The sequence below is a fragment of the Oenanthe melanoleuca genome, chromosome 15 (assembly GCF_029582105.1).
Source record: "Oenanthe melanoleuca isolate GR-GAL-2019-014 chromosome 15, OMel1.0, whole genome shotgun sequence".
NCBI classification, from domain to species: Eukaryota; Metazoa; Chordata; class Aves; order Passeriformes; family Muscicapidae; genus Oenanthe; species Oenanthe melanoleuca.
In genome coordinates this window covers 10,362,815-10,582,427 of record NC_079349.1, presented here as the reverse complement: position 1 = coordinate 10,582,427, position 219,613 = coordinate 10,362,815, and the positions used below count along the sequence as shown (strand labels likewise).

The following is a 219,613-nucleotide window of genomic DNA, read 5'->3' as shown; positions in this document are numbered from 1 at the left end:
GGTGGAAGCTGGATTATAGTTCTGTTGGAGGAAGAGCTCAGTTGCAGAGTGCCATAATCAGACAATGTTCTCACTTACCTGAACTGTCCTCAGGAATTGTGCTTTGAGGATGAATATTTGAAATACGGAGATTTGGGTTTCCAACACCCATTTTTTATCTATTACCAGTGCTTGCTGTATGTTGATTTCCTTAATTTTAACCATTTCCCAGGCCATGACTTGATTCTCAAGTCACTCTAATTAATATGATCTTGGTCACTATAATGGGAGAAACTTAATGTTTGAATACACCAAGAGATACTTGCTTGTTTTTCTCATGTTTGTGGTATTTGGTTTTGTATTAACTGTTCCAAAGTAATCTCTTCTCCCCTGTATCTAATAAAGTGAGTGAATTACTTAACACTGAAAACACTTCATGAAAGTATGAATGGGTACACAATAGGAACAAAATTCTTATTTTACATTTACTGGTCTGTATTCTGCTTACTGCAGTGGGGCAAACCCACAGTAAGGGTCAGCAGAGTCCTGTGAACCTCATGGAAGGCAGAATAGAGTCCCAAACCCTCACTCCTGTATCAACATCATTTTTACCTCTGATGTTTTAATTTACTGAATTATATCTACTATGAAGTGTACTTGATGAAAAATACAGTAATTTGCTGGTACAAAGCTAGTGTAATGTGGCTTCAAGGGGCATACAGAGAAAGAAAAAAAGCCTAAATATATTTATGATAAAAGTGTTACTAGAGGGAGCCCATGTAGTTCCCTGAATAGGGTGGTAAAATTGCCACTGGCCAATGAAACATGGAGAAATGGTCCTTTTAATAATTCTTTATCATTTTACTGTTCTTCCTGCTGTGGCTGATAAATGCTTTACTGGCCTGAATGACATTAACATAATCCCCTCCTTGAAATGTAAGAGCTATTATGATAATGTTCACCCTTATTTCTATTATTGGGGGAAAAGAAAGCTACATGAGTACCACAACTGATTATTATTTGTGCATTGGGAGCTTAGTCCCAAAAGGCATACAGGAGTGTGAAAAATCTGAGATAATTGTCATTTGTAAGTTGTTTTCATAGGGTTGGATTTCAGCTATTTGTGCAAACCCTGAGTATCTCAGTGGGGAAGAATTTGCTTGAATATATGGTTTTAATGTCACAAATATATACCCATTTAGCTTCTAATGTAGTAGTCTTTGGTGTAAATATGAGATTATAATTGAAAACTGTGATTTTACAGAGAAAGAAGCTGTTTTTTTTCATCAGTGGGCTGGGCTGGATGCAGAACTTGGAGTTGTGATGTGGTAAATCCATGGGGCAAATGGGTTTAAATTACAAATTTTATCTACACATTCCTCTACCTGCATGTGGAAACAGGGCTGTGTCCTCCTTCCCAGTCACCTGTCATTTTCTCCCCCCACTTATTCCCTGTTTCTACCATCAGGCAGAGGGTGAGGGTGGAATCAGGAGCAGCTCTGCAGCTGGGTTATGAAGGAGTTTCCCACTAGGTGGTAGTGAAGAGAATCGTGTCACACATGGTCATGCACGTTTTAATTAGGTTTATAAAGGGGAATCCCACAAGGATCTTACAAGCAAATAGCCTAGTGTATCTCCCAGCTGTACAGTCAGAAGTGGATCTCTTGAGTTTTGCTGGTTTTTTCCCCTTCCTTTTCAGCTCATATCCATGCTATTTGTTCCTTCCTAAACAAAGCAGGGTTGACAACTCTACCTGTCATGTCCTTTCCTGAAGGGTGAAGTGTCTACATGAAGCTCCTCTGGTTCTTTCTACCTCCATTACAGCAGAATCAAGACATGGTTAGCTAAATGTCATCTGCTGACATTTAAACAACTTGGAGGTGAGGACTCTTTGTAGCCAGTACTTTGATTTTTCTCTACCACACTTGCCTCTGGGAGCTGCCCTTTCAAATACAAAAATAATTTTTAAAATGGTTTTGTTTGCTGCTAGTTCTGAAATACCTTGACACGTCTAAGTAAAGCATCAGTCTACATCAAAGGTTCCAGGCAGAACAGGTATTTTGGGAGGACTTTGTAATGTCAGAGTAAACTGTCACTGAAATTCAGACTAAAACTCTCTTGTAGGTCCAAAGACAGACTGTACAAAAGATACACTGAGAAAATTGTCTGAGGAATGCAAGCAGTGCTCCAGTTTGCAGTGAGGGCAGATGCTGGATCTGCAAGGAGGAATAAATTTCTCCTGTGAAATCATCCCACTGCTATCCTGTAATGATAGAGCAAGCTTGCAAAATCATTTAATAGTCTAGTCACAAAGCCTGAGATGCTGGGAAGAAATTATACTTTAATTGCTCATCAGCTATAAATCATTTGTGCCAAATTAATGTTCTGGAAAATTTGCAAGACTGAGAAACTGGAAGCTATTTCAATATGAACACAAAGCAGGGATATTGTTTCATAGATACCAATATCAGTTTTACATCCTTATTCTCAGCAAAAATAAATTTAGGAAAGGCTCTTTAGTATCAAGACAAGGCTGAAGCCCTGATTTATCTTTCCCTGCATTGATTTAAAAGGACTGAGATGTTCTTTTATCTTCTTACATTTACTCTGTTATAATCAATGAAAAGGGTAGCACAAACAGGTATTCCAGGCACTCAGGTTTGCACCACAGTAGAGTGAGGATTCCAAATTACTTGTTCATTATCTAAGCATTTCTGCAGGTCTTTCTGCTGTGCTGAGGAGAACAAAAACAGAGAACTAAGCCGTTGTGCAAATCCTACCCAGAGCCTGACATTTTGGTTTTTTTTAGACGGGATATGTGTATGTGGGAACACCAGAGTTTCCCCCAAACTGACAGACTGGGCTGTGGATCCCACAGCTCGAGTTCTGAGCGTGGCTCCTCCCTTCTCCTCTCACACCCACCAAAGCTCTCTGATCACCAAGATCAGAGACAGGGACTGTGCACAGGGTGCAAGCCGAGGGCAGAGACCAAACAGGGGAGGAAGTTTTTCCAGGTAGTCCAGCCTGAACTGGATGGGAGGAAAGTTTAGCATTCCTCACCTCTCATCCTTCCAGCACACCCAGCTGCCATGACTGACCCCAGCAGGGATCCCACGACCCAGTCAGGCACGGTACTTGGAGCATTTCCACCTCATGGCTGATAAATCCGATTCTCAAACTGATGTTAATAAGTGGGTAAAGTGCTGATTTTGTCGGGAGCTCGAAGGTCATTCCTGTCCACGAAGCCAAAGGGCTGTGAAAATCACAGAGGATTTGGACGCTGAAGTGACACCACCCAAATCACTTGTTTTGAAAGTACAAAGATACAGGGGAAAAAACCCTCAGAGTCCAGCACCACGTTAATAAAAGCCTCGTTTAACTGGAGCACAGGGATCTCGGGCATTCCCTCCACCAAGACCAAGTAAACCTGTGTTGCATATGCAGCATCTTCCTGCTGCAGCTCCCCAAAATTTCAGGTGGCTGCAACACTCTGCAGTCTCTTCTGTATTGACAAAGAAGCCGAGCTAGTAGGAATGAAGTGATCTGCCCAGGATTACACAGCAACTGGTGACACAACAAAGATGAACAGAGATGTTCCCTACTTTTAATCCTGTGCCATGACCACACACCAGCCTACGGTTTTTCCATTTAAGAGAATAAATGAAATGGACAGCATGAGAACAGTTTATTCAATCCACTAATAGAAACAAACTCAAGTGGGCTCCAGATTTCAGAGGCATCTGGCATCTCTGTAGATGCAATGAGAATGTCCCAATGTCCTACTAATTTTTGGAAGATTTTAACAAAATTCTATAGAAGCATAGAATCTCTTCATACTTATTTTTAAAACAAATACCTATTTTTATCAGCCCCAGGCATTTGTTCTTCTATTTATATTTGATGCAGTTACATCACCTCCAACTGTATATTCAAACTGGCTGTTCTTCCTCCCACACTGAAAGGGACAATGAGTGGGAATGCACAGCTGGACTGGAACAATTGATCCAAGCTCTGCAAAGCCCCACTTGCACAAAATTGCTGCAAGTGAACTCCCAGGAGGTAAGGATTACTCACGTGAGCAAACCGAGCAAACAGCACTAGTTCTGCATTTGGCAGAAATATAATGAAGGGCTGAGGGTTTGGCAGCAGAAACCAGGGAGGAGAGAGACGAGACCAATATCAACGCAGCAGTTTCTCTGCCTAACACTCGCACAGGTTTAATATTGGGCTGGCGATAAAATGAAGCATATGATTTTTATTTGGTCAAAGTATCTGGAATGTTATTTTCCTTCCATAAAAAAACCCACAACATTTTGAGCATTTGATCCTATATATTTTAATGAATTAACGCCGCAGTTACGAATTGTTTTACCTGAACGGTGCATTCACTACCCAACTCTCGTTCAAAGGAACCGCTCGCCACAGCGGCAGCGCAAAGTCCCGGCAGTCACGGACTGCTGCGGGAAATCAGCGGGAGCAGCCGCGGGTCACTCCCGGCCCTGCCGAGCCGAGCGGGCCGCGCTCGCCCTCCCCCGGCAGCCGCCAGCCCGGGGCCGGTGCGGAAAAGGAAACGCTGGCTCCTCGCCGGAAGCCCCCAGCCCCAAAACCCGCAGCTCGCGCTGCTTTTACTGCCGGAGAAGGCTCCGTCCACCCGCGTCCCCCCCGCCAGGCACGGCCCCGAGCGGCGGGGCGAACCCGCCCGCGGGGCTGATCCCGCGCAGCGGCGCGGCCGGGCCCGACAACCAGCGCCGGCCGCCACCTCCCCGGGCCCCACAGCGCCTGCGCGCGGCCGGCGGCACGTGAAGGTGTTGTGGGCACGTGACCCCCGCGCGCCGCTCGGGCCCCGCCCCTCGGCGCGGCCCCGCCCCCGCCGTGCGCGAGCGCGGGCACGCGGCGCGGCCTGGCCCGGCCGCCCGGTGCCGCCGCCTCCCGCCCCCGCCCCGCCCCGCGCCGCCGTCGCCGCCGCCGCCGCCGCCCCGCCGGCCATGAGGCCCCGCCGGCGCCCTAGCGCGGCCCCGCGTCGCGGCTGCTGAACCTCCGCCCGCCCCGCCGCCACCATCGCCCTTCCCGCCCGCTCGGGGACTCCCCCTCGGCTCCCCTCCCTCCTCACAGCCGCCGCCATGTTGGGCCGGGAGCCGCAGCGGGGCCGCCACTGAGCCCCGGAGCCTGCGAGGAGGAGGCGGAGGAGGAGGCGGAGGAGGAGCCCGGGCCCGGCCGCCCCGCAGAGCCCAGCGCCGGCCGCCCAGCCGCAGCCATGGCGGAGCAGACCTACTCCTGGTGAGGCGCGGGGCCGAGGCCGCGGGGGGGTCCGAGCCGGGCCGAGCGCGGCCGCACGCGGGGACGGTGTCCCGGGCGGGGGGGAGCGGCGGCGGGGGCCGGAGCACGAAGGAGCTGAGGGGCTGCGGGCTGAGGGCTGAGCACGGCTGAGGAGGAGGGATTTGGGCGAAGGGAGGAGGGACGGGGCGGCCGGGCTGTGCGGATCCCCCCCGCCGGCAGCCGGGCAGGATCGCCGGCAGCGCTGGCCTGGCTGTCACCCCCTGTCCCGAGGGCTCCGGGGGAGCTGAGCTCTGCACGGCCGGCGCTGCGATCCGCCGGCCTGGGCAGGGACAGGAGCTCGTTCACGGCTCTGAGGCTGCAGGTCACCTCTGCTAAAGGGAGATTTATGCCAGCGCAGGCTGGTAAGTCGGTGGCATGTGTGAGTGTTTTCACCTAGTGACAATAGGCTTGGTCTGTGTACAGGAAATAGAACGACGAGGAAGAGACCAGTTCCTGTGGAAAGACATGAAGTAAAGCAAATGAGAGGGCATTTTTTTCTGTGTCCTGACACTGTCTTGGGCCTAGCTGGCAGTGGATCAAAGAGACGGGGTGCAGTTTTTCCCTATAAATCTGGAGGTTTTGTTCTGTTGTGGATCACAGCCAAAATACCTCAAATAATTTACCTGTGCATCATCTGTATTGACCTGACCACTGCAGTACTTTATTGTGATATTCTCACTGCATTTTAAATCCAGTGATGTCATCCAGAGTTGTTTCTTAGATTTTTTTGAAGAAAGTTACTTGTTTTGAAATAAGTCCCTTACTAAAAACGGAGTTAAATCTTAGTTTTTGACCTTGGTATGTGTTTAATGTGGAGAAGGGATTGAATATGCAACAAATATCCCTATTCTGAATGATCCCATTACTTTTCAAAACTTAGAACCCAGTGGGAATTTCTGTTCTGCCACATGTTGAGACTTTGGCAGCCCCTTCTTCCCTCTCCTGTCTCCTCTGTCAAGAACCAATATTTGTATCGGTCTTCTGCTTTTTAGATATTCTTATTTTGTGTTGCAAGCTCAGTTCAGACCTTGGTCTGGTCTGCTTTAAAACAGCAGTGAAAAGACAACTCTTTTGACTGAAAAGATTGTTTACATATTGACACAGCGAATGAATATTGGTATAGATTTAGGCAGTTTAATGTAGTTCAGCTAAATGTGTCTCAGTGTGTTTTAATTGCAGAATGAAATTATAAATTCATAAACTCTGGGATTTCTAGAAGGAATTAGATGAAACAAAATGTCAGTTACACATTATTTTGATGTTAACTCGTTTGCTTCTTTGGATGAGTGTTTGCCATAGTAATAGTCTAAAGGGAGGATTTTAAACAGAGGCTGGGAGAAGGATTTGCTCTTTTGTAGGTTTTGTATTTTAGGGGAATGAAATTGTGATTTAAGGTGTTCACTGTGTGCTAGGTGGATCTGAAGAGTGGAAGTTCTTACAGGACTGAGATTTTAGGAGAATGAGGACATGATGCTTATGTCTTAGAACACTGTAATTTTGTGTCTGTGTTCTCTATGGTGTCCTCATGGATCTGAGGTTTCTGTCACTTTGCATTTTTACCTGTAATCAGCCTTGCCTGGGAGCTATGGGAGCAGTGGACAGAGCAAAAATCCAGTTTCAATCATGCTCTCTTCTCTGTGGGTATTTCATTACTTGCACTTCTAACAACAGTCTTGCCTTGGTTATCACAGTTGTGGCTATGCAGCTCAGCATAAAATTGGCCAGTGCTTTAGCACTGTAAGGAAAAATGTGCACTTTGTCATTTGAGGAGTGTGGTGCTCATGTGCAGCAGAGCTGTGTGCCCAGGAGCTGGTGCAGGAGCTCAGTTTGGAAGTTGGCTGATCCCATCCTGTCCATTTGCCAGACCTGGTCTTTTCTCTGTGTAGCAAAGGCAGCTCTCCAAGAACAGGTGTGTTGTGTGGTGCAGTGTCCACGTACCTTCTTTCACATCTGAAAATACATAATCTGGCATTAAGAAAAATCCTTTTACACCCCTGTCTTGGCGTGGATGTGAATTGGTTCCTGGCTGCAGTAGCACTTCTCGTTTGTCCAGGTGCATAAGGCTTGGTTGCATCTTTTTGTCCTTGTCTGCATGCCTTGTTGTATCACTGTAGCTTCATAAGGTATGATAAAGGCTTATTGTGGTTTTGATGTTTTGAAAAAAAAGAGTCTCGGTTGTGTTAAAAATACTTTGAGAAAAGGTACTTGTCAGCTGTGGTTAGTGGACATGAGCACTGGCAAACATGAAAAATAGGGCTTATTTCAGGGACTGACAGTCTTGTTAATGATGTTTTCAACCAATGAGAACCAGTCTTCATATTGCTCTATTTATTGTTTTGTAAATATGAACCTGAGATTTTAAAGTAGATTTATATATTTTTTTAACTTCCAAGAGAGCTGAATGCAGTTACTTTCTTTTATTAAGATACAGTAAGGAGAGACTTATGCTTTTCCCCCATCTCATAATTTTAAATGCATGGATTATCTTTGACACTGTTCTTGTAAGGTATTTCTTCTGACAACTTATTTTTTTTCTTCAGTAATACCCACATCTATAACCATATATACTTTTATTTAACTCTTTTTTAGTGTCTTAAGTCATCTTTCAGAGCCAGTATTTCAGATAGAGGTGTCTTATCCTGAAAAGAGGCTCTGCTGAATTTTACTGGTGAAAAAGAATACTGTCATCCTGGAAAAACTAATTTTAATGTGAAGTGTGGGATAAGTCCCAGATGGAAATACTCTTTCAAAGAATATGGACTTTTTAGAAAGAAAGGGTGTTTGAATCAAATGCTTGTCAGTAGTGACTGGAGAAACTTTCTTTGTCAAGTTCCTGCACTACTAGAAGGAAAGGAGAGCTGTGTATGATACTGCTGCATGGCAAGGTTGCTCATGATTTTGTAGATTAAATAAGAGCTAAAATTAGTTTTCTGCAAGTGGAATAGAATGGGAGAGGAAAGAGGTTTTTGAATACCCATTTTCCCCTCGCTTCCTGTCTGTGGTCCAGCAAGGAAGTGGAACTGGGTAGTGCCAAAAATTTCTGCTACAGCAGAGGAGGGAATAAGCATGAGCAGGGTGGTGTATGTGTGTGTGTGTGTTTGTGTGTGAGAGAGAGAGATTAATAAATACCAATAAATTTATTTTCAGGCACCAAGCTGTGGGAAGTATGACAGCAGATGAGTATGGAAGCAGCAGGACCTGGATCATTACTTTGTGAAGTACTTGGTCTGTCCTTAATGTCTAGTATTTTGTGGTGATTTTTTTGTGCTGGAGCCTATCGAGAAGGCTCAGCACCATTGGTATCTTGTTTATCTTCAGTTAGTAGGTGTTTAGTGTTTTTCAAGGCCTGATGTAACACCCCCTCCCTTTTTACTGCTGCCCAGTCTGGCAATAGAGATTGCTTTGTTCTTTTTTTGCCCTTTGAATGCACAAAAGATTTTCACAGCTCTCTTCATTTGTGGAGGGTGAAGAAGGGGATTTCTACACCAAATTCGAATGCAATTTAATATTTTCTTTCCAAGAGTGTTGCATAAGAGTAATATGGATTGCCTTGTGTGCGTGCCCTCTCAGGGTGGTGATTAGGAGACTGACTGGGAGGGCAAGCTAAGAACAAAAAAGAAGGCACTGTGTTGAGTCATTAATCTTAAAAACAACTGAACTCTCTCTTAAATGTTATAATCAGTGGGATGATTCTTGTATTAGCCATCAAATGTTTCATGAGTGAAATGGTGATATATTTAGAAGCTTCTCTTCATAATGCAAAGGGTGTGGAAATTAAACCTAATGATGTGTCAGAGTAATCAATAAAACTACTGGGTTTTGGAATAAGTGTAAATGTACAGTGCTGTCTTTGCTCCTGGGAGAATTCAAATTGGTTGGTGTTAGAAGTCTTCCTAGATTCAGAGGTCTAAGAATTTGCTTTGATTGCAATTAAGCATTTAACATGCTGCTGCCATGAATTAAAATGCAGTTTCTTCCAGAAGACTCAGGTGGTGCTTTCAAGTCTTAGTTGGCTGGATTAGATGTGTATGTGGGAGGGCAGGGAGTAAGAGGAACTGCAGCTTGTTGGCAGAACTTGTCAAGTACAAGTAAAATAATTTTTTGCATTCAGGATTTTTTACTTGTTTGCGCAGATTAGGTTGGGAGACCTTAACTGGCTAATTAAGGTGTTTTGAGGATGGGAGGCAGTTTACAACAGAAAACAAATAATTCACCTGAATTTTTAAAATCCTGCACTTGATAGGCAACAGATTGCAAAGCACATAGATGAAATTCTGTTGTGCTGCTGTCAAAAATCTGTCATGAAATCCTGGCATGCAAATGTGGAGTTTGGCCCTTAATCTTACATTTTTCAGGAACTGAAATTACCGGCCACATTCCATTTTAAGGATTGTTAGGAGACTCCTGAGAACAAGGATGTCATTGTATGAATGTGCGTGAGTCTCTGGCTTGAGAAAAGTGACTTAAATCTCAGTAAATTTGAGAATATCAGGTTTAGAGTTCATATGTTTGTCTTTCAGGACCAGTCTCACTTCATTTGTTTGTTACCCTCCCTGGAGCTTTTGCTGTCTCAGGCTGTGTATCAGGTAGACAGGGCACTGTCTACAGCACTGGGCTGAAAGACAAATAGAGCAAAGAGCATGGATTAGTAGAAGTTTACAGTTACTTGAATGCACATGTGTATAGTGACTGATTAGCACAAAGAAAAAATCCTCCAGTCAATGTTTGCTAATTGTATTTACTAATATATTAATAATTCTTTAAGAAAAAATTTAAAGTGAAGAACATAAATCAATATTCTCTTGGTGCTGGTATGCAGTACCCCTTTTAATTACGATTTCTGACAGTTCTGCATTTAACCTTTGGTAACCGTGGTAATAGAAGTTAATGGTTCCTTTAGTTTTACCCAGTGACTGGAGATCTTGGCCAAGATGCAGGAGATCAGTTCCATCCCCCAGGATTTCTGGCCTTGCATCTCTCACCTTCTAGGGGAGTGTTCTCATCACCAAACTATGTGTTATTTAGAGGTTGAGCTTTTGTGTCCACTTATATGTTTCACTTTGTATAGAATACTGTAAATATTTGCTGGGCCAGGAGGCAGGCATGCCTTTCTGCCTGGGATTGGCAGGGACCTGGATTCCTCTTCCCACCTGGATAAAAACCTGGTTTGGGAGATGGAAGGGTCTGTATTTGTGGGGGTAGTTCAGGCTGGTTTTCTAGGGGTGAAGGGTTGAATTTCCATGAGCAGAAGACTACCTGAATATGATTTCCTGTGTCACAGGTGTATGGATCCACCAATACCAATACTTGCTCTTGTGATTTGTGTGAGGTTTCATGGACCTGAGAGCATCTCTTTCTTCTGCTGAAGCCTAGGATCCAGCAAATAGCTTATATTGTGCACTTTGGGATTTTGGTATGAGTTAAGCAGCCTGATGCTGTTGGAATTTGAGGAATTTTATGGGGACCACCAGGCAAATTAATTGAGGATATTGAGTTCTTTTGAGACAAGTTTTGTTTTGGCGAGTATCACCGTTTTTAATACTAAGTTCAGTTGCTGAAAACTCAGTCATTTGTCACTGAAACACAATGCCAAAAAATGGGTACTTAGGAAAACTTCCTACAAAAAGTGCTTTGAAGAATGTGTAATGCTTTTTAAAATGCAATGATTTTTATTTCCTAAAATTTGAAAGAAGAGCAGAGCTGACTCTGGTCTTTTCCAGTATCTAAGCTATTTTATTTCATTATTTTGGTAATGTGATTTGTCACCATCCGTGCCATTGTCTTTATTACCCTTTGACATTTTATGATGACTCTAAGCATTGTAATATACTCTAAAAGCAAATAATTGGCACAAATTGTTTAGTCAACAGTCTGATTTGATTCTGGTGAGATACGAGCAAAGTTTCCAGGAAGAACCAAGGGTGAAATTTGTAGAAAAAAGTTGTGCACATTTTCTTTGTGGTGCTACATTGTCTCAGTGTCAGTGATGAGGATTAAAATTTGAAGCGAGTCAGGCAGGGATGGGCGTTGTGAAGAGCGAAGCACAAGCTGTAGTGTGGCTGGATGGGATCCAGGCACTCAGAGCCACTCTGAAAGGTGATGATTTAATAAGATTAATGGAGCATATGTGTCGTTGCAACACTTGCTGATCCCCTTTCTCTTTAATTCTTCCAGGGATCCTTGTGTTGATGATCTGTTCTTCTAAATCTTTTGCTGTCTGTGTCTGAAATACTCTGATCTGCCAGGCCAGGGTTCTCCCCTCATGTGCTTCCCGAGAGCAGCTCAGCTCTCATGATACATTAAGTGTCTCTCTGTCTACTAGAACCATTATGATGACATTATCCCAGAGCTCATTAATTGTGTAGCTGTGTTGCTGTCATCTTCATTATTAGATTCTGTTGAGTATTTCTTTTTAGGGCCAGCCCTTCGCCTCAGGTCTCAGATTCCCTTGGATAGTCTCCATATCTGTGTGTCGCATTAAGTGGTGCTGTGCAGACAGGGCTGTCAGAAAGTCAGAATGTTCTGCTGGCCTCTTGGAGGCATATTTTGTAACTGATAACTAACCATGTAAACATTGTTAATATCCTACAGCAACAAGGATTCAAAATAATAAATGCATGAAATAAGGCTGAAGTGCCTTTTTTTTCAGGATGTCAGAAAGGAGGTTCTTCAAAACTATCACTGCCAGTGTCATAAAGTAGGGGAGAATGCACTAAGAAGATGATTCTCTACTGTACAGTGTTATCTTTACAATTCCTCCTTTATTACTGAGGTTGACAATGTAGTAGTTGGAGGGATAAAATTATATCTCAGAGTTTGTATATGGTAGCATTTTCCCTGACCAGTGGAATCTGCAAATTACACTGACTCTCATTTTTTCCTTCAGTGACTCCAGGTTTGGATGTTCTTCCTTTACTTCCTGTTGCTAGTTCATGGACTTTTGACCCAAAAAATTATTTTCCCATGAGGGTGGGTATGTAGCCAAAGACTGTGAAAGGATCCTCTTCCATTTTTATGCCATAACCTTGTTCCTACAGGTGCCTCCACAGCAAAGATTGTGTGGGAGAAGCAGGAGGAGACCCAGGGGGTTCCACCCTCTGTTCATACACCCTCTGTTCATGAAGTCTAACTTTAGCCATGACTTGGCAAGCTTACCTTACCTATCCGAGAAATAGGCTCAAATCTAGATTATTCTGCAGCTCATCTAAAAGGGAAAAATAGTTCTGTGAAGCATTAACTACTGACAGTTAAAGCTAAGCATCCTTCAGTTCTCTTAGTTGTACTCAGTGCTTCTCTGCCTGCTGATTTTGGAAGTCCAGATTTCCTCCTTCCTTCCTACAGACTCTGCTGGGTTTTTTTTGACAGAAGTATCTTACAAAAGTCCTTTTGTTCATCTGACAACTAGCCAGCAGGTAACTTCTAGTAAATTTGCAATGGTACATAATTTTAAGTATATTTCAAAGTATTTGAGAAATTTAGAGATCAACAGAAATGTTAAGAATTGATAGTGTTTGACTGAATCACAGGAGTCTGGGAGCTGTGGTTACACCATTTTCTCATGACAGTAGTTCTTCAAGTAGCAGCTTCATGTTAGAATAGCTAAAACTTGTACACATGGGTTCATGGTGCAGTGTGGTTTCAGGTGGTACAAAAAAAATCAAGTGATCTCAGTATGTAAATTTGGTGCACGTCTCTCTACAGCAGTGACATTTCTGTTTTGCTAAGGGGTTCTGTACATGGGTTAAGCTAGTAGCAAGTGTATATCCTCAGGATTTATTTTGATTTCAGTCATTACTGGCATAATAAGCCCAGCTGACTCCAGTTGAGATAGCACAGCTTGGACAAGAACCAGCATTACAAAATGTTGGATCTCTGCGGTAGCGCAATTAGCAGGACAGAGGTGAACACAGCAGCTGAATTATGGCTCCACTCAGTCTTAGTTCTGGTGTCTGTGGCTCCTGGCCATCTGACATCCCTTCTCTAGTTGGATAGATAGCACAGGCTTAAAACTTGATTTAAATTCATCTGGAAACTTTATAGAAATTCAACAGTGAATTCTGAGTAATTATTGTAGTTAGTATCAGCCAGCCGTTGGTACAGATCTAGTGGATATGTAAGACCAAAGCTCAGTGGTGAGTTGTTATACAAAGAAGTGATTTTACTGCTGCCACTTTCAGGTTACAGTTGTGGGTTTATCTCATCATCATCTCTGTCAGACCCATTTGGCAAGATAAAATAGGTGTAGTGTGACTTAGACTTATTTAGTCAATGGGAAGTCCCTTCTCTAGGTCACTGTTAGCTAAAGGTGAGGTAGGTGAAATAGCAGGAGGCAAAGGAGCAAACAGAGCTGGCTTGTGTGGATTTCTCTAGCCTGTGTTGCAGTCTGGGAAGGTGAGGTGTGTCTATCTTGCTTTCTAGGTTTGATGGTGCAAGGTCATTTTGGTCCTTTTTAGAAGTCCAGATTGATGGGCTGTGTGCTGGAGGAAAGATTATCTGCTCCCTGAACTCTCCTTGAGGTGGCTGATCCTGTACCTTCACTTGAAATAGCTGCTCTGAGAAATTACCACAAAGGGCTAAAAGCTCTCATGGGAAACATTATGATCTCTGCAGGGTTTTAAAGATGAAGAGTAGAATCTAATTAAGCTTTATGTTGAAAATAGTTTAAGGAGTGCTTTTTTTCCCCTCAAGAAAAAGGAAACTTTAAAGCTAAATACTGAAGAACTGAACTTTTTTTCTTTCGTTTTCTGCTAAGTTGACTACTTCTAAAGCAGATGCAGCTGTAAGCAGTTACGATGGTACAGAACAGAAAGAACCTCTTTATCATACTTAAGTGCCTTAGAAGAACCCCAGTGTTAGTATTCCAGCTAGTTACCTTTCTTTTTAGTTTTTATGGTTTTGCAGATTAAAAATAACATGCCACCTTAAAGCTGAATCAAAAGATGAAAAGAGTCTGCCATAAACCAAAAATAATTCTCTGCAGGGGACTTTACTGGAAAAAGTTTCATAAGATTTCCAAAACACCCTCTTTAAAGAATGTTCCTACTTTTTGTTGTTACAAGAAAAGCTTCTTAGTTATTTGGACAAGAGTTTATTGAAAGCATTCCCTGTCTGCTACCTGTTTTTCACACCTGACTCAGCTGCTGTAACCCTAGCACTTGGGTGTGTGAATGTTCTGTGCTTGTGCATTCAGGTTGTGAGGCAGTGATCAGGTCCTGGCCAGTCGAGCTCAAGACAACTCAAGACTCCTTTTTTTTTTTTTTTTTTTTTTTTTTTTGAGTTTGCCTCTCACTAGGAGGTGGCAAAAGCAGGATGCCCGTTTTGATGGTCAGTTTTTTGTATTTTCATGTCAGCTGAATCCCCTGGTAACTTGGTGCAGTTGTGAATAGTCATGTTCGTTTCAGAATCTCACCAGCCCTCATCTGACAACATGAATTTGTCTGAATACAGGGCCAGCATAATGAAAGCTGCTTAAATCTGGCTAGACAGTCTGGCTGCTCCATAGCTTTGACTGACACAGGAGTGGAATTTCACCACTGTCACTGAAGAGTCAGGGTTGGGTGCTGATGGTGTTAACTCATTCTTTTGTGGAATGTTGATAAAATAATGTTTCATTCTACCCAGGCATGTGGTGATAAAGTATGTAATCCTGTCCTGTGTGGGTAAAGCAACTCATCAGTAGCACTCAGAGCTGCTCTTTCTGACAAGGTCATCTTGGTCAAGTTGACTTTGGTTCTGCCTTGTTGTTTGTAAGGCATGATTGTTAAATGCTTTGATTAAATTATTAGTTGTTAGTTTTATTTTTTTATCTGACTTCTGAATAAATTGCTAAAAAGAGTTTGGATTTCTGCCCATGTAATCAATAAATACCAGTCTAAGTGTCAGAGGTGTGAGGTGTGGTTTTGGTTTGGCTTTTTAAGTCAACAGTAGAGTCAATATAGATGAGAAAGCATCCTGTTTTCTGATTTCTGTGATAAAAACAACCAACCTCTTTCATACTAGAGAGCCTACTATGTCTTGATAACTTTAAAAAAATTATTAGTATCATGGTATTCTGCATATTTGTAACTTAAGTACAAGAATTGCTGTGGAAATGAAACCTCCAAATAAGACTTTTTATAATATTTTGGGATGGAAGGATGTGTTTTGGGAAGCAATGTAGTGTTCATATCAGTATCCTCCATGTGTGAGGGGACTCTGTAATGTCTTTGTACATTTTGGCTAAGTGCTCTTCCAGCAGTTAGGCCAGCTGCATTTTTGAGCCTGTGTAATATACAAAGTGATGATTCCTAGATTAGGGAAAAGATAATGGTCTTTGCTATGGTATCTTCCTGGGACCTGTTCTAGTAGTTCCTGCATGTATGTATATGTTTAACTTTTGTCCCATTATTTGCCAAAAACACCTGTATCTCACAGATAAACCAGCTGTATGGTTCTAGTACAAATATTCCTGCTCTTTCTTAGACTGTTTTTCTTCAGTTGTTGCATTTGCTTTATGAGGAGGCAGTGACTTAGCAAGGAGATGGGATTTGCAGCACATTCTTACGCCAGAGTTTTGCTCTGCATGACCAACTCTGTCGCTTAAAAAGAAATGTTATGAATGTGAATGTGAATAAACCCTTCTTCTATTAGTCCTTCACTGCAGTGAGTATTATACTCCAGATAGTTAGAACAAGGTTAGATGGAAGAATTTTTCTACTGCTGGTGTGTTGAGAGTGACCAAGTCCAGAACTGGGCACAAACTTTGTGGTGGTCTAGGACAGGTTGGTCTCCTGGAGTGCAGCTTTGACAAGAACCCTGGGATGCCTGTGCAAGGTGAGGAGCAGGGCTAGAGTGAGAGAGGGCCTGGGGATAAAGGATGGGGCTGGTAAAGGTAAAGAAGTTAAGCAGGAATTTGCACAGACTGTCTTTAGGTAATACTTTGAAGAGCAAGTTAGGCCACTCAAGTGGCCACCTGTATCTGTGTGTCTGGAGTGAAACTGCACACATTAGGGAGGATCAGCTTCATCTTCTGGTTTTGGCTTCTGGATGAGTGCAAGTGATCAAATACAGCATCAAGTAGTGGTATTCCTCTGTGTGCTTGTTAGGAAACCTGCTGTACTTTGTGTGTTCTTTGTGGTGCTTCAGATGGAGGTACCATACTTAGAACTTTCTTGGTTTAGTCTGTTACCCGCCTCTCTGCATCCCATAAAAAGTCAGATTACAGATCTAGTAAGATTTGTTGTCATAAATATTGAGGTAGTCCTTTTGCACAGTGTGTTGTTCCCTGTCCAAGCAAAGCTGCCAAAACTATTACACGTTTGTCTTACAGAGTATTACAATAAGATTTTCAAGGTGAAGCCGTTCATGAGGTCCTCAGAGGCAGCACAGCTTGTCCTGTGTCTGGTCTGGGTTATTTGTGCTGCTCAGCTGGGGCAGTGGCAGTGACTGAGCAGTGAGTTCAGTCCACACCTTGGCAGGTGTCAGACAGGCTGAGCACTGGGGCCCTGCAAGGTCTGTGCTGGTCAGGCTGGGCTAAGGGACAGTCTAAGCACAGCACTGCTGTGAGGCTCTTGGCACAGCAGTGCAGGCCAACAAGAATTGCCCTGTGTGTCCTTAGAGTCCTGCCTTTCTGCCACATAATAATCTGTTTTCTTTTGTCCTTTTTTTGACTGCTTGCTGGCACCATGACAACCATCATATTCTGTGTATGATGGAACATTGTCAATAAATATGCCCTGATGATGTGCCTGTCTCAGCTGCACTTTAGATGAACTTAGCCCTGGATCTGCAGCACATTCTGACTCTTGGGTAATGTGGCTGTTAGAGGACCAAGAGAAGGGTGGAGTTGGGCAATTGGTTGTATAGAGTTTTTATCTTGAGCAACCTTATTCAGAAAAATGCCACTTCTGGACTTGGATGGCTGACAGTGGCTGGGATAAGGCTGAATTGCATTAATAGAAGACAGGCTATGTCTTCGTATGTTAAAGACTCAATTGTCTGGAACCTGGTTCAAATAGCCTACTGCTCCAGTTCTGGAAGACACTAATACAGTTCCCTTTCGTTAGGTTAAAGTGTGAAAATTTGTTATCCCTTGTTACTAATAGTAGCCCTTGTTTTGCTGATTGTAGTTCAGGTATTGGAAGTTTTTTGTAATGGAATTTTTCAGTGCTTTTAGGAAACTGGCTGCTGAATGTCCTGTGTCTTGGTACTGCATAGGAAATGGATAGCTTTGGATGAGCAGGATTCTAGAACTCCATGACAATCTATTTATAGTGTCTATATGACTAATTTGGAAAGGCTGCAGTGCTATAGTCTTTCCAAATTTTTTGAAGTGAGATCACAGAATCTCCTGACCTCTCTGGACACTGAATAATGCCCCAAATCATCCAAGGAGATCCAACTTATCCTTAATTTCTGTGGCTGTTAATTCTTTTGCTCACACTTTGTACAGAGAGGGGAACAAAGGAAATAATTTTAAACTAGTTATAGGAGTGATGTGAATTCATGGATCTTTGCTAGTGTGGTGCCTTATCAGGGGAGTGATGTCCTGTACTTTCTCTGTGCAAGCACTGTAAACTGAAGCAAGTATTTAGATATTCTTATAGACACCTGAGGACAGTAACTCTGCAAAATGCCCAACTGATAGAAATTCATAGTGCTCTTATTTTGGAAACAGAAGTGCTTTGACTAGTAGATGCTTTGTAACTAAAAGTGTCTTGGGTATATATGTTGAGATATTTTTAGTAGTCAATGCTGAGTGGATGTTTTCTTGATGATTTTAGGAGAATTTTTAGTATGTAGTAACTAGGCCTTGTGTTTTGCTTTTTAAAAAAATCTTTCTAAACTTAAGGATATGCCACCCACCCATTTCTGGTACAAGGCAAGTGGGCTAAGTCCAAATGGTGATAAAAATCCCACACCATTCTAATTGCAATTTTCTTCACTGAAGCAATCTTCTTTCAAGTTGCTTTGTAAGATGGTAATGTATCTGAAGTTGCTTTGGATTTTGCAATTAGGGAATTGACCAAACCGAATTGGGTTCCATTGTTTCCAAGAGGAAAGATCCCATGATTGTGAAGGTGTGCTGGGTGAGGCTGAAGGAAGGTGGTATGTTCTGGTTGCTGTGTGGTTCTGAATTCCTCTTGAAGTGTTGCTCTGGTTTAGATCAGTGACAGACCCTCCTTGCTGCCAGCCAAGCTGTGCTTTTCCTGTGAAAAGTTAGGACGACTCTCTTAACTAGAAAATGTGACGAGAACAGCTGAGAAACCCTTTCTGTCAGTGTGTTTGTTGGATTTAAGATCTGTGTTGTTGTTTTCATGACATTAAGAGAGAATTGGAAGTCCATGATACCAGCAGAGTTTAGGGGCAGGGTAATCAGTTAGCTGCTTTGCTTATTAACTAGTGTTGGGTTCTCTGTACCAGGTGTAATTTCCGCACTAAGGCACATTACAGTTAGAATGGAAATGAGGAGCTGGTGTGTGTTTCTGTTTGGTGGAATGGCTTCTATACTTTGGGGTATTCGCTTAGGCATCTGGCTTTTTGTTGTGTTTCTTTCTTTTAGCAATTGATAATTGTTTAACCACTTGAAAGAAAACAATTGCTACTGAATGGCTTATGCTGTGGCATCAGAAGTCTGTAATCAACTGCTACAGACGCCGCTGCTTTGTCACAATTTGCATGTGACGATTGTCTGAACTTTGTTAGGAACTAGCTTGGACTTTTCCAGGATTAGTTACATTTCTTATAGCTCACCATGAGCAGCATCACAAAATTCATGTACCTGTATTGTATTGTGTTTTGTAAAGAAATCTTTTACTTATGCAATAGTCTGGCTTTGGATGTGTTAGAGATGCTTATATTTTTGTTTGTCTTTTCCTAATAATGTCTCAGGAGGTGCATCTCCAGCCAGTGTCTTGTTTGAACTTTCAGGGAAATTATTATTCGGTGCTTTGAATATCTCCCTATTACCATGGCAAATAATTCATGCTGCTAATTAAGACACAGTTAGACTTGCACAGAAAGATGGGCAGGGAAGTGATACAGCTTACTGATGCTCACAATTTGTTTGTCTTATAGAACAGTTACCTCCAAGGCAGCTCACGGTTTACCAGTGATCTGTGACCTCCTGATTCTCCTGAAGGGAGGGGGGAAGAGCCAGACGTCTTTTGTCTGGTGCATATGGAGGCACAGGGTTAGGAGCAACACTGTGCCCGAGCTAGATTTGTGTTCCACAAGAGAAAAACACATTGAGAGATACCCTTCTGCTCAGTACTGAGGGCTTGAAACTGGGAGGGCCGTGGGTTCTCTGAAGAACTGATGACTGGCAGTTTCATATTGAGCAGTTTCTTACACAGGTCTTGCAAACCCAAAGGAGACTCTTTTGTAACTGTGAAATGAACGGGAAGCCATTGCACAATCTGGCAAGTGAGTAATAAATCCAGCAGACTATTTTGGTGTTGGTTGGAGTTCAAAGAGAAATTAGGAGACATAATCAAGGTATGTGTTAAACACTGGGGAAGTATCAATGCTAAAGAAGGCTGATGGCAGTGTCTCTGTTGTCCACATGCAATAGTGGAGACTCTGAAAGTAAGAATGCCATGTTGTAAGTGTGTATCCTAAGCCAGATATTATTTCTGCTCTTTTTTCTTTTCCTGTTACAGGTAAGATGAATTAAATTCCATCTTGTCTGAAATTTGATGAGTAATTTGTATACTTTCTTCTCTCTTCAAAAACATTTATTACTAAATCTTATTTGATAGAAAAAGATGAAAATTATCAGCCTTCCCAATGGCATTGTGGTAGTTCATACTACACCATGTCTGGAACTGGGTTGTACTGCCATTGCACACTTACTGCAGAAAATCAAATGCCTAATATTGAAAAAGAATGTTTTTCAGTCTTTCTTCTTAATAAAAGATAATGTTTTCCTTTGTAAGGGACTATGTGATTAGATGTTTATCCTCTGTTCCCAGGAGAGCAGACATTGTGGTTCATATTTTCTGTTTTGTGAAACAAGATTTCATATAGCTGACTACATCTCTGGAATCTATGTCATTCTCCCCCTAAAATGAACTGAAAGCAAATTGGCTTTCTAAAACGTGAAAGAAGCCTAGAGCAAACTCTTTGTCATCACATTCCTGGTCAAATTCAGCATTTGCCTTCCACAGAGTTTCTAATATTTAGCAATGTCTGTGGTTTCCCATGGGGTTGCTTAGGTGAACATAATAAGTGAGAGCTGTTGACAGAGAAGAGAATGAAGACTTTATCATGAGCTGAATTGAGCAAAAACTCTTGAGGGTTGCATGCATGTTTTGCATGTAGTTCTTTAAAATCATACTACTTTGAATCCAGTGTTTCTTTCCTTTGCAGTTAGTTATTAATCAGAGACAGATAATACCAACTATTATACAAAACTTACATAGATTAATTGAATTCTTACTGGTATATACCAGAAATACATCAGAAATTATGGGGTGATTATTCACATCAACTGGATTTTAAACTTCAGCTCTAGGACTGCATGAGTGCCTGCAGGGAATGCAGAGGGCAGAGGACTGTGAGCCCTGGGCAGAAGTGTGTCCTTCAGTGACTGCACAGGAGCTGGGCTTGGAGGTGAGGGGCTTCAGGTGCCCCAGCAATAACCTGTGTGCATTTGACTGAACTTCACAAATGTACAGAAAGCACAGCAGTTCCAAAAAAAGGGAACTGTTCCAATCTACCTCCTGAGGTGCCAGCAAGTCCTGGTTGCTGACTGAGAACTTGGCTCTGACTTGCAGAAGTGCAACCTCAACATTTCCTGCAGCATTTCTAATAAATGCGAGCCCTTGCCTTGAGAGGTGTGTGGTTCTTGATGTGTTTAGTACTTTTAGAACTGGTTTGGGGTTGAAAATGTGTATTCCAAGAGTTATACTGTTATATTTAAAAGAAATTTTGGGAGAGATTGGAGAAAAATATTTGGACAAACTAGAATTCAGTCCTGAGTAAAAAAAGTTCATATTGAAGTACAGTTATCTTAATTTTTTCATCCACAAATCATATCTGTCACCTTTTTGTCACATTTTTCTCTCTTTCTTGTATTAAAACATTGCCCAGCTTTGTTCATTTTGCAGAATTATTTGCCTTTCTTTGCATTTCAAATACTTTTATTTAGAACTGTCTTAAAATACAGATGCTGAAACAGGCAGAGAAAATGTCTGAAACTTTGGGCTGTGGTGATTTTTGTTGTTGTGCTTAATCCTGTGCAACACAAGTTGCCGTTACTCATGCATAAAATCTTCACTCAAAAAGTCTTCCCAGTGCCAAACAGTGATGAGATAGTGTTTTAAAAACAGCTTAAATTTAAGTTAGCTACATCCTCATGGTGCTTTACTTCTTAAACAAAAGTAGTTTTCAAATAAAACATTAAGAATGATTAAGGGATATTTTTAAATTTTTGATTTTACTTTGTTCACTCCATACAATCAAATCTGAATAATGTTATGAAAGTGAAATAGCATTTTAATATTATTTTGGTCTCAAAATTGCATATTGTATTTAGGTACAGGAATCACTGTGTGAGACAAACTCACTGTGAGTTGTGTCTAAATTTAGTAGGTGTCTTCAACAATCAGCCAAAAATTCTAATGTTCATATCAGTTTTGTCATCTTGCTACTACATTTTCCTGAGTTTAACTTCTGTGGAGTGAGTTTATGTTCTAGTTCTGATGTGAGTGCTTTTGCCTGAAGGCTCCTCTGGAATTTTGACTGTTCAAAGGGTGAACTTGGTTATTTTTAGGAAGGTTAAACATCTGGCTGTTCACTACAGAACCTTTTCCAAGAAAGCATTTTGTTTCTGAGCAAGAAATATCAGCAGAAATATAGATGCAGCACCACAGAGTGTAATCTCTGTCTTCCCAGGGCACTCAGGTATTTTCAGACTGGGCTGTTGCTTAAAGTACCTCTGGGATTACAGAAGGATATTGGGAGGATTTACTCTGTAGTATTTTTGTAGGTGGCTTTGAGACTTTGGAATCCAGAGCAGGGATGAAACCAATGCCAAATTAGGAGTGGTTATGGAGGACATAAGGATTATATTTGAAATGTTTCTAAGACTCCAGGTGTTTGCATTCTGGCTAAAAAGAACATTGATTGGAGAAAATTGTTCTCTATCAGTGTTAAACAGTTTTCTGGATTCAGAAATTTAAAAAATGGTGCAGGTATGATACAGGATTTAAAAATTTTAGTTTTATGTAATGATTTTAAGTCTTTCCCATATACGTTGTATGTGTGTGGGAAGAAACCCTTGAGGTAAGTTATGAAAGGTCAATGAATCAAAACTGAAATAATTTTAAAAAGAGGCTGACTTCTCTTGTATATGAGATGTCTTACACCCTTGATTATACACAATACTGCTTTTTAAATGGATCCTGCCTGCCTAGTTTGGACCTTGAATGGCTAGATCAAAAGTCTTATGAAAATATGCTAATGTGTTATGAAAATGTTGATTGTTGAAACATTGCATTTCCAGCTCAGGGTTACTTTTCTCCCATTGTTGTTTCCAGGTGCTGCTTAGAGAACTGTGACATTCCCTTTTCATTTTCTCAGTACAGTTTGAGTGTCCTTAGCTCTAAACTCTTCTTTCCCTTAAGCAGGAAAACCAGATTTTCAAATGTTCGTTGCTATTCCAGTTTTCTAATATTGTTGACAAAATGATAAATCTACTTCTGGTGGGAGGCAGTTTTTAAAACTAATTGACATAGGTGTTTTATGTACCCCTTGAGGATATCAAAACTCTTGTGTGTACATGCTGAAAAAGTTCTGTCTGCAGTTATGTATTTGCTGGTGTGATAAGAGATTGCTCCTCCCCACAAATACAGTTTGATTTCAGTTGTTTGAATGTTGATAGTGGGAGACTGTTGCCAGTTGAAAAGACTGTTTTGTTTATTTGAAGTGCTTAAATCCGGTCACTCACTTTGATTTGTGTTTTGTTACTTGCTACATACATTACATGAAAATGTGAGTTGAAACAGATGGTGAAGGATCAGCATTTAGGCTTCCAGCATGTAAAATTTCCTGGAAAGCTGAGTCTTCTACTGTGGCATCAGCAGACTGTGTTCAAAACCACATCATGTTTGTTTTATAGTAGCTCCTGGATGCCAGGCATATATTAAGTTGTTCTGAGCCTGCTGCTGCATGGACATCTCTATTGAGCTCAGCAGTTCTGTGTTTTTTCCTAAAAGAATTGAGCTGTAAATTCCCTAATCCCTGGGGAAATTATTTTAAGTTAATGTCAAAATTGGAGACCATTGCTTCTGTGGGTTCAGGATTCATACTAAAGTGTCTGTTTGCACTTTTCAAAGCTATTCTGTTAAAGATAGGAAAAATAGAAGTTAACCTGGCTTGCATTTATGTGTTTTCCTTTCTACCCATATGGGTGGAAGTGTCATGATTTTTACTAACTCCTGAAAAATCTGATGTGGCTGCTCCTTTGTCAGGGCTAGACTGGTGTTTTGTCTGGGTTCAGTTTATGCTGATTAAGATGTAATCTGACTCTGCTGTGACATTTAATGAATATTGAAGGAAAACCTTCTTTTTAGAAGTGGATGTGTGACTTGCTGTGTTGCAGTTTCTCTAGCCTAAAAAACACATTGAAGGAAGACAGCTTGAATTAATGAAATGAGATGTGTATTTAGAATGACTGGTGCAAATTAGTGGATCACCTGAAACAGGAGAAAACTTACTTTCCTATATAATGTTATCTCAGTGCCTGTACCTAGAAATTTGCTTTTTAAAAGGCAAACATTTTGTCCAGTAAAAATAGTATTTTGGTTTTGTTTGGGATTTCTAGTAGTTTTGGAACCTGGTTATCCCTGGGCTTGCAGAATATTACAAACTGTCCCTGTTGTGTTGTCTGATGCTGGGTCTGGGGTATATGTTTCAGTTCTGTGTTTGTATAAGGAGAATGATACATAATGAAATGACAGTATCTCTGATAAAACTACTTCACTTTTCAAGTTTCAAGTGGGTGTAATGTGGTGCTGGTCAAATGGAGATTTCTTTGGTCCTGTACATGAAGACTCCTGTACTTCAGGTTGTCCAAAAGGTTTATGTGATGCAATATTGAAGACCTGACAGCTGCTGTTAAGAAAATTTGCTGTTAATAAGCATTTCAGTGTTTGGAGGCTCAGCTCAGCGTGTGAGGTGCCTCTAATAATCTCTGAACATTATCATTTAATTAAACCTCTACTGTTTAGAATAAGTGAGTACAAAAGAGCAGTAGGACATGTTCTCCTTCTTTTTCTTGTTTCTCAAGACTGAAAAGAGCATCCTGGGTAATACATTTGGAACTGGTCCACTTGGTTTTTGTCTTCTTTGGGTTTTGGTGTCCCCTCCCCCAATAAAGCACAGCGGGTGAAACTTTGAAGAAGTGCCACTTCTTGTGTTGTAACTAGTGTTCCTGTGACTATAGAGATGATAATTGGAAAAAGAAATTGGATCAGTTTACAGTTTGGTGTTGGGAAAGAGTGTAAGTTCCCCTATTGTGATTAGGGGAATTTAGGTCATTTTAATCTCATAGTTCTCAGACTTGGTGTTTCCTTTTGCCTGTGAGCTGACTTCTCCCCTTACTGTGTATTTTTCTAGACTAAATAAACTCAGTTCCTATCTCTCCTAGTCATCTTAGAAACTCTTCTGTGCACTCATCCCAGTGACAGGCTAATAATTCTGCTCACACTGAAGCTGAATTCATACATGAGCCTGCCTTCCCCCTCAGCTGTCCTCTCTCCTTTCTGTGCTGGATGGATTGTGTGCTCTTACACCACATGACTCAAAAAATGAAAATTAGAGGAACGCCTCAGGAAAAAAAAGCATCTATCCAAAATACTGGCATTAGTAGGCTCACTAGTATGGGGAAATCATAATGCTCATAGTGTAAAACCCTAATTGACTTCTGTAGTAAATCATATGCAGTTTTAACAAGTTAATTGCACTTGAGTCTGTTTATGTGCCATGCTAACAATTGAAGCTGAAGTTCTGTTTCCTGCTGCATGATACCCTGAGTCACCCAGCCTTTGGCACAGATACCTTGCATTGATTGCCTGTATTTGTGTGTAGTGTCTCATCTTGGTTCTTTATGCTCAGAAATTTTCTTTCTCTAATAAACACACATTTGCTTGTTTGGGTTTTCCTTCTGTGCTAAGTAAAATAATAATTTCTTCCCATTGATTGAGAAACTTTGTGGAGTGTGAATTTGTTCTTGTGGGTGTGAGTTGCATCAGAACAGGAGGAAATTCCCAGTTTTAAACCTAATTTCCCCCTTTGTAGTGTCTCAGTTGTAACTGAACTAAGCATGGGAATCGTGGTGTGTTCAAATACGCCTTTGTGCATTCTCTCTGGGTGGGATCCATTCAGTAGTGAAAAGCTGCTCTTTGACATGTTGGTAATGTAGATCCCAATTTATTTCCTGTTTAAAGGAGTTTAGTATTTGTAAAGAAATTGCCTTGCATTTGCTTTTCAAAAAGCAAATTATGTTGCTTTTTTATTTTGGAATTATATTTCTGGTTTTGTGAATAACTGCATTTTTCTTAAACAATGAAATACTGGAACTATAAAATATTAACATTACAGTATTACAGGTGTGAGATTTTACTTCAAGCTTTGTGTTCTAGCTCTGTGGAAGGTTTAGTTTTTTGCTTTTGTTGTTTTTTTGTTGGGTTTTTTTCGTTTTAAACTCCTTGCTTTTCACTTAAATAGCAAAGTAGCAGGGGTGTTTCAGTCAGTGCTTCTGCTTCAAGGAGGAAAGGAAACATACCTTACATCTTCTGGATTCATTGCTGGTAGTTCCTTGACCTACTTGAAGCTCAGTTTTGCCCCACCAGCACTTTTTCTTTGTATTATCGGGAGCAATTAATACTTTCTGCTTATATCAATGTGCCTTTTGATCATATTTGTATGTTTGGAAAATAGACTGGTTCAACTTAGTTTGACTTTTGTGCCTGTGTCTGCCAAAGTAACCTGATACTCTTTGGGTCTGTTACAGACCCAAGTAGCTTCTTGTAGTTCTTGATATGAGCAACTGTAAAACTGAAGTCTTCCTATCACACTTTTCTAAATTTAGAAAAAGTTAAAGTCTGAATGTCACAGTTAGAAAATACTCAAAAGTAAGGCTATGTCAAATTTTATGAGCTTGTTTTGATATTCTCTGACTGTTTGAGAGAGAAGGTTGGATTTGATTCTGTTTATTTTTTTAGTGAAAACATAATTTATTGTGTGTGTAGACAGTGTTACAGAACATACTGCCAGAGGTGGTGCACGAATTGTTTGGTAATAACTTACAAAGTAAATATGAATACCTTAATTGTGAGGCAGAGATGAGATATTTGCTCACCAGGTCCAGATGGAGCAGCAGTGAGGACTGGGACAAATATTTAACTCCGAATTGCAGAAACTCCCACGTTTTATCAGCTTGCAGCACAGGGTCCTGTGAGATCTGTTGGCTGAAAGTAGAACTTGTGGCGTGGCAGCTGCGTTAGCGGTGTTGAGTCACGAGAGAAATTGCTTGTCAGCATGGGCACTGCAGTGCTTCCAACCCTGCCCAGCAGGCTCTGTAAGGACTGCTCCCCTCTGAGCCCCACTGGGGCTGCAGCAGCACTGCTGGGGCTCAGACATCTCCTGTGTTACTTGGATGGGGCGTCAGGGCTGGGGGATTCTTGTGTGGGGGAGGCTGCGACTCGTTCTGCAAGGGAAATGTGTTTTACTGTAAACTGGAAGTAGGGAGCATCCTCCTATCTTACATGATTATAGTCATTCTAATGAGCTTTTAAGTATAAAAAGACAGAGATCAAAACATAGATGGGAGCCTAGGGTGAAGATTGTGGGGAAGTTTTTATTTTTTTTCCTGTAATTAGAATAAGTGCTGTAAAATGAAGCCCAGCACTGAGCAGCCTTCTGTGTAATGCAGAGCTGTACCACCAAGTGATTGAAAACTCCAGGTTGCATATTTGACTGGGATATTAATTGATACCTTTATAACCCGAAGAGGTCTTAGCCATCAGAATTGCAGAAAACATTCCTGTGCCAAGGATAACCACTGACATTTTCAAATGGCCCATTCTGAAACACGATATAATTTGGATCATGATGAGGCTGTTTAGCATAAAACTGTAGACAGCTTGCACGGTGGTACTTTGTAGTCTTAAATTACCATAACCACACCCCTGATTTGCCTTTTTACCTGATGTAAAAAGGGCTATTTTTTGAAAATTCATACAGTTGAAAGTGGTAATTTAGATAGAAGAGCTGTTTCAGTAAGTCTTTGGGGTAGGCTAAATATTGGACTGACCTTTGCAGAGTTCACTGGTCTGTTGGAATCTGAAAATTTACATAAAGAAATATACTTGTGGCTCTGGCAAGAGCATACATATCTTGATTTGACCTCCTCTCGTCCCTCCTTCCAGTCCTCCTCTTGATTATTTGTGGAAGGTGGAAACAGTTTTCTGGATGAAGAAAATCTTGTGTGGTCAGTTCTTTTTCACAGCTAAGCTGCAACTCTCTTGCTTTGTCAGATGTCTCATACATGTTTTGATGTGCATTGTCATAGTTATTTATGTCTTGTTCTGATATTTGCTGATTTTAATTCTTCCTCGAAAACATTATATTCATACTTTTGTTTGGCACTTTTTATGGTACTACAGTAAAATTCAAAACTACTCTCTGCAGTAAACTGAAGTCTTTTGTAAGAAAATAAACTATGAAGACAGTGAAAGGCAATAGAGTTTATTTAATTAGTTCAGCAAACAGATGTTATATTTTTTCCCATCCTCAAGCATCTTTTAAACAAACTGACAGTTTGACCCTTGCAAATGCAGTATGGATGCTTCTTGCACCTCGCTGAACACTCCATTTGTTGTTGATGCTGGAGTTTATTGTTAGTGAATGGCCAGTGCCTCGAGGTGTTGTACTGTAGTGGGACTGTGCTGCTGGAACAAAACTGTCTGAATCTTACTAGTGAAAAACAAATCTGAAAGGACTGAAATAGCACAAAATATTATAAAATTTTATCATATATTGCAGCAACTACAGTACTTGTGGTCTGTTTTGAGAATTAACTTAATTAAAGCAGTGCTTATTTCTGTATGGAAGGTTGGTTACAGGAAGATAGGAAGGTTAGTTTTGTTTAATTTGCATTAGCTCTAGCAAAGCTTGGATTACAGATGTGTGTATTACAATGTGCTTAGTGAGATCTAACTGTAAGCAATTCCCAAAAGGATTTTTGTCCCACCTTGTCCATGGCCACATCTTGACTCCTTTCCTTTTTGAGTCACACCTGCTGATTGTGCAGCTGCTGGCCTAGATGAAAACTCACTTCACAAAACCAGGGCTGCTGTGATTTTTCTACTTCTTTCTTCTCCTGTCCATGAATTAAGTTTTAGTATCAAAACCTAATCAAGCTAATTATAGTGGCAAGTATTTGAAAAAGCAGGTTTTGTTGGCAAAACTTTTAATACTCTGAAGTCATAGGTGAGCAAACTGCAGTGGATGTAATTGGCAGGGGAACTTTTTCTTGCCTCAAGCTGTTGATTTTCAAACCAACATAGGCAGTTCCTATCATAAGCTGAAGGCCTTCAGATTTAATTTTCAAGAAAGGATAAAAGTATCAATAGTTTTAGGAAATAGAACCAGGGCTGTGCTTTGGCTCAGCAGTTTGCTGGGCTGGCCTGCAGTAGGATGCTAATGTTCTAGAAGGAGTTGTCTCATCTGATGCAGCTCAATTGAACATGGCACAAAATACAAAGTCAAATGGAATGTTTGCCACTAACAAGCTCTGTATCTTGATATCAAATGTGTTTTTACACATATTCTTGTTCAGTTTAACTCAAGGAAATGATACTCCTCCTTCAGTGGAGGTCCCCATTGCAGACATCATTGTATAGATGTTCTTTTCACAATTTGAAAAACCTGGTTATACAATTTCAAAATCTTGCTCCTGGAGAGGATTCCTTGGCTGGTGGTCACATATATTTGGCAGCAAAAGCATGCTCTGCTTTTCATGACTGCTTGTTTTTTTCTTTCTTTGAGAAAGAAAGGAGGGAAGGTTCCCAGATCTTTTTTAATTTGTCAGGTTTAAAGCAAAACTCTCAACCCAATCTAAATGAACAAACCAGCCCTCCTAAATAACATAAGGAACATCAAAAAAGTATTTTGTGTGTGTGTGTTTAGATAAGACATAAAAATTGTGTATCCAGACTCCAGTGTGAAAAAAAGGCAGTGTTTCCTGTGACAAGAGTGTCAAAGACAATCAGTATGATTTTTGTATATTTATTTTGGTTCAGGCTACTTAATACTCAGAAGTGTCCAGTACAACTTATTTGAAGCTGTACTGGTTAATTTTTCTCCATTAACCACTGATTGCAAATTTGCTCCCAGATATCCTGTTTACTGTGGTTCCACCGGAGCTCTGGGGACATCAGGAGCTGAAAATATTTTTGAGGAATGTGGGTACTGTCCTGTGTTGATTTGGAATAATGCTGCTTTGAACGAGTCAAGTATTGTTATGTGTCCATGCAGGGACTGGAAGATGTGCTCCCATTCCTGCGAGGAAACAAGTGCTCCAAGCTGAATGTGAAATCTGGAAATCTTCCAGTGGCTGTAATTCCTAAACACTGTGGAACATGTAATTCTTTGTTCTGTTGGCAAACAGTCAGGTGAACCAATGGAGTAACTCAGAGAATGTTTTTAACAGAAAATATGCTTTTTTCAAGACTGTGTCTCCCGATGCCTTACTGGATAATTCAATTTCCTCTCAAAATGAGCTCAGAGGAGTGTTTGCACTCAGCAATTTACTTGGGAGCTCAGAATTTGGTTTTGCAGAGATAATTTAGGAAAACAGTTTCTGGAAAGGACAGAAGAAGTAATTGGGATTAAAAATTGTATGGGTAGAAGTACATACATACATAGTATATATATATGTACACACACATAAAATTCTACATATATATATGTATATACCGTATATTTATTTAATAGTGTGATATTTAATAGTGTGACAATGCTGTTCTGGGACCTCTGCCTGGTAAACAGCAGATTTGTTCTCTTGTTACAGTTTGAAATGCCTGCCTGAGCCCTAACAGAGTCTGTGTAGGAAAGTCTGGTTTTAGTGGGACACTTCATATTACAATATTTTATCCATCCTTGGGATAAATGTTGTATAAGTTTAACCCTACTATGATAAAGACTTATTTTAAAGGTAAGTATCTTGAAGTAAGCTTGAATATAACCAAGTAATTGAGTAAAAAATTACTTAAGTAATTTTTAATGTCTGTGCTATATAATTTTATGTTTTTTCTTTTTTTGTTTTGTTTCACTTTAGACTTGTTTTAAGTTTATTTTCTGACATAACTCAGAATTTCCATTAATTACTCATACTTAGCATACCTTATCTGCACATGACAATGAGGTGAAATTGTAAACTTTAGAAAACAAGCTATTCTTTAACGTTAGTGAAGCCATAGCAATCTGCTTGCTTTTCCTATGAATCACACTAAAGAATGGAATAGTGTTGAGATAAGTTTACAGCTGTGGGTGCCATGACTTCATACTTAAAATTATACCTTTAACTGTTACACTCAGACTTAACTTTGGCTTGGCAGCAAGCCTAATGGAGGCTCTTAAATATGTATATATCTTACACACATAAGGCAGCTGAAAGAGGCTTTTTAGTCATACCCTTGACCTGGAATCCAGGAAAGGAAAAAAGTAGTGTTGGTTTTACCTATGGAGTGAGTCCACCCCCCAGCCAAAATGAGTATTTGTGCAATTAACTATAATTGATCTTCACGTCTGTGGCAGTGCTCTTCTTTCATGTGCCCTAGGACTGTGCTCTGGAGTCCTTGAGTTAGATTTGTACTTTTAATAAATAATTCTACTGTGGCAGCTCACAAATGCCAGGTAGTAGAGCATCAGAAATGAATTGCTCTTAGCAATAAATTGCCCTAATCACTTGAGTTACCACACACACTTTTTAAGGAATCAAATATTAGAATGTTTTGAAAGCTTACAAAGCGAGTAACTTCAGGAAAATATTTTCCTCATGAGTGGCACATTCTTGCATGATCCAAGAAAGCCACAGGCATTGGGTCAGTGCAGCAGTGTGAAGGTGGATGTTGTTTTCTATGTGGAGTTAATAGCTCTAAAAATCTGGTGTGGGGCAGAGGAAGTGCAGAAATACCTTGCCTTGAGTTTGCCAACTATTTCTTGACATTCTGTTATTCTATTGCTAAGACAATCACTGATGGAATAAACACACTACAAAAGCTTTGAAATACATGAAACCCTTGGAGAAAGGGGAGTGAAAACCTTCTCCATGCTTGATTTTGACATTGAACACCAGATTTCTAGCAGAAGTTGATTGTTCAGATTTGGTTTGGTAGGGTTGGGTTTTTTTTGTGGTTTTTTGGGATTTTTCTGTTTCCCTTTGAAAGAGTTCCCATCAGAGATGGGAGCCTCACACTGAACATGTGCTCTTGGCAGGCTCTGAAAATGAATGATGAGTACAGAGTAGGGAGGGAGGGAGAGGGAGATGCTCTATCATCACTCTTCCTATGCTGATACCTCCTATAAGGAATTTTCTTTTGGAGAGAATTGGGATGCATGTGTTGTTGGGCATGGATTATTGTCACTTATCTTGTGAGGAGACAGTGGACATTTGATTATAAGGGTGGTATTTGAAATGCAGGTGAAGAGTACCATAGTGATTGGGTAATCATGGATTTAATGTGGACTGAAGAATATTTGAAATCTTGTGTGGTCACTTCTCAAGCAGCCACATCTTTCAGAAACTGAAATATGTGGGTGGATTCATGTGTGGATCCATTTTACCCCAGATGTGGCCAGCATGAAAAGCTCTCCATGAGTTTTGAAAAGGACTTTTATATATGACAAAAACTGTGGACTAGACTTGTAGTCAGAAAGACTTACATTACATGTCAAGAAAGTCCCTTAATTTCACCAGTTAGTATTTTAAACAGCAGATAAAGTAAACACCTGTCATGACTGATTGTCTCTCCCCAGAGTAAGATCAGTGAATTAAATTTTAAATTATCTCCTTACATTCCCAGTGTGAATTTGGGATTCTGTGATGTCTGCAAGTTGTAGATTTGGTCCCATTAAACATAGCAAAAGCTCTTCTATTTTAATCCATCTGTACTCAAGCCTATCTAGTATGCTCACCATTCTTTTATAGTCTTGTTTTCCTTAATCTTGTGAACTCTTGGATGTTTTGATCACTGATAAAGAAAAATACATGATGAAATGAAATCTCTTCATGTGAGCTTTAGTGAACTTAGTTCATCTGCTGCACTGTCCAAGTCATTGTGATTTATTTGCTGCTCTATTCTTTGCATTCTTGTATAGGTGCAGTAAATATGCAGGGAAGGTTTGTCTTGCTGCTGTTACAGCAGCTTTTGTTTGAAAATGATTCATGTCCAAGGCCTTTAGCGTGCATTGCTATGGAAACTTCAGGGCACGGGCTTCTCACTGCCCCCTTGGCAGAATTCTTCACAATAATTTCTCTTGTACCTGGAAGTTGGGAGTGGTATTTGCTGCTGAAACATCAGTGGGTTGAATTTTTAGGATCATACATTTAGTAGGCATCTTGTTCGAACAGAAAGAGATTTTTATTCCAAATACATAAAACTTCCCTGATATTTGAGCAATAATTTTGGGGTACTTAAGCTAATGCTGCCACTGCAGAGTCTTTTCTCTTTCTTTGATTTTGTATCCAGAGATGGGCTAGATAAGGAGTGTGAATCACTTGAGAAACTTTCCCATTTGTTCTTCATTATTATTCAGGCAGGCAAGTTCCTCAGTCTGGTTTTGTGTGCAATTGTGCAGATGGCTGTGCAGAGATGAGATGAAGAGCAGGTGATTGGAAAAGGTGAGAAGTTGCTTTTGTAATGACTGTGTTGGCTTGTGGTCATTTCAGGTTGCCCATGACAGGTAGGTTGTGTAGAAGGTCATGCTCTGCACTGTCATCTGGAGACACCTTTGGTTCCTAGTTTGGGTCTTCATTGAACAAAGCAAGTTCAGATCCTTACTGCTCAACAGAGAGGGCAGAAAGAATCACCAGACTTTGCCTAAGGGTTCCTTCTGCAGGTTTGAAGGACTGGTATCCAGAAACTGCTTATCTTTTGGTGATAAGGAAGAGCTGAAACATGAAAACCAGTGCTTATATTGACTGGATGATTTTCTTGAGTGGAAATGTAAAAGAAAAAAAACCAAAAAGAACATAATAGGAAAACAATAGGCAAATGGCAAAGACCTTGTAGGGTGAATGTCCACAAACACAGATGAGCTTGGACCTGCAGAGACAGGGGAAAAGAGCTTGACCTTCAGCTGCTGATTCAAAGAAAAGAGCTTGCAGATGTCTTCAGTGTAGCACCATTACTGTTGTTGTGGCAACTTTCAGTGCTGGTTACCATCTTCCCTAGCTGGGAATGAAGTGGGTCTCTGTTCCCTTGGGAATTCAGAAGTTATTCTTTATTTCCCAGAAGAGGGGAGAGTGCTGCTTGGAACGTCAGCCCTGAGTGGTGTGGTGTGCTTTGCATGGTTACTGGTTGGGAGTGGTGCTGTGTCCCAGGGCATCCCTGGAATTGTTCTGTAGGTAAAGGTCTATGGAGCACTCTGTGCCAGGCTGGAGAGCTCGCTGCTGCCATTGTTGTCTGGACAATGCTCTCACTGTAAGGCTCTAGGGTGGACACAGAATATGTTATGGAACAGTGCTTGCTGTGTCTCTGCCTTGGCATGCCTTAGCAGGCTCTGTGTTGTGAGCACTTGCCCATGGAGCTGCCAGAAATAGATTCCTAATAGCAGAGAATTTATGAAAATTGATCTCAACCATGTAAAGATGCAGGTTCAGGGTGAGAGATCTCAGATTGTAGAGAAAGAACAATTGGGAAGTCACCTCTCAGTAACTGACTGAGAAAATGGTCTTAAGGCACCAGTGTGCTTGGTTTTATTGAGTTCTAGGGTGTAATAATTAGTTACTTGTTACTTAAGAATCTGATAGCTTTATTAATAATAATTCTTAAACTAGCTTCCTTACATGGATGTTGGATTTCACATGTGGTAGTGCAAGAATCATGAAAAATGTGCTTCCTTGGGAAAACCAGTGTTGTCTTTGTATTTTGAGCAGTGCTCTGCACGTATGCTGAAGTGTGGAAATGAGTTGGGAGTTGTTCTTGTAACATGGCACACAGGTGAACTGCACTGAAGTCAGTATTCAAAGGAGCTTTATCCAGTATTAATTTTCAGAGTGAGGATGAAGAATAATATTTTCTTTGTAGATTGTCGTGTTATAAGTACTGAGAATTGCATCTAAAATCAGTATTTAAGTCAAAGGACAACTGTGCACAAGCTTGTTACAGGCATTTTTTTGTGCATAAGTTTCCATTACTTGTTCCAAGATTGAATAGTTTTACATAAATACCTTGTTTGAATGAAGGTGGTTTCATTTTTATGTGTGCAGTGGAAGGCTGGTTAAATGTGACTGCAACTTCTGAAAGTTGTCATTGGTGTGGGTTCTGGTTTTGGCTGATGCCATTTGAGAACATGGCACTGATGCTGTGTGGCTGTGAGTGTATATGAACTTGCTTATTTGAAATATGCCTACAGGAGAGTCCCGTTATGTGCATGTGGTCTGCAAGATACTGTCATTTTGAATAATATAAAAAACTTGAAAGTAATCTTACTTTTTCATTCTTTCATGTGTTATTTGCTTATTACCTCTAACCTAGATGAATGTGTTAGGAAGTATTTATTTGGGATCAAGGATTTTTAGTCTTTTAACAAACTGTCCATCCAGTCAGTGGTTAGGATTTTAGGAAGCAATTCTCATTTCAGGTCTTGTGCAATACCTTAATGTAGGGAAATGTAATGTTTAAAAGATATGAAATTTTATTACAATGAGATTCACTTTGGCATTGTAAAATTTTTCTTCAAGTTTGCTTGTGGGTTACTTGTGTTGGAAACTTTGGATGGAATCTGTACATGCCCAAGCTGCTCTCTTGGTTCAGTCTGTCACACTCTGTGTTTTGTCTTGTTCTCTGTCCAGCTGCCTCAGGAAGAAGGAAAGTGTGACTGTATCTCCCTGGCCTGTTTGCTGGAATATCAGTGAAATGCATTTCCCCAAACCATTATCCTGGTAGCAGCACTAAGCTTTTAGGTTGTCCTGTTATAAGATCTCTATGGGGAGCAGTCAGAAAACATCACTGGTCTGTGATGAGTTGCTAATTACTCTATTGCACTTCTCTTGTGCAGGACGGAAGGACTTTAATCTTCATTTCTGCCTTGCACAGAGTCAGCAGATTGCTGTCCTGAGCACCACTGCAGCTGAGCTGGGATGTGCTAGATCATTGTTTAACAAGGGTTTGCATTTCTTCAGTTTCTTTCATCAAACCACAGGCCTCTCAATTTTTATACAAGACTTATGGATTGTGCACAGGGCTGATCCATGGTCCATATATCATCTCTACTTTACCTGTTTTATGAATCTTTTTGACATTTACAGCGCTGTTTTGACTAATGTTTAAAATTATGACAAAATGGCATTTTAATTTTCATAGCCTCCAGTGCTGTCACTGAATAAAGGATTATGTAGAAAACATTGTTTACCTCAGAAGTATTTGCCAATTTATGAAGATAAAATTTTATGAACATAAGTTAATAAAATTCAGTGCATAACCCTGGCCATGCTTAATCCATTCTGAAATTCCATTCATTTTGTTTTTCTCATAGATGTGGAGTTTCTGAGTATTCTTTTAATAGACAAGTTCCACTGTTTATTCTCAAATCCAAGCAATACAAAGCTTTCCTTTCCCTCTGTGGAAGGCTGGATGAGGGAATGCTTCCCTCTGAAATCAGAGTTAGAAGCAGGACATGAACCCAGTGTGATTGTCCTCAGGCTGTTTCCTTTGGTGTGAGTTTAGCTGTAACCATGGCATGAAAGTAATGTGCTGTGCACTATATTGTGTATAACCTGAGCATTTATATGTGCACTGATTGTAAGTGCTGAGTTATTATGTTTTTGTTTGCAATTCACTGTATTGATCTTCATGGATGCTTTTTAGGCCTCTGTTCAGCAGCCTGGCAACTAAAGGTCATATATACAAAAAAAAATTTGATACTTAAAGCTTAAGATTGTCTTTATGTGTTGGCCAACATTATGAGCAAATACGATACCTGTTTTTCACTTTTAGTGTGGAGATATGTGGTAATTAACCAAAGCAGTTTCTAATTTCTTAAGAGCTTATTGCACAAGTATATAATTTCATCTAAAAGAGGCAGTCTATTTGTCACCGATGTTTAATATTGAATTTCTGTAGTAGAAGATTCACATTTGTGTTTATATATTAAAAGAAAGTATTTTAAATTGTGTGTCTAGTGGTTTGGTAATTATCTCTAAATTGCTTTTGAATTGGGAATGGGATGAATGTTTCTTAAACTGTCTCATATCTTCAGTTTTTATTTGCTCAGTGATACTTAATTTGGAACAATCATGTAATTCAATTATCTTTGTTCCATATCCGTAGCCTTGCTGAAATTAGGCTTTTTGGTTGGTTTCAGAAATACTCAGTTATGTCTTTTATAGGATAAGATTAATGCAATTAACATTGAGTATTATTCTTGTTATTTTCCATTACTTTAGCACAAGTTAAGGAAAAGCTGTTGGGAATGGCAGAGTGACTCCCAGACCTCTCCTTGCCTGCTGTGCCCAGAGCACACTGCCCTCTCCTGCATTAATGTTCATATCTCCATGCTTTAAACAGTGTATTACATTAGGAGATCCATCTGACAAAGCTGGGTTTAAGCTTCCTGCTGAAATGTCTACCAGTAATCCTGCATTGAGTGATCTGCAAGGTGGAGTAGGGATGTGATTGTGTGTGGTTTAAAAAATGCACGTTGCATCTTGTTGTGGGGTTTGGGCTTCGGTTTTTGGGAGGTTTCTTTTGTTTGTTTGGGGTTTTTCACCCCAACTAAGTGAGCCTTAACTGCCATATTGCCACTTTGAAGATGTAAGAAGTATTATGGAAAACAGGTTACTGTTACTGATGTGCTGGTATTGCAGTAGCTGCAATTGAAGCAATTCTAATGAGTTTGAGGGGAAAAAACTCTGAATCTGGTGAGTTCAGAATAAATTACCACAAGGCTTTTGAGTTGTCCTTTGGTGGTTGTACAGGTTTTTCATGCTGCAGCCTTGAATATAATAAGTTAATTCACAAGCTACAGGTTTTGTGTTCTAGATGAGACAAGAATTTCAGAGGGAGCTGCCATAATTTGTCGTCTAATTCTCTATTTGTATTGAAATAAGAAAAAGAATTAGCAAATGGCACTGGAGAAATGGACATTCACAATGAAAAACCTGTTTTCTTTTTCCTACTTCCAGGGCATATTCCCTTGTGGATTCCAGTCAAGTGTCCACCTTCCTGATTTCTATTCTCCTCATAGTCTACGGCAGTTTCAGGTAAGATTCGTTTTTTAAGGTTCTGCAGAGTTTTTATTTTTCAAGTAAAAATACTGCAAGTGACTGAATACAGTTTATGCCTATTTGTTTCATTGTATCTGTGTCAGACACGGCCAACATAAAAAAATTATTTGCTTCTGTGAAGGAAATGGAAAAGGAAGAAATAGTAGTGAGCTGGGGTTTGTGAAAGATGTAATTGTTTGTCACAGTACAAGCACATATAAGATAACTTAAAAGCTGTCCTTGAGGACAGCTCTGTAAAATCGTGTTTTAGAGAGTAGAAAAGGATTGTTGAGACAGATAGAAGGTAATGTTCTCTCAACAGCAGAATTTTCTATGCATTAGCCAGTGGTGGTGGATTGAGAAGGCCTCCTGTGATTTCAAACCTGTCCTGTAGAACAGCGATCCCCTGCTGTTTGCTCAGTGTCAGTAACAGCTTCATAGAGAGGTGGGAAACACTTCAGTGTTGAATTCCAGCAAAGCATCTGAGAACTGCTGCAGGATGAGTTTGAGTCAAATCAAATTTGCCTCATTTTAGGAGACTTGAGTGTAGTTTAGAAAAATGCAGTTATCCTTTTAGACTTGCATGCTGTATTATACAGTTTGTTTGACTGTAGTGGTATCTGAGGAATGAGCCTCATACTGACATATTAAAACAAAATAATCACAATATGAAAGTATTATTTTTTTTAACTTAAATACAGCATGTTTTTCTTTCTGCTTCTTGAAGAACATTGCTTCATTTCACAGCTCTGTGATAAAAGGCCTTACACTCACTACAGAGTCTCTGAACTGCTGTGAGTATTCCTGAAACAGATGATAGCTGTGCTTATCCATATGATGTAAGCTGCAGCTGTTTTTGGATAAGAGGTTTTATAGCACTACTGTAAGTTAATAAAGTCATATAATGAAAGAGCCAGGTTTTTTGCAAGAGCTGTCTGTTGTTGTTAGTAAGTGTTAGGTAACAGCACTGCTGGTGAAATTAAAATAGAATGTTTTAGGAAAACAAAATCTAGAGATGATCAGAATAAGAAAGTAATCAAAGGTTGTATTTGTTTAGCCTTTTCTTCAAGTTTTGAGTCAGATTAGCATATAGTTGAGGGTCTGATTACATTTTTAACTATTTGAATTTATGCAATTGTGTAAAAATGAACGATGCATCTGTCTGCAAGAGGCCACAGCATTTATTAAAATTCAATTATGAAAATGTAGTGCAACATAAAACAGCAGGAGTGTGTGAACTTAAATTGCTTGTCTTTCTTGGAGCTCCTTGCAGTTCAGAATTTTCCTGTTATTTGCCATCCTATTCCTATTGGTACCTACACATGCTCTTAGCATTTTGTCCTGTAGTTTACATTTAAAACCACTCACCTAACCTCCAGAGCAATCAGACTCACTGGGTTGGGTGGAGTAGTGGGATGGTGATGGATACAAATCCATTGAGGATGTCCTGTTTTAGTCTTTTGCCTTTGGGTGTATCCTGAAGACCCCACAATGTGAGTAGCAGACCAAAATAGGGTCCCAGAGTTTTAAAATTACTTTCCTAATTAATCTTCTATATGTGGTTTCTTTAGCAGGTGTCTGAGCTGAAGCCCACAGTTATGTTGGGGACTTGGACAAACTCTGATTCTCTTTGATCGGAGGATGAGGTCAAAAGCATTTGTTAACACCACTGCACAATTTTCTGTAAAAAAAGAGGTCTGAAGTACAATTAAATTATTTAAGAAATTGAAGTGTGGTAGTAAGTTACAAAATTATATTCATCTGGAAATTTTTAAGGTAGTAAAATGAAAACTGGCAAAGCAGATGAATTTTCTTAGAAAACTGATGTGCTGGAAAGATGAAAGTTATGGCTTAGGGTGCTCATTCTTATCTGTCAGCAGTGCTATGTTCATCTGGATTTGAGTGCTCGTCTCCTGCAGAGCTGTTGTAAGACAAAAAGAAAATAGCACTCCTTAGTTAACCTTTGTGTTGCAAAAGGTGGCTTTGGTTTCTGATTTTCAACTGAAAAGAAGCAGGTAGAGTTATTGCAATATTTCTGGCAAGTGGCTGAAACAGAAGTGGAGTAATAGGATCAGCAGGAATCAGGTGGGTGAGTCATTGGGATAAAATCCACGTGTGCCATGGATCCAATCTAAGGCAGGTGGTGTCAGGGGAACAAAGGAAAGCCTTGGTCCAGTGTCCTCTTTAATAGAAGTAGCATTTGTCCAAAACAAATGAAAAAATCCCAAACCCCCAGTGTAGTCAGAAGAATGTCTAATAAATCTGGTTCTGGCTTTACAGAACCAGAACAAAGTGCAGTGGCAGAGTTGAGTTCCCCTTCTCTGACTATGCATGAACAAGCATTTCCTGCCTACGTTTGTGCAGGATCAGGAGTTTTAGCTTCCAGCCCTTCTGAACGTCTCTCTCATGCACATTCTGACTGCTCTCAATCCTTGAACTTGACATACTTTTATTATTGGCTGCCAAAGGGGCAAGTCTAATCCTTTAAACCATTATGAGCTGTAAACTGGAGCATGCAAGTAGATGTGTTAGTTGTGGATTTTTAAAGAGGTGAGCTCAGTTTGCAACAGGTTGTCTGAGGGCAAGACAGCCACCTATTCTTGTCCAAATGTTTCTCTGTGACTTAAATGTTGGGGCTACTTTTGCAGGTGACAGATAAATCTTTTTCTATCCTATCACCTCCCCAGACATGGGCTCTCAGCTTATGTAAAGCCAGACTTAACCCAGAATCTACCTGTTCAAATACCTGCTTTTGAACCAAGCCATGAAGTGTGGGATGACCCTGGGTCCTTCTGTCTCTAGGCTCTGGGTATCCAAAGAGTGGGTGTGAATAGACAGTAGCTCACATGGTGAGCCCAGAGTGTCCTGTGAACATGGTGTGCTGAGGGTTGGCTTTCCAGTGTGGCATTCCCAGGCTCCCAGAGCTCTTGGGTGGGAGGCTGTCCTCACTGATAGAGCAAGAGGGAACTTCTCAATAAATTGCCTCTATCTATAGATAGATCCTTGTGTTCCTGTTTTCTCCACTGTTTGATAAGAACATCTCCTGCAGGGTTTTCCTGAGGCATTTCTGCAGTGGAGTGATCCGTAGTTGAATCTGAACTTTGCAGACCGTGTCCTGCCAGCAGCTCACTCATTCCTTTGGCCTCAGCAGAGCCCTCCGGAGGGGCTCCCTGCGGGAGGGTGACTTTGCTTTGAAACCCTGCGCTGGAAATGCAACCAGCTGGAGCTCTGAGGACCCACTGAAGAAACAATGGAGTAGTTCAGTGCCCCAGGGGGGAAGCTGACTCAGCGTTCCCTTTGGGAGCCCAGTAGAAACTTGAACAAAACAGCGAATGTTTCCCAGCTTGCCATTTCTCTAGAGCCCTGTAGTTTTGAGTTTATCTTGTTTTACAGTATGCTTTTTAACTTTCTTGGAAGGTGTTTTAGTGAGTGAGCACTTCTTAATTTTTTTATGATGTTAGTGATAATTTGTAGCAGAGAGAAGAGCCATATCATAACAGTTGGAGATTATTGAGAGGTTGGCTTGGAAGAGCAGCTGTGTTGTTAAGTGAAAGTAATTTCCTAATTTATGCTTACTTTGGAGGCAGGGATATTTATAGGTAATAATAATTGCTGACACTATGGCAGGAAAAGAGAGGGGCTGAGGTTGTTTATGAGCAGTAGATCTAATAGCTTTTCTTTCCAGTTTTCTCTGCTGATAGCAATCCCTTAAGTTATGAGTTGCCCGATGCCACTGGGAGAAAGATGGTGTGAGGTTCTTGCTAAACTGTGCTAATTCAGAGGGGAACAAAACACTGTCCTGAGAAAAGAATTATTTTGTTTGCCTGAATCTTGGGCCAAGTCCTGGAGGGCTGTCAGCCTTCTCCCAGATTTTTATAGCTTGAGAGGAAAATTATAAAGCAACAATGCATAATGGGGAGAAAGGGAGTGTGAGCAAAGGATGGAGGCACTCCAAACAAAGGGCAGAGCAAAGAGATCTTTAGACGAACAAGCTAAGAACAACAGATTAATTTGTTAGAATTTTAGTGTTCTCCATTGCCTCTTTGTATTTTCCGTAACTCTTTAGCTGATGATCCATGATCTCTGTAGAAGCACTGTGGGTCTGAGGTAGGAGCTTCCTCATGTTTTGCCTGAGACCAAAAGCTGCTTTAATCTCCTAACACTATTGGGGAGCACTTGCTTAACAGAAGCAAAGGAAACAAACCAGTTCTGTGGTGGAAGAGCCTTTTTCTTGGTTTTGTTTTGTGGAATGAAGCTACTCAACCCCTCTGTCTTTAATAAACCATGTGTGTCTTGATCCTATAGACCTGATTGTGCCTAATTCCAGGTTCTGGCACTGCAGCACAGGCTTGCTCACCTGTGCATTGCAGTAGATGATCAGTGCACTGCAACAAAATACTTGTGACACCTCTAGAACAATTTAGAAGACCATGGTGTATTTTTACTGGTCTGCTAAATGAATAGAATTTGTTTACTTTGTGTAACTCAGTTAAACTAAATTTGAAAAGAAGTTTAAGGCCTGTTGACCTGGAAGTTTATTGAAATATTTGGATACAAGGAGCTGTATAGTGGGAGATGCTCAGTGCTTCTGGTGGTTCTTCATAGCTTGTTTGAATAAATCAATATGCAGTTAAATTGTGGATACCATACATGCTACAGAATGAGAAACTGGTAAACTTGACTGCTGGTATTCTTGTTAAAAAGCACGTTGAATTTAACAACAGAAATTATTGCTGGTCAAAACAGACCTTAAGTGAAATTCCCCCTTTCCAGAAAGTTATGCCAAACATGTTAGAATATAATTTGGAAGTTGTATCAAAGTGAAGGTCTGTAGAAAAAGGAGTAGAATACTTTGCAAAATTGGAACTTTTGAAAAGCATTTATATCAACATGAAAAGATGAATCAATAAGAACTGAGCTGGGTACTCAGGGGACTGTTGTCAGCTTCTGTGGATTAATAAAACTGTATCAATTTGTACTATTTATTCAGAGCTTCCTCTTGTCATCTGTTCTGTATGCATGTAAAACATATATCTGGTTGTTTTCTAGGCTTTGCTGGATTTTTTCAGTGAAGTAAGACCTTACATTAAGTAGACACTTAAAATCTAGTTTGGGTCATTCATAACTACATCTCGAGAAAGGAAATATTATTGCATTAAAAATGAAACCTGATAGTCAAATTTGAATGAAAAGGAACAAAAATGAGAACTTGGAAAGAGTCCAAATTCTCAAGAGAATTGAAATGTTTATTGTGCTTCCATCGTGTTCTGCATTTCCCAGAAATCAGGTAGCAAGAAACAGCAGCCCAGATATTTAACACTCCCCAGTGCAGACAATGTGGTGACTGATCTCACTGTCAGAATCTGGGATGTGGGTGGGGCCTCATGTGGAACTGAGCACTTCAGTTATTTTCATTTCCCACTGTGTCTGGTGGTGTTTCTAATAACCAGCATTACAGGGCTCTTGCAGGGGGAGGGTGCTGTGGCAGTGAGAATGAGACTGCAGCTGATGAGCCTAAGCAGGAGTTTGGAACTCATCTGTCACCTTTGCTTTGTTCTCTGCAGGTCTCTGAACATGGACTTTGAGAATCAAGACAAAGAGAAAGACAACAGTAGCACCGCTGGGTCTTTTAATGGCAACAGCACCAATAACAGTAAGGGTCAGCTTTACTCCTTACCCTTTTTGCTTCACCTCAGTGCTGCACCTCCTGCCTCAACTGTGTATGTGTCTGAGCTGCTGCACTGCAGCTTCACCTGGTCCCAGGCTGTGTCTGGGCACTCCCCACTCGCTGTGCTCTGACACTGCTGTCCTCATGTGGGTCCCACCCATGGAAGCTGAATTTAAAACATCAACGTTACATTTCCATAGTGCATAAAAATTGCACATGACACAGTTTGTCAGGTTTGACTGGAAATGGAAACAGCTTTACTTTTAAAAAAGCCACCTCAGAGTTAGAAGGGAGTGTAATTCCTTTTTGTCTGGAGATCATCGCTGTGCCGTGTTGGCCTGTCTGTGAGCAGGGAGCGATCACGGGGCGTGCTGGCGAGTTTCTGAGGAGGATTCACCTTATCAGCAGGGAAACTGAAGAGAGTTCACATGGCTCTGGGCAACTCATTTATAATGGACAACAAAATGTGTGTCTGCACACTGTCTATTCAGAGTGGGATTACCATGTCAGCTCCTAGGTGGTGTCTGTCCCTTCTGAAATCTATAAATAGATTGCAGGCATCTTGGCCATCTGACATGCACAGATTTGCAGGTAGAAATATGGAACCAATCAGTTAGAGTGGAACATAGCCTGCACAGTGCATTGTAAATTCATACTTGAGTTTAACTTAAGGCAATTTATATTGCCATATTTTGAGAAAAGGCTCTAGAATGAAATAGTTTCCTAGGGTATAGAAGGCAGGAGTGAAAAGCCCTGTGCATGAAACCCTGAATGCTTAACTTGTTTTGTTTAAAGCAAGAAGTATAGCTTTAAAATGATAAATGAAATAACATATGTTGTATGTGTCCCTTGCTGGTTTTGTCTTTTCTAATGTAGACTCTTGGAATTTAAATGGTTCTCAGAGCACTGCTTCTGTTGGCAGCACAGAGCAAAGACATTGCTGTGCTTGTTGATACAGCAATGAGCAGTTGAGGCTTTTGGCATCTGGCAAGGAAGAGAAGACAGTCTGGGGCTGAGGAATAAGCACATTAAGGGGATTAGCTGTCAAAATGATCAGAAATGAAAGGAAGAACTCTGACATTTAATGCTGCAGGCACTAATTCCCAGATGCCAAGGTGGTGCGTAGTGTGTCATTTCTGGGTTTTTGTTTTGTTTGGTTCTTCCCTTGGGAAGTTGAAGGGCATGTGAATAAATGTGCTTTCTCAGAGCAGGAAGGGACAGATCTAAGTCACAGATCAGAATTTTTGTGTCTTCACACTGTCATCACTGGACTATCTACATTGCACTTTACCTTAATGTACCAGACCTCAGCAATGTAGAAATCCCAAGTGACTGAATTCTTCTACTTTTTATTTTTAAAATTTATTGTGCTACTTATGTGTAAAAGTAATAGATTATGACATGAACCAATGAATGACATGACCATGTACAAGTGTCATGACTTCCATACTTTTTGTTCAGCTTTCTTTTTTGAAAATGGTTGAATATTTATAACAGTTGTAGTGAGTGTAACTGTGTTGTACAGGTAACCTGTTATTTATAGGACTTGTCACTCTTGATAGGAAAAAATAAAATAAGACACATTCTCACACAAGCACAGACACACAATCTGTGTGTATATTTACTTGCCTGGGTATGCCTCACAGCCCTAAAGGCTTATCCTTCAAATCCTAGCATTGGTAAAACCCCCTTCATAGACCTATGTTTAATTATTTTGGGATAACAGAGTTGATGTCAAGCTGGTTCTACATCTCTTCTAGGTCTTAATCTTGTATTATTTTCCATTGGTCACTTACCAAGTGAATACTTCAGATGTTTCCTATTGTTACTTTGGTGCTCTACAAGAAGAAGTGTGTCTTGTATTTTTGATTGGGTTGCTGCTTATGGCTTCTTCCCCTCCACCCCCCAGGGATCAAATGTAAATATAGCTAGAGAGACTGATTGAGTCTTGGAATTTGTGGAGTTAGGTGGGCTTCTCAATTTTGCTGGTAATTCGGAAAACTCAGAAATACAGTAAAAGTTGTCCTGTGCCATGATTAATATCTCTGGTAGTCACACTGCATGGGTGAGGTGAAGGGAATACTAAGAATAAAATAATTCAGTATCTCTGCCCTGTTTAAAATTACTGCCAGCTATGGAATGTGAGCCTGGATTCGTGTTGGTTTTTAGCCAAAAGGCAATTACAGTGCACTTCACTGAACTGGTGGTTTCATAAACAGGTAAATGACTTTTTTTGAAAAAAAAATGGTATTTTTTGAAAACTGCTCTTTATTGTTAGGCTTGATATTATCTCATGATTGCAGCCTGTAATGAAATTTAAGAGCTTGGTGGCCTTCACCCAGGTGGAATTTGAAGCTGTGGCGCCCTTTGCGTGAGCTGGGTCAGCCTAACACTGGTCAGGCTTTTCACCTTGTGTTCAGAGTTTAAGCAAACCTTACATATACTCTGTTCAACACATTTCTGTGTCTCCGTGTAAAGTGATTCTAATCCCTAAATAATGTTAATTTTCATAACTTGTCATGTGTTCTATCCATGCACAAGATCAAACTGAGCTCTCATTCTGTGTTCTGCTGTTGCAGCGCTTGCTCAGCTGGGTGTTCCTTCACAGGCAGCTGTGCTGGGCTCGGGCAGCACCGAGCCAGAGCCTGCTGCAGCAGCCCTGGGAGGGAATGTGCTGCCAGAGCCCTGCCTGTGCTGGCCAGGGCCTGTGTCCCTTTGTGGCACCACACATGAGCTCAGTGTCCCCTCTCTCCTGCAGGTATTCAAACCATCGATTCCACCCAGGCGTTGTTCCTGCCCATTGGAGCGTCCGTGTCTCTCCTAGTTATGTTCTTCTTCTTCGACTCAGTTCAAGTTGTCTTTACAATATGCACAGCAGGTGACTGAGTTTCTTCTCTTTATAAGACTTGGAATAGAGCAGAAAGTATTGATGTAATTAAATATTGTTGGTAAGAATTATAATGCCTGTCACAGTACATTAAAAAAAAGAATTGTCAGGTTTCACAGTTGTGTTTTCATGTCTGTGTAGCTATAAATAAAGTGACAAGTATTATTTGAGAAGTATTTTCCACTTAGGGATGTGCTAAACCTGCTGAACTATAAATTGCCAAAGGTCCAAATATGCCCAGGTGTGTTATTTTGCATGAAGTTCACTTGTGTATACATCAGTGCTCAGAACTGTACATGGTATTTCATAATTCAGGTACTTCATGGGAAATAACTTTGGGGCTCCTGTCCAAAGACTGACTTCCTACTTTACTTTTGGTTTTGCTTTCATGTTTTCTGTTTCTGGTCTCACTAAATTTGAATATTAGTCTTTTGCACTGCTTGAATTTAGAACAAAATTGAAACATACCTACAAATAAATTGCAGATCCTCCAGTCTTATTTAGCATTTACATTTTGTCTTTTCAATAAATGCCAGGGCATTGCTTTTTGGAAAATTCTGGCCTTTTGATCTTTTTGCAGTTCTTCAAGACAGCAGCTGCAGTTGAGAGTAGTAAGATTCTTCCTACTGCTCCAGACACACAGCAGCTTCTAAAAGTTGTATTCAGTGCTCATACTGAGTGTGTAAAGATTTTTAACTCCTAAATACCTCTCCTACTTCATTGCAGGCTTTTCCCTTATAATTTAACTCCTGAGCTGTGCCAGCCTCTTAAACAAGAATGATGTTGATGGGTGAAAACTACATCTCTAGTCTTGAGACTCCTGTCTGACTTTACAACCTTTAGAGGCCTGTTGAATTCTGCTTTTATAACTTTGACTTATGATGCATACATTCTTTCCTATTAAAAAATACTTCAGATGGATTCTACTGTATGCTAGATATCAGGGAAATATATACACATAAATACAAAAGCTATTACAAGGAAAGATTTATGACAGAAGAGGAATTTTAATTTTTTGGGGTTATTGGCCCATTTATTTTTTAAATGACCTTGGGATTTGTAACTTTATTTTTAACATTTCTGTGTGTAACTGGAGGATCCTCTGTCCCTTGGGGCTTGTTTCAGGTCTCAGGGGACTGAGGGTCAGTGCTCTTGGGTATCTTTATTCTTGAGCCTGGTTTTGTGGTTGTTTGTGCTTTTCCTTGGGCTTGTATCAGAGGTTGCCATCAAGCCCAGAACCTCTGAAATACAAAGCTTCCTCAGAGGCTGTACAGCAGGATGGGGACACTGCTGCAGCTGCAAACCTGGGGCTGTGCAACTCAGTCCCTCTTTCTCTTGAGAGGGACATACCAAGCTCAAGTCATGCTGTTTTACATCTTCTGTAGCTAGTAGGGGCTGATGTGGGGGACTGCTAAATTACAGCTGATGTCTGGTTTCTTAAACCCCTCTCAAATATTCCTCATACAGAGATTTGCCTTTCAGGGAAGAGTTAGGAGCAAGCATAGGCGCAGCAAGCAGCCAAGGCCAAGACCCAGCGCTGGGCGGAGGGCAGAGCCCCGGAGCTGGCATTGCCTGCAGGCAGGAGTTAAGCCAAGGGATTGCCGAGTGAAGCCTCGGGATTGAGGCTGGGGGGACGGGAGGCGTGGGGCTGGGAGCCTGAACAGTCAGGAGTGACCTGGGAGCGCTCCACGTGCCTCTGCATTGGAGTCATTGCAGCTGAACTCCCGCTCTGAGCTAGAGGTGCAGGGCTCCCTGCGGGGCAGAGCTGGAGGGAGGAAAGGGGAGGAGACATTCCAAAGGCAAAGAGGGCCGAGCCTGTGCTGCAGGGTCGGGAGCAGGGAGGGCAGGCAGGGGCACAGGGTTTCTGGGCAGTGTTTTTGCCAAACACCTCCAGAGGGGTTCTTAGTTCAGTTTGTGCGGAGTTGCCACACTCTTTGTTCTTTCCCTACCGCTCCTCGTTTTCTTCCCCTCTCTGAAATATTGACAGAACTGTGGGTTTTCATGGTGCTGTTTGTATGCAGGCACTTCTTAAATTTTCATTTTAGATTATTTAAGTTCTCCTTTTTTTTCTTTTGTTTTGTTTCAAATCTTTCTCCCACCAGAAGGGAAAGATGTGGTTTGACCAAACGAATTTTTCTCTGGTTGGCTTAAACTGTGTAGAGAATGACTTAAACTGTAAGATAATGTTTGATTCTTTCCCATCATTTTCATTGAGAAGAAAAATCCCTTTTAAAAACCAGCAACAAAAAAATTTTAAAGGAATAAATAGAGGACAGCACAAAGATCTGAATTGCAGCATGCAAGAAATTCCAGGAGACTTCCATTTTCATTGCAGTCTGTTCTTGCTACACAGTTTTGGATGTGTGCTGCTGACATGTCTGTGTCTCCACGCCCTCAGGCTCCAGCCTTTTAAACAGTCCTTTAAAAAAACTGGAAGAAAAAATAATTATAAATACCAGCAGTTACTAAACGTTTTTACAAATGTGTGGGTGGGATAAGTATGCTGCTTGAAAAAGAAAATATTTATGGAAATAGTCTGTTTGGATACTTATGTATTTTTATCATTCTGTTTTCAACAACTTAAAAGCACTTTGTATTTTTAAAAAGTGAGGTTGCCAGCTACTGGCTATAAGTTATTTGAAGTTGTACTGTATTATAGTAATGAATAAAGAGTTTTGAGTGATATGGGGGAAAAAATTACTATCTGAGTTAAAAAGTGGAAAAAAACCCTTATTATGCTGAGTTTAGTCTGTGTCATGTGTTGAAAAATTGTAAGAAAATCTCACAAGCAGTTTGTAGTAGATTTTTTTTACCTCAGAATATGTGAAAACTGTTTTTCTTGTTGACATGATCATAAATAGATTTAAGACTTTTTTTTAAGGTTTGGAGATGGGTTGTTGCATTCCTTTGAGAGCTTTCATTTTATTTCAGTCTGAAGGCTCACTGTTGTGCAGAAAACCTCAGAGCTTTGAGCTGCTCATGCTGGAATAATACTGAGCATATGATAATAGGACATTGTTGCAAGAGCTTTTTCAAATTGGAGAAGCCTGTTTGTGTACTGGAGAAATTAGGTCTGAATGTCCTAATATTACCTTTTCTTCTTTTCATAGTCCTTGCAACAATAGCTTTTGCTTTTCTTCTGCTCCCGATGTGCCAGTACTTAACACGGCCTTGCTCACCTCAAAACAAGTAAGGACTTGAGCAATCCTTTGCTCTTCTTCTTGTGTGTTGTATTTCTTTCTTTTAATAAGAATTCTTTAATAAGCATTAGCCTCAGGGCTGATGTTTGTCCATGTATTTTGTGCCAACATCATGTTTCCACATGAAAGTAGGAAGCACAATTTCTGCAAGTCACTCACACTTGCCAGCTTGGGAAATGCAATAGCATTAAAGGGGACGAGATTTCCCAACAGTGATTTTTAATAAGCTTGGCTTCTTTTGGCTGATATTTTAGAGTTTGGGATTTGGCATTGGATTTTAATGCTTGTTAACACTGGACTCTGGATTTTAATGCTGGCTCTTTCAGAGACTGTAGTTAAACCAGTGGAAATTACAGTTGTTAATGTCATATTTTGAAACTAATTTTATTTTTGAACCTTGTGATTGGAGTTCATGTTGCTAAAAGCACTATCTTAGGTGGTGCTAGGAATGGTGGCAATTTCAAGAGAGGTGCCAAGATTTACAGGGCTTTTTCCATCTCTGCAGTTCATGCTTTACACACAGTATTTGAATGTGAGGAAAGCTTTTATTTTGTTGCTGTTTTGGTACCTATTTGTGGCAGAGGAACTTCCCTTCAGTTGTTCTTGGCATCTTTCATCAGCAGTTGAGCCTTGTTCCAACAGTGTCCATTTTCTGTTCTTTAAATGGAAACATGAAGTCTTCCAGCTGATGTTTGTGTGTTGTTCTAGGATTTCCTTTGGCTGCTGCGGGCGTTTCACTGCTGCAGAGTTGCTCTCGTTTTCTCTGTCTGTGATGCTTGTCCTTATCTGGGTCCTAACTGGCCACTGGCTCCTAATGGATGGTGAGTATGTGAATTAAGGGGTTTTATTACTGGTCTGTGCCTGTTCTGCCACATCATCTGCCTGGTGATGATGGGTGAAATTTGCTGATATTAATGGCTTGGCTGCTGAGCTGTGGCAGACTCCCTGAAGAGCCACTGCCAGGAATATGCCAGGGGAGTGCTTGGAGCACCTGTTTTTCTGGTTTGTAAAAGCTTCCAGGGAAGTGCCAGAATACTCATGGAAGATATTCTGCACCTGTGTGGTGTAGGGTGAATGGTCAGATTGAGTTAAAGATGTGTGGAGACAGTGGTTGTTTATGATTCACAGCCTGATCCTAAAAATCTGGTCAGTTTTTGCTGTGCATCTTGTTTATTGGTTCCAATCCTCAAATAATTTGTTGTGAGGCAGCTCACAGTAGCTGCTTGTCTTTGATCTGTGTGATGCTTGCCTTGTGTGTGAGATGGGCGAAACTGGCAATCAGCCAGCTGGCTTGAGGGTGTGATTTACTGGTTTTTTTTCATGGTGGTTGACCTGAATTCACAGCTTACTGTTCCAAAAAGGAGCTTTCGTCCTTCCCTCCTGCCTTCCAGATCTCTTATGCTAGCTCTGGCACTCACTTAATCACATGGTAAACTGATCCAGCTCACTAGAATGGCAGCATACTTGGGTTTTGCCAGGCTATTTTTCTGCTGCTGCAGTGAGATGAATTGGATTATTGTGTAGTCAGGTATGTGCTAAATTTGGCAGGAGGTAAGTGGCAGCATGATGGGATCTGAGGGGATGGAGTGGATGTAATAGCAAAGGCATGAAGGGGTAGCCAGGAGCAGGACCTCTGCTTCTCAGGCAGTTAAACTGGCTTAGGACATGGTGTAGTGGCACCCTGAGGTCACGATTGCTTGAGGAAAAATTGCTGCAATAACATTACCTGCCCTTGAAATTGTTTGTTGCAATAGAAAACATTCATCCCATCAGCTTCTAGCTCCTCCTAAATGAGGTTAGCAACAGCAGCAGCAGCACGTCCTTAGCACTGAAACCTCTCATGGCACCATCATTCTTTTGTGTAATGGCACTATGCTTCATTCACTGTTTGAACTGCTTTAAAAGTCCCACCTGTTGTATGGAAGGGAAATACCTTTTAAAATACTAGATGATAAATGAAAAAATGCAGACAAAGTCTGTTTTGTGATAAGCAGAGTAGCCCACCATGAAAGCAAGGGTGACACTTGATCTGCAGTAGCTGCAAAGCTAAAAGGAATGTCAAGTGTGGATTTTGGCAGAATCTGAAGAGTTGTCTACTCTGAGGTATCAGCAGAAGCATTTAGTTAAAAATAGTTATTTTTGTGAGTGCTTCAGTCTGACATGGTGGACTTTGCAGTAATTCATCTACAGAGTTTTGAGCTGCTGGTGCAGAGTGGTGTCTGGCTTTTATTTCTCTTGGAGGTTTTTTATGATTTACCGAATTGTGTTGCTGCTGTCTCACTTTGGATTATTTTATGTAGTTTATTAAGGGAGCTTGAACTATATAGGTCTTTGTCCTGTCATTTGTTCAAACCCAATGAAATCAGTCTTTGCTAGTGACACTAAACAGGGAATAGCATTTATTGCCCTTTGTCAGGGAAGCAGACTGGAACTTTAGTCCTTGTCCTGTGCTGCTGCACGTGGCATCCCATCATCTGTGCCTTCTCTGTGTCCTGCAGAGACCAGAGTTTCACGTGTGGGGTCAGCAGCAGCAGCAGGGGCAGCAGCAGCGGCGCTCGCTCACTCGAGCATGCAGGCGGAGCGCTCTGTCCTGCGGGCAGCGCTGGCAGCTGCTGCTGTGCCCTGCTGGGCCTGCAGAGAATGAACCCCATGCTGTGAACGTGCTGCTCCCCGCCCGGCGGGGCTGGAGGAGGAGCTGCAGGAACGGGGCGGGTGTTTGTTCCTTGTGAGCAGCAGCGCATGGAGAGCCCTGGCTGTTCGCTTGGGGCTGTGCAGTTGGTTCCGCCAGTGTGAAAGAGCTTTGCTGCTCGAGAGCTGAGGAGAACACGGGAAATACTCCTTGGGAATTGCCAGTCCTTACGAAATCGAGGCGAGGCTCGATTCCTGCTGGAACAGCCTTCAGTACCCAAACCCTCCCCTGCCCCTGCCTGCACAGCCCTTGGCTGAGGTGCTTCTAAAGGCAGGGACGTGTTACAGGGCAGTGAGCCCCCGTTGGCTCCAGGGGTTGTTGTGGCCTTGATGGCACACCTTTATAGGTATTGAAATGCTTGTTTCTCAGAGCAGATTGTTGGATGACACAATCACCAATGATGGTCACTGTTCCCTGGTAAAGCCTGGTTTAAATTAAAGCTTTCCTAAGTTGTGAGCAGAGCTGGAGAAGTACAACAGGAATGCTATAGATGTATACAATATCTGTAGCTACAGAGTGAATGGCATGGTCATGGATACCCTGGTAGCTGCTGCAGCAATTGTACCTGTGTTCTTATTCCCATCTTTTAAAATACCTTTGATCAGACCAGAGCTTCACCTGGTGGCCTGTGGAAGAAGTTAAAGCCTCCCCAGCTTACACAGTGCTCTATAAACCACATCCTGCACCACCAGCATCATGGAGCTTTCACTTGCTCTGGATGCAGGAGAGCTGGAAAGCTGCCAGAGACTCTAATCAAATATGCAAGGATATTCTTAATCCTCAGAATGTCCCTGTTCCATAAAGAGTGTGCTTGCAGGGACTCTGGAGTTAATTTGTTCTGTTAATTGACAGTTAGCTCCTCCAGTGCTTTCTTATTCACCCTTGTTAACCCATTGCCCAGTACGTCCAAACCAGAGCTACTGGCTGTGTGGCTGCTCTTCTTCTCTTTCTGTCTTCCTCTCATCTTTGGCCTACTTTTTTTTTTTTTTAATGATTTGAAGTATATTTCAGTGAAGATCTCCCTTATGTAGTTTGTCATCACTATGCATGAGCTTGGATAGGGAAGCTGACATCCATTTAGAGAAGTCCATTGACTGCACTTTGGTCCATATTACTTGCACTTGTTCTGGGGCATTCCTGCTTGTTTTTTAAATTTACCAGTGTTTCTTAAAGCATTTGCAAAGCTGTGTAATTATTAGCATGTGTATTTCACTGTCAGCTGAAGCATTTTTTCCATCTTCTTTTCTACCCAGTATTTGCTTAGTTTGATGCCTTGTGCGTGTGGCTGTGTTAATTTCAGTGAGAGAGAAATGGAGTATGTGAACAAAAGATAAAACTCATACTGGTTACAGTATTTCCATTTCTCATTAATTATAACCTGGAAATTCTCTCCTAAATGTAGGCTTACTTGAGCTATTATTAACACTGGCTTTAGAGAAACCTCTTTGATTTAAAACAGTCTGTTCCCTTGTATTTGCTCTTCTGCCAAGGAAGTCTGTAACTCAGGGCTATACTGAATTACCAAATGCAGTTCTTTTTCTTGCTGCTTTGCTGTGTCTAATCCTTTAAACCTCAATAATTTGCTCACATTTTGTAACTAGTTACAGTTGTGCAGCGTGACTTAGGGTACATTTTTATGTCAGTGATCCCACTGCTTTGTTTAAGCTGGCTGCTGTGACGGTTGTGGTTGTGCTAAGGTTGCCAGTTCTCAGGAGATAAGGTGGGCTTGGCAGAATTGCTGGGATGCAGCCCCTGGGCACTGCAGGCACACGCTGGTAGGAGGCCCAGGGCATGTTTATCCCTTGAATGTGTATGGATGTGTTTCCCTAGTGAGTGGATAAAAGATGTCCCCAGCTTTCAGGTGCAATGCAAGTGTCAGGTGGCTTCACAGCCCCACAATTACAGCCTGAGAATCCAGAGGTTAATTTATCCATTTTGGCTGAGTCCAGCTGTCACACTGGTGGGCATATGCATAATGAATTGGCTTCCCCTGCAGTTCCAGTTGGCAAAAATGGGATTGTAGCTTCTTACAAATTGTGTCATGTTAGACGAAGACATTTTGTTGACGAATGTCTGCATGATTGACTGTAATCTGATCCCAACAGAGCTTCATTATTCCTTACAAATAGACTGATATAGATGACAGTTGATTTGCTTTTAAAGTTGTTTTTTTAAAATTTTTATTGTATTTTTAAAATTGTTTTATTGTAAGTATTTCTTTGGGGATTTACTTGTAACCAGTAGAAATACATTCTGTTGTCATTTGAGTATCCTTGGTAGATGAGGCTGGGCTCTAGGAAGCAGGCAGTGACACAAATGTGAAGACTGGGGTTTTGTTTAAAATCTTACCTTTCTACCCTGACAAAATTCCCTGTGGTACAGAGTGAAAATCTGAGCTGTGTCATGTTGTACAGCTCACTGATCTGGCTTTAAAGTCATCCTTTGGAGGGATTAGGACAAAACTTACCCATATTTTTTGCCCTAAGCTTTTACGCACAATTTGGTTATTGGGAAATCCCTGGATATCTAAATGATGATGTTTCATGGTATTCAGGCAGTCTTGCACAGTCTTGCCCAAGCAGAAGTTTGGTTTGAGTGGGTTTTTATCAGACCAAGTTCTAACTAGTCACATAACCGTGCCCTTTCTGAATTAAGAGTCAAGGATATTATTTATTTTATGTGTTTCGTAGAAAAATTAATAGAGGAAAAGTAGAGATTTGTGTTTGGGACACAGGGAATTCAAAATTGTTTTGTTGCTTCTGTTTTAAAGTAGGTAGCCAGGGTTGTACAGGGGAGATGGAGTCTCTAGGACAGAGGACGTGGACACATTTCTGTGTGGTGGGTGGTAGATGCTGAGGTTGTGCTTGCAGAGGGATCTCTGCTTCCATGGGGGTGTGTTTGCAGTTGGCTACTGAATGTATTTTGACTTTGCTTAACCCTGGTAAGAAGAGTGTCACTGTCTGGAAATGGTAAAGCCATCGAGTGCATGCAGAGCTGCACAGGTGCAGACAGAGGCTTCTTTGGGGTCCTGGGAGGAGATACTGGACTGGGATTGGTGTTTTTCTGTTTGTTTTGCTATTTTGAATGAACTAACGATGTCTTGCATTTTGTAGCTCTGGCAATGGGCCTGTGTGTTGCAATGATAGCCTTTGTTCGGCTGCCGAGCCTGAAGGTTTCCTGCTTGCTGCTCTCTGGGTTACTAATTTATGATGTCTTTTGGGTAAGTGTTTGGTTTGGTTTTGCTAAAACTCTTTTTATGCTTTGGATTTGTAATTGGCCTTAGGCCAGTTTTAAATGAATTCTGCTGGTATGAAGTTGAGGAAATTTGGCAAAGCCAGAAGATTGGCTCCACCATTCCAATCTGAGATGCTGAATTCTACAACAGATTACACAATTTTTTCCTTGCTAATTACTTGAAATAAAGTAGAAATAAGATTATAATATTTTAACTTTTGCATATTATTAAAATAATAATGATTTGGACCTCAGATTTTGAAAGCTGGCTGAAGATGAGAACAAGCATTTCCCACACACACAGAGCTGTGTTCACACTAGCACAGGGCACACGTGGTGGCTTCTGGTTAGCAGTGAAATCTGCAGAACAGGAATGCAGATGGACTTAGAGCTAGACAGGCTGGCATAAAATCGTAGTGCACTTCTACAAGAAACCTGACAGAATGTGTTCTATAATGGCAGGAGAGGTTTGTTTTACCTTTGCATAACATCGTGCACTGATCCAGGGCAGCACCCACTGAGAGCTCTGGCAGCCAGAGATTCCAGTGGGATGGGCTGTAGCATAAAAGGCTGTTGGAGACAAGGGCTGCCTCATTCCATTTTGAGTGAGCACCATGCTCACCTCTTCTCTGTTCTGCAGCTTTCTTCTGTTTTCAGACTGCTGTTATCTGCATTAGCCATCCTATACTATCTGCTTGTTGTCCAGACAGATCCTTTGCCAAAGGATCTCAAGATATTAATCAGTATCTTGATATCAGAAGGTATATTCCAGTTATTCTTGAGGATTAATAGTGTAAAAAGCTCTATATGAATTTTTGAAATACATTTTGCCTTTTATCATACATACAATGTATGTATAGGAAAAATATCCTTTCTTTTCTTGAATAGCAAAGCAAAAATACATTCAGCTTGAGTTGCTGTGTAATTGCAGTTTGTAACTTCTGATTTCCTTGCTCTGTAGGTCTTTTTTTCTGCCTACATCTTTAACAGCAATGTTATGGTGAAAGTGGCCACACAACCAGCTGATAATCCCCTGGACGTGTTATCCCGGAAACTTCACCTGGGACCAAATGTAGGCAGAGACGTTCCCCGTCTGTCACTGCCTGGAAAACTTGTATTCCCAAGGTAAAATCTTATTTCACTGTAGAACATGGGAAAAGTTTTCCTTCCATATACTTAATAGTACTAATTCTGTTGGAAAATCCCTGTTTAGTCATTTCCTCTTTATGCTAAAGAGGAATATAATGAGCAGTGAGAACTGGACGCTTTGTTCATTCATAGAGAAAAGACCCTGACTGGGGTAAAAGGTGCCCTGTTCAGAGCAAGATACACTTCTCAACATTTGTGAGAATTCTACAGCCTGATGATTGCTAGTGTGACCTCACACTTAAATGCAAAATATCTGAGGTTTATTACAACATCAGAATAGTCTGGATTACTGCATAATTGCAGATGGTTGGGAAGGGCAAGAGTGGCTTACCCGGCAAGCACCATGCTGAAGAGAGATTATTCCACTTGTTCCTGCTCCAGGGGTTCCCTGATGGCTCAGATCTGTAAGCAGACACACCCAGGGCCTGGTGTGGCAGTAAGCTCAGTGCAGCAGCAGTCAGGCAGTAAGTTTTGTTGCAGTATTACTCTGTTCTTATTTCTTTAGACGCTGTGATGCTGAAATTACAGAGATTAGAATTTGATTGTCTGCAACCATAAAACCAAAATTGTTCATCAGCTGTGTGAAATGAAATCACAAAGCTGAAAAAGTGAACAATTTTTCTTGAAAAATATCTTGGATTTAAGATAATGGATGATTTTAGTTCTTAATCTTTTTCACAATTGGCTCTTTTCTGGAAATCTGGCAAGACTGTAGTTTTCTGTTTTGTCTGAATGTCCCAAATGGGTGCACTGACTTGTTTTAGATCTGCGTGCATGGGGATGAAGACGCACTGCAATGGTAATCAACAGTCAGATCAAAGGGCCATCTGGTCCCTCCCATCAGCACTGATGGAGAGGACAGAAATACTCAGTCAATGGATTTGTTTCATTGAGTAATCTAAGGGCAAAAGCATCTTAAACACTACTGGGAGAAGGAAACTGGTTTGGAGCAATGTCATCCCTGCCCAAATGAGTTCGTTGTAAAGCTGAGGTGGTGAAGAAGTCACTGAGGAAAAACTCATTAGCCAGCATTGGGTTCTGCTGTGTGCAAGTTTGCTGGTAGAAAGAGGGACTGTGCCAAATGAAGCTCAAAACCCCAGTGGAGGAGTCTAGAGCTTGTCACCGTTTCTTTTGGCCATGAACCCAATTCCAGTTGCTCTTCAGTTCCACAGGCAGTCACTTCTCCATGCTGGGGATTGGAGATATTGTGATGCCAGGGCTTCTGCTCTGCTTTGTCCTGCGTTACGATAACTACAAAAAACAAGCCAACAGTGATTCCTGCGGTGCCCCAGGACCAGGGAACATCTCTGGGCGTATGCAGAAGGTCTCTTACTTTCACTGCACACTTATTGGCTATTTTGTAGGTGAGTAATTAGTTCAATATTAAAGAGCTGCCTAAATGAGCAGATGTCGGATTATTGTAGTAGGTTTAAAAGATGATGAAAACAAGTGTAAAGAGGCTTTGAGAGGATGCTTGGTTATGTTCTTTTTAATCCTCCTCTCTGCATTTATTTGCATGGTCTAGGGAGAAAAGCCCTTCTATAGTCTTCAAGGTTGGGGTTTTTTGGTAATTGTTGCATTTTATTTAGAGGATGAAAGAGAATATTAGTGTGTTTTTGATAGCACTTGCACTTTGCTTCACTGGCATAAAAAGTGTTGTAGCTCATACCTAAGTGATGGAAAAAATCCAGAAATTTTCAGATGAATTATGCTGTGTATAGTACATAGCAAATTCAAGCAATTCACTGAGGCAACTCCTGCATTTTTGTATTCTGATCCTGACATAGTAGTACATACAGAAAATCATAAATAGTTACAACTGGAATGCTGTTTATAATTTGCTGTAGCTAGCCCTTTCCTGTCTAATATAAAATAGGCTTTTTGCTTTTCCCTTCAGTATGGGCATGCATGTGCATATCCTGACCTCCCATGGCCCTTCTGAGGCTGGAAAGCAAAGATCATTTCCTACCAATAGCCTTCCTCCCCCCACACCTCAGTTTTTCCCCTCCTACATTCCCTTCTGGCAGGTGTCCAGGAAAGTCATTCCTGATGTGTACAGCCCTTCCTCTGAGCCTTCACTGCTTAGGAGCAGCATTTCAGTGCGATTCAATCAGCTTCCGCCCTTCACCTTTTGTTGTATTTTGTCTAAATTATTTTTGGCTTAGTCTGAAATTCAAAACTGGAGCAAGTGGCTTAACACAGCCTAATACAATAATTTTTCACTGTTTCATTTCTTTCAACTGCATTCAGGGAAAGCAAAGCACAGAGAACTAACTTTTCCTCACCAGTTTCTCAGAATGGGGGTGAAGGAAGTTTTAATGGATGAAATGCTGAGAACATCCACCTGCAACCTGAAGATATTTATAGTAACATTTTTCTCTTACAGGTTTATTAACTGCAACAGTAGCTTCTCGTATTCACCGGGCAGCCCAGCCTGCCCTGCTCTATTTGGTACCATTCACTTTATTGCCACTCCTCACCATGGCCTATTTAAAGGTAAGAGGGCAGAAAGGAGCTCTGGGCCAGCTGGCAGCAGGGTCAGTATCCTTGCACTGGGCAGCAGCTCTCAGGGATGATGTGTGTCCCTGGCAGGCCTGGCCCAGAACTGTGGAACCACTGCTCTTGGGTCAGTCTTCATTTCAGAGGACTGAGCAACTGAGAGATGAGTTCCTGAAACAGAAGATCATTAATGTATATAAAGTACCAGTAATTCTAAACTAAATAAATTTTGAAATACTAAATTCTGTTCTAATTGAATAAGTGAATATGTCCATGTCCAGTTGGTCATGAAATACCATGTGCACAAAGTTTGAACAGTGACTGGGGAGGCAGAACCTTGCTTGCCTCTTCCCAGTCACCTGTTCTGAAGAGAAATTGTGAAATTTACCTTTTCTGTTCCAGGGCTGTTGTCGAAGCACACATCTAGCACTCTGCAGAGCAGAACATAAGAAAGGGCAGGATTTTCAACCTGAGTTATTATTTTCTTCCCATCAGAAACCTATTTTGGGTATTATCTGCTCTAAAAGTAAGACATTCTGGCCTGACAGGGAAAGGATTTATTTTTAATTTATTGTAATTTGCAAAACATGTGAAGAATAGATTTGCTCTAAGACGTATTTGCAATTCTGTGTGCATTTTAAAGTGTGAATTCTGTGCAGAGTTGAGAGTTTCTGAGGGTGTGGTCCTTGTGTGTTTCCCTGCCTAGGGCGATCTACGTCGCATGTGGTCTGAGCCTTTCCACTCCAAGTCCAGCAGCTCCCGTTTCCTGGAAGTATGATGGAACGGACAGGAAGTGACCTGAACTTCTGCCTTGGTCCTTTTCACGTTAACTTGTGGCTTTGTTGTCTCCTAAAGCTGGACTGGCTGGTACTTGGGAAGGTACCAGTGATGGGACATGTAAGAAAGGACTTTGTATTAGAGGAGGGAAAGAAACAAAAGCTAAAATCCCAGAGCGCCGCGTGACTCCGTATCTCCCTGCAGATGTGGAATTTGGGACCCTTTGTGCAACTGCAGCCACTTTCCTCTTTCCTCACTCAGATGGAGTAGTACCAGACTATTACCTTTGTGAGAGAGGAAGAAACAGACTTGGAACTAAAAACGGCTTGAAGTCGTTCAAAAACTTGTGAACACTAAATGCAAAAACAGTTAAGCAAACTGAGGCTTCTTCAGAGAACCCCTCGTGGACATTGGGACCAGTTTCCTGCAGGACTTCGGTTTTGAAAAGAACTGAGACAGAAGGTCTTCTGTCACAATATTGGGTTTTTTTGATTTATTAAATATTTCCTGTGGTGTGAGGTTACTTATTAAATCCACAGACATTGAGTGACTTCTTGCAGTATACATATAAAAATTTGTTGTAACAAGTTACATTTCCACCCAGATGTCATATTGCAGTGAAAAAGGGCACGATTTTTATACATATATATATACACACATATAGATATATATATGAATAAATAAAAAGGAAAACCTGCTAAGATCATGCTGTGTAGCAGACAGGGGCTTGCTGTAATTTTTAGCATGTAGCGCAGTTACTCTGGCTTTATGTATATGGATCTACAATGAGCTGCTGTTTTTTCCTCCCCTTCCAACAACTGAACCTGCAGTTTAAAACCAAGTGTAGTATTTGTACTGGTTGTACCATGGACTTTAGGGGATATTTGATTTGATCAATGTAGCAAACTAGGGAAGAAAGAAGTTCAAACCCAGCCCTGTGTGTCTGAGGGGGGAGGAGGTGGGGGGTGTCTTTTTTCTTTTTTTTTTTTTTTTCTCCTCTTTTTGATTCTTTTTTACAAACAGCTCCCTTGCAGGTTTTTAGTAGTTCCTTCTTGACCAGTGCATGTATTATAGCAGCAATTGTCTTTGTGCTTTCTGATCATAGTAATGTATCACTTGTAAATACATTTTTTCTATTTTCTATTTTTTTGTATTTTTTGCATTTTGTTTCATTAGTGTGCTGTATTTTTCCATGCCCCTGCCCCTTAAAGAAAAAAAAAAGAAAAAAACTGTCCTTAACTGTTGTGACTGGTTGGAATTTGTGTGTTGACTGCTTTGTGTCTGTAGCCTGTTAAAATGTGGATTTTATTCTTTCTTTTTTAAAATCAGCAGTTCCAGTTGTTAATTTTATTGACTGAAAGGCTTCCCTGAGGTAACTAAACTTCTTTTCCTTTCAAGCACTGTGCCAAGCGGGGTTTGGGGAGCTCTCAGATGCTGGGAAGTGTTATTGGCATGGGAGAAGGAGGAATGTTGGAGACTGACTCTGAGCAGTGAGGTGACTTTGGGACTGGTTTTGTTCCAGGTAAGGGAGGGTTTGGTCAAACACCTGGAGCTCTCAGCACTGTCAGGTGGTACAAGAGCATATTGGACATGGCAGGAAGTTTTGTCCAGCCACATGGGTGCACTGTCACTAATGTCATTAACTAACCCCTTCCTCTGTTCTCAGACAGGTCTGGCACAGGTGACAGAGGGTCTGATGCCTCTGAGTTGGCTGGGATGCACCTCCAAGACAGCTGGAACATCCCAGGACAAACAGTAAGACACAGCTCAGCCCTTGCAGAGTGGGCGAGGGCACTGAGAATTTAGCAAATGTGAGTGGGTGTGCCAGGGGGGACATTGGACCTTTGTCTCTCATACCTCCACCCCCCCCCTACTTCTTTTCTTCCCTTAGCTGAAAGCATTCCCTTTACCATGTGCCTGCAGTGCTCATCCTCAGGTAACTGTCACTTTTTAATGAAATTAATAGCTCTTCATTGAGAATCTGCTTTTTCTGGTCATGCCAGGTGTTAGGTTCCAGACTTCCTTGGGACAGTGGAAAGGCATTTTTGAGCTATACCTCAAACATAAGGTGAATAAAATATTGAGGCAGGTGTTCAAATAAAAAATACTTTCTTGGTGGCTTTTGTATTGCTGAGAGGTTCTAAACAGGGGAATAACAACTTCAGATCCACTTTGCTGCAGCTTTACCTGGCTAGCCTTTGCACCTACCTGACAATTGTGCACAGCTCAGGTGCCATTAGTTTCACAGCAGTTCCCTCCTTTGAATTCTTTGGAATTCCTCTGAAATTAAAAGACAAGGTCTTTCTCTGTTTTGCAGCAGCATTTTTAGGCCATGCCTGCTAAGTGTCCTTATGAACAATTTCTACACTTAAAGAAGCGTTTTGGAGAAAGTTCTAGAAGTGCTAATTGATAAATACTTAATGAGAATTAATTTAGCTTTCCCAAAATAGCCTGGCCTTCCCTGTTAAGCTGTCTTGCCTCCCTGCACTGTGCCCTTCTCTTGCACCAGGAGACCTGAGTGAGCCATTGCTGAGCCTTCTGTCTCTGCCCCTCAGATTGTGCTGGGGCCTTGCCCAGGTGAGCACTCACTGCACTGGAAGGGTTTTGCTGCCCCTTCAGCCAGATAAAAAAGGAAATGGATTGTGGTGCTTGCCAGAGGTTTACTGACATTTACCTGTCCAAAGAAAAAGTGCTCTCCCAGAGCTTTAAGTTAAAACTGCAAAGCTTTGTTCTATAGCTCTCCCTCCTCAAACCATTCAGGGGGATTAGAAACAGATCCTACCTGGCTGCTCAGCTGTGGGCCCTCCCTGCACAGATGGTCCTTTAGTCCTTGTCTTTCCAGTCTGACGTGTCTCCTCTGCTTGAGCATCAAGCTGTACAGGGTGCTCTGTGTCCTCTGGATTTTGGGAGACTCTGTAGGACCTGGGCTCCTGTGCCTATTGGGTCTGGTACAGTTGCTGATGCAGTCTTTGATGAACTCCTTAATAAACTAGACACAAAGTCCTGCAATGAGATTGCCCAACCACCTACCTGCCTCTTCTGGAAAGTTGTCAAAAATAACTTAATAACTGACTAACATAAACCTTCCTGCAATAGGTAAAATGCTGGCAAAAAAGCAATAGACTAAGGCTTATAGCACAGTTGTCAGGACATGGAGCAGAGCTGTAGTGTACAAATCTGCTGACAGGCCTGGTTCTCTGCTGCATCGTTGAGAACAGTCAGCTTAGAAATGGTACTGTTTATGCTGACATTTCTCTGAGGTCACACTTCACCTTGCCAACATGATGAGTTCCAAAATTTGAATTTGAAATTAGTTTTTTCATTCAAGTTACAGCACTGTCACATTTTATCACTATTCCATGTCTTCATTCTATTAATCTTCCAGGCACTTAGCTTTTTTATTTCAGGATGTCTTTCAACTATAGTATTTTCCATCTTTTCCAAATTCCCAACATAACCTGAATGTGTGGCTGTTGCCAGGTCTGTGTTGATAGTGAGAGGTCTTAGGCAAAACAAAGCTCCAATTTAAAATCAGAATAAATTTGTCCTTTTTTCAGAACAGTTTATCTCCCTTTAGTCTGTCGGAACACGAGTCTGAGCTACATGATATAAAAACTATTAGGTCTAAGATGGGGCAGGAAGTAACTCCTAGTTACTGTAACTGTTTTCTAGTTCAGGCTGCACCTGCTTCATGCTCATAACTAGTTTCATGTACTCTTAGAGAATTGTGGGGCAAAAACCACAAAGTCCTTGAGAAGAGGAGCTTGTGTTCTTAAAAAGTGATGTATCTCCTTCCCGGCTTGTGTCTAATTTACGTATAACCTGATTTTCCCATCTCTGTGCTCCACCTCTGCAATGTTGGCTGTTTGTCAATTGTGGCTTCACGTGTGAACAGACCCTTTTCTCCAAGGAGAGCCTGGCCCTGCCCACACCTGGGTTTGTGCTGTCCGGGGATGGCTTGGTAAGAGCTTCTGTTTAATGCTGCAAAACTCGTTTGTGTTTTGCCCTTTCAGCAGTTCCTCTGCAACAGCCCTAGGAGCAGACACACACTCACCACACAAAATTCTCTCAGCCAGTAGCAGTGAGGAGTAAGCTTGAAGTGTGCTTGCCCTGAGAAAAGCCACTGCTTTGCTCTGGGAGCTCTGGGTCTTTGTGTGTAACCATGCATGTTACCCCTAAAGCAGTGCAGTGCGACAGGGCTGGGCACTGAGCTCTCTCTCTGAACCTGTGGAAGCAGGGAAAACAAAGCTTTTGCACCTTTTTTTTTTTTTTTTTTTCTTTCTTTCTTTTTTTGGCTGCCTCAAGGTTGTAGGTTCTCTCTCCTCTGTCAGCTGAGGTGGTCCCAGCCACCATCGAGGGGTAACAGGGGTGGTTTCATTCTGCTCTGGAGAAAAGCTGCAGCAAATGAGAGCTGGTAGAGAGGAAGGCTGAGGGTGAAGAGGGACAGTCAGCAAGTGCTGACAGCACAGCAGATCTAAGAGGAACACCTGGACAAGAGGGGAAATGGGCTGGCAGAAATGTGACTGACTGTGCTAGCTCACTGGGGATTCAGCTGGAGCACAGCACAACAGGAACTCTGCCTTGCTGAAGTCCTCACATCCCCGCAGCTCCTGTTTTACCCAAGTGGCTGCAAGAAGTGCAGGATCCTACGTCTTCGGGTACCGGCATAGAAGTGAACCTGCAGCAATCAAAGTGGTGACACGGGCCGAAATCAAGCTTCATCCAGAGAAGCTTTCCATTATTTATAACATATTCACAATCATTGGAATGGTCTTCCAGTAGGAATGCTCCTATTGAATGCAGTGCCTGGCGAGTTCTGTCAATCCTTATGCATGGAGAGAAACTCGGCACTTGAGGCCCTTGCCCCAACACGCTGTTGCCCTCCAGCGCCCTGCGCAGGGATGGCTGACATCACTGAGAACTGGTCTCACTGGTGCATGCAGGCCCTGCTGGTTTCTGCTCCTGTGTCTTGTGACTGGAAGAAATGACTCTAAATTAATTCACGTCTGCATTAAAAAAAAAAGGTGAGGGAGTGGTGGTCCTTTAAAATCAGGTTTTATTTGTCTTCTCTGCTCTCTCATGTAGCAGAATCCTGCTCTTCTTGTCTGCACACAAGTCTAAATAAATGGCACCACAGGAAAATAACCATTTCCCTCTAGTGTTTGGACAAGGAGGCAGACTGGACCATACAGGCTCTAGTTTTAATCTCCTCCCTCTTCTCCTGAGTTTGGAGCTTTTCCTTTGGCTTTTGATGCTTCTAAAATTAATGTCTTACCAATGATCACTGATTGAGGATGTGCTACTGCTAAAGCTTCCTGGTGAGGTTTGTGTGTCATCTCTTCATTTCCTCATTGCCCAAAATGTGTAGAGATTAAAAGCTGTTACTGCCCTGTTAGGCACTCCCTTTCCTGCTGACATTGCAGAAGTAGATTTGGGAGCAGAAGGGTTTTTTTGTTTTTTTGGGGTTTTTGTTTGGGTTTTTTTGTTTTTGTTTTTGTGTTTTGTTTTGTTTTGTTTTTTTATTAATGTAGTCCTAGGCATTGCAGCTTTGCTGTCCTTTGCTTCTACCCCTACATCCCAGAGCAGCTGAGTGAGCAGGTGCTGGGCCCTGCTGTCCCAGGTCGAGGGATTCTTTCTGAGCTATGTTTTTACCAGCAACCACGCTCTGTGCTTAGAGCCCTCTGTGCGTGGGTCATCCCTGCATGTCCTCCCATGTCCTCCTGGTCTGGTTCCTCTCCTGCTGGAAGAGATTACCTCAGCCCAGGCTGTCCCATTAGGAGCTCACACACAGCTGCATCCCACACCTGAATTCCATTCAAGTCTCATCTGCAGAGGCACTTGACAAGCAGCCTGAAGCAGGTCACAGGGATCACGGCTCTCACTCTCTGTCACTAGTTATCCAGTGCCATGTAGTGACAAATTTAGCAAAACAGGCACTGGCTGGCAAGTGCTGTCATGTTGCCACTACCAAGCCATTCCAACAGTAGTTTAGGAAAAGCCCCAGGCTGCCCTATGAGTACAGATTGCCTCCACCCTCCTGCACTCACAGCCATTACTTACAAACCTCAGTCCAGCCTCGGTGTGCCATACTTCGTCCAAAGAAGAATCAGCACATTTTAACTAGAGGGTCAGTTACTCATTGGTGAGGAAAACCTCCATCAGTAGCCTCATTCAAGAGGGTCAAACTCCATCACTGTGCACCGTTAGAGACACAGGGGGCAGTGTGCTGCTCCAGGCAGCCTCCTCAGCCTCGGTAGGCCTTCAGCAGCTGGCCTGCAATCACCAGTCTCTGGATCTCACTGGTCCCCTCGTAGATCTCGGTGATCCGCGCGTCGCGGTAGTGGCGCTCTGCTGGCATCTCTGTCACATAGCCCATCCCACCCAGGATCTGGATAGCCTGAAACAAAGGCAGCAGCTCAGAAAGGAACTGGGGCAACAAATCTATTTTCCACAGAATGGACACACAGCCATTTTTAAGAGGAAATGAGCCCACTGCAAGCATAATGGGGAAGGTGGGACACATGGGGATGATTGCAGCTCATTTGTGATGATAGGAATACACAGGACTGATCTGGATAAGAGTAATATGGATATTCCAGATGGGCAATTAATTGCTTGAGAGATATCTGTCAGTGATCCAGTCTAAGGTGCTTTTGTTAAAGACGGGACACTAAACTGAGGAACAGAAGATCTCATCCAGGTGCAGTAGTCATGACTGGTTGTCCCATGCTCTCTTCCACATTGCTGCTCCTTCTTAAAACTGCCACTGCCCTGGAGAGCAGCAGGCACAGGCCACTTTAGTAATACAGCTGCCACAGCCCAGTATAAATCTCTGCCATCCTCCTACTTCCCCACAACCTGTGAAGGTGGTTGTGCTAATCGGCTTCAGCCATAGGGCTGGTTGCTTACTTGATTGGTGTGTTTCAAATATAAATTAGTAAATTCCATCCCACCTTCCCAAAGCACTTGTGAGCCATACATCATCCCCACATGATGTATGTCAGAGTTGTTAATTGACGGTTACCTGGTGAGCGATGGACGTTGCAGCTTCTGATGCAGCCAGTTTGGCCATTGCTGCTTCCTTTGGGGAAGAAAAACATCACTGAAGGTGCAGCTGTCACAAAAAGGAACCCCTCACCTGGACAAGCAGCTTGAATGCTCACCCAGCAGCTGTGCAGAGAGACAAGCCTGCTGCTGGTGCTAGCTGAGAGCAGCCATCCCTCTCCCCGTGGTTATACCGAGCAGCTGCTCAGGGTGGGCCACAGGCCCAGGAGCTGCTGGGGTTAACATCCCAGCAGCACTGGCTGGGCAAGCACTGAGCACAGCAATGCTCTATGGAGTGAGGTTCCCTGGCCTTGAGCCTGTGACCTATGCTGTGGCTGCTGGAAAAAAGCAGGGCTAGAAATACCTTAGTGAAGGGCTTTCCATTGTCCTTCAGCATTGCAGCTCTCCAGGTCAGCAGGCGTGCACCCTCCAAGGCCACAGCCATGTCTGCCAGCTTGAACTGCAACAACAAACACAGCGTTTGGTCCAGGGCCTCTGCCTGCACAAGGGGACAGCTGAATTCTCCCACCCCGGGGCCATCTAAGGAAATAGAGCCTCTGTCCCAACAATTAGTTTTAACAGCATTTTAAAAGAGAATTATCACCCTGTTTATCCCAGACAGCACAAAGTGCACTGTGTCCCTGACACCACGCCCAGGAGCACACATGGACTTTTCACCAGCCCAGCACCCTGTGGAACTGTCCCCTGTGCCCAGCTCACACCTGCACTGCCTGGAGCTTTGTGATGGGTGACCCAAAGGCCATTCTCTTCTCAGCATAATCCACAGCACAGTCCAGAGCTGCCTGGGCTATTCCGAGTGCCTGTGAGGCAATACCAATCCTTCCTCCATCCAGAGTTTGCTGAGAAAGACACGAAATATATATATAAATCAAGTCATATTTGATCAAGAATAGTACACACACATTTCTGATGTTGCTGGAAAACTGCTGTAGCCTTAAAATCCTCTGGTCAGAGAGCTCCTTGATTCAGAATGTTCCCAGTTATGCAGGAATAGAGTTGTAACAGGCACTGCCACTGCAGAGAGAAGGCAGGAGTTCAACAATAGGAGGAGAAAACAGGGGGATTGCTTATTAGCTGGGAGAGAAAGAGAGCGTGCAAAATAAGGGAAACAGCACAACAAGGATCCGCTCTGGAAGGGACTGGAAAGAACTCTTCAGGCAGACCCAACTCACTCTGCAGCTGATTTTACTTTGGAAATCTGGTCAGTTTTCCTTTTTTACCCTCATTGTTAGGACACATATGTGAAAGCATTTTTCAAACTGATTAGTGAACCCAGTCGATTACCTAACTTAGCTCAAATGCCTACTCTGCCCCTCTGTGCACAAGAAGAAATTGCAGCACAGAGAGAAAAGGCTTCATCTTCTCAACCCTGGGCTGAAGGTCTTTACAGAACTGTCAGTCACCAGCCACTTTTAGTTCTGGACATAATGGAATGGGCTCTGCTCCAGGGAGCTCAGCCCAAAATATCAGGCCAACAAAGGGTGTTTTGCCCCTCCAGTGAGAGCACTGACCACTCTCAAAGGACAGGGCTTCACTGCAGGAAACAAAACTGTTCCCAGCTGCCTTGCTCCTCCTCAGAAGTCACATGCATACCATAACTCGGCTGTCATTCACCTTGAGACACTCTCCAAAAGTTGTCGTGGGCCTCCAGGACAACTTTCCTTTGCCACAGTGTTCACAAGGGGAAATGCTGTGTTTTCCCTTTATCTATGGGTACAACTGAAGGAACTGAGGATTGGGAAAGAAGAAAAATTAAAATATACTGTCCCTGTTGACACAGCACCTCAGTGGCATCAGCATTGCTCCAGCTGAGAACTGCCACAATAGAAGAACTGTCCAGGATCTGTGTAAATTAAACATTCATCAGGCTCTGGGAATGATTCCTCCCATGTTGGCAAGAAGGGTTTACACTTAACATGACACAAAACAGCTGATGCAAGCAGTCCTCATTGAAGTGACTGCTTCTGGAAATGGTTTACAAAATGGTAAGCTTGGGAGCTGCAGCTGTACACAGTCACAGCATCACCCCCATCCCTCTCTTACCATGGCGATTTTGAAGCCCATTCCTGGCTGCCCCAGGAGGTTGGCCTTGGGTATCCGGCAGTCCTCAAATATCAGGTTGGCAGTGGAAGAGGCTCGGATTCCCAGTTTGTCTTCTTTCTTCCCCAGTGACAACCCAGGTGTTGGCATGGGAACCAGGAATGCACTAATGCCCTGCAACAAGACCCAAACTCTTAGGAATGGTGTCTTCTTACCTTCCCACTTCCTTGGCTGTCAACAGGTTCCCTCCATTTTACATAAAAGCCACATATCCAGGAAACCAGGAGGAGGGAAGAGAGAGCTGAGACAGAACAAAACAGAACACATGAGCCCCTCCTCTGCTCAATGCCTGCAGGGCCATGAAAACACAGTCCCAGCTGTGGCAGTGCTCCTCCACAACTCCTCCACACCCACCCCTTTTTCCTGACTGATACAAACTATCACACCTTGTGTTTCAGGGATTTATCTGTAGTAGCAAACACCACGGTGGCCGAGGCATCCCAGGCGTTGGTGATCCAGGCCTTGGTGCCATTCAGAACCCACTCATCCCCATCCAGCCGTGCCACGGTGGAGGCTGCACCCGCATCGCTGCCGTTTCCTGAGCAAAAAGCAGCAAACAAACCTCAGATGATTGGTCACACACTGGGGCAAACCCACGCCCCTCCTGCACCCCATGAGCTCATGGCACCTCTTGAACTGTGGCAGAGTAACCCCCGTCCCTCCCACAAGACAGGGAAAGGCCCATGAGTGCAAAATGTCCAGAGCTCTGTCACACAGGCAATGAGTATCTTCAGCAGAAACCATAGGATGGCAGTTCATACACTGGGTACTGAGACACAGAACTCTATACGCCACCCTACTACAAACTGTTCCAGTTTCAAAGACCCAAAGTCTATCCTAAACCTGACCAAGGAAAGAAGCTACACCAGGTTCTTTGCAACACAGATGGTAACAGTCACATCACCTGGTTCACTGAGGGCAAAACATCCAATTTTCTCTCCACTGGTGAAGGGAGCAATCCACTGGTGCTTCTGCTCTTCAGAGCCAAACTTCAGTATTGGCCCTAAATACAGGGACTTTAAGAATTTAGTGTTGTTAGTGCCTCTTGAAGATACAACCAATCAAGTAACTTCCTAATGTGCCCTCCAACACACCAGAACCAACCACAGGAACAGACCCACTTCTCCCGAAGAGCCCCCTGCCATGCCAGCCTCCCTCCGTGCCTGCCCTCACGCTCACATTGTTGACGCTGACGATGACGCCCGTGGAGGCGCAGCCCCTGCTGATCTCCTCCACAGCGATGGAATAGGCCAGGTAGTCGAGGCCTGCTCCTTTGTACTTCTCTGGCACGTCCATAGCCAGCAGCCCCAAGGCACCCATCTTCTTCACCTGACAGGGAATGGACAGGTCACATCCTCTGCAGCACCAGTGTGCCAGCAAATACACACAGACACATGGAGAGCAAGACATGTCATGAGAGGGCTACACCCAGCGGAAAAGATGCATCCAACTCCCGGTGAAATGGGAATCTGAACAAACTGAGAAGTGTCCCCAGATCCCAGTGACTTCAGCAGGAGCTGTACAGTTACTGTGTGTTTAAAGAGCTCTCTTCAGTACTGGGAAAGGAGGAACCTTCTGAAGGTGAAATAGGGAGACAAAACTTCACCAGCCTCAGCCTCCCACCAAAGCTTTACACTTGCATGTCTCACGTCAGTAAAAATGGGAAATCTAGCTTATAAAAATCATCAGAACTTTACCTTTGAGTCTGCTGAGCTTCAGCCTAGGACTGCACAAAGGAAGAATTTTATAGAATGAATTACTGCAGAAAACAGTGGTGCAAGGTGATTTTTTTTCATTCCAATAAAGCCAGATCTTGCTTCCCGGAGAATTTTTTTGTTAGTTACATTGCAAGTACCCCAAGTGCCCAACTAGACCCCTTGCTTTGTAACCATAAGCCTCTGCTTGCTTTTAGAGGAACGGGGGAGAATTTTTAGCTACGTAATTTCCCTCCTATGTGGCACCCAAAAGACCAATCCTCCACATTAAATCCAGAAGATCAACAAGACAGCCACTGATTCTGTGTATGTTGCTTCATCTTGTTTGCATCTTGAATTTTCTCCTACACATTGAAGCCAAAAGACTCAGAATTAAATGTGAAATTCTCAGATAAGAACAGTAAGTAGTAAAATTATTTTCTTCCTTAGGATAAGTGTGACTTTCCGGGCTACCATCCTTATACCTTACTAGAAAGAGAAATGTGACAAAACTCTCATGCCTCCAACAGTGTTTGCCTGGAGTCTCTTGCTAATATAACAGGATCTATTTTGCTGGAGCTTTGTATTTTATTGCTTAACACACACACACACTGGTGTGCCTTTCCATAAGAGAAATCACTGGTTTGGCTGGAGTTTCAATTTTTTCACAGCCCCAGAAGATGAGCAGCAGGTACCTCCTGATCACTTTCTTCCACCATCTGAAACCATAAACCATTATCTGCAGTCTGTAAAAGTGCTTAATGAATTTTATAAATAAATTTTATAATTTGTATTGCAACCCACAGGTCAGTATGAGAACCAAAAACTCAGTGGAACTAAAGCCAGATACAAAGAAACGCAAGTAAAGGTGAAGAGTCAAAATGCCCTGTGGGAATTACAACGTCCACATTCAGAATGAGTTGATCTAAACTTCAATTTTCTGCTAAACCGGACCTGGATATACATTTTGCCTCGGCCCGAGCGGTCCTGCCCCAGAGCAGCAGGAAGGGGGTCTCTGGCTGTGCCACCCCAACCCACGCACCCACCTGCTCGGCCGGGAAGCGGTGCTCCTTGTCCAGCTGCGCTGCAAGCGGCATCAGCTCCTTCTCGGCGAAGTCCCGGACCGTCTGCCGCAGCATCTGGTGTGTTTCGGGCAGCTCCGCGCTCTGGTACACGGTGTGCAGCCGGCGGCACCGCAGGGCCAGCGCTGGAAGCGGGGAGGGGACTCAGGGCTGAGCGCCGGCCCGTGAGGGGCTCGGAGGGTCCCCCCACCCCGGGACAGCCTCCCACAGCCCCGCGGCCCGGCTGAAGGGCGGCGTCACTCCGCGCCTGAGGGGACGGACTGGCCTCAGGCAGGCCCTGAAGGGCACCGGGACGCCACGTCCCGCGCAGGCCGCGGCCCCTTCCCGCCCCTCCCGCGTGTCTCGCAGCCCCCCGAGCAGCCGCGACAGAGCGAAGCCGCTCCCGCCACCCTCACCCCGGGGCGCTCCGCCGCCACCGCAGCGGGACAGAGCCGCCGCCATCGTCGCCGCCATCGCGCCGCCTGAGGGAGCGCGGGCCCGCCGCGCACGCGCGCCCCCTAGCGGCGCGGCCCCGCCCCCGCCCGCCCTGAGCACCGCCCGCGCCGCCAGGGAAGGAGCAGGGAAGGAAGGAAGGTCCTTTATTCCTTTACACTGCTGGTGACAAATCACGGGTACAAACACCGCGGGGACACCGCCACTGCCCCGCGCCGCCGCCACGGCAGCACGGTCCGAAGGGACAGCACACAGGGGTCCACGCGCCGGCAGCCCCAAGGCCACACTGTGAGATACACAAATACAATCCTGTAACAGCACTGGATCCAGGCAGGTGGACAGGGAGTTTGCTGGTGTTCATTTTCCTGCTGCTGCAGAGAAGAGCTGCTGACTCCGCCAGGCTGCCATCACTCAGCCCTGTCCCCGGCAAGGACAAGAGGTGGCAGTGTTTATGTCCAAGGGTCACACCCGGCAGCGAGCCAGGCTCTGGGACAGCACAAAGTAGCTCCATGTCACAGGACAGGCTGGGAAACAGCTGAAGAAAACGCGATGAAACAGAGCTGAGAAACTGAGTTGCTACATTTGAACCTTAATGCTTCACCATCACCTTCCTCCTTCATTCTGACTACGAAAGACTTGTTTGATTCTTCCTGAACCCCTCAGAGAATGGAATAAGCATCCCCAAGCACCAGAGAAGAGGCTGCTTCTCTGCAACAAGAGACATTGAAAATCCTCAAGTACATACATAAAGGAAGACATTTCCTACCAAAAACAGAAGACAAGAACAGAAGTACCCAGTCCATACAAGAAGAGATGACCTTCCTTCTTCACAAGGTGCAGTATGTATTCCACACTCAAGGTATGAAAATAACTCTCCAGGAAGTTTGCTAGCATGGATCCAAAGCCCTTTCCTCAAAAATGGTGAAAAGAGGTCCTAGGACTAAGAAGACAAATACTGGAAAAAAAATCCTATATGGGTGTGTGGGTTTGGTCCCTTTCTTTTTGAAGTTTTGATCCTTTTTGAACTATGATCCCAACTTTTTTCTTTTTTCCAACTCAGCACATAATCTGAGAGAAATAGTCTTTGATACCTTTTCCCTTGCTCAAACTCCAGCTGACACTGAAAGCATCTCCTCAGCCTGCAGCACCTGGCCAGGACTGACCATCCTCCTGTTAAGGACGTGATCCCAATGGAATTTCTTCCAAGCTCACTGGCATGAATAGCTTTGACCCATCATTAAAACACCAGAGCACACTCTCCAGAAGGAAACTGGTCTGCTAAACCATGTTTACCAAAGACATCGTTCCTGCCACAAAGAAAAGAGGCTTTAAGGAAAGTACCTAAGAGAAAAGGAATCCTAGGGAAGCTACTAAAGTAGGGACAAGAGTTTGAAAAGCCCTGACTTTCTGGATTACAATCAACTTTTTCAGTGCTGGGTTGCCCTCTTGTAGGGACTTTCCTTTTCCTGCAGCATGCTTTTAGGCAAAGACCTTGTGATTTGGCAAACAAACTCAGCTAAAAACCGGAGGGTGCTACTGCTGCCTGCGAGTCTCCCGGTTTTCCTCCAGCTCTCCCTTTTATTGCTGAATAGCTGACACATTCACCAGGGTGAAAGCAACCGTTTGCTCGTCTTTCTGATAGCTGGGACAGGAATTCCCTTTTCCTCCCGGGACCCAACACCGGCAGCGCGCTCCCGCCGCCAGCGGCCGCTAGATGGCGCGCGCGCCCCGTGCGCGCCCCCGGCGGTCACGAGCCCTTCCGCCTTTGAGGAACCTTTCCCGTGACAAGAGGAACAGACGGGAATTGTCACACTCCTAAGAAAAGCGAGAGGTTACTTCATGTACAAACTGTGAGAAAAGTAACGTTAAAAGGCACCTGGATTTATACTACGTACAAAATTCAGCTCAATATGCTACAATTTCCCGGGGAATAACTAGTAAGCTCTTCAGACACTATTTCTGAACACTTCAGGATGAAAAGCACACTTCCACGCATTCTGCCTTGTGGTGAGCACCTCAGAGTTCCAGAGCAAACGCTTCCCACCTCAGAGGCACAGCATGAGGGCTGCTGACGGTGTTCACTGCAAGAGGCATCTCGAGCTCCACCTCAACAGCAGCTTTACCTAACCCTGAAGATCCTAAACAAGATTGCATTAGTGCCTGTGGAGATGCTGGAGGGGATCGATGGTGGCAGAATTGTTCTTCATCTTTCCACCAGGCAGACCTTGTCCCTCCACATTCCCAAGACATTTGTTGTGGTTGCTCATGATTAATGCTCCACCTAGAACAGGTCATTTGTTGTGGTTAATCATAATTAAAATCTCTTCCTAAGAGCTGGAGATTCTTTCATGTTTGCTACCCCACACACTCTCACTGCTTACTCTGATGCCAGATGATGTTCCATGCCCAAGTTACTTTCACTAATCTGGAAGTAAAGGCAACGGTTTCCTATTGCTATGTATTTCCTATGCATTAACAGGCTCTAGGCTCTAATGTCCACCCCACTCAATCCTGCTAAAACACAAACTATACTGAATCCCTCTTAACACAACAGGTAACCATCGAGGAATTAGGTTTTAACTGTCTCAAGAACAAATGGAACTAGTACTAGGACAGGTCTCCAGTCTAGACACAATCTACTCCCCTAGCAAGAGACACACCTGACCAGCCCAGCATGGGGACAGGAAAAGTACCAGTCTTGAGAGCCAGCAAAACTGGCAAAAAAGGGTTTTGATAGCTGAGATTTTGCACAGTTAGGAGCTGGGCCCCAGGATAGCTACTGGCAAGACACAGATCCTCCTTTTCCCACTGCATGATGCTATCTCCCACTGCCAGATCCCAAACACAGCTGCAGTATCAACCATGGCAGCATGACTTCCTAAACCATAAATAAGCAGCTGAGCAGGCAGAGCAGTGATGGGAACAATGAAAAAGAGAACCATGTACATTCTTACTTCCCAAGGATTCTACTCCATAACACTGAGTGATCTGACCTAGGAAGCTTTAAGCTACTAATATGTCCACTGCAACAAAGAAAATGAGCTGGTGCTGCTCACAGCAATTCAGACCAGTCAGGTTTCAGGTTTACAAGTGTACACTGAAGCCTAGGAAGCTCTGCTTCCTACTAGTGTTTCAAGTGATTTTTCACATTCACCCTTGTTCCTCTAAGCCCCACTAGAGTGACACCTCCACCCCAGCTAGGCTGACAATGTGCTGTCCACCTAAAAAGCAATACATTCTGTAGCAAGGGCCAAAATTCCTACAAAGGGAAGCAGAAATGGTAGATCTAGTGAGATTAACTTCAGCTCTAAGGTGGACCCCTGAGCTCCAAAACTCAACAATTTGCTCACAAAAGCTCAAACAGAAATGCTATCGGAGGGATAGCATTTCCCCCCATCCTGTATCTCTAGTGAGATCTCTGCCAAAAAAGAGATTAATGTTTTTAGGAGCAGCTCAGGCCCCAGAGGCAGATGGAATATTCTTGCACTGCTTAAAAGCTGAATTATTCTCTTTCCCACTGGAGAATATTGGGATACACCCTAAAAAAAAATATGTCAGCCATGCCACAAACAAAACCACTGCCACTGAAGAGATGATCTATCTAACTGAACAAAAGATTTGCTCTTCAAGCATCACTGGCTACTTGAAGGGGTTAAGAGTTTTCTGCTAAGAAATAGCTTAACACAAACAATCTGACCTGTTGAAAAAGGATATTTACCCAAGAGGTGAAACTTCAGAAGCACTAAAGATGCAACCTAACTAGAAAGACTAAGAGCAAGAATAGTCTGAGTGCTTCTGATCACTGACCTAACCAAGGTTATTGGAAGATAGCCAGGAACAGAGAAGGAGAGGCAGGATACACTGAGTATCAGATAGAGAGGTGTTGCAGGGAGATTTCCTTTCAGGAGCCGTCGTCTTTGCTTCATGTTCCCAGCCTCACGCACAGAGAAAAAGTTTGGCAAGAAGCCTTGCTGCACGAGACAGCAACTCCAGTCCACTCCTGCACATCTGGAATGGTTAAGGGCATCACAGCATCCAGCAGACAGAATGGTTACTGTCCTCCATTGTAAGCATAGTCGGCCTTGTTGTGCATAATCAACTTGTTGTCCACAAAGTAAAAGCTGTCTGAGCGCGTCTCGTAGGGGTTCTCAACCATCAGACGGACTGTGAAAGAGAAAGCTCCATTATGTTCAACAGCCAGCCACAGCCAGGATAAAAAGGACTCTGCCACTCCACTGCATTTACCAGGCTGATGCTTGGCCCTGCCCAGGGAAGAGAAGCAAACTGCTCTGCTGAGCACGCTTCAAAGGCTGCAGCCTGCCCTTTTCTTTCTTCTTAATCACAGGGTAAGTGCTGTCAAACGCAGGGGGAATCGAGTAACCTCACTCAAAATAACCTTAGAGACTGTCAGAGCCATGAATGGAGCCGAGCAGCCATCATGACTGTAAGCAGAAGCAGCTCATTTGTGGCACACCCCACACTTACACAGGCAACCCCTGTACACAGGAACCCCTGATGGAAACCCCAAACCTTCCCCACAGCCAGGCAGCCCCAGAAGGGCCCCTGTGCCTCTGGTCTATCCACCCCGAGGTCAAACATACCCTGCACAATCTGTATTTCCAGGCTTTAAAACAGAGCTCAGGGAAGAGCCAGTTCTGTTCCAAAGCAGGATGCTCCAGCCCTAACAAGCAAGTGCAGAAAACAGATGGGTGGCTATAAAAAGGAACCTTTCTTCAGTGTTTTGTTTTCTTCTGGGCTACACTATGAAGCATCAGGCATGTCAGCCCTATGACTCTGATCAGTTCTTGCAGCCTGTGACTTAGCACAGGTTGTCTTAGGCTTTCATTTTCAAAGGAGGATACTTAGCAGCACAAATCTCTAATTCAGACAAGATTACACACTGCTAAACTGGGAACCTGTATCTGTTTGTTCCTGTCCCCTCAATCCCAGTCACAACTTCTTTCACAAGTAGAGGGAGAGAATGAACAGATGCACACACAAACAAAACACCACTCAGTGTGGCAAAGGAGGTACTTACTGAGGTCTTCTGAGAGCTGAGGGAACTCATAAATGTGCTCACATGTGTTCCTGCTACTGGGGATGCAGAAACCAAAATCAAAATCAAAATTCTTCAGCAAGCGATCTCGGAAGTAATGTCTCTCAATCATTCGGAAGTTCGACACTGGCTTTTCTCCCACTGTGAATTCCACTCTGCATGGAAGAAGCAGGAAAAAACCTGCTGTTGAGAAGAACAGAGCCTTGGGCATGAGGCTATACAAGAGTTCTCTACAGAGAGTTTGGTATTTGTAGTCTAAGATAGGCTCTCTTAAGTCTTCAATCCAGTTTTGTTATAAACTGTCAAGTAACACTTGGTAAACATCCAATTCTCCCTTCTTTCCATGAACTCATACTCACGTTGCACCAACAGTCCGGAGACGCAGGAACGCTGGGGTGAACTGGTACCGAACAAAGCGACCTGCACTTGCATCCAGTTCACTGCTGTCATCCTCATCCTCCTCATCGTGCTCTGGAAAACGCACCGGCCTGGAGTTACTCTGCTCGTAGTGTACACATGAGGTGATACTGGCTAGTGGGTGTATCAGGACAAGCTGCCTACTGCTTAGGTACTGAATGTAAACACATTTAATAATTGGTCTGAGACTTAACTGGCACAAAATAAAAGAGTAAAGACTTGCCACGACAGTTGGCCCCTCCCTCAACCTCACAGGATATCCCCACTCACAACTGCCAATGCACATGAACTAATCTCGATTATAACCAGCCCAAAAAAGGAAGATTGCCAGTCGATAGTTCTCTCACATCCAACAACAATAACATTTTTATCACAAGTTTCTCAGCAGAGATAAACTCAATCCTATGCTTAAAGGAGAGGAATCCAGCCATCAAGACATACACCTAAGGACCCTGCTGCTCGGTTTGCATGGGTTGTGCATTGCAATCTCTCAGCTCTGAGTCTCCCTATCCTCCTTACAATGTTTGCATGCTGTACCTGAAGCAGACGGCTTGGCAATTTCAAATAGTACTGTTCCAGTTTCAAGGTCCCGGATCTTAAACCTGGTGAAGTCAATATTGTAAATGTTGTCCTCAGGTTTGCATAAATAATCTAGAAGAGACAGTAAAAATACAGTAACATTTCAAAACACTTGCGACCACTTATAAATTAATCTCCTTTTTCGTTAGCCCCAGCCCGATAAGATAATACTGCTTGTTATTTTGCAGAAGCTTCATGAAAGCAGGACAAACTTAAGGATGTGAGAAACAAAGGCAGGGAAGGTGCCAGGCAGCAGAGCAAGAAAGGGATGCGATCAGGACAGAAAAACAGAGATCAGCAGCCCAGAGAAAAAACAAAAAGCCTCAAACAAATCAAAACCCACGAACAATACAAAAGCCCCCAAACTTTCTGGAAGTTGTACAGGAGCTGCCGGCGGGAGCAGCCCGAGCCGCCGCATTGACCGCGGCAGCACGGAACGGGCCGGGCCCCGCCGCTCCCCACACCCAGAGCCCGGCCCAGCCCGCAGAGCCCCCGCCGCTCCGGGACCGGCCCGCACTCACTCTCCGTCACCCGGCACAGCCCCAGGACGTGCTCGGGCCGGACGGTCTCCAGCGCCAGCAACTCGGACTCGGTCCAGGGCTGCCGTGGCGGCGCATCGGCCGATCCGCGCCGGCCCCGCAGGCGGCTGAGCGGCCCCGCGGATCCCGGCGGCAGCTTCTTGTCCGGCCCCGGCGCTGCCGTCGCCGCCCGCGCCCTGGAGCCGCTCATGGCCGCTGCCAAGATGGCCGCCGCCCGCCTCGGTAGCTATGGGAGCGCGGGGCGGGGCGGGGGGCTGTTGCCTGGCAACGCCGCGCCCGAAGCTCAGCAGGGCCCGCTGCGGTCGCGCCCGGATGGGTGACCAGCGAGCCCCGCACGGCGTGGCAGCCGCGCCCTCCGGGCACGCAGCAGGACGGGCCGGCTGGGACAGCTTCGTTACCTGAGGGACAACGACACAAGGAACAAAACCGGCCCCGCTCCCGCCGCACCCCGGGGAGCTGGTCGTCACCTCTCGCTGGCCACCGGGGCTCCCGGTTCCGAAGGCGCGGCCCGAACCCGCAGCGCCGGCGGTGACACAGGGAGCAGGTGTTCCCCGAGAGCCCGGCTCTGTCCGGGGACAGTGGCAGGCACTTTTCGGGGAGCAGCAGCAAGAGCATGCCGTGAGGGCTCCCGCCCAGTGACATCGCAGCTGCTGTCCCTGGACAGGGGGACAGCGACAGGACCGTGTGCCCCCGGGCCAGGCAGTTCCATGACCACACAGGTGACAGTGGCAGACATCGGACGAGTCTCCCCAGCCCGGGAGGTCCCACTAGCAGGAGCAACACGCGGAGAGAAGAATGTTTCTTCCCAAAGAGGGACAGCCCACCAGGCCGCAGCAGGCACCCAAGAGCAGTCAAGAGTCACCTCCAGCCCTCTGGGGAACTGGGACAAGAACATCTGCATCCTCCTTTCAGACTCCAGCCAACACTGAACGTGCTCACGATGGCCGGAAGCAGATTTTGAGCAGTGGTTTGTGAAGCTTGAGGCTTGTGAGCAGCACACTCCTGCTACTGCCAGCCAAATGTTTTTTCAAAAAACCCTGCCCACATCAGTGCTGCTAAAGCCTCCTCACTGCATGGGCTTGGTGCCCCCATCCTGTGTCCTAAGCAAGAACAGACCCAGGCCTCCTGGAAAAGCACCTTCTCTGCATGGGACCAGAGTCCCTTGTCCCCAAGAGCAGCACCTAGAGCACAAGGCTGCTGCTTTCTCTCTGCTCCAGGTCCAGCCCCAGCCACCCCGACACGGTTTCAAGCTGAAAGTGGGGCAGCTTTCAAAGCCCTAAAAGGCAGATTACATCTCTGCTGCTCCAGCTCTGAGCAGGAAGCAACAAGGACATCAGCACTTTAAAGAGGATGTTGTACCATTCGATTTGCACTTAATCACTCAAAATAAGGGGCAAGAGATCACCAGGGCCGTAGTGGAGGCAGCAGCACAATGTTACCCAGCAGTTAGCCAGGCTCAGCCTCCCTGGGTGTAAACCACAGTGGGCTCCTCTGCCCCCACCACCAGAAAAGAGGGACCATCTCATCCAAGTGACAATATAATTTTGTTTATTTTCCTTTAGCACACTGCTGGTTAAACTGCCAGACAGTAGATTTCTGAACATTCCCTCAACCAAACATCCTGGGAAAATTAAAAAATAAAATTGCTACAGTGTACCAAAAATAAAATACCCACCCCCCATGCCCATCTCCCCTAAACTAGTCCCTGCAAAGCTGATGCAATCAGAAATAGGTATCTGTGCTTTTCACCTAGGGCCCAAGCTTGCTGCAAAACAAACTAAAAAATGTCACTGCAAGTTGTTATAACACAAAGCAATGGGCAGTAAAATGAAAAATCCTCCTCAAAAACCCTTTGTACTGGTGACACATACAGATGGAGAATTCTCCCCACATTGATTCAGCCTCTACAGACAAGATAAACCTGCAGCTTTAAGTAGTTTTAGTTTGTGATGTGTCCTTAATGCCAGCGTCACTTGCACGCATCCACAGCCAGACACTATGGAGTGGTGGGAGCACGTGCTGACTGCTGCTACCCCAAGGGGAACCAAACAGTATCCCCACCTCTCACAGTCCTGCCTGCTGCCTCCTGGTATGGAGCACAGATCTTCCTCTGCTGTCACAGGGGCTGCTTTACCAACCCAGCTGCTTCTCAAGTGGGAAAGCCCTGTACGCACAAAGCCCCAAAAGAAACTACAAAAAATTCAAGCCCCCACTTGCCAGCCAGTTTGCAGCCACTGCTTCGCTCCAAAACACCAGCTCAGGAACTGCTACAGTGTGACAGAACAGCACAGGAGAGCAAATCCCCATTAAGTATGACTGGGAACAACTCCAGAGCAGAGATCCTGCATTTCCTGGATTCACACTCTTCCCAGTTAAACTGGTTCAAGCTGTACTTTTGCCCCTTGCCTTCAAATCACACAAACTCTTTAGCAGAAACCTTTGATGTTTGCAAAAGATTATTCACATTTTTCTAATCAACCAGCACAGTTTTTAGGAGGGTTGAAAGCACTTGTTCTGCTGATATTTTTTTTTTAAATAAAGCACTTTTTGGGAAAAAAAGTATCAAAACCTATCAATAACCTGCAGTAGCATCCTACCAATCAGACTGGGGACAGCATTGTCACATCCCTCCCCACCCTCATCTTCCCCTCAATCTCCAAAAATAGTATTTAATATACAGCAATAAACTCTGAGCAAGCCAGAGTCCCGGAAGACATGGACCTGCTTTCACCTCTCCCATCCATCCCAGCACCTTTCAATGCTACAATACTCCTGGGTCAAATCCCATTTGGATCCAAGGTGAATGCATGTGCCCCAGACCTGCTGGGCAGCACGAAGCAGGGTGCAGCACAGGAGGCCCATCCCTGTGATCACGTTTCTGAGCCTTCACAGCTCCAGCCTGGTGTGTTTGTGTCACTGAGAAAACTTGCGTGAGCCTCTTTGGGACCAGCCGGTGGAGACAGACTGGTGGAACCAGGCCGACGTTAAAATAGCATCTTTGAATTGTATTAGGCTTTGGCATTTGTTGTGGAGATGCAGAAGTGCCAGTAGGTAAATTAGCTCAGTGCTGGCCCAGTTCCATTTCCCTTGGATTCCCAGCAAGGATATTTCCCTCCCCACCATACGTGCAAGAAGCAGACAGATCTCTCCAAAACAGAGCCTGAAACATTCGGTATTTCACAGCTGCTCAGAATCTGTCTCACATCAAGAGATGAAGCTGCTCTCAATGGCCCTCTCTCCTGCTGATTATCAGCAACAGGCTTGCTCAGCCCAGAGTTCCTGTAGCAAGACACTTCCCTGGCTGTTGCAATCCCGTTTCAACTCAAAGGCCAAGGGCCAGGGCACAGGTCCCTGCTCTGCTCAGACCTAAGCAGCATGGGGCAAGCCCAAGTAAAGCAGGGGTGCAGGACCCCCCAAGCCCCCCCTCTGCACCCAAGAGCTCTAAGTGCCATACAACTACCATGACCCAGTGTGAATCACTCAGCTCCGAACTGCACAGACGCCCAGGCACCAGACTGTCTGGAAGCTCTCCATCCTGCCTTCAGGAGATTTCTGGGGGAGATCAGACCTGAAGGAGCTCTTCCAGTTCTTCTATCCCCTGCTAGATTTTTCTTTCATTGACTTTAAGGGCTGAAAGTAAAGATTTAAACGGCTCACAGTTCTCTGCTTCAGCTGCGACCTCCAGAGCTGGCATCTGGGGACAGGGAGACAGTCCCCATCTGATCTCAAGGGCAGGGAATGCCTGTCCCTTGAAGAAAGAGAAAAAACTCAGAAGCTCCTTAAAAGAAAGAAGCTCCTTAAAAGAAAGAAGCTCCTTCAAATAGACTTTTATTCAAAGCCTGAGACAAAGGCACCAAAAAGAGAAGGAAATTCATTTGGCTTTCTGTTCAATGCCACCTGGGACACTCAAAAGGGTCAGAGATGTTTAGTCACACACACAGAAGACTTCAATAGCCTGGCTTAAAGGAGAGGCTGATGGGACAATTATAATAAGCTTTGAAACCAGTATGCTGAGGCTGGATCCAGGCCTGAAACATCATAGACAGTGATTTTATTACGTGGAAGTGTTATTAAAATTGCCGTATCTGCCCCTCTCTATATGAATCAAGCCAAGGTCTGTTCTGACCCAGCTCCCCACACTGCTGCACTCCATGTGCCTGCTGCTGACAGAGGAATCAGCACAAACAGGCTTGTCTCTGACCTGTCTCAGTTAAACAATGTCGTGGATATTCCCTCAAACACCCATCTGGAAAGCTACAACCAGCCCAAACATTTTCTTTCTCTGGTCAGAACCAGGTACCTCATTACATCCCTGAGTCTGGCTTGCAGATACTAGACAGAGATGGCCAGGGGAGCTGGAATACTCCATTCCCAGCAAGGTGCTGACTGGCCATCCCCCACCATCCTTGGTGCTCCCATATGCTTTGTCTGAAGGCTCCTGCCAGAGCAAACCTGTCAGGAGGAGATAGACCAGGAAGGAAACTGCTCATAGGACCTAAACAGGGTCAGGAACCCTCCCAGAAATCAGCTTTGTACTGAGAAAGATGCACAAAACCAGTCAAAAAACTAAATTAAAGTAATGAAGGATGAACTATTTATCCTCCCTATTCTTATTCAAATAAGACAAATTCATTTGAACTGAGCCACTGGAACAAACTAGATCACACCCTGTACAGCTCTGCCTTGGGGCAGGTGATGGCACCAAATGGGTGCCCTGGCTGCTAGGAGAGGCCAGGATACACTATCCTGGAAGACTTGTCTCCAACTTCTGCACGTCTAAACACACACCCTTTCTCCCATGGTAGGCAGGGTGCTGAGATTACTGGGTGAGCCACAAGAAGGCAAGTGATTCCTTGCTTCAAGGATGCTCAAATAAAATGTATCTGAAAAGGCCTGGAGGAGAGCAGCTCCTTAGAGAGACGCCTGCTTTCTACCCCAGGTTCTTTGCTTAACAAACCAGCAGAGTTCATAGTTCTCAAAACTGATAACAGTTTTAAAACTATCTGGATTTTAACAGTAGCTAGAAGATGAAGCAGACTTCAAGTTACCACCTTTCATCCTAAGGTTTGTTCTTCAAGATCTGCTCTCTCTAAAGCCTATACTCTTCTTTAACTGGGGCAGGGACTCCCTTCTCTCCCAAACTACACCTTGTGTAGTTGGCAAGAAGACAATTAAGATCCTGCTTGCTTTTCAGCTCACAGATACACAGTTAGGGTCAGGCCTGTAGTAATGACGTGACAGAAAGGCAAGGTTCAGTGGCACTGTTTCAAAGAGCAGCATTTTGTCACCTCCTCCAGCTTCCACTCTGGAGCCCCTGAGCTGACAGCTCCTATCACAGCTTGAGGGTTAAAAGGAAGAAAAGGCTTCAGCTGTCTGGGCCCAGAAGAACAGAAAAAGCTGCTCCTCCAGTTCCCTTGCCAGAAACCTGTAGTTCTGCTAAGCCTGTTCAGCTCAAAGCAAGGCTGAGCTGGGGATCAAACCCAGGAACGAATGCTAGGAAAATGCAGGCCCAGAAGGGCAGAGCAGCATGGAGGTCACTGCACAGTGGCACTGCTCTGGGGAAAGACAGAACACTTCTGAGGACAGTGGAGAGAGCATGAGGTAAAGCACTCTGTGAGCCCAGAGCCCAGCAGCAGCAGCAAAACTGATCTGGAAAAACCCAACCCTGCCTGGGACAGATCCTGCTCCAGCACTGAACATCTCCCTCTTGAACCAGAAATGCTCAACATGCTGGAGGCTAAGATTGTGAGAAGGCAGTTCTTCAGGGCCTGCAGCTCTGGACAGAAAGCACAGCAGTGGCTTTCACTCTGTTCAGCCTCTGCCACACAGGCACAGGCTCTGCATGTGGAAATAGAAGCCTCTTGCAGAAATATCCCTGGGGGAAGCGGGGACCTTGTCTCCAATGCATTGCTCACTTCCAGATCTCTGGATGGCAACGAACCTCCTTGCTCTGCTGGATTGAAATGCTGGACATCTGCCCCTCCACTACAGGGCCTGGATATGCAAAATGTCAAACTCACTCACTGCAAATACTGACCAAATCCACTTCTCAGTGCCACAAGCAGGGCTGATCCCTACAGAGGGACTGAGAAACCACAGGGAGCATCCACCAGGTTGCTCTGCTCTGTCCTATGGCACAGGTTGTTTAAGAGTCACGGAGAAGGGAGCTCACCATTAGGAAGGTTAAGGAAAAAGTCCTGAACCTCCTCTCTAGTTCACCTGATTCTCAGCTTCTTCCAAAGAGGTCACTTGCTAGGAAAGGCAAAACAAGGAACTGGGCTTAAAACAAAACCTTTGAAAATAAAAAGATATTAAAGGAAACCAAAGCCATAATCAATACAGAAAACAAGTGCATCTGATCAGACGCTAACAACGTCAGCCTCTTGCAGGCTACAGCAGAATCCCTCTGCGATGGAACAAACATTTGCCAGACTAGGAAAGTCTCTCCCAACTGGTGCAGCAAATCAGGCCAGACAAACCCCTCTGCTCCTGGTGCAGCTGGCAGTCTTAGGAGGGGACTGTCTCCACGGAGGCTGGTCTGGAGCCTTGGTATCTTCATGCAGGCAAGTACCATACATCATGTTGCACACATTCAGGGAGATGCTGAGCCAGGCTCTGTCCTCTGCAGTCGCTTGACACCCAACAGCACCACAACACTTCCACACTCCTGGACAAAATGTGTACCCCAGCCTTGTTTTAAAAATTGCTTTCCTGCTTAAGGAACTGTATTCCACCCAGTAAAGGCAGAGATCCTACAGCACATGGCTTTCTCTCAGTGTGGGCCACGGCCCAGGACTGGTAGCATCACCTTTAATGGCCCAATACAATAGCCAGACAGGACTTAGTTGACTCTTGGATGCCCCAGGGAGAATCAGAGGCTGCACATGGTGCGAAGGGGAAGGCGAGGGCCTTGCTGCTTGCCGGCAGGGGGAAGGTAAGCTCCCTCTTACCTGGACCTGCTATTCATTGCTATTCATTCCAAAAGAATCATCTCTTTTTTTTTTTTTTCCTTTAAATTATGAACAATATGGAGAAATTGAAAGCAACCATATTTGGTCCAACTCCTTCCCTCCCAGCCCCTGGGCTGATGCACTGTGGGGCTTGCTCTCACAATCGGCAGAGGCAGAAGAGGGTAGGAATGAAGACACCAAAGGCCACCAATATAGGAAACATGAGGCTGCTGTTGTCTGAGGCATAGGGGTTTGGTGTGCGTGGGCCTGACTGAACCCGGTTCTTATTTGCCTGTTTTTTAACACTGGAGCCATCATCATAGTCATCTTCATCATCCTCTTCCTCTTTTTTCTCCAGACCTGGGTGTGGCTGCAACTTTGGAACATCTGTTGAACAAGACAAAAGGTTGCAAGCAGGCAGGATGTAAATTGGGAGATCACTCGACACACTTCCTTCCCCTCTCCCCGATCCAACATAGACATCGGCAAGAGGGCACCTGAGACCCCATCAAAACCACAACCAGAACATCCCAGAAGAAAGAAATATCTTCTACCACAGAGGATCACATACTATTTCTTCTCTTTGCAAGGTAAGAGCATCCAAGGATCCAGCCTGCAGAAGAACTACATCCTTCCACACCCTCAATGTGTTAATGCACAAGGTAATGCACAAAAGCACACTTAGAGCACACATTCAGATACTGCAGCTGCTCAGTAACATCTTGTCAAGAACAAGCACCTGCTGCCTGCAGGACCAGCAGATACAGGTGCAATCAGGAATGGGAACAACCCTTTCCATAAACAGTCCTACTCCACATCACTGCACCCCTCAAAGCCAGAGCTGTGACAGCAGCATGGCCAAGCCCCACTCAAATCCAGCTTTCTGAGCCTGGGACCTGAGCTGCAGGTGCCACCTGGCCACAAGGTTCTTACCAAATCTTCAGCAGCACCTAACCATCCCTGACCATCCCACAGTAAAGCAAATTGATGTTTTGGTCAGAGAGGAATCCTAAACCCTCCTAGTTCAGGAGCTAGAGGGGCTTCAATTCCAGCTCACTTATAAAGAGGGTGATGAAAGAACAAGGACCTTTCCAGCACTCCACAGAGCTATCCAGAGAAACTAGTATCTGGGAAAAAACACTGCCTTGTCCTCAAGCTGAGAAGGCAAAACAAAGCTCCAGGTAAGAAATACTTAAGCACTAGCTAAAATAACTGTAAATTATTTGTCTGCAGGGTTGCTGCTGACATCCAAGGCCAGAGGGTATTTATCTGTAGCTATAAGCTGAGACTGACCAGACATGTTTCCTATTCTTCTTACATATAGAGGAAATTCCAAAACAAACTGATTTTTCTCACTCCAAAATGACACAAGCTTTGTGTCTTAAAGGAGAATGAGGACATTATACACCTACTTCACTTTGCAACTGCACTTTGTAGGAACTCAATGAAAGAGAAACAATTTTGGCAGATGTGGGTCAGCAAGAGCTATGATCTCATAGTCTGAGAAGCAACAGGCTGCTCTCCAAGGGGGAAGAGCCTTCTGGCTCAGAAACTGTGCTTACCTTCCACTGTTCCTTGCAGGATGTATAGGGCACAGATTTTTGGATTGTCATAGTAGCCCTAGAAAAAGCAAAGGCAGCAGTCAGTGCTGCAGGTCTAAGACAAGGAATGGTCTCCCCACCCACCAACATCTCTCCTCCTCCAGCACACAGCTGCACCACATGATTGGGTAAGAAGCGGAAAGGGAAGATCAAGGCTCTGCCCTGAAAAGATTATTACCTTTACAAACTCAATGTGCAGCTTTCCTGTGAATGTTGAAACCTCTCCCTGGACACTCAGTTTTCCCTTTTTGATACTCATGGGAATGATCTCATCGTGAGCTGTGCTGTGTCCAACTCTGTCAAAAATGTCCAAGTCTTTCACCACCACATGGCCATTCAAGCGAACATCAAATACCTTCAGGGTGGAAGAAATGACAGAGAGTCAGAGCAGATTCATGCACGTGACACTTGAAATGGAAACACAACAGGAAAGGTCTCTGCTTTTTTCTACGCACCCAGGACCAGAAACCATTGTAACATGCCCTGGCCCACTCCTTTGGGAAGGATTCAGAGCCCAAAAGCAGCCAGGTAAAGACACCAAAGCATTAACAATGCTTTCAAATACCCTGAAATTTGCCTTCTCCTTTTAAAACATCTACATCTGCTGTTCAGACCTGAGGATAGCACAGTTTTATTCATGTTTCTCTTTCACAACTTTTGTCCTGTCTGAAGACCTGCTCTGTGACATACCACACCCTAGGGAATTAAGCCATTTCTAACTAACAGCCTGCAGCAGAACAGAGAAGAGGAAACAAGCTGGTTGAAGAAGATAAAATGTTTAACTGCTAACCACATTTATGAATTCAGAGTGAAAGTCCTCCTCAGGGTTGTAATGACTCAAACTTCATGCAGCACCTGGGGAATCCCAGCAGAACCACACCAAGGAAGAGGAACCAAAGATGCCTCAGCCCTTCAGTTTAATCTGAGGCTGCTTTTTGCATCCGTTCTGTAAGCTAGCCCCACCAGTTCTGCTCCCTGAAATAATTCTCTGGCAGGAAGGCAGCACAGTGCTTAAGGAGATCAGCCCTAAAGAAGCTGATGGAATCAGAGGAACGCCAGACTAAAACATAAACCACTCCTACCCCAGTTTATCACAGGGCTTTGAGTTCTACTTGCTTCCGTTTCCACTTCTGTACACGAGGGATTTCAAAAATGGACAAAGATTATTCTTCTCTAAAAAGCAGTTGAATTTAACTCTGCTTTCAGGATCAGACTGAATCAGTATCAGCTCTATTACATTTGTAAAAATTGGTTTGAGTAGTCTATTTAACCCAGACTGCCTCCTCTGCTTCAATCTATGCAATACTTCCTCCAGCATAACTATGCTGTCAAGTCAGAAGCAAGTGTTCAAGAAAAAGGAAAAAAAACTTCTCAAAGCCAGCACAGCCTAAACCTATTGCTAGTTATGTTTAGTTGCACGTGTTGCAACTAAAGTTTTCCGGTCCAACTGCATAGCTGGAATGTGGAAGAGAGCTCTAAAGGTTCAGAGCCTGGGAGGGGTTGGGACCTAAATTAACAATTAGTGCCTTACTCCTTCCTCCAGCATGCAAAGCAGCAGAGGCAACCCAAGCACACGGTCTTAGCCAGGAACTCACATCAGAGACACACAAGGAGCTATTGCTTACCTTCTGTTGAGACTGTGCAAAATAGACCTCTGCAAACTTCAACACTAGCACATAGTCACCCTCCTCTTTGATGGGAACTTCATAGCCAAAGGTTTCCTCATTGTAACGCTCCGTCTGGTACAGAATCTGGTCTTCTGCGTTAGACCGCAGGATTGGCAGTTTCATACCATAGTCAGAAGCTGGGTTTCAAGCACAAAAGAGTGAGAGGAAGGGTTACATTCTGAGGAAGAGACACTTTATCTATTCTTGAAACACTGAACTCTGTAAGTAGCATTAGTACTTACAACCCATCAGACCCATCTCCCCTGCTTGCTCTGACCAGGCGGCGGCACTACCAGAGCAGAAGCACAAGAAGCCAAAGCCCCAAAATCCAAGAAATGTAGGAAAACAGGTCTGGAGCCCTGCTGCAGTCTAAGACACAGTAAGCTCACTTGCACCTTTTCAAAACCATTACACAAAGCCAAAGGACTTGGCCACTGGCTCTTGCTTTAAAGAGTGAAAACACCTAGAATAATTTAACAATATTTTCAAATTTCAAATTCCAAGTACAAAACTAAGTTAGCACAGGACTGACTCGACTCATTGACACAAGAGATTTGAAGTTACAGTTGACAGCATTGGATTTTCAAGACTCATCCCACTCAACTAAGAACCTGGTGAATGGCAGAAAGGTGAAAAGCATTAGGCATCTTACAAAGCCTTTTCTTCTCACCACAGCCCCACAATACCTGTGGGGGTATTAGCATGAAGATGGAATGAAGGAAGGAAAAAAGATACACAAGTGTTTCAAGAGCACCAGCAGCTCCATCAGCTTATGTTCTCAGAGCCACCCAGCTGAAATGGGTGCTGTGTGCAGGCACCTGAAGAGCCCCCAACAAGGGCCCAAATAGGACAATAATCGACAAAATAAGAGAAATTACAAAATGTGCCTCTTTTCAGTGTTTCACCACCTCTACAGCAGCCCTCAAAAATTTAACCTCCCTTGGTATGCTACTGTATCAGCGTTCCTGTATAAATGCAAACTGATGCAAGCCTCCAAAACTGCACATCAAACAATTCTCCAGCAATGCAGGGGCAGGAGGGAAGACCGTGGACACCATCTGTCCACTGGCACTTCAGACAGAAGTTGATCCAGACAAAGTTCTCTGCTGACACTTACCTCTCCCAGCCCCATTTCCATGGGAACAGACACTGCATTGGCCAAGACAAAGCAAGAACTACTAACCCAGCACACATTGCCAAAGACAGAGCCAATGCAAACGAGTAAGAAGAAATTAATGCCAGTCCTTAGTCTCCTGTTTCACACACAGCTGCTCAGGCAATCTTCCACTTCTCTTTACCACTCAAACTTGGGCATAAAGACTGAAGACTCTAACCACCAGAAATACAGAGGGTGAAAAGTTTAACGTGTCCTCCCACACAGGTATTTCTGGCCAGCTACAGATTACAGTGATAGCAAACCAAGGACTCCACAGAAGTCAGCTCCTATTAAAGGAATGCCTGCACAGGAAGAAAGTCCTTTAATAGCCAAGAAGGTAACTGGAGAGGAAGACCTGTCACCTGCATGTCAGAGCTCTGTTGACAGAGCTGTGGAAGCAAGATGGATTTTACAGCACGCTGGGTGCTCACTAGGAGCACGCAGTACACACCAAGCTGTACCTCAGCTATGTTTGGCACCTGCCTATTCTGTAATTGCCATCAGCACAGTCAGTCCTTTAGGGCACAGCAGCTGAACAGCGGCTTGGGGAAAAAAAAAAAAAAAGTGGTTTTAAATTGCCCAGAGGCAGTACAGCCCAGAATTACTATCCCTAGGTCATTCCTCCCAGTCAGCCATACATTTCTGCTATAGCCCTTACATGTCTATCAACACAGAGTGGAGCCCAGAGTAAACGAACAATGGTGCAATAAAAAGCCATTGAGAGAAAGGCAGCTGAGAGCTCAAAGGGGTAAAGTCTCCACTGTGCCTGGCACCACTGGCTGAAGCAGGATTACTGTAACAGCCTGCTGCTCGGAGGAAACACCAAGGGCTTTCCACAAAGGAAGTGCATGTCACAATGTGCTTGAAAAAGACCCCTCTTTTTCCCCAATTCAAAAATAAATGGTTCAAGTCCACAAGGACATTCAAGTCACACATATGAGACGTCTATGAAGGGAAGCTAACCTACAGTGATCAGGACAACCTGTGCGACTGCAGCAGCAGCCTCCACGGGTCTGAAAAGCTGTATTAGAATTTAAATGTGACCTCCACTGTATCCAGTGTGCCCAAAAGGCTCTCCGTTTGGGATGGCACTCATGCAGGGTAAGCAATCGCAGTTCCAGCTGTATAGCACAGGAAAATCCTCACCATCCTACATGGAAACAGCAAAGGTTAGACTCCAAAGTCAACAGATAGCTCATCTTCTCCACATTCCACCATTTACCTGTAAGTGACAGCAGAGCTGCTCAGCACACTTGTATTAGTGAATCAACTAACTGGTACACCAGTTACTAGAAACATGCAAATTTCAAACTGCAGTGGACTTAAGAGAAGTAGGAAAAGGTAACATAAGTGCATTTAGTTCTCCATCCTGTCCTAAATAGTAGGCTGAAGATTTTACTGACTTTGTAGTTAGAGCAGCCGATGATTTCCCATCTGCCTCTACTTCAGCTCGTGTCCCTGCCCTTGAACATCCAGCCACGTTGGGGCATGGGACAGAGTAGCCGGCTGTACCTTCCCCAGCCGGGCCCAGCACCGGTGCTCCAGCGAGCAGCCTGCGCTCTTCGCAGTCAGGACCAGAATGCTGCAAGCATCAGCCCACATCGTGCGCGACCCAGATCCGGCTGCAGAGGGCTGGAAAAGCTTGCTCCCACTGCACCGAGCGCGCTGCGCACTGGGCTGCGAACTGGCGGATCCTGCTGTGGAACACGAGCTCTTCAGCGGAAAACGGGAGAGAAAAAGACACTGGCGGGCGCACGCGGCAGGGCTGGCAGCTTGACCGCTCCTGCCGTCCTTCCAGCCGAAATCCCACTCTAGCCCTCGCGGAGCCACTTCCCCTCCGGCATTACACAACCCCGCAGGCCAAGGACAGCAACACCATCCCGCAGAGCTCATCCCGCCGCCTCTGGGGCCCCGGGCCCGCACCGCCACGGGGACGGGGGATGCAGCCCCGGCTGGGCCCGGCGGGAGGATGAGGGTGGCCGCCGTGCCGCTGGTGACAAGCGCCGGCACTGCCTGGGGGCCACGACCGTCCCCGGGCGGCTGGGGGAGAGGAGCCCCCGCCGTCCTGCGGGGACACCGACAGACCCTCCGGGACTGCAGCGGGCAGGACGGCACCGGGAGCGCGCGGGTCACGGATCCCGCCGGCACAGCGGGGCCCCGCAGTCCCAGCGGAGCGGAGCCGAGTGGGACCCCGTGGGCTGTCCCGCCGAAACCCCCCGGCCGCGGCGTGCCCCCCGCCCTCACCTCGGCCCACGCGGCCCTCGAGCGGGTCCTTGCGGAAGTGGATGCCGTTCACGTCCACATGGGCATCGCCGCCCGCGTTGACGGCCCAGACGACGCTGTCGGCGATGCCGCCCGCCGCGCCCCGCAGCAGCAGCGGCAGCAGCAGCACGGGCAGCAGCAGCGGCGCCCCGCGCGCACCAGCGCCCACCATGTCGCGCTCCCGGCGCCGCGCCCGCCCCTTCCTGCCGCCGACAGGGGGCGGCTTACCCCGCTGCCGGGGCGGGACGAGCGCCGGCCAATCGGCGCGACGAACCGTGAATATTAATGACCTGCCCGCCTGCCATTAGACGGTCGCGGGTCTGGATCTGCATATTCATAAGGCGGCGGGCCAATAAGCGGCTGCGATGGGCGGGCTGGGCTGAGCGGCGCGGGGACGGCGGCGGGAGCGGCGCGGGGAGCCGGTCCCTGCGGCCCGGGGTGCCCGGGGCCGCTACCGCCCGCGCAGGGAGCGGAGCGGGTGTGGGACCGGCTCCCCTGGGAAGAAGCGGCGGGGACGAGCGAGGGTCCCCAGCGCCGTGCCCGCAGCGGGAACAGCCCGGCGAGCTGGCCTGAGCGCCGGGCGCCGGTGGGCAGAGCCCGCCCCTCGGCGCTGCCAATCGCGGGGCTCCAGCGCGGCGGAACGCGGAGCACGGCGGGGCGGCGGCGGGAAGCGCAGTCGGAGGGTTGCCGTGGCGACGGGCGGCGCTGCGGCAGCGCGGATCCGAGCGGACACGGTGCGCTCGGGGAAGGGGCTGGAAGCGGAGCTGGGGCAGCGGGACCTCCAGCGCCATCGGGGGCGGCTCCTCGCCACATCCCGGTAGCTCCGTGCCCGCTGTGCTCTGAACAGCAGCTCCCAAGCCCGGCTCGCTGCCTTGGCAGAACGCGCTGGTTCTCCTGCTCACTCCTGGCATGGAGTAGGGGAATAGGCAGCTGCTGCCCGCCCGGCAAGGAGCGATGCGGCCGGTGCCGTGCCAGCACCTTGCACACAATAATCTGCCTGAGAAGCAAAGCGGCCGGTGAAGGGGAAGGCGGGGAGGTGACCGTGACACTGCCAGCAGGCTGATCCCTGGCTTGCGCTTCATAGGAGAATGTAAAAATCCTATGTTTGTTTTCCGGAGGACCTTGGCAAGGTCTTGGGTGGCTGGAGTGAGATATCCCAGATGGAGGTCGAATGAAACTCACTCCCTACACAAAGGGAGAACAAATAACTTAATGTTTGTCCTTCTGTCTGATCACGGTGTTCCTTGAGGCATCAGATACCAGCCAGGCCTCAGGGCTGTGCTCCTGGCACTGGCTGCATTAGCAGTGGCTGCTTCTAAGTAGCAGTGATGTTTTATTAATTCAAGTCTTTCCCAAAGCCTTTGCTTTTATAAAGACTTGGTGTTGCAGACTGAGAATTAAACGCATTTGTCGCTTTTGTAATGCATCTGTGGGCCTCTTAACCATACACTTCTTGGAGAAGTAAACTGTTTGGTGGAATGTGTAACCACCTACCCCCTGTCCCCAGTCTGCTCTGCCCAGGTTGGAATGGACCCCAAAGCATGTTCCTGCTGCTGTGACATCAGTTCTTGGGCTTATGGTATAACTGGGCCAGGACAGACATGGCACTGCTGCACTCCCACACCAGCACTGATGCCAGGAAGGGGTTCCTAAAACTACAGGGTGCCTTAGGAAACCACATCCAGATTAGTAGCATGAAATGTGTATGTTTAGCACCTCTCCAGATTCAGCCACCTCATGCTGATTCCTGGCAAATCATCTCAGCATTACAGACCCCAGCCCTGGTAGCAGCATCTGATCAGATCCAGGCTAATCTCCTGTATCCCTGCTGTGTTTGTGACCTGTTGGGTGTCTCCCAAGTTCTGTTACCAAAGGAGTGCAAGCAGCCGTGGCCAGGACAATGCTGTCCAGTTGGTGAGGCTGAGGGAGGCCTATTAGAGCTCATTTATGCTGATTACAAATGATCCTCCCTAATCCTACACTTTAAACTGTGATGTGTGAATCAGGAGCACAACTTTGAAGCATATAAACACTGTTACCAGGTGTCCCTAGGATGAGCATTTTCTAAAACTAGCTTGGATGATCATTTCCCAAGGATCAGTAGTGCATCACAAAGCAAGAGAGATTCACTGAGCAGCAGTGAGGAGGGACAGTGGCTGTGCTCATCTGGGGGCAAGAGGAGCCCTCACTGTGGCTCACAGGCTGGTCACAGCTCCTGGCAGAGGATAGCAGATGCTGTTTGGCCTGTGGTGTCCTATACTGCTGCCCTAAATCAATACTTACTGTCACACCAGCAACTTGATGCCAGTTTGTGCCCCAGATGTCAAAGGCTCCATCCTGTTACTAATCCACTGAGCCATCAGTCAGTCCCTTGATGCAGGCTGGATTTACACTAGTAACCTACAAGTGAAAGGCTCAGAGTAATTTTCTCAATCCCTTGATCTCTCCCTGTTCCCTGACAGCTGTGCCAATATGACTGTCTTGAATCTGTCCTACCTGGTCTACCTACCACCCTGATTATTCTCAAGCAGCAAGGGGGACATGTTTAGGGTATTAGAAATTTCCTGCTGGAAAATGGGATCAGGATTTGGGATGTCCAAAAAGAGCAGCAAAAATGTATGGGTCAGAAGCAGGCCTCATGGCTAATGAGATATCTAAGAAATCAGTGTGAGCCAACCCTACTGTCCCATAGCCCTCCCAAATGGCACAGGGCTACAAGGCTGAGGTGCCCACAAGGGACCAGCTGTTCCCTGCCATGCAGAGCTCCTTGGAAGCCTCCCTGATACCAAATTGGAGATAAGAGCAAAAGGATTATCTCTGGAATTAGATTATTTAGATTGGATCTTTAATCTCTGCCCCTGTCTACACAAGAAAATAGTAAAACTCCCTGGGATTATTTGGGCTTGTTGTGAAAGTAAAATCAGGCTAGCAGCAGGAGCTCAAGAGCTTCTGCTGGAAGGAAAAAAAAAAAATAAAAGAAGGCTTTTGAGACCTGCCCTGTCTGACCTGTTCACTGTATCATGGTGACACCTGGCAGAAAAGATCTACAGATGATTTGGCAGACTCATCTTTCCCCAGAAGCAGCTGTGGTTCAAAGATGGCCTCTTCAATGGCACAAAGATGTCCTGCAGCCAGCCTTTGCCTGGCACTCTTAGGATAACAGGCACAGCACACACTACAAGCCACACTACAAACACAGGAACCTGCTTAAGTGAAAATGGCCATAGTTTGCAGGGAAGATGCCCAGGCACCGTGATGCTGCACTGTGGATTAGTCCAGCCTCTAGACATGTGATAACCATTTTTAAATAAAGACTGTCCTGCAATCTGATGCTGTGTACAAAAGATGCTACTGCTCAGGGCAGGGTCTGGGAAGAAGCAAGCAGAGGCGGCCACCATGCTTGTGGCCTCTGACTCCATTGGGCTCCTGCAGGCTGGCTGTGGCACAAGCACATACCCCAAGCTGTCCCCAGCATCCACAGGCAGGCACAGCACTCTGCAGCACACAGGCAGCAGCACAGCTGTCCTGCTCCACATGCACAGCAGCTCCTTCCTCAACAGGCTCCACTGTAAGTGAAGCACAGTTGTGTACCAACACTCCCTTTGGCAGACACAAACCTGCACACGGCTCCCCCTCCCCAGTATTATCCTAAACACATTTATAATGTACCAGGACTCTGGACTCTGTTCAGTTTATCACCCTTATCTCCAATAATATCCTCAACAATACAGATGCTGAGCCAGTAAATGTGGAGATCTGTAAATATCCATTTTCCAATTTCTTGGCTCACACCCACATTTTCAAGATGGGACCAGCTCCATAGATAAACACACACAGTTTGCATACACCCACTTGCATGCAAACTCTTCTATTGCTGCACTCCAGGTACCTATCTGCACTCCTTGCTTTTATGTGCACACACACAAACCCTTCCTAGTGCACACACCTGTGCAAACACAAGTAAACACGCACACACACACAAGTATAAGGAGAAACATAGTTTTTCTGTCACTGGAGCATCAGCCATCACTACAGCTATGCTGGTTGGCAGAGCAATAGGAAAGCAGAAGAGAAAATCCTCCTTTGGGAAATGAATTTGTGGACCCCAAGAATCTAAAAGAGAACCTCAGAAGAGAAAGATAGAGGAAGCAGGAGGATATTGATCCTTGACCTCCCAGTTTGAGTAAGGAGGTAACCAAGAGGAAAACAGCTCCCAGTCACACCAAGAAACACACAATGATGATGGTAGCCTTTGAAGCCAAACAGAAATTAATTCTGGCAGCTTGCGACTGAGCCTTTGCATAGAGAAAGGAGACAACTGTAGGTCTGGTAGAGTAGAGGAAGGGACTGGTAAGTTGGGAGCATCTTGGGGAAAAAAGGATAAGATCTGATGTGTCTGGAAGCAGCTGGTAGGGCCTGGAGGCTGCTGCTGTCCCTGCTGCAGACATGTGCAGCATTCCAGAGTGTGAAGAGGTTGGAGAGCAGAGCACTGCCACATAAGGAGGCTCTCAGCCAATCCCCAGCACCAGTGGAGGTACAGCTCAGCTCCCACAGCATGGCCCCACCACACATGTGCTCACAGCTGTGTTTAAAATGACCTGAAAAGGGTGAGGTTGGCCATTGCTGCCTATTCCCTCCCCACCTAGCTCCCCTCTGGACCCTTTCTTCCACAGCTCCTTCCTACAACACTGCAGGGGCTCTCACCTGTGCCCAGGCCAGTGGAGGGCATGCAGAGACAGAGACCCTTCGCAATGCCCTCACTGTGAGGCACCTCCAGGCCCCTTGGCCATGGGGACAGTGGGAAGGAGAGCTGAGTCCTGACACAGACTCAGTGGCCAGCATTGACTCCCCTTTCTGCAGCAAGGGCTTGCCTCTGGATCCAGGTGCAGACTGGGTGTGCATCTGCCCAAGCCCTTCTCCACCCAAGCCCGGCCACCACCTCTCACAGGGACATCCAGGCTCCACATCATTTCAACGTGCATATTTATCACTTTCCCCCCGCAAGACATATATTTGAATTTACTCTTGGTAAACATAACCACAGGAGATGCAAATAAGTGTTGGGGAAGCATAAATAACTCCACACAGATAGACACACACTGAGACAGCAAACACAGACATGGTTCACCAAGGGAAACCAAGAAGTGCAGAGCACGCCCTGAGGCTGCCACCAGTCCCAATGGCTTTGCTCTCATCCACCACGCCAAGAGGATTTCTGCTTTTGCTTTGCAGCAGCTGGTGGGAGAATAAAGCTGGGGAGGAGGAGTCTAAAGTTGCAAGTATCCCATGAAAGCATCATGGCAAGTCCTGGCTCTGCAGTTTCCTGCAATCATCTTCAAGGAATGGTTCCAGTTGTAGGAAGTTGCAAGTCTTTCACAGTGTGAAAGGTGGAGGGGCATGGGGACCACCATGAGGGAGGAGCAGCAGGTCATCTTGCAATGTCCTAATTGCAGCCAGCCGATAAACCTTCATGTAGGAACATCGGGGCTAGATGCTCCACCTAGGTCCTCTTCTGCCCTCTCTAAGGTGCTGATTCTTCTTTAGCTGAGAATAATCTTCAACGGGACATCATGCGAACAAACTCTGCAATCAACAACACAAGACAGCCCTGAAGCAGAAGGCAGCCATGGTCCCCTAGCCAGCTCTCTTTCACTGGAGACAGCAAGCAGCCAGGGTGAGACTCAGAGTCCACAGGCTGCCAGCTAAGGCTGTGTGCTCCAAGACTGGCCCTGAGAGCTCACACAACATGGGCTTTAATCCTGCCATTAGATATGGTGATAAGATCCCTCTAACAGGTCAATTCATTGCCTTGGACTCCTTCCCAGCCACCTATGGTCTTGTTTGCAAAAGCAGCTCTTTGTGCAACACTACAGCAAGCAAGCATTGTCTCCCTTCACTGTAACTTCAGGGAACCTTGATTTACAGTTTTGAGAACACAGTATGATTTCTTAGTAAACTTGACACTTCACAGAGATACCAGTGTGGGAAAGCATGAGAGTTTTGCTGGATACTGGCATTCTTTTAGAGAAAAATTTATTTCAAGGGAAATAAAACCTCTTGTTTTTAAAGATACATGTTAACTGTAAGAATACCTGGGATCTATTTCTTGACTACCCTGCAGTTTGTGAAGTCAATTGCAATTGTTCAAATTGAGTGTAAATGCCATCAAATATAAATGTGTTTTCATTCTGCGCTTGAATTGCTGAGGAACTAATAACTGCAAAGAGGAGGGCAGTGGAAATTACCCCCTTGACTTCTTTTTCATTGATGGAGGTGTCCTTTGACAACTAAAGTGGTAACTCACAGAGAAATTGATACTGGGATAGCATTTCATGTATTTTAGCTGTCTAACATAATTTGGCTGTGGGAAACAAGGAGAGCTACTGTCATGTAATCAGCCAGTCCATTAGAACAACTGCAGCTACCAGATACTTTCTAGGAAGATACTGGTGGTATTCTAATATTTCCAAAGCCCTCAGAGGCTTCAGTAATCTTTGTCATGTAGGAGAGCCAGGATTGCTGCTGAGCCAAAAAAATGATGTCAATTTTACTTTAATTTTATAGTTCTTGTACTTCACCCTTACTGCAAAGGGACATCTGGATTCCTACCAGGGAAAAAAGCAGCCTGCCACACTCTCACACCTTCCAGCTCTTATATCTTCTTATCTGTCTGATATCAACTGCTTCCTTGCCAGAAATGCTGGCCCCTATTATTATCGCTCCTGCCACAGCTAATGGCTAGGACAGTAGCCTAACCACTTATGTTTCAAAGTTCTTCTGACATGAAAACTGTGAGAAGAAATTAATTATCTCTAGGATTTAACATGACACCTATAGATCAGATATCTGCACTCAGTGAGCACAGCTGGCACAAGACCATCCTCTGGCATAAAGGCAAAGAAACAAATTCTCTATAAACCCATATGACAAAGGTGAGCCAGAGGAAATGGAAGGTGCAATTAATTCTCCAAAGCAGTCCAGACACCTCACAGCTCTTGATGTGAGATAAAATAGATTTAAAGAAAGGAAAATGCCTCATAAAATAATGGCAGGCGCAGCATGTGTGCACCAGGATCTGCTTCTGTATGTCAGGTTCTATCTCTTACCATGCTAGAATTATGGAGAACCAACCCAAACTGAGATGCAGCAAGAGGTGATCCACAAATGAACAATGGATCTGACTGAAAAAATGAAATTATTTTTCTCCATACTTTAGAACCCTGAGCATGCAAATCTTCAGCTTCTGATCTGCAACTCCAACTCACACCAGAGCAGATGGACAGCAAGCGTTGATCCCTTCTCACCTTCAAAATCAACACGCCCATCTCCATTCAGATCCACGTCCCGGATGATCTCTTCAATATCCCGGTGACCCACCTGCTGCCCTAGAAGTTTCTTCATGGCTTCTCGCAGCTCGCTGGTGCTGATCTCCCCATCACCATTAGTGTCAAACTGCAAGCACATGAAAAATACCAGCAGGGGAAATACAGTTAATGGAAATAGATCTTGCTTTGAGTTGGTTTTTTGTATTGTCCTGCTCCTGAGAGTCCTATATTTTCTCCATTCCTTCCGTGTCTCCATTCCTTCCTTCCTTTTTCTCCTTTGGGTGTCTTTTGGATCCAGTCAGTCTTTTCTCCTCAGAAAACCCTTGCAAATGCTGTGTCTGCACCAGCTTTTCTCTTCCTTGCCTCAAGAGTTCCCTTATCTTAGCAATGTTCTCTGCTCCTCCCTTATTCCACGCCTGACTGGGCTCTTTCTAGGTTTTCCACTGTGCTGCTCTCTCCTCCTCGTCTTCTCCAGTGGGTCTTCTCTCTATCCTGTCTTATGTTGCTCATTTCTATGGGCACATGCAGAAGGGATCACTCACCTCTCTGAAGGCATCACGGAGTTCTTTTACACCAATCATGTCTGCAGTCTCTGCTAGAAGTTTTGGTCCCATCAGCTCAACAAAATCTTCAAAATCCACATGGCCACCCACTTGGGACAAGATGAAAGATTGTGTGTAAGAACTCCATAAGTTAACCAAGACCAGCACTCAGTTTTCATTTCTGTGTGCCCCAGAGAGTGCTTGGCCCTCCAGGAAGAAAAGCACAGAAGGTGTGGGACAGTGGAAGGAAAAGGAGAGGTAGTTTACCCTATATTTTCTGAATTATGAGCTGGGCAGAATGAGCCCAAGCTATTCCATCCTAGGCTGCCATGGACTGTCACACCCTTATTGCATCACACAGTACGTATCAGAGGCTTGATCGTTGTAGTGCTTATAGCAACTCTGCTGTGCTCGTGCCAAAGGGCACGGCAAGGGCACAGCATGATGTTCCTGCAAAGCCTGGGCAGTGCCCTGCAGCACTGGTGCAGTCCTGCTCCATTACAGCAGCTAATGCACGTCCAACTGTTTATTCATTCTATTAGCTCTTTTACTTGTTAGTGCCCTGAGAGCTGTCACCAACACTCTCAAATTCCCAAGCACTCATGTGCCAGGGTTATCAGCCGTTTTTGTGTGTGACTGGTTGCATATGTCAAAGCTGTTTTCCTTCCCCTGACCAAGTAACCTGTCTTTTTAATATAATCCTGTGTCAGAAATAACATGCACTAAATACACTTCTCTCCACCTGGCTGAGGGTGATACCCTGCACTGCCACAAATGAGAGGTGACAAAAATGACGGTGAAAGACAAGAGCCACAAACACAGTTACAGTGAATCAGATGCATTTGTCACATCTTTCCATGACTGCAGCAGATGCTTCCATCTGACACTGCCAGCACAGCTCGCTCAGACCCCATCCCCAGGCACACAGCAGATACACAAAAGACCACCACAGAGCAACAGCTCATCCATCTAAGCAAAGCATCCCCATCTTCCCAGGCTCACTCTTCAGTTTGACACCATCTGACAACAGCTTCAATGTGACAACACACAGAACCTGTGCACCAGTGCCTGACCGCTGCAGTAAGGGCAGTTTTATACCTGACAACATGGGTATGAAGGACAACCCCTTACACTCACTGTTCCCATAAACAGTACAGTCCACACAGAACCTTTGACAAGCAAAAACAAAGGCATCGACTTCTAGGGACCACAAACAAACAAACAGGAGAGATGATAAGGAGTGAAAATCAGAACCAAAGAAGAGAGGGGAAAAATCCAAAGGAAAAGACAGAGACCAAGAGGGCCTGAGGCAATGATGCAGCATACAGAAGCAACAGGCAGGTACAGCTGGATGTATATTACTCACGGTTCATGTTGATCTGTTGGGAGAGCTCTATTAGCTCCATCTCAGTAGGCATGTAGCCCATTGTCCGCATGCAGTTCCCCAGGTCCCTGCAGTTAATAAACCCATCCTTGTCTTTATCAAACTCCTTAAAGGCTTCTCTTAATTCTGTGGGAATGGAAGAACAATATTGTCAGTGACAGCTTGAAATACCTTTTCCAAGAAAACTCCCCAGAATAAACAGCACTTTATGAAGCCAGACTCTCTAAGATACTCAGTATTTTCCCACCAGATATCCCTGCGTGAGGTAATGACTGGTGCAAAGTTAAGCTGTTCTGTCAGCAGTGCTGCTGACCCATTCCTGACAGGAAAGCTTGCTTGGACTACGAGTGTCACAAACACTTCATTGCTAAACTGTGCCCCCTAAAGAAACTGCAATTATTAAGCTTTTCCAACTTTTACCTCTGCACTCTATTATATATCCCTCACTGTAGGGATCAGCAGGTAAAATGGCTTCCTTGGAGCCATATTATAGTATCATGCTCCACAAGACTTTCTGTGGGAGCTGGAGGGACAGCTGGCAGTTCCCTAACAGCCAATATCCCATTGCTTACTTATGCTCTCACCCTGGAATGGATGCAAATTTCTTCACAGTCAGAACTCCTTCCATTTTATACATTATTTCTTTTGCTGGGGTTTGCAGGAATTATATCAGTAATCATCTCCCTTGATTTGCCCCAAATTATTTTAACCCATGGGGGCCAACATGAAAGAGCCAGCCAATAGGTTTTCACTGGGCAGGGAGAAAGAGGGCAAAGAAGGAGCACCAAACTTTACCTTCAATTTCTTCTGGACGCAGTTCTCTATCCTGTAAAAGGAGAACATATTATGTTCAAGACATTTGTTGGCCACAAACATAGTTTCAAAATAGCACTTGCTGGTTCAAAGGGTTCTGGAACAAGCCAGAAAGTGAGAAAATAAACAAGAAGGTGATGACATGTTTAATACCATCTACCTAGGAAGGCTTCCCAGCTTTCCTTCCCAAAGAGATGGGTGTTAACCTGCACACATTTCTCTGGAAGCCCCTCTCCCTCTCATCTGTCGACAAGGGGGTGACGGGTGGTCCCTGAACAGAACAGACCTGGACCAACACAGCAAGATTTGTGGCCTCTCCCCGATGGTACTATTGGCACCTTCATGAAGCTGCTTTGTCATTCCCTGGCACCAAGTGCTGGAGCGGAGACTGCCCCTGCAGCAGTTATGATCTCCTCTGGAGCCCTGATTGTATTTCTACTGTCACTCCTGCTGACACACACAGATCAAAGCAGCTGGAAGCAGTCCTTGTAACCAGCAGGTCTAGATCATCATCTGCTCAGATCACTGCTTGATCTCTGTCCTTCTGGCAAGACAGCAACAGCCATGAGGTCTCTCACAGTCAATGTCTCAGTGACATCTACAATCTGTCCCCACAAAAAGGTAGGAACTTCCCCCTTCCCCCCAGCCTCAACTCCATATACAAGCATTTTGAAACCAGTCATGAACGCAGACACACAACATATACATCATCAAGGTCATCTACAAATGAAAGAGGACAAGGATTCACCATGTTCAGGAAACACTGCAACTTCAAACATCCAATTTGAATTTCTTGGAAGAAGGGGGAGGATATTAGAGTATAGGAAAGTTCCAACACTGCACCAGGAAGAAGAGATGAGCATGGAAATGCACTGCTTTCTGGTTTAAATGCCCTTTCTAGTTCCTCTCATGACTCCCAGGCAAATCCAAAACATCTGAGAATTTGGAAACACGGAAATGCGATCTCTTTTGTCGTCTTGCTCTTGGCTTTTCCCCTCAACTGTGAGGAGTTTTTCCTTGCCTTCCAGGTGTCCTCCAGCCTCACCACATGTGCCTGTAGACGGTGCCTTAGATCAGTTTGAGATGGATGATCCTCTGCTATTTAACCACAGGCTCCTCTGGAAACTCTAATGGCAGCTGCTCAGAGTGCATAGCAAACTAGGACAACACACTGGTTTACGTCTGTGCAGAAGTGGGCTGTGCCAGAGAAATGACCAGCTTGCCACTCATAACCTTCCCAGAGGCATCTCTGTGCTGGATGGAACTGTTGGAGCGTGCTGGCTCTGCTGTTTCATCCTTCACAGACTTGGTATTTTCAAACATGTCATCCCATTTGTTCTGCTTTCATCAATACAAAGTAATAAAACAATTCAAACTCCACAGACTGGATGCAGGAGGCATAATTGCCTTCCTGCCTTAGATAAAATAACAGAAGAAAACCACCCATGATCAGTTCTAGCACCTTGTGCACTTTATTCTAGCAATTGCAGACCCTGATCCCTGGCGATAGTGCTGGGTTCACAGCAGGTGCAGGGCTGTGAGTGCCAGCTGCAGTGTAAAGGTGCCGTGACTCATGTGCAGCAGCCGCTGTCTTGTGAGAGCAGCCAGGGTAGGACCCAGGCCTTCCTCCAGCACAGTCCTCACAGGACCATCCTCCTCCTCCCCCCTCACTGAAGACCACATTGCAACTGACATCGGTAACCCTTGTCAGAAGTGGGGGCTTCAGCACTAGCTTTAATTTTGCACACCAAAGAATTTGCATTTGCCACAGACTGCAAATGCAGAAGGAGGGGGAGGATGTCCCTCCAAAAATCTGACTCAAGTGATAACTAACGTCATGAAGAGGTTTTCTGTTTTAAATTTGAAAGATCCCCTAAAATGATTAAGGAGTAAAATTGCTTGGGATAAAATGGGCTGAATCACTCTAAAGCTTTCGGAGAACATATGGGAAGAGGAATAAAACTATTCCAAGAGCTTAGATCCTAGATATGAGCAGAGGTGACTCCCAGAGGGTCCATTATACTTAATGGTCTTACCCTCATTTATTTCTGTTCTATGCACAAGAAATCCTGTTGGCCTAGAGAGTCAGTAAAAGTAAAGCTGTGTATTAGATGCACTTATTCTACATCAGGGTACTTAGAGACATCACTAATCCTATTTTGGAGACCTCTTAGGGTACAGTGAGCTTCCATGGCCTAAGCAAGATGGACACTTGTCCAGCTGTCCACTAGGGAGCTGGACCTATCTCCTGTGACAGGTGGCTCTGTGCAGGACAGCAAGTGTACTTGTGCAAGAGTGTTTCCTGATTTAGTGACCTGGCACACGGACAATGTCATCACATAGTGGCTGAAGGTTAGGAAGAACAAAAGCCCTTTGATCAATAATGACACATAATTGCCCTTTTTTGAGTTGTTGGTTGAAGCAGAGGTTTCAGAAATAGAGACCTACATGTCTCCTACAGCTGTAGATGACCATATCAACACACAAGTAAAGCAGAGGTTTCTTGCAGAGGCAATAAACCTCTGGTTCTGAGGCAATTGGGGTGAGCTTTGTTTCACCACAAGAATATGGAAGGCACTGGATGAGTATCTGACAATGAACATATTCACTCATACATATCCATAAAATGTGTGTTAATCATATGTTTCTGTTTGTCTTTAAATTCATGTTATTATAGAAGTAGAATGCTTGGGGGCAAGAACATGTTTTAGTTATTGTAAAGACACAATATTGGGGTGTATATGTACAAGTACATATTTTTATTGCTTGTATATAAATGCACACATAGGAGGCATATGAACACCTAGTTACAATAGGTGTGACTTAATGAATAGATGTGGTTCTGCTATTTTTCTCTCTCCCTGTGGGAGGGTAATATAGCATTTGGTAGCCTGGCACTATTTGCAAATATAAGGACAGCCGGATGTTCCTCAGTTTAACTGGCTGGGATTGCTGCAATGTCAGGCTGGGTATGTCATGCACAAGAGATTGTGTTTGGGTATCTGTGAGGAGGCAGCTGACTGCTTATTTCTGCTGGTACTAGTGTACTCACTGTGAACTGATAGGAACAGTGTCAAACATGGACAGCTTGTTCCCAATACAGATGCCCTGATTTGCATTTAACTGGCTATTTGGGCTTTAAATGCTAATCTGAGCCTGGGAACGAGATATGTCTTGCTGCAATAACAGCTTTGAGCACTGGACTCTTCCTGAGTCCATATGAGTATGCCAGTCCTGAAGTCCTAAAACCTCTTCCTGAATTCATATGATTATGGCTACTTGAGTGTATGCTTGGATCTATCTTCCATAGCTGCAAGTTTAGAATCCTCCTTTCTTGGTGTTTATGCACAAGGATATGTGCACATCCTTCAGCTTAGGCATTTGTCTGTGACTGTATTTGCACTTGGAGCTGGAGCCAGGATGCTCGAGATCCAGGGCTGGGAGTTACGGAGCTCCATGCAGACGGAGCACGGGAGCGGCACCGCATCCCCGACTCACGTCCACGTGTCTGTGCATGTCTCGCCCCGCTGGGTGTAACTTACGTACAGGCTGCCTGTTTTCTGCGAAGCCCTTCCTCAGGAAGATGCATGCTGGCCCCAGCAGGTTGTGCATGACAGCGCAGTTCTGGGCCAGCACCATGAGCGGACCCTGGTACTCGCCAGCCGACGACCCCTCTTCACTCGTCTGGACAGCTCTATAGCTCGTCTTCTCGTCATGGCGGATCTTCCCAGCCAACCAGCAGCAAGCAAACAACACAACAGAGGATGTTACCTCCCCATCTCGTTCCTCTGAAGTTTTACTGAACCGCCTCGCAGAGACATAATTGCTAAATTTCTTTCATCTGGTGCACACTGCGTCCCCCCCACCAGCCTATTAGGTTTTGTACAGAAGCAGTAAGTCCAGGAGTTCACTTTCAAAAGCTGAAAGAAGAACAACCAACCACGAGAATTTCACTTTGAAATTACATCAGACTCTCAGCACTGCTCACATCTACCCAGACAGAGCCCAAAGTGCCACACTCCCACAATCAGCCCCAGAGTTAACACTGCCTTGAACGAGCTGCAAAGGACAAGCACATGTCAACTTAACAGTACGTGTGCCAGCCTGTGCTGCTGGCAGAGCTGCGTTGGCCAGGGCATCCCCAGGAGAGCAGGCAGAACCTGCACAAAGCCACTGCTCAGGCCCCACATTACTTTTCAGCAGCACAGCATCACACACTGTATCACCTTATCAGAAGAACATTTTCAGCATCAGGTGGCCCTGCCAACTGCAGGCTCACGCTGCCTTGTGCAGCTACTAATTACTTACAACCTCAAGGTTTGAGGCACTTATTGCCCTGGCCTCTTTTAATCACTGACAGTCCCAAAGTGGAGATCAGGCACGGGCACAAAATTTTTGAGTGTTTGCATTTGCACATTTTCCTAAGTGCACATGTCCTGCTAAGTTAAGGCTCCAGAACAGAATCCAGCACTGGATATTATAAGGAGGCGCTGCTTTCCTTTTATAGAAATGCATTTCCCTGGCTCTGCAAAAAACCTCTTATCCTGATATTCCCATGCAGCTATAAAAAGCCATCACAACCCACAGGACCCTCGGTTTTACAGAATAAACATTAATCATACATCAGATTCCTCTTCAGGAATGATTCTGCTTTTACAGCCAGTGTTCCCAGGGGTGATCTGTCACTTGTCATTGTCTCTATTAACCCTTTCATGAAAGTCTGAGGTACATTTTTAGGCTAAAAGACCAGACACAAACACCCCCCATTCACACTTGTCTGAGACTATTGTATCTACACGCTGTGTCTGCCATGTGCTATTACATTGCATGCATGGTTTGTAATTTGCCTTATTGTACACAGTCTTACACCAATCTGCTCATGTACAATGTCATGTGAATATCAAGCATCAAAACAAAAATAACTCAAAAAGCAAGCCATGGAGAAAGAAAATGATGAAGCAGAAAAGAGTTTTTGTTGCAGTCATGGATGAGAAAGGAATCTGTCTCTGATTAATTCTGACATATAGGACACTTGTCCTTAAAAAACTGAAATATGAGCATCCATCCACGAATGGCATACTACTAGCTCAGCTAAATGTCAAGACATCTGTGTTGAGCTACACAGCTTTGTGGCATCAGAGAAATGTATTTTCAAAATTATCAGCTTTTATTTCCTGGCACATTTTTCAGTTTAATATACCAAATAATATGAATCACTTAAACACTCCACATCAGTTCTGTGTTTAATTCCAGTGAAGCCACGTGAAGGATGCAAAGCCCCACAGCCCCAAATGTTTGTTTGTTGAGACTTCCAGTCAATTGTTTATTGCCAAGCTATACAGCAGTACCTCATAATAATCATACCATTATTTTTCTGTCTTGATAGAGGTTGCCAGTTTGTCAAAACAGTTGCCAAGAGCCACTGAGGACTGTGACCAGACAAACTGTTGCAGTGCCAGAATACCAAGGTGAACAGCTCAGAGAGGCTCCCTGCCCTGCCCTGCCACAGCAGACAGGATTTATGGCATTCAATGTTCCCTCTGCCAGCAGTCTCCAGCAAATATCCACTCAAGTTCCCTACACCATGTTTCTTCTACATCCCAGAAGGGAGGGCAAGGGAGTTGTGATATTGGTATGGGCAAAGAAACATCAGCCACCTATTATGGGGGAAACAGATGTGTGCAAGACAGAGAAAATTCAAGGATAGGACTGGGGAGATCAGGCTTTCCCAGTCCCTTCCCTGAGCAAAGGAGGAGCACTACTAATCTTTCTGGCCAAGTCCAGCCGTTGGCTGTGTCAGACCAGCAGATAATGGAGTGGGTAGAGACCTGGTTGATCTAGAGATGGCCAAAGTGGTAGAGAGGTGTGGTAAAGTGAGGGACCTGGATGCCAAGGCTTTTAATTTCTGCACAGCAGAAGCACACCAGGATTCACTTAACTTCCCTGCCTGAAGGTCAGAAGGACTTTGCAGAACAGCAAGCCAAAAGGGGCCTCGATCCCAACTGCAGTATCTCTTGGAGGGAAAAGCAGCCAGGATGGCTTCCACAATCACTGGGGGTGACACTGTCACAATAAGAATCTGAAGCTTCAAACAATAGACATGGAGTCAAAGCCTGAACAAGCAAGGTACCCTGGTGTCATCCAGACTCAGACCAAGTCAGCAGGTGCCTGGGATTGAATCCCAAATTTTGGGTTCAAATCATATATTTAAGAGTTCAGACTGTCACCCAAGAGCAGCTTCTACACGTTGTCTACAATCCCTCCTCTAACATTTCAGCAAAATGAGTTTGCTCAAAGTAAAATCTGAGAAAAAATGATTGAGATCACATAATAGCCAAGTGAAGTTGGGCAACATTAAGACTGGTCTGCAAAGTCTCCACTATAACCATGTGTGTTGCGATTAAAAGAATGGCAGAGTACCAGGACCTGTGAGGATGAGTGCCTTACTTCATAGCTCACTGGAATGATGTCTAAGAAATTCTCTAATTCAACTTTGCAACTTTTTCTCTTCAGTCCTGACATCCCAGATCGTGTAACTAGGTGCAAAGTGAGTTATTCAAAGCAGCTTTTAGGAAAGAAAGAATAAATTACCTCAAAGACTGACAACACAGAATTTACAGGTTCTTGAATCTATTTTGATTCAAGCAGCCTGGCTCCATGTCAGACTTTAATTGCAATTGCCTAGCACAGCTGCAGCCAACTCCTTTTATTCCAAGTTGGAGGCGATGACCTACAAGCAACCAAGTTGGTTTTTCATACGTGTAACACTTGGGTGAACCTCAGCTACTTCTACATCTCCCTGCAGGTCACCCTGACCTAGGGATTGTCTCAGCACTGTTTAACTGCTTGGTGATGAATTCCCTCATCAAGTATCCCAGCTCCTCCACAGCAGCACTGTGCCATTACTGGCTTTGTTTACAGCAGCCAAGATAACAAGCAAATTGTGTTTCTATACAGAAGAGGCCAACATGCAGCCAAAAGAAGCACTCTATGATGGAGGTCCTCTCCCAGACAGCTCCCTCTCAGAGAAGTTTTCCCAGGTGCAAGGTCTCTTTGATGGAGCATCTTGATGGCAGCGGCATTTCACTGTTGTGAATATCTCCACAGAGGCAGCATCTCATTGCAATACTTCGGATGATCAGCATAACTTTATCATTTATGTAGAATGAACTGCATAGCTTTTTGCTGAGCTATTAGATTTGCAGCAATGCCAAGTGAGAACTGTGTGGCTGACAGGTAAACAGTGCTGTAAGATCTCCCTCAGTCAAACAAGAAATGTTTCTGGGGCATGTCATTCCCATTTCAAACCAGTCTATAATAGCAGAATTATTCCTGAATCTAATTTGTCCACTGCAAAACCTCAGCACAGAGTAGACTGTGGGCTGGGGCTGAAGCCTCAGATACATGTGGCAGCTCACAGAAGAAGTCCAGCTGGGCCCAAGCATGTAAACACATGGGCCACGCTGACGTGCAACATGATGCACAAACACACAGCCAGGACCCAGTGTGTCCACTCACAAACAGATGAATGGAAAAGCAGAACAGAGAGAAAAACATGCTTCTGTACCCAAACACATACCTACAAAACTAATTGTGTGAATATGCAAGGATGGATAGACATGAAAATATGTACATGTCTACACACAGACTTCTGTGAGGACATGCACCAGCAGGTGAGCACACACAGCACCATACAAGCAAGAGTATGTGTGTGATATACAGAAATTCCCCCTTTCTGCACTCACAGCAAACCTGCTCAGGCACTCAGGATGCCTGTGTAGAGACGTAAAGAGCTAAGGACACACATGTATCTCAGATGGGCCCATAGGTGAGCACACTCTGACACAGCAATGGCAACACATACAGACATGTGACCCTTCACTTACACATGCATATATGTATGCATACTCATTACTCCAGCAGATAACTCTCAACCGAAGCACGTGCACACGCACATTGAGATGCCCTGACAGGAGTGCCAACACACTGTGCACATTGACAAGCACATGCTTGCACGTACCCAGAGGAGGGCTGTACAAACACAGTGAGCAGGACTTGAGCCTACACATACATTTATTTATATATACTTTGGCTCTCCGTATCCTGGGCTCTACTGGCTGCACTTGCATGAGCAGCTCTTACAGAAAAAGTCTGGTGAAGAAGCTGAACCCTTCATACTCATCTCTGTGTTTTGCCCACCTCCCATTCTCATCTGCCCATAATATCACCCATCCCAAGAACTAGGGCTGGAAATGCACAACGCACTTTGATTCAGGGAACATACCTTTTTAGAGAGGTTTCTCAGAGGAGACTTCACACAGTTGCCCATAATATGTTGAAGCTGCCTTTCCGATGGACTTGGTTATAAAGGAACTGAAGCAATTGATCCCATTAAAGGTATTCCTTGGGAGCAAAGCAAGAAAGGCAGCACCAGGCAAATCCAAACAGCTACTGGCTGCTGGGGCTTTCCCTCTTCAGGGAGCTTTTTCTCTCTCTGCCTCTCTCTCTCCGTATTTTACTTTATGTTCACTTTCTTGAAGAGATGAAGCAGGAAAGAGAGGGAGGGGAGAGAAACAGACAGAAAGAGAGGGAGAGAGAGGGAGAGAGAGAGAATGAGTGAGAAGGGGGGAGAGAGGGAGGCGGATGTATAATCTACATCAGATTAATGTTCAAACCCCTCCCACCCCCCTCAATCTGCATAGGAGAGGGCTGTTTCAGGGAGAATTAAAACAGAGAGGCAATGCTAGAAGTGATTTCAGTGATGAGTTCCGTGAATCTAGCTAGTTTGGGTCCACACAGCCTCTGAACGCTGCATCCCTACCCACCCCCCATCTGACTCCTCTCAGCTTTTCAATCACCACAGCACCAGGCTGGCCAGAAGGCAATCCACTTAGGGGCTTGGAGCAGACCACAGCTCATTTCGGAACAGAAATGGATCATTTATCTGTGTGGGACCTGTTTCAGCTTATAAATACCGGCAGACCTAGAAGTGTCTGATTTTTTTCCTGTCATGGTGGAATCAAGCCTGGAGACAGCAGTCCTGGGACCCTACAACAATCTCAGCTCCAGGACAGTAATATTTAACCACAAGGGAGAGATCTTGAGCCAGTCTTGCAGTGAAGTTTTTCCAGCTTTCTGCAAGTAAAAATCAATTGGCAGTTTAATACGCACAAGCCTGCCAAAGATGGGCTCACACCTGAATCTTAAATCTAAACAGCCCCAGGTTAGATAATGTGAATCAAAGAACTTTGATGTCAGATCCGTCCATCCATTCCATTTGCAAGAGCCCAAGTCCTGGAATAAAAAAGAGGAACCTGAACCTAAACCTGGCTCTAAACTTTGGACTTTATGCCTGTAGTGTAGAATAATCTCTGAAAGAAAAGGGATGTTTTTATCCTGATATCCCAGTATTTTTATCCTGATCTCAGGCTGAGCATAAGAGCACTCAGTCTGAAAAGGGATTTAAATTGCATTAAAAACACATCATCACACTCAAGCAACAGGATCTGAGTAGGATAGTGAATGCACCTTTAGCTATGAAGGCACCACAGCTGCAGCTCCACAGTGAAAAGAAGTATGAAGAGCTACCTCCTTCAAATACCTTGGAGACTGGGATGACACTGATCTTACACCCTGTTATGCAGTGTCCTGGTTGGACACTCAGGTGTTGAGCTGAAAGATTTCACATCTTTGCAAGTGTGATTCCAAATAAAAGCTTCTGTGGAGACTTGCTCCATAGGCTGAGTACTTGCACCACAAACTTTTTGTGAAGGAGCCAAGGACTCACTCTCCTGGCAGCTCTAGGGCTGTAGGACAGAGAAGGATGAACTGTCAATGTCACAACAAAGCAGGGATTTTTTTCTCCCACCCTGATGGTGCTGTGGCAAATTAAGTATGATTCTAAGATGACTCAACAGTTGCTTCAGAGCTTAGAGGCTTCTTCCACCTAAGGAGATGAGTTTAGGAGTCCAAGTATGACAAAAGCCCACAGCTTCTCCAGCTACAGTCACAGACAGAAGAGGATGGCTATAGGGAATGGTGTTTCTTGTTATTCCTTGTACAAATGGCTTCCCAAGAGTGAAGGCAGTGGGGCAGCTTCCTCTCAGATTCCCTCAATGCCTTCTTTACTGAATGAAGTGTGTAGGACCTGCACAAAGGTCCACAGACTCTCCAAAATAAGCTGCAGCAGGCGATGCTGGAAGATACTCCTTGTCTGCCCCTTGCACCCAGGGCTGACTGAGAGGGGGACAGAGGGGAAGACCTCCAGAGCAAAGCCCACCCATGCTAGGCTGGGAAGCAAAACTCTTCCTGAGCTGGGCCTGTCTCCTGTTGTCACAGGAGATGCTGAGGACAACTACAGTCACTCCCTGAGGGCTGTACCAGTCCCGGGCCTTTGCAGGAAGATGCTGAAACTCCCAGCTGCTCTCAGGCTTCCATCTTCAGCCCTATTTCTCTTTCCCCTCTTAAGGCAGCTAATGGGAGGCTGATCTACCCTCTGACAAAGCGTCAGTCATTAATAATGTCCTCTGTCAGCTGGAGCCATTCCCCAGGCTCCTTGTTTATTGACAAAGCACTTGTCTCCCTTGAGCAGAAGCTGCCACACAGAGAGTGAGGCGCCTGGGCTCCTTCCTGAGACAAACGACTTCAATTCCAAAGCAGAGAGGAGAGAGAATTGCCTTTCTGCTGCTAATGAATCTCTCCCTGACAAGGAGCATGGAGGCCAGGAACACCCTGCAACTGAGAATTGCCCACCTCCCACACTGTCCCAGAGAGAGGGAGGGAAAGAAAGGGAGTCAGACATCTCCTGCCAGAAAAATTTATCACAGTTCCCAGACTATTGTGGGACAGCTATGGAATACAGCTGTGGAGTGTGTCTCACTGAGCTCTAAAAGACTCCCAATGAGATGGTCAGCCTCTAAATACTGGCTTGTACCAGAGCATTCAGAACCAGCCACTGTGGTACATTGCTGTGTTTGCCTCCTCTCCAGCTTTTCTTCACAGTTACAGGCAGCTGCAGGAGATGTGCAGGGCAGAGTGAGAGGGCTGAGACCTGCTGCCAAGCTTGGCAGGGAGTTTGCAGTCCAGGAAGGGAAGAGGGAATGAAAGCCCACATGCACCAGGTTCGCAGCACAGTCACAATACTTCGACTCTGTAAGAACTCTAGTGGAGCTGCAAAAGTCCCAAGAGATGCAACCATAAACAATTTTTTTATCTCCTTACTTAACTGACTCTCTTAAGAGCAACTGGGCAGGACACCACAATCTAGCAGACAGCCCCTGCTGAGCTCTGAGGAGGAAAATCTTTCTACAGTGGGACCTGTTCCCATCACCACGACAGGTAGCTTCGAGATAGGCAGGAAAGTAGAGTTGGCAGAAAGGTCATTAGAAGATTAGGTTAGAAGGAATATATTTTCTCCCTTCCTCCAACTGAGGCTGCTGTAAGAGAACAGGATGCTGAGAATAAGTGTGTCAGAAACATTTCTGTGTAGGTGCTGATCTGTGGGAATGCCTATATCTGGGGTAGTCAGTATGCATGTGGGAGGGTTGCACATGCATGTATACTGGTTTTCCCACACTGTTCTTTGTAGCAATCACACTGTTCTTTTAAGGTCTATGTCTCTGTAAACTTTCTAAAAATCTGTAAGAACTTTGTGAAATGCAAGTCTTGCCACTGTTCATGCATCCCTCCCTTTCTCCCGAGGTCCAAGGTGGAGAGCAGAGACCTCAGCGGATGGAGCTTGGCACAGAGCAAGGTCACAGGAAAGAAGCATTTGGCACACTGACTGACCTGAGCACAGGGGACAGAGAAGACTGGCTGACTTGACATTGAACAAGGAATGATTTAGGTGGTTTAATATGTCTGGATACTTTAAAAAGCAGCAGGGCTGTGCTTTGGGCTGGCACCTTTGGCAGAAATGCTCATTTCATAGGAAAATTTCAGAAGTCCTCATAGCTAATCACTTGGCAGCTACTTTATTCAGTAACTTTATCCAGTGGCAGTAAATATCCAACAGACACAACAGACAGAACAAAATCAATCCAAAACATGTGATTGCTTATCAAACTGTAGCTTTGCTTGGCAAAAATTTTCAGTGGAAGTATGGATTTGTATGGGAACTGTTCAGATGCTAGGCTGTTTAAGTGCACAGTCCTTCACGGGCTGGATGATTACATCATTGTTCTCAACACAACATAAACACTGCTACAGGGCAATGTCAGTAGGTAGCGGGCATTGTATAGCAAAGCAGGGAAAGCCGTTCCTAGTATCTTTTCACTGAAGTCCATAGTTCTACCAAGAGCCCATTAAATGCATCAAACATTTAGTATATTAACATACATCCCCTTACTTAATTTATCCAAAGAGGGCAGGAATTTTTGTTGTACTTCTTCCTATCCCAGAGTGGAGAGTGAAGATATGGATTAGCAGCTTTCAAACCCACTTCCAATAACCCTTTATCTGGTGGCTATAGATCTACACTTTACAAGAAACATACAATTTTACAGAAACTGTCTTGTTTACTGAATGACCTCAGATGAGCTTCAGCATTTGGATTAGGTAACGTCCTCCTATTGCCAGTTCTGTCAAGGACCTCATTTTGAAGCTCCCAATGACTGGAACATCAACTGGCACTCTGAACTTCTGTGACTGACTTCCCTTTCTTCTGCATCAGTTCCCAAGTGCTTTTTGCTGTACATTGAGTTGAGTTGTGTCTTCTAACCTCAAATGAACCTTGCATGGTTCCATACACCAGTCAGACAAGTACAGGTCCATCTCAAGGGGAGGCATCAGCAGGTATTGGTGGATGCAGTCCAGATTCTCATCTGAGGAGAGGAATTCTGCAGAGAGTTTGGGAACTTTCTTTGCTGTCAGCTGTTCCAGGAGGAAAGTGTTGCTGACTCATGTTGTGCATAATATTCTCCTCCATTAGAGCAATTGGATCATAATCAATCGCAAACAACAGAATGTTTATTAAAAAGACCAAGGATATTTTCTATCCCTCTCAAGGTAACAAAGCCTGGACTGCCTGTCAGCTTCTGTTTAGAATAGCTCTGTCTGTAAATAGCTGGCTTCATTTTGCATTAGATGAAAATAGATGGGAACATGCCTTCTCCTGACACCTTCCCTGCAGATCTGATCCAAGTATTTTGCATTAACCCAACTTCCAATGCAGGAGGTGCATTGGCCAGAGCACAATATACTTTGGATATTTGCTGATGATGATCCTAAAGACCATCAGTGGGCTACAAAAAGACAAGTACAACCTTGACAGCTCTGAAGCTGCTGTGAGGATTCGTCGTGTATACAGAGTACAGAGATTGTTTAGAATAAACCTTATGCGGCTCCTTCTCTTTGCTCCAGAATATGGGAATTTTGTGCCACTCTGTCCAACTGTGACTACTGCAAAAGCAGCTAGTTCTGCCTGGCTCTCTCACCTTTTAGGAAATAAGGGGGCAGGGAGTCACTGCTTAGCTGGCACACTGAGGTGCTACTGAAAATGTGGCTGATCATCAGATGAGCAGATTCCTGGAAACCAATATCAACCAAATACTCCAATCCAACCCTGCAGTATTATGTGAGATTTGCCACCCTAAGACGGAGACCTGCCTCTCTTACAATTTGAGTAAGGATCTTAAAGCACCTTTAAAAGGGCTGAACTGTAAATCCCAGGTCTCTGACTATATCTCAACACAGTTGGCTCCAAAGTATATAAATCCTTTGTGATTTATTTTAGTATTGGGGTTTGCTGGTGGTTTTCTACTTCCTGACTTCAGCTGTTGTGACATGATGCTTCACAGCGTTACATGGTTGCCTGCTTCCTTCCAAGAGCAGAGAATGTATTTTGTCTGAGTGGGATGAAACAATGCTATGTATTCCTTCCAAAGATGGTTGCAAGATTCAAAGTACTCTCGGGGAAAAATGGGTGGAAGAAAGATTAGAATATTGCTAATTGTCTTCATTCATGGATAGCACTGAGTTCATGGTCTTATGATGGTGAAGAAAGCCACAAAAAAAAAAAAATATGACCATAGCAAGGATAGTTCTTTATTTTTAAGTGGGGCATTTGATTGAAATTTGAGGATTACTCAGGTTCATGGGCACAGCTGCTGCTCTCTAAGGTCACAGAAATGTCAGAGGATTATTGAAAGGGAGCCCAAAGTTAGCTAGGCGTCTTTTACTGAATGCACACCATATAGCTGCTTGTTATTGGAAATCAATACCACTCATGGACTCATCAGGGAAAAACAGTTACTGAAGCTAGAATGCTACAAAGAATCACAGCTAATTCAGCTGACAACCTGCAGCACAGCCACTACATCTAAAGCTAAACTTCCCTGACGTTGTGTTGAAACCCAGGATTGCATGCAACAAAAACCAAGGTGGTAAAGCTTAACAAAATGGACAGTCGACTTACATAAATGATGATTAATTTATCACTGAAAGGTTTTTATTTTTCTCTCCAAAGATAAGCTGATTCTAACCAGAAGGTTTGTGTATTTCAGTGCATTAGATCATACTGCTGTATATTTCATGAACAGAATATTTAATGAATGTTCTTTTAGTTTGGTTTTATTTTGATGTCTTTCTATAACCTTCTAAAACAGATTTGTTTAAAAAGTAAATCAGTGACAAAGATTAATGTTTGCTGGCAGACCCACTTTAGGCAGGAGGCTTATCCATTGCCCCTTAGTGATTCTGTACTTCTGGCTCATGTCCTCTTTACAAGCAAGAAATGTGATGAACTTTTCTCCAAGCTGAGCAAGGGGGGGACTGAGTGGATATGCTCAAGTGGAACAATGTTTCTCTGTGTCTAAATTCGTTACATATAAAAACATGAGACGTACCTTGGAAGGTGTGGCAGGTGTCAGCAGGCAGGTGTGCACGCAAACGCCGAGCGATGTTTTAAGCACAGGAATGCATAAGCGTGTACAGAGGTGGCTGTGTAGCCACACAGAAGATTTAGCAGAGGCTGCACGAGCAGGCTGTATGTACATAGACAAGACATGTATATGAAGGATTTTTACATCAATCTACGTGCATGGACATGGGCTGTGGCAACTCATGCAGGGATGGAAGCACGAAGCTGTACGGGCCGCACGCAGGTATCCGGACCCCTGTGAATACGCAGTCGGGAGCGGCTCTCGCTACTTCACGGCAAAGAGCGGGGCTCTCCCCGGCTCTGACACACTCACCGGGCGGCCCAGGGACGGGGCACGGCCCGGGAGCGCAGAGCGCGGCGGGTCCGTGTCCGGGCGGCTCGGCCGGGCGGGGAAGGGCCCGGGCCGAGGCGGCGGTGCCGCGCGGGGGCGCGCCGGGGCCGTGCGGCGCGGGAGCGCGCAGGGGCCGGGGCCGTGCCGCCCGCTGTCCCGGACCCCGGGCGGAGCTGAGCTGAGTGGGGACAGGCCGCCCGCAGCGCCCATCCCGGGGAGCCCCGGCGGGACGGGCAGCACAGAGGGAACACTGCTGTCCGCGGGAGTGCCCCCTGAGGCCACGGGGGCTCCCTCCCTCTCCACCCGCGCCCTCAGGGACCCTTTTGGGGCCGGTATAAGCCTTCAGAGGTGCCGTAAAACACGGAGGAAAAGTCGGTGCAGAGTATAGCATTTCTCCGGTTTTTTTCTGTCTCCTAGTCTGTGCACCCACGCTCTATACTCCAAGCGAGCCAAGACTGTGCCACGGGACCAGCATCACTTCGGCGGTCAGTCATGCTAAGACAGAAGTCTGTTCATCCCAAATTACAGTGCCGATTTAACAGTGTTAATGAGCAGTTTAGTTACTGTCTCAGTTTGTCACAGGCCCTGATATGCCACTGCTTCGCCACCTTACAGGCACAACACAGCACGTGTTGAGCACCTGGAAATACAGACCTTCCACCTTCACCTCACCACCCCACAGCGTGATACATGAAAGTTTCCACTGCTGGCATCACTGCTCCAGAGCAGCCCAACACGGCGCAGCTTCCCTCGCTAACACACAGGGCCAGCTGAAAACTTCCATTACTAAGCCAGGAACCACTCTACCCTGGCAGGTCTGGCAGGGTTCCTAGCTCTCCTCGGGTGGATCTCCAGGAATGGTCCTCATGCAGTGACTGCTCTTGGGCAAAACGCCCGTTAGAATCAGCTGAAGCCAAAGATATTGGAGGGAACAAAGTCATCTGGCAGAGAAGACGAGAAAGGTGAGAGGCTGGACAAGGCACCTTTTCCGTACACTCTCTTGGCTGGTCAGAGGAGAATGTTCTCGACACATGCTTTCCACACAGGCAGTCTGGGGGCACCTTCTGCCCCAAAATGGGGCACTTCTGTCATCCCAGTTTGCTGTAAGGTCCATTAAAACCTGCTAAGAACTAAAGCTCAAGAATAAGGGGTGATGGAGTGGGACAAGGAAAGAAAAATTTCACAGGAAGTGCAGAAAGATTCCTTCCTCATTTTAATGGTAATGTGGACACTGACATTAAAGCAGGAACGGGAGATGGTGCAGGAGAGGCTTTAAACTGCCTGTACAAATAGAAATACAAAAGCTACTTTGGCCACAGTGCTAACAGCAGAACCCTGTAAATATTTCATGATTCTCTACGGCAATTGTTTGACCCCTTTGATCCCCATGCTACCAGAGGCAATTGACAGAAAACTGTTGGGGAATCAGTTCACTGAAAAATTTAACAGTCAGGTAGGGTGTGAAAGCTAAACGGCTCTGAAAACGTTCAGGTCTCACATGGCAGGATCGCTTACAAATTAATATTGCATAGCAAATGCCCGGAAAAAGCTCTTCTTGAAGGTGCCAGCTAGGCCAGTGCTGAGGCATCGGAGGAATGAAGCGCTGATAAGCGGCGGCTGCCTGTGCCGCAGTCCCCGTGCAGAGCCGTGGAGAGCCAGGTGCCAAGCGGCTGCTGCACCATAGGCGCTGCAGCCACAACACTGCTGCCCCAGGAATGCCACAAAACTTGCACTGCGGTCCTGCTGCCACCGCACTGCTGTCCCAGTCTCTGTGCTGCTGCTGCTACTGTTGTCACATTAATAAACTGTGCCTTGCTGCCAGGCTACCACTTCACTGCCACCCAAGCTGCTGAGGGGTCACCACTCCTCTTCCGTTGCTGAACTGTGATCTGTAGCCACACCAGAGACACTACAGGACCCTCACACTCTTTGCAGGGGTAATAAGCATGCTCCCTTATGCTTTGCAACACACTTTTGCCACTTGGTCACTCCAGCACTATCCTATCAGGCCAAAATCATATGAAACCTCCTCCTCATGCTCCTTTTACTAGCCACTTTTCCACTTTGCTGCATTATCATACACACATCCCTTGCCAACTACACCCGTGAGTCACAGCACTGCTCTTGCACTGCACTGAGCTCCTGCCACTGCAGGGCCACTTTAAAACACTGCTGTACAACTGTCCCGCATAAAACCAGCCCATACTCACACTGCAGTGTCACCAGGTAAGTCTGTAGTGTCCTCTTGCTAACTCACAGCCGTGCTTCCAAAGCTGTGGCATGGTAGTAATAATTCACTTGCTGCCTTCTGCTACAGCAGGGCGATGCTGCCAGATCAGCACAGTCCTTTGCAAATATCACACCAGAAATGATCACTACTGTACAGAATGGCTCTTGTCTGTAATATTGTATTACTACATCAGTAGACTGCTAAACTCTTCTGTCAGGCTACAATACTCCACAATTATCACACCCATGCACTGCCAAAATCCTACCACATGGCACCAGTATCACATCTCTGCTCTGCCCCAGGATTGCGTTACCACACCACTGCATTGTCAGTGCTGTGTTCTCCAGGCACTGGGAGCTGCACACAGTGCATCCCAACCCAGTAAAGAGTCCACAGCAGAGCACTCTTCTGCAACTGCCGTGCCGAGCCAGTGTGCAAACATGCCATTAGGCTAAAATGATATCCTTGCTTATACTTAATGCATCATTACACTACCCTACTTTTGTTAATTCATGTACCACTCAATTACAAAATGGTAAAATATCCTAAAAGATTATTACTGCTTAATGGTATTAGAACATCACTGCACCAATATAGCATAAGCCTAATTAATAAAATATCACTGCATCCTGTATTCTGGCAGTATCTTAGCATTCTCCTGGAGTACACACCCACAGTGCACTATATTGCCGTGCTGGTTATATAAACACGGCACTTCTTCCTTCACTCTGTCTTTTTTTCTGCACAGCTACAAATCTGTCTCACTCAGACACAACCCTCTAGTCCTGAACTGCTCCTTTTTGCTGTTACTGCAATAATGACACTCTCTATGGAGTCATCACTACAATCTTTTCTGTGTATCTGTACCACTGTAGTGTCTGCATCTACGACCACATCACTGCACCACCATGGAACAGGGTGATGATGTTCCACATCTGTAGAGCTGGAACAAGATATACTGGTGCTGCTGGACCACAGTGCTCTGCTGCTGTGATATGCATCACTGTGCTCCTCTCCTATGTACTGCAAAATTACTGTTTTAACTGTTTCACAGTGGGCTGTGTGGGCTAGAATTAAGCTCTCATATTAAGTGAATTATCTGGTGAGCTGTTGCTATCTTCTAATCACAGTGGGGAGCAGACTGGTGTTACAGCACCAGCAGCCTCAGACTGTAGCCCTGGACATGTCTGCACCTATGACCCTGCTGCAGCCTGGGCTCTTGAAGTGTAAGTTCTTGCCTGTCTCAAACCTTCATACACATTTTTACACAATGCTGGGCATTTATTTCTTCATTCACAGAAACAAAATTTGTATCATTCTGTGCATAGACACAATTTCCATACATCTTGCCTCTGGGCCTTTATTCATCCCAGGATTTTGATATTACTACCAGAAAAAAAAAACCTTCATGTATCTCTTTCTGTAACCAGCTCTTTGTATTTCCTAAATTATAAAAACTTATAGTTCCCCATCTTGCCCCCCTGTACAGAGGGATCTACTACAGCCCAGTCCTAAAAGTCAGTCCTAAAATCTCCACTAAATTTTCATTCTGTCATAATTACTTCAAAGAAAGCCAAGTGAGAGATGAATACAGAGAGAAAATGGAATAAATACCACTACGCTCCAAAAGAAAGATGCTGGTGTGTATGTGTAAGCACTGGTGCAATGTACTCAGTGAAAACATGAAAATTAGAATTGCATCTCTCTCATTTCAGTAAAGGGCATTGTTCAACACCACAGATAAATTTTGCTACATCTACAGCTTTCAGAAGTGTCTGTTGACACTGGAATGCAAGCAGCAGAGCAGGTAAAATAAAGATGCTGCTCAGGTAAGGGCTGAGTTCAAAACCAGAGGGGTTACCATGAGTGGGAGACGTGGCATGGATTTGTTTGTATTTTTGACACTTTGGGGACATACAGCTCCACAGACTTCAAATATCTTCTTGAATACATCTTCACTTTGCTCAGAACTACAGTGCAAGTCAGAGCCTGGAATATTGCTTTTTGTAACCTGGTTGAGCTGACCAGGCTCTTCCTTATTGTTACAACAAAATTTTAATCTAGACTTCGGGTGCACCATTGGCACAGGGAGGGTAATACTTGTTCTGAGTTAAATACAACTGTAATATTCCTAAACAGCTGACTGTCAGTGAGGACGGAAAAGTGTTGTGCTTTGGAAAGAACAGATGTGCTTTGATTTTTATCTGGAGAAGCCAAGATGAACAGAAGTAGACAACACTCCCATATTAAATATACAGGTGTATCATCTCCTTCTACCCAATTACAAAAATTTTTCTAATTCTCTCCATTATCTCAGTCTGAATGGGCTCCCTACAAAGCCTCCCAAACATGCATTTAAAATAAAACAGAAAGGGGGAAAAAAAAGGAAAGAAAGGAAAAAAAAAATGAAAGAAAGAAAGAAAGAAAGAAAGAAAGAAAGAAAGAAAGAAAGAAAGAAAGAAAGAAAGAAAGAAAGAAAGAAAGAAAGAAAGAAAGAAAGAAAAAGACCCAACGATAACAAACCCCAGAAATTATAATTCTGGTTTAACTGATCGTTTCCAGGGCTGGATGGAACTTAGCCACCTAGGCTACTGGCTTATACCTATAATTGTGCTTTTGGAAGATTGCAGTAACATTAATCTCCCCAGAGATTACATTTTCCAGTAACATCCCTAGATGTCTCTAAAAGAAAATTTCAAGCTGGTCTCCCTCTGCTTTTTCATTTTTAGAGGGTAACCCTGTTGGGTAATTTCACTACCAAAAGCAGCTAAAAGTGACAGCTTTGTACCAAAGAGCTTGCAAACACCAAAAGCATCTGCTCCATTCTAACATAGTGACTGGGAAGGCTTCGGAATTGGGTCAGGATTTTTATTTTTTTTTGTCATTCTCTCCACTACCTTCTCCTGACAGCTTCTGCCATCGAAATGATTCATATGCTGATTGTACAGAAATGTACCATAAGGAGATGTAAACAAATACAGCAAAGCAAGGCGGGGAGCCAGAGAGATAGAATCTAATAAATAAATAGCTTTTTAAAATCCGCTTCTCTGACTCTCACCCTCAGCAAGCAGAGCCACAACTTCCCCCGGCGACAGGGAAAGCACCGGCACTTCCCCCGTCAGCACCACCGAGAGCGCCCTCCGCAGCGCCCAGAGGGGCCGGCGGGCGCCAGGGGCTCTGACCTGCGCCCCGTCCCCGGCGCCGAGCCCTCCTCGGGGGTGGCCCCGCAGCGACCCGGCCGTGCCGCAGCGCCCGCACAAGTTCGGCAGGGGCGGCCAGGAAGCAGTGCATTTACAGCTGCGGGCTGCGCCCGGGGGCTCCGGAGCGAAGAGCCGAAGGTCCGTGAGCCGCAGGAGGAGGGGACGCGGAGGGAAAGCGAGTGGGAAAGGGGGGAGGGGGGGGAGGCGGGTGGCGAGGGGCGCCTTGCCCCTTACCTGGCCAAAGACCGAGCTGAGCATGGGGTGCAGCTGTTGGATGAGGGGATCCGCTTCCTCTGACCGATCGCTGCCGCTGGACTTAGTGGAGCACTTGCTGCTGGATTTGGACAGAGGTGAAGCGCCTTCCGAGAGCTTCAGGGACTCTCTGCTAGACCTCTGCCTATGACTGAAGAAAAAGTCCTCCTCTGCCTCCTCCCCATCCCTGTCTGAGAGCTGATGCTGGTCCTGGGGGTGACCGTGGCTGGCGTGAGGCGGGAGGTGGTGATGCTGCCTGGGTGTCCGCACCGGTTCCTTGCCGCTGCCTCTCCTTGGACCTCCTTCCGCCGGCTCGGGCTGGCTCTCCCCCCGTCCATGTGACAGCTTCCCCGCGCCCCTCGCTCCGTCCTCCCGGGCGCCCGGGTGGCAGAGCGGCCTGCGGGCGCTGGGCTCCCCGGGGAGCTGCTCCTGGCTCAGCTCCCTCCCCATCTGCCCGCCTTGTCCTTTGCCGTCCCGGACGCGGCTGCCGCGGGGCTGGGGTTGGCCGCCCGCCGCCCGCCGGCTCCCTGCCGCCTTCAGCAGTGAAGTGCGGGACTCGCTCTTCGCCATGGAGGAGCCGCTCATCGCGGGGCCGCTAGAGCCGCATCCCCGGCCGGGCGGAGCGCTGCCGCTGCGGGCAGGGCTGCGGCGCGCCGCTCACGGCATGTCCTGCGGAGACCCGCTTAAATCCCGCACCGCGGCCCATGTGACAGCACAGACAAAGGCCGCGGCAGGGGCGCTCCGGCGGGGGCTGGCGGGCACCGTCTCCCCCTCCGGGGCTCTCCCCCCCGCCCCCCTCGCCGCCGCCGCCGCCGCCGCCGCCGCCGCTCCAGGTGAGCCGGGGCCTCCCCCCGCCGGGGGCCGGCTCGGGCCGGGGCGCGCCGCAGGCGAAGCGGCGCCGCCGAGGGGTGCGGGCGGCGGCGGGCGGCGCTCCCGCAGCGCGGCGGGCGGGCAGGGCCCGGCAGCCCCGGGCACGGCGCTGGGAGCCGCCGGGCCTCAGCCCCCCGGCGCGGCGGCGAGCGGGAGCCGCGGGACCATCGGCCCCGGAGGCGCGGACGGGCAGGTTGGCGGCGTCCCGGGGGCGACGGTGGGGGAGGCCTGACTCTCTCAGCTCCCTCAGCTCCCAGGGAAGGAACTGAGTGCTTCCGAGGGCAGAGCCGGGAAGGCGAGCACCCCTGCCCCGCGGGATGGCCCATCTGCCCACGCGTGGCCCCTCGGACAGTTCCTCCGCGCAGCAAGCAGGACCCAGCACGGTTTGGTGGTCGTGGCCCACCTGAGTGCTCTCTGCCTGTGTGCTCAGCCTACCGACACGGGGCCGCGGTGGATACTGCCCCATAGGTCGGCACCTATAGGTCTGATCACTATCATAGAGAGCATTCAAAGTCTTGATCCAGATTTTACAAAGTTCAGGAGAGGAGGCTGGCCTCCTGTGTCCCTGACATAGCTCACAGGAGAAGTTTTGATGCAGCCTTTAAAATGGACATAAAAGCTTTGCTAGGGGACATCATGCAAGGATATAAAAATGAAGGAGTGAGTACCTAAAAAGTCTATTACTTAACATCTTTGTAATCAAACACAGGTAATTAAGTGGCAACAGGTGGTTCAATAACTATGTTCTGTTTAAAAACAGAAAGAGATAATGGCATCGAATCAGACATATGTTTCCAATGGGGAAAGGTCCCCGTTGCTTCTTGCTCATCCTCAGACAGTGATTGTGCCTCACTGCCAGACTTGGATACCTCAGCAGTTTATCTACCCAGAAAGATGAAGGTGTGATTATCGCATAATAAGCTTACTCATGCTCACTCTGCTCTTGCTGGCACATGCACAGCAGTTACTATGTGATGACAGTCTTCTCTGCAACAATCCAAGTGCAACTCCTCTGCAGCCTGGGGTCCCATTGCAGCCTGTGCTGCTGTGCCCCCAGCACTACAGATACATGTGCTGGTCAGGACAAAGCTGCCATGGAAAGAGGAAGACGTTGCAGCCCTGGCTCAGCATTGCTTCATCTTCTCAGCTGTGCTATCAGCACCAGATGTGCAGCAGCCATGCTCAATTCCTGCCCGAGGTGCCCTCCATCCATCCTATGGATGGCAGAGGGCAGAAGAGACTGGCCCCTCTGTCCCTTTCCTGCTTAGATCACTTAGCAGCAGCTGTTATGGTGGCTAAATGGGCTGTTGTTCATGGCAGGGACATTTGTCAAGTACTAATGTTCCACTCAAACCTGCAGTGTCATTTTGGCTCCTAATTATAGCCAAGGTACCTTTTGGGGTTTTGTTGTAGGCTGGTTTTTATTTCAGAACAGGCTGCTCTTGTTTGTTGTCAGCAGTGCAGAATCACTACTCATGGCTGGATGAACATGACTCCTGGCTTTCCCTACTCCACCTGCATTGCTGGAGACATAGCTGCTATAAGGGTCCTTCTCAGGAATCTCAGAGGTAGCAGGAGGCTGAAATGAACATTTCTCAAGAGCTCCATGTCTTGGGAAGTTAATTCCATCAGGATGTAACGTTCCTTTTAGAGAAGCTGCTGTTTTTGGAGTTACAGCTGCTGCTGATGAGGCATTGTTGTGAGGAAGTCCCACAGATAAGATTCCTTGCTAGTCTGACTAATGCTGCCCTCAATCTCCTTGGGGTCTTTTGAGCTATTCCTGAGGACTGTAGTACCATTTCTGTCTACAGGTGGTGTGTAGCTTCTTGCCTCAGTCAACTAAGCCCTGCAGAATTTAGAGCATATGCCTCATTAGTGAGAAGGGACTCACTAGTGCAGGTGTGATTCATCACTTTGGAGAGCACGTCAGGGATCAGGGCATGAAACGGCTTGACTAACAGAGGCAATAACCATGCAGGCAGGGGCCATGATACAGAACCCGGTAACAAAACAGCAGCAGTAGCTGGAAAAAACTGTGTAATGGGATGGAGTGAGAGCACAAAGGAGAAACCTGACAAACCAGGTGTCCGCAACACCTGTATCTACAAATCCCGGCTGTTGAGAGAATCTGGAGTACATCCTCCCACAAATTCCTTTCGGAGGTTCTTCATGTATCTCTTTTTCTAGACAAATTAATCTTGGGATCCCAGTGGCTGCATAGCATCCACTGCATACTAAAGAGCTAGTTATTCTGGAGCCAAATGCCAGGGAACAACAGTGCCCTGCTGCAGAGAGAAGCACATTAATTCCAGCACAGCTGAGCAGCGAGATGTGCAGGGACATCTCTCCAGAGAGAGCGTGGCTCCTCTTCCATCTGGCAGCACAAAAGAGGACAGGTCTGAATCCTCAAGACATCAAGATTACATTATGTAACATGCGTGCTTGCTGCTTCCCGAGACAGAGCTAAGTTAAACTACCCGTGTGATTCAGTCCAAGGCCAAGCCAGAGAGGAGCTGCACTTCCCTCCCGAACCTGGGGTATTCTGGAGCAAGTGAGCAGCCTGAGGCTGGCGGGGGAAGGTAGATCCAATTCCAGCATGCAATGACAAACAGCGCTGCCTGCAAGTGTAAAATCATGGCTTTCTGTAAGAGTGCTTATCAAAAAGCATGCCTGTGAGCAAATGCATGAGCATTTTTGGGGGAAGGGTTTGGTCAATTCTTTTTGGCTTCACTTGTGCATAGAGAAATTTTTGACAAAAATGGGAATACTGTTAAAACAAACAAGGGCTGCATTGCCTGCCCTGAATTCTATTTCAGCTTAAGGCCTAGAAAAGGAGTTTAAGAGTAAAATGTGTGAGCACTGCCCATAAAAAAAAGTCTCCAGCCAGCTGTTGATGGAAAGGCACAAAATGTCTGTGATGTTTTGCAGCAGTTCTCTTGGTTCTAGCTTTTTAATCTTTATTATTTCTCTCATCTGCATTTTCAAGAACATAATCATCTAGGGTAAGCATGATATCATACAAACAATTTGCTAAAGCAAACAAAATTCTAAACTGGTCTGGGCTGAGAATCAGGATACCAATCAGGAATCTGTCCTGTAACAGAAGATGATCTGCCCAGCCCTCATTTATAGCCTTTCCCTTTCCCTTCCATTGCTTTTAGAGGATTTAAGAAACACATCATGTTTCAATAGTCATATAGATGCCAAGTGTTGGTATTCAGGCAATATTGTATTTGGACAGGCATGTGTCTCCTCCAGAGGAAGCAAAAGCACTGACAGCTGGAGATTCTGTTTGCTTGAAGACTCAGTATTGCTCTTCAAGTTTTTCTCCACAGGAGAGGAATAATCCTGACAATATTACAAAGGCATTATTGTTCCAGCTGTAATCCCTGTGCTCAAATCCATCCTTCGGGTTACTTGCATCCTGATTGCAAAGAGAGAACTTCCCTTTGTATTTGTCAGGACAGCAGCAGCTAGATTGGATGTCACTGTTTTCTACGGTCAAATAGCACTGAAGGTGGAAAGGCAGCAGTGTGATCCTGTAAAAAGCCTACAGGAATGGGAAAGGAGGATGAAGGGCAATGGAACAAAAATGACAATCCACAAGAGAAACGGATAAATGACAGGAAAATCAGTTGTAGAAAAGCCAGATGACAGAGATATAAGGGACAGAAGTGTGTAGAGACAGAGGTGAAGCTCCCTATACATTATAATGTAAATACACAGAACTGGCCAGAGGGCCAGGCTGTGCCCACAAATCTTGCAGCGGGAAAAACAGGTAAGTGCAATCATCAGTGTGGAAGAGGGGAACTGTTTCCAAAGAGAAGCAACAAACCTTTTGACTGTGATGCTTTGTCAGAGCACAGACCTGGGCTAGCCCCTACAGCTCCATGTTGTTGGCACCTGAGAGGCCAGTCAGGGAAGGAGACCACATTTCGTACAAAGATGATGCCCCAACCCTTTCTTAGCTTGTAAAAGCAAATAACATGATAGAAGATGTAACAGAAATTCTACTTTTCAATGGGACAGATGCAACTGGGCTCTCTGACCTATCATGTGTGGCCTAACTTTAGCCAGACTCCTATGAAGGGATCCAACCTTCCCTACTCCAGGAATGTAACAAAAGTAAATAATTTTCCTGGAATTACGCCTCACTCTACTTCCTTCCTACACAACCTTTTTGAGTCTCAGTCTCAGTTCACACAGCTAGGAATGCAATTAATTAAGCTGATATAGCTGGCTCAGCTTTGCAGTTGTAGAGCCCACGGCTGGCAAATGTCACCTCTTTCATATCAGACATCTCTGTTGCCAAACTATAGTCAACTTCACAGTCACATCTCTGTAGAAAGCACTGCTATGCAAGTGGAGGTGAACTACAAGGCAGGCAGAAAGCACATTGAAGGAGAGGTCTGAGTACAGGGTCCAGAAAAAAAAAACCCCAAAGCTCTGAAAATCACTGAAGCAAAACTGATGTGATTTTAACAGTGGCAGTGGTCTTTCTCCATTTCACACAGTCTCGAGGCACAAAACAATAATGTGACGAAGAGCAAATAACAAAGGGATGCTCAATTGTCGGCCTGTCTTTGGTTTACACTGAGAGCAACAATTAACTTAGGAAGGAGAAAATTAAATCACTTCACAATTTTCCAATTTTCAGAGGACCTAAACAAAGCTTTTTGGTAAGAGCAAAGCTTTTCACAAGCTCATGCAGATGTTTCACAAGCACAATAAGCTACATATGAGATGGAGTCATCTCTTTCTGAAATATGATCTGGACTACAGGATTATGGCTGCTTTTCAGTGAGACAGGTGGACTCTTCGGCTGCATTTAAAAGGATCCCTGATTATCAGGTAAAACCTGCCTTTTTTTTTCCCCCAACTAGGAACATTTAATCTTTGCCAGTTAAAAAAAAAAAAAAAAAAAAAGGTTATTTATCAACTACTTAAACAATTAGTTCAGGGAATGGAAAGAGAGCAGCACTGAAGGCCAGATACTTGCAATTCGGGTTGAAAGTAGTTTAGGGACAAAGCTGAATAAATTGCTATTTCTTGCTCATTGCCTGGCAGCCTGATCGCAGGGCAGTCTCCTGGCAAAGACCTCTTGTATTTATTTTGGGAGAAGGATATTTTCCAGTGGGAAGAGTATTAAGGTGTATCAAGATTATTATACATCAGTCCTCATATTTTATTCTGACACTTTTGATGCACCTGGGAAATCAGAATAAAAGTAGGCTCTGCCTTCATTCTTTGCCTCTTTCAACACCAACAACTAAAATATGAGCTGAATAACTCAGTATGTCACGGAACAACTCCGTTATACAACATAAACTTAGTTATACAACAAACCGGCAAGAGTATGAAATAACTACAGTGAGTTGAAATTAATTTGGGATCAACTGGAGTGAATCACTCATTATCTCCAGGGCAGCTGCTCTCTCTCCATAGAGCTGCTCTCTCTCAAATGTTTTATTTAATGAACATTTATACTGGTACATAACTAGCACAGCTATGACTAGAGTATAGCTCCAGGGAGAGATGGGGTTTGGCACATCTGGTTTATAACCAGAAAGAAAAACTGTTACAAAGGAAGCTGAGGCACAAAATGTGGTCAGGTCTGTTAGCAGCCAGTAGTCCCTTTGAGATGACAAATAGCCCTAGGATGTCAGTGGGGGAAGGACACCTTGTTTGAGCATCAGCTGGAACAGCTCCTGTGCACACATGCCCACCTCCCTGCTGAGCCAGCAGGCTCGTGGAGGGACAGGGGCAAGATGCTACTACCAGTGTCACTGGCACAGGAAACTAGACAAAGGCACTGAGAATTCCTTATCTTTAAGGATCTAATTTTTTTTTCAGTAATTAAATAGAAGATCTGATGTCCTGAACAAAATAACAGCTTAGATAGTATCACCCTGCCTAAATTACCTTTCCATTTCAGATGTACAAATAAGTTTGTTGCAAAATGCTTTGTATTCCTCATTTCAGAGGGGTGCTATGTTTTGGTAGTGGATCTAACAACAACTCATTAATACAGTTATCAAGTTATATTCGATAATTCAGGTTTTTAATAATTTCCAACAATTCCTTTAAACATCTAGAGAAGCATTTCCATTTCATAATTATGAAAGGATAAAATTAACTCATACAGAATTAGTAGCTTGATCTGTGCAGTGGCAAAAATCAGCTTCGCAGTTTTCAGGCAGTCCTTATACACAGTGTCTAAGCAGGGAACTGCTGTCAAAAGATGAGTTAATGACCACCCTGACTGCTAATGATTTTGCTTGAATCACAAATGGTAAATTCTGGTATTTCCCCCCAGTGAAGAGTTCCTACAGGGATTTCAGTTTTTTCAGTTTTACTGCACTATGGCTTAGTTCCCTTCCATGTGAAGCACAGGCAGTAACATCTGCTTTCCCAAGGGGTTCTCATGCTTTCGGATTTAAGATTCTCTGCTCAGATGCAAAGGAGAAAATGTTGCAGGCTTCTAAAAATCTTTCAACACAGCATGTACAGAAGCTGGAGGAAACAGAAATCTGCCTCTGGGTATGACTTCTGAATGCAAACTGTGGACATGTGCTGTTATGTCTTTTGTCTTTTGAGGCGGGTTTTAAGGAGATGTTAATATTTGCTGTCTGAAGCCCAAGTTTACATCTCTCTTTTATCTGCTTATTAATAACATCAAACTGTTTTAAAACTTCCTGCATTAGTTTACTAGAAAGGCTCTCACTTTGGGCTATCTTTACACTTCAGGCTTTTTCAATCTGAACAATATTCATCTGAGCTGAATCAATCCTCTGAAAAATATCTCCTTAAGTAAACAAGAAGGATTCATATTCTAAATATACCAGTTTTAGTGTGAAGGCTCACTTCTAGTCCTTATTAAAATATATACGCATTGGGAAGAGCTGGCAGTTGCCTAAAGTAGCTGAATCAGTGTAAGAGGAAAGTGAATTATAATTTACAATTAACTAAAATCTTAAAAACCATAATTCAAAATTTATTATTGATTTGACTATTGATTTTACTATTTTTTGGTGACTTTCTGGGACATCCACTGTCAGGAAACAAGTAGTTCCCTGTTGCCAGGTGCTCTTTTCTGTTTGCCCAGCTGAGGAAAACCTAAGGCATAGTAGGATCTTATCAACGCTGACACTTTATAAAATGTCTTAATTACCTCAATTTAGTATAGCTTCTTTCACTTTCCAGATGATTTAGTGTTGCAAACGAGGCTCCCAGAAGACTTTATAGAGACTCTGCTCATGACACCATTTAAATATGTACATGACGGCAAGTCATACTCTTTCTAATAATATCAAATATTTAAAAGTGTACATTATCTGAGCTTAGACAGTTGAAACGTATTGTTAATGGGTGTGTGCATTAAAGGCAGGACTGATGACAGACGAGGCAGATCAAACAGAGGTTTTTCCTGACATTCCAGCTCTGAGGAACTCAAGTGTGGATAAGACTGTTATGTAAGTCAGGCTTTTGGATATCACTGAAGTGCTTTACAATTAATATTGAATATTAATAAAAGACTTAAACTGAAAACCTCCAGCTATTAGAAGGATTAGGACTTTGCAGAGGGCTAGGGGAATATATACAATGTCAAAGCCATTTTCTTGTTGTGATCAAAGGCAGAAAAGGCTGTGGCAGAAACAACATCTTAGAAGAAGGGGAATAGAGCTGCAGCATCACATAACAATACTGATGATTAATAACAACTATAATAACAGCAGCAGCAACTACTTGTGAGGAAGAAAAAAGACAAAACTTAGGAGTGGAGCCTAGAGACTCTTCCTTAGCAATGTGCCCTCTGACAGAAGGCATCTGCACAAGAAGGGAGAAGCATCTGCTCATTTCTATCCCTGTGGCTGTCCTGGCTTTCCTGGGAAGAGCACCTAAGAACAGAATTCCCACTTGGTTCTTTTGTCACTCAGTGGTGATGTCAGCTCCTCACACCAGAGCAGCGGCCAAGAGAAATAAGCGTGGATGTTTACGGGCTCAATTCCACATAAACAAACTGAGGTTTATTAGATTTATTTTCTAGAGATTGATAATATTTTCCAAAAACAATATCTCAAGGAAGTGCCTTAAAGGGTATTTATTTTGAGAGCCTTGGCCATTTCTCTGTGAATCTCATGGGAACAATTGCTCTGATAATTTCATTGTGTTCTACTGAAATATCAGGTTATTATACACTGTAATCAGGCAAATAGTATTGACTGCATTTTGAATATATTTCTTAATTACAAGGTGTCCTCCTCATGGAAGAACCTGGAGACTGACCCCCTCTGCCAGTGTATCATTCCCACACCATGACTTCTACTGCAGGGACTGCCTGTAGCATGTTCCCTCCCTAGGCATAGCCCTGGCCACGGTCACTGTAAATGGTTCAGTTGCCCAGGCTCAGGAGCAGGGACATGGCAAAAGCTTTCACTGGGTTAAGCAGAGACAGCTGGAAATGCGTCACTAATAAGGAATAACTTTGAAAGCAGTTTGGGTGCAGAGGGATTAAAGAATGCCATATGGTATCAGGAATAAGGAGATGCCAAGCAGTGTAACTTCATAGGAAAAGAAAAAACTACCGAGGTGTTCAGAAGAGCTGAAAGTCTGGGAATACAGAAGACAATTGGGAAAACATAAATTGCATGTGTATGTGCTATGAATCCATGTTTATTTAAAAGCCAGGTATGCCAGTAAAAAGGAAGACAATCAGAAGCTTTATTTTTCTTAATATATAATTTTGATGCATTTGAAATGTTTCAGAGGTTCCAGTCAATTCTGGCAGTGAAAACATCCATATACACAATGAGATAGTGTACTTCACATAAAAATGAAATGTTAAGATTTATTTTCATTAGGCAAATACAAAAAAAAATAAATTGAAGCTGAAGAAATGCATGTGCCTGGCTGATTATTACGTTTTCAAAGATTACTAAGGGGCGTCTCTCCTGAGAATTTTTCAGAAAATTCAAATTAAGGTCTGCCCTCTTAATAGGGAATTGATTCATCCTCAAAATTTTCAAAGGTGATAGGTCAAAGAACCAGCCTCTGCCAGTCATTCAGTCCAGAACTAAGTGCAAGTCAGATCTAAACTCCATGAAAACACAAAATACACCATACAAGAGATCTAAGAGATGTAAGCTCAAAGAACAAATCACAGAGAACCACACATGGTCTGAAAATATTTGGCGTGCAGAAGAAGAAAAAGAAGCCAGAAATGTCATGGATCAGCCTTGCACATTTTGCCAGCAGCAGCAGAACTTGCACAACATGGACAAGACCTTTGCAGTGCCACTTCCAGTGAACTGCTTGTAAGGGAAAGCTCAGTGTTGCAGCAGGAATGAGTATGCTATCAGCTTCAAAGGAAATAAAACATTTATTACACTGGGCAATGGCACACAAGTACCATGCTAGATGCAGTTTTACATGCAATCAAAAATAAAACAACAAATAGAGCAAGGGATTTCCAGGTAAAATTCAGAGATGATACTGATAAGCCTGTCATTATCAAAGGGTTATAAACACTAGATACATGAGTAAATAGGAGACTGAAAAACATTTAAGGGTAGTGGCAAGAGTATTGTTTAGTGTGCCAGAGGCACAGCAAGCCCTAGACTTGAGCCAATGGCAGCACAGGTACAACATGGACTGCAAAGAAAAGCTTGATACTGATTTTCCAGCTGAAAGACACCAGCCTTATCTCTCAGACTTTGCAGTGACAGAAAGGTTTATTGGTCTCAGTCACTAACAAAGTGAAAAAGACAAGTGACAGAGGAAACTCAACATGCTGTGGTACTGACTCTGTATTCTGTCACTGTGGATAATTTCCAGTCTCCATTATCCTTACTTCAATGGTGTGATGGAAATCAGTATTAAAATAAGTTATCTTTTATTGGCAAATCCTGTTGATAAAAGTGTTGCATTCAGATGCTAATATGTATTTAATATAAGATAATTTGATGTGAGACAAGTAAATCCAAATTACTCACAATGAATTCAAATTCTAATTGATCCTTAAGAAACTGTCAATTAGATTTTTGCAGTCCAAAGATATGCAAAATGAGATTTGCCTGTACCATTGCTGTAACAATTAGTTGAAGCTTTCAGGCCAGTGGTATCTATTGCTTCATAAATTAGTGTCCTCTTCTACCTAACGGACTTTGTACCATTTTATTAATGAAGTTCCAAAGTTCATTACCACCTCAATTTATTACCCCTGGCTTGAAATCTTGAGACTTATCGACAAAGTTGAAATAAAAATACAATTACAGGCAAGACTATATTAAGTAGATAAATAATTCTTGAAGTACTATTACTGTATTTACAACTAAAACTTCAACATAAACTTTATGTACAATTCTGAGTGTTTATAATGCAAAATAATAGTCTCTGATGCAACATATTAGAAAACTACACTAATAAAACAGGGCTTCTCACCTTAAGACAATGTATTTAACAAAATTAAAAATGAGAATTAGGACACTTATACTGAGAAACCTGAAGTTAGAGGAACTTGGGGTTTGAAATAATATAAAGAGATAGATGAAAAGGAACAAATTCACCAGTTACACCTTATAGTTCCCAGATCCACCAGCTTTACAAACATGATACAACACGTATAGTCGTTTTTGATGATCAGTAACTCTAAACAAATACAGGAGGCTGTGAACAGAGGAGGTTGTCCTAGAAGATAGGCATATGATGTAGAGAAACACAGAATACATTTCCAACTCCAGGAACAAGATTTTTTGCCTTGACTGACAAAGTGACAGCTTGGGAGCAGTTATAAAAAATTGAAACAACTTAATCTAGATATGGTATCATCGAGTGGGCTTAGCACACCCTAACAACAGTAGTTTTATACGTTGGCAGACATCATCAACTTTATGCACACTCTAAATTCTTCAGAGAATAATGAAGATATTTAGTTTTTATTAGCTATAAATCCTTATTAGACCTGTGTATCATAGAGCAATTATTTTGTAAATTTTGATGATGATGATCTGGTTTGACTAGAAGGGTGAGATACTGATCATTTAAATCGTTTAGCCTCCCAGACACAGGAACTCTGTGGAAGAAGCCCAGCAGAAACACATGGTCGTTGAGCAGCTGAAATTCTGACTGATTACTGAATGTTATGCAAGCAGAGCCCCTGCACAACTCCCTGCAGTGATTTCTGCTGGCAAGAGAGCCTGGAAATTGAAATAAAAAGCAACACTTGTCCATTACAATGGCAGTAGGGTGAATTGTACACATGTTCAAACAAGATGTCAATGCTAAACACCGCTGATTACCCAGATAATGCTTCAGTCACTAACCCCATCCCTCAGCTTCTGGTGTTGTCTCCCTCCCAGTGAGAGCTGGGGACTATGAAAGTTTCAGTATGAGTATGAAAGGTCCACAGTTATTCCCCCCAGTCCAGTGGGCTACTCCTGGAAGCACAGTATGGTCATATTATCTGAATCCCCAATTGCTGCAGAAACACTGATCTGGAACATTGCATCCTGTACCCCTTGAAACAGCAAATGTTTTACAGGTCCTCCTGTGACCCAAGAGCCAGGGGACAGCATGGGAGGAATCATCAGCAAGAAAGCCCTAAATGAAGAAATGAAATAGGTCTCCCTTGGAGAGGAGGCTTACTGGAGTGTAACGAAAACAACCCCATCCCTCCTCCCCTGTGCGCACATACACACACCCTAGAGGCTTTTGCAAAGCCACAGGAACGGAAATAATTTTGTTTGAATCCATCAAGCATTAAAATCCGTTCGCTGAGGGATTGAAGTGAAAAATGAGCCGGAGACAGGAATTAGAAGCTCACCGCCTGGGCTGTCAAAAGGGATTTTCCCCAGATAGAAAACAAGCAATTGGAAATGCAGGGAAGTAAATCCTTTCAGGCTCTGACATATATGCACACTCTCAGCTTCCTCTCCTAGGCCTCTTGGTTCTAGGTTCATGAAGTCAAACCTGGACATATCTTGTGCACTCTCTGGTCAAATTGACCATCTTTTGGATCCCCTTCCAGGGGTCTGCTCAAGAATGTTGCAAGCCTCAGGTGAAGTGGAGTGATGAGACACCCATGGGAGCCAGCTGCACTTCCACACTCACGTACTCATGGCTACCCAAAGTGCAAAAGGGAAGACAGGGCAGCTGCTAAAAGGATAAACCAACGGCTCTAAGACACATTTTATCTACTGTATAAAATTTGCTGAAGGCAAGGAGCAAAGTTAACATTCTAGTCATAATCACTTACAAGCACCTTAGTTTATCCCTCAAAAAAAAAAAAAACAACAAAAAACCACTGCACCTCATGTCACTGAAATATGGTCTCTCTTTCTCAAGACTGGTACAAATATCTCTGCACTAGTTACATTTTGTTGATGTTTCAGAGGTTCATTTGCAATTGTAAAAGCCAAATGTCTACTTTTCCCAAAATGAAACAGACATTGCAGAAAATAATGTGGCAACTAGGAAGAGTTTGGACCAGTGTGCAGAGGCAACCTCCAGCCCAGGTCGTGAGGTGCATGTCACATTCACATATCTCTGCAGGCTTACAGCTGGACTTTGAGAAATAAATTATCATTGCAGCACTCTTTGGTTGACGCAAGGTAGACTTCCCCTTCTCTGGTTGCCAAAGCCGAAGGCAAGAACTATTTATAGCAAAGCTTCTGTGTGAGGATAATCAACACAACCCACCGTAAAAAGGCTAATACAGCATTGGGTCCATAGCACAGGGATGGAGGACAGCCAAAAGAGAGACCACCAAGGAAACCCATATGGATCTACCAAAGGGCCTTAACACAGAGTGTTTACATTGATCAAACTGTGCAACAGCTGCACACTGCTGAGCCAGTTGTCTACTGAATGAAGAACAGAGATGAAGAAAGAAGAGGGAAAAAAGAGAAGATGAAGGGCCAGATATGCAGCATTTAAACTATGGTAAGAAGCAACAGACTGGATACTAACCCCAGCCCAGTTCCAGCATGCAAATTGGTTAAAGAATAGGACACAGGTAGAACAAGAACAAGGTAAGCATTTATACAACAGGATCCCTGGTGCTTTGTGGCTTTGAATTCAAAAGCCAGTTAAAAGAACAGACAACTAGAAGAAGTTTCATTTGACATAAAATTTTTATGTGTTCTCATATGCTTCAAGATAAAGTCCACAGTTACCTAGATACAAAGACATATGTATTTGTAGTAAATATTTTCTTTAACACATGCTGTCCTCTACTGTTGTGTAAAGTGCTTTCCTATTGTACTGTGACTCTGATAATCACACTACCACTTAGGTGGTGTTTCATTGCTATAGATCCCACTGAGCTTAACCCAGGAAGTATCATTATCTCTGTTTCACATGACGAGTCATGCAAGCACCTAAAGATTAAATGAGTCCACAGCAAGATCAGGAAACCAACTGCAGTTTTATAGTGTTAGCTTGTATAGAAGCCTCAGGAGGTTTAAATGGGATTTGCTGGCAGCATAAAGCCTTTTTGAAGACACCCATGACAAGAGTTCATCTTAATGGTGAGCCAGGCATAAACATGGACAAAGAAAAGATAATGATAATGCTATGGCCATGAGTCAGAAAGAATCAGCAAGTGTCAGCTTCGAAGCTGCAGTAGAAAGAGTTTGTGTTTTGTTCACACTGATGATATTCACAGTTGTCTCCCTGCTCTTTGAGTAGCTGGTGAGTTATCACCAGAATCTTGCACCAGGACCACAGCACTCAGATAGCTGAGCAAAAGACTTGGAAAAGATGCTGGCTGAAGTCAGCTACTGGCTGTGTGGCACTAGGAACAATATTGGACTGAGGGTTGATCTGTACCTGAGAAGTCTTATGTGCCATCCCCATTCTTGTCCCCTTCCTGCTGAAGATGCTGCTGCACTGAACCTGAAAGGTCTGGTTATAAATAGCTTCTCCCTGCAGCTCCTCAATGAGCCACTGAGGCGGAATGAGTCATCTCTGCCAGCTCCGTGGCCCCCCCAAAATGACTGCGTCAGGTTGGGAGCGTGGCTGCCAAACACCGTGGTACACACTGTTCTCTCTCACAGGGCAGCGGCCTTGGGGGACAGGGGCACTAAACAATCCAGATCTACTCATTACTCATAAGCACCCAAAAGCCTCATCCTTTGTGAATAATGTAACCTCCATCAAGAGGGCTCAGAAACTTCAACCCCCTGTGTCCACACCATAATCCACACCACTCAGATTTTCAACTGGGCCTTCTAACCCAGTGATTGGTTTGTTATGGAAGTGATTGAGATCTCTGAGAGTGAACCTTTCATTCTGTTTACAAAGAACTTTTTTCTGGCCAAGACTTGGTGACATTGTTCAGCAATTGGGCTCAGCAAAAAGCGAGCTGACAAACCCTCACCTCTAGATGAGGTGTGCTACTAGGCACATCTCAGTATTTACTATGATAAAATAACATGAGAATTTTAACAAGAAAAGTCAGATTTCTTAATTCCATTGTGAGAGAAATTAACCCCGGTGATAGACAGCTGTATATCTTTTAGATCTGTTGCAGGAAAACAGTGTGATTGGTGTGATTTCCTGACCTTGCACAGGACAGCAGGTGCCCAGAGTAAAGAAATTCTAATGATTATTTGTTTGTTCATGTTGATTTATTCAGAGACAGATGGAGCTCTCCTGAAACATGTTCTTTCTCAAACCTAAGAAAATAACGATAGACATTTCATGAGTTTTAGGATAAACATCTCTGTAAGTAAGTAAAGCACAAGTCCTATCCAAGAAAATCACATTAATCTACTGTGCTTAGCAGAGACTAAAGGGACTGAGCATGAAGACTTAACAGTGGAGGATATAATTTAAAGCAATACTGGGTTAAAAGCAAGGAAAAGAATATCAGGAAGGGAGGAAAATACAAAGTCAATGTCAAAGAAGAACACAAGCAAGGTCCCGAAGACAGTATTACCATTCTTAAAAAAAAACCAAACAGAAAACCAAAAAGCAAACAAACTAAAAAGCAAGATATGGAGACAGAACATGAGGAAATCTGCTACATTTCTTTCACATGGAGAGTTTAAGACAATGTGATCAAAATGATTCTGGTATGTTTTCCATAAATTAAGTTTAATGGCTGTATCTGGTTGCTCACTCAAGCATTGTGTGAGAAAGCGAGCTCTGGACAGCAGCATATGCAATCAACATAATTGAACAGTTCAGTTAAAGTCAAACCTTTGCAAGCAGAATCTTGAAAATAAAATTCAAAAATAGCTGTTATTTGAACTGAAAACAAGTAAGGGTGATGAAAATCCACACAAACAGAACAAACAGAGCAATGTATTTCAGTTCTCTCTGTTTGCCAGCGTTCAGTGGTGTTGACAGGAGCAATATTCCCCAGCCCTGTGGCCCCTGCCAGTGGTCCCCAGTACCGCACTGTGTGGTGGCAGGAGGTAAGTCTGCTTTCAGGTCATGCTGTGATGCAAACAATGACAGAGCTTGGCAGACTTTTTGCTACCAGCTGAGGTGATATAGTGTTGTCTCAACAGAGGGTGATGCAGCTTTACATGAGCTGCCTCTTCATTTTCCCTCCAGTTTATAATTCATCATCGAACCAACAAGGTACATTCTGTTAAAAGTTAATGACTTTGTTCTGATAGAGTTTTAAAACAGACCTACTTTGGAATTGTATAGGTTCATCATGTGCAGCTTCATCATTTTTATATTGATGTCAGAGAATATTTTATCTTTGGTGATTTCTTTTCTTAAACAGAAGTGATTTACTCCATAGAAGAATCTAAACCTTGAAATGATCCCAGTCCTGCCTTCTACCACCTTCTTAGCACTTAAAAGTTATTTACTGGTACCTGGCTCTCATAAAAGGACAATTCTCTCTGCTGCTACCTCTAACCTGTCTTCCCTTTCCTCATTACTACTTTTTCCCTGTCTCCTAGCAAGGATACAGAGAATGATACCTGTTACCTCTTAAAGAAAACTAGGAATATGGGAGGCAAGAGCCTTAGTAAGAGCCAAGATCCTGATGGAAGAGGGAAATGCTAATGAAATACAGTTTATTGCTTTCAATATTTGTAAAGGCCAACACATTCCCAAAATACTCTGTAGGACATGAAAAAAATCCCAGCAAAACAATTCCACCAACACATGTCCTAATTGCTGAGGGCTGTGAGCCATCTTCTTGTTACACACAGCAAACTTGGAAATTCAAGGTACTGAAACCAATGGGACTGAAACAGCTACTGCTATAGAGAAGGATGAGAATTTTGATAGAGCAGCTGAGCGATGTAGCTGCTACTGCCTGCAAGGGGCTGCCACTTGCAACCACCAAACAAGAAACATTGTTCCTTTAGTGGAATTGGTGCTTGCAGGACTCTATCAATATACTTTCTTACCTGAGACCAGGTACCTCTCTGACTCCAGGTCTGTTTCATCCTCATCAGTGTTATTCTTTGGCTACTCTGAACAAGGGGAATTTCAGCTCCTAAAGAAAAAAAAGTGAACAAGCAATTAGCTCAAATATATTGGTAGGTTGTCTGTCTTTTAAACTAGGATTATTCAAAGTATTACATGTATTTCCTGGAAAAACAAGCCTTTTTAAGTCCTAGAGGATGTCTGCCAAACTCTCCAGAAATTCATACAGACTTTTAAACATCCCTTGGGATTATGTTTTCTGTTATGTCTCAGCTTGTGCAGTTTCCCACAAAGAGCATGGTATACAAGGTGAACAGAGATAACCAGGAGCTTTTCATAAGCAACACTCCCTTGCAACAGACAAAACTTCATGCTCATCAAGTTCCAAATTGAACACTACACTTGAAAAGTAAGCAAGGAAATATTTAAATGTAAAACTTCAAGGAACAGAGGAAGCAGTTAAAAAATCCAAACTCAACCCACAGCAGGTTCAGGTAAGAGTAATCCAGGACCCATAATTCAATTCTTAATTTCATTCCTGCGTTTTTCACCATCATATTTTTTCTCCTTTCTGATCCACTGATCCACTTTGCTTTCCGCTCTGCCTATTCTACTGCATTGAGCAGAGATGCAACAAGATTTTTCCTAAAGTGCAAGGCGGAATAATTAAATTGTGTGTATGAAGAGAAGAAAAATGCTCCTGATGGAACTAAAAAGTTAAGCACAGATAAAAAGGTGCTGATGCCCAAGGCACATCCAGTTGCTTGGCCATACTGTACAGGAAATGACACAGCTGAAGTGCACTGTCATCCAACTCGGCTGCAGCAGGACTTCAGATAATGACTAGGACAGAGCATTTATATTTGCTGTCATTGTTGTTTAACAGAAAAATATATTCCTTTTAGCCTGTCTGGACATTTCAGTTTCTCTGGGGATGCAGTTTAAGAAAAATAAAAAGCAAAAGAAACTGATTATTCCACTGTGGATGGGAATATGAAGGAGGTCACCATATGTTTAGGATAAATATTCTCCTATTGCAAACTTGTATCAGTCAGTCACCATCATCTGCTCTGTGGGATAAAAATGCCTCAGACACTGTATACTCAAACATCAGAATTGCCCATCTAATTTACAGTGCTTACTGCTGTTCAGCAGGGTCAGCCATGAAGATTAAGGTGATTTCTTGCTCTTTTGCCAATTGCCCTTTCCTTCCTTTTCTTTTTCTTTTTTTTTTTTTTTTTTAAATTAAATGTTCACCTCCTCCCTATCCCCAATGTTAAAACTCTGAAGAGACATCAATGGAGTCATGAGATTCACAAAGGAACTGATTATGCTAAGGTTAGGAAATTAGATCGCTCTGCAGAATTTTCAGCAGACGTTCTCCAATACTGTTTTTATGTCCATCTTTCATTGATTTTGTTATACAACATCAAAAGGGCACTGTAGGCCCCCATCTGAATCAGTGCCAACGCACTGAACAAAAAGTCACTCTGTCTCAAGGGAGAAGAGAAGGAATGGGTAAAGAGGAGCAATGTAAGACAGGGAAAGCAGCACAGGGAAGAAAAGAAAGACCAAGAAACAGTTGGCAAAAAAAATATATATATTTTTGCTCTGCATACCTTCTCTTGCTTCTTTCCCACCCTCGAGTCCCCCTTGTCCCCTCACCCAGGTAGTGGGTTAATCTGCACTATGATGGCTTTAAACTGAAACCCAGTCCAAACCTGACTTTTCAATTTCTAAAGCTCTGAAAGGAAACAAGCAGGAGGTAAGAGCATCCCAGAGGAAGCAAGGCTTCTCTGGCAGAGCTGCTGCAGCAGCAAAGCTATTAATAAATGTTTGCAATCTTTTAATCGCTCTTCTAAATTGCCATGGTGTTCTTGCAAACCCCATAGTGTGTCAGTGCAGCTGCCTCCTCCCGCCTGCCTCCCCGTGTTCGTGCATGTGAGTGAGGGGGAACATCAGGAACATGCTCAGATCCAAGGGCTGCTGCAGCATTAGAAAGAAATTATTTTGACAAGTGCCTATTTAAATCTTCCCTATTCTAAAGGAAGTGGACCTATTGGTTACATCTATGAGCCGTACTTGCACCTGGTTTTCCTCCTCCAGCAAGTTCCACCTCCTCAATTAAGACACTAAACTTTTTTTTTATTAAAGTATCACATCTGATTAGTCAGGCTTGGGACCTGCCACCCAAGATGTCATGTCTTGTGATGCGATAGTACTGCAGTCTCAATCACCAAGTAATCACTCTGGCTTAAGCAAAGATATTCTTGGCCAGGGAACATTTCTGTACACTTTATGAGACCCACTATGGAGCCAGGGTTCAACACAAACACATACTTTTCTACAGGGTCAATTAGTCAGAATATAACTGGACTGAAGAGCTGTGATCCTATTTATGGTAAGAGATAACATTTCAGGATGAAAAGGATTAATACTTTTAAATAAATTGTCTATTTGCCTCTTCATGTTTTTAAAGTGTATCCATTATTGTCCAAACTGGAATACAGCAGACAAAGCCACCTTCTAACGTCATGGTGGAGATCAGCTTAATCCTTTCTCTGTTCCCTCCCCCAGCTCAAACTCCCATCTTCATCCTAATTATAATAGCATTTGAAATTATCATGGTTTAAAAAAAGATGCCAGCTTATATAATATTCTTATTGCTTATTAATGATTTCAGAAGGGAGAGCAAGTTGCCTTGCATTCTGGGAATTATGCAAACCAAGGTTGAGCCATACCTTGTTGGACTCCACCAGTTTCTTATTTGGAAGCCTGATGCATGAGGATTACCATGTAATAACAGATGTTAAGGCTTTTAGTGAATGACAGGCCTGCTGCACATACTTGAACAAGAAGACATGACAGGCGTCACATTTCACAGTGATTAGCCTTGGGCACTTTTCAAAGGCAGAAGACTCGAGGCAAAGTGACTTTAACCACCCTGCGAGTGTGATAATCCCCAGGTCGGCACAGCCTGAGGAGTTTGATTGCTGTTTGGCATGGGAGCTTATGAATAATGCTACAGAGAGCAGCAGACTGCATCAGTGACACGGTTACTCAGCACTGACAGCCACAAAGACAGTCTGCTTGCATATGAAGCTCTTAAGTCCATTACTTAATCTAAAGTTACTTACACCCTTATACCTTTTGAGGTATACTTATACCTCAAAACATCACCTCCTCTATAAAGCTATAATGTGTGAAAGGCACTAAATAACTGAACTCAAGATTTAGTACCTGTCCTTCAATTTCCTGTTTTTGTCACTGTGGTAGCTTTCTGTTGGAGAATATGGGGTGGAGTAGGAGGGAACATTAACAGGAGCAGGAGCTCTGTATCCATGTTATAAATTGCAGCAATTTTATTTAAAAATGAGCTTCAGTATAAGATGACACCATCCGTCTCTGATACTAAGAGACTATTAAAAGACTAATGAAGTTGCTTGCCCCCACACTTACAGAGAAAGACCTGCACCCTGCAAGTCCCAAAAATAAAAGAGCTTAGTATGTGTAATTTAAGTAAATTAATTAAATAAAATCATTCTAAAATGATTTTGTTACTGTCTGTGATCTGACTCACAGGTGCTGATCTTACAATTCAGGGTAACATTATAATAATAGAGAAACAACAGAGAGTATATATTCTTTTTCAAGCCATAGATTTATCTATGTAGCAATACACATAAAAATGTTGAGAGCTGAAGTTGAACATATATTTTAGAGGAATCCAATAAATACTCAAAATCATCATTTTAAGCTTTTTTAAAAATTCTACATCTTATAAAAGAAAAACTTATTATTTATTAATTGAATAGATGTCCCTCTGTGTGCCACAAACTTAGCTAAGAAAATTTTTGCCAAGTGGTTGGGGTGGGAACAGGGAAGTAGAAGATATGGAAAAAGTTAAAAAAACCAATCCATCTTCTGGAGACAAACTGCCATATCTAGAACATTTCCTATGCCAGCATCTTCAGAAATAAACAGGGATGTCCTGCAGACAGTGCTGGATGTTAAATTGCAATGCTGTGAGTGTGGTGCTATTGCATCACCAGGGTCCCTCCCTGGCACTTGCCCTGAAAATGGTGTCCCTTCAGTGCCTGTTTTGGTGCTGACAAAGAGAAGCCACACTGCAAAACCACTGGCTTCTACAGGATGAAAATCTACACATCCTACACAGAGGAAAAAAACCCCACACTTAACTGGTTCCAGCTTAGTTTCTTGACCTGTATGCAGGTTCTTGTTTTAAGCTACACACAGTCCACAACAATTCCTGGTGTGTCTCACATTCTGTCTCTACACCAGCTTGTGCCTTGCTGGTTGGAAGAGTGGCACTTGTCTTGGCATGGACATGTGGGCAGTCCAGGGTGCTGGCATACAACAAGCATATGCTGAAACGTGGGAAAAGTGAGCGCCCTTAGGAAAGATGGAAAATGAAACCAGATGCCACCAATACTGAGAGAGAGAAGAAACCAGATCTGATCCTTTAGATGACTGGATGGACGCTGCTCATGTTCAGACACAGTAGGACCAAATTCAGCTCTAATTAAGTTACAGGGGGATGAACATGATCTTTTAAGCATCACAGGTATGAAACAGGAACACAGAAGGTCACACAGAAACAACTACTTGAGTTCCAGCATGAACACTATGGAATTTTACTGAGAAGGCCTGAGGGATGTGCCCTGAGTCAATTCTCCCCAGTCATCTCACTGTGGCAGACACTATCAGGCACTGCAAAAAAGGTTCTTATGTGCATCACCAGGAGCTTTAGCTTGGAACCAACCACCAGCAGGCAGAAGGCATCTCAAGTGCAGCTCAAACCCCTGCCTCAAGGCAAGTGGTGGCAACAGCTTTGAAAATCCAGCAAGACATTTTTTGGTTTTTTTTGGTCTTCCCAGTGCACATAGCTAAAAAAGTGACAAATATTGGCACTCTGACTCAGGTACAAGCATATCTTTAGAAAAAAAAATTTGAACAAAATAAAAATAAAAAGCCCTAGCAAGCTTCCAAAATAGGCCAGATGCTCCGAGTGCTTTTTGTCTTCTCTGATCTGTAACAGCCATTGCCTCTGGAAATCTGTTTGCATTTACTGGTCTTTGTGTGCATCCCCAGTCAGCACAGCAGCAACAAAGTCACTCTGAATTCTCCCCATCCAAACCACACCACACACTACACCCTAGTGTGCTTTTGAGGGGCTTTCACTTGCTGTGCTGGGCTGTGGGACACTGCAGTTAAAATTGGATCCAGGCAAGAACAGACAGGTGGGGAGCTCTCTGTCAGAGTGGGTCAGGCAAAGAGCTGAGACCCACGTGCCCCAGCTAGGCAGTGACTGACACACTCCTTGCACCAAGCTGACACCAGTACAAGCTGAGAGCCTGCAGCTGCCAAGGGGTGTCCTGGCTGTACCCCCATCGAGCAGCTCCAGCACAGCCCCCCTTCTCCCCTGCACACGCTGCTGCTGCCCAGCCAGAGCCAGGCAGCAGGCACGCATTATATAAGGTTGCTCCAGGATGCCTGTCCTCTCGCCTCAGCACTGAGTGATGGATGGACTGGAAAATGTTTTTCATTGCCTGCCTCATCAGGAGATGAGTGCTCTATGGAAGACTCTGATCCTACGCTGCTCCTAGGCTGCTGGAGTTAAACACAAAGCCACATAAAGAAAGGATTATTCAATATGCAGCAACATAAGCAGATATATCTTACTGTAAAATAGGGCCTTGGCTTAATCTGCTCATAGGAATTCAGGGGAAAGGGGAAGAAGAGAGCAAAGATCTGCAAGACAACAGCAATCCCAGACAAATCATTTTTGTTTCAGAGTGGCCCCTACAGTAACTCATGTGTGAAGAAGGTTACTCAGGGTAGGCTATGTTTATGCCATACGAGTTTCTGTTATCTCATTTACTGTATTACCTAAGTGCATAATAACTCAATAATTTATTTGTAGCAGTCCTTGAAGTAGATAAATGTCATTACCCTCATTTTGCCAATGTGAAACTCAGGCCTGGAGAGCTTAAAAGCCAGATTTTTATGCATAAGAAGGTGCCCAGCTCCTGCTTTAATTAAAGGAAGTTATGTACCTACATATTTTGACAACAGAAATCAGTGAGGCTGTTAAGAATTTCGGGATGCAGGTATACCTATCCACTACTTTTATATAATTGAGAGTGCCCTGCTTTTGTAAAAATTCTAATTTTTCTTTTCTTTTTCAGCTAAATTCAAATATTTCAACACAGTCTGCACTCTGTCAGACACTTCTGCCGTCTGTGCTTACCCACAAAATATGTACTGACTAAAGAGTCATGGGTATTTTTTCTTTTTTTCATAAGCTTTCTCCCCAGATACACAATCCCTTGCTTTGTTGTGATTGTTTGTTGTTTTCTAATACTTTCCCTTTTACTTTTTGTTGTTATTCCACAGATTTCTGGAGATTTACTGAGGAAAAGTCTTACAGCATCTTCAATAACAACCACCCCTTCAAATTGCACCTCCTGTTTCAGTGCATTCAGCACAGAACAAAACACCAGCCCTTTCTTGCAAGCTGCTCTGAGATCTGCTAAGTCTGAAAATCCTGGTCTCAGGTGTGGGCTGCAAAGTGAGTAAGACTCGCTGAGACCATTCTTGAGTTTATGGCAGCCTTTGCCACAACATTATGGAATGTTGTAAGACTCCCTATAGGCAGCAATAAGTTAAAATCCTGCTAATGCTACTGGATTCTTTGTGAAGGAGCAATTTTTCAATTACACATAATTAATAGCAATTACCCTTTATCTTCAGAGACCAGAACAAAGAATAATTAATCTATCTTAACATCCCCGTTAAGGAGGTATTAAACATGGGGGTTTTATACAGCAGATTACATAGAAAGTTATGTGGTTTACAGTCGAGTCTGTGTTCCCTAATACAGAAAGGAAAAAGAATCCTGAACTATCTGAACTCATATTCTAGTTCTTGCCTTAATTAATTAACTAGTTTGGAAACAGCTGTTAGCTTCTTGCAGCAGCTTGCTGCAAATGAAGTGTGCTGCCTACAGATCTCTCGTATACACCAGTTTCGCCATATTTGATAAATAGTAACACTCAAGTGGACAGTTTACTAATTTTTAACATTTATCTGTAAATAAGGTATTTGAAATTATCCCCATTGCAGAGCTGGAGAAAATGAAATCCAGAATTCTAGGCCCAGCTTCTCACTTCGCCCATCACCTTTTTGCACTGCTCTTCTCTCACTCTGGTTTTTGCTGCACAGGTTCTGATTTTGTGTTCATGCTAGACAGCACATGCCAAACTCACAGACATTTAATACCCTTTATCAAATCTTAATATGTGCCTTCAATCTTACAACGTCACTTCCAATTTCCAATTTAATGGAAGTTCACCTTATAAAGACATGGGATGTCTCTCAGAGCACATCCCGTTCTTGACTATTAAAAAAAAAAATCAAAGAAATGTGAATTTACTATTTTGAACTTAAGCAAGTAGTCCAAGATAGCACTGCCAGCACTGAAAGAGGCTGCAACACACATGGTTTTGCAAGAGAATTACTTCACATGGCAGGATGACAGCAAAGATGAGGGCAGTGCTGCAGGCAGCACACAGGGCAGCTCATGTGGCAGCTCTGACAGACCAGCAGGCTCTGACCCATGACAGCTTGGGTGTACAGAAAGCTTATGATTAATGATTACATGTTAGGGTGATCAAAAAAAGGGATAGCTTTTAGTCTTATCTGTATTGATCTGAGGGAACCTGAACTCAAAAGAGAGGAGTAGAGAGACAGAAAATGAGGGAGAGTACAAAGGAAGAGACCAAAGGGAGAAGGAGAATGTCCCAAATGTTAAATGAAAGCATCTGCATGAAAAGCTCCAGGCCAGCATGCTCAGAGAATGCACTCTTCTGTCTCAGTGACCTTGTGAAGATAAACTGAACAAAAAGCTTCAGGCAACATCAGACAGGATTTAAGAAGCAGTTTTAATTTTAGCCAGATTGTTTTGTATTTTCAGCTCTGAGGTTATCTGGGGATTCAATGTGTATATAGTGGAACAAAATTAGTTGTCTCCCCCAACTCTGCTACCATACCTGATGGCAAATTCAGTTCTGTGCTTGCAGGGAGAAGCAAAAATCATTATTTTGGCTACACATGGAAGATATAATTGTGGTATCACAAGGACAGAGTAGCAATGCATCCTAATTTTACTTCATAATGCAATTACTCGGCTACTTCATACACAAGCAACACACCAGACCTGTACTCCAACACATCATGTGCTGATATGCCAGTTCTTTCTACTCCCTTCATGTCCTTGCTCTCCAGCTCCAGACTGACAGCTGTTTACCATGAAGAACCTGTTTACTCCCCCTGTACCTTAGCTTCCTCATCTATAAAGTGGAAGCATTCTACCTAAAAAGAGTGCAAGGATTCACTAAAATATGTGTTGCGTCTGCACTATTGAATACATTTACTAGTAATTTTAATTACTAGTAATTACTAATTAGCAAATAAATACAAACTCTAGGAGCAGACTGCACACAAGAAAACTTGCATTCATCATAGTCTATTACAGATTATTAGCACAAATTTTCCATACAAAACAAATGCAATCTGACCTGCAACCTGGATATACAGGTGACATACAAATCCAAAGTGAGGGTCTAGACCTTCAAGCCTGCAGAAAAATGTCAAATAATGAACTAAAATGATAATAAAACAAACCCAGACAGATTGGTACTAGCTCCTCTGCAGGCACACTACCACAAATAACAACAGCAGCTGAGAAGACAGAATCACAGAATACTGAGACAACACCTCAGTAATCCTCCTGCACCTCCCTAGTATCACTTCATTGGACAATCGCTGATGAACATTTACACTGGTGGAGAATCTTCTATTGAAGGTTCCCAAACTGCTTTACAAATTGTCTCTAATGTGTATCCCAGTACATGTTATTTCTCCTTGTCCTTGCATGCTCTATCCTCCATAACCTCTATGTGATAAGACATCCCAAGGCCACATTGTCTCTCCCAGACTGCAGGAGAGACATCCATCCTCTCTCTTGGCAGGTCTCTTGACCCATTCTTCCATTTAAATAGCATTTTCTTTTTTATTTTTTTTTTTTCTCTCTCAGATCTTTTCTTAGGAGATAGTTCTTTCCCACCTTGAGTGTATAATTCACCATCACTTGCAATAGCTCCTTGAATCCCTGACTGGAATCAATACAGCAGAGCTGGCAGAGGATGAGAGTGAGGAGGTGGGAAAACAAATGTGAAGATGTTGTAACCTTTTAATCCTGTGCTGTCAGCTCAGCACACCAGGATGCCTGACTGGGTTCACACACCTTGTATTAACACAGACAGTGACTGTGCAGGGGGCTGTGGTGACTCAGGTCTGCTCTGTGCATCCTCCAAACCAGCAATAGGGAACTAAGGCAATATCCTGCATGAAATGAAGCAGCACGGGGCTATCTCACAGCTCTGCTCTCTGCACCATGTCTCTCCTGATCAGCCTTCTGGACCGAAAACAGAGGCCTGTGCTGTGCACAGGGCCCAGCCTGTAGCATGCACAGTGCACATGTCCTATTGGATTACAGGGCAGAGTGCACTCACATGCTCTGCTTGTCAGAGCCCAGCGTGCCTCTGCAAGAAGGAAATAAAGGAGGGGATGGATAAAAGCAACCTGAGCAGCACAGGGCAACCTGAGCCCTGTCAGAAGGCAGGATGGGGTATGCCACCACAAACACAGGGGCAGCAGGGAAATGTACCTGGCAGACACACTGTAAGCCTAAACTGGAATCTCATTCCACAAAGAAAATCAATTGGAATCTTCATGAACTTTAATATTGTTCAAAAATGTGAGACTAGCTTATCACCTAGGAGCTCATTGTATTGACAAGTGGAACAGATGACAGTTAGATCCCCATTTGGATACTAAAACACAGAGCAATGTGGCAAAGATCAATGCAATGCAGTTCTCTTATCGAGAAAATACTTCTATCTGCATTAGCTTCAAAACTGCCCCCAGTCCCTTTGATTGTGGCCCAAGAGAAAAGGTCTCTTAGAAGTCCATAATAGGCTTTGTGCTTTTTTTTCTCCCCAGGCAACTCATATTTGACAGTTCTTATGAAAAAACATGATTTGAAAACGTGATCACAGGTGGAGGAGAGGAGTTAACAGCACAGGGAGAGAGCAACAGAACAGGCGTCTGTTTCAGAGGGCAGAAGTTTATCACCCAGGACAGGATTTCACTGGGTTTATCATTGTTTTCTGTGTCTAGGATGAAGGTCATTAAAGATGTTTCCACTCTGAATTAACAATGAGTTCCCACTCAATCTATAGTGTCTCAGCACTCGTATGTGACTCAGCGCCAAGAACCTCAGTGAAACTCTTTTTCCCATCTCGCATTCAGATATCTACCTCACATCTTTTCCCTTATTCTCCCCGTTCCCCTCTCCTCAGTTTATTCTCCAAACAGATCCCTGCTTCCTCGACCGTATCACACATCACAGTTTGGGACACCACTACAGAAATTATTACAGGAAGTAGCTCCGTTCCACAATTTCCTTAGCTGTTGTAATTAATTAGCACATATTCCCAAACCACCGATACCTGGAGTTTTAGGAGCTACAAACACTGGAGCACTTTTCTGAGGCAGCAAAGACAGAGCCCTTCCAGGAGCAGCGGGGAGGCTCTGGACGCTCGGCTGAAGCCTTCGAGGGGCAGGTACTCGCCCGCCTCTACCAAACCTCCCGGGGCTCCCATCACACAGAGACGTGCCGTCTACCTCATTTAGACTTTTTAGGCACACGACCAGGCTGGCTTGGCCAGGGCGGGTCGGTACAAGGCAGCAAAAAGGACTAAAGGCGAAGCTTCTGACCATCGGCAGAGCCCGCGCTCCCGCCGCCCCTCAGCCGCCCCCTCAGGCCGGCCCGCGCGCCGCGAGCGCCCCCTGGCGGAGGGCGGGAGCAGGTGGGGGGAGCGGGCGGCAAGAGGGACAATGGGAACTGGGGTGTGCCGGGAATGGTGCGGGCAGCGGGACCGGGGAGGCATCGGCCCCCTGCACTCGGCACTGCTGAGGCCGCGCCTCAAGTGCCGTGTCCAGTTCTGGGCCCCCGAGTTCAGAAAGGATACTGGGGTGTAATATACCCCAGCCAGAACGAGCCAGGATATCCTCCACTAACAGCGCAGCGCGTTCAGAGGGAAAGGGTCTGGAGTGTATGTCCTTGTGGAGAGCGGCTGAGGGAGTTTGGGGTGTTTAGCCTGGAGGAGCTTCAGGAAGGACCTCATCGCTCTCTACAAGTACCTGAAAGGGAGCTGAAGTCAGGTAGGGATGGGGCTTTTCTCCCAGGCAACAAGCAACAGGACAAGAGGACACAGTGTTAAGCTGCGCCAAGGGAAGTTTAGGTTGGTCATGAGGAGGAATTTCTCCACAGAAAGGGTGATCAGACACTGGAATGGGCTACCCAGGGTGATGGAGTCACCGTCCCTGGAAGTGTTTAAGACCGGATGTGGTCTGGCTAACATGATGGTGACAGGTCATGGGATGGGCACGATGACCTGGGGTCTTTTCCCGCCCAAGTCATTCAGACTCCGTGACCCGCCGGCGGCTCGCGGCAGCACGGCGCACGCGCGGCCCATGCAGGGAGGCGGGGCCGCGCTCTCCTCCCTTGTCCCCGCCCCCACACGCCGGCCATTGGCTGCAGCGGCGAAGGCGCCTCTCCCATTGGCCGGGCGTGCCGTCCGTCCGTGCCGCGCGCCGCCGCCGCCATGGTGCGCTTCAAGAACAGGTGAGGCGGGCGGGAGGTGCCGCTGTGGGGTCCGGGCCGGTCCCGCGCCGCTCACGCCGCGCTGTCCCGCAGGTACGTGCTCTGCGAGGTGGTCTCGGAGGACCCGCGGTGCCGGCAGTGCATCGAGGACCGCGCGCTGGGCCTCGCCGTCAGAGACGCCATCGCACGGGTGCACGGGGACTACGGCCTGGCGTGCTGCTCCATCTCCTTCACAGGTGCGGCGAGACGGGCGGGCCCGGGGGTGCGGGGGTCCCTGCGGGTCCGCTCAGCCGTGTGTGTCCCCGCAGTGAAGTACCTGAACGCCTACACCGGGACGGTGCTGCTGCGCTGCCGCAAGGACTCGTACCGGCTGCTGTGCTCCGCGCTGCCCTTCGTGCGCTCCCTGGAGAGCCGCGCCCAGCGCTACCCCTGCTTCCTCAACACCCTGCACGTCGGAGGTCAGGAGCCCCCCGGGCCTGGCGGGAGGACGGAGCTTTAATCATGCCACCACGAGTGGTGCTACTCTGGGTGCGACAGACATGCCTCGTGTGTTGCTAACAGTAACTGCTTTCAGCAGATCTAAATAAGAAACAGGCACCAGCAGTTCTTTTTTGAAACCCTCGTTAATTTTGCTTGAAGCTTCATTACATTTATCACAAAACCAGAGCAGCAAATATAATGTTACATTATTTTAAAATGTATTTTCAAAGTATAGTATCTTCTGTATTATGAAAATTAACCCCCAGGGGAACTAACAAGCACTGCATCTGTTAGAAATTCTTATTCCACCACTTAACCTCAGCAGTGCAGAAATGAAGTCTACATCCCCTATATAGCACTTGCATTAACAACCTTGGATCCCGGGGCATTTGTCACTTAATACAATACTCTTTGGGAAATACAGGAGCAGCTCTGAAACATTTGGTTGTGCAGATTCTTACATTATGTTCTTTTGACTTCCACAGGTACCATAAGAACATGTCAGAAATTTTTGATTCAGTATAACACAACACAGCTGCTGAGGTTGTTGCAAAACTGTACAAATGAAGGTGAGTTTCTCCAGCCACTTTCCTAAAATGCAGCCTTAATTCCTGGGGTTCTTGTAGGATATGCTGAGCTACTTCTGAATTCATGGTCTGAGAAATGTTTCTGTCTTTAGAAGTGGAGGATAGTCCAGTGTATGTGATGAGATCAAGTAATAACCCTCTGTTGCTTTCTTTATTGCAGAGGAAAGACAATGTATACAGAAGTCCTTGTTGAGCTGTTCCCTCACAGAAGAGCAGTCTCAGAGTGGAGATGAGGAGGAGGAGGACGATGGCACAGAGACAGACTGAATGTCACTTGTTACTCTTCACCTCCATTCTCTACTTGTTTAATCAAGATGTGACTGGTTATCTTCAGTGTTAAGCAGTGCAGGGGACAGGAAAAGCACTTGTTCACATTTAGACTTCATTCCCCATTCCAAATATTCTTTAACCAATTTTTTAAAAATAAAACATGATTTTACTTAAGTAGGCTACTTGCCTATTTCACTTCCAGGAGTAAAATCCACTTGCACTCCTGAGGAGTGTAGCAGCTCAACATATTCTTCGTGCTGAGGTAGGAGGGAACTTTAGGCAGCTGGCACAGACAAGGAATGTAGTTATTCTCCATCATTCAAAAAGCATTAACATCTGCTTTTTAGCCACAGGGCTATTCACTGTTTTGAGTGAGAAAAGCACCAGTTGTGTACACAGGAGCAGAGAGTACATGGAATGCATGGCAGAGCCGCAGGCTCAACTCCATCCCCCCCCATTATAAAACTCATAGGTACAAATACTGCTTAGATATTTATTAAGTTTACACCAATCAGTTACAGGAAAGTAGCGTTGCTGGTATTATCTCGAATCCATAGGAAAACAAGATACAATTAAGGTGCTGTCCCTGTGGAGAGTGCCCCTGCAGCAGGGACAGCCTGCCTTGCCCGCATCACTTCCCTTATCCTAGTGCCTGTGACATGTGGAGGTGAGTTACACCAGCTCCAGCTATTCTCTCTTCCCAATGCAAAGAAAAGTTGACTATAAATGTGCAGAGATAACAGAACACAACAGGTGGTACTGGTTAGACACTTAAGTAGTTACTCCTGTTCCATAGCTTAAATGACTTGCTGTAAACACAGTTCACTGCATATTTGAATCTCTCTTAGTTGCTTTCTCTGCCCTCACCAATTGCTTTCCCATGTGCATTTGAAGTATTGACAGCAAGGCATGTTACCACTTTCAGGCATCTTGTCTTAGTTTCTTTACAGTCCCCTGACAAGCTGTACTGTCTTTCCATTGAGTAGGGTTAGTTGTGAACAAGCGTGAAGTCAAGCTGCTTCCAAAGAATGTTTTGCAGGTGTTTCCTCTGTCCTCCTGTAGCAGTTGGAAGTATTCTTTACCTTCCCCCTCTCCTGTTCTTTCTGGTTTACAGCCACATGTGACAGACTCTTTGGTACCAGCTTTCCATGAGACACACATGATGCCTGTTGCTCTGAAATCAAGCACCCATGTACTGACATCAGCTTTTTAAACAGGGACACAACCACTGACTGCCAATAGTTTGGAATACCTAACTCCAAGTGCCTCAGACACTTCCTTGCTCAGATCAGTGTCAGAGGGACAGAGCACACTGCAGCCTGTGCCACTGGGCTGAAGACAACAGAAGATGCAGTCAGTCTCCCTAAGTTCAGTGGTACTTTGTATCAGTGCCCTGCAATTAATTCTGCCAGGAGGAAGGTAAAATTTGGACCTGTGCAATGTTCTAGGGCTCCACGCTGCTATGACAGTTCAGCTACAGCTGAGGAAGGTGCAGTACTGTAAGTGCGTGTGCTATGATTTATTGCAACTGTTGGCCTTGACTGGTACGTTACACCTAAAATTCATTTTATTCAACAAAATCCACACCACTTAACTCATTAGCTCAAATCAAACCACAAGCAGTGCAGAATGTGACCACCCAAAGAAAGAGCAGGGAGGGGTCCAGAAGAGACATGTTTGTAGCACAGATCAACTTAAATCCCAGGAACAAGCAGATACAGGCCCTTATCCCAGTACAAGAGAACCCCAGTTTCTTGCTGGGGTGTAAAAGTTAACTACAGACTTCAGCTATCAGTTGTTCTTCCAACTCAAGAGCAGCGAGTTTCAAACCATCATTCATATGGTTGCCAGGAGCCCTAGAGGGGAGTGTTTATTCCAGACAATCAGGTTAAAAAATGTGTAGCCCATGGTTGGCAAAAAACAAACAATAAGCAGCAGCCTCACTCACCCACGTGAAACAGACCTGAACAACTGACAGAAGTCAGGAGGTTCCTTCTACCACTAGTGCCATTTGAAATACACAAATCATCAAGCCACTTTAAAACCAAGTAGCCAAATTCTGCTTTACACTCACCTCAGCTTTGTATTTTTCCAAGCCAGGAGAACAGGAGGAATTCTTGCTCTTTAGGAAAAGAACAGCTATAGCAGCTAACACTCTAAAGCCAGTAAGCTCTTTTGCCTGTTTCCAGTGCAGCCAAAACCAGTTTCTCAAGAGAGCAGTTTGACAGCTTTACTGCAATAGCACTACTGTCAGTCAGATGGACTTCTGCCCATGAATAATTACAGGAAAATAAAGGCTTTCTGCCTTTTCTCTTGGGTAATATTGCAGTACTTTGGCAGTGCCACAGAGCTGTAAGGACTTTCACACTGCTTATCAGGCCCAGAGGACTGACTCAGCAACTAGAAGCCTTGGCAGATTTATATCTGGGTTGTTACTCCCAAAATCTGTTTCAGTATAAATTCATTAAGCAGTTGGAATCAAAACATGTTACTTCAACATATACTGTCATGGTTTCCTCCTGAAGCCCCTAGAAGTCCTGGAAACACAAGCTTAGGCTGTTCAAATTTAAATACTTAAACTATAGCAGCAAAACAAAGCAAAATTAAAAGAAAACCAGGAGAGGAAACTTCTCTTGAATAGCAGAATCACTTTGTGTGAACAACAGAGGTGCTGAACAATAGCTTCTGCTTCTGTTTCTTTCTTTTCTTGCCTCCCTTTTCCTCTGTGAAGAATTAAAATGATACTGTCATTCTTATCATGGAACAGGAACATCACACACAAATGATAAATGGTCTTCCCTGGCTTAAGTGGCTTCTACAGATCCACAACACTTCTATCAATTCAGTGAACACCAGGCAGTTTAACAAAAAAATTACTGCAGATGGACTAAGGGAGACTCCATCACACCTGAAACATGATTAAAAACATGCCCAAATGATTGTAGAGCTGCTGTTGCAACTAGAAGATCCTAGGACTGCAGCATCCAGCAGTTTGCCTTTCCAACAAATATCACTTTCATACATGTCCAAACTGGACCAGACACTCCACTGAAACTCCCAGGCCCTCCCATCCAACTCCCTTCTTTATCCAGTGCAGTCTCCAAACAGAAGCCAAAGCTAAACATCAGAACTGAGCATTAAAAATAAGTTTCACCAGTGACCAGCAGATTTAAGTTCACCTCAATTTGTTTCACATTCCCTAACTTGAAATTTCAGCTAGCAGTTACCTCAATATTTTGGTCAAATTGAGTGGTAATTCAACAGCTCAGGTAGTTTTAGTATAGAAATGTATACCCTGAACTTCCTTAAAATGCTTAATTTAGGTTCCAGTACAGACATGGCCAACACAATTGTCAAAAGCCATCTTTGTCCTAACAGAATTCTTTGCTAGTTGGAGACCTCAGCTCACGCTAAGAGGCTGCTTTAAGCTGACAGAAGCCCTTGTCAAGCTGTTCAGAAATCACAACCTGAAAATTTTCAGAACTGTTCTCTGGCCAATTTTTGGTCCCCAAAATTGCTGCTTTCACTTCTTCCAGAAGAAGGGGAAATACTCAGTTTTTTCACTTCAGAAAGTTTTCCTGCCTTTCCCCAACCTTTTACCTGATAAATGATCAGCTGTGGATGGTTTGTCCAGTTTCAGGAGGGCTGCCTCAATAGCTTGGCTGAAGGAATTCTGGAAGCTGGGCACAGGTATCCGGTCAGAGCTGTCGCTTTCTCCATCGCTATCTCCAGGCACAGGGAGTGCCAGAGTGTTCTCATCTGAAAGAGGGAAGGATGTGCAGAAGGCTGTAGGAAACTTTCACCACACAAATGCCTCTCCACACTCCTGATCTTTCTTTAGAAGTCACAAAATTTCTCACATTTAGATGCACAGTAAAGAACCTGAGGTACTAACACCAAATTTTCTTACCTCTTATCTTTGGAGCAGGTTTAGGCCATGTTTCAGGCTTTGCCTTCCCAACTCTCAACATCTATCAAAAAAGTTATAGGGTATTATTAAATTCCACACACTTGAACAATCCTGCAGACCCCCTAAGTGGCAAGAAAATCTAGAAACCCCTTCAAGCACTCAAATCTCATGATGTCTCCCTAGGATTTATCCTACATTGTTTTTGTAGGAGAAGTAAATGTAGTCTCATCCTAATCCCCAACTAAGACACAGGTAATTCTGACATTCACTCTGCTACATGGTTTACCTGGGCAAAGGAAGGGAAGGGAGACTCTTCTTCCAAGCTTCCACACAGCAGTGGGCTGACCTGGCTGGCAGCAGGTGACAGCGGAGTTGGAATAGACTCTACAGAGAAAGGAAATGAGAATTAAAGGCAGTTGCATTTGGTCAAGGCAATCATTATGCTACTTATCAGGATGTAACAGAATTAAAGTTTTATTATCCTATGTAATTACTAATTTTGATCTCATTGGTTCTACCCATCATGCAATGAGATCTCTCAAATTTCCTCTATCTTTTTATTTAAGGGAAATTTAAGTTTGCTTGTGGTTTTCTTTTGGTTTTTGTTTGTTTGAGGAGCTTTGTTTACTTATTTTGGGAAGCTGCGGGGGTGGGGCTTTTTTGTTGGGTTTATTTTAGAATAATGTGTTGGGGAAGAGGGAGATGATAGAAAAAAAATGCCAGTAGTGTTTTTCTGGCAAATACAATTTTCTTCCCTTTTTGGGGCAATCGTTTCCTTTCTTCTGCCTCATGTAAAAGATGGAGTAACTAAAGTGCAGATCTCATATTGTCAAGGTAGAGGCAGTAAAAAGCAAAGGAACAGAATGTTTCTTAACCATGTCTGCCTTTTGTGTATTATCTCATAGGCAGCCTAGGAAAGAATAACAGAATCATGGAATGGTTTGGGTTGGAAAGAACTTGAAGACCATCTCAATCCTGCCACACAGGCAGGCACACCTTTCACTACACCAGGCTGCTCCAAGCCCCATCCAACTTCACCTTGAACACTTTTCAGAGACAGAGCAGCCAGAGCTTCTCTGAAAAGCTGTCTTAGATCAATGATTAGAAAGTTTAGCATGATGACCTGAGCAAAAGATTCCAAAAGAATGATCAAGAGCTAGATGTGATGTGTTTTTAGAGATGCTCACCTGTCTGAAACACAGGGCTTCTGCCAAGAGGAGACTGAGAGAAGCCCTGATGATCAACACTGGTAGTTTCTCCAGGGCAAGAAGTAAAAGCAGGGAACTGCTGCAGATTCTCTAGAGCAATATGGACCTCTGGATCTAGAAAGATTTTAAATTAAAGCACTACACAATGTGGGGGAGGACTGTCAATATGCAAGTCATTTCAGGAGTCTAGGAGATGCCAACTCATTTCTTTCCACCCTCTATTTGGAGACCAGTACAAGCCCTGCTGCTGGATGGAAGCAGTTTCTAGGCCTTTTTTTGCCTTCTTCACTTTACATCGTGATTACTATAAAAACAGAGCTATGAGAGCTATGTACGCCAGGGAGATAGCTGTGCCCTTGAATGCCCTCCATCTCTCCCCAAATGCACATGTATGCAGCAATTGCATAACATCACTTAACATCCTGGCTAAAACAGCTTATGTTTTTCATTATACAGACATTGTTCCTAATACTTTGTAATCTTGTTCCAAGTACAAACTACACCTACAGGCCTCAGAGTTCATCCTACAGCTCAAGAAATCAGCTTAGCAACCAAATATGACTGGAAATATGACTTACATTTGCCCTGTTTCTTGTTCTCCTCTATCTCAATCCTGCGTTCGCGCCGTCGTTCATCGCGAGCTTTCTTCTGCCGTAGACGTTTCCTCTTTTCAAGGTCATCTAGGAGCAATGCACAATACTGGATATCAAAAACCCCACACCAATACTCTGGGGTAAGGTTTCCTCCAGCTCTGAGAACAACCTTATAACACATAAGTAACAAAATAAGCTTACAAAAGACATACATTCTTCCAAGCAGTTGGAATTTTTTATTCTTTTTGTAATTGCTGTCTATGAAACAGTGAGTTGGGGCTGGTCTGTCTAGCAGTCATGAGACAGTTAGTGCAAGAGGAATAAAGCTGTCATGTATGTTCTTTCTACCTTTAAAGAGATAAGAACAACTTCCCCTTCATGGCAGAACCTATTAGAAAGGTGGACAAACCTGAAAACAACTCTAAAGTCTCCTTAGAGATGACAGGCGGCTTCAGAGCCAGTTCACAAATGCTGAACTCACAGGTGAGGGGCAAGTGACAGAGGTAGCGATGACGCTGTCTTATATCCTGATAAAGAGAGAGTCGTATGTCACCACAAGGACTAGGGGCAGCCATGGTGAAGAATGGCAATAGAATGCACAACACTGATCAAATCAAATGGAAAAAACCAGCACCAGTGACACAACAGTTACTTTAAAAACTACAAACATATGATGGATGCCCTGAGTCAGAAGCAAATGTTCCAAGATCTCCACCAACTACATCATAATTAGGCTTGGATGCAGTTACTCTAGTTCACTTACTGATTTTCATGTTCTTCCTCCCTTCTCACTCACATCACTGGAATAAAAAATTCTGCAATGCTAGACTTGCAACACAATTATTTTTCTGCTGGACCTTCTATGAAAAAAAAATCTATACCGCAGTTTACTTACAAAAGCAACATAAGGCCCAGCACCTTCACAGACTAGCATCCCTACCCATTCATACTTATTATTTGTTACTAGTGAAGAGAATCAAGTCTCCTCTAAAATGACCAACCTACTAAAACAAGGCTGTTAATTAATAAGAAGATAAAATAACTACCTCTGTCATGGAGTAGCCAGTTATCTCCACTACAGCTGCAGTTATCTTCTCTGGACTCTTCTCCAAGCTGCCATATTCACGCACAAGGCATCGAACGTTCACAGGGTGAAGGTACATGCACTGCCCATCCTCCGCTGAAAGACAACACATCAGCACTCCTTCTCTGCCTGCTCATCTTCAGTACCCTTCTCCCCACCTCAGGACATCCTCCACTAATTAAATAAAGCTAATTTCTGAGTTCCCATGGGACTTATTTCACAGGGGTTAGCTGCATCTAATGAACTGACAAACACATTCCTCAAGGAGGGTCCCAAAGGGGGCATCGCTGCCCCTATGATTCCAGGATTTCACTGCACTGACCTTGGTAGAAATAGTAAAAAGGAGAGTTGCCAAGATGTCCACTGCTAACTGTATCTTTAGATTCTTGGCAGCTTGTTTCAGCTGGATTTGATTCCTCTACAGGGTTCGTAACAGGTTCTCCTACAGTGTCCACCTCAGGTTCTTCCTCTTCATCCAGCACTGCCTCTTCCACTTCCACAGGAGGCGAAAAGGAACTTGCCAGGTCAGAGCAAGGCTCCACAAGCTCCTCATCGAATGCAGAGAGATATTCCACATCACACTACCACAGCAGAGAGGATAGAGTAAGTACCACACCACCCACTTCAAAGATTATCATCTCTGCAAAAATCTTTGGCACAAGCTCACAGCACACTGCAGTGTGGATGGCAGAATTAAGTGTTAACAGGATCTGCCAGAGCAGATTTGTCACCAACCTTTTTCTCTTGGGAAGCAGCAGGCTCCACAGCTTTGGAACCTTCTAGGACTAATTCTTCCACAGCTGCACTGATTCCAGCAATGCCATTGTTTTTATCCTGGTCAGCAGCGAGTGCCGATTCTCGCTCCTGCAGATCACCCAAAGGGATCGAGTTTCAATTTGCCATTTAAGCAAGGAGACCACCCCCACAGTTATTTTTAGCCTTACCCCGGCATTCCTTTACCAGAATAGTATCCCATAAAAGCCATTCTGCTTTTTTCAACACATCACAAACCTGGAGCCCAAAAGCTACAGTCTCCTCCAAAGTATATAACGCTACTCCGGCAGCAAACACCAGCAACTTGCTGGAGACCAGAATAATCACACACAACCATCCATGCAGCAGAACAAGGATGCCCAGAACTCAGCGTACTCTTAAAAATAAAGCTACTAAAAGCCTCCCCAAGAGGTTGTTACCTTCAGCTCCTGGATAGCTGCCTCAATGAAACAGGCTTCTGGGGTGTGTTTTTCTTCCTCATACTGTTTCAGTAATGCTGCTTTCTCCTCCAGGATCACCAGCTGCAAGACCTGCTCCCTGGATGCCAGAAGCAGCTTTGAATACTGACTGTGCTGGTCATCTGCACAAAAGGAGCACCAAACCATTAATATCTGCACATAGAGACACCAGTTTGGATTACTGCTTCTTCTGAAGTTTTGTTACTGCTCACTTTTGTGAGTTAATCTCCCAGGGCAGACAACACTCAGCAAGATCTTAATACATACTCCACAAACTACCATTGTATCACAAGCTGGTGTCACACAGCTGCTCTGACACATATCTCCCCCATACAGCAGTTCATCTGCCACTTCACCACTGAGTTGCTACACATCAGTAAAAATCAAGCCTGAACTTCTACACTGTAGGAGCATCACCTTTGAGAAGCCTTGGGGATATCAAAGCTTCCTGAAACAATGCAGTCCGCAGCTTCTTCCTCTTTTCTCAAAAATACTGCTGTTGGAAATTTCTGCAAAGCCACTTGGCTCAAACTAGTTCATACATATTAAAAATCCATATAAAACATTATTATGAGGTTTTTACAAGAAGCACAGCAGGAATAGTAAACTAAAGAATTGCAGTTTAGCAAAAGGTGACCACTACTGTTACTTTACAGCAACCACAGCACACCATATTAACACAGTCCCTGTATTCACTGCTCCCCAAGGGTCCAACCTTGTCTACAGACACCAAGATAATGGTGAATTTCCTGGCTTTAGAGTGTTGCCAAGTCCTGTATTTTTCTTTTGTTTGTTTCATGAAAGGACTTAAAAGTCCCCTAGTTTCAATTACTGAGAAACATGTAAGACCACAGCCTGAATGCTGGATATTCATCACATGTTAGAAGACTTGACTTTTTCCAGAGTTTAAATGCATGCAGCCTTTCCTAAATGTGACTGAAAAATGAAGTGAGCCAAGACAGCCCACAAAGCAGCAATGCTCAGTAAAATTATTTCTTTAGTAAAAAAATTTTTGAGCTACTAACAGATAATATGATGATGAGTTAGTCACACTCTTGACTGGAGAAACTGAAGATGTCAGGCAACAGATGTTTGGAATTGGTTTGCAATAATTTTGATTATTTCCCCATAGCATTCACTGACTTCAGTTGATAAGTGAAGATGATGAAAACCTTGTTGAAGATTACAGCCTTGAAATAGTTTAGACACAGAGACAGTTATTTTTGTGAAGCTGTATAATGAGTCAGAAGGAAAAAAGTTAAGGACACTGAAGAGCCAATAAAAGCAGTAAGAGTCACACCAATGACTGCAGGGTACAAAGGGCACATCAAACTGTAAGCAGTGACTGCAAAGGCAGTTCAGTCACTTGAAAGGACACAGCACACAAATTAAAGCCTTTACAGAAAAGCAGTGTGAGTAGAAAATTTACTGCTAATATGTGGTCATTAAGCTTTTCTGCTGCTAAGCCCCATGTTTTGCAGTCTGGTGTATTTTTAGATGATAGCATGGCATTGCCAGGGTCAATTGTCTCTATACAAATCCTGGTCAGAGTCAGGAGCAGGATTCCAAACACCAGGATTCAGATATACTCACCTCTGACGTAAACAGGCTGAACCACATTCATCCACTGGGATTTGGGCAGTGCTACCAGAACACCCTTCTCTCTTCTCATGAGTTGCATCGTAATGGTATCACCAATTGCATACTGTCGTGTTTCCATAGCAACAACACTGCAACATACAGAGGAGGTCAGCAGCGTAAAAACAACGTTTCTAAAAGACATGTGATTTAATTAATACTGTCTCACCTCTTGAGATCCTTCTTATGAACAGAGCCATAACAAATAGGACATTTACTCCAGGTCTTCTCACTCAGGGAGAGATAGTGAAGGATACATGCCCAGCAGAAGATGTGCCCACAGCGCGTGATCTTGGCAGCGGTGGGTGGATACAGACAAATGGGGCAAGAGGGCACTTCATGGCTACAGATGCGCTGAAATGAGAACAACAGTACAAGGTTTAGACTCAGAAATCAGTTCCTAGGATCCAGAAAAAGCCACCTGTAAGAGTTACTCTAACATATCTTCCAGCTCTTTAGGCTCTGTTTATTTACCAAGAAATTAGTGCACTGTGAACTAACACCTTCAGACCACACACAAAATAACCTTCTAAGCAACCCATCTTATGTCTTATTTCTACTCTACTGACATTAAAAAGTGAGTCTTCTCATGTTTCCCCTCACGTATTCATTATCTCTAAGAGTCAGAAGCATCTCCACCATGTGAATTCAGACAGTGAGAAGATAGCAAGTGAGCTCTGTGGCCTCTCCCACAAGCAGACCTGTGCAGCCCTGTGTAATTGTGAGACTGAACTTACCCATTCCCATGAACATGCTAGCTCTAGTCAGACACTTCAGTAGCATCTCCGTGTGGCAGAGACATAGCTGCCAAGCAAGCACCTAGATTTTTTCAGCTCTCTTATAGTGACAGGTAACAGTAAGCCTACCTCCTCTCCACCTACACCATGCACCAGACTGTCTTGGCAGATATAAATTTCTGCTTCAGGCAACCCAAAACTTCTGACCACAATTCTCAAGAGATTTTCCATTTTGTTGCTAGGCAAGATAGGCCACCTATGCACAGAATAATTCTTCAAAATTCTACACTCTAGTCCTCTTTCATGGACTCATGCCCAAGTTTTCTGTTAATATCTCGATCACAAGGACTCTGTCTACAGAATGTCAGATACTATTTTTGATGAGCTCCCATCTGCGAAAGCAAGAAGAAGCTGCTAATTTTCCTAATAGATTTTAGCACTTCTTTTTTCCTGTCATGAAAGTATTTCATAATATATTCCATGACAGATCTTTCCCAGTATTGTGGGAGTGACAGAAAAGGCCTCAACTCAAAAACAGCTGAGTTTTATGTAACATCACAGAGGGAAAGAGGTAGTTAAAGACAGGTTGAGGTTCTTAAGAAGTGAAAAAAAAAAAAAAAAAATCTAGCCCATCACAACTAACCACTTGCTCCACAAAGTCCCAGTTGACCAAGGTATCTGGATCAGCAAAGTGGACTGTGTAGTCCTGTTCTTCAGAGACAACAAACTGGCAGCTGGGGAAAGGCAAAGAGACAGATGATCCACTCAGTTGTTTCTAAAAACTTTTTGATAACTATCTTACAGGATTCTCTGAGCTGCTTCTTTGTCCAGCAGAAAACTACTGGGTGCAATCAGTAACTTCTACCAACAAGAAATCAAGAGTTCAGTTCGCAACTAGATTTTTCAGGATACAGGTGTGTCTAATTTCAGTTAGACACAATAGCACACAGTAAGTACAGAATGAACCAGGCAGACTGGTTTTCCAGAAACATGTAAGAAACAGTCAGCTGCAATGGGGATCTATTAAAAAACAGAGAATCCACAAGGGGAAAAACATTGTCACAAAAACTACAACTACTGGGGTTCTTGCACATAGACTTCACTACAATAAGCCACAAAACATTATGGAGAAATCAGAAGCATCAATACTGAAAATACCTTTTATCTTTAACATTATCAGAGATAGGAAGTCCTGAACACACTTCAAATTCTGGGGAATTTTCAGTCAAAAAGGAATTCTGCTGTTAAGTTACTTTATTGATCATCATTCGAGTTATACTACATACTTTGGGGCCCACAAAATAATCAGCATTTTAAGAACTAAGACCCATATAAGTAATTGCCTTTGGCACTTAAAAATTCAGATTAGCTTTCATCTAGCAACTGCTATCCATTCCATCTCACCAAACCAACTTTTAGAAACAACCATCTTCTATAAGGAACTATAAAGATATTCCCAAATAGGCATGTCATGTCCCAAAGCCATGCTTGAAAGTTTGAGCAGAAGATTTTTGTTTGTATCTAAACGACTCAGATCTGATTCCATCAGATACCTTGCAAATAGATAAAGACAACAACCCTTTAAAATATATTCACCACCACTAAAAACACTACAGAAAGGTAATTTCACCCTGGAAAAGACAATACAATTAGTCAAGCCCAAATACAATTCCCTGGCTTGTCACCCCTTACACCTCCATGCCCCTGCAGAAGTCTGTGAGCCCCATGGATCTCCCACTCACTTGGCCTGCAGGAAGAGCTCCTTGTTGAATGGTTTATGACCCCACTTGTTCCTTTTCCCCCAGTTGCCATGTCCATTTCCATCAAAATGTCCTGCTTGGCCACGGGGCTCAAAGGTGAAGTTCAGTAAGTGGTTCAGATTAATCTTCTTGGGACCAGAGAACTGGGCAGGGCTGAACTCTGCCCGTTGAGCCTCTGCTACCTAAGAGAGAAGAGCATTTGTTAGAAATTGCTGGAGTTTACAGCAAAGGCACCAGTACAGGTGGACATCTAGGCCCCATCAATGATAGCACACAGAACATGCAGCATCTATTCACTCACCTTCTCCCATCCCTGCTCTGCAAATCAAGTAGTGCAGCATTAGAAATGCACGAGAACCTGAAAGTCAGAACTCAGTGGTCTTACCCAACACTGAGCAAAAGGAGAGAGTTAAAACAACCACAAAGCAAAAGCTGGCAAAACAGTAAAGAAGAAGTTGTTCAAATCCTGACAATACTCTTTTAGACAGTAATACAAGCCTGATTACTGTTTACACAGGCTGTACTTGTTTTGGTTAGTTTTCATATAATGAAGCAATGAATCAGAATTCAACACAGGCAGGAGGTGAATTTTCAGCCAGTGATCTAGGTAAGAAGTGCTGCTATTCATCAATATTGAAAAACCAGAGTATCAGTTAAAGCCAAACACTCTACAGCATTTAGATCCACATCAGCAAAAAAGTCTCAGTCTGGTTTTACCTTTATATCAGCAAAGCCAATACAATTACTTTCACAATACCACTATCACCTGTAAATTTGTGCCCCTGAAGTGGCTGGACACAATCTTCAGAGAGCAAACTTTGGCCTGTTTAGAAGATTGGTTGGCAGAGTCCCTTGGGAGGGAGTGCTGAAGGGCTAAAGAGTCCAAAAGACCGGACATTCTTCAAGAAATCTTAAAGACACAGTAACATGTGGATCCCTTGTGCCAAAAAATGAGGGAAGATCCACCTGGCTCAACAGAGAGTTTGAAATGGAACTCAGGAAAAAAAAGAATTTATAACCTGAGAAAGAAGGGATGGGAGTAGCAAGACTACAAGGATGTCATGAGGTCATGCAGGGGAAGAAGTGAAGGGCCAAAGCCTGACTAGAACTTAATCTGTAACTGCTGTAAAAGACAAAAAGGTGTTTTCATACAAACATCAGCTACAAAGACAGAGCTAAAGAAAATCCCCACATTTTATTGGATGCAGAAGAAAACAGAGTGGCAAAGGGGGAGGAAAAGGCTGAGGTACCTAATGCCTCCTTTCCCTCAGCCTTTGAGAGTAAGACCAGCTGTCCTCAGGGTACCCAGTCCCTTAAGCTGGAACACTGGGACAGGAGCAGAATGAAGCCCCATACTCCAGAGAAACAGCCAGGGACATGCTGTGCCACTCACACAGCCCCAGGTCCATGGGGCTGGATGGGATCCACCTACAGGGACTGAGGGAACTGGCAGCAGTGATCATCACCAGCAATCCTGGCAAACTGGGAAGTCCCAGCTGGCTGGAAGTCAGCAAACGTGAGACACACCTACAAGAAGGGCTGGAGGGAGGATCTGAGGAATTACAGCCTGTCAATCTGACCTCTGTGATCAGCAAGGTTATGGAGATCATCCTTCAAGCTGTCACACAGAGTGGCCAGGACAACCAGGGAATCAGGCCCAGCCAATGTTGGTTTATGGAAGGCAGGTTCTGCAGGTTCTGCCTGATCTTCTATGACAAGGTGACTCAGTGCATGGGGGAAAAGCTGTGGATGTTGTCTACCTGCACCTTAGAAAAGCCTTTGGCACAGTTCCTCACAGCATCCTCCTGAGGAAACTGGCTGCCCATGGCTTGGATAAGTGCACCACTCAGAGTAAAAAACCATTCTGGATAGCTGGGCCCAGGGAGCAGAGGGACATGGGGTGACATCCAGCTGGGCCCCCACCAGTGGGGTTCCCCAGAGCTCAGTATTTGGGCCAGTCCTGTTTAATGTCCAGATCGTCGATAAAGACAAGAGGATTGAGGGAACCCTATGCAAGTTCACAGATGTCACCAAATTGGGTGGGAATGTAGATCTCCTGGAGGAGAGGGAGGCTCTGCAGAGGGATCTGGACAGGCTGGACTGATGGGCCAAGGCCAATGGTGAGGCTCAACAACACCAAGTGCCAGGTCCTACACTTGGGTCACAACAGCCCTTGGAATGCTCTAGGCCTGGGAAAGAGCAGCTGGAAAGCTGTCCATCAGGAAAAGATCTGGGGGTGTTGGTGAACAGCAGCTGAACATGAATCACGTGTGCCCAGGTGGGCATGGCAGCCAATGGCACCTGGGCTGTACTAAAACTAGTGTGGCCAGCAGGAACAGGACAGGGAAATTGTGTCACTATATATTTTCACAAACGACCCGTGTCATGAGATGTGTACATGGCCTGTCTTGGCACCATTCCTCAGACGGCAGTTTTCCTCAGAGCACAGCAAAGAGCACTCCTCTTCTGTAGTTGCCAAGTTGCTCAGCTCACACTCCCTCTGACAGCCCAACGATGTTAGCACCTCTTATTACTCACTCCCTTCCCAGCCCAGGAACTGAACACAGCAGACCTATCTGGGCAGTCAGGGTGATCCTCCCATCCCAAGAAAGGAGGCCTTGGATCATGGCATCACACTTCTCACCTCATCTCGTCTTCCACCATTAGAAGAGCTAAAAGATTTGCCACTTCCGCCACCACCTCCCCTTTGAGGGGGCATCTTGTTAAAAGCTTTGCTTTTCTGTGAATTGGAGCGACGGGACTGACTGGAAAAGTTCTCATTTTTGGAATATGAAGTCTCTCTTTTACGATTATAACGCTGTTTGGATCCATTCGCATTCTTTCCATCTGAAAGGAAAATAAAAGAAGAATTAGATCAGCAGCCTCAGAGTTGGCCCCATGTTCTGCACCTCAAAGATGAGCTCACCTGAGCCACGATTTTAAGGGTACTGTTTATCAGGACATTAAATCCCCCCAGCAACCCAAACCATTCTTATTGCTGGTCAAAGAGTTTAAAAGAAGGTATTTGCTGTGCTCTACCTTTTATAAAGAGATGAATTTCTTTTCTCCAGATTTGGAATAGCCACCACCAGATATTAGTGTATTGCCTGGTACATGAAGTAATAAATACTAACATCACATACCACATCTTCATGCCCCATTACAAGAACTGACAACAACTGTTTTGTTTTTTCCCCACTTAATTTGCCTAAACACAATTTATCATATTTATCACACATAAAATACACTTTATAAACACACTGCTGCATTTTTCTTGAAGGCTTCCATTGCCTGTTTTCACTCACTTCTGTACTCTATACTTAAAAGATCCCAGTAGATCTAATTCTGTTTTAAAAAATACTTTTATGTCATCAGATCAACAAATGCTAATTGATCTTTAAGCACAAACCAAACCTTTTGTGGCTTTGCACCAGGGCACATACCTAAGATCTAAGTACTAAGTCCACCAACCTACACAACAAGAATTGTTTGCCAAAAACTGTACTTAGCACACCATTGACCCTAACACAGGACACAGTGGTGAAGCACAAAGCAAAATACTACAGGAAGAAAGAGTAGAAAAATCAGTCCAGCCCTTGAGAGTGGTTTTCTGTGCCTCAACAGCTGCTAAATCAAACTGCTAAAACAGAGTTAATACTATGAAGGTATTTCTAGTAGTCTTAGCACAAGATCAGAGTTGCCCAAGGACACAACACACTGTGGACTGGGTGCTTAACCTGGCACTTCCACCACCTGCCCCAAGTGTTATTTGTAGCAGAGGTATGGTGATAAGCTCAGAAACAAAACTCCTCAGACCCCACAAGACATCTATCCACACCAGCCAGCCCCAAAGTCACTCTGGATACCCAGTAAACATTATACAAACAGCAAGACCTCACACGATATCTAGTTGCATTTTATAAAAGCCTATTAGTTTCTCTTTTCCCACTTTGTAGTCTTCCTCCTCACCCCTGAACATAAATCTTACATGGCAGGCAAACACATCACTGTGATTCATGATCACATTTCTCATATGGGCAGATTCACGGCCAGTGCTTCCATTTTTTCTCTTTCCCAGCACCACTTCCCATATACCCAAGCATTTAAAACAGCCAGAATGGCATCATCCACATAAAGTATCCTTTTTTGTTGTTGTTCTTTTAAGTTTTTTCTTCTACCTGCATCCCCCAGAAAAGGTGAGCTGAGAACAGGATGGGCTGTGTGTGTTATTGTATATTACTGAGGATCCAATGTTTCTTGCCCCTGTCAGACTTCTTTGGCTGCAACTACAGCTAAAACAGGACACTATCATTACTTTCACACGATGTGACAGGCCCATATTGCAGACAAACTTCATCATCAGAACTGGTAATTTACTCTGCTATTCAAAAGACTGATCCTTTAATTCAGAATTAAACTAACTCTGTCAGAACCACAGCTGTGTAACTCAAACACATGCCTGCATAGCTGGCAGTGCTTTAATGCACATCAGGCTAAAAAGGACATGGGCTTGAGTGTTATCAAGAAAAAAACACACCAGAAGCTGCCAAGTACTGAGGGTGTGACCAGGTCTGGCTGAATGATTAGACCGACCTTTTTTGAGAATGTTTGCAGGGAAGAAGGAATAACCTACACCCCAGTCTCTGGAATAAAAAGTTGTTTTGAAGAGGTTTGGAATTCTCCTTAAGTTACTCAGGAGCAGAACTGGTCAGTTTAGAGCTCAACTACTCTCTTAAATCTGTAAATTCAGCAAATGCACACAAGGGGCACATGCCTGTTGTGTCTGTACCACTATGCAGTTTCTCTGCCATCTTCAAATGGTGAAAAGAAACAATAAAAAAATAATAATAAAAAAACCCACAAAAAAAACACAAAAAAAAAAAAAAAAAAAAAAAAAAAAAAAAAAAAAAAACCCAAAAAAAAAACCAACCAAAAACAGTCTAAAGTGGGTGTTTACAAGGCCCTGAAACAAGGAACAGCTCACCCCTGGAGCTGACAGAAGAATTTCCTACCACTTAAAGTTTTAATCGAGTTACTCATCACTAGCTTTGTCAGTCAGATGGTCTACACACATTCCTGTCATACTCGAGGTCCTTTTAAGGCACATCCTAGAGCCTTCACATTTTATAGGAAAGAACTCTCCATTTGTGCTTTTAAAAGGACCCTACATCAGTCTAACAGCGCTTCAAACCTGATGTTACAGACTGGTAGTTTCACTCCCTGCCCCACGAGAAGCCTGGCCCATCAGAGTAGTAATGAAACTGGTCAGCAGACAATCAGGAGCTTGGAGAATGCATCTGTAAATTGGAACAGCTTTCCCCCACCCTGAATCTACACCATGCTGTTCCTTCCAACCTTTCCAGCATGCCACATGTCAGGGAGTTCTCTGCTTTCCATCATCCATCCCAGCACTCCCACAAAGAGCAGGGCAGGCACAGAGAAAAGCAGGAAAGTTTCACTGCCATCCTCTCTTGTGAGATCCCGGTTTTAAGCAGGATAAGTCTGGATTTGGTAGTTTCTTTTTCGCTTATTTTCTTGTCAAATCAGGAGTCAGCAACAGCCAGAGTGCTGGAGAGGCAGTTACTCTTCACTCGGGTCCTCAGTCCTTTTGCTGCTTTCATGGCATCTAATACATATATCTATATGTATATCTATATCTCACAGATTACATGGATTTATCTACCCATTCACACTCCAAGAGACTTACAAAAAATACTGCCTGTATAACTTAAAAACACTAGCAATAAAACTGCTCTGGCATTTTGGAGCAAGCCCTGAGACTTGTGGTTTTTCCTGTTGCTAGAGGACCTGTATCTCCAAAGATCCAGAGAGAGGAGATAAAGTTCACAGCACTAGAAGCAGCTGTAGGTGATCACTTGGGCACTGGAGCTGCAATTGTTGCTACTGGGGTGAGAACTTTTTTCCCCCTATTTTCTGCTGAGCTGTGCTGAAGCCAGCAGCATTGCATAAGGGATCAGGATCACACTAAAGCCACAGGGTGGTTTCGTGAAAACACACTGAGGCCACTGCTGCTGCCAAGGCAAACATCCCAGTGAGCAGGAGGCGACTGAGCTCTCACAGCCCAGCCAAGCAGGCTCACAGTGGGTGTGATAAGGCCCAGGAACATTTGTGTCAACTAACACTGTCCACCAGCTCCTGGGGGCTGCAGAGAACCCCAGCATACCTATTCTGCCTTAGCTATTTTATTCCACTCTAATTGTGATTCCTGTTGTCACGCTAATACAAAATAAAGAAACTTCCCTGCTAGACACTTTCCATTTAATTTAGTCTCTGAGGCCAAATCTGAAAGAGAGGAAGAATCAAACTTCTACAAATAAAAGGGAATACAGAACTCTATTTAGCCAAATTCCAGCTGTGTTGCAAGAGGAAGAGAAGCTACCATAAGGATTCAGGAATATCCATTACTTCATTTGCTCAGCTGGACAGTTACAGCAGGTAACTCAAATGGCAAGTGCTTGACTGGATTTAACCCAGTGACCATCTGAGGAAGATCTGTGGTCCTCAAAATTTCCAGTGTACATCCTACACCTGTCCTTAAAAGGGTGCACCACATCAGCTACAAGGATAAGTGATAAGGAACTCAATAAAAAGAATCCATATGGTGACATGCCAGTGTCCTACAAGCAACAGCCCATCATGAAAACATAACTGCAGCTTTACCCAGCTACATCCTGTGCAGTCATGTGCCCTAATTTCACCAAAGGAATCTTTTCATTTTAGTTTATAGTACCCTCCAGTTAAGATATTCCTAAATAAACATCTCCTCCTATGAAAAGAGATTCTAATTTGTCCAGGTCTCTTTGATGTCCTGTAAAGAAAGCAACTCATCCCCTCTGCCCTACACTGTAGCTCAGAAACAAGTATCACTGAAGTGGAATTATGCCATGACAAAATTTTCTTCTGATTTATAAAAAAAAAAAAAACCACGCCTTAAGAAGTCTTGGTGCTTATTTAACAAAAAATTTTTGAGTAGAAGAGAACAGCCATCAGGATTTCTCTCCTCACTACTCCTGTGCTACCAGTGCCATTATTTCAAGCCTGTGAAAGGTGACATCACACAAAAATCACTTAGTATTTTTATTCTAGGATGAAACAACAGGCCTTTTATGTCCTTCCTTAGTCCAGATACTGTGTCTTCTACACAAAGGGATACCAGCCACAGCACAAACCAGCTTAACCCCTTCCTGAAGGATGTTTGTATTCTGTGAACAATCCTCCACAGAGCATCACACACCACTACAAAAGAAGCTGGAGTGAGGAGGTGTCTCTTGGCAAGACAGGGACACAAAAAGCTCTTCTTAAAAAGATTTCCAAATGTTTGAATTGGAAGTTAAAATTTCACTGTAATTGCACAGTTACACCACAACCTGGGGAGCTGTGGATGAGTCACCTCCCGTGTCCCACTTCTGTCAATCCTGGAAGGTCAATTAATAGAGGTGAAGAGCAGGTAATACTTGGTTACCCAAGATATGACCATGCTTGGAAGGTCCAAAAAGGAGTCAACACACAGCTCCAAGATACTAATTTTGTTAACCCTCTGCACTGCTGCTTTCTCAGAAGCCCCAAGTAATAGAGCTGAAACAAACCACTGAGGAGGAAGGAAATTAGTACAGCAATGATGGTGTAGCAACCTGTTGACGTTCTCTCATATATTTCCAGGACTAAAATCACCAGTTTTAATCACTACTGCACTACTGCCCCATTTCTAGGTTTTAAGGAGAAAAAAAAAAAAAAGTTGCCAGAACACTCTCTTCCTAAACAAGTTTAGAGAGCAAAGCGGGCTTAGGTCTTACTTTGAAATGACGACAGGAACCACACTAGCTCCTGACAAACTGCCCTGTCTGCAGAACCAGCTGTTTACAATTCCAGGTGTGACACTTTGGGTTGATTGCCAGATGAGCAAACAACAGCCAGCTAACTCTGAGCTGCCCCAAAGCAGGTCACTGACACAGCGGGGCAAGGGGAATGCTGTGTACGGATACCAGCCCCCCTCGGTGAGGCGGAACACCACAGCTACAAGATAAAGTTAAGGGCTCTATTCACAGGCACTGTGAATATATGTTCTGATCTTACTATAGCACCAGGGCTTTAGCTCTCAAGCTGATTACTCCAATACTAATGAAGATGAAGCATTAATCCTTAAAGGAAGAGGAAAGTAGGAATCCCAGCTCACCAAACAGCGAGCAGAGCCGGAAGAGGAAGGAAAAAGAAACACAAAACAGGCAGTGACCTGAAATGCCGCCTATTAAACCCCGCTGAGACACAAACAACACGTCAAGGCGAAGTTGAGCTCCCCACAAACCCAAGGGCGGCACAAGGCCGGCCGTCCCCGCAGCCCCTCGCTCCCCCCGTCCCAGCGCTCACCGCCTTTGGGCTTAGACTCCCCCGCGGCGGGCCCGGCCGAGGCGGAGCGCGGCTGCTGCCCTTTGCTGCCGGCCGAGGATCCGGGCGCACCGGAGCCGCAGGGGCTGCTCTTGTCCATGGCGGGGGCTGCGGGGGTGGCGCCGGGCGGGCTCTGCAGCATCAACGGGCGCCCCGGGCGAGCGGCGGCCCTGGGCGAGGGGGCACGACGGGCGCTGGCGGAGCCGGCGGGGGCCCAGGCTCATGGCCCGCGGGGGCGACCGGCGGGGGCGGCGCAGCGCGGACTCGGCCTCCTTCATGGCGACATCTTCTCGCTGCTCTGTTCGAACCGGGGAAGGCCGCGGGAGGCCGGGCCGGGCCTGCGGGGCTCCGGGCGCGGTGGAGGAAAGAGCTGTTCACGGAGCCCCGCGGGGCCCGGCGCTGCTGCCGCCCGAGGGGTCGGCACCACCCCGGCACCCACCGGCTGCTCGGCGCCGCACCGGCCCCGGCTCGGCCGCCGCTGCCCCGTAATGGCGACGAGTCGCCCGCAGCACTAGCCGGACCCGGATGCAGCCAGTCCGGGTGGGCCCGCGGGCATGACGGGATTTGTAGTCCCGGGCGGCGCGGGGCGCGCCGGGAGCTGCGGGCCCGGCCCGAGCCCGCCCCTCGCTCCCGCCCCGCACGGACGGGATCGCCCTCACCTCGGCAGCGCCCGGCAGGCAGGAAATCATTTGGTATAAAGTCACTGCCACCAATCTGTAGCAAATAACCGTAAAAGTCGAAAAGTACCTCGTGAGGCCTACTTGAAGTGATATTTTTTAAACTTTTCCCTCAAAGCAAAAAGGGGAAAAAACCCACAAGGCAACTCGGATCCTAAAGGCATTTTTTTTAAGCTTTCAAATGCATTCTTGAATGCATCTCCTGATGCCTTTTCCTTTATTTTAGGGATGAGAGCTCCAAGTTCTGCGGGAGAGCAATTCCCAGCTTCTTTAAGAAAACTATGGGTGGAGCATGTAAGGGCATCTTTACCCCCATAATTCATACCATGATCTGAACCTGTGTAAAAGCTTCACTACTGGTTTTGTACGCATAGGCCATATACTCTGTAACACCAGTGTGATCAACAAATCTAGGAATTTGTGTTTTACACATTTCAAACAAATCCTCTATAAATATTTTACGAAAAGCCTCATAAAGGCCTTATTTTAACACCTGATTGTTCCCTATTTAGGTCTATTATTCTTAGAATTACTGACCAGACCGTGAGTGTAGTTACCACAGTGTTTAGATCTTCTAGATTTCAGGGGGAAAAAAAACCCTCAACTTTCTAACAGAGTTGTTTCTCTGCATTTGAAAAGAAATAAGAAATAGCACATGCAGTGCCAGAAAAAGAGTATAGAGACACAAAACTTATAAAAGCAAACCACAACATTTTTATTAGCAAATTAGCTGGAAAGAGAATAAATACAAGGAAGTCTTCCTCCCCCCCCGCCCCCCCAAAAAATAACCTTATATTCCAAATAATGTTCAATAGGAATTAGTAGCAAGCTAACTTGCCCTGCAGTGCCACACTTAACACTGCATTCCGTACAGGTCCGTATCCTTTATCACGACCGTCAGATCACACATGGGCACCTATAATAAAAAAGCATTTAAAGCTTCGGGAGCAGCTCCCTGCCAGAACCACCTGCATCAAGCAGCCCCTACAGGTATGGTCATCCCAGTGCGTCTCGGTGCCCCCGCCGTGGCCGGGCAGCGCTGGCGGGATTGCCGGGCCCGGGAAGGGCAGGGGGTGCGGAAGGAGCCGCAGCTCCCCTCACGGCCCGGACTCCGCAGAGTCCGCCCGGCCCGGGCCACGCCCCCTGCGCGCCGGCCGCCAGCCATTGGTCACCGCCGGGAGCTCTCCGGGACTCATTGGCCAGGAGCGGAGCGAGGGGCGGGGCGTTTCTCCACCCCCGCTGCCGTTTCCATGGCGGCGGGAACGCCGCCGGTTCAGCGGCCGCGGTAACCGGGGACACCAGGGAGGGCGGCTGCGGCCTAACTCTGCCTAAAACAATTGTGATGCTGTGGACGCTGTAATGAACAGGAAGTAGACTCGGCTAAAAGCCTCCCGCTGATCCTGAAAGCACCGTTTGCTGAACAAGAGCAAGAGCCTGGGTGGTTGTATTGGCATAGCTGGCCTTTACCTCTGGTTGGCACAAGGAGCTTTAAGGCCACGCTGAGAAGGGTTTGAAATTTTTCTAAGTACAGTGGCTGCTATCAGCAGAGTCTGTGGTTACTGGAAAACCACAGAGGACACTGAGCTTATCTTCAAGGCTCCACATATTTTCCTTCCCTGCAACACATCATCACAAGTAGGATGTAGGACAGACAGCCTTTGACCCAAGCCAAGGGCGACTGTAGCTCCTACTTGTCCTGACGGAGCACAGGCCTGTCTTACCACAGCAGTCTTTGGTGACTTATGTCTTTAGCTCAGCATTCAGGTATTCTGGATTTCGAAAGAGATTTCTTCGAGGTGACACCAGGCCCCAGGAAAAGTCCAAAGTACCAAATGACCACAGTATTTCACTTTTCCAAAGTGTTGCTGCCCCTTGATGCCTGGTGTGGATAGTGTTCCATGAAAGGCTATTACAATAAAACACTTACCCTCTTTATAATGATTTCTCTTTTAACTTCCCGTTTCTCCACATTCCAATAGACCCTGCAGAAGCTGCTGCTGCATTTCTTCAGCCGTGTCTGTATCCTCTTCCACAGGTGCCTGATCATACATGGATGTCTGTATCAAACAGTGCAGAGGGTTTAGTCACACGAGCAACCCCTGCCAGACCCACCTGCCAAGCAGCCCCTCAGGTAGTCTCTCCCAGTGTGCCTCACTGTCATTGGGGAGCACTGGCTGGGTGTGCCGGGCAGGGACACTGCTCGAGCAGCAGCAGCTCAAGCACAGGCTCACGTTAAGCACCGGCTCTCTAGGCGGGAGCAGCACAAGCCCTGCCCCCACACTGGGCTCTCACCGCCCCGGGGCTCCCACTCCCCCCAGCCCAGGTAGAGTGCAGTTGTTGCCCTTCGATGCCCCGCAGGGGTGGCTCCACTCCGTGCTGGTAATGTCGATGAGCCACCCGCGGCCGAGGCAGCAGGATCTGCAAGGAGCCCAGGCACGGCGGGACGCGTAGGTTTCTGCCGAATGGGAACGCCGTGGGCCCCACACACCCCCTCAGGCAGCACTCCCCGCCCGGACACCACATCATCACAAATCAGCCAGAAATAACAACCTGGCCGGGGTAGAACTTGGCTTTTATTCTCCAGCACACTTCTCCAGAGATAGCAGAAAAAAGAAACAGCTCATGTTTTGAGACAGCATATCCAGCAAAACAAGAGGGGGAAAATTATTTTATAAAAGTAAAATCAGAAGAATACGAAAAGTTTGGAACATAAAGAGCTAAACACTGTCAGTACTTGCATAGCACTAGCAGTAATTGGGAAGTACAGTAGATGGCTATAAAACTCACAAAAGCAAAACTGCTCCAAAAGCTCTAAGTAGCAAAGGAGGAGCCTTCTGGAAAAAAAAATAAATACAAGGAAGACTTTTTTGGTACTTTTCCTTTTTATATCCACGATGTAATGTCATCTGTTACAACATAATCCCTGCCATTGCCCTTGAAGATCAAGGCCTGTGTCCTCAGGAAGGCTGCAGTAACTAGTCAGAGTCCTGTAACTGGATGCAAGTTTCAGTAACAGTCCATGGTTCTAGCCAGACTTGAAAAGAAGAATAGCCACTTGACCGAGGTAGAAGTAGATGAAGTGCTTGGTCTCATGAGTCACGTAGCTGCCAAAATTCCTTCCCACAATGCAGTGCCAAGTGGGATTGTATTTCTTGTCAAACTCCTGCAAAACATATCACCACAAATTAAGAACTCTTCTAATAGGTATACACTTTCTGAGCAAGTCAATCAGAGGAAGAACAGATGCTCTTAAGTACTAGGATTTTTTTATTTACATCTTATTGTTCACCTGCTGCTTCATCAGACACAAAAACCCCCACAGCGCTTCCTAACTGAGTAGCAGTAAGTTTAAAACATTACTTTTGTTGAAGGAAAGCAGTCTTCTCACATAATTCATAACATGATTGAATCTACAATTCTCAAGTAAAAGATTCACCATTAGTTTTGTACCCACAGAGAAAAAGTCATAGTTTAGACTTCATTGTTTAGTAGCAGCACAGCTGATAAACAGAAAATTCTCTGCCACAACAATATGATCAATAAATCTTTGCAGTTGTGCTTTACATATTTTCGAACAAACCCTCTACAAATTCCCAGTAGTTGCAACAAAGGATATCTGAAAAGTACTAAACTCTTTTCAACTTTCATACTTTCTGCATCTGGAAAAGAAAAAAAGCACCTTTCTGTATTCTGGTCGTAGCAAACAAGTATTTCTCTAGCAGAAGCAATTGTTCTGAAGCTTCTCCACCCCAGGTATCCCGCATTTTAATGTTACCTCCACCCCAGGTGTCCTGAAGCAGAGCCTCAGGCTTTGGAGTGGTACAGCGGCACAACAGCTCCAGCTGGGTGCCTTCAGAAGGACTCCGAACAATGAAATTGCCAGGCAATTACACCCTCCCCCATCACAGTTGAGTACCCCATTCTTCACAGTTCAGACCAATAATAACATGAAGGTCTGGGGACTTCTTGTTTTTTACTGTGTCTTTTCATTGTCTCAGGACAGTCTTTTTTATTTCTCATGTTGTGGCTTCTGCTGGCAGCTCTAACTTCCTCATTTTCCAGCTTGAATTAGCTCTTCTCAAAGTGTTAGGTAAAAGTTAACATATCTATGTGAAAACTCACAGCTTGTGGCCTAAACCTTTATCAAATTTAGCTCCTAATGCAAGCAGTTAACTCCAGACAGTTTCAGTCCAATCAGCCTTAACATTTCAACAGCTCTTCCACTCAGATCACTTTAACTTCTATTGACGCACTTTGATTTCTCCGTTCTCCTGAGCTGACAAAGCAGGAAATATAATCTGAACTAGATCTTTCTCATGTTTTGTTAAACCTACATAAAAGATGACACAGATGTTGCAAACAACAGAAAATTAGTGCCAGCGGGATTTTTTTTGTGCATATATCACTACATAAGGAGAGGTGTGATTACAGAAAATTGCAGAAAACTACTTTTCCCCTGCAATTTTTTATCCAGCTGGCAAGAACTGTGAGGAGATCCTTAAGATTACGTTAAATACAATTGAAACCAAGAAGAACAAGCTTCCTCTCAGAGGAAAACCACAAGAAAGCTCAATAGAGCCCCTGTGTTTTGTACCAGCTCATCAGTTCCAGGGACAGTCAGGTGCCACTCTATCCTCACGTGGACAACGGAACTGTGGCAAAAAAAGCCATAAGCACAAAGTACAGTAAGAAAAATACAGCACTTAGAAAGGTCCACGTCAAGAGTGGGTAAAGGAACACATGGACACCAGCCTAAAGAGAAAGTCTAACTTGATTATCTAGCGTCCCTAGAACTTGTTTTTCTAGCACTACTTGCCTAGCAGCATTCTCCCCAGTTGATTTTTCATGTGCATTAAGATATCATGAGCACATTACAAGCCAACATCTACCTTCTTTATGTGGGCAGCGATATCCTTCTCTATGTTGTATTTCTCCAAAGCTTGAGTTGCACACTCCACAGCATCTTGCTGCATCTCTTCTGACATGTCCGCATTTTTGATCACTGCCTTTCGATCACTCATGATTGCCTGCTTGGGGAAAAAAAAAAAAAAAAAAAAAGGAGATTGGAAGCTGCAGGAGCACCTGTCGGAAGCACCTGCTGCCAAGCAGCCCCACAGGTATCGCCATTCCCAGCGCTCTCGGGCGCCGCGCGGTGCCCCCGCCCTGGCCGGGCACGGGCACGGCCCCGGCACAGCCCGAGCAGCGGCGGCTCCAACGCCGCCTCACGCTCAGCACCCGCTCCCGGCCGGAGCCGCACAAGCACCGCCGCCCTGCCCTGCCCAGCCCCGCTCCGGCCCCACGCCGCCTGGGAGCTCCACCGCCCGGCCCACGGCTCTTCCCTCCCCGAGGGAGGCGAAGAAAGCCCGGTCGAGGGCTCGGAGCCCCGTCTGCCTACGGCGTGCTGCCGGGAACATGGGAGGCGGCGGCCGGAGAAGAGCCCAGTAACCGGGGCTGCCCAGTCCCAGACTTCCCGAGCCGGACCCGGCCCCTCTCGGCACCTGTCCCTGGCCAAAGCTGGCAACGCTTTGCCCTCACCGTCGAGCAGGCGCGGTGACACCGGCGCTGTGCGGACGCAGAGGCGGTGAGGGTGCGGGACGGCGCGGAGTGAGGCACGCACTCGGCTCCTCCGCCGCGGCTGTTTAACCGACCCGCGCGCGCCGCCGGCGCCTCCGAGCGCCCCCAGCCCCGCCCCCTCAGCCCCAGCCTCCAGCCATTGGTCAACACCACCATCACCCCGAGATCTTATTGGTCGCTGTCCGGCGCTCTTGCAGGGTTTTGCCGCAGCAATTTCTTTCAGCCCGGCATGCCTTGCGGCCGTTGCCATGGCGACCCACGGCCGCGGTGTTACGCGGCGGGCACGGCCTTGGGGCGGGCACGGCCTTGGGGCGGCCCCGCCGATACAGCGCAGGCCAGGCCGGGCCTGGTGGCTCTCCCCCGTGTACAGGCTTTCCCCGCCGCTTTTGTTTTTTATTTCACGGCTGAGCTGCTTGAACGCAGGAGGGAAGAAGGGGAAGGAATAACCGCGAGCAGCGGTACAGGTTGGGGGCCGACCGGCTGGAAGGCGGCTCTGCAGAGATGGAACTCGGGGTATTCGTGGACAACAAATTGTCCCTGAGCCAGCAGTGTGCTTCGGGGGCCAAGAAAGCAAATGGAATCCTGGGGAGCATTAGGTGGAGCATTGCCAGGCGGTCAGAGAGGTGATCCTGCCCCTCCTCTCAGCCCTCGTGAGGTGCATCCGGAGTGCTGTGTCCAGTTCTGGGCTCCTCAGGACAAGAGAGACATGGAGCTCCTGCAGCAGGTTCAGTGGAGGGCAGCAGGGGTGATTAAGGGACTGGAGTATCTCTCCTGTGAAGGAAGCTGGGCCTGTTCAGCCTCGAGGAAGGATGGCTAACAGGGGATCTCAATGTGTATAAATATCTAAAGGATTAGTGTCAGAGGATGTCAGGGTCTTCTCAGTGGTGCAGAGAAATAGGAAAAGAGGCACACAACAGACAGAAAGTGATGCACAGGAAGTTCCACCTGAGCATGAAGAACAAGTTCTTCACTGTGCAGCTGACTGCACTGGAGCAGGTTGCCCAGAGAGATTGTGGGGTCTCCCTCAGTGGAAATATTCCAGAACCTTTTGGACACAATCCTGTGCCATGTGCTCTGGGATGACCCTGCTGGAGCAGGAAGGTTGGACGGTATGAGCCACAGTGGTCCCTTCCAGCTTGACCCATGGTGTGACTGTGAATACAGCTGGTCATTGGTGTCCGTGGAGTGTCCATGACTACAGCATGAGAGGGACCCTCCCAGTCGCTCCTCTGGTAGGCAAAGATCATCTGTCACTATAGGTGAGGCTGAGAAAAATACCCAACAAAACCAAACATGAGGCTTTGGAGGGCATTCTTTGGCAAAGAACATAGAGTTTAAAAATACTATATGAGAAAAATATGAGAAAATCATCTTGTGGTCTGATGATGTTGCTAAAAGTCCCAATATGGCAGGAAGGTTCTGGGTGAGGGAGCCCAGCTCATGCCCTGGGAATGCAATCCCTGGGCTGGTTTTAAGAGCATGATGTCATCTCTCATGAGAATGGGTTAAGTAACTTCCTTGTATCTACAAAGCTGTCAGAACTCCTGGATGATTCTAATAATGTGATGGGCAGGTTGTGGGGGGAGGAAAACAAGTTTCTAATGTGTTTTAATGCTCCTGACTATTCCAGTCAAAAAGACCTTTCACTGCTCCTTGCAATTTATTAGAACCCACAAACCCTCCCTCCTGTTCCCCAAGAGGCTTCACTTAAAGAGAAGGAAACTGCAGAGTTAGAAATCTAAAGAACTAAATAAAGTTAAAATGAAGCCGAAGAAAATTATTTGCAAAATTACTCAAGTACACCGTGAGGGTTGTGTTTGGTTCGGGTTTTTGGGGATTTTTTTCCCCGTCACGTTTGTCCTCGCAGCACAGGTTCCGTTGTGCCGCAGAGCTGCGGTGGCACCGGGGCGGTTCGGTGACCGTGTCGGACAAAAGCGGCGTCCCCTTGGGCTGCGGAGAACGCGCCGCTCCCGGGCCCGTCCCCGGTAGCAGCAGCCGGAGCGCGGTTGCCGGTCCGTCCCCGGCAGCAGCAGCCGGAGCGCGGTTGCCGGTCCGTCCCCGGTAGCAGCAGCCGGAGCGCGGTTCCCGGTCCGTCCCCGGCAGCAGCAGCCGGAGCGCGGTTCCCGGTCCGTCCCCGGCAGCAGCAGCCGGAGCGCGGTTGCCGGTCCGTCCCCGGTAGCGGTAGCAGCAGCCGCAGCCGCCGCGGAGCGCCGCCCCCGCCCCGGCGCTGCCCCGCCCCGGCGCTGCCCGAAGATGGCGGCCGTGCGGCTGTGCCGGTGCCGCTGCCGGGCGCTGCTCTCCCGGCCCGCCGGCGCTGTGCGGGCGCGCCGCGGCTTGGCCGCGGGGCCGGAGATGCACTTCGGCTTCCAGACCGTGACGGAGGAGGAGAGGAGGGAGAAAAGTGAGGGCGGTGGCAGGAGAGGGCGGGCTGGGCCTCGAGCCGAGCTGCGCTCCCGGGCAGCCGGTGATGGTTCTCCAGAGTGCTGGGGACGTGCTTGTTTGAGGCGGTACCGGGAGTCTCGGTATCGCAGTTACTTCCCTCAGCTTGGGAAGGCTCTCTTTCTCCATCGACCTTTGTCAGGCAACGGGCTGAGTAGGATTCAATTTTATTTCTTTTAATGAGTTTCCGTGTGGTACTTTTCAGCCCCACGTAGTGACAAACCTCCACAGGGCCATAAAGGACACGTTTTACTTAGGCGTAAGCGTTTGGAAGTAAATTGCCTCTCATTGCGGTGTCCTTTCTTTGCAGTTTATCAGGTCTTTGAGAATGTGGCAAAGAAATACGATGTAATGAATGATTCAATGACTCTAGGAATTCATCGGGTGTGGAAGGATATCCTCGTGCATAAAATGAACCCTTGCCCAGGAACACTCCTCCTTGATGTTGCTGGGGGAACAGGTAAATAATTTTGGTGAGTTCCACATGACAATGCCACACTTTTTCAGCTGTTTGAGTCTGCTCACAATTACGTTGCCTGCTGGGTTTTTTCCTCACCCTTAGCTCCATCTTTAAAACTGGTGAAGCATTTACGTGACTTTCCCAGAGAAGGGTTGAGAACTGATATCTTTGTGTTTTGTAATATCTTGCTTTAGGATCTAGTAGTGTTATAGTCCTGCCATGATATGTTATGGAAAACTGTGAATATCATGAACTCTTTGATTTTAGTAAGTTCCCTTTTTGTCTATATACATGTGCACACACTCTTTCTGTGGCTATGCAGTGTGTCTGAGGGAGTGTTTTTATAAATATATGTGACTAAAAAGAAATAGTAAGTCAGTTGGATGTTCAAAGCATTATGTTTCAACTTCCTGGAGTCAGAAAATATTCCAAAATGTGTATCTTTCCTTTTAAACAACTGCAGGTGACATTGCCTTTCGATTCATTAATTATGTTCGCTCTGTACGACAACGCCAGCTCCAGAGGAAGCTCAAGCACCATCAGAATTTGTCATGGCAGGAAATTTTTGAGAGTTACCAGAAAGATGAATTTAACTCACTAGGGGATTCCCAGGTGGTGGTCTGTGACATCAACAGGGAAATGTTAAAAGTTGGGAAGCAGAAAGCAGAGCATCTTGGCTACTCTGAAGGTAAATAATGCATTGTACCATGGCAGTAACATTCCTGACAGCAAGAAATTGTGAGGGACAGAGGTTTTTTCACTGTTTCCCTGTGGACATTCACCAAGAGTGGGAGCTGTGCTTGGGGAAAAGGAACATGAATTGCACAGTCACTGATTGTGCATTTTGTCTGCTTGCCAATGGAGGTCCATGCCTCAAAGATAGACATGGTCCTGATCCTTTGGGGAGTAGGAAGCAACACAGCTGCAACTGCATCACATACTGACAGTCCCGGTGGAGGGAGTGTGGCTTTTCATGTTCCTCAACCTGTGGAAGCTTTCTACCAAAATGTGTTAAGTGTTTTGGCCATTGCTGCATGGCAAGATGCTAGTACTTGTCTGTAGCTACATTTTCAAGCAGAGATTCTCTTTTTACAACTTTGTCACAAACAAACGGCTGCCAACAGTGCTTTCCACTGTGATGCAAATTCTGGATAAAATCTTTGTGGCACACACACACACTGTGTGTATGTGCAGAGCAGTGTTTTGACTGATCTGCAAAATTAACTACTCTGTCTTGAAAGATTCATGAGTGTAGGCCAAGATGTCTTTCTTCCAGCAAAATTGCAAAATGGAAACATTTGTTTTCAATATCACTTTTACAATAATCAATTCCTTCTAGAATGGGTAAGTTCTATCCTTTCTGGAGCAGTTTGAGTTCAGTTCTGTGGCTTGTCTTTCACTGCAGGCTTGTCCTGGGTACTTGGGAATGCTGAAGAGCTCCCCTTTCATGATGATAAGTTTGATGTTTACACAATTGCCTTTGGGATCCGAAATGTAACTCGTATTGATTTGGTAAGTTACTATAGTGTATCCTGACATGGGGTCCTTAATGATTTTTTATTCTACAAAGGAAGCAAAGTAGGAACTCCTTTGAATACGGGAAGATCCTAGTCTACTCTTGAAACATTTAAAATAAGTGGCATGTAATACACAACTTGTTTGAATGGAAAATGCAATTAAATGCCCCACCTGTGTCATAAAAAGATAGATTTATACCAGTTGCACCCAATCTTTCCAGCTTGGCAAGCCACACAGTCTCTTCCTAAGGCAAAGGGCTGGATGCTACAGTCATTCCCCATCTTCTCCTGACCCATGGCATGGCTGGATCTACCCATGCACAGGGCAGTCAGTCTGCATATCTCAAATCTTCCTGCAGCACTTGATCTATATTCCACCAACAGTGTGTGCACTTCTTCCTGTCCCCTTCTGTTTCCATGACTAAGCCAACAGAACTGCCAGAGCAGAGTGGGGAGGAGGCTGCTGCCCCCACTGCTGTTCTTTAGCTCACTTCTGCTGTCTTTACACTGGCTGGTGACAGAGCTCCCTATAAAGAACAAGTATTATTTTAGTTAGGATAAGTAGTACTCTTTGCTCTGAACTATCTCTGTCCTTTGAAGAGGACTGGCTGTTGTGGGGGTGACACCTGTCTGGATGCACTAGTTGTCTATTTTGGAGGAGTCTGTTACAACCTTGGCAGAGCCCTGTGGAAGGTGAAGCATTTGGATCCAAACCACCTTGAACCATGTGCCTTTGAACTTTATGTGCGTGGCTTTTCCTGGTGCTTTGTCTGCACTCTTCCAAAGCACAGGCTCTTTGCTTTCATGCATGCAGCAGTCTGGTAGCACAGCTCCTTGGAGACCTGATACCAAACACACCCAAGCTGCCAACTCTTCTGCAGAGCTCCTGTGTAGTGTTTATATTTTATCCCTTAGGAACAGGACAGTTGAAGTCAAACAGATGTGCAACCTTTAGAGGTGCTGGAATACAACTCTGCTCCTGTATGATAGAACATACAGTTTTAAACAGGCTTTTGTCTAGATTCTTGTTAGGTGTTCTGTTTTCATGCAGGATGGAATTTTCAAAGTAGCCAAAGATTTTCTTCTTATTTCTCTTTCCTTCCTGGTCTTACACATTGCTCATCCAAAACCCAGTATCATTCCTTCTTTGAACCTTTGGGTGTGCCTCACAGTAAAATCTTTTCTTTTGATTAAAAAAAAAAAATCATGACCGTTTTTGATTTTCAGTTTCTTATAGCTGATTAACCTTCTCCCTTTTGTGTTTGGTCTGTAATTACAAGAGCTCTTCCAACAAACTTTCATCAATGGCAAACAGGGAAAGAAAAGAAAATTGCAAACCTGACATCACAGTTTTTACGCAAAGCCTGGTAAAATCTATTTATGTTACAGCAGGAGTATTTGTGGTTTGGGTTTGTGGCACATTTGGCTTATGGTTTTTTTTACTCGTCTTGGGATGCTTCTCTGCAGTAAATATTGGAGATTGCCAGTCAGGATACTCATCATTCCCCTCAGTTCATCAGAGTTGCATGATAATATCACATGGCATGACAATAGGCAGGTGCTGTTCTACAGAAGCAAACTTATCACATCTGCTTTGTCTCAGGCACTTCAAGAGGCCTATCGTGTGCTGAAGCCAGGAGGAAGATTTCTCTGCCTTGAATTTAGTCACGTCAGCAACCCTCTTCTTTCCAGGTAGGAACATGGTGACGCTTTATGCCATGTCACAAGGCTCTCTTGTTTGTGCTCAGACAGAATAAGAGGTGGAAACACTTTGAATCTACATCTTGCTGTGCTTTTAAAGTCATCTGGAGACTGCATAGCACAGTAGCACAGAGACCAGCTCATGTTGGAGAGGGTTTAAATTTGTTTCTATTAATGTGTATTTACCATCTCTCCGTGCAGGCTCTATGATCTCTACAGTTTCCAGGTCATCCCTGTTCTGGGTGAGGTTATTGCTGGTGACTGGAGGTCTTACCAGTATCTTGTGGAGAGCATCCGACAGTTCCCCCCTCAGGTAAGGCAGGACTTCCCCAAATTCATTAACACACAAAAATTCCAGCATAATCTTGTGACCAGCTGGTTTAGGTTGTTAATAATTATGCACTTATTTTTCAGGAGGAGCTGAAGGCAATGATAGAAGATGCAGGCTTTTTCAAAGTGGATTACGAGAATTTAAACTTTGGCATTGTTGCCATTCACTCAGGTTTCAAACTGTGAGTCTGTGTAGCAAAACACCAAAAGTATAATTTTCGTGAGAGATATGAAAGCTGTGGAATTTTCATGGTACCAAGAGGAGTTCTAAGAACTTGTGCAGCAGATACTTGCTCAGCAGCCAGACTCAGAAGAATACAAGTTACCTCTCCCCACCAAGAAACCTCTGAAGTGACTCCAGTGGTGTTTCTTATACTTGCATTTCCCTTCAAGTGTAAAGGATATGACCAAAACCAAGCAATGCTAACAAGTGAAGCAAGTTGGCAGTGGGTGTGGGTACAGTAATAGACTGATTAATCTCTAAATAAGATGCCTTTCTTTTTACTAAGCTTTAAGGAGGATATTATACTTGTGAGAAGTAACTTGGATTTATGAAGTAACTATGGACTTTTATGAAGCTGTTATTATCTTTGTCATGTGAAGTTTAAGGATTTTTTCCCATGACTCCTTTACATCTTTCAAAGGCAAATGGAAGGCTTATGAAATAAAGGACTCTGCAGCAACTTTTTTCCACCTAAATCAGCCTTGTAAGAATGTTTCCTAAGGATGGATTTGGGTGTGGGAAAAAAGGTGGGGATGTTCATCCTTCATTCACATGGCAATAAAGAGGGTAATGCAAGAGGGTAAAGGGATAAACTTGTTCCAGCAGTTTTATTAGCAAAGAAGCCATCTTCTGAAGGAAAATAAATACAAGGAAGACATTTTTGCTTTTTTATATAGCCACAATGAAAATGCCAGCCAATACAGCAAAATCCCTGACCATTAACAATGCAACAAAACACCTGAAGATCAAGAGTTTCCCCAGGAAGGCTGAAGGTGGGAATCAGTGTGCAGTCCTGTACCCAGGTGCAAGTTTCAGTAACAGTCCATGGTTCTAGCCAGACTTGAAAAGAAGAATAGCCACTTGGCCGAGGTAGAAGTAGATGAAGTGCTTGGTTTCATGAGTCACATAGCTGCCAAAATTCCTTCCCACAATGCAGTGCCACGTGGGATTGTATTTCTTGTCAAATTCCTACAGAATAGAGAATTAGAAAGTCAGCATTTTCATGATAATTATACTGATATTGTCTAACAGTTGGGGAGTTTTTTTTTGCAATGATTTGTCACTTGTTAACAAGTATCACTTTTGGAAGAAGGCAATTAAGGAGCAGCATATGCTCTTCAAGCACAAGGATCATCTGTCACTTCATAACTCATCTGCTGCTTAGTCATACAAAAAAAAAAAGGTGCTTTGAAGCAGAGCAAGAATAAGCTGAAAATATGTTTGGGGAGGTAACTTTTCCCCTAAAGTCATGTAATGATCTCAAACAATAATTTCTAAGAATCTATTTGTTCTGAATCTCCAATGAAAATGGCATTTTTTACTTCATTAGCTATTTTTTGCAATAAGGATGCTGAAAGGATGCTTGATGGAAAATTCTCTGCCACATCCCTGACACTTGGTCATGAGATGATGATGATGACATGCTGCTGGCAGGAGCCTGCTACAAATAAACTGTACAAATAAACTGTGTACAGGCCTACAGGAAACAAACCCATGCAGTCAGTGGATTTACACTGCAGTACCTAACAGCTGTCAGCTGAAGAGATTTTTGTGAGGACATGGAAGTTTCTGTTCTGCTCAGCCAAACCCTTCAGCTCCTTGCAGCTCAGTCAGGCTCCCAGTAGGAGTCGAGAGAAAATGTGACGAACAGTAAGCTATGAACCATCTGTTCAGCATTAGCATGAACAGCTTGTGTTACATGTGGTGGGAAAGAGAAAAAACCAAACCCACTTATTACATGGTCTGCAAAGCACCACTCTTTAAATAGGCTGCATAGACCCCATGTTTTGTACCAACTCATCAGTCACAGGGACAGCCAGGTGCCACTCTGCTCAGCTGGATAATGGGGCAGTGGCAGAAAAGGTGTAAGGCACTACAAGAGAAAAGCAGAAGGACCTAGAAAGGTCCACATAAAGGGTGGGGAAAGGAACAGAAAGAAAATCTAACTTGATTATCTAGTGCCTCTAGAACATGTTTCTCTAGCACTACTTGCCTAGCAGCATTCTCCCCAGTTGATTTTTCATGAGCACATTACAAGCCAACATCTACCTTCTTTATGTGGGCAGCGATGTCCTTCTCTATGTTGTATTTCTCCAAAGCTTGAGTTGCACACTCCACCGAGTCTTGCTGCATTTCTTCTGACATGTCCGCATTTTTGATCACTGCCTTTCGATCACTCATGATTGCCTGCTTGGGAAAAAAAAAAAAAAAAAAAAAAAAAAAAAAAAGGAGATTGGAAGCTGCAGGAGCACCTGTCGGAAGCACCTGCTGCCAAGCAGCCCCACAGGTATCGCCATTCCCAGCGCTCTCGGGCGCCGCGCGGTGCCCCCGCCCTGGCCGGGCACGGGCACGGCCCCGGCACAGCCCGAGCAGCGGCGGCTCCAACGCCGCCTCACGCTCAGCACCCGCTCCCGGCCGGAGCCGCACAAGCACCGCCGCCCTGCCCTGCCCAGCCCCGCTCCGGCCCCACGCCGCCCGGGAGCTCCACGGCCCGGCCCACGGCTCTTCCCTCCCCGAGGGAGGCGAAGAAAGCCCGGTCGAGGGCTCGGAGCCCCGTCTGCCTACGGCGTGCTGCCGGGAATATGAGAGGCGGCGGCCAGGGAAGAGTCCAGGCACGGGGAAGCCGCGGGGTCCCGGTACCGGGATGCCGAGTCTCTCGGAGAGCTGCCCGCGTCCCTCGCTCACCGTTCGGGCGCGGCGGGACCGGCGCGGTGCGGAGCTGACAGCGCTGCGCTCTGGTCCGTGCGCGCCTCGCAGCGCCTCTGCCCCGCCCCCTGCGCGCCAGCCGCCCCCATTGGCCACCGGCACCGCCTCCCGGGCGCCCATTGGCCGCCGGCACCGCCTCCCGGGCGCCTATTGGCCACCGGCACCGCCTCCCGGGCTCCCATTGGCTGCGGCGCGGCGCTCGGCAGGTTTTTACTGCGGCGTTGTCTTGCGGCCCGGGATGCCCCGCGCCGCGTCCGTTCCCATGGCGACCGGCGGGATGCGGGGAGGTAACGGGAGCACAGGGCGCGTGTTTGGGGATTGTCACGTAGATTTGGGCTGTGTATGGAAAACTTCCAGTCCTGACTCCCGTGCTACTGGTCTGCTGCGCCAGAGGTGGTTTAGGTTGGACGTTTACGGGGAATTTCTTCACAGAATGGGTGATTAGGCGTTGGAAGGGATGGTGGTGGTGTCACTGTCCTGGAGGTGTTTAAGGAAAGACTGGACGTGACATGGAGTGCCGTGGTCTGATAGACATAGTGGTGTTCGGTCACCGATTGGACTCGATGATCTCTGAGCTCTTTTCCAATCTAATTCTGTGATTCTGTGTGGCATCATCAGGTGATCCTGAGTAAAAAACTTGTTCTTTAAAGTATGCTTAGTCTCCAAGGCTTTGTAATGTGTCCACCAGTTTCTGCAGAACACCTTTCTGTAGTTGATATATGAGCCCCAAAAGCCATTTTATTACTTGCCCCAGCCTGGATCACATAGATGCTGAGTTTAACCAATAATCTCTGCAACAGACTTTGTTTTTCTCTGGAAAAATATCTTGTTGGGAATAGCCCTTTCAATAGTATGTGATATTACTGAAAGAATACTGGGATATTATCTGGGGCAGCTCTTTCAGTAATATGCCCTTTACTGAGAGTGAAGCCCACCCATGTCAAGGGAAGGAGTCCCACAGCTTGTGAATGGCACTTGTCCTGTGATGGCAACCTGTCCTGTTGTCTGTTTTCAGTTGTGTCTTTTCAAATCACACTGAGTGACTTCTAATAGAAATCTCTGTCCCATGTTTACCAGGTAGGATCAAGTTAGCTGCAAACTTTCTTCCTTTAGTGAAGCAAATCTATCAGACTTTTACACCATCTTTTGCAGACCTTGCTATTTTTGCAACTCTTGCCCTTTTTTTTTGTTTGTGTTTGGTTTCGGGGTTATTTTGGTTGGTTGGTTTTGTTTGGGTTTTTATTGTTTAAATGAAGCAAGATGTTTTGGTAGATCCTCAGTGCTCTGTTTTCTTAGTTTCACTCTCCCTGGGGCACTTTCTGCTTACACATTTGTCAGCAGATAGAACATTGCTGTTGAGTCTTCCACACTGGTGATCTGTTAATAACAGGACTCTGAACTATGTCTACAGCAAACAACACATGATGACTTAAAAGAGATTTTCACATACTGGTTGGTAGGATTCCCATTTCCTTGTAGAAATTTTTAAAAACCCACCTCAAGAGCAGTCATTCACCTCATTTGAAATGTAAATATTTTGCATATTCATACAGTGTAGTTACCTGCTCAGTGTCATTCAGAACAAAAGCAGCATAACTGCAAGCAACTCTTTGCTTTTGAAAACTCTAAGGCAACCTCAGAAGAATATACTGCCCCCAGAAATATTGAAACTGCATAATGTAATACTTTTGTCACTCTTAAAATATCTCAGGAATAACTCCTGACTCCCAGGTTTTAGCATTCTAATTAGAGATACAGTTCACAACTTGGCTTGTGTGCTAGAAACATGAAGAAGCTTTGAGTGGTCTTGGGGCCAAAGTAAGTAATTAATTTCCAGAACTGTGTTCAGTATCTGCAGCACTTGCAGTAGTTCTTTGAGTACTGGACAGTTTTGTGCTGACAGAATGGAACCATTTAACAATCTTCCAAATGCTTCCACTGAACTTCAGAAACGCCCATGAATCTCTGAGGAGGTGGTTGTGTGTGGCAGCTGCAGGCAAATTTCTCTGCATTTATTAAGAAATGGTTTGCTGAAGGAACAATTGTGATGACGACTGCAGGAAATGTCAGTGTGGGTGAGATACACGTTGTTAATGAGAAACATTAAACCCTGAGATACATTAAAGTCCTAACTTGTTAATCAAGAATATAAAAGTGCAGTTTCCTTCAGGACAGAGCTGCAGGGAAAGGCAGAACAAATAAGCACAGATGATAGCTGGGGTAGAGGAGGTGCTGAAGAAAACTGGGTAATGGATAAGGCATCTCATGAGATTCCTCTCCCACTTGGAGGTTAGGCTGTAAGCACTTTTTGTGAGGTAGTTTTTTACTCTGTATTGCACAACCTGTCACTGTATTAACAGAGATTTTTCCTGGGGCTCCTAGTTAATTCCAAAACATAAAGTAATCATTAACAGCACTAAAACAACTTCCATTTTCTTTCCATAAAAGTGAAGAAATCTCCACATTGAAATTCTCTTTGTAAACCTGGGATTTATATGTGAGGGCTTCCAATACAATTTTATATCCACAGGTTTGTGATGGTGGAAAAATGTGAGGTTATTTCCATGGTGTCCAGAGAAACTGAATCTATTTACTGAGTCCTGCAGTGAATACAGGTGAGCTAGCACATGAGTGGTGTCTCTCCCTCTCTCAAAGTGCAGACAGGGCCCAGTGGGGCTCAGCACCACCAGTGTTAGATCCACTGAGGCACTGGCACACCCTGCCCCACAGGCAGCTCATCTGCCCTCGGTGAGCTTTTTTTTTTTGGTGGTTGCAGGTGTCTTGAGTCAAGGTTGTAATTCCCTTATTTGTGGTGAAGTTGCATCAAACTCCTTCATTAAGGAGATGTGTGTTTTCCACTTTAAATGCAGTTTGGGCTGCAGGGAACAAGCACCAGGCAGTCTGTTCTCTCACTGGAGTGTGTGGGAGCAGCACTGAACTGGCAGTTTTAAGTTTAGCTGCATTGGGAATGTGGGATCATCTTGTCCAATTTGTTGGTTTAGGTGTTGCCTTTAAATAGTTGTTTGATGCTATTTTGGGATAAAAGCTCCTGCAGCCAAGCAGTCCCCTCTCAAATTCCTCTTCCTTTTTCTGTGTAAATAATATTGTCCCCATTCTCTCTGATGGTCAAAGAGGAGGCCAAAATGGATAGATCAAGGGAGGACTTCTCAAAATGGCCATTACGTGATATTATGATCGTGGTATTAATCTGATTGATTGATTGATACTTTGAAGTCTTTCCTTGTTATGATTTATATACACATCATAAATTACTTATAGGCTAGCTCGTATATTTGTAAAACTTCAGCATTTGCAGGGTCTGAATCTTGACAAGTCTGAGACTAAAGAAATAATACAGTGTTACAGTTTTGCAGAGGATTGGATTAGTGGTGTTAAATACAGGCTTGATTTCAATACCCTTGAAAGAATTCAAGTATCACAGTAATTACATGTTTTATGCAACTATGTATAGTATATTATGGATGCTTAAACAAATATTAAAGTAATTGCACAATTAAGAGTGGGACAAGGGTTTGCTCTCACCTCCAGACAGCAAATTCACTTTGCCAAATAAAAACACCAAGGTCATCTGCCATGCTGCCATCCAGCTTCAGACATTGAATGTTTCAGCAGCACTACTAAACTTTTACACCTTCTTTCTTCTGTCTTGCAAGTGCTTCTCTTTTGACCAAAATCCATGCCAGGATGTTTCAGCCGTGACTGCACAAAATTTTTGTTTTCCCCAAATAAAATACTGAAAGGGCATTTGGGCTCTGGGCTGTCACTTAGAGCCCTGCAGATAAGTCTTTTGTTCTTTCAGCTTTACTAAAGGGATGTTACCTGAGAGAAAACAGAAAACAAGATGTGTGAGACCAGCTTTAAGTTATTGTGGACAGGACACCCTGCTCTAGTTTACTCCATGTACAGGTGCCTAAATATCCTGAGAAAGTCAGGAATTATTTCCTGTAAGGAATTCCTCCACATGTGCAGTAAATTCAGAGTCAGGTCAGCCTCTGGACTGCTTCTGGACCAATAAATTGCACATTGTTTTACAGAGATGGCTACAGTAATTTCTTTTAATAGTCCCTATTATTGACTAGTATTTCTGAAAGTAAATGCAGCTATGGCAGGTTATTTCTTCATGTTAATTCAGGCAAGATTAAGAGATTTTCGTAAGCAACTCAATACCTGGTGGAGCTACGAAATACTCCTCTACTGTCTCTCTGGCATTTTCCAGCAGCTCTTTGGTGCAGCTGCCTTCTGTCACATCATCTTCTCTGAGATACAGACACCTGAAGGACAAAGATTACTGGTTGTCTTTAAACTATTCTGGGAATATGAAGTAGGAAGGGTGGCTTATCTCTAAATCTGGTTTGGTCCCTTACCTAAACACTGAGACAAGTACTGGAACATTTTGAAGCACCCAAGAATGCCATTTGCAAGGATTTGGGGAGCAGTGTGATGATCAAGACAGATTAGAGAACTCAAGTTCACCTTTGCTCACACATAAAAATTACACGTGCCAATGACAACTTTCTCCCACACAAAACCGCAGGAAGACATTTGGAGCAAAGGGGCCACATGGATTGTGATTCCCAGGGAAAAAAGGTCACAAAAGCAAACAGCTGGATGCAGTAACAGATAAAAGGACGCTGCTGTGATTCACCACCTGTCCTCCAGCACTGAATCCATCGGTTCCACGCCATCAGTGTTTACTTCATGAAGCTGATCAGCAAACTGGATCGCTTTCTGCAGCCGCTCCACGCCCTCCAAATCCCGGAAATCCACCAGGGCCAGCTGCTCCAAGTGCTCCAGCACTTCCACCGACACTTTCTGCTGTACAAAAGCATCAGTACAGACAAAAAGTTTAATAGTGCTACTTTATTTTAATTAGAAAATTGTTACACATCAAAACCGGAGTTTACAAAGAGTCCTAAATCATTAAGGCTGGAAAAGATCTTTAAGGTCATCAAATCCAAGCCACTGATAGGGACACACTTTACTGTCACTTTCTTGGGAAATTAATTGGTGTTTTATCCTGTTCCTGCTGTCCCACGTCATGAGGGCGGAGCGGCTGCACAGTGGTACCTGGGGTGGTACCTGGGGCAGTATCTAGAAAGATACTTGGGGTGGTACCTGGGCAGTACCTGGGGCAGTACCTGGGGTGGTACCTGGGGCAGTACCTGGGCCGGTACCTGGGGCAGTACCTGGGGTGGTACCTGGGCCGGTCCCTGCGGCGGTGCCTGTGGCCGGTGCCCGCTGTGCCGGTGCCCGCTGTTCCGGCTCGCCGGGCCCCGCGGGGGGACCCTCCCGGCGCGGAGCCACCGCCCGAGGGACAGCACGCGCATCGCGCCTCCGCCGCCTGACGTCACAGCCCCGCGCGTGACGCCACCGGCGCGCCGGATGTGCGTCACTGGGCGGCGCGCCCGGCCCGGCCCGTCCTGAACCGGCGCGGCCGCCGCGATGAACAGCGTGGGCGAGGCGTGCACCGAGCTGAAGCGCGAGTACGACCAGTGCTTCAACCGCTGGTTCGCCGAGAAGTTCCTCAAGGGCGACAGCGCCGGCGACCCCTGCGGGCAGCTCTTCAAGCGCTACCAGCTCTGCGTGCAGGTGCGTCAGGCCCGGCCCCCTTCACCCCCTGCCCCGCGCGTCCCCCCCGCCCTGATCCTTCCAGCGCCGTCCAGGAGCAGCCTCAGGCCTCACCAGGGACCCCGCACGCAGCTCTGCCTTTGTCTCGCCCCGTGTCTGTCGGTCATGACATGGAATATTTTACAGGCGTCACCTATTTTTATTGTACATGACTTCTTAAGGCCGCTCTGCAGAGGCTGCGGCACGGCTCTGTCAGACGGACTGTAGTTCTGTGAGTTCTCAGTCCTTCAGAAGCATTATTCAAACTAGCCTTTAAGACGACATTTTCTAGATCAGTCTTTTTTTTTTTTTTTTTTTTTTTAAAATATGATTTCTATTCAAGCAACAAGCAATAGGACAAGAAGTTATAGATACACCAGGGAGGTTTAAGTTGGAATTTGGATGAATTTTTTTCACAGAAATGGTGATCAGATGTTGGAATGGGCTGCTCAGGGAGGTGGTGTAGTCAGAGCCTGGGTGTGGCCATGGTCTGGTTGACATGGTGCTGCTGGGTCATAGGTTGGACTCGATGATCTCAGAGGTGTTTTACAACTTGATTTTGTGGTTCTGGGGTTTGTACCAAAGATAGTATAATGGAGTCCTATAAAGAAGTGCTGAGTTTAATTATTCGGTTTTCTTTTCCTTCTTTTCAGAAAGCAATCAAGGAAAAGGACATACCCATAGAGGGCCTAGAGTTCATGGGCCCGAGTAAAGGAAAAAGTGAAAACTCCTCTTGATGTTGGCTGTATGGGTGGAGTCATTAATAGAAGCCTTTGGACTAAGCACCATCACCAGGTGGACCACAGCTGCCACCTGGATAAGACCTTTGTTAACTTCTTTCTAGGAAGTGACAAATGTTCTCTGCTTTTGAAAACAGCTAGAAGAAAAAAAATTACTGGATCACGTCGTAGTTGCTGCCTCCTTTCCAGTGAAAGTGGTTCAGCATCTAATGGCTCAAAAATCCATGTGACCTAACTTCCTACTGAATGTACTTGGTAATGGGGGAATTCTGGTTGGAGTGGGCTGAGATGGTTTCTTTGTGACCGATTTCTTCTGCTTATTTATATAACACTTGAAAGTGTCTAAAAGAATATGAAGGGGTTAATGTACTTTCTATTATCTCTGCTGCTGAATTTTTGGTGAAGAAGTTAGTTTCATGTCATCCTGAACACTGAAGGGCTTAAGCACTGTTTTGTGTCAGCTACACAGATGATTTAAAAGCACTAGTGGACCTGCAACAGCTTGGCTAAAATAAATATAACCAGGTTATATTTTGTTTAAGTAGGTAACTGTGCAGTAGAGTCTGATTGTGACTCCTGGGAGGGATGGGAGGGATGGAAGGGATGGATGGCCTGTTCAGCAGCTGAAGAGAAGACTTTTAATGCAGAGGTTACTTCAACCTTTTCTGAGGTACCAACACATCCATTAACTTGAATCCTCTCTCCTTTAGCATTACACATTTCTGTGGTTTGATCCTCACACAGGGATGGGGCAAAGCTTGCCCCTCTCCTTACACCAACACAGGTGAAAGAGTAAAAGATATATGCCTGAGGACAAAAATTCATAATTCTAGAATTACAGTGAGTAAAAAAGAAAGCTTCACTCTCTGTTTTTAATTCCTACTAATTATTTAAAGGTTTTATTTAAAAAAAAAAAAAAAAACCCAAAGCTAAAAGGATGCAGTTCTCAGACATTACAGCTGGCCTGTCCATACCACAGCCCCTCACAGAGCCCAGACAGAGTCCTGTGGCCTTGTGCAGAGGATCAGGAACTGCTGCAGCCTGAGGCTGTTGTTCCTGTGCCCGTCACATACCCAGGTGAGCCACACTCTTGTTCTCAGGTGCAGAGAGCTCCAGAGTGCCAGCACAGGGGTTAAATATAACACTGAAAAAACAGGCTGTTGCCAAAGTGCTGTGTCACTCAGGTATAAATAAAAACGGGTCTAAGGGAAGGATGTATAAACAGCATTTTGGAGACAGTCAACTATGTAGCTTTTTTTTTAAGGAGTAACACACAAAACCAGTTTGCTTTTCTATGATCTTCATATAAGGCTAAATGTGATGTGACTGTCAGCTTTAAAACTGTGCCCATCAGTGCCTTGTACTTTCAGCATAGGAAAACTTGTCTCAGCAATCTTTTGCTGGTAAGCAGACAAAAAAAAAATCACATGGAAACACAGGGAAGGGCTTTGAGATTCTCTCTTGTTATCCATCACTTCTTTCAACAGCAAGATGTCAAAGCAGCTGCTGCAGTCTACGTTTTGGGAAGAACCACATTGATGATAGTTGAGATAGAGCTACGTTTGTGCAAAAAATAGAGAAGTTACAGTAAGAACTGGAAAATGGTTGACTTGTAGTGAGCAAAAACTTGAAAATGAAGGTTGTACTGGCACAGGCTCAGGCTCTTGGCTCACTAATCCCTTCAAGCAGCTTCTACATGACACAGTACATGTTATACAAACATAAGTACTAGAGCCAAAACTGTGTTTTCTTCGGCAAAACCTGTGTGAGAGACTTTATACAGATTGCAGCTTTATGAAAAGCAGAGTGGTGAGCAAGGTATGTGCTGATGTACCTGAAAATTTGAAAGCTGAAGGTGAACAGTGTGAAGGCAGAGCTTAGCTCAACATCATCTTTACTGCCACTCCCTCTGCCAGAAAGAGACCAAGAGAAAATCACCTTCATGACTGTTAATAAATATTGCAAAAGCTGATCATGGAGAATGTGCTTCAGTATATATTGAATTTTAATCTGCATATCTGTTCTTCTGGCTGTGATTTTAGTCATCAGTTAAACCAAACATGAAGAATATGAAATTGATTCATGCCCTATGCCAAATGCATTCCTGTTTGTGTTATCAGACACAGGAATGTGTGTTACCGTTCAGGCAGTCAAACCCCTGTGGGAAACCTTAATGCTTTATGCAAACACTGAACTAAAAAACTCCTAGGGATTCAGGTAAACAAGTCAAATCCCAAATTCACGTTCAGAGCTGTTTATTTAAAGGACCCCATCACAAGTACACACAAGGGCCACAACATCACTCAGCTTCATCGCAGAAGAAACATGGAGTTTCTGAAACTATGACCCCAGAAACAATGGTTCCCACTCAACATTCTGGTTCCAGATGGGGAGAGCCAAAGTTCTGGCTGTTGTCAGGATCTTGGTTTTATTCTTCATAACCAGTTGGGAGAGGGTTAGTGTGGGGGTTGTGAAACAGAGTTTTATTCCCATCACCCCAGGGGAAACGCTGTTGAAAGAAGAAAGAAAATAAGCCAGTGGCAGTTCCTGAACAATCCCTACAAGCACCTGAAACCAAAAACAGTACAGACTCAGACATCAATTCTCCCAGGCAGTTAACTTGAGGAAATATCCTCAAGCTGTGCCAGAGAAGGTTCAGGCTGGACATCAGGAGAAATTTCTTCACAAAAAGGTTGCTAAACATTGGGATAAGTTGCCCAGGCTACTGGGGTCACCATCCCTGGAGGTGTTTAGGTATAGACTGGATGTAGCACTTAGTGCCGTTATCTGGTTGATACGGTGGAGATAAGTCAAAGGTTGGATTCCATCTCAGAAGACTATACCAACCTAAATGATTCTATGATCACACAGCTTGACAGGCTGGTGAATTAAGCAAGCTGGCTCCCAGGATGTAGGAAGCAAGAGCTGGAAAACTGTCCCCTTTAGCTGGGAGCCACAGTCTCTACACAGCACAGTCTTTGCTCTTACTTAAACATTCACTGTGCTGTATTATGAGGACCCCAATTTTGAGATCCAATTTTGGGATCTCCTTTGCTACCTTTTAGATCTGTATTAGTTTAAGTACAGCAGCTCTAGGACTGAAGCATTTTTCAGCAAGACATTAGGAGGATCACTCTGGGGTGGGAAGGCCTGTGAATATCATGGGTACTTCATCAGAGCTGTGATAAACCCTTACTGCCTCAGAAACAGCCGTGAGTTGGTACCACAGCTGTCGGTGGCAGTGTCAGAGGAAGCTGTGCAGCAATGGAGGAAAAGAGAAGAGGGCAGCTGCACATCGGGCAGCAGTACCTTGGTCCTGATGCGGAGGTGCGCGTAGGGCACGAACTCGGGCCGCTCGTGCTCGTGCTTGGCCTTCAGGTAACAGTTCAGCATGCACACAGCCACGCCGGGCAGCGCCACCACGAAGCTCAACGTCTTCCACATGCGGGCTGGGCGGGGGCAGCGGGACAGCAATTAAACAAACACCAGCGCTTTATGAGCGTCACTGACCCCACAGCGCGTTCAGTACAATCAGAGCATTAACGAGGCGCTAGTGAACCCTGCGTCCCCTCCCCGTTTGTAACACGGACCCGCGCTCACGGCTCAAGCCCCGCTGCCCCGGCGGCGGCTCACACCGAGCGCCTGCCATGCCCCGCTCCCGCAGCGAAGGGCACCGGCTGTCAAGGGCAGCGCCGCGCCGGCCGCGGCTCCGCCCTCGCCCCGCAGAGCCCCGTTACCTCCGCCCTGCTCGTGTGCCGCGGCCGCCGCCAGGCCGCGCGCCGGCAGGGAGCGCGGGGCGGCGGCGCCGAGCAGCAGGCGGGACAGCCGTCCAAGCGCCGCCATGTCCTCCTGTCCTCACCGGGACCGAAACCGGGACCGGAACCGGAACCGCGCCGGGAGGAAGCGCCGGCGGCAGGGGCCGCGCTGACCTTGAGCGGGATCGCCCGCGTGCACGCGCCGCTCCGCGCGGGAGGGCGGGGCAGTGACGTCACGCGCGGGGTGGCCTGAGGGCGGGCCGGCGCCATCTTGGTGCTGAGGGCGGAGCAAGCTCGGTCGGGGTCGGGGGCTCGTCGTGGGGCGGTGACAGAGCCGCAGGGTGACAAATACCGACTGGCTTAGGTCGGGGGTGACCTGGGAGAGCACCATGGCCGTCGAATGACCGAACATTATCGTGTCAGCCAGAGCATGGTGCTCAGTGCCATGTCCAGTCTTTCCTTAGACACCTCCAGGGACAGTGATTCCACCGTGATTCCCTGAGCAGCCCATTGCAATATCTGATCACACTTTCTGTGGAGAAATCACTCCTGATGTCCAATCTTAACCTCCTCCGGTGCAGCTGGAGGCCATTTCCTCTTGTCCTGTTGCTATTGCCTGGGAGAAGAGGCCGATCCTCACCTGCCTACAAGCTCCTGTCAGGTAGAGAGTGAGAATAGTTCAGAGTGAGAAGTCCTGGGACTGTGGGGTCAGGGAAAGTGCTGGGGACATCCCAGGCATGAGGGGATCAAAGGGCCCCTCAAATGGTGCAGTTCTCTTAACACTAATGTGTTTCTAATTACATGGATTCCTGGGATGATTCTACTGAAGTAATAACATGACTTGAATGAAAACAAGATCTCCAGAAAAAAAAATTAATTTACAAATATCTAGATTCTCTTTTAGTTCTTTATTGGTGCCTGATGTTCGGCTTTTTGACTTTTGGCAGAAGCTGTGTGGGTGGATTCTTCAGCACTTAAAACCCCACAGCAAAATGAGAGGATTCCCATGGTGCATGTAGAAATTGTAACGGTACAAAAGCAAATAAACTGAGCTTTTGGGAAGGACTGTGGTAGGGGCTGGTCTGAGAGGAATGACATGGAGGAACTGTGTTTTACTCCAAATGAGGTTGTTGTTGGAAGGAGGAGGTTTGTTCGTCATGTGCACACGTCCCATGAAATTGGTCACCTCTCTGTTGCCAAAACCAAGGCATGCAGTGTGGCATGACCATAAGATGGTGGGAGATGTGTTTGCTGCTGGCAGCAGGATTTCTTTACCCATTTTCACCTGGAACAGGGCTTGTGTCCAATTTACTCTGTAGCATAAAGGAATGGTAAGACAGCCAGAGCCTTGGAAGGCTGTTGTGACACACACACTTTGCCATAAAAACCTTGCTCAGTTATTTACTTTATCTGGACACTGTAAACTGTTAAAAGTACTTTGGTTTCTTTGTTCTTATTTTTTAAACTTACAGTTACCTCTTCTAGTACTTTGCTTTTGTATTATTTTATTTAATAAATAATTTTAAGGACAGCTTTTCTTCCATATTGAAAGAAGTTATTCCCAGGTGGTACTGTGTGTACCTGCACAAGAGTCCTGTCATCATGGACATGATGCATTTGTACAAAACAGCTCTCAAACCACTGGGGCTCATCATGTGCACACACACCTTGGCTAAATCCACACTGGAGGTAGATTTTGCCTTTCCACACCTTCATCCTTTGGATTCATGCTTATGAGGTGTCTAACACATCAGACTTAATTTTAAAGGAATTTGTGTATTTTGGAGGGGGGAAAGCAGAAGATCTGAGAATTTGGTACAATATTTCAGTGATGTAACTAAGATTAAGTTCTGTATCCTAAAGCAAATTTGTAGCAGGAGCTAAGTAACTGAAACAACTCTTGTTTGTAGCAAAAAGAACTTTAGGTAAGCAACAGACACTAATGTTTACGAATGAGAGAAAACAAAGAATCAGCAAAACAAGCAAACATCTGTCTAGGATCAGGAAAAATTCTCTCTGTCCTGAGCCTGAGTGTGGTGGGAGGCTCATTACAGTCTGAGTTACACTGATTTAAAATGGGTCTGTCTCAGTCTTCATCATCCCAACAGCTGTGATTAATCTCTGTATGAGGTGTATCAGGAGTCTAGTGGGTCTGATTCACATCTTTAAATGTAAATTAGGAGTGACTGCTGGGAGACACAAAAGATTCCATAAGAATAATTTCTTTTAGCTGAGGGAAGACAGGCAGGTATTGAAAGAAACCTAGATATTTTAAGAGTATTGTGAATAATGTTTTGATTTAGTTGTATGAAATGCGTTTAACTTTACAATATGTGATGGTTATTATCGCTGTGATGATTGTAGTCCTCCTGACAGCATGTTTTTGCAAAGGTGTGTAGAAAATGGGGGAACAGTCAGCTCTGGCTCTGCGGCTCTGTCTGAATTATTGACCCATGGCATGGAAAACCCCTCTTGTACTCACTACTGTGCCTTGCAGAAAGGGATTCAGGTGGGTTTCCCCCAGCTGACTTATCTGAGGGCCTAAAACTTCATTTAGAAAATAGCTTATCATCTTTAAAAATCTAAGCCTAAATCCAGCATTTTGAGGAACTTTCATCAGGTACATTTTTATGAAAGATCCACCATCCCAGGAACTTTCCGAGTGCAGAAATGCTACAGAGTTAGCTTTGAAAAGTGAGGGTGAAAGAGGAAAAAAAAGAAAAAAAAAGAAAAAAAAGGAAAAAAAAAAGTATATGTATGAAGTGGTAGCAGGCAGTCACTGAGAGAAAGCTGTTTCAGAGTAGGGGTGGGACAGTGGAGGTGAGGCCAGAACTCAGTAACCTCGCTTGGCTGCCCAGTCCCAGTCTCCTGCTGGTGTGCAGCACTGCCATGTGACACTATCACATCGCTGTTCTGTTAAGCACAATTGAAACGATTGCACCGAGCTGGTGGAGGTGGAACTCAGCAGAGGTGTAGATGCACTACAGTGAAAATAAATGTTTGTAGTGCAAAAGCAGCTGGGGTTTACATGGACTGTGCACAGAAATGCTTGTGGGAGCACAAAGCTTTGGCTTTCAGGTAACGGCCCTAAATATAGTGAGTTTTGAGAACCTCCATTTCATTCTGATTCCGAATCAAAGGCCACTTGCCCAAGACTCGTCTTTCACCTTCCTTTCTGTTCCTTTCCCAGCTGCAGCGGTGGGTGGCAGAGAGAGGGCAGGATACCAGCGTGGGACGCGATGAGCTGGGAGGGAGCAATGCCGGCCCGGCCCGCCTGGTGGCAAACTGCTTTCACGGGAAGTGCCTCTCCGTTCACCAGCTCTGGGAGCAGCAAATGCGCTCTCTGGGATTGCAGGCTGTAATCTCATCCCCGTGCATTTTCACATTTTCAGGGCCCTGATCACTCCTCTCGAATAGCAATATTGCCTCCATCAGACACTGTCTCAACAAACGCGGGGTTCGTGCTGCAGAGATAGCGTCTGTCTCAAACTTCACAGAGTTTCTGGGGCAAAAGTTTTCTTCATCTTCTGCCCGTAGTCCTGGAACGGCAGAAATCAATCTGACATCTGTAAATCCTTTGTTCCCCTTTTCAGCAGGGCTTTATCAGCTTTGGGAGGGAGGGATGGGGGAAGAGGGCGTTGAGAGACCCATTGTCCCTTCTCTCGGGAATGATCTGGAACTACTATGCAAATCTTCATTTGAAGACCCTGGGAACTGGGGGAGGGCTTTAGCTGCGAGCTCAGTGGGAGGGGAGCTCTGAATCCTTGCTCACGCACTCCTGCCTAGTGCAAGGAGCTGGGAAGAGTCTTTTGAACGAGCAGAAGAGACATTTTGTGCTTTGTGCGCTCCTGTGAGGCTTTACACTCTTTATGTCTCCTGTTTTGTGCCTTTTTTTCTGCCTACTTCTAAATGTTTGCATAAGAATGGGGGGCGGGGGGAGTGATCCAAGAGGTGCGATTAGCAGTGATGAAGTCAGAAGGGTGCAGGGTGCAGCACCTCTCCTGCTCCCCCCTCGCACCCTGGAGTCTCCCACCAAGCAGTGAAGCAGCTGCAGTGGTTCTGACACACCTACATCCCGATTGCTGGCATTAGCATGTGGCACAGGCACAAATTCAGTAAAGGAAATGATTCAGCTGGTCAGGAGTAGTGGAGTAGAATAATTTGCAGTTCTGAAATTATCATGTTGTAGCCAGGTCTTAAGAAGCCACCTTTTACAGGGTCAAAAACCCACAGAGCAGAAACCTGCTTTGTGAAACCCTGAGGTCTGTCCTGGCTTGGCTCTGAGCTCCGTGTCACCTGTTTTATAGTAGGGCAGGGTCACACTAACTGCCAAGGTTCCTGCAAGTTACGGAGGGTCCCCTGTCGGCCTCATGGAAGGGAAGATATCCTGGCCTGGCTTCGTAGCCGCATGGACAGTGGAGGAAGGATAGTTCAGATACATATCTAGGCATTTTTGTGTTTATAACTACTGTAAAGGTAGATATAGTCCTTTTGATTTCCTGACCTTCATTTTCAGGTCATCTGTCTCATGGTTTATTTTTCAAACTTAGAGGAGTTTAATGTTCCAGAAAACTAACGTTTACTTTTGGACAATGACAGCCCTGGAAAATGCAACACTACTCACTCTCTCCCGGACAGCTGAGAAGATGTGACCTTTTAAAAATCTCATCTTCTGTCAAAACCATAGGACTCCACGCCCTGAGCCCCGATTCTGTGTTACCTCCCACGTTAAAGCCAAAGCAGTGTAAAGCTCTGGTGTTTGTCCTGCAAGTACTTTACTGCTTTGTGGAGGCAAAGTGCATCACAAGCTTGGTCTCTATGAACAGTTGGGTCTGAATCTGCTCTCGTTTCCCATGTGTAGCTCTAGAATGACTCAGCTGGCTGGGGTGAACCGCTGGAATTGTGCTAGCTGGAAAGCAGCCTGGACATGCCCTCTGGCTCCTGTAAGTGCCCCCAGCACCTGTGCACGCTCCCCATCCATGCAGATGCTTTTCTGAGTACACTTGTTTGCAAGAGGGCTGGTGTGTGAATGCACATTCTTCTTACCCACGCCTCACATACAGGCAAACACACATCCTCGAGTGCACACAGCCATTCCCTTTCTCTCAAACACGTTTGTGCACATACACAGACCTTTTTGAAAGCTCCTGTTTTCAGAAAGGTTTTATTTATAGGTCCTGCCTGGTGGTGAATGTGAAAGAGAGAAAGCCCCTCAGAGGGTTCCTTTCATGTGTAAATCAGCCTAGGCTGAGAGCACTGGGGTCACTGAGAGGAGGATTTCACTCTTAATTACTCAGAGAGAAAGCAGGCAGGGGACTTTCTCAAACTAATAGGGTTGTTCTCTGCTGGGGAAATCAGCTTGAGACGCCCAAATTTCTCTTGCATCAGACTTTGGGCTCTGATTCACAGGCCTCTTCTGCCAGTAGCAAGAGCTGTCTATGTGGCACTCAGAACAAACAGTTCAGCTTCCAAAACAGCTTACTTATTAAAGATGGTTATGCTCACTCTAATAATTGAGTGTTCCTTGGAGACCAATAGAAGAGATGACCTAGCTTGCATTGTTTTTATGCTACTTTTATTGACAAATATATTAGTCTGTGATACATGTATCTGTGATTCCACCTGAGAGCCTCAGTATTCTTTCAGACCTGAAAACTCACATTCTCTGCCAAGTAGAAAAATGCTGTACAGAAATTAGTACAGTAAGCAGGACTCTGAATTTGAACTTGAAACCAGCACTGAATTCCCAGTTCAGCCACCGAATGCCTTTGTATCCTTAGCTGTGGAATGGAGTAATCTCCCTGGAATGGGGCTGTTAAGAACTAAAGTCAATATGTATTGTGATGCTCATGGTAATAAGGCTGTGAATGCCAAGGTAAATGGGTGTGTGTGAAGAGAGATGTCTTTTTCCTGGGATGCAATACAAGCACGGGGATTCCTCTGCTGAAGTAACATTGTCACCTTTCATCTCTGGTCATAAAACTGAGTCTGGAAATCTATTGCAGAGGTGAGAACTGCCAGTCACAAGCCACTGAGTTGCTAGAGGACCTGCTGGAGCCAACACACACTAACAGAAGGTGTGGCTGTCAGGAGTTGCAGGGAACAAATCTGTGCTGTCAAGTGCATACTCATATAAGCATGTGAGTCTGCATTTACATATTTTAACTTGACAAAATTTACACCTTCTCATCTGTACCTCCTTTTCATATATGGCCTCTGCTTTTCTGAACGGGAAATAAATGTGTTGAGGGTTGAACATTCCCTGGCCATGCACAAATAGCCTCCTAAGAGCCTTGATTCAGGATTCTTGGAGCTGCCTTAGTTCAGCTTGCCAGGGAATGTGGAGGGGTTTGTCTGGGAGCACCTGTTTGAGGTTGCTGGCTCATAGTGGCTCATGGTGGGAGCCATTGGCAGATGAGGTCAGCAGTCTGAAGTATCTGCAGAGGTCAGAGGGAAATGAATGGGTAATTTCTTTTGCAAATGAAGAGCTGCAGTCTGGAGCAACCTTAGCAGAGCCCAGCATGTGGGTCCAGCCTGTTTCTTTTATGAGCTGATGGAAATGGGGCCCGAAAGGACTTCCCTAATGGAGTTCTGTCACAGATTTTGTTATCTTTTCCTCCTGCAGCATGCACTGGGTGTAGAGTATGGATTGGGGGTTATCCTGGCTACCAGCACACTCAAGAGGATGAATGTTTTATGGTTGCATAGAAAACCTTGGGCTGCAGGGTATCGTTATTGCTATTCCAGGAGGAAAGTCTTGGTTTAAGATGTAGAAGACATGTATATTTCTGCTTTAGTGCTCGTTTTTATCCAACCTACTCTAAAATGAGTAAATCCAAGGGCTGCTTTAAAATAATGCACATAACTGACTAATGGATTAAAAAGCCTGGATTCCATTCTTCATTCTGGTGGTAAATTTTCAGTTACTCTGCAAAGCCCTATAAATGCCTGTGCCTCACTTTTTCTGCAAAACACTGAAGAAAGGTAGTGTTTTCTCTTCTTTTGTAATATCTTGAGGATTTGGGGTACAGAATGCTTTATATATATAAAATGTCACTGTTTGCACTGTCTGCCAGTGAAATCTCTTTTAGTCTACTTTTATGCAACATTACTTTCTCTGAATTGTTGATCTAGAATTAATTTTTTTTATATATAAACAATGTCAGTTCTCTCTTGCTATTTTTGTTTTGCTTTTTTGCAGACCACCAGGGAACTCCTTTAGCTGTGACATTGTAATGGGAGGTGGAGACACCTCGAGGAGAAGGTCGAGACCAACAACAGCAATTACAGTCAATAACATCTGACTTGCCTCAGTTACAGGTTTGTGGGTGATCTGTGCACGTCATCTTTCCTATGTACAGGTATTTGCAATGAGGCAGGACATGAAAATAACTGTCTCCTTTGTAGGAGCTCTAGGAGCAGCTTCCTATTATTATAATTGTCTTTCCACAGCCTCAGATAGAGTAGGGCAAGGTGAGGGTGTCAAGGGAAGGCAGCTAAGGTTGAACTAAATGTACTCAGGGTTTTCCCTCACTGTTGTGGTATTACAGCCATGACAAGCAGCTAGAGATTAGAACAGTCTTGGGATTGCCAGAACTTACACTAAAGGGAAACATGAACTTATGTTTAAATTTTACTTCTCAACCTCTGCTGTGTGTGAAGGGTTGTTTTTTATGGCTTTCATCTCTATTTTCCTTTAGAAACCTCAGGAGAACTGTACACCCTTCAAATCTGTGTTGATGTGTTTTAAATGCATGGTATGGAGCTCATCCACTCTCGGTAGGTTGCAGAAAGGGACCATAAAATCATAGCACATCTTTGGGAGGGGTAAGCTTGTTCTTTATTTCCTAGGAGCTTCAGCCAAGTTTACACCACTTTGAATAGGAAGAGCTGCAGGACAAGATGAATTGCAAGACAATTTCATGTTTGGGGTGAGGTTAGCAGTGGAGCCTGTGTCCAGGCAGTAATTTGACAGCAGATACGGGCACACAGTAGTGCAGGCTCTGAAAATTGCAGAAGCCTGCTGAGTTATTGTGAGCTGGAGGAGCTTTTCTGTTTGTGGGCACATGGGTCTGCCTGCCTCACATTGTGTGGACATAACTGAGACATAAAGGAGGCTGGCAAATTGCAGAACACTGATGGAAGCGGGGACAGGGGGCTGAAGAAAGGTTGAGAGTTTGCAGACTAAGGGCTCAGGCCTAGTTGTGAATTCCTAGCAGGTACTTGGTCTTCAAATGAAAACATTTGTCAAGCAACATACTGATTTAATGTGGGAATTGGATGGATATCTGCAAAGGTTTTTGTGGTGTGATCGCAGCAGATTTAGCAGAGAAAGCAGTTTTTCTTTCTCCCAAATTATTCATTTGTTCATGTACCAAAACTGTGTAGGGCAGGCAGTATAGGTGACTACACAAAGTGAGACACCACATGACACACAGATTTGGACTGATTGTAAAAAAGGCATATAATGTGATTTCCTTCTGACAGTGTCTGACCATACCCTCAGCAGCATTGGTGGATTATCCAGAGCCTTGCATCAGCTGCGCTTTGCTAAACCTGACTGCTGGTCTGTGTCCCCTGTCCCACAGACCCACTCCTCTTTCACCTGGGCAATGCACCTGGCATTTCCTTTCTGAGCAGCACCTTTCTTGGACCCTTTCTTGTGTCCTGTCACTTCACTGGGACCTCAGTGTCATGATGTAGTGCTTTGGCTGTGCTCAGGCTGCACGGCTGTGCTGTGCCTGTCACTGAACTGCTGGGACAGATGCATTTCACAGAGCACAGCCAGCAGCTCTGTCTGGGCTGTGTGTAACCCCTTTTGGTGCCTGCTGGGAATGTAACAGGCTTTGCACAGCAGCTTGGTAGGCAGTCCCACTACCACACCTCTAGCTAATGCACAGGCTTGTAGTATTTTTAGACTGGACCCTCATTTCAAGTTTGCTTTTGTTTATTTGTTTTGTTTTTTAAACTTTCAAAAGCTTTTTCCTGAACCTTGAACCATTCCTATGCTGGGTCCTTTTGAGTTAGTTAGTAAGGACTCACAAGTTTTTGGTAGATGTGTGCAGAAAATAGCTACAGGGTTGGTCATTCCTGTAAATCATTGGACTCTTCATAAATTTAATTCTGGGCTTTTCCTTAAAAGCCCTCTCCCAAACTGGACACAAGACAATGGACACCAGCAGGCACAGCTCCCAGTGACTAGGACATTGTCACATATCCAAAAGCCTGGTGGGAGGAGCAGACATTAGGTCTGAATTCATCCTGGCAGGGAGATTTGGCTGAGAGAGAAGGAAAAGAAGGTCAAAGGCAGCTCCAAGGAAACGGCTTTGGTTTAAAATGTTTCATTAGATTTTTCACACTGGAAATATAAAATACAAGAATACAATTACTTGGCAGGGAAGCCACATTTAACAGTCCTGTATGCTTTCAGTGCTCTATATGGAAGGAGACACAATATATCCCTGGCCACCTCAGCAAAATTATGGGTTCATAAGTGTGGCTTTTTTCCAAAATATTTTACTTAATTTGGAGTGTTTTTAAATCAATATTGATAAAATATATTCTTTTTTCAGTAGACCATTGCTCTCTACTGTATCTACGTAAACTTTGCAGGGCAGACTGGCTTTATCTGAGCAGTGTATCAGTGTCCTAGTGCAGTTTGGAACACTTTTGGGATGCTCACCTATTATTTTTTCCCTTCCCTTCTCTGTCTGTCTTTTGATTTTTCCTGGTGTAACTCAATAAGATAATCATGGACACATTTTTCCAAGGAGTTAGTCTTTTCTTTTGATTCAACAAGTTTCCTTTTTGAAGACAGCTGTTATCTACCACTTGGGTTTTGTTGCCTCAGGAAGTTTCACCTGTCCATGCAGGCAGGGTTGGGAGTTTGGACTGATGCATATACCCACAAGACCTGCCAGTGGAGGGCCATTGCAGTTGTCACCTGTGAGGAGGTAGGAAACAGGGTACCAGTATGTCTTGTCTGTGTTCTTCTTTTGGGACATAGTTTGACCAAAGCAATGAGCAACTGAAATGTCACAGAAGAATATGTGGTGAGGGTGGCTTTTTTTATGGGAAACCAAGATTAGTTTATATTTGCATTTTTTCTGGTTGAAGTTATAAGCTAAAAATGTGGAAAGGTTTTGTCATCACATTTCAGTGGCAGTTTTCTTTATTTTGGGCTAGAAAGAAGGGTTTCTCAACAGACTGGCAAAACACGAGCACACATACAGTGCCCTGCAAAGGTAATTCCTTATCAGACCCTGAAACAGCTGAGGTACAGATTGTCAGCCTTGCACACTGCTAACCTCTGTGGCATATTTGTACCCAGGTTCCTTTGTCAGCACTTGGAATAATTTTTATGTTCTCCCCTGCCCGTGCTGGGCAGTGTGTTAACAAGGCCCTGAGTGCACCAGCTGATTCTGCAACTCCTACCCCTGTCCTACAGGTCTGGCTGTGTTTGAGGTCTGTCATGATACAGTGGAATGTAATCTGGGATCAGAGTGCTGTAAGAAGAGCTGTCTGCCAAAGAGCTGGGAGAAGCCCAGCCTGGGCTTCATCTGGGCCTCTCCAGTTCCATTGGGATCCATGGCACAGAGCTGCCCTTGTCATCAGTCCTCATTTGGTGTGGGCTCTAAGGGTGTTTGTGCCTGACTGTGGACCTAGCTGTGGCTGATCCTGCCTTAATTTCCTGGCTTGGCTTCAGACCTGGCACATCCCTGTGGGCTCACTGATCTCCTGGCTGTATGTTGTCACTTTCTCCAGACCTGCTCTGCTCTTCTTGCTTGGTCACTGTGTCTGTGCCCCTTTACCCGAGGTCCCTGATGTCCTTGCTGCCAGCCCTGCTCACCTTTGCTCTGCAGGCTCCCCAAGCTCCTCTGCAGCTGCTGCTCTGCCCAGCTCCTGCCACAGCACCTATGTGTGTCTGAGACTCCTGGAGGGGATGGCCAGTGATATGACAGACATGATTGCTATGACAATAAGGAAGATGTGGCATTAGCTTTGCCTCCTTTCAGCTTCCTGAAAAGCCGAAGTGAAATTCAGGTCTATTGACACGAGCCCGGATGCCGGGAGAGCAGCCGGCAGGAGGAGCTCTCTGGACATGTCGCTGGATCATTCCCAAGCAGTCGCAGATGCGTGTTTCAAGGGCATCGCTTGAGATCTGCCTTCTAGGGACTTTCTTGCAAACCACCAGCAGCAAAAGACAGAGGAAACTTTGTGGTATTGCAACTGAGCAGCCCCAGTGATTTATTTTAAACTCTTTTTGAACTTTTCTCAGCTTGTTTCTCCCACCATGATGCTTTTATCTGTCATTATTTTAGATACTTAAGATATTCAGGAAGATACTGAGGATGCCTTTTAGTCCCTAGAAGTGGCCAAGTGCTTTATTTTCCAAGAAACCTATTGTAATATTTCTTGGACAGCATCCTAACCACGGAGAAAAGAATTCCAAAACAATGTTTGTCTTAGCATAGGAAGATATCCTTCTGGAGTCCTCATGACCTCTGAGGGGACCTGAAAGCAAAAAGCTCTGAAATGTATCAGTACCACTCTGATTATTGGCTTGACAAAGTTATTCAAACAGTTCTGCCTCCTTGTATACAGTTCACCTTTGTCTTCTGTGAGAAGCAGGCACAGAGGACAGGAGTAGCTCTTTTGCACAACACAGTGTTCTCATTAGTTAGGTGCAAAGTGTCACTCTGCTCCTTAAAGCCAGTCCTGCAGCCCTAGATTTCACAACCCCTATGGTCGTGCCTCTGCACCACCTTTAAAAATAATTAAGATTTTTTTTTTTAATTGGTGAATTTTTTACTTTTGTAAGTCTGTCCCTCCTTTAGTTATTAAATAGGAACTGGATGCCTTCTGGTCCTGAATGTTGCTGTAATAATTATTTTGATTCTGAATGTGCCAGGAACTATTCTAATGCATATCAGTGTAAATTAAGTCAATAGAGATTCTTCAAATTTATCCTGGTGTTCAAGAGAATGCAATTCACACACTTCAATTTACAGCTTATTAAGTGATCAGAATTAATGAACTCGCAATGACCTTTTCTGTTCTTGTTTACACGTTTTCTTCCTATTCACTCATAATGTACATGATTTAGAAAAAGCAGAGTTGAAAAGGCAGCGTGTGGGTCAGATATGTCCCACGGAGCACAGCATTGTCCTTCGGGCTTTAATCATATTTTCAAAGCTGCAGTGTAGAAATGGCACCTCTGTTGATGCTCAGAAACTCAGCTTGATTTTTAGAACTCTCTCTGCATTCTGAAAGCTAGAAAGACATTTGTACTGAGGAACAGGGAAGGTGTTCTTCAGAGTCACTGAAGTTTAATAGATAGATACTATGCTAAACAATTCCTCCTTTTTTTATTTTTCTTTTTTTTTTTTTAAGCTTTATTTTTTTTCAGCTTTATTTTTCAGTATAGTACCATATTTCAGCCTTGAAGTTGGGAGTAATACAAACCATTGGATCCATCTTCCTTTTTATTCTGAAATTTGGAAATCATTTGGCATGTCACCTAGAAAACCTCACATAAACCCTCTTTTCCCCAAGACCAACTGGACGTTGTTCCACTGTGATTCAGCTCAATGTTTGAAGGGCAAAGTTTCCCTTTGATTTTCATTATGTCTAAGGCTAAACTTGTGAGGCTGTGTGCTCATCTAGTCATTGTTTCTCTCTGACTTCATGGTATAAGATGACTCCTAGATACTTCATCTGATCAACTACAAAAATTTCAGCGACTTTTATTATTGTTATGAGAGAGAGAGCACCACTAATTTGTGGAAATAGTAGGAATTAAAAAAGGGGATTTGTGAAACAGCAGTGATTTAGATACCACTGCACTTGAAGGTGTGAAGCAACTGGGTGATAGCTCTCGAATAACAATACCTTTATCTCATCTCTATCTATTGCTCTAGAAAAGTTATGTGAGCACACAGAAAGATCTGTCACCAGGTAAATGCAGGGGTTGTACCCAACCTCTGCAGAACAGGAAGATAATCGAGATCCGAAGTTAGAAGGAAAAAGAAACCCTGATGTCAGGGAGTTGAGGGTGCCCTGCTAGAGCAGTACTGTAAGCATGCATAGGAGCCCTGACAGTGGCATTTAGAGAGCCCATTTACTCAGGGAATGGAGGTAGATGGGGCATTAAAATGCTATTGTAAGAGAGAATAAGGGATTCCTGAAGAGGAAAATGCTGCGGATCATAGCAACACAAACACAGCCTGCTTGAGGGCATGCACGTGCCCCAGACTTTGCCAGGGGAGCTGAGAAGCTTGGGAAGGTGGCATATGAGGCATTTGTGCAGGGGGAGTGTGAGGCTTATAGAATAAATCCCTGTATGGGAGAGCAAAATCTTCAAAGGAATGGCTGTAGAGAGTAAACTGCCCACAAGAAATGAGGAATAGAGGGCAGGCAGCCACCTCACCCTGAGAAGCTCTGCTGATGGCTGCAGAGAGTGATGTTGAGGGCCATGGCAGCAGATGGGAAAGGAGCTTTCAAGCCATGTGGGCTGGTGCTGGCCATGTATGACTTGCTGGAAACCAGAGAAACTGGTTAGTAACTCGAGCAGGCCAGCGTGGAGCCCGGGGCTGGACAGAGCTGCGAGGACAGCCACACGAGTCACTGCCCTGGACACGGTCAGTCCCTGCAGAGAGCTGGAACTGCTGTCTGGCTGCCCCCCTCTGTGCTGGTGCAGAGGTGCTGCATCTCAGGGCTCCCAGGCACTCCCTGTGCCTGAAGGCACCATGCACAGACAGGTAGTCCCTGGAGATTGATGTATTCCTAGTTCTTTTTACCTCTTTTAGCTCATGTACTAGCATACCAATGTTAAAAGATGAGAGAGACCCTCAAAGGCAAGTGTAGAGAAGTGACACAATACTCACTGAAGATTTGTAAAATCAGGGGGGAGGAGACCCCATAGTTGCATCCAAGGAAAGCAGAGCATGCTGGATTCACAGGACTCAGCTTTAAGTACAAGTGACATAAAATTCCAGTTGAAAAACAAATGTGTCTTAATACGAGTTTCAAGTACTGCTCTTTTTTCTGAATTTGTTAGCTTTATTCTTCTTCCCTTAGTGCTGAGTATTCAAGCCCTCAAGACAATAACTTAACAATAGTGCTAGTATTTCCAAGTCCTGTTTCTTTAAAAAGTTTGTAAAACTTGTCACAGTACCCTAGTAAAGCTCTTTCTGCTGTGCTATCTAATCCAAAGTAGTTTGTATCAGATTTATGTTCTGGCAGCTCTGTGATAAACTTGGACTCTACCACACTGCAAACACAAAAGATTACTTAAACTTGTTATTGAATTTGAAGGACTCTTTTGTTTCATGGATCCACACCCTCTTACCAAGTTTGTGGTCCCCAATGGCTCTGTACCTTATACATTTACAAACTTAGGCAAATTGGAATGAAGACATTTCCACCAGTGACAATTTATTATTTTGGTAGATTTAGCCCAGTCTTTTTGTTAGAATTGTGCATGTAAAACACCACAGTGGAAGATATAAAGCATTGGAGAATTCAGTGAGGTCAGGTATTTTGACCAAAGGGTCCTTGAGACATGAAACTCAGGTTTTCCCTCTCTCACTTAAGTCTTCTTAAACCTGATGTCTCAATTCATAAGGCTACCCTGAAACTTTGGATCAACCTGGTAAAGTTCCTCGAGAAAAACAGTTATGCAGAAAATTATCAGACTCTTGATTCCCCTGGTGTAAGGCCTTGCAAACTTGAGCCTGAAAACATAAAAGACTGAAACTGATGTCAGTCACACCCTCAACACAAAGATTATAGGTGTAACCAGAGGAGGAATTAATCACAAAATCTCTCTGATCTGAAGTCAAGCAGAGCTCTAGAAACAGCTGCCAAATACCCAAGGCCAGAGACCTCTCATCCCAGGGCCAGTTCATCACCTGTGTTATCCGGTGCTCTAATGCTTGTTCTATCCTCAGTTTTTTGGAAAGAGGAAAGCTTACTGACATGCTTTGCAAAAATTTGAATGTTTTATTTGTGGGTTGTTTTTGGTGGATTTTTGGTTCATTTGTTTTTGGTTTGTTGTTTTTTTCTTAATGTTAAAATGAGTCAACATTTGGCTGAAGGAATAGTATTTTTTTTAATGTGACTCCAGGAGAAAAAGATATTTACTATCTCTCCACTTCCAAGTAAGAAGTTCACCTTATAACAGCAGGTGTACCTCGGGGTTGCAACTAACAGTGATTAGCATCTCTAATAGTACAATGGTCTGTACTGTCTGACTGCCCCTGGAGCAAAAAATCAGTTCAATCATTTATAATTCATCTTTAATTACTTGTCTTGAAAAGGCTATATATTACTGCTGTACAACCATGCAATCTGGTGTCTATGTTGTTTCTGTACTCATCACCCTCACTATTTTGCATGCTCATTGCCTGATTCCACTGACATTTGTAAAACATTAATGAAATTGGGGGTTTTCTTCTAATGTTGTGTCCCAAACACATGACAAGCTCAGTGGGACTGTGGTGGAGGGTCACTCTGCATCACTCTGAGACCTGCTGGAAGTCCAGGCGTGCACAGGCAGCAGCTGAGCGGGGCAGGGACAGGCAGAGGACACAGCGAACTTCTCTGCTAGGTTTTGGTTTCCAGCCCCATGCTCTGTGCTGTTGTGTTCTGCTGTGAGAATCCTTCAGTTCTTCTTCCCTTTGGGTCTTTAATGCTAGCAGATGGAAATCCAGCTCAACTCTCAAAAACTCTGAATAATTTATTAAGAACAAAATTGTTGGGTCTGAGAGCTGGTTCCTTTCTCTCTTTCTTTCTCCTTTTCTCTCTGCAAACTGCCTTTCAAAACCAAAGTTTCTAATTACAGGTCAGGGATGCAGGTTTAATCACACAGCAGAGCCCTTGATGCAGCATTAGAGAGTGTTATTTATACACCTGAATTAATAGGGATGCAGCATTTCAGTTGAGAAGAATAAGGTGGTTTTCAATTTCACTCTTTTTATGTGAAACAAACCACATCAGATTCACTGGGCTTTTTGACCTAAATTATTTGGATTCTGAGTAACTAGCAAGTAGCTGATGTGCAGAGCTAGAGAAAAAAAAAAAAGGCAAGAATAGACAGAGAACTGCTTACATAGCAGAGGAACAACAGAAGCAGGATGTATTGAAAAAAGCTGTATTGGAATGGAAAGAGGAAGCCATTGGGAAAACTGAAGGGGTAGAAATGCACATATGCAATTATCTATTCAAGGAAAACTTTTGGAGAGGTGTGGCATCCACAGAAACTGAAGGGCAATATCAGTCTCTTGGCACACACTTTGATTCCTCAAAATATTGTGGTAATTTTAGGGCCAAGAATAGGAGAAATGGAGATGAAGCATGTGAGGTGTCCTTGTTGCAGGGAATGGAATTCTTGCACTCTCATCCCTTACAGTCACCATCAGCTTTCCTGGAGGTATTTGTTCTGTAGTACTGAAAAGAAGTGGGGAATCCCAGACAGAATTGTTCCTGTGGTGCTTGGAGCTCCAGTGTGACTGTTTTACAGCAGCACACTGGGATTCATTTTCCCTGCTAGTTTGGCTATGAAACTCACATTCACTGTGGACTTTTGTCCAGTTTTATCCCTGTATCTAACTTGTATGTTTTGGCTTCCTGCTTGGTTTCTGCTAAGAAAGTCTGTGAAAATTTCTGGATATTTTTTTCAGGGGAAAAAGCTGGGCCCCTGTGCTTATGCATGTGATTCTCTAAGTTGTGGAATACACTGAGTTGACTGAGATCGTGATTGGCATTTTTAGGGCTATGAGATAAGTTTGTGTATCTCCCACTTGGCAGCGGTTGGGCCACATGATGGGCAGGGGGGTCCCCAACACCAGGCTGTTCCTCCTGGCAGCAGTTTTGGTTGTGGTTCACCTGTGGTGCCTGCAGGGCACCTCTCCCACAGTATGCCCTGCAAAACCAAAATATCTGCCCCATAAAAATGCCAAAGTGACAGAGAGGATGGGTTGCTATGCTTCAAAATAGCTAAAAATGCAGGTTCAGTGGGTATGGAGCAGAGAACAACAGCAAGGATACCAGATCTTATGCTCAGTATGTGAGACTTGGCAGGCCTTGAGCTCCTAAAAGCTTCATTTTTCTGTGAGTGGTAGATTCCTAAAAACTGTACCCAGCAGTCTCTAAGCTTAGCTAAGAGACAGATGTATGCAATGCAGTACCTATATGATATATTACTTAAGGAAAAAAAGGTTATCTGCTTATGTAAATTTACATTCAATCCCAAGATAATTTTTTGTTTGGTATGGTTAGACTGTGAACCCTGTCCTCATGTATGTCTGCAAATCATTACCACAGTGCTGGAGCAGTGTGTGCAGGGAAGAGGAACTGATTCACCAGGTCCAGAGCATCACAGTGCCCTGGCCATTGAATCTCTCAGAGTGTGTCTCCAGCAGTGTGTCAGGATCCAAAACAGGGATGCTGGCTGGATGGAAACTCAATTGCAGAAAAGAGGTCAGAAGCCTGAGAGAGCAGGCAAAAGAGAAGTGTTCAGCAGAGAAAGTTGAAAACACTGTTCCCCTGGACACAGTGGGAGCAACCAGCTATGCTTCCCTCCCTTTGCATTGCCAACTGGAGGTTTTCTACCAGGCTGCCAGGGAGGAGGATGCAAGGCCTGTGTGTGCTCTCCCTGTGACATCCCTGTTATTACTGTCACTTGCAGGTGGCTGACACCCACCATGACAGAGGGTTTGGTGTTGTGCTGTACACCAAAAACAACTTGTCTCATGTGTGATAGTCAGGCTGTCCTGCCTGTGGGAGGAGACTTAGAGAGCACTGCTGCATTTTGGTATGTATGTGGGTTTTCTACTCCAAAAATAGCTACCTGTTGAAGTGGGAGTATTTCAGAAGGGGAGAGGATTAGCAGTGGTGACATGGATGGTCATATTTCAGGGCAAACACCTGTAAATCAGTCTAAGCCTGTAAGTAGCGACCTATTAAACTGAGTTCACCTCAGCAGCACTCACCCTGTGTCTGCTTGACAAGGCTGGATCCAGTTACCCAGCCCACAGAGTACAGCTGCTGCTCCAAGCTCAGCCTTTCCCCATCTTCTGTACCACTGCAAATGGAGCAACTATGGATATTAACAGCTGACAAGACAAAATACATGAAAGAGGTGATGACATCTTTTTAATACATCATCTGTATTTTTACTTCTCTCTTATCCCATTTCTGGCCCCTCTTGGAACTCTGAAATGCTTTTCCTTCTTGTTTTGTTTTTAGGGGCTTTTTAGTAGAGAAATTCTTTTAACATTAGAGATGTTAGATTGAGTCTTCTGGTGCTGTCCCTTGTGTTCAGCAGAAAAGCTTCCAGCAGGGATGTGTTGCCTGGTTTTCTAGAGGGGAAGCACACGGCTGTTGTATTATCCCATGCCCTTTCCAACCTGCAGGTGTGCAATGAGAAATCAGAATACGAATTTGAATCCTCTGTTATTGTCACTGTCTTCTGGTCTTTTAAAAAGGACTTGACCATGTGGAATTTCTGAACAAACTGCTGCAAACTCCCTTTTAATGAACTTTGCAAAACAAAGTGCTAGGAACACATTTCCTAGAGATATATGGCTTAACCACAAAGTATTAAAAATCACTTTGTGAACAAACATTCCATACCCGTGACCTGGCAGTGAAAATGTTCCAGGGTCATAGAGCTCAGTCCAGTTCTCTCAGCAACTTCCAGAGTGATTTCTAATATTTACAGTATTTTGTCCTTGGGTTCCACTGATCCATTATCTTAGAAAATAACAACCACCTCACCAAGGCTCTGAAGACATGTGAGATCTGTGTCTAGTTCATGTGTGCAACTCAGATTGTATAAGGAAAGTATATTTGTTTTTTTCTGATATTTAAATATTCTGTTAGTCACTCTCCTTTTCATATCTTACGTGTATATATATATATATGCACACTTTTTTTATAATTTACTTTATGTAACTATTTATTTATGTAACTATTATGAACCTACAACATTCTTAGGAGTCATACTTCTTCAGGTCAGTTACATATACCATTCTCCTAAGAAAATTTAAAATTAGCATTCAAAAAAATTTTCATCCAAATAATTCAGAGTGAATATCATCCCTTGTTTGCAGATTCAGAAAGTAAAATTTCAGCAAAGATTTATACATATGAGAGAAAAATAGGAGTCAAATGTTATATAAGGATGTTTCTGTAAGTATGTGTCCTGTGTTTTCAGCAAGTGTTCAGAGATTCTTCTGGCTTTGGAGTTTGGGAATTACTGAGAACAATCAGTGTGCCTCTGAGATGCTGCATTCATCCCTTCAGGATTGTGCTGATAGTCACTTTCCTTGTTGAAACACCTTGCCCTAGTTTCCTTCCAGGAACTAAGAGTGCTAATTTCTTAAGAAATTTTAGCTAATTGTAGCATAAGCAGTCTGGGAGAGGGGAAGACTCAGCTATATCAGACAGAAGATCCAGTTCTGCTTGTACAGAGCAATGAAGATTTGGCTATGTCAAAACACTGTTCCCAAA

At 44.7% G+C, this 219,613-nt stretch overlaps 13 protein-coding genes across 21 annotated transcripts; 4 read left to right on the top strand and 9 right to left on the bottom strand.

Moving 5' to 3' along the window:
• Window positions 1-4,989: 4,989 nt before the first annotated feature.
• SPPL3 (signal peptide peptidase like 3) lies at window positions 4,990-61,199 on the top strand. Of its 2 annotated transcripts, none has more exons than XM_056504579.1 (11): window positions 4,990-5,256; window positions 37,691-37,768; window positions 43,336-43,430; window positions 46,198-46,317; window positions 49,437-49,515; window positions 50,235-50,347; window positions 55,329-55,435; window positions 56,411-56,574; window positions 57,763-57,962; window positions 58,985-59,094; window positions 59,804-61,199. In XM_056504579.1, exons 1-11 carry the CDS (start codon window positions 5,234-5,236, stop codon window positions 59,873-59,875), a joined length of 1,161 nt encoding a protein of 386 aa, XP_056360554.1. In that variant the 5' UTR covers window positions 4,990-5,233; the 3' UTR covers window positions 59,876-61,199. The 2 variants fall into 2 exon arrangements, with proteins under 2 accessions (XP_056360554.1, XP_056360553.1); XM_056504578.1 differs by having other exon boundaries at window positions 5,122-5,256; window positions 43,336-43,424.
• Window positions 61,200-64,912: 3,713 nt separating this feature from the next.
• On the bottom strand, window positions 64,913-72,322 carry ACADS (acyl-CoA dehydrogenase short chain). The gene is made up of 10 exons (XM_056504576.1): window positions 72,211-72,322; window positions 71,780-71,940; window positions 70,219-70,368; window positions 69,944-70,055; window positions 69,426-69,577; window positions 68,983-69,153; window positions 67,641-67,778; window positions 67,283-67,378; window positions 66,899-66,955; window positions 64,913-66,271 (listed from the first exon to the last, which is right to left on the bottom strand). Exons 1-10 carry the CDS (start codon window positions 72,266-72,268, stop codon window positions 66,119-66,121), a joined length of 1,248 nt encoding a protein of 415 aa, XP_056360551.1. The 5' UTR covers window positions 72,269-72,322; the 3' UTR covers window positions 64,913-66,118.
• Window positions 72,323-75,966: 3,644 nt separating this feature from the next.
• UNC119B (unc-119 lipid binding chaperone B) lies at window positions 75,967-79,075 on the bottom strand. The gene is made up of 5 exons (XM_056504575.1): window positions 78,821-79,075; window positions 78,258-78,371; window positions 77,663-77,774; window positions 77,286-77,458; window positions 75,967-76,411 (listed from the first exon to the last, which is right to left on the bottom strand). Exons 1-5 carry the CDS (start codon window positions 79,026-79,028, stop codon window positions 76,299-76,301), a joined length of 720 nt encoding a protein of 239 aa, XP_056360550.1. The 5' UTR covers window positions 79,029-79,075; the 3' UTR covers window positions 75,967-76,298.
• Window positions 79,076-85,118: 6,043 nt separating this feature from the next.
• MLEC (malectin) lies at window positions 85,119-92,763 on the bottom strand. Its single transcript, XM_056504574.1, has 5 exons — window positions 92,457-92,763; window positions 89,015-89,193; window positions 87,568-87,744; window positions 87,351-87,408; window positions 85,119-86,175 (listed from the first exon to the last, which is right to left on the bottom strand). The coding sequence occupies exons 1-5, from the start codon at window positions 92,644-92,646 to the stop codon at window positions 85,946-85,948; spliced, it is 834 nt and encodes a 277-aa protein (XP_056360549.1). The 5' UTR covers window positions 92,647-92,763; the 3' UTR covers window positions 85,119-85,945.
• A 4,678-nt stretch (window positions 92,764-97,441) lies between these two features.
• CABP1 (calcium binding protein 1) lies at window positions 97,442-151,618 on the bottom strand. Of its 4 annotated transcripts, none has more exons than XM_056504571.1 (7): window positions 151,290-151,618; window positions 140,676-140,764; window positions 102,521-102,551; window positions 101,708-101,851; window positions 100,342-100,451; window positions 99,779-99,926; window positions 97,442-98,057 (listed from the first exon to the last, which is right to left on the bottom strand). In XM_056504571.1, exons 1-7 carry the CDS (start codon window positions 151,558-151,560, stop codon window positions 98,032-98,034), a joined length of 819 nt encoding a protein of 272 aa, XP_056360546.1. In that variant the 5' UTR covers window positions 151,561-151,618; the 3' UTR covers window positions 97,442-98,031. The 4 variants fall into 4 exon arrangements, with proteins under 4 accessions (XP_056360546.1, XP_056360548.1, XP_056360547.1 ...); XM_056504573.1 differs by lacking the exons at window positions 140,676-140,764; window positions 151,290-151,618 and adding exons at window positions 106,085-106,261; window positions 123,412-123,875; XM_056504572.1 differs by lacking the exons at window positions 140,676-140,764; window positions 151,290-151,618 and adding exons at window positions 106,085-106,261; window positions 110,823-110,867.
• Window positions 151,619-152,419: 801 nt separating this feature from the next.
• On the top strand, window positions 152,420-153,957 carry POP5 (POP5 homolog, ribonuclease P/MRP subunit). The gene is made up of 5 exons (XM_056504304.1): window positions 152,420-152,467; window positions 152,540-152,682; window positions 152,755-152,904; window positions 153,412-153,495; window positions 153,674-153,957. Exons 1-5 carry the CDS (start codon window positions 152,448-152,450, stop codon window positions 153,778-153,780), a joined length of 504 nt encoding a protein of 167 aa, XP_056360279.1. The 5' UTR covers window positions 152,420-152,447; the 3' UTR covers window positions 153,781-153,957.
• A 305-nt stretch (window positions 153,958-154,262) lies between these two features.
• Window positions 154,263-174,836, bottom strand: RNF10 (ring finger protein 10). The gene is made up of 17 exons (XM_056504303.1): window positions 174,331-174,836; window positions 168,590-168,792; window positions 165,928-166,127; window positions 164,829-164,919; window positions 163,618-163,802; window positions 163,404-163,540; window positions 161,772-161,932; window positions 161,314-161,442; window positions 160,901-161,159; window positions 160,541-160,674; window positions 159,904-160,021; window positions 159,480-159,581; window positions 158,881-159,015; window positions 157,980-158,077; window positions 157,694-157,754; window positions 157,384-157,542; window positions 154,263-156,506 (listed from the first exon to the last, which is right to left on the bottom strand). Exons 1-17 carry the CDS (start codon window positions 174,488-174,490, stop codon window positions 156,430-156,432), a joined length of 2,409 nt encoding a protein of 802 aa, XP_056360278.1. The 5' UTR covers window positions 174,491-174,836; the 3' UTR covers window positions 154,263-156,429.
• A 2,744-nt stretch (window positions 174,837-177,580) lies between these two features.
• LOC130259873 (dynein light chain 1, cytoplasmic-like) lies at window positions 177,581-180,799 on the bottom strand. Its single transcript, XM_056504648.1, has 3 exons — window positions 180,561-180,799; window positions 179,915-180,052; window positions 177,581-178,188 (listed from the first exon to the last, which is right to left on the bottom strand). Exons 1-3 carry the CDS (start codon window positions 180,753-180,755, stop codon window positions 178,051-178,053), a joined length of 471 nt encoding a protein of 156 aa, XP_056360623.1. The 5' UTR covers window positions 180,756-180,799; the 3' UTR covers window positions 177,581-178,050.
• Window positions 180,800-182,834: 2,035 nt separating this feature from the next.
• Window positions 182,835-187,745, top strand: COQ5 (coenzyme Q5, methyltransferase). The gene is made up of 7 exons (XM_056504647.1): window positions 182,835-183,000; window positions 183,349-183,498; window positions 183,962-184,186; window positions 184,904-185,010; window positions 186,619-186,707; window positions 186,918-187,029; window positions 187,131-187,745. Exons 1-7 carry the CDS (start codon window positions 182,853-182,855, stop codon window positions 187,230-187,232), a joined length of 933 nt encoding a protein of 310 aa, XP_056360622.1. The 5' UTR covers window positions 182,835-182,852; the 3' UTR covers window positions 187,233-187,745.
• Window positions 187,746-187,850: 105 nt separating this feature from the next.
• LOC130259874 (dynein light chain 1, cytoplasmic) lies at window positions 187,851-190,042 on the bottom strand. Of its 2 annotated transcripts, none has more exons than XM_056504649.1 (3): window positions 189,835-190,042; window positions 189,319-189,456; window positions 187,851-188,238 (listed from the first exon to the last, which is right to left on the bottom strand). In XM_056504649.1, exons 2-3 carry the CDS (start codon window positions 189,448-189,450, stop codon window positions 188,101-188,103), a joined length of 270 nt encoding a protein of 89 aa, XP_056360624.1. In that variant the 5' UTR covers window positions 189,451-189,456; window positions 189,835-190,042; the 3' UTR covers window positions 187,851-188,100. The 2 variants fall into 2 exon arrangements, with proteins under 2 accessions (XP_056360624.1, XP_056360626.1); XM_056504651.1 differs by having other exon boundaries at window positions 189,910-190,042.
• A 2,053-nt stretch (window positions 190,043-192,095) lies between these two features.
• Window positions 192,096-195,371, bottom strand: GATC (glutamyl-tRNA amidotransferase subunit C). Of its 4 annotated transcripts, none has more exons than XM_056504640.1 (4): window positions 195,183-195,371; window positions 194,645-194,811; window positions 194,164-194,267; window positions 192,096-193,815 (listed from the first exon to the last, which is right to left on the bottom strand). In XM_056504640.1, the coding sequence occupies exons 1-4, from the start codon at window positions 195,321-195,323 to the stop codon at window positions 193,757-193,759; spliced, it is 471 nt and encodes a 156-aa protein (XP_056360615.1). In that variant the 5' UTR covers window positions 195,324-195,371; the 3' UTR covers window positions 192,096-193,756. The 4 variants fall into 4 exon arrangements, with proteins under 4 accessions (XP_056360615.1, XP_056360618.1, XP_056360619.1 ...); XM_056504643.1 differs by having other exon boundaries at window positions 195,195-195,371; XM_056504644.1 differs by having other exon boundaries at window positions 194,645-194,808; window positions 195,195-195,371.
• Window positions 195,338-198,315, top strand: TRIAP1 (TP53 regulated inhibitor of apoptosis 1). Its single transcript, XM_056504646.1, has 2 exons — window positions 195,338-195,585; window positions 196,257-198,315. Exons 1-2 carry the CDS (start codon window positions 195,439-195,441, stop codon window positions 196,338-196,340), a joined length of 231 nt encoding a protein of 76 aa, XP_056360621.1. The 5' UTR covers window positions 195,338-195,438; the 3' UTR covers window positions 196,341-198,315.
• A 266-nt stretch (window positions 198,316-198,581) lies between these two features.
• LOC130259870 (cytochrome c oxidase subunit 6A1, mitochondrial) lies at window positions 198,582-200,339 on the bottom strand. Its single transcript, XM_056504645.1, has 3 exons — window positions 200,081-200,339; window positions 199,653-199,792; window positions 198,582-198,852 (listed from the first exon to the last, which is right to left on the bottom strand). Exons 1-3 carry the CDS (start codon window positions 200,184-200,186, stop codon window positions 198,772-198,774), a joined length of 327 nt encoding a protein of 108 aa, XP_056360620.1. The 5' UTR covers window positions 200,187-200,339; the 3' UTR covers window positions 198,582-198,771.
• Between the last annotated feature and the right edge of the window lie 19,274 nt (window positions 200,340-219,613).

Bases quoted from the DNA above. Each gene is read 5' to 3' on its own strand.
- LOC130259873 (XM_056504648.1), bottom strand. From the start codon at position 180,755: ATGGTGGTGTTGACCAATGGCTGGAGGCTGGGGCTGAGGGGGCGGGGC. The intron at 180,053-180,560 runs GTGAGGGCAAAG...TTCCCCAAGCAG, and splicing joins GTCACCGCGCCTGCTCGACG to GCAATCATGAGTGATCGAAA. The intron at 178,189-179,914 runs GTAGATGTTGGC...TATGTTTTGCAG, and splicing joins TCGCTGCCCACATAAAGAAG to GAGTTTGACAAGAAATACAA.
- SPPL3 (XM_056504579.1), top strand. From the start codon at position 5,234: ATGGCGGAGCAGACCTACTCCTG. The intron at 37,769-43,335 runs GTAAGATTCGTT...TGTTCTCTGCAG, and splicing joins ATAGTCTACGGCAGTTTCAG to GTCTCTGAACATGGACTTTG. The intron at 57,963-58,984 runs GTGAGTAATTAG...TTTCTCTTACAG, and splicing joins ACTTATTGGCTATTTTGTAG to GTTTATTAACTGCAACAGTA.
- COQ5 (XM_056504647.1), top strand. From the start codon at position 182,853: ATGGCGGCCGTGCGGCTGTGCCGGTGCCGCTGCCGGGCGCTGCTCTCC. The intron at 186,708-186,917 runs GTAGGAACATGG...CTCTCCGTGCAG, and splicing joins AGCAACCCTCTTCTTTCCAG to GCTCTATGATCTCTACAGTT. The intron at 187,030-187,130 runs GTAAGGCAGGAC...CTTATTTTTCAG, and splicing joins TCCGACAGTTCCCCCCTCAG to GAGGAGCTGAAGGCAATGAT.
- LOC130259874 (XM_056504649.1), bottom strand. From the start codon at position 189,450: ATGAGTGATCGAAAGGCAGTGATCAAAAATGCGGACATGTCAGAAGAA. The intron at 188,239-189,318 runs GTAGATGTTGGC...TCTATTCTGTAG, and splicing joins TCGCTGCCCACATAAAGAAG to GAATTTGACAAGAAATACAA.
- TRIAP1 (XM_056504646.1), top strand. From the start codon at position 195,439: ATGAACAGCGTGGGCGAGGCGTGCACCGAGCTGAAGCGCGAGTACGAC. The intron at 195,586-196,256 runs GTGCGTCAGGCC...CCTTCTTTTCAG, and splicing joins GCTACCAGCTCTGCGTGCAG to AAAGCAATCAAGGAAAAGGA.
- LOC130259870 (XM_056504645.1), bottom strand. From the start codon at position 200,186: ATGGCGGCGCTTGGACGGCTGTCCCGCCTGCTGCTCGGCGCCGCCGCC. The intron at 199,793-200,080 runs GTAACGGGGCTC...GCCCCCGCCCAG, and splicing joins GGCACACGAGCAGGGCGGAG to CCCGCATGTGGAAGACGTTG. The intron at 198,853-199,652 runs GTACTGCTGCCC...TTCTTTCAACAG, and splicing joins ACCTCCGCATCAGGACCAAG to CGTTTCCCCTGGGGTGATGG.
- CABP1 (XM_056504570.1), bottom strand. From the start codon at position 124,014: ATGAGCGGCTCCTCCATGGCGAAGAGCGAGTCCCGCACTTCACTGCTG. The intron at 102,552-123,411 runs GTAAGGGGCAAG...CTCCTTTTACAG, and splicing joins TCAGCTCGGTCTTTGGCCAG to GATAGAGAACTGCGTCCAGA. The intron at 101,852-102,520 runs GTAAAGTTTGGT...CCATTCCCACAG, and splicing joins GCGTCCAGAAGAAATTGAAG to AATTAAGAGAAGCCTTTAAG.
- RNF10 (XM_056504303.1), bottom strand. From the start codon at position 174,490: ATGCTGCAGAGCCCGCCCGGCGCCACCCCCGCAGCCCCCGCCATGGAC. The intron at 160,022-160,540 runs GTAGTTATTTTA...TCTCTTTATCAG, and splicing joins CTGGCTACTCCATGACAGAG to GATATAAGACAGCGTCATCG. The intron at 159,016-159,479 runs GTAAGTCATATT...AAATCTTTCTAG, and splicing joins GAACAAGAAACAGGGCAAAT to ATCCAGAGGTCCATATTGCT.
- UNC119B (XM_056504575.1), bottom strand. From the start codon at position 79,028: ATGAGCGGCTCCAGGGCGCGGGCGGCGACGGCAGCGCCGGGGCCGGAC. The intron at 78,372-78,820 runs GTGAGTGCGGGC...TGTCTCTTCTAG, and splicing joins GCTGTGCCGGGTGACGGAGA to ATTATTTATGCAAACCTGAG. The intron at 77,775-78,257 runs GTACAGCATGCA...TGCGTTTTCCAG, and splicing joins TGCCAAGCCGTCTGCTTCAG to AGCACGATGAGGAGGATGAG.
- GATC (XM_056504640.1), bottom strand. From the start codon at position 195,323: ATGCGCGTGCTGTCCCTCGGGCGGTGGCTCCGCGCCGGGAGGGTCCCC. The intron at 194,812-195,182 runs GTACTGCCCCAG...GCTTTTGTACAG, and splicing joins CGGCCCAGGTACCACCCCAG to CAGAAAGTGTCGGTGGAAGT. The intron at 193,816-194,163 runs GTATTGAGTTGC...GTTTTCTCTCAG, and splicing joins GTATTTCGTAGCTCCACCAG to GTAACATCCCTTTAGTAAAG.
- ACADS (XM_056504576.1), bottom strand. From the start codon at position 72,268: ATGGCGGCGACGATGGCGGCGGCTCTGTCCCGCTGCGGTGGCGGCGGA. The intron at 70,056-70,218 runs GTGAGCGTGAGG...AAATTCTTAAAG, and splicing joins TCATCGTCAGCGTCAACAAT to TCCCTGTATTTAGGGCCAAT. The intron at 69,578-69,943 runs GTGATGTGACTG...CTTTTTGCTCAG, and splicing joins TTTTGCCCTCAGTGAACCAG to GAAACGGCAGCGATGCGGGT.
- POP5 (XM_056504304.1), top strand. From the start codon at position 152,448: ATGGTGCGCTTCAAGAACAG. The intron at 152,683-152,754 runs GTGCGGCGAGAC...GTGTCCCCGCAG, and splicing joins CTGCTCCATCTCCTTCACAG to TGAAGTACCTGAACGCCTAC. The intron at 153,496-153,673 runs GTGAGTTTCTCC...TCTTTATTGCAG, and splicing joins GCAAAACTGTACAAATGAAG to AGGAAAGACAATGTATACAG.
- MLEC (XM_056504574.1), bottom strand. From the start codon at position 92,646: ATGGTGGGCGCTGGTGCGCGCGGGGCGCCGCTGCTGCTGCCCGTGCTG. The intron at 89,194-92,456 runs GTGAGGGCGGGG...CTTGAAACCCAG, and splicing joins CGAGGGCCGCGTGGGCCGAG to CTTCTGACTATGGTATGAAA. The intron at 87,409-87,567 runs GTAATAATCTTT...TGCTTTTTCTAG, and splicing joins TGCACATTGAGTTTGTAAAG to GGCTACTATGACAATCCAAA.